At 51.4% G+C, this 279,488-nt stretch overlaps 9 protein-coding genes across 19 annotated transcripts in view; 3 read left to right on the top strand and 6 right to left on the bottom strand.

Annotated features, from left to right (window-relative positions):
• Positions 1-4,079: 4,079 nt before the first annotated feature.
• On the bottom strand, positions 4,080-75,271 carry FBXO42 (F-box protein 42). 2 transcript variants are annotated; one of them, XM_037500334.2, is made up of 10 exons: positions 75,135-75,271; positions 51,242-51,508; positions 47,952-48,068; positions 37,594-37,728; positions 10,552-10,705; positions 9,666-9,776; positions 7,981-8,077; positions 7,446-7,502; positions 6,315-6,431; positions 4,080-5,816 (listed from the first exon to the last, which is right to left on the bottom strand). In XM_037500334.2, exons 2-10 carry the CDS (start codon positions 51,489-51,491, stop codon positions 4,701-4,703), a joined length of 2,154 nt encoding a protein of 717 aa, XP_037356231.1. In that variant the 5' UTR covers positions 51,492-51,508; positions 75,135-75,271; the 3' UTR covers positions 4,080-4,700. The 2 variants fall into 2 exon arrangements, with proteins under 2 accessions (XP_037356231.1, XP_037356230.1); XM_037500333.1 differs by lacking the exon at positions 75,135-75,271 and adding an exon at positions 69,102-69,316.
• On the top strand, positions 74,256-97,742 carry SZRD1 (SUZ RNA binding domain containing 1). 4 transcript variants are annotated; one of them, XM_037500337.2, is made up of 4 exons: positions 74,256-74,344; positions 91,197-91,246; positions 92,921-93,175; positions 94,620-97,742. In XM_037500337.2, exons 1-4 carry the CDS (start codon positions 74,294-74,296, stop codon positions 94,720-94,722), a joined length of 459 nt encoding a protein of 152 aa, XP_037356234.1. In that variant the 5' UTR covers positions 74,256-74,293; the 3' UTR covers positions 94,723-97,742. The 4 variants fall into 4 exon arrangements, with proteins under 4 accessions (XP_037356234.1, XP_054547552.1, XP_054547553.1 ...); XM_054691577.1 differs by lacking the exon at positions 74,256-74,344 and adding an exon at positions 75,092-75,597; XM_054691578.1 differs by lacking the exon at positions 74,256-74,344 and adding an exon at positions 75,092-75,597 and having other exon boundaries at positions 92,924-93,175.
• A 558-nt stretch (positions 97,743-98,300) lies between these two features.
• SPATA21 (spermatogenesis associated 21) lies at positions 98,301-122,929 on the bottom strand. Of its 5 annotated transcripts, none has more exons than XM_037500343.1 (15): positions 122,784-122,929; positions 121,566-121,650; positions 121,197-121,329; positions 119,064-119,212; positions 117,490-117,706; positions 115,668-115,963; positions 115,259-115,307; positions 110,359-110,831; positions 109,995-110,083; positions 107,686-107,823; positions 105,436-105,507; positions 105,201-105,318; positions 99,826-100,001; positions 98,940-99,117; positions 98,301-98,471 (listed from the first exon to the last, which is right to left on the bottom strand). In XM_037500343.1, the coding sequence occupies exons 1-15, from the start codon at positions 122,923-122,925 to the stop codon at positions 98,414-98,416; spliced, it is 2,373 nt and encodes a 790-aa protein (XP_037356240.1). In that variant the 5' UTR covers positions 122,926-122,929; the 3' UTR covers positions 98,301-98,413. The 5 variants fall into 5 exon arrangements, with proteins under 5 accessions (XP_037356240.1, XP_037356239.1, XP_037356243.1 ...); XM_037500342.1 differs by having other exon boundaries at positions 115,668-115,966; XM_037500346.1 differs by lacking the exon at positions 122,784-122,929 and adding an exon at positions 122,213-122,261 and having other exon boundaries at positions 115,668-115,966.
• Positions 122,930-126,866: 3,937 nt separating this feature from the next.
• On the top strand, positions 126,867-143,652 carry NECAP2 (NECAP endocytosis associated 2). 2 transcript variants are annotated; one of them, XM_037499095.2, is made up of 8 exons: positions 126,867-126,996; positions 129,835-129,935; positions 132,130-132,234; positions 132,320-132,401; positions 133,493-133,601; positions 135,542-135,719; positions 138,558-138,645; positions 140,038-140,130. In XM_037499095.2, exons 1-8 carry the CDS (start codon positions 126,905-126,907, stop codon positions 140,084-140,086), a joined length of 804 nt encoding a protein of 267 aa, XP_037354992.1. In that variant the 5' UTR covers positions 126,867-126,904; the 3' UTR covers positions 140,087-140,130. The 2 variants fall into 2 exon arrangements, with proteins under 2 accessions (XP_037354992.1, XP_037354993.1); XM_037499096.2 differs by lacking the exon at positions 138,558-138,645 and having other exon boundaries at positions 126,874-126,996; positions 140,038-143,652.
• Positions 143,653-150,970: 7,318 nt separating this feature from the next.
• On the top strand, positions 150,971-188,104 carry CROCC (ciliary rootlet coiled-coil, rootletin). The gene is made up of 37 exons (XM_037501215.2): positions 150,971-151,275; positions 151,861-151,990; positions 153,179-153,333; positions 157,560-157,745; positions 157,845-157,928; positions 158,004-158,065; positions 158,150-158,315; positions 158,791-158,897; positions 159,932-160,168; positions 160,642-160,738; positions 161,351-161,434; positions 161,549-161,782; positions 162,415-162,614; positions 163,487-163,669; positions 164,738-164,882; positions 165,520-165,666; positions 165,986-166,216; positions 166,883-167,076; positions 167,340-167,467; positions 168,545-168,714; positions 170,260-170,439; positions 171,143-171,277; positions 171,565-171,708; positions 172,058-172,296; positions 172,777-172,936; positions 175,418-175,585; positions 176,692-177,064; positions 181,358-181,527; positions 181,632-181,752; positions 182,033-182,196; positions 183,563-183,778; positions 184,412-184,636; positions 184,907-185,056; positions 185,370-185,549; positions 185,807-185,938; positions 186,568-186,762; positions 187,387-188,104. Exons 1-37 carry the CDS (start codon positions 151,084-151,086, stop codon positions 187,471-187,473), a joined length of 6,171 nt encoding a protein of 2,056 aa, XP_037357112.1. The 5' UTR covers positions 150,971-151,083; the 3' UTR covers positions 187,474-188,104.
• Positions 188,105-188,991: 887 nt separating this feature from the next.
• Positions 188,992-194,572, bottom strand: MFAP2 (microfibril associated protein 2). Its single transcript, XM_037501216.2, has 9 exons — positions 194,529-194,572; positions 192,264-192,339; positions 191,346-191,432; positions 191,134-191,160; positions 190,974-191,060; positions 190,811-190,855; positions 189,979-190,066; positions 189,705-189,778; positions 188,992-189,508 (listed from the first exon to the last, which is right to left on the bottom strand). Exons 2-9 carry the CDS (start codon positions 192,298-192,300, stop codon positions 189,405-189,407), a joined length of 549 nt encoding a protein of 182 aa, XP_037357113.1. The 5' UTR covers positions 192,301-192,339; positions 194,529-194,572; the 3' UTR covers positions 188,992-189,404.
• Positions 194,573-196,774: 2,202 nt separating this feature from the next.
• ATP13A2 (ATPase cation transporting 13A2) lies at positions 196,775-214,261 on the bottom strand. 2 transcript variants are annotated; one of them, XM_037499062.1, is made up of 29 exons: positions 214,215-214,261; positions 209,226-209,320; positions 208,954-209,136; positions 208,614-208,672; positions 208,387-208,501; positions 208,077-208,153; positions 206,800-206,877; positions 206,552-206,621; positions 205,569-205,676; positions 205,415-205,481; positions 205,207-205,338; positions 204,080-204,235; positions 203,485-203,595; positions 203,357-203,403; positions 203,079-203,267; positions 201,841-202,047; positions 201,344-201,439; positions 201,097-201,256; positions 200,856-200,976; positions 200,601-200,725; positions 199,817-199,977; positions 199,576-199,692; positions 199,368-199,447; positions 198,925-199,077; positions 198,745-198,841; positions 197,771-197,994; positions 197,536-197,687; positions 197,257-197,426; positions 196,775-197,165 (listed from the first exon to the last, which is right to left on the bottom strand). In XM_037499062.1, the coding sequence occupies exons 1-29, from the start codon at positions 214,222-214,224 to the stop codon at positions 197,031-197,033; spliced, it is 3,495 nt and encodes a 1,164-aa protein (XP_037354959.1). In that variant the 5' UTR covers positions 214,225-214,261; the 3' UTR covers positions 196,775-197,030. The 2 variants fall into 2 exon arrangements, with proteins under 2 accessions (XP_037354959.1, XP_037354958.1); XM_037499061.1 differs by having other exon boundaries at positions 205,569-205,703.
• Positions 214,262-219,826: 5,565 nt separating this feature from the next.
• On the bottom strand, positions 219,827-235,227 carry SDHB (succinate dehydrogenase complex iron sulfur subunit B). The gene is made up of 8 exons (XM_037498848.1): positions 235,008-235,227; positions 229,923-230,050; positions 227,524-227,609; positions 225,577-225,713; positions 224,902-225,018; positions 222,057-222,158; positions 220,732-220,854; positions 219,827-220,016 (listed from the first exon to the last, which is right to left on the bottom strand). The coding sequence occupies exons 1-8, from the start codon at positions 235,077-235,079 to the stop codon at positions 219,939-219,941; spliced, it is 843 nt and encodes a 280-aa protein (XP_037354745.1). The 5' UTR covers positions 235,080-235,227; the 3' UTR covers positions 219,827-219,938.
• A 10,110-nt stretch (positions 235,228-245,337) lies between these two features.
• PADI2 (peptidyl arginine deiminase 2) overlaps positions 245,338-279,488 on the bottom strand; it is a 38,604-nt gene continuing 4,453 nt past the window's right edge. Inside the window, exons 2-16 of the mRNA XM_037498643.2 lie at positions 273,122-273,305; positions 272,241-272,313; positions 266,524-266,585; positions 266,120-266,237; positions 265,585-265,710; positions 260,616-260,794; positions 258,881-258,984; positions 258,045-258,156; positions 257,285-257,392; positions 254,230-254,381; positions 252,849-252,993; positions 252,046-252,139; positions 250,377-250,462; positions 248,447-248,575; positions 245,338-247,742 (exon numbers count right to left, since the gene is read on the bottom strand). Coding sequence (XP_037354540.1) covers positions 247,509-247,742; positions 248,447-248,575; positions 250,377-250,462; positions 252,046-252,139; positions 252,849-252,993; positions 254,230-254,381; positions 257,285-257,392; positions 258,045-258,156; positions 258,881-258,984; positions 260,616-260,794; positions 265,585-265,710; positions 266,120-266,237; positions 266,524-266,585; positions 272,241-272,313; positions 273,122-273,305 — 1,906 coding nt within the window. The 3' untranslated portion in view covers positions 245,338-247,508. The remainder of the gene's footprint in view (positions 247,743-248,446; positions 248,576-250,376; positions 250,463-252,045; positions 252,140-252,848; positions 252,994-254,229; positions 254,382-257,284; positions 257,393-258,044; positions 258,157-258,880; positions 258,985-260,615; positions 260,795-265,584; positions 265,711-266,119; positions 266,238-266,523; positions 266,586-272,240; positions 272,314-273,121; positions 273,306-279,488) is intronic.

A 279,488-nucleotide genomic window follows, 5' to 3' on the forward strand; every position in this document is an offset into this window, starting at 1 on the left:
TGGGACTCAGGTGAACGGAAGTGTAGAGGTGCTTGGCACAAGGGCCTGGGGGTGTAAGAATCTGGCGCAGCCTCAGCAAGTGGCTTCAGGGTGGGAGCCCTCTACCCTTAGGCCGCCACAGGGAGTGGGCAGACTCGTGTCATCCGTCCCCAGCTGACACTTGCAGATTGGGAGCCGACCCTCGAACACGGGCAGATTATCTCGTGCCAGGACATCTTATAGCTCAACTGGCAAACCAAAGAGCAGAGTCCAAGAGATTAGGCGGCTGAGACAGTCCTGACCTGATCTGGGGCAGCAGCTGCTTCTCCCTGCTCTGGAGAGGCCAAAGCCTCAGGTTCTTACGGCGACATGGAAAGACGATCAGGCAGCCGCAGGCGCGTCAGCAGGGGCGCGCTCCCAAGTTACAGAGCCCGTCCTCCACGGGCCTGGGTTTCTTTCGTGGGTTAATCCTAAGTGACGGCCGCTGTGACTCAGCACTGACCGCGCGCCAGGCACTGTGCTGGTGATTTCATACACAATTTCAAAGAACCCTTAAGGTCCTACAAGGTAGAAACAACTATTAATACACCTATGGATGCAGGGAAGAAACCTGTATCCAAGGTGAAGCAGTAGGGAGGGGAGGGCAGGCCGGGACCACCAGCCTCTAAGGCCTCAGGCCAGCGTTCCCAACCAGCGTTTGGCTATGTTGTTCCTACCCTTGGGGACCCCGTGGCCTTGTCTTCGCTTAGAAGGCCCGCGCTGGCGTAGATGTGCCCACCGCGGGGAGGGGGGTCCTGAGGCTCTGAAACACTGGGTCCTTCAGGCACGACGGAGAGAGCGTCTTTGCCAATAAGTGGCGCTGTCCCAGGGGAGGGGCGGCCTCTGCCAGAAACCACCACCCTCTCAGGGGAGAAGGAATATTTTCCCAACCACTCAGCTGCCAACTTCACTCTCCAACCCCGATCGCTTTCTATCTTTACTACTGAAAAAACAGTTAAGACAATTCTGTCCATTTTGTTTTATTTGTTAAATTGCTAAAAAGTATCGGGGAAAACATTAACAAAAAAATGAAATTGACAGATTTAAATATCAACGAATTCCACTTTTCATTCCTACACTGTTATGTGCCTAAAATGAACATCTCAGGGTTCGTCACCTGGGGCCCCTGAGTTGCGTGGGAAACATCACTCACAGCACCAGCTTCGCCAGGGCACTGGGGTGTGCGCTGGCATGAACCCTGGTTGGTGGGGAGCAGAGCGAGGAGAGAGCACAGCGGGGCCCACACCGAGGGCCGCTCTCATTTGACAATGGACATGGTGAGACGGAGCCACTTACTGGTGACCATGCAGAACATGCCTTCTGCATTCGTGGGGAGGCTGCCCGGGACAGAGGCCTCCGAGTCCGGCTCCCTTGCCCCTGGGTGCTCAGACCACCCCCCCCACACACACACACGCACTCGTGCGCTGGTGAGACCACGGAAGACGCAAAGCAGAGCACATCACCATGCCGGGATCACCACGAGGACAAGGACAGACAGACACACCAACCAGGAGTATCACTTTTAAGGGAAGGGAAGGAGCAAAGCAGAAGGAAACCCAGAAAGATCAAGTGAAAGAAGGAAAACATCCCTTGTTCTCCATCAGATGGCAGCTTCCTGTCCTTCAAAGTCAGGACTCCGGGAGTGGATTCTGTGCCCTCCTCTTCTGCCGTGTTAGAGTCCCAACACAGATCCAGGGATAGTCCACGGTTTGCAGCTCTTGCTACGGAACTCAAATGTGAAAAAGCAAATCACCCCGCGGAGGGCTAGGAGGAGAGGAAGTCCGCTGTTGCCACACAACTCCGTTTACTCTTGTTTGCACCCCCAGTCTGTCCTCCCAAAATGGGGGAGAGGGAGGGGGGCTCTGGAGCCCACCGCCCAAGTGTAGAAAGGTGGAAATAGGCGAGAAAACACAGAACTCTCTGTCGCACTCCCTGCTAAGTGAGAAAACAGGAAGCGCTGTTCAAGAGGGAGCAAGAGGGGAATCCTCACGAGGGGGAAGGCGGTGTGACATGGGGCTCTTCAAAGGCACACTTGCAGGAATGGAAGGGGTTAAAGCTTCAAGTAGAAACAAATGTATTTTGAATATTTAAATACTGATAAATATTTGCTTTAGGTGCTCCTGAGGGTTTAAAAACAGGTATTTTGTCTCATTTTTCTCAGTGGATTTTAAGACAAAATTGGCATTATGTCAAAGCCGAGTCGTGGCTGATCTGACCTGGTGGAGGCACCGCCTCAGCTGAGACGCCGCAAGTCCCACTGCACGTGTGGCTTCACAGGGGCTGGAGGAGACAGTCACTGCACCCCGCCATGTTGCTCTCCAAGGTGGACACCCACAGTGCCCAGGAGCCCCCAGACCACCACTGGGTACAGACGAGGCAGAGTTTTCTAAGAGTGGTGAAGGGACAGTCTGGTCCCCCATGGTGCGGGCGACCCTGGGGTGCTGTGGCGCTCCGAGGAGCCAGCGTGCTTTCTCAGAGAGCCTCTGCTGCCTGCCTACTTGGGGGTTAGTGGAAGGAACCAACAAATTAACAGCGGGCTTATGAAGGCCATGGGACGATTTTGAAGTTGAGATTCTGAGTTTTGAGGCTTCCAAAGACTTTAAATAGGAACCGAGTTTGGAGGCACTGTCCATGTACAAATGCAAGGTCAGAAATAAGCTTGAGCAACAGCAATAATGCCAACATTGCTGATCTCCGAGGCTAGTTTTCTCTTACGAATAAAGACCCCATGATCTAACAGTCTTTGCCGGAGCAGGACTGGCAAGTGCCCTGGAGCAGGGCATCTGGAGAGCTGAGTGCTGAGCGCCAAGCAGCTGGACACCACGGGGAGTAGGCACATGGTCGTCTCCTCACCGAACAGAACACACAGAGCAGTGTCTGGAACATGCTCCTCCCGGTGAGCTGGACCTATTCCTGGCGTGGCACCAGGGCGGCTTTCCCACCAAGACCACATGGTGAAAGCTGGGCTGGGGAGAGGAGGCCGGTGATGTGACGGGAGAAAACACGCTTTTCGGAGAGACTGCGAAGAGCCGCTGAGAGCCATGCCCGAGGGTCAGCAGCAGCAGGCTTGTGCTTGGGAAATGCTAGCAAGAAAAGGGGTGTGTAGGGGTGGAAAAGGCGATGTTTTAAAATTTAAATCCTAGAGGCAAAATTAAAACCCTCTGTACCGACAAAGACTCACCAACATCCACACTCAAGTGGTGCCATTTGACTTAATCCAACAACTCCCATATCTAGGCCATGGAGCTGCTGACTTGTAACTTCCTGTACTGACCAATGACATGCTTTAGCCGGTCACCTTATCTCGGGAATGACGTGAAGGTGCAAACTCAAGCCTCATTTGGGTGACCCGTGAACAAGACAACACCAAGGAGGTGATGCTCCTAAGGTCAGCTGAGCATCAAGGAGGCCAAGCCCAGGACACGGAGCTCATCACTGGTCAGCAACCGGGCAGAAAAATGCATGTCACAATGACAAAGATCATTTCTAGAAGGAGGTGTTACGAGGGTTCCTTTCCAGAATCAAGCACCCCATTCTACAGATGTGGGTATGTGTGCCCGATGTGCTTTGGAAGGAAAAAGAAGTCTGTAAGGAAAACAAAACCAGTGTCTTTTGATGTCTCCAGGATTTCTTGCAATGTTGACTTCCGGGAATACCCTATTAGCCCCCTAGTGACACCAGAGAATGGGCTCAAGAAATATTTCTCTGGACACAGAGCTTTTTAAAAGAAACAGAAACAAGGAAAGTTCCAAAGCTTAAAAAAAATGCACAGGTGCAAAAAAGGAAGAAAGCAGCCTATGTAATATGGAGAAGGCAGCCACTGAAGATCAAGTTTTAAGGGAAGAAAAAGGACAACAAATGTGGTTTTTGGCAACTTGCAACCAAATACGATTGTCAGAAAATTCCACCATCAGACACCAAATGTTTTCAGAGACATGGAGGGAGCACTCATGGTAGGAGCACTCACGGAGGGAGCATTCACGGAGGGAGCACTCATGGAGGGGCACTAGGTGGTGAGGTGTTGCTGTGTCAGCATTGCTTCACGATCCTGGCACAGACGCGGAACAAGATCCCTTGTCAGGTGCCTTTTCTCAGTCATAAAGGGCAGAATGGGGCCAGGCACAGGGCATTCCTGAAAGAGGAGTTTTCTCAGGTCCTCTGCAGTTTTCAGAGAAGGGGAAGAACAATTTCCTAGAGGTGACTTTTACCCTGCCAGCTACTGACGCATGTGAATCTGAAGCCTCCACTCGTGCATCTGACACATGCCCTTTCTTTTCCTAACTCTGAGAAGACCACATAAAGATTTACAGGGGGCTCTTCAATTTCTTTAGGAAAGTTCTGATAATTGTCTGTTCCCTAAAGTCCTGGTCTAGTTACCAGCGAAGTAGAAAAAGGCAGCACAGCCTCTGCTAAAACACAGCAACAATTTTATCTGAACCAGGACGGAGATCTCTCCCTCTTTGTAAACAGAGTTGGCTATATAATATATATTTATATATTTATATATAATTTCTTTCTTAGTGGAGATCTGATCCCAGCCCGGAGTGAATGAGGCTGGGAATTGGGGTTTTGGTTTATGGGAGGAATTCTGTCCTTTGTTTTCCCAATTCTCAGTCCAAATGGTTGCACGCTGGACAACTCCGAGTGAAAAGCCACAGAGAGGGAAAGGGGTTTGGAACACACTATCTCTTTGCTCGCACAAAGTACAAGGCGTTTGTTTTGGGATAGTACTTCACATTCTGTTTCTTGTCCATGAGTCCTCCAAAGATGATGAGCTCACCCCGGCCCTGCACCACCGTGTGCAGGCTGGTCTCGGGGGGCCCAACCACGGAACTGCTATTAAACACTTTCCACTTGACCCGCCCCTTCTCCTTGGTGTCCTTGATGTCCAGCACGTACATCTGCATGGGCTTGCAGTTCATGCTCTGGTACAGGGGCTTACCGACATTGAGGGACTGCGGAGGGTGGTGGCCCAGGCGGCGGGCAATGGGAGGTAAGGAGTGCCCATCTCCTTGGGCGGGTCCCGGGCGGGGGGCGGGCACGGTCTCGCCACTGTTCAGGTTCTGGCTCCCGGGGGAGCCCGGAGAAGACCCCAGAGGAGGACTGAGTGCTGCGGAGGCTGAGGGGCCTTTGGAGGACATCGCTTTGATGGCTTCCAGGCTCCGACGCAGGGCGCCGGGGGAGACGGCGCCTGCGAGGGCAGTGGCCACGTGAGGAGGGGTATGGACGCCATTGGTCTGCTCCGGGGGGTGGCGCACATTTCCCCCAACTGTCCTACTGTCCGCGCCATCTGTGTGATTGCCACTGGAAGCAGGTTTCAGATCCCAATTCAGATCCATTGATCCTAACCTCAGGTCCTTCTGATCTGGTAGTGACCCTCGCCGGGGAGCCAAAGGAAGTCCCATTTTTAGGTCACATCCTTCAGTGGCAGAGGGAGTGCTAGGAGATACGGCCTGAACAGGGCTATCCAAGGAAGAGCCGCCTACGGCTGCTGTTCCTGGAGATAAACTGCCACCATTGAGGATGGGAGAACCATCTCCTCTGGCTGGGGAAAGGCTCCCTTCTCGAGAACTTGAGGGGGTCTGCCTTTGCGCTCTGGGCCTCAATGTCCCCCAGCGGCCGTTAACACAAGGCGCTTCATCCATACTCCTCACTGGGGACTGGGAGCGGTACTCTCGGGTCTCGGGTACCAGGGCTGGAGGAGTGGCGCTGATGGGTGATGGGCGAGAGTTCAAACTAGGGCTGAGTGGGGCTCTCCCACTGGGAGCCTGGCTGAAGACCACCACACACTGTCCCACCTGGAAGAGAAAAGGCCGGTGCTGAGTTTGGATCATTCATTCAACCACAAAACATTTTATCGTGAGCATCCGGGACATGCTAGGTATTGTGTAGATAACCGAGGGTCAAGAGATGAAAATGATACAGTTTGTCCCTGGATTAGAGGGGACTACAGACATGGGAACAATCTCATGACGTGACATGTGCTATCACTGGAGTTCCAGGATCGGGGTAGAGTGGAGGGAGGAATCAGTTTTAGTTTGGGGTGTCCCTGAGAAAGTTTATCATACATAAAGAAATGTTTAAAACTGGAACTAGAAGGGACCACGTAAGTTTTCCCATCTATTTTTCTCACACATGTGAGAAATGCCCAAGAAGCAATGGGTACTGTCTGCCTCTTTTTTAACATCAAATTCTTTTCTATTTCTGGGCAAATTTGCTTGGGAATCTGACAAGTTAATCTGGTTTCACAGTTTAGGACCGCTCCTCCTGCCACAGCCCAGTAGTTCTCTGCTTACCCGACAAGCTGGATGACACCACAGTTCTGGGGCCCCATGATCTTCATTTTCTACCTTAAGTGGCTGCCAGGCCCAGGGACCTGGGTGCATGTGCAACAGCCAAGCATCCTTGAACAGCTGTAAGAGAACGACCGACAACAGGACTCAGGTATGGTACAGGTTACGACACATACACGCAGAGCTGGAACCACAAAGTGGTGCTGTCTGGGCTCTTCAGTAAGAACAGCAAAATTTGGTTTTTCATTCACTTGTGCCTTTATTCATTCATATAGTGTCATGGCCTGGCACATGAAACTGTGCTTGTCTCCCATGAATCAATTTTAAGTGACCCTGAATTTGCCTATGGTTTGTGTGCGTGTGTGTGGCCTGGGGAGTAGGAGAGAGGGCATGTGTGTGTGTGCGTGTGTGCGTGTGTGTGTTTGTGTGTATGTGAATTGGGGGGCAGGGGAGAGGGTAGGCAGTACATATCCCTAATGTTCTGAATCTGTATTCTTTTTTTTTTTTTAAAGATTTTTTTTAATTTATTTATGCAAGCATTGGGTATAGTCAGAAGCGCAGGAGGGTGAGAGAATTCACCAGAGCCAGAGCGGGGAGCAGAGCAGGCAGAAGGACCGAAGTACACTGCTGAGGGGAGCAGCGGGAGGCAGGAGAGGCCTGCGCGCCATGTGGGACCCTCCTCCGGTGGCTGGGGAGCAGCCGGGGATCGAACTGGCGCTGCAGGGGCTGCGGGCAGCTTCGCAACCCAGTGCTCAACCGTTGCGCCACCGGGGAGGCCCTGAATCTGCATTCTTAAATCAATTCCATGTGAACGCTAGCAGTTATCCACATGCCTTTCTGCCCTGCCTGCTTTGAGAAAACGCTACCAGTAAATCTTACAGCCTAAAGAGAAAGAAGGAGTAGCAAGAACACAGATGATATTTAAGAGACGAATGTTTCGTATCGAAAGCACCACACCACCAGCACCACAGAGAAAGCAGAGCAAACAGTCAGAGAACACGAAGGCTTACCCGCCCAAGGTGGAAAAGACATTTTCTACATGACATTCACGGAACACTTACAAGGCGAGACAGGGAAACAAGCTTTGGACACTGGCAGGTATGTACGTGGGGACGCCACACCAGCTCTACTCACAGCATTGGGACCGCCACACCCTCCAAGGATTAAGATAGTTGCATCATCTATAACAATCTAGGGAGAGGAAGAAATTGAAAATAAACCTATAGATACAGGCACCTGTGCCCCTGCGTCAGTGGTATATGAAAATTGCCTGCCCAGCACCCAGATGGGAGCTTTCTAGTTACCCGAAGTTATCCATTCTCCCCAAAGCACATCAATTCCCATCCCTATGCATAAATTACTGATGATTCACTGAAAGGCTATATTCTTTGCTGATCAAAATTAACCCAACAGTGCCAACCATATGTGAGGCAGGGTTCTTTTGAGAAGTGAAACAATGAAGTAAATGCTTGGAATGAGGCACAATGTATGGCCACCATAAATTATAACCCAGTAGAAGTTGAAAAATAAATACCAGCAAAAAATAATGAAAGGTTCTCTTTGACTTATTTCTGCATGTTGGCATATTACCCGACGCCCTCCTCCCTCTCCTGTCCTAACTGAACGATGCTACAGTGTGTGCTGAATAGTTATTTTAATTCCTGAGCACCTGAGATTGGCCACCTCGAGGATGGGGACTGGGGCCCGAGATGTTCGGTTTGGACCACGCCCACTGCTCGAGGTCAAGGACCCAGACGTCGTTGCTCCTGTAAGGAAAGGACATAGGATGGAGCACCCGAGAACACGAGAGCTGATATAAGTGCAATTACATTTAGAAAGATGCCCAGCAAATTTATACTTGATATACATTTTTCTTCTCTTTTCCCTAAAGGCCATCTCAAGACCTTCAAACCTTTGTTCTTCCCACTCACCCATAAGGCCTTATTTGAGTCTTATCTGTAGTCACATACTTGTACATAAGGTAAGAATTAACTGGTGACAGCAGGCAATAGCTACAGGTCAGCGTAGCTTTCAAGAGCGAAAACCACAGAGAAAAAAATTACTCAAAAGGCAGGGGAGGGTTGGTGGCAGCGGCAGGTGGGGGGAGAGGCAGTTCTATCATTGTCTAGGAGATAAAGAGTCATTGATTCTAGCAACGAGAAGTAATTGCACCATGGCTAATGAAAGCTGCAGTTTTAACAAGGACAAGCTGGCATCTCCAATCTTCATGGGACCAGTCTCTCAAGGACAGACTCCTGGGAGGTAGTCTGTTTGATGGCCACTTCTCTTTTATTCACACTAAGGAGCAAAGGAATAAGAGCACCGGTCCCTGAATCCTTGAACCCTCTCAGCTGGCTGGTAGCTCACATAGTCTTTCTATAACCATTTTTTTTTTTTTTAAAGATTTATTTATTTATTTATACAAGCACTGGGTACAGTCAGAAGCGTGGGAGGGTGATAGAATTCACCAGAGCCAGAGCGGGGAGCAGAGCAGGCAGAAGGACCGAAGTACACTGCTGAGGGGAGCAGCGGGCAGCAGGAGGGGTCTGCGCGCCATGTGGGACCCTCCTCTGGTGGCCGGGGAGCAGCGGGGGATCGAACCGGCGCTGCAGAGGCCGCGGGCAGCTTCACAACCCAGCGCTCAGCCGCTGCGCCACCGGGGAGGCCCTTTCTATAACCATTTTAAAAGAGGAAGATGGAGTGCACCCTGCCGAAGAACAGGTGGGTTTGGGTCTGGGATGGTGCTGCCGACAGCTCATCACCCCCACTGCAGAGCACAGGGAAATGACCATGGCTGCTGCTACTGCAGCATCACAGGGATTCTTGACTCGGGCCTGGCCTGGCCAGTTGTGGCCAGGAGTGGAGAGAATGATGGAAAGAGAGAACAGACTCACAGAAGCATCAGACCTGACGATTTTCTTGCTCTTACCTACTCCTCTAACCCATCCCACCTGGAGAACGAACCATTTCCACCTGTCCTGTCATTCTACTCTCTCTTCCTTCTCTAAAGTGCCAAAGGGCATGGGCTGGGTCCTGATGGAGAGCAAGGAAAAGTGCTCTGCTTCTTAGAAGGTGGCCTTCTGTAGGGACACATGGAAATAGGAGCTCTATCAGTAATGATCCCACTGAAAACCACATAGTAAATGAAGAAACACTGCACAGTCCCGATCTTATGGAGCAAGTTTTTCAACTTAATGGACTAGGAAATCAAAAACTGGAATAATAGGATGACATAACAAATTAAATCAATTAGAACTATGTCCAGGAATACTGACCCTGACTAGGGTCTTTTGGCCTGTTATTCCCAGAAGTGTTTACCTTCAGGGTGATATGGAGCAAACCAAATATACTTACATCTGCCGGGAACCCAAGGAGCCACCAAAGACAATCATTTTATCATCTATCACACAGGAGGAGTGGCCGGCCATGGGAGGTGGGCCGTGGGTAGTCACAATGCAGTTCCACCTAACACAAAAACACAGGAGGGAGTCAAGAAGTCAGCAACATCTGCTTCTGTTCTTATATATTTAAGGTAGAAAACCTAAAGTAAGCAGGCATCTATTTAGAAATGACAAGCCTACCACCTTTATTAGAGACACTGTTAGGATAATAAATGGAGGACAGGGTAAGGTGTTTATGCCTTTCCTACAAACCTGCCAAAGTTCTCACTGTGTATGGCTTGGAGGCAGAGTGGAAAGATGAGACTGACGAGGGACTCCACCGTGGCTCCCTGGCTGCTCCAGCCTAGTTTCTTTCTCTAGTCCAGATCAGTAGCAGCTGTCAAGACCCTGTATTAAGTAGTCAGTTACAAGAAACAGGGGCTGCTGTCATTTAAAAAAGACAGGCTTGACAGACAATCAGAGCCAGTTTTAGGCATACAGCAGGGAGTAAGGCAGCATCTGGATCCAGAGCTGGAGAAGTAGTAGCCAAAGCTCAAGAGCTCCCTGTTCTTCAACTGGATCATTCATTTTTCTAGGAAGAACTCTTCCTAGAAAAATCTCCTTTTTCTCTTTGGAATAAAGGTTCTTCAGATTTTAATGGGTCCCAGGTTTTAATGGGTCTGAAATTGTAGGCAAAAATCTGTGCATAGACAAGTTCCTTCCTTCTCCCTCCCTGAGAAATTAGCCCATAGCTTTTCAACAAATTCTCAAAGAGATTACTGGACACAAAAAAAGATAAGGAATCTATTCACTAAAAATCTTTTATTCCAGGTTGAAAGGATCTTATTCTTGTGGCTTACCAGTTTTTAGAGGGTGAGTACGTGTGTATTTCGTCAAAGAATCTCTCTGGTTGGTGTAGGGGATAAGGGCTTGGCCGAGTCCAGCCACCAAACAGCACCAGCAGGTCCTTGTATACAACCAGAGTCGCTCCAGCTTTGGGGGAAGGATAGGAACCTGAGAGAAGTCAGTAACATCATGGTTAGGATTCAGGGACTCAGAACAAGCCCTTGGCAGGCTGTCTGTGGACCAACTTTCCCTGGCAGAGTCACTAAATTGGAACCAATACTACAAAGCATTAGGGGAAGGGGAAGACAAAACTGGGTTTGCAGGTCTGAGAGAAAATCACCACCAATTTACACATCTTCGATAATTACAACGAAGAAACCTGAATTAGAGGAAAGTTAACTCACTCTCTCTTGGGTTAGTTTGCTGATCTGAAATTAGGAATGGGAGTAACTATCAATCTCATAAGGCTTTTGCATTTTAAATAATGCACTGAAAGCGCCTAGTACCATGCCTGGCACAAAGCAGGTGCTCAATAAATGTTGGCTCTTCTGGCCACCCCTTTAATAAGCTTAACAGAGATCACAAAGGAAAGTATGGCAGGGATCCAGAAAAGAGTATACAGAGAAGCCAGATGCCTGGATACAACGTAAAAATAACTGCTGCTACATAGGCTAAAAAGAAAAAAAAAAAACAAGAATGTTTTCCTGAGTCAAATGTTAAAAGAGTGACGTCTAGGACCCGCACTCTAGGCCCCACTAGAACAAATGGGGGAAGACTTTTAAGGTTCAGTATGAAGGCATTTCCATGACACTGCAGGTCTTACACCAAGAGTGGCAACTAAGGTGCTCAGGCAGGACCTGGAGCTATGCTGACCAAAGTCTGAAATGACAGAAATCTGGAAAATTTTAGGGAAAACAAATGTCTCATCGGAGCATGGTCTTTTTAGAGCTTTTTGTCTTTAAAATGACAATTGGTATTTCTCCTAATCTACTACCCTTAGTTTGCTCAGGACTAAAGCACTGTCTCCATATTCAGGTGTCAATAAATACTGAAATTTTTTTTAGTTAAAGCTACAGGATCCATTTTTCAAGGGAAATCTTAAGCAGAAGGTGCTCTAATTTGGATGGACAGCTTGGCCTCCCCCTTCAGCAGGGGGTTATGGGAATGCTGTTAGAAAAGCCTGCTCAGTCTGCTTCAATGGTGTTGCATATATATACAAGGTTTTGAGGTTGAGAAGGTGGAACAGAGGACATTCTTCCTTGGAGTCTAAGTAATAACGGCATAACTTACTAAGAAAGTACCAGGCCTTAAACTATAGAGCATCTAAGAACACTATGAGGTATCTTTTGAATATTTTCCTAGTAGAACAAACATCTAACCAGGCAGGATCTGACCACAGGAATCTTCTCTAGGATGGTTTTCGTGCCAGTCAGCAGGAGCGCTGAGACACTGGCTGAAGAATTCCACGAGTTAGCTTTTGCTACCCTTCTATCCCAATGGAAGGACTAAGGGACTACTCGTGATCTGCTGTCCTTTACAGCCTGGGATTTCCGGTTAAAATCTTGCACCTTCCCAGGAGAAAGCTTTCTAGTCCTACCAGAAAACCTAACTACTATAATAGCCTAGTTAAGATGTTAGTGTTACCCAAACCCAATTTACTCTGTGAAATATCTAACAAAGCTGCGAGTTCTTGTCTCTATCTTGGAACTACAAATACTGTGGAAAAAACAGAAAAGGAAAATAAAATAGGTTAATAGGCTTCAGGAGAGCAGTAGCTTAAAAATCTTATAGATTGAAATTTGGATTTGAATTTGAGATACTGGAAATCCTGACTTTTAAAATCAAGTGTATAAAGTGAAGCAGCTAAGCAAGGGTCCACAAAACATGGAAATAAACAAATGTTGGACTATTAATGTAAATTGGATGATCTGTATAAAAAAACCTTCAGAGCGTAGGCTTTGAGTCAGCAATTCCATTTCTAGTGATTAGTCTAGTAAGACAGGTGGACACATGGAAAAAGAACAATACAGAGATGCTCATTTACAGTTTTAAGTAAATCAAGGCATAGTCATATAAAACAATACAATTAAAAATACTGTGATGTAATATTTGTATTAAAACAATGCACAGCTCCCCTTAATGAAAACTGAAAAGAGTAAGTGACAAAAGATAAAATAATAGCTCTATGATTTACTTAATCCTTAACAACAACCCTATGAAGCAGGCACTATTATCCCCATTGTAAGGACAGAGGCACTGAGTAGTTAATTCCCCTGAGTCACAAATCTGTTTAGTGGGAGAGAAGGCATTAAAATCTCAGCAAAGGGGCCTCCCTGGTAGCTCAGGGGATTGGGCACAGCACTGTGGAGCTGTCCACAGCCTCTGCAGCTCGAGTTCAATCCCCAGCCAGCCAGGGAGCTACCCACACGGTGCAGCAGACCTCTCCTGTTTCGTCCGGTGCTTCCCTTAGCAGTGTGTTTCAGTTGGTCTGCCTGTTCTGCCTCCGCTCTGTCTCTGGTGAATCCTCTCACCTGTGCCCCAGTTCTTGTATGCATAAATAATTTTAAAAAGAAATCTCAGCAAATTGAGTCCACCTAATGTATTTTCCTCTATGTGTCCACTGCACATAAAAGAAAGCCTCGAAGGTCAATTGCCATGCACCTCTCTGAATAATAAAATGACATATGATTTTTTTAAAGATTTATTTATTTATTCATACAAGATCCGAGGTATAGGCCAGATTCGCGGGAGGGTGAGAGGATTCACCAGAGTCAGAGCGGGGAACAGAACAGGCAGAATGACAAAATACACTGCTGAGGGAAGCAGCGGGCGAGACAGGAGAGGTCTGCCTTGCCATGTGGGACCCTTACCAGCCGGCCGGGATTGAACCAGTGCTACAGAAGCTGTGGACAGCCTCACAGTGTGCTGCGCTCAACTGCCTGAGCCACCAGGGGAAGCCCAAAATTACATGATTTTCATTTTCTTCTTTATTAAAAAAAAAAAAAAGCTATTGGTTAAACTTTGCAAAAAGTTACAATTGCTCATTGAGATTGGGGAAAATAAAAAGTATTTTTTAGTTGTTAAAAATGAGAAATATTAAGTCAATACAATTTTCTTTCCTTGCTCCTCCCCTAAACTCACTCCATTTGCCAAAGGCCCCCCATTAGGAGGCTATCTGTAGATCCCTTATTTGAAATTTGGATCTCTTATTTGAAATTCTAAAATCCCTGGTTTTGGAAATGCAATTTTTTCAAAGTTCATTTGGCAAAACTAACCTAATATGAAGAGGCAATGTATAGTCTTTACTCAATCCACTTACTGAGAGCAACTGCACACAGTGCTGTAGAAACATTAATATTTGATTATAGGTATGCCTCCAGACTCCTCCAGACTCCACTTATCATAAGTGCATAGGCATCGTATTTCCATTCTAAAATCTAAAAAATTCTGAATTACAAAACTTAATTAGGGCCTCCCCGGTGGCGCAGCGGTTGAGCGCTGGGTTGTGAAGCTGCCCGAAGCCTCTGCGGCACCGGTTCGATCCCAGGCTGCTCCCCAGCCACCGGAAGAGGGTCCCACATGGCGCACAGACCTCTCCTGCCGCCCGCTGCTCCCCTCAGCAGTGTACTTCGGTCCTTCCGCCTGCTCTGCTCCCCGCTCTGGCTCTGGTGAATTCTCTCACCCTCCCGCGCTTCTGACTGTACCCAGTGCATGTATAAACAAACAAATAAACAAATAAAACATGCCTCTTAAAAAAAAAAAAACTTAATTAGCACCAACGATTTGACATAAAGGATTGATTTAACACTACAGGTTCTGAAGCCAGTCTTTCTGGGATAAGGTCCCAGTCCTGTCACATAGCTGTGAAATTTGGGCCAGTTGCCAGATGTCTCTCTGCCTCAGTTTTTCTATCTATCTAGCCCATTTCTATGAAGTGGGCTAACAATAGAATCTGCCTCATGGAGTGGTTTAAAAGAGGATTAAAAGAATTAAATCATATAATCACATAATGCATTTAGAACTGTGTTTGGTATTGTTATTATAGTTAAAACAAATTATGAAGTTAATAGCAGGTCAATTACAAAACCATCTGACAGTGCTACTATCTACATGGCATACAGTTTAGGAGAACTGAACATATCTAATTACTATAAATGGTTGAGCTTATTCCCAACAGAGTAACTACTTAGCACAAGAAAGTAGAGTAAAAATAAAATTATTATAACTGATGGTAGATGAAATGACAGGGAAGGCACTCCAAGTCTCTGAAAAGTAAATCGAATACATTGAATAGAATTTAGAAACCAAAACAAAAGTTAACACAAAACTAGTATGGGTTAGCACATGAAAAAATTATTTTCAGGGAAGTGCAAATCAAAACTACGATGAGATACCATCTCATGCCTCTAAGAATGGTCCATGTCAGCGAGACCACATACAACAAGAGTTGGCCAGGGTATGGAGAAAAAGGAACCCTCGTACACTGTTGATGGGAGTGGAGACCAGCCCAGCCCCTGTGGAAAACAGTACGGAGGTTTCTCAAACATTAAAAATAACCCTGCCCTCTGATCCAGCAGCAACCCCTCTTCTGATATCCACCCAAAGAAAACAAAAACACGGGCCTCCCGGGTGGCGCAGCGGTTGAGCGCTGAGTTGCGAAGCTGCCCGCAGCCCCTGCAGCGCTGGTTCGATCCCCGGCTGCTCCCAGGCCACTGGAGGAGGGTCCCACATGGCGCGCAGACCTCTCCTGCCGCCCGCTGCTCCCCTCAGCAGTGTACTTCGGTCCTTCTGCCTGCTCTGCTCCCCGCTCTGGCTCTGGTGAATTCTCTCACCCTCCCACGCATCTGACTGTACCCAGTGCTTGTATAAATATAAATAAATAAACAAATAAATAAAAAATATTAAAAAAAAAAACCCCATGAATTTGAAGAGCTACATACATGTATTCATATGTTCACTGCAGCACTATCTACAGTAGCCAAGCTATGGAAACAGCAGTTGAGTGGGTGAAAAAGAGGCTGCACGTACACACAGTGGAATACTGCCTCAACTGTAACAAAGGAGGAAAGCTTGCCATTCGTGACAACATGGAACTGGAGGTGACTATGCTAAGTGAAATAAAGTCAGAAGGAAAAAGAAAAATACTGGATGATTTCACTCCTAAGTGACTATAAAAAACAATGTAAAGGAACAAACAAAAATAAAACACAACAAATCCTTGAAATCTGACTGCAGAAGTGAGGCTACCAGAAGGGGAGGGGAAGGTGTTGGGAGCAAAGGGGAGAGTGAGTCCAGTGGGCTATAGTGGAGGATTCTTGGGGTTTTGGTTTGAGACATGATTTAATAAAATTTGTAGAGGTTTGAACCTATACCCCTAAAACATACATAGTGAGGTAAATCAATGTTACCTCAATAAACATAGTTTTTTAAGAAAAGAAAGCATACCCATCTACCATATTAGGGATTGACTGATTCAATGGAAATCTCTTTTTTTAAACATTTATTTTTATTTATTTATGCATACAAGAACTGGGGTCTTAGACCAGTGGTGGTGCGGGGGCAGAGGGCTGAGGGTGAGAGGATTCACCAGAGACAAAGTGGGGAGCAGAACGGGTGGATCTACTGAAATACACTGCTGAGGGGAGCAGCAGAGCTAGACAGGAGAGGTCTGCTGCTCCATGTGGGTCAGCTCTCTGACAGGGGATTGAACTCATGCTGCAGTGGCTGGTGCTGAGAATTAACCCCTTGTACCACCGGGAGGTCCTCAATGGAAATCTTGTACAATAAAGGGTACTAGGACAACAGCAGATTATAGTTAAAAGGCCCAACATCAGCACAACAAAAAAGCGTCATGACTTTTCCGACAACCCAATGCACTGACATTAAATATGCTTCCCTCTTTGCCTTCACTATCACTGCTTTAGGTGATGTATCTGTAGAGATGTCTTTGATGTGCAAATCACGTAGCATTTCGCCTATATTTCCTTCTATGTATTTTATGGTTTCAGGTCTTATGTCTAGTTCTTTAATTCATTTTGAGTTGATTTTTGTGTATGGTGTGAGGTAGTGGTCAAGCTTCATTCTTTTGCATGCAGCGACCCAGTTTTCCCAGCACCATTTATTGAACAAACTTTCTTTGCTCCAATGTATATTCTTTGCTCCTTTGTCAAAGATTAGTTGACCATAAATCTGTGGGTTTATTTCTGGATTTTCTATTCGATTCCATTGGTCTGTGTGTCTGTTCTTGTTCCAATACCATGCAGTTTTGATGATTACGGCTTTGTAGTATAGTTTGAAGTCTGGGAGTGTGATGCCTCCATTCCCTTCTTTTTTTTTTTTTCAGGAGAGCTTTGGCTATTTGGGGTTTTTGGTGATTCCATATGAATTTCATCAATAATTGTTCTATTTCTTTGAAGAATGACATTGAAATATTTATTGGAATAGCATTGAATCTGTATATTGCTTTTGGTAGGATGGCCATTTTAATAATGTTTATTTTTCCAATCCATGAGCAGGGGATGTCTTTCCATTTCTTTGTGTCTTCTTCTATTTCTTTTAACAGTGTTTTATAAACAGCTGGGATTACATCAAATTAAAGAGCTTCTGCACAGCAAAAGAGACAATAACAAAAACAAAGAGAAACCCCACCGACTGGGAGAACATTTTTGCACACAACACTAATGATAAAGGACTGATCACAAAAATCTGCAAAGAGCTGATGAGACTCAACAACAACAAAGAAAATAATCCTGCCAAAAAATGGGCAGAAGAGCTAAAAAGAAACTTCTCTGAAGAGGAAATGCAAATGGCCAACAGGCATATGAAAAAATGCTCAACATCACTTGTAATCAGGGAAATGCAAATCAAAACTACCATGAGATACCATCTTACACCAGTGAGAAAGGCACATACTAAAAAAAATAGCAACAACAAATGTTGGCGAGGATGTGGAGAAAAAGGAACTCTCCTGCACTGTTGGTGGGAGTGCAAACTGGTCCAACCACTATGGAGAGCTGTGTGGAGATTTCTGGACCTACTAAACATAGAACTTCCATATGATCCAGCAATTCCACTCCTAGGTATTTACCCAAAGGACACAGAAACATCAATTCCAAAGAGCACCTGCACCCCTATGTTTATAGCAGCACTGTTTACAATAGCTAAGCTTTGGAAACAACCCAAATGCCCAAAAATAGATGATTGGATCAAGAAGATATGGTACATATACACCATGGAATATTACTCAGCATTCAAAAAAGATAAACACATGCAATTTGCAGCAACATGGATGGCGCTAGAAGGGATCATGCTCAGCGAAATAAGCCAGAAAGAAAAAGAAAAATACCGGATGGTCTCATTCATAGCAGGAATCTAGAAAACTTAAATAAGGGACCAGGAAAATGAGTAACTATAAGAAAGTGAAAATCAAAATCAACAAAAAAATATGAACCAGAGACACTCTATGGGAGGTGGAGGGCGGGGAGGGGAGGGATTGGGGTCAAAATGAGGGGGTTGCAATTGTATGGGGAATATAAAAATAAAATTTATTTAAAAGAAAAAGAAATATGCTTCCCTCAAGAAAACTTAAAAATTAACATTTTATACTAAGTAGGACATTTCTTGACCTGCCTTCAAATCAGAGATCCAGTGGGTCTCTGAACAGTCTGAATATCACTGAATGACAAAGGTGGAGGAAGAGAGAGAGCTGCTCCAACAGGGGTTCTCAGAAAGCACCCCGGGACCAAATGTGCCCTTATCAAACTTGGACGGACATGTTACTCAAGCCTATCCCCCAGAGCCAATGGTTGTTCTCATAGGTTTCATTCCCCTAATTACTCAACAAATATGATCCATGGAGCAAATTTCAAAACAAGGCACATGCCAAAAAGGCAGTTATGGGAAACTGGATAATCAGATAGGCCCTCCACACACAGAACTAACATTCCCGAAACTGCTCATTGGTTCAGATGTTTCCCAAAGTTCCTATGCAATTAGAAAATTTCATACACAAAAGACAGTGGTAGAATTACAAGACATTCTTGTTTACTTTTGCAGAGGAGAGGTAGAACAGTGAAGCAATTCCAAATTCTGGCTTGGTTTTTATGCCACTTTCCCACAATTGTGGTTTCCTTTTACAAAGAACCCAGGACTACTAGAGTAGCTGTTTGAGTCAAGATAAAAGAAGAACCTGTTTTAATAGGTAACGCCTGCATTTTATGCATGGTTAAAAATTATTTTTACACCTCTATACTATTACCCTGATTTGTTAATATTACTAGTTTATTATTAAGTTGGTATAAGTATTAAATTGTTACCATTCCCCTGGGGCGATAATTCTAAGACTTCAGCTGTGTGAGAAGTAGCCAGAGAACTTGTTGCAATATAGATAATCGGAAACAAAATCTGAGTTTCTTATCTAGTAACTACCAGGAAGGGTCTGAGAAGCAGCATTTCTAACAAATTCCCAAGTGATGCTGATATTTGGGAACTAGACTGAGAATAAGGTTATAGAGAGTTAAATAATCTTTGGTTAAGTCTGTTAGAAAGCATGCTAGTGTGAAATTAAAAGGGCATGCATTCATCCTTTTGCCTTATTTCCTAGTATTTTTTTTTTTAACATTTTATTTATTTTTGCGTAGTAGCCCTGGGGTGTAAGCCAGAGATGTGGGGGGGTAGGGGTGGGGGAAGAGGATTTACCAGAGACACAGTGGGGAGCAGAATAGGCGGATTCACTGCAATACACTGCTGAGGGGAGCAGCAGGGGATACAGGAGAGATCTGTTGCGCCGTGTGGGTAGCACCCTGGCTGGGGAAATCCCTAAATTGCTTCCTCTGTGGGAGTCAAAAAAAAATTTCCCTGGATGCTTTCAAATTATTTTATTTTATAGAAATGATGCCAAAAGGGACATTAAAGACTGAATAATGGCACTGAGACTTCAAGTCCTACTCTCCATTTCCTAGTACCGACCTCACAGATTCCCTTTCTCAGGTGGACCTGAAGAGATGAAAGACACTGGCAGCTCCGTATGCTCATTGCTCCAGCCCTCACTTAACTGGCCCTGGGGGCAGATGGACCAGATTAACCAGCAAATCTATCTCAGTTTCTTTAATGTGGGCACTTCTCTGTGGTAGTGAAATGGATTCCTGCAGCACAAACCATGGCGCAAAACCAGTTTTTTTTGTGGCAGGGTGTGCCAGCTCTGCTGGCGCCAGCAGCCCGAGCAAGTATAGCAGCTGGCGCCCGCAGCCCCCAGCAAGAACGGTCCTGCTGGGTTCAGGTGGCGGCAGTGGAGGCGGGCTGCAGTGCATCCCCTGCCCTGCCTCCCAAGAATGTGCAGCTCCACTGCAATGTAGGGGCAAGGTCACCCCATGCTAGAGTAAGCTCTGGTAGCAGAGGTAAACCCCAAGCCCTGCAGCACCTGGTTCAGGGATGAGGGGAGCATTGGGCCCTGCTGGGCCAGCTCTGTGTGGCTTGCTGCAGCCACAGGCAGAGAGGCCCCTGGAGTGCTGGGCCAGGGGAACCCACCCATGTCCCAGCACTGCTACAGGCCTCCCACCTTTGCATAGTTATGAAACCGGAACCCTTTCCCTGCCATTCTGGGGCGTGGCAAGAGTAGACACAGAAACTGCAAGAGGAGATACAGGTTGCAGGCACCAGACTTTTCCCTTTTGGCACCTGGATTGTAAATGGGCCAATCAGGGTTGAGCTCACTGGACCAATCAGGTTCAAGCTCAGTTTCATTCATGGTGGTGAGTTAATTGTTTGGATTAAAAAATGGAAGCCAGCTAACTGGTGCTAACCTGCACCAGGCACTTAGGATGGAAAATGGTCCAATCAGGCTTGTAGGGTGGGAGAACCCTAAGAGGGGATATAAGGCAGAGCAAGAGCCAGCTTGATTCATTCTGCTCCTGGCCTTTGAAGACAATAGGATTTAGCAGACAGCCTCCAAAGAAGAAGCATCGAGTGGATGACCTCTGTGGGATTCAGCAGATCTGCAGACTACAAACCTCCAGACCTTCACAGAGACCTAGACGATGCATCTGCCTCCGGCCCTGCCTTTTTTTTTTTTTTAAACTTCTTTTTCTTTTTTTTTTTTTTAAGATTTATTTATTTATTTATACATGCACTGGGTACAGTCAGAAGTGCGGGAGGATGAGAGAACCCACCAGAGCCAGAGCCAGGAGCAGAGCAGGCAGAAGGACTGAAGTACACTGCTGAGGGGAGCAGCGGGCGGCAGGAGAGGTCTTCACGCCATGTGGGACCCTCCTCCGGTGGCCGGGGGCCCGGCCCTGCCTTTATTAATGAGCACCATTGGCCTTTGCAGCCCTGGTGTCTCAACAAGAGCTTATGCCAGTAGTGCACAAAAAGCTGTCTGTATAAGCCAACAACTCAGAGAGCTGTAACACTGGTGTCTCTGTCACTGCCTCCTGGTGACTAGCACTGTGTCCGGCCACCTTTGAAAGCTGTCCATCACTTCTGATTGTCCGGCACTGCTTTCCAGTGCTGTTGCCTATTACTGTCCATTCCAGTGTCCTGGTGCTGTCCAGCTTGGCGCTCAGACAGTTGCAATGATATCACCTCACGGCCCCACCTGTGAGCAACTCCAGCTGCCAACATGAGCTGGACCCTGATGCACTGCTGACCAGGGTGCCAGCAGCTCCAAGACCTCGTTGACATTACAGCACCATCTTATACGAGCCGCCTTTGGTTGAGTCTACTAGACACTGTGGACACTATCTAGGGTGAGAGAGTCAACAACTGTGGCCTTAGAAATTCTTTGTCTCCTCAATCTCTTCTTTGTTAAATAAACTCCCCTGTTTTTTCCTGAACCTGAGTGGTCTTGCAAATGTTAGTGTACAGGCGAGATCCCACAGACAGTGACCTGTCTCCCACGTTGGCACTGTCTTTGGCATTGTTTTAAACTGTTTTAGTAGCAAGGAGCTCTCAGTTGGTATGCATGTGGGGTGTAAGAGATGAATTTTGCTGACAGAACCCAAGCTGGGTCTTGGGAAGGTGACCAAGCCTTCAGCTTGAGAGCGCTGTCACTACGGTAGTATGTGAAGTGACCAACCTTGATAGTAAGACTTCAGAGGTCAGAAGAAGAAGAATATGGAGAGACATTTTCCAGGACACCACATTAACATCTGAATCACAAAACCTTGAGGGCACAAGAGAACAGGCTGGCACTTCTAACTGAGAAGGCAAGAAAAACTAGTGGAAGTAAAATTTAAGTGTTTACATATTTGCGCGGAGGAAAAAGAAAAACATGTTTTATAATTTGAGGAATGGGGAGACAAAAAGAAAATTGAAAATAACTCATGAGTATCAAATCTGTCTTTGACTGTATACCTAGAAGCCTAATAAATATTCAGCGTGGCTTCCAAAGTATGTGGCCAAGGATCACAGGACCCAGTTTCTCTTTTAATGACGAGAATATTTCCACCTTAACATCAGTAAGGCCAATGATTACAGTAAGTCCTTGTACTTAGATGCCCCTAGAAAATATAAAATTAGGTTTATTTTAAAGAAAGAATGTAGAAGGCATATAAAGTTTACTCCTTGGCCAAAACACGGTAGAACCCCTAAACTGCTTTCCAAGACCTGGTTCTAGCTCAATCTAAAAATAAGGATAAGACATAGTACTGGATGCAAAAGAACTAAATTTTTCTGCACAGGCATGGCCTTCCTCGGGCCTTCTGCCAGCACATAGCTTCCTATACTGGACTAATAGCCCTCCTAGGGGAGGGGGAGGCGAGTGGGGAGGGGCCATCCTGCATCCCTCAATCCAGCATTTAGCACACTGTGGAAAGTGCCCACTGAGAGCTTCCCGATAAGATTATGCTATTCTAGAGGACAAGAAATATTGATTATGAAAATGACTGCTGAACTGAAAGCGAAATGGTTATAGGACTGTCAAGAGTTGGGATGAGAACTGGCTCTAGTTAATCATAACCTACCCACGAGGCATCAGCGGGCCTGTCTGCAGGGTAAGGCCTGTCTTTGGGTGTCTATGCCCCTTACCTCATTTTTTTCTTTTCCTATCTTGTTCCTCATTTGCAATATGAACAGAAAGTTACTGACTGATATCAAAGAAGCATATATTAGGGCCTCCCCGGTGGCGCAGCGGTTGAGCGCTGGGTTGCGAAGCTGCGCGCGGCCTCTGCGGCGCCGGTTCGATCCCCGGCTGCTCCCCGGCCACCGGAGGAGGGTCCCACATGGCGCGCAGACCTCTCCTGCCGCCCGCTGCTCCCCTCAGCAGTGTACTTCGGTCCTTCTGCCTGCTCTGCTCCCCGCTCTGGCTCTGGTGAATTCTCTCGCCCTCCCGCGCTTCTGACTGTACCCAGTGCATTTATAAACAAAACAAAGAAACCAGCAAACAAATAAATAAAGCATGCCTCTATAAAAAAAAAAAAAAAAAAGAAGCATATATTAGATATTACATTAGACAAGGTTTGTCTAATAAAGAAGAGCTTGTCTGGATCTCAGGCTTCCAGGCATACATTTTTATTATTACAATTATACCCACATCTTTAATAACATTACTCCATGGGTCATTTACAGAACATCTAAAACAAGAGGAACTTTTATAATGGGCATGAGAAACTTCTAGATCCTGTATAATTACATATGCCGCAGGCATGAACAAAAAGAAATTCCCTACCGGCATTGTTTTCACTTTTGAACAAACGCACATGAAAGACCACTTGAATAGGGCAGCACTTATCAGTTTAAAATTAACAGCACTAAAAACAGTAATAGTTCCTTGTTACCATTTCAAGTAGTCTTTTGATTCAATTTCTGGGGGAGCTGAGAAGGTCCAGAGTCTCAGTTTAATCTGATAACTTGTTAATTGCAGTTCTAATGGGGGTGGGGGGTGCTCTTTTAAGTGGCTGTTCAGAAGTGGAACAATGCTGCCAGTCACAGTTTCTGGCCTGGTGTCAAAACAGGAAAACCCTAGTCAGGCGGGACAGAGACAGACTGAAATAGGGTATAACCTTATTTATTCTCTCCCCGGGAGGACCAAAGTTTACCCAGATTTGTGCTATAAAAAATGTCCCATTCTTCTCTCCAGTAGGAGAGAATATGTACCCACCTTAGAAAAGCATGAATTCTGGAAAAGTCCCAGGATCTGAGCTTTATAAATAAACAGAAAGGATTCCCCCTTTCCTAGGGGAACCCCTTGGTTCTGCTCTCACTCCCATCTCCTAAGACCACCACAGATCCAGATTGTTCCAGGATTGCAGAGGGCTAGAGGAGACAAGAAGAAATCACCAACCCATAAAGAAAATTAACCAGGAACAGATCCACGGGTTAGGAAGAAGCTAATACAGCAAAGAATTTAAGAGTAGTTACTTAAGTAACATCCTAGCCTTCTTCATGGAGATTAGTACATTTGAATGGTGTCTGGGCCCTGGGTGCCTTCCAACTATAAAAACAGAAAAACATAGATGGGGATTCAAATACTTAACAGTCATCTTAATTGAAAAGCATACATACCATCTTGGGCCTCCCTGGTTGTACAAGGGGTTAAGTCTCAGCACTGTGAAGCTATCTGCAGCCACTGCAGCAGCACTAGTTCGATCCCTGGCCAGGGAGCTGACCCACATGGCACAGCAGACCTCTCCTGCCTCAGCAGTGTATTTCAGTAGATCTGCCTGTTCTGCTTCCCGTTCTGTCTCTGGTGAATCCTCTCACATACACACCTCAGCCCCACACCTCTGACCTACACCCCAGCTCTTGTATGCATAAATAAATCAATCTTTAAAAAAAAAGCATACCATCTTTTTTTTTTTTTTTTTTTAAGATTGACTTATTTATGTAGACAAGAACTGGGTACAGGCCAGAGGTGTGGAGGGTGAGAGGATTCACCAGAGACAGAGTGGGGAACAGAAAAGGCAGGCTGACTGAAAACAATGCTGAGGGAAGCAGCAGGCGAGACAGGAGAGGTCTGCTGTGCCATGTGGGTATCTCCCTGGCTAGCCAGGGATTGAACTCATGCTGCAGAGGCTACGATAGTTTCATAGTGCTGTGCTTAACTCCTTGTGCCACCAGGGAGGCCCAAAAGCATACCATCTTAATAAAAATAAATAATAGGGGGCCTCCACGGTGGCGCAGCGGTTGAGCGCTGGGTTGCAAAGCTGCCCGCGGCCTCTGCGACGCCGGTTCGATCCCCGGCTGCTCCCCAGCCACCAGAGGAGGGTCCCACATGGCGCGCAGACCTCTCCTGCCGCCCGCTGCTCCCCTCAGCAGTGTACTTCGGTCCTTCTGCCTGCTCTGCTCCCCGCTCTGGCTCTGGTGAATTCTCTCACCCTCCCGCGCTTCTGACTGTACCCAGTGCATGTATAACCAACCAACCAAACAAAGAAACAAATAAATAAAACATGCCTCTATAAAAAATAAATAAATAATAAATAAATAAATAAATAAATAATAGGACTTTAAGATAACTGCAACAAATTGTGAACAGAATCCTAACTGATTAGCTTGCTACCTTTCTCCCCATAAATAAGATTCCTTCCACCAATGCATAGAAGTCCTGGTTCTTTATACATTTTATAACTTATTTTAAACACCCCCATCGACTCTCTTGTATCTTAGTTTCTATATTTTCTTTGTATTGATTTGTTTATTTTATGTCTTCTTCCAACAGACCTGCTTCTTGTTCACACCTGTATCTGCAGTACACAGAACAGCACTGACTGGGTGTAACTATTAAAGGCAGGAAAATGAATACACAGGGAATGAATACATTCACTTTTCAAGCTTTGGGAACTCAAGGGTGACTTAGCACCACTCCTGACTCCTCAGCTAGCACTTCAGGACTACACAAAGGTGCCGACTAGGTTCTATATCCCTCTGCATCTGAGTACGGTATGTAATCTGAACAGGAATGATGAAAGGTAACTGTTATCTCTATCTGAAAGGAAAGGCCAAAGGGACATTAAAGACCTGTCTAAAGTTACCCTGTCACTGCGTGTCCTGAGTCCCGATGTGAATTTGAGTTTGCTTGGCACAAAAACCATGCTCTTATGGTGTTACTGACCTTCAATAACATAGTCCTCTCGTCAGTTTAGGTCACGGGCCCTATTAATAAGTAGTTCCTTTTATTATTAGCCAGGGGTCCTTCCTCCCTCAAGCCTTATAACCCTTAGCTATAGTATCAGCTCTTCTACCTACAGCAGGGTTAAGGGAACAGAGCACTCTCTGGGATATTTACTGTGTCTACAATATTTTTTTAAATTGACAAGTAGGTCAGTAAGAAATGAGTGCACGTGTCCACAAACAAATCTATACAAGAATGTTGACTGCAGCTCTATTCAAAGCGGACATAACTCAAGTATCCATTTGTAGAAGACAGAATTTTTAAAAAAAGGGTTATATTCAGATTACGGAATATTCACAAGCAATGAAAAGGAATAAATCACTGACAGATGCAGCCACATGGATATATTTTAAAATAAAAAACTCTTAGAAGGCAGAACAGTGGTTACCTTTGTGGAAAATAGTACAGACAAGAAAGGAGCAGAAGGGAAATTTCTGAGATGACAGAAGTATTTTATATCTTAATGTAGGTGATGATCACATAGCTAAACATAGATATTAAAAAGTGAGTTGTACAGCTGTTCATTTTACTATATGTAAATTATGTCTTAAGTACTAAGGAAAAGAAAGAATAGTGAAGGTCAAAGCTGGCAGAGTAAACTGTAAACTGTAATCTGTAGTCCCTTGACATCATCCATTACTTCCACAAACAAATACCAGCAATCCACTGTCAGAATGAAAATCCATTATATGAAGTCTTTTTTTGTGTGTGTGTAGAAGAACTGAGGTGTAGGCCAGAGGTGCAGAGGGTGAGAGGATTCACCAGAGACAGAGCAGGCAGATCTACCGAAATACACTGCTGAGGGGAGCAGTGGGCAAGATGGGAGAGGTCTGCTGCGCCCTATGTGGGTCAGCTCCCTGGTGGGGGATGGAACTCAGGATGTAGCAGTGATATTGCTGAGACTTAAGCCCTAGGCCATCAGGGAGGCCCCCTTTAACAAAGTCTTCAAGAACACATTCCTCACTTAAAATGCAACCAACCTGTAACTCACATATGTAAATCAAACAGCAAGAAGCATTTTAAGAGTGGGCAGTGGGGTTTCAGAAAGCTTACCAAAATGAGAGAAAGTAAAACAGGAACACAGTGTCAACAGATCAAATGATAATCCATAGTTCACAGTCTTTCCACTGGGAACTATGGAAAAGAAGAAATTATAGGGGCACTCTTTACTTGAAAAGTAGAATCAATTAAAGCACAATTCAAGGGTTCATCTCCCAAAGAAAAGATGAGAGGTAGCTTCTGAGCTTTGAACAGGATAAAGGAGTCTCCCAGAATTCAAGGTGATTTTTTTTTAAATAGAATTTTACTGGTTTACCATTGGCTTACAATGCTACATAAACTCTGGGTACAGTTTTACACCATGGTGTGTGTTATGCCTCACCATACCCACCACCTGAGTTCTAGTGCTGTTCCCACTAACAAATTGATTCTACCTTTTTTTTTGCCACCCCTTCCCCTCAAGTTGATATATATATATATATATATATATATATATTAATATTTAAAGAGCAGGTTTATTAGAAAAGGGATAGGCTAGTAAAAGACACTTGCACAGACACAAGCGGGCAGGAAGAGCTGCCCTGAAAGCAACATGTTTGCTGAGAGAGGCCTGCATGGTTGCAGGTGGGTGGCCTTGAGGAGAGCTGCCTCCGCTGAGGGAGGTCAGTGAGGAGAAATTCCAGCATGGGACAGGTCATGGGCAGGCAGGAGGCTGCCCTGCAGAGGGAGAGAGTTGGTGAAAAGAGGCACCTGCACAGTCACAGGTGGGCAGCAGAAGTGCTGTCTCAAGTTGATATTTTTAAGTATATAAATGACCTATCAAAACTGTCACCCACCTAGGAAGATCACTCTGTAGATTCTTTACAAAATACCCTCAAAGTCACAAGAGCCGGGGAACTTGGGACAGTGACCTGATCCTAACAGTGCAGAGAATAGTGCAACAGTGTCTCTGGGCACAAGTCAGCACGAGGCACTGCTGAGTGTGCAGGGAGCTAAGGGGTCACTCACAGGGGCGTCTAAATTAGAGACGACCCTAAGGGAAGCCTAAGGTAGAGGGAAATCTTTTGTGCCCCCATCTAGGATCAGTCTTCTACAGTTTCATTCAGAACACAAAATAAAGTTAAGAAACATTAACTATTTAACACTGGAGGCAGAGATAAGACATCATATAAAACGAAGTTTACTGTGGTCATAAACTAAAGTGCTATCAGGGGAAGATTAGATACATACGTAAGAATAAACAGAAACACTGAATGGTCTGGGAGTTTTACTGCACAGAGAATCCGAGAACAAGCAAAAATTGCTTGTCAAAATAGAAGGCAGACAGGATGACAATATGAAAGCTCAGAATTCTAAGGAAAGCCATTGTTTATTCTGACAATTTTTTTTCAAAAACTTATTTATTTATGCATACAAGAACTGGGGTGCAGGCTGGGGTGTGTGTGTGTGTGTGTGTGTGTCTGTCTACACATGCGTGTGAGAGGATTCACCAGAAACAGAGTGGGGAGTATAGGCAGATCAACTGAAACACACTGCTGAGGGGAGCAGTGGGTGAGACAGGAGAGGTCTGCTGCGCCATGTAGGTTAGCTCCCTGGCCAGGGATCGAACTCAGGCCACAGTGGCTGGCAATAGCTTCATAGTGCTGAGACTTAACCCCTTGTGCCACCAGGGAGGCCCTATTCTGACGCTTTGGATTTCTATCTAATATGAGACAAAATTCAACAACCTAAGTGTCCACTACTGGATCAAGAAGAGGTGGTCTGTCCACACAATGGAATACCACTCAGTCATAAGGAAAGATGAAATGTTGCCATTTACACAAAATGAAGGGCGTTCATAGGAGTGATGTGTAGTAAAGCAAGTCAGATGGACAAAAACAAACAGTAGATATTTACATATGGACAATTTGAATGAAAACTAGTGGACACATAAACAAAGGGAGGTTTTTGAGGTTAAGAGGAGAGGATGAGGGAGAGAGGGTCAAAGAGATGCTGGTGGGGGAAAAAAAAAACCACAGTAAAAATTAATTTTCCCTAAAAAAAGGCTTAGGAGGTTTTAAGAATGGAGAGAAGAAAAGGTTCATGAATCTGACCAGATGAACAAAGGTCAACAGATGCAGAATTTTCAAAAAGGAAGAGGAAAAAGGTAATGACAGATTTTACTACGATTTTATAATCAATCAAGTAAAGATCCATATTAACTGGGCTTTCTCTTTGACAAAGGAAATCTGAAAACAGTCAGAGCAACAATCTGGTTTTAAGAGTAGAGACTTGGAGTACACCACACACCCATTCTCTGCTGTCTCCACAGGCTTGCATTCTCCAAACACTTTTGCCTATAATGGTAATTTTCAAAAATATGTAAAATGCTAAATACAAAACAATGCTGAAAAGCTGAAATCTAATCCCTGTAAGTAAACCAGACATTATCCTAACAAACTCCACACCCAGCTATTTCATGGTCAGCAGTGACTCCTGGGGCCTAAGTTAAGGGGAGCGAGCGCTGGGTGATCTTTTCCAGAAGAGCCTCTTCTGTCAGCTGTTTTGGTTTTACCTGGTGCCAGGTATCAGTCTCGGGTTCCCTATTTGTTTTGATCTTTCCTGGTGACATCACCACTGGCTCAAGAAAGCGCAGCAGAGAACTAAGATCTAATTAGCTTTTCCACTACGCACAGGACAGGAAGCATCAGCAGTGGATCCAAGGACCCCCAATGCATTATTTTTAAGATATCATTTACACAGTAAGAAAAACAATGACACTTGGGGCAGTAATTTCTGGACAGACCCAGCACCCTCCAGTGTCTAAAGCTGTCTTGGCTCCCCTATAAAGATCTGGTATGACCTCTACTCTTTCTGTCAGCCTGTCCCTGACTCAAAAAGCAAACTACATCACCCTTTCCTGACTCTGCAGATAGACGGAATAACCAAAGAACTTAGTTACTACCCATGAATTCAATGCAATGTCAAGGGCCAAGAGGCAACTACAAATAAAAAAACGAAAGTCACAAGAAAAGCAAAAAAACTATAAAAAAGAATTTTAAAAGGAGGGGGAAAAAGAAGAATTTTACAGTGGTGGAATCTAATAAACACTGTCTCAACCAGGAAATCAAGGTCAACATCACAGCCATAAATCACGCTGACAGCAGGTGCCCTTGACAGGACATGAGGAGGAGGGCACGTTATCACCGTGGTCTTTCTCCCCCAAACCCGCAACTGCAGTCTCATCATATGGACATCAGCCAAATCCAAACTGAGTCAACAGTCCACAAAATACCTGACACTGCCTCTTTGAAGACACATTACCAAACAAGGGAAGTGAGAAGCTGTCACAGTTACGAGGAACTTAAGGAGTCATGAAGACGTAATGTACCTTGGATGGGATCTTGGACCAGAAAAAGGACTTTAGATTAAAAAAGAAAAAGAAAAAGGATATCTGAATAAAGTATGGCCTTTGTTAATAGTAATGTATTAATATTGGCTCATTAACTTTCACAACTGTACTCTATTAATAAAAAATGTTAGGAAGTTAAACTGGGCATAGAGTATATGGGAACTCTGCTCTAAATTTTATTTATTTATTTATTTTTAAAGATTTATTTATTTAAATAAGAACTGGGGTACAGGCCAGATGTGCAGGAGGGTGAGAGGATGCACCAGAGACAAAGCGGGGAACAGAACAGCCAGATGGACAGAAGACACTGCTGAGGAGAGCAGCGGGTGAGACAGAAGAGGTCTGCAGTGCCATGTGGGTTTCTCCCCAGCCGGCCGGGATCAAACCAGCACTGCGGAGGCTGCGGACAGCTTCACAGCGCTGCACTCAACCCGCTGCACCACCAGGGAGGCCCCTGTTCTAAACTTTATAAGTTTTTTAAGAAGTTTTTAAAAACTGATAATGTGAAATAAATTATAGAAAATATAAAACTACTTGCAGCACCTAGCTAGTAGAAAGAGCACAGATTTTAGAGAGAAAATCTTGGATTTCAATCTCTGCTCCATCACTTACTAGCTGTGTGATCTTAGGTAAATGAAAAAGTGATTCTCTGAACTTCAGTTTTCTCATCTGTAAAATGGGGACACAGTAGAGCCAGCCTAAATCGCGGTGGTATGAAGGTCAGATCGTATGTATGAAGAACTTGGGACAACGGAGCATCCATTCCCAAAACCCTTTCCAAGGCCCATCCACACTTCGCAGACAGCGGGCCACTCTGGAACAGCAGAGAGCAGTCCCCCTTCTTCCTCAACGACAGCCGGGAGTCCAGTTGGGCTCATCACACACCCACCTGCTAGACGGTGATAACAAATCAAGGTCAGCGATCGCACAGTAAGAAAGCAGGATGATGCTGGGGGTTCTCCAAATTCAGCTAAGGGTAGAACCAACTGGACATTTTGTCTCAGGACTCGACTCCCAATCCCCAGAGGTCAGGTGAGTGAGCCTGCTATGAGGGTAAGAATTCTTGTCAGCTTCCTGGATGACTGGGTAAGGGTGATCTGCAGTTTTAGCTGGGTTCCTAAAACCACAGAGGCTTCTCTTTCATGGAGAAAGGAACTGGGAAGGCAAAGAACCTCCTTGGGGAAGCAGCTTTCACTGGGAGAAGGTGGTGGGAAGATCAACAGTGCCGGGGACTAGTTAGCAGAGATGACAACCGGACTTTAAATCTCCACTTCTTCCTGTCTGCAGACTCTCCCAGTGTTTATGGAGTCTAACTGCAGAAAGTCTTAAAAGCAAAATTTGTTTCCCTTTTTATAAATGGGTGTGGGCTGATCTTAAAAATTTTTGAAAATCAGAACACTCCAATTTTAAATGTGAACATTTCTACCTGAAAATTTCACTCTTGGTATAAGGCCACCCAAACTGATGCCAATAACAGCCTCAGTTTGAATAAGGGGCAATTTATTTTAGAAATCAGTTTAAACATTAATCCTTTAAAGTAGCTGTCCTGAGAACAAAGTGTTTACCTTAGCACAGGACCAGAAGGTGAAACATTCAACTTCCTAGAACCACCTGGCAAAGACTACAATGTACACAATTGTACATTCATAATTCCTGGCCAGGATTTCCAACGGCTTCTGTACTGTTCTACCTTCGATTATTTGATCTAAATGATAAAGCAATCAGGAGAGAACTTCCACATCCACCCACTTGCCAGCACCTGCAATCATCTGTTCCTTGTCCTTTAGACGGACAGTGCTCCTGTCTCCGGGTTTCCCTCCACTTGCATAAAAGATTCTGCCTCTCTCGCTACTTGAGGACACTGCTCTAATGACTCTTCCTAGCCAATCAATTCCTCCCTCTAGATTGTTCTCATCAGCACATAAACATGCTATAAAATATGCCATCTTAAAAAAAAATTCTCAATTTCTACATTCACCTCCACTTAAGCACCTAATTTCTCTGATTCCCTTTACAGCAAAACTCCTCGAAAACAAAATCAAAACAGCGCATTGTGTGTGTACTCACTATCTTCCGCTCTCTCTTCCCATTCTCTTAAAACCATTCCAAATAGGCTTTTGCATCCTCAACACTCATGGAAAACACTCTCTTGGGTAATTCAGGTCAGTTCTCAGTTGTCACATGAACTGACCACCTCGCGGCATCTGACATGGTTGATTATTTCCTCCTCACCCGAAAACGCTTTCAAGCATAGTGGCTTCCAAGACAACCACATTCTCCTGTTTCTCTGCTGCCTCCCTGGTGCTTCCTTTCTATATCCTGGCTGTTTCCCCTTCTCCCTGACACCGAATGCTGGAGAATCCCAGATTAGCCTCCTCTACCAAGCAGGCGACTGCCTGAGTGTTCTCATTTAGATGCCAGTGACTCCCACCTGGCTCTCTAGACAAACGTCTCTGGCCTGCATGTCTCCCCTGACTCCAGACACAGACATCTCCACCTGGATGTCTCAAGTGCATTTCAAACTGAACATGTTTCAGTTGGCTTTCTCATCTCCCCAGAACTTTGTCAAACTTCACCACCTCAAGCCAAACTTCACCCATCTCAATTAATGGCATCTCCGCTCCTTCAATGCCCAGGCTAAAAAATCTATCTTTGACTCCTCTTTTTCTTGTTCAACACTGTACGCCCAAACCAGGGGAAAGTCCCAATGACTCCATCCAGTTCAACCGGTTTTTATTTTTCTGCTAATACTTGAGTCCAAGTCACCATCATTTCTCACTTAGATTATTTTTACTACTTCTTAACAGGCACCTCATTTCCATATTTGGCTTCTTTCACAGTTTTCTCAGAAACCTAAATGACCAGCCATTTTACTCAAAAAATATGACACAGTCCTGACAACAGCATTAAATGTATGACACCCAAGCTTCCCTCCACTGTTTGCCCACCCTCCCCTCCTCCCACGCTGTCCTTCAATCACTCTGCTCCAGGCACAGTGGTTCCTCATGACCCTTCACCACCCTAAGCACATCCCTCCCTCTGGACCTTTGCTCTGGTTGTTCCCTCTGTTTGAAATGTTCTTTCCCTTAGATATTCATCTCACCAAGTCTTTGTTCCAACGTCTCCTTCTACGTGAGCTGCCCTGAGCATGGCAATTGTAAATATCCCCTTCCATTCCTGACCCCCCCTTATTATGCGATACAGTTTTGCTTCAATAATCACCTTAAATATACAATATTGTGTATCTGTCATGTTTAATGTTTTCCCTCATTTGAATTTAATTTCCACTTGGAGTGGAATTTTTGTGTTCCACACACTCGTATTTCCCTGGTATCTGCACCACCACCAGGCACAGAGTACACTAGTCACAAATATTTGCCGTATGAATAAATAAAGGATACAGGAAGACTTTAACTGAGAAAAAGGAAAGTCCTGTACTATCATTTAAGGGAATTCAAATCCTCTGTTTTAAATGCCAAACTCTAATGACAACCACTTAAACGTTTAAAGAGATCAAAAAACCAAATTTCTTCCAAATATCTATCCTGTTTTGGCAAATGGCCCAATCACCTATCTACCGGGTTGTGCAAACCTGAAACGTGAAGTCAGCCTTCACTGACCCCTCACCCTCCACATCCGAGTCATCAAAGAGGTCTATGAATTTTAACATAAAAATTCAGCTCAAATTCAACCACTTCTTTTTATCTCCACTCCTCGGATTCCAGTTCAAGCCTTCACAGTCTCACCTGTTCTGCTTTCATGGCATCCTATCTCTTCTCTCTGCTTTATTTTCTGCCTTCTTCAATTTGTTTCCTAAATAGCAGCAAACATGTTCTTTAAAATGTAAACTGGACGATACCCCTCTATTAAAATCTCAAAATCCCACAGACCTCGGTCCGTGAAGGTGCAGGCTCCTGTCCTCTGCTCAACTCCACCTGTGGCCCTCCATCCCTTACATACTCTGCAGCGTCCACAGAAGTCTTCTCTCAGGCCCTCCAACCTGTCTTCTCTGCTCCCTGAGGCTGTCTGCACACGCTGCTCTCACTTCCCTCCGCTCTTCCACCTTTAGATCTCAGTCCCAAATATGTTGCCTCCTGTTTAAAAGCAGTTCTCCCCTTCTATTCTTTTTCCTTGTTTGTTTCCTTCATAATTCCTAACAATTTGCTTGCTTTGTTCTTATTTCTTTCCCATGACAATCTAAGTCCTATGAGAGTAGGGACCACCATTGCAGGTGTGAAGGGAGGGGGTAGGGCTTCAATGGAAATGTCGGAGAAGTGAGAGCTGTAGCTCTCCCTCAGCTGGAGAGTGATCATCGCAACACTGATCACTAATGCCCTCCCTCCACATGGGACACTTGCATTATTTCTGAAGGAACTAAAGACAAGGTTTCACTGGCAAATGCCATTAATTTCAACTGCTATGGACTGAACTGTGTCCTCCTGAAACATATGTAGAACTACCACCAATGTGAAGCCAGCTGAAGACTGGACCTTTGGGAGATAGATAGGTTTAGATGAAATCATAAATATGGGGGCCCCCGTGGTGGTGCAGCGGTTAAAGACAGAGTTATCAAGCTATTGCCAGCGACTGCAGCACAAGTTCAATCACTGGCCAGCCATGGAAGTGACCCACATGGCGTAGCAGACCTCTCCTGTCTCGCCTGCTGCTCCCCTCAGCAGTGCATTTCAGTAGATCTGCCTGTTCTGTTCCCAACTCTCTCTGGTGAATCCTCTCACCTCTGCATCTCAGCCCAATACCCCAGTTCTTGTATGCATAAATAAATAAATCTTTAAAAAAAAAAAAGGAAATCATAAAAATGGGGCCCTTATGATGAGATTAGTGCTCTTATAAAAAGAGGAAGACATCAGGCCTTCTCTCTGCCACATACGAACACAGCGGGAAGGTGGCTGTCTGAGAGTCAAGAAGAGAGCCCTCACCAGCACCCTGATCTCAAACCTCTAGCCTCTAAAATTGTGCTATAAATTTCTGTTGTTTGAGCTATACAAGCTATGATTTTTTGTTATGGCAGCCTGAGCTAAGACACCAAACACATTGAGAATGTTCCAGTCTCATCTGTCATATAGTCAAGGAGACATGTAAAAAGACACCTAATGCAGGGCCTCCCCTGGTGGCGCAGCGTTTGAGCACTGGGCTGCAAGGCTGCTCGCAGCCTCTGCAGCACCCGCAAGGGTCCCACAAAAAAAAAAAAAAAAAAAAAGACACCTAATGCAGCAACTTTCTCTGTCAAGACTGTTCCCACCGCCCCCTCTTTTTCCCCTGCTTGTCGATGCACTTCTCCACACAGATACGCTTGAAAAGGTAGCACTGCTGAAGCTACTGCACTGCCCACAAGTATCCAAACACACATAACGACTTCACAACTGGCCCAAAGGGTGGTGGGTACCACCCTCCCCTCGCCACCCTCCCTCCCTACCTCCATGCAATAAATGGGTGAGTCAGGAACACCAAGACATATCAACAACTGCATTTTGTTCAGAAAGACTCACTGATGTTTGAGTTAGAAGTAATTTTGGTTGGAACTTGTGACAGCGCATAGAAACATCTCCTCAGGCGATCTTCCCATGGGATTTCAGTCTAAACGAGAATCTCATAGGAATCTTTATTAAACTATTGTTTGTTTGCTTGTGTGTGTGTGTGTGTGTGTGTGTTTTAAGTGGATGCTTCTAAAAGTTTGGTTTCCCTCCTCTAAAACCAGGCTCTAATTGTAGATTAGAATGAAGCAACAACTAAATTCTGTGAGACACTTTGTTAGAAAATTACTTTCAACACTTCAGGAGCTTTTATGTCTTATAAAAGGGCATATAGTCTAATGCTCTATTTTTAAAAATTCGGATTCTTTGTAGAATCTGAATTACCAAGCCACTTATTTCTCTCATACTTCTGCCTGTGGATTTCAAGACATAGCCATCACATTTTGTGAAAACAAAAAACTAATGTCCATTTTACAAGGAGAAATCAGGAAAAGTGAGCAGCTGGCAGCAGTCTACAGTAGGTACACTCCTGTCCCGGAGCCCAGAAATCCACTTCTGCAAGAAGGAACAATGCTCACACCAAATCACCCAACACATAAAGCTTGCTTACAAAATAGAGAAAGGGAGTGTTGTTAGTGTTTTGTTACTGGAACAATGAAAGTTGCTGTGAAGCAGGGCCTGGACACCGAGTAGCAATAGGTACTAAGAAGACCTCTACATTCCAAACATTAATCGATCTTGCATTAAGTGTAGCAGGAGACAAAGCACTAGGAAAGGAAAACACTCTGAGTGAAATTCTGAGGGTCCTAAAATTGAAGAAACCATCAAAAACTTTTTTTAAAGATTAACATTTCTTCATTTTTCCAATCATTTTGGTAAAAAACCTCATCTGCACAAAATCCAGCCTGCCTTTCAGCAACCACTGTCTACTCCTCCCTCCTCTGTCTGTCTGTGGCAGGGGGAAGAAACAGGAGCTTACAGTTTAGGGCCAAGCACAATGTAGCTGCTTTTCACAGAAAGGGTTTAAGCTGCTGGCTTACCATTCCCAGCAGTGGTTACAGAAATAAAGGACAACATAAACTAGACGTCCCAGCCCACTTAAAAATAGAATCATCTAGTCCTATCTCATATTTTTTTCCAGAGAGATGCAGTAACTTCTTCATAGTTACATGGGGAACACGTAATTAATTATGCCAGGAAATAACATGCATGTCTCCTCACTCTTAGTCTAACGCCTATTCATACACCAGGTTGCCTCCCATTTTGTAATCAAAGTAGTAAATCAAGGAGTAAGGAGCCTGCCTCATGAACACCTGAGTTTCTACGTCCCAGAATTCTAACCTCAAAAAGCCAAGTGAAGAATGTTTGGGGAAAGCCTGCCAACAAACCCAGCAGACAGAGTACTTCACACTCAGGGGGCTCTTCCTCCATCACACCAGTCCCTCCCATTTTACCCCTGTGACTTTTCAAATTGCCCTGCTCCGCAAGCACAGAAACAACTGCGTATATGTATTTCCCCAAGAAAGGGTAAGTCAAAAAGAAGAAAATAAACTAGTTTATTTCTGCCAGGATTTTGGCATAGTGGGACTGTGCAGGAATGTACCTACTGTGGAATCTTCCCACACTTCTGAATTGTTAAGAGTAACCAGCAGAGGCATGTTCCATACACTCCCCAAATATCTGAGCTGGCAACAACAAAAGATATTCAGAGATCTTAGCCCTGGGACAATAGCTTCTGTCAGTCAACTACAGTTCTCACGACTCTGGGTTTCTGCTCTTACTTCAACTTCATACCAAGGAGCATATCACACCTGTACAAGTGCTTGAGAAAACCACGCAAATGAATTCACACAGCAGTATACAATTTTGGCAGGGCACCAAGACTAATGATAAAGTACATATTAAAAAAGAATTACAAGACTTTACACAAGCTTACACTTAACATTTCTACAACAGATCTGGGGCTTCAGTAACCTGTCTTTTGAGACCAACACCAGAAAGGATCAGCTAGAGTTTCCATGCCCAGGGAGTTACCTGGAAAGAAGGCAAAGATCAGCATGTTATCTCTTACCTGAAGCCAAAGGTCGGATCCACTCTTTGCTATTTAGGTCAAGTCTCCAGAGGTCGTTGAAGGCAGCATTGCAGCTGCTCTGCGTACAGCCTCCAAACACATACATAGACTGATTAGCATCATAATAGCATGCACCTAGAAAGACAAAAATTAATAACATGTTTAATTTTGTTTAATTAACAAGAGCTCATACATTCCAAGCACCAATTATTTCATATATTTTGCAACTGTGTTCGCACCTATGAGCTTTCTATGACTGGCCACTAGTCTTCAGGTTGGTCAAAATCACATTAACCTTTAAAATGAGGCTCAGAGACTCAACAAAAACAAAGTAAATAATCCAGTCAAATAATCCAGTAAATAATCCAGAGCTAAAAAGAAACTTCTCCAAAGAGGAAATGCAAATGGCCAACAGGCATATGAAAAACTGTTCAACATCACTTGTAATCAGGGAAATGCAAATCAAAACTACAATGAGATACCATCTTACACCAGTGAGAAATGGCACATATTAAAAAAACTAGCAACAACAAATGTTGGCGAGGATGTAGAGAAAAAGGAACCCTCGTGCACTGCTGGTGGGAGTGCAAACTGGTCCAACCACTATGGAAAGCTGTCTGGAGATTCCTCATCCTGCTAAAGATGGAGCTTCCACATGATCCAACAATTTCACTCCTAGGTATTTACCCAAAAGACATGGAAACATTCATTCAAAAGGGCACCTGCACCCCTATGTTTAGAGCAACACTATTTACAATAGCTAAGCTATGGAAACAACCCAAATGCCCAAAAATAGATGACTGGATCAAGAAGAGGTGGTACATATACACCATGGAATATTACTCAGCAATCAAAAAAGATAAACTCATGCAATTTGCAGCAATATGGATGGAGCTGGAAGGGATCATGCTCAGAGAAATAAACCAGAAAGAAAAAGAAAAATACTGGATGGTCTCACTCATAGCAGGAGTTTGGAGGACCTAAATAAGGGACCAGGAAAAAGACTAATTATAATAAAGTAAAAATCAAAATCAACAAGCAACTATAAACCAGAGACACACTACAAGGTGGCGAGGAGGGAGGAGGATCAAAACAAGGCGGGGGTGGGAACTGTGTGGGGACTATAACCAAGATGAAAATGCATACAATGTGCAAAAATGAAAATGATGTAAAAAAATATATAAAATTAAAAAATGAAAAATAAATAAATAAAATGAGGTTCAGAGAAAAGCTATGAAACTTTACTTCTGAGCACACCAAGCAAACTGGCAATGATGCCACTAAATAAGAAGCATAATTTCAGGAAGAGCACACAAGAATTCAAATTAAGGATGCTCAATGAGTGAAATTTCAGTACAGCTGCATGATTCATCTACATCTGCATTACTATACTCCAGGGCTAGGAAAGCCAGTCAGTTCTAACAGGTGCACACTATTCTCCCATCCTCTCCTCCAGATCTCTTCTTGTTTCAGCTTTCCAGTGAAATCTTAAGTACAAATCAGCAAACAAATCTTTAAATGAAAGAGAATGAGAGAAAACAATTTTAATCAAGGCCATGAAATAGCCACACATAAAGACCAATGTAGCTGGAGAAACGCAGAAGCAGGATAGTTCCAAAGCAATTAATACGCATGGAGTTATTAACCCCCCAGGAGCCACCAAAGTAGGCTGATTGGTGCTGAACAGAAAACCAGTGGGTCAGTAATATTCAAAAAGCACCAATGTTTCTGGAAGTCTTAATTAAATGGATATAGACACCTCACCCAGGGCACCATTCTGAAGAAAATCAACAATGACTATGAGAATCAAAAAGGCCAGCGCCAGAGTCCAGACAATAGGCATAAGAGCTAAACTCTGCCACCTTGCTTCTCCCTGAAAGCTTGTTTAGATCATTGGAAAAGATGACCACACTCCTTACGGCTCTGCGTTTACCATCTTGGATCCAGGAAGAGAGCTGAGCAAAACTTTCCTTTCCATTCATGTCATGTATACCAATGGGGTTCTAGGCTAGACAACTAGGCTAGACAGTTAAGCATCTCATAAAATTAGGCTAGACAGTTAGGCATCACATAAAAGAGGAAAAGGAAAAGAAATTCAGAAATCCGACCCACTGGTGCATGATTTCAGTAATGAGCTAGCTTACTTGTACGTCTGGATCAGTTTAGCATACTTCTATGTTTAAGATCACTTCTAAATTCTGGCACCATTTATTCAAGTTCAGAAAAAGGGAAAAGCTACTCTATGGACACATTCAATCTACTGCTATAATTACCTCTGTGATATACACTAACATTGGGGCTATTCCCCTCTTCCCCACCCCCCCACCCTAACTCAGCCCACCAATAGGCCCTTTAGAGACTCTACACTAGGAAGGCCATTTCAGAAAACTGCAAGAGTTAAAAAACAGTGTGCTTAGCCACTTATATCCAACAATCTCAGTCTGTGGAGGGAGTAAATCCAATTCATCTGCTGCTGACATTGTGCAATAATGGAGCTGCAAATTTTTCAAAATAACGAAGACTTTAGAGAAGTGAAGAAATACCAGGCAATGATCAACTGGTTCATAGCTACAAAATACTTAATATAGTCCCAGAATTAAATATACTACACTGGTATAAGAAGATTTAAACTCTCTTATACCCTTCACTGACTTTACCTACCTTTGAAAATAACACCTAACCCCTATCTGGATCTTTTTTTTAATCTACATCCCAACAAGAAAATCTATTAAGAGGTAAAATCCTATGAAATTCCATTGCTCATATTTCGCCTGTTAAGAACTGTCAATAACAAAGGATCAGGCTAGATGACATTAGAGAAACACGTTTTATCTTCACTAAGGGAGCTGAGCTTCAGAATTCTTAGTCCTCTCATACCTGTTTAAAACTAGCTGTTTTAACAAATGGGATAATTCTGAACTGAACCAACTTGTGCCAGATGTAAAAGAACATTCCTTTCCTCCTGATAATCCATACCTCCAGAACAGAAATTAGTAATGTCCTATGGCTTCTGAAACCTTAATTAATGCCCATTATAACAATGTTTAATATGACAAGCCCATGATTTCATAACTGAGTCAAGGGCTCATTTATGTCTCACTGTTCCTCAAAGATCAACTCTTGGCAGCTGCTTCCTCATGTAGCAAAAGAGCACAGTGTCTTTATTTTTCAAAGAGTTAGCAAACATTCTTCTTCTCTATTTGGATTGAAAACCCAGCCAGCAGCTGGGCCCCATGAGGTCCTCACCACATGTATTTTAATCCTAAACTAAAATAAGGCAATAGGCATTTTCCTGCTTCGTTATGAGCAAAAAAAAAAAAGTTTCTGGAAGAGGAAGGCACAGCCTAAACCAGACAAAGCTAATGGTACTGAAACCACAAGTTCACACACTTCATTTTCAATGTCCAGCAGCTGACTATCAAAGAAGCTGGGAAAGGAAAGGAGTCAGGTTAGGTAGCTATGTTTAGAATTCAGATATAATGAGAAAATAACCATCAATAATACACTCAAAAATTTTGAGCATCCTACTGAACTTGGTTTATTGTCTATTTTTATTTAAGACACCTACATGCTGGTATGAGGGGTGGGTGGACCTGACAAGTTCAATGGGCCTTTTAGGAAAATATTAAGAATTTGAGCAAATACCAGTGCTCAAGTAGTAATTTCCCTTTTATCAAAGTTCTCCACCCAAAACAGAACATTTTCCTCTCAGACATCTAAATCATTGGAATATGCTATATAAAAGTTCCAGTTCACAGCACATCCTGAGTACTCTGCTAAGAAATAACAGTGAAAATGTGTACTCCAATTATTAGATCTCTTCAAGTTTTCTGAAATGGGTTTGATTGCACCATGGACAACCACTGCAAGACACAGGTCTCAAGTTAATATTTAGTAATTCCTATTCAAAGACAAACAGTCCCAGCTACACTCAGCCAGCACACTGTTCTTCGCACTCTGAATACTCCCTACTACATCACAACCCTAGCGAGTGAACAGTCTTCCAGTTGTTTCATATTTTCCATGGTGCCTGGTGGTAATTCAGTAAATGTTTACTGAACTCTTAACTTTTACATTTTCAGAAGTTAAATTCTCTTTTGTTTTCCTACTTGTCTCCAGGGAAAAATCTCCAGGCTTTTATCCCATGCTCAGAGACTATTCTGTCATGTGCCTCACATCTACAAGCCAGGGCATATTTGATAAGGTCTGTAATTATATAACTATGGAACAAGCAAGGCTGGTTATCCAGTCTGGGCCTGCTGGCTACTGCAAGCGCGCGATGAGCATGTGTGTGGAATGACTTGACCATATTTGGAACTTAAACTGTAAAATGATTTTCAATGCATGGTGCCGGGAACTCAACGAGCCCCTACATCAGTCTGAAAAGGACATCCATTATCTGGGGCTTGCATGATGGGTCATGCACACACTCACCAAAAACCTAGGAGAAATGGCTTCATTTCATTTCCCTTGCCTTTTTTTTTTTTTTGACCTAGACATTTACAAAAGAAAGAAGCCTTACTGCCCATATCTTTGTTATACCTAATTCCACAGATTTTAATAGGTATCCACTATGAACCAGGTGTTGTGGAAGGTGCACAGATATCTAAGACATGGAACCCACCTGCCCTCAAGAAGAAAACAGTCTTGGGGCCTCCACTACAGCATGAGTTCGATCCCCGGCCAGGGAGGTGGCTCACATGGCACAGCAGACCTCTCCTGACTCACCCGCTGCTCCCCTTAGCAGTGTATTTCAGTAGATCTGACTGTTCTGCTCCCCACTCTGTCTCTGGTGAATCCTCTCCCCCCCCCAACACCTTGGCCCATACCCCAGTTCTTGTATGCACAAATAATCTTTAAAAAGAAGAAGAAAACAGTCTGGTGGAAGATACATCATCATCATCCTATCATTTTTCAATTTAAAACATGTTTTTGTAAGTGTTTCCTCAATTAAATTTCTCAAAAACCCTGTGGCAGAGATAGAATTTGTCATATACATTTCACAGATGAGGAAATTGTGGGTCAGAAAAGCCAAGGAACATGCTTCCCAAGACCAACGTTCTCCTTTTGCATGCAGCCTCCCTTATACAGGTAATTACAATTTTTAAAAAAGAAAAAAGACAGTAATAAGCAATAAGCAAAAGGTATGAAGAATGTGTTATGGGAGCACAAGCAGATGAAAAAAAGAGCTTAATCTCCTTGGTGGGGAACTTGAGAGTAGTTTGTGGAGGTGGCTCTTGGCTTTATCTCTGAAATAGGTCTTAGAGAAGAGGACAGTTTCAGTCAGTTAACACAGGGGAATGCTATAGGGATGAACAAGTCTAGGGATGAAAAAGAAATGGGAGGGAAAGAGAGAAAGAAAATGAAATCAAGGCATCCAAGCAAAGCCACGAAGTAGGAAAGACTAAGACATAACAAGGAGTGTCGTGTGGGTGGAGTCTGTCTATGGAAAGGTACTTGGTGAGTCAGGCTGAAAGCAGGGCCTTGAAAGCCCACAGGAGTGAAAACTTGTACATGCAGTGCAGAAAGGCTGAAATTTTTTTGGCAGAAAAATGACAAAGTTGGTTTTATGTTTCAGACTTGCAGTGTCTGCCAACAGGGGCTCCTGTTGCTATGGGCACAACTAGCATCCCGGCCCGTGCATGTAGTCCTCACCAGTCAAGACAAAGTGCAGTGACCTTGCATGTTTCCAGACGCCCTAAGAGGTGCACTGTCACCAGTTCTAGAGATGGCTGCCAATGGTGTCTGGTTTAGACAAAGAAAGGGGAAAGGCCAGAAGACCATTCAGAAAAGATTCAAGAAAGATGAACCAACTAGATTATAAATTTGAGTAATGGGAAAAGAAGGATATGAGAAAAACTACAGAGACAAAACAGAATCAGTAGGACTTGGCTTTTGTTGTGAAGCAATGGAGAGGAATTAAGGATAAACCCAAGATTTCAGGCTTGTGTAACTGAGAGAATGATGATGCCATTAACTAAACTAGGGAGAGGAGAAAATTGGGGGTGGGGAACTTCTGAGGTCCACTTGTAGCTGACTCAATATGAAATATCTGTACATCTAGATAGCGATAGGAGCAAAGAATTAGAAATATGGACCTCGAGCACATGAATGAGGAAAAAAAACAACTGAGCTTAAGGGAAGCGCGCTGAGCAGGAAGAGAAAGAAATGTAAGGAATTTTGAAAGCCCTGTTCCCTTATCATCAGTCCTCTCCAGGTGGCCAGTTACATGACATACAGAAACAGATGGAAGGAATCAGGAGCGAGATCAAGGGGTGACAGAGAGAAAGACCATGCAATGCATGCTTTCATGGATTTCAAGTGAGCATATGAAAAAAAAATTAAGTAAAAAGAGGTATCAGGCCCACCACCCCCTGAGCTTCTGTGAGCTTACACTGCCCATGGCCTCTTAGTTTCCCCTTCAAGCAACTGCCTCTATTCTGTGGTGATTTTTTTTTTCCAAAAGCCAGTTAACTAAAAAAATTGTTTTCCCTCCTTTATCAGAGAGTTGAACTGTTACTATAATTATTCACCCCTGAATATTTCCTATTCTGGCTTCTATTTACCCAGATTCATTTAATTTCCCCCACTTAGGGTTCTAAAACTGCTTGCTTCAAAAATGTCAAAAAAATCTTCAGTTTTTAGAAACCTGATCTCTACAGCAGGTCTTTGAGTAACATAGTTTCATTCAATAATGCCTTGACATAATGTCCAAGAGAAAAAAAACAGTACTTGCTGACACTGAAGGAAATGACATTTCTTGAAGACCTGCTTTCATTATATATCATTTCACTTACAGTCACAGTTTCAAAAACCTATGGATGACATTCAGGACTTACTGTACTACTTATACCAATTTTCTGTCAGTAACTGAAGTCACCTTCCTCAGCAATAAATACTGGATCCAAAACATAATTGCATTCAATAGTCTCAGCAAGGATTCATTTAAACACCTATTCCAGGGATTGTCAAAGTGTGGTGTGTGGGTACCTGAAAACATGCAAGACTCTATCAAAACTGTTTTTATAATTATAATAACACTACTGCCACTACTATAATTACTAATAGCAGCAGCAGAAGAAGGGATTAATAATGCAAAAGAATGCTGGTGAAACCACTGTGCATGAATCACAGCAGGGGCTCATCTATCTTGTCACCACGGCATTCTTTACTATCACATACTCAGTTTAAAAAAAAACAAACAAAACTACCCATGATTTCACAGATCCCCTGAAAGGGTTTCACAGATGCCTTCTTCCTCAAATGAATCACATGGTGAGATCCACTGCCCAATGGGGTTTACAACAGCACAAGTAAAAAATTGCTCCTGGAAGAAAATGGGAAACACTGCAAAAGTATGACCTGTTCATCAGATCTATTTCATAGGCAATGATGAGTCATAAAGATTTATCAAACTCTCCTCTGGATATGAAAGTATAGAGTATTCATATGGTGTGGAGTTGCCAGCCTCCAAGATGGTCCCCAGTGAGCCTCGCTTCCCCATGTGACCAATAAAATAGACCAGAAAAGATGGCATTCACTCCAGAGATCAGGTTGTAAAAGACACCTTGGTCTTGGTATCTGTCTCTGTGTCAGATTTGTCATTCTATGGAAAGCCAGCTGCCAAGAAGGGAGCAGCTCTACAGAGAGGTCCCTGTAGTAAGAAGATGAAGCCTCCCGTTGACAAAACTGGTGTGAGCTCAGCAGTAGACGCCCCAGGCCAGCCAAGCTTTCAGGTATCTACAAAGTGGCTGATAGGTTGACCGCAGTCTCATGAGAGACCCCAAGTCAGAACCTCCGAGCTAAGCCACTTCTATTCCTGACCACAAGGAACTATGCGAGATAACGAATGTTCAAAGTAAGTTTGGTAATTTTTATGCAGCATGGATAACCAATACACTCTCCTTCCACTCAAGAGTTCAAAATAGAGTATACACACACACACACACACACACACACACACACACACACACACACACAGAGAGAAAGCCTATAAGCTAACAATGAAAGACAATGTGAGTGAAGTGCCAAATTAATATTCCAAACAATACCTATGTAAGCTTGAAAGGGAAAATTTTTTTCAGTGGGCCAGAGTTGAGAAAAAGTTTAATGAAGGAGCTAGAACTCCACCTATGTCTTCAAGGAGAGGCAGCCCCCTGCTAAGTGTTTGGGCTACTCTGAGGGGGAAGAGAGCAGTACAGGTAAGTGGCACCTTGCTAAAGAAGAAAGATGTTGAGAAAGTTGGGAAATGAAATGGCAAATTCAGACAAAGATCAAATTCCAAATGTAAGACTAAGGTTAGATTTTATCCTGCAGGCAGTAGACAGGCTGTGAAGGGGTTTTTTTTTTTTTTTTGGTTTTTTTTTTTTTAACCCTTTGCACTCCGCTGTCCCCTCTCAGGGGACATCGGAATTCTAGCATATCACTCGGATGTCCCCTCTCAGGGGACATTGCAATTTATTAGTGATTACGGGAAATTGAGTTATTTCAACGCAACTTTTTGAGACATGCATGTTTCCCCGAAGTTTTATCTTGAAATGGCACAAGAAATTATATCAAAATATCGTGAAATTACTAAGATATATACAAGAAATGTCAGCGGGTTTTGTGTCGGATGAGAACGTGAGATGCGTGCTCGCGACAGTCCGAGCACTTCGCGACGCCCCTTGAAAAGAGCAATAAGGGGAGTTTGTAGAAGGAAGGTCGGTTTTCGAACATAGCGCACACTGTGTAGTGAGATATATAATTACAAATAAACAAGTCTACATCTGGAGGAAAAGATTTTCAAAGCTGAGCTCATTTTGGTTTGAAGCTTCGAGCAGTGCACACAGATCTAACAAGGAGAAAATCGGAAAAGTGATTCTTTTCTTAGTGAATAAATTGTTTGGTGAAAGCTATTTTGGTAAATATCATCTTGTCAGTTAGTAATAACAATTAGAAATTTTCAACCCATGCATTCATTCATATTTTTTATTAGAACAATGGCAAAGCACGAATGAGTCTCATGACACAAGTAGTAGTGAAGATGAGCTCCAGATAGACCTCTATACAGACATGTCAAACATGCACTAATCAGCCTGCAATGCATATTAGGGAGTGTTCCAAAACTTATCATACTGTACAAAATTATAAACAATAAAATATTTTTTTTTGCAAATATGCATTCCTCAATGTCACCCAATTCATATAAGTCCAATATCATTATAATACGTTACTTGGTTCCAAAATTATACTAGGTTCCAAAATTATAATACGAGGGTCTGTAAATGCACGTTTCCACTGCAAAGTAGCGTCGAGTACCTGGCAGCCAATGTCCAGAATGGTTCGGAGTGCAAAGGGTTAAGATTTATTTATTTATTTATTTATACAAGCACTGGATATAGTCAGAAGTGCGGGAGGGTGAGAGAATTCACCAGAGCCAGAGCAGGGAGCAAAGCAGGCAGAAGGACCGAAGTACACTGCTGAGGGGAGCAGCGGGCGGCAGGAGAGGTCTGCGCGCCATGCAGGACCCTCCTCCAGTGGCCGGGGAGCAGCCGGGGATCGAACCAGCGCTGCGGAGGCTGCGGGCAGCTTCGCAACCCAGCGCTCAACCGCTGCGCCACCGGGGAGCCATGTGAAGGCTTTTAAACAGAGCAGTAATACAATAATTAAATCAGCAATTATAACAACTTCCCCCTACCTTAATGAACTTTCGTTATGTAAAACCACTAATAAATACACCTTTATTGGCCTAAGATTGATTGCCTCTCAGACTCACTTTGATGAAGGTAGTATATCAATCACTAATAGAATAAAATGGTGTCTACAAAAATCAATTAAAAAGAGTTAATTCCAGAATAATTCAAAAACTCTAAATTATGTCTACTTTCCAGAACATTTTATTTATAATATTACTACTTATATTTGTATTTTAAAATCAATACCCTTCATGTTCAGAATTTTTGTATGGCCCCAGTCAAACTCAGTGTTTCCTGAATACAGGCCATGTTAAAATAGTCATCCTCAGGCTTAGTGCTGAATCCTTGCTACCCCCTCAGCAGGGGCTCAGGAACACCTGCGGTAACCCTGGTCTTCGATTCCTCGCTCATAATATCAGACGTCTAAGGACAACGCTCTGAGCTCTTCAGAGCAGAGATAATAGGGGGAAAAAATGATGAAAAAGCAGAATATAAAATTACACCAAAATGCCTACAACATATTTAGGCTCATGCTCTTCTATAATTTTGAGTGTAATATTATTATAAACCCTCACCTTACATTCTCTTCATTAATGAATCAGACAAAATACATGCCTCCAGAGTAGCTTTTGGAAATCTGACCAAAGGCAGGGTGGGATCTGCTTTCACAGTAACACTTACTGTGTGAGAAGCGCTGAGTGATGGGGGTTCCAGGATAAGGGTATGTCCGACTCTCCCACTGAATGTTTCCTTCTTGGACGGCTTTGATGAAACCATGATAACACTGGTGGGCTACACCTAAGACAAAAATAACAAATGCCTCAACCAGGACACTTCACTTGTGACTTAAATTACTAAAACTGTCATCACTTTTATAAGACATACGTTTCCTTGAGGAAGGTCAAATTTCTTTGATTTTTCATTTTTAAAAAAGATTTATTTTTATTTATGAACACAAGAACTGGGGTGTAGGCCAGAGGTGCAGGGGGTAAGAGGATTCACCAGAGACAGAGCGAAGAGCAGAACAGGCGGATCTACTGAGACACACTGCTGAGGGGAGCAGCGGGCAAGACAGGAGAGGTCTGCTGCACAATGTGGGTCAGCTCCCTGGTCGAGGATCAAACTCATGCAGCAGTGGCTGCCAGTAGCTTGATAGCACTGACTTTAACCCCTGTGCCACCAGTGAGGCTGCTGATTTTTCATTTAAAGAAAGAAAAAGTATCATTTCAAATCCTTTCATTTTACCAAGGTTCAGGAAGGTTAAGTAGCTCACTCAAGGTTACAAAATTAACTCACACTCTATCTCTGCTCCCCTTCATATCATGTGGCAATACATTAAGATAATTAATATTATTTACTCCAAAACAAAGGGACTGGAGATCATTTAGTACTGCAAGAAAGAGTATGGTGTCTAGAATATAACAGGTGTTCAATAAAGATCTAGCTAAACCATGGCAACAGAGCATTCTCCATGTTTAACAAAGTGGTAATAATTAGCTTACACTGGGCTATGAAATAATTCATAATTAGGAACTGTTGTTTCAAAGTGAAAGATTTTATTATAATGGTGGAAAATGTCATTAAACATTTGTACAAGCCCATAGAATGTGGCCCTCAAAAGAGCAAAATTTTGAGTACAGCCACTTACGTTACCTTTTGAAAGAATGTACGTTCTTGAATTGATGCTACTTTAGTGAATCCTTAAGCAGGATCATGGTACATTTGTTTTCCCACAATGATCACTATCCCTTGGTTGAACTCACAGTTAAGAACTGAAATGTTGGGCCTCCCCGGTGGCGCAGCGGTTGAGCGCTGGGTTGCGAAGCTGCCCGCAGCCTTGGCAGCGCTGGTTCGATCCCCGGCTGCTCCCCAGCCACCGGAGGAGGGTCCCACATGACGCGCAGACCTCTCCTGCCGCCCGCTGCTCCCCTCAGCAGTGTACTTCAGTCCTTCTGCCTGCTCTGCTCCCCGCTCTGGCTCTGGTGAATTCTCTCACCCTCCCGCACTTCTGACTGTACCCAGTGCTTGTATAAATAAATAAATAAATCTTTAAAAAAAAAAAAAAGAATTGAAATGTTGGGCCTGGTGGCGCATAGGTTTAAGTTTCAGCAGTATGAAGCTATCGACAGTCACTGAAGCATGAGTTCGATCCCAAGCTAGGGAAATAACCCACATGGTGCAGCAGACCTCTCCTGACTAACCGGCTGATCCCCTCAGCAGTATATTTCTCTCAATCTACCTGTTCTGCTCCCCACTCTGTTTCTGGTGCATCCTCTTACCCCCCACACCTCTGGCCTATACCCCAGTTCTTGTATACATAAATAAAATACATCTTAAAAAAAAAAAGAATTGAAATGTTAAGAAAAAGACCTGGCCATGATTAGTGTATGACAGTACTGCTAATTATTCACTGGTAAAGTAAGTATTACATATCTGCAATGTTGAATTGAAGGAAGGCAATAATGAACAAGAGATAGATACATAATGATTGAAAGGAAAAAAGATGACTTGGCAGTGATGTCCCCTAGAAGATCCAACACTATGAGTTTGGATTAAGTATCCTCCCTCTCTCTCTCTCTCAGAAAAAAGAAAAAGAAAAAAACGACAAGAATGCCAAATAAAACCTATGAATAAAGTCACATATTTGATTAGATCAGTCTCTCATCTGTGGTTCCTCTACCTCTATTTTAGAAGTGAAATAATTAATTTCCATACTTTAGGGAGTCAATCTTCCCTGAAGATCCAGTCCCTCAGCAAAGGGGAGCACAGGCTGTGCATTACCAGTACTGCAGTTATGATAGGCACGGGGCCAGCAAGCATTTCCAACACTGCTGGTCCTCAGCCCTCCAGGTGGGACTCTGGGCCATTGCCACCCTACTCCCATGAGAACAATCCTGGTGTAAGGAAAAGGTTTAAAATATTCTGATCTAAAGGTTTTTCTCTCTCATATCTCTGACTGTTTCATTGCCAGGAAAGAACAGGTTGGTACAACCCTTGCTTTTATCAAAGATTATTCCACTGGCCTAGTCACCTTCAGTCAAAAAATGGGTCCTTCTCTCTCCTGTCTCGCCTGCTGCCCCCTCAGCAGTGTACCTCAGTAGATCTGCCTGTTCTGCCCTGTCTCTGGTGAATCCTCTCATCCCCCATACCTCTGGCCTACACCCCAGTTCTTATATGCATAAATAAAAAAAAAAAATTTTTAAAAATGGGTCCTTCATTCCTCAGTGGAATGAAGCCATTAAACTGTTCTCTTAATTAAAAATATAGTCCAACTAGTAACCTCAACATTTAGCTAAAGTTGAAATCTTGATTAGAAAATGGAGAAGGGGGGAAAAGGAGAAATTGACTTTAAAACGTGAAAGACATGTGCCTGGCCCATGCTCAGAGGCAAAACCAGGCAGTGCATGCCCTGCCAACCCCACATGTGCCCCCATGCGCTGCTCTAAAGACAGGAAAAGAGCTTCATAAAGAGCAGAACAAGGGCCTCCCTAGCCCCACAGGGGTTATCGCCAGCCATTGCAGCAGGAGTTCGATCCCCAGCCAGGGAGCTGACCCATATGGAGCGGCAGACTCTCCTGTCTTGCCCGCTGCTCCCCTCAGCAGTATATTTCAGTAGATCCGCCTGTTCTGCTGCTCCCCACTCTATCTCTGGTGAATCCTCTCACTCCCCACACCTCTGGCCTGTACCCCAGTTCTTGTATGCATAAATAAATCTTTTAAAAAAATATATACAGAAAGAGACTCCTCATTTTAAAACCGAAAATTACAACAAATACTATAGTATGAATTCAAGCTGTTCATAACCCTACCCAGGATAAAGAGAAGGCAAATGCCCCAGTGTTGATGGTTTAACACTAAATTTGAGAACTACAATAAATTTAAGAGGGAAAAGAGAAAATGAAATTGGGAGCTTAAACATAAATCAAGCAAACTTTAAATAAATAACAAAACCATCCCACTTTCCACAGTACCTTTGATAAGTCGATACCACTGTTTGCAAACAAGGGCTGCAGTTTTGTGTTCCTGGTAGGGTGAAAGAAAGGAGAGGATATACTCCAGTACTTCTTCTGGCAGCTCAGACATGGACCTATTATGCCTCGTTTCCTCAACCTCCAATACTGGGTGAGGCTCCTCATCTTGCTCCATTGTCCCTTCCAGTACAGTCTCTTCTTGGTCCACTGCCATGAAACTGTCATCTTCACTGTCTGAGGAGCTGGCCATGACATTCCACTTGTCAGCTATATGGGAAAGAAGCAAACATCAGTAACTCTGAAATAACTTGGGCACGTACACCCAAACTATTCATGATCTCTTTTAGGCCTTGCATGACATCGGCTCTTCAGCAGTAACACAAAATTGTGAGCTACCTTAACCTGACACATTCCTACAGCTTTCTGGTTGCACATTTTCTCTCCACTGCAAACCAGAGTGATGGCTCAATTCTGATATAACCATAAAACTGGGACACCTGCTTTCCAACAACTATTCTAACTCAAGGATTGGGCTGGAAAACAATGATTCAAAACTTCAGGTTCAGGAAAACTAGCCCTGGATTCTGTAAAAAGTAATAAGAACAATCTGGAGATGTGGATTTAGTTTTTCTAGCTTTTACATAACACAATTCACTTAGGATAATAATGGCTCCAAGAATAGGCTTAACTTGCTAAAATAACAAATGTAGGGAAATATTTGTAATAGAAACATTATAATGGATCCAGGCAGTTCAAATGCCCATCAACAAATTGAATGAATTGTGGTACATTCATACAACAGAATTCTAAACAGCAAGGAACCACAGCTACATACATGGATAAATTTCTCAAACATAACACTGAGCAAAGGAAGATGTTTTACATGACCATACTTATACCAAACTAGACAAAAATAACTTTCTGTTGCTGCGAGAACAGTGGTTACCTTTGATAACCTCTGGGAGGCTCCTGGGGTACTGGTAAAGTCTCTTTATTGATATTGGTTATACGGATGTGTTCAGCTTGTGAAAAATTCACCAAGCTGGATATTAAATACTTAATGCAATTATCTTTTTTTTTTTTTTTGTGGGACCCTCGCTGGCGGCCGGGTAACAAACCGGCGCTGCAGAGACTGCGGGCAGCCTCGCAGCCCAGCGCTCAACCGCTAGCCACCATGGGAGGCCCTCTCTATTTTTTTTAAGACTTAATTTTTGAAATTTACTTATGCATACAAGAACTGGGGTGTAGGCCAGAGGCGTGGGGGGCTGGGAGGATTCACCAGAGACAGAGTGGGGAGCAGAACAGGTGGATCTACCGAAATATCCTGCTGAGGGGAGCAGCGAGTGAGACAGGAGAGGTCTGCTGAGCCATGTGGGTCAGCAGCCTGGCCAGAGACCCAACACATGCCGCAGAGGCTGGCGACTGTTTGATAGCTTGACAGCACTGAGACTTTAACCCCTGCACCACCAGGGAGGCCCCCTTAACACAATTCTCTTAAGTTCACCAAAATCAGTCATTATCACTGGTTACTTCTAGTGGAGACAGTTTGAATTTCTTCTGCTTATCTATATTCCCTGTATTTTCAGGAAGAGCACAATCTATTAAAACACACAGAGAAAGGCTGGCAATTCATTTATACCAGTTCCCAGATGTTTCAGGCAAAGCTTGAGTAAAAACAGTTAAAATACAGGAAACTGGGTAACTTATGTAAGAAGTTTATAACAGGTTAGAGTCTCCAGAAGCAGATGTTAAAACAGCTTTAGGAAAACAAATGGCTTACAGAAGAGAGCTCTTGTGAGAAGAGGAAGAAGCAGCATTGGGCAGGAGCTACCAGAGTTCAGGAGCAAGGGTGGCCAGTTAGAGGACTCTAGTATTGGGGAGCTTTGCTCAGCCATTGGCAGAGGGCTGCTCTGGAAGAGCATGACCTTGTTTCCAAAACTAAGGCCGACACTAAAGGGACTAACAACTTTAGCTACGCACCTCACATATGGGCAGTAAGTTAATTTTGTTATTTTTAATACACCTATTCATTCCCCTTGATGATACCCACCCCACCCTGATTATTCTCTGAGCTACCCCCACAGTATAAATCTGCAGTCCCTCCAGCACTGATGAAAAGAATAGAAAAATAGGAAGAGAAGTATGATGTTGAAATATACTTGAGGCTGTGAGAAAGAAAACTCCCACCTCATCTCTACCACTCCTGTAATTCATATACTGATTCTCTGCATCTTCAAAACTGGAAGAATGATGGATCACATGAAGGAAAATGAAAACATAAATCAAAACTCATGAAACTGCTTCTTGGATAATTTATCAGATTTATTCATAATACTGAAATGAGTCCTAGCAAAGTGGCTGTCAGAATCTTGATGATAATGAGCAACTGGCAGCTAAGCGGAAGTAGTGGAATAGTCTAACTTCCCCAAAGTAGAGAAATATAATAGATTTACTGAAAACAGTATAAAAAGACCCTAGATAGTCACCCTTCCCCCATTTGGGTGAACTGTTTTTCTGAGTTTTCACTTGCTGCAGGGAGGCATTGTCACTCCCAGACCTAACTCCTTCCCTGAAAGTACAATAACGTGAACTATGAAACAAGTTACAATTTCGGGGCAAAAAGGTGTCTTTTTCTACTGAAAAAAAATTTTTTTGTTATTAATTTCCCATATTCTTTCCATTTCAAGTTAACATTTCTCATCTCTCACTGGCTATCTTCCCCAATTTACTGACTTTCCCAGGTTTAACCCCCACCCAATTCTGAAATTCACCAAAGAAAAGAGTAAAAAGAAACAGATTCCCTGAATCTGGCTGCACCTTTCACATGTGAGTAAAATTTAAGCATCTCAAATACAGTTGTCTACTTACACAACATCCTGACAGCTTGTGAGCCTAGGATCTGCTTCATAACAGAATCAATGAAGGCTGGGAAAGATTATTTATATTACCATTTTTTTTCCCAAGCAAAATAAATGTTACTCCCTTTCCAAATCTCCTCAAAGCACAATTAACAAATCTAAATGAAGGGACTCACACTTCTGTAATACCCAGCTTTAAACAATTCTCACCATTCAACCGCTTCGCAGCCCATAAAGCATCAAAACTCCACGCCCCTGAGGGCAAGTCTGCTAACTTGGGCACAGTGTAGATGCCAGTGAGAACACAGGGATGGGCCCCAAAGCAAGTCCCCTGTAATTACATGCCCGGCGCCAATTTGCACAGCCCTTCATTTTCATTTCCATGATCAGGTAATGAAATCATCACTCATCATCCCAGAGATTATAGAGGCATTCTGACAGCTTTTTTTTTTCCATGCCAAAAGAAGTCCTACAGAACATTTCACAGTAAGCATATTAACTCGATGAACGTGGTTTTCATGAACTCTTTAGAAGAGATCTTCCTCACCCTTCACTTTTGTTAGGCCTTCTTAGTATCCCCAAAGTGACTGAGTTTTTGGGAGAAACCACAAACTGAAGTCAACTTACTGGAATTGATAGTTTCGTCTTCCCCTTAGAGGGACGATCTCTCTGACACCTCATCTTGAGGGTCCTTTCCCCATTCATCCTCTAAATGTGGAGATGGTCGCTAAAATTCCTTTTTGCCCTCTCTTTCCACTATCTTTTCTCCTTAGGTAATCACATGGTTTCAGAGTAAGCACTAAGAGAATGACTTGCTAGATCCTTGAGTTTGCATTTGATTAGCCTGGCAAAATGCAGAATTAAACATTTGTTCAAAAGGAAGGACGGACAGAGGCGGAGGCAGACGGACAGCGGTATGGGCAGACAGCAGACGCGTGAATCACTCCCAAACTCACCGCTAAGCCTGATTCTCCCGATCTGCATCTCCCCATTTTCATATTTTCAATTACCTTCTGAACAGCTGACATCAAACTCATACCGAGTATTTTTCCCAGCAACCTATTTATTCCCTTTGTTTAGTTGCAAAATCTAAGTCATCTTTTAATTTTCCTTTTCTCTTTCTTCCTACATTTTATCAGTTGTCAAGTTTCTCTCACAGCTACCCCTCTACAATTGCCCTGCAGACCCAAATCACCTCTTAACTAAGCTACTGCAATAAAAAGGATTAGTGTTTTTCCCACTCCCTATTCTCCAATCTATCCTTTTTTTGCCTCAGGATTAACATGCAAATCTGCATCCAGAACTTTCATTGAGTCCTCAGTGCCTACTCTTTAAAACTCAAGGTCTTAGCAATGCTTTTTTATTCTTTCCACAGTAGTTAATTATCTATCAAGAGAAACCATTTCTTAGCTCAAATGTTCATGTTTCATAGCTCAGGGACACAGGTCAACGACAAACTTCCACGGAAGTCAAGTCAAAGAAATCCTTTACGTCTCAAGATCACTTTGCACTCTGAAAGGTACCAGCTTTCTTCATCCCTTCAGAATCTTTCATGAAATCATAAAAAGAAAAGTTGCGTATGCCTCTGTCTTGGTTCAGCCACAGCAAACTTAAAGAAACCTGCCGCACCTGGGGACAGAATGCTACTCCAACAATATGAAATCACAGACACTTGGCCAGAAGGCTTCGCCTTTGAGGTTTCAACATAGCACTAGATGTCATTGTAGCTATTCTCAACACGGATGTCCTTCCGTACTAAAGGAGAAATGAAGAGTCTAGCATTATTCTTTTGGCGTTCACTTCTATTTTTCATTGCAGTAAAAAATAAATGTAACATTTTAATCATTTTTAAATAGGTGTTTTCACATCATGTATCCACCACCATTGTCCATCTCCATAACTTCTTCATCATCTCCAATGGAAATGCCATACCCATGAAACACTAACTCCCAGTCTCCCTCCTAAGGGTGGTTACCAACCACCATTCTCCTCTCTGTATCTATGAATACCACTACTCTTGGTGCTGCATATAAATGGAATCACACAATATCTGTCTTATTTTGTCCAGCTTATTTCATTTAGCATAATGTTGTCAAGTTTCATCCATGCTGCAGTATGTATCAAAATTCCATTCCTATTTAAGGCTGAATAATATTCCACTGTATTTATATATTATATTTTGTTTATTCATTATCCACTGATGGACATTTGGGTTGTTTCCACCTTTTTGCTACGGTGAATAAAGCTGCTATTAACATGGGTGTACAAGTACCTGTTTGTGGCTCTGTTTTCAATACTTTTGGCTATATACCCAGAAGCAGAAGTGCTAGGTCATTTTGATAATTCTGGAAGCTTTGAGGAACTATCTTCCACAGCAAGCATGACATCTTAAAGTCATCACAATCTGGGTCTAACCTCACTTTCTGTATGCCCTCCCCAATCCAAGCTGGTCCTCTATCATTTAGCTAAACAGAATCTCCATGAAGCCTCTTCCTTCCTACTGTAATGATCCTGTGCCCTTGTTGCTCTGTCTGTGGTATATTTTCACACATGCAAATCTGTCTATCCTTTGGGGTTGGCTTAAGCACCACCCACTCCTGAACACCTTCCCTGATTTCTCCAACTAAACAGAATCTCTTTTTCTGAATTCCCTTATTTTCCTTTTTACTTTCTACCATATGTAATAATCATGCTCATCTTTCTCAGCAAGTATGGGCTACTTGTCCAGTTCATGCACAAGGAACAGACAATGGCAAAGGACTAAAGATAAAGCATAATTCAACTTTTCCAATCTAGTTAAGGACGGTCAAGGAAAACTAAACTATAAATGGTAAAATATTCATAAAAATGTTATGTCATCATTTTAAATGTACCTGCCAGATGACCCAAACATTCCACTTCTAGGAATATATCTGAATTAAACTTGGCACAATTTGCAGAAAGGATATTCAACACAGTGGTTTTTACAGGAAAAAGAAAAAAAGAAACAAGCTACATGTCCATTCACAGTGAAGCATAGAAGCAAGTTACAATATAACCAAAGTCCTAAGCAGGTGCTAAAGGGAAGTAGATCTATGTGGACTTTTTAATACTCTACAACATATTGTGAAATTTAAAAAACACTTCTGTCAAAATTGTGAAAGAGAATTTTTTGTAACAACAGAAAAATTTTCATTTCAAGTGGCTAAAAGTTGTTATCAATGACAGTTTGTAAAAGGAATTCACTTACGTAAATCGGTCACACAAACATCTACTCTGAATTTCTTAAAATGTCTCCCTAATTTCAGAAAATCCAAGTTGGTTCTGATTTTAAATGTAAAAATGCATACTTAAAAGTAGAATAAAAGATACCAGGGGAGTTTACAATATTCATGCCAAAAATAAGTAACTGGCAATTTTGTAATGTTTAGAACAAAAATGCTGAGTGGTCTACATATTACAACTGTGTATCTTGACGTGGGGGGGGGGAAGCAAATTCTGCATAAATGGGTGTTCTCAAAAGAGAACTAAACATCCAAGATTTATTATTAAACTAAAAATGTTCAAAACTTGCCTATTTTGGGCTTCACTTTAAAAAAATGTATGATAAATGGATACATCTCTAATATTAAGCAAAAAAAGATTAAAAAAAGAATATATCAAGCATGATTCCTTTATGTAAAGCTGACAAATAGGCAAAGCTAAACTACTGTTTAGAGACATATGGTGATGATAACCAGGGCCCTGCAGCGTGGACTGCAGGACAAGTGTGTTATCCACTGCCACTTTAGCCACCAGGAACCATCAGAAAAATGTGGTGGGGTTTATTTAACATACAGGTGAAACAAAGAGTTACTAAGGCCACAAGTGGTGGGCTATCTCACCCTAGATAGTGTCCACAGTGTTCAGAAGTCCCAAATGAAAGTCCGCTCATCCAAGATGGTGCCACCTCACCAAGGAGGGCCTGGAGGGCCTGGAGCATCTGGCAACCGGCAAGCAGCAGGCCGGGATCCATTCACAGTAGCAGCCAGCAGTGCTCATGGGCGGGCCGCTGAGATGACACTGCAGCAGCCCGCAGCAACAGTCTGAAGATTGGGATAAACAGCAATGGAAGTTGGGCCAAACAACAGAGGTAATGGCCCTGGAGGCGATACGGGACAGTCAGACAGTCGATCCAATAAAAGGCTCAGTGACTCAGTGAGACACTAGGCCCAAGTCTTCCGTGCTCTTTCCAGGTAGTGGCAGTGACAAGACCAGAGGCAAGTTAAGCCTCCCAGTAGCTGCAAAAACTTCAGCTTCCCTCTCTAGGGAGGTCAGCCACTAAGGGATGCTTCTACTTCTTCGAAGGCCAGAAGCGAGCGTCCAAGTGTCTTAGAGTGTATCAGGAATCTCGGTGGGATCCCAAGACTTGGGCCTAGTGTCCCAAAGATTATAAGGTTCCCTGTGCTGCCTTATAATCTTTCAGAGTCCCCCACCCTCCTGATGGGACCATTAACCTGGCTGACACCCCAGGGAGGGGCTGCCTACAGGCAGCAACTTTTGGCAGGGGAGGGTAAATAAAGCACCATGTTTTTCTAATGGTTCCCGCTGCTTATGCAGCAGTCCACACTGCAGGGTCCCAGTTACAATAAAATTACGAAGCAAAGAAAGGAAATTATCACAAATGATAGAATCATGGTTACTTCTAAGAGAGGTAAATGACTATAAAAGAGGGATCCCGTGAAAGTGCATCTGGAGCACCAACAGTATTCTACTAGACCTGGATGGTGGTCACACAGGTATTGCTCATGATTATTCTTTAGACTGCATAGATTTTATGCATACTTCTGAATTTCTCACAATATAAAAAAATCTAGTAAAATCTAACTTTATAGTATTTAATAATATGTAAACATTTTTGCAGTTGATCTTTTATTTTGAACATGTGCTCACACAGCTAGAAGTTTCAGCTAAGAATGCACAGCAAAACTAACCTGCCAAAAGGTATGTGAAAAGAACAATCAAATCATTAGGAACTCAGACTGAAAAGGAGGAAATCTCATTGGAAATCTCTTCAGATTTCAATCTTCTCAAATTTTAATGTGGATCTCATTAAACTACAGACTCAGACTCAGTAGGTCTGGGCTGGAACCAGACATTCTGCTTTCTTATCCTGGGGAGCCAATGCTGCCAGTCTTCAGTAACCAAGTTCTTAAGTAGCCATTAAGATGCAGCTGGTGTCAAGATTAGATAATAAAAGGAAATGGGACCAACAGGTATTGACAGTATAAACCAGGTGCCTTATCTCATTTAATCCTTACCTCAGCTCTAAGGGACAGATTATCTGTCCTTCTTACAGATGAGGATAATGGGGCTCAGATAAATTGATTTGCCAAGATTATACAGAATTGAAAAAAAGAAGAGGACCCAGAATTGCAACGCAGTTCTATTACTCTATTTTTAAAAAGATAAATCAGTCAATCACTGAAATCAATTTAAAGTCATCCTCAAAAAATAACCATACTGGGCCTCTCTGGTGGCCTAGGGGTTAAGTCTCAGCGCTAGCACCACTATGGCCTGAGTTCCCATCCCTGGCCAGGGTGTAGCAGATCTCTCCTGTCTCACCCCCTGCTCCTCTCAGCAGTGTATTTCAGTGGATCTGCCTGTTCTGCTCCCCACTCTGTCTCTTATGAATATTCTGACCCCCTATACCGCTAGCCTACAGCCCAGTTCTTCTATGCAAAAAAAAAAAAGACCTGTCATAAAAGGGGCAGATGAAGGAGTTAAATGACACAATGTCATTTAACTGTCATTTAAGTGTCACTGAGGAAAGAAAAGAAGGGAAGGGCTTACTTAGATCAAGAAGCAAAAGTAGGCCTCCCTAGCAGTGCAAGGGGTGAACAGCCTCAGCACTGTGAAGCTATCCCCAGCCATTGCAGGAGTTCCATCCCTGGCCAGGGAGGTGACCCACATGGTGCAGCAGTCATCCCATGCTCCCCTCAGCAGTGTATTTCAGTAGATCTGCCTGTTCTGCTCCCCACTCTGACTCTGGTGAATCCTCTCACCTCTGCACCTCTGGCCTATACCCCAGGTCTTGGATGAATAAAATAAATCTTAAAAAAAAAAGAAAAAAAAAGTCACAAAAAGCAAAATAACAGACAAATGCAATTTAGGAATCCTGACGGGATCCTGGTTCCTACATTACTCCTTTACACTTGCTGTTCCCTGTCCCTCAAATTTAACATTAAACACCCAGCCTTCTGTCTTTCAGTCTGAATTATCACCTTTTCACTGAGGTCTTCTTCAAGCCACCCAATTTCAATTTGTTTTCCTTTTCTGTCCCATGTCACAATCATATCACCCTGTTTTATTTTCTTTGTAGTAGTTATTACTATCTGAAATTCTGTTCCTTCATTAATTGCTTTCTTCAATCTCAAATGTAAGATCCAAGAAATCAAGGAGCTTACATACTTGTCCAATGTATCCCTGAGACCCTGAACCATGCCTAGCACATAGAAGCATTTGGTAAATATCTGTTGCATGCGTGGACCAAAGAACAAAAAGGCAAGAAAGATTAACAGACACTTAGGATCATGCAGTACCTCAGACAGCTCATGAGAAACATCAACTCATAGACTGAAAGAATATATACTTAAAGACCATATCAATACCCAATTTAATAAGCACTAACTGTGCCTACCAGGCACTAAAATTATTACGGTGAATTGTACTGTGTGATATATTCCTTTTAAGCTATTTGGTAGAAATTTATTAGCACAATTGTCTCAATGAATATTAACTTTAACACAATTGTGCAAGGGCAGCAGTGGTTAAGTGTGGAACATTAGGCAATACTCTACACAGCTGGATAGAATAATTTGGAGAAAAAAAAAAAAAACCCTTCCTAGGAAGATGAGTGGTCCAGTTGTATAAATAAAATTGACAAACATGGGGCCTCCCTGGTGGCACAAGGGGTTAAGACACAACCTATGAAGCTATCCAGAGCCACTGAAGCACCAGTTTGATCCCCAGTCAGGGAGGTGACCCACATGGCACAGCAGACTTCTCCTGACTCTCCCGCTGCTCCCCTTAGCAGTGTATTTCAGTCAATCTGCCTTTTCTGCTCTTTACTCTGTTTCTGGTGAATCCTCTCACCCCCCGTAACTCTGGCTGGTACCCCAGTTCTTGTATGCATAAATAAATAAATAAATTTAAAAAAAAAAAAGTGACAAACATGAGGGGCCTCCCTGGTGGTGCAAGAGGTTAAAATGCAACCTATGAAGCTATCTGCAGCCACTGCAGCACCAGTTCGACCCCCTGCCAGGGAGGTGACCCACATGGCGCAGCAGACCTCTCCTGACTAGCCTGCTGTTCCCCTCAGCAGTGTATTTCAGTCAGTCTGCCTGTTCTGTTCCCCACTCTGTCTCTGGTGAATCCTCTCACCACACCCCGCACCTCTGGCCTGCACCCCAGCTCTGGTATGCATAAATAAATAAATCTTCTTTAAAAAATGACAAACATGAGAGGCAATGAAGCAGTCTCAGAGAAACAGACTGCATGAGGGATGTCATGGAACAATGATGGTCATATGGAGAGTTTCAAAGATAAAAAAAAGTAGAGAGCTAGGCAATAGCTACCACAGGTTACTGATTAGAGGAGAAACAGGTAGTAGATCTTTAATAGTAGAAGATCTTCAATTAGTAATTCTTTAATAGTACTGTCACCTCAATCGTGAGCATTCCCAAAGACTACCAAAAAAAGAGTAACTCAGGGCCTCCCTGGTGGCACAGTGGTTGAGCGCTGGGTTGCGAAGCTGCCCACAGCCTCTGCGGCGCCAGTTCGATCCCCGGCTGCTCCCCGGCCACCGGAGGAGGGTCCCACATGGCGCGCAGACCTCTCCTGCCGCCCGCTGCTCCCCTCAGCAGTGTGCTTCGGTCCTTCTGCCTGCTCTGCTCCCGGCTCTGGCTCTGGTGAATTCTCTCACCCTCCTGCGCTTCTGACTGTACCCAGTGCTTGTATAAACAAAACAAACAAATAAATAAATCTTTTTTTAAAAAAAGAGTAACTCAAATAACAGCAAGTATTGTTTACCACTTATTAGGCATTTAGCTAAATATTTCACAAGTATGTCATGAGGTGGGAATTCTATTCCCCTTCTGAAGATGAGAAAGACTGAGATCACACAACCAGCAAGCAGCAGAGCCCTGGCAAGAAGACCAGCTAAGAAGTGTAACACTGCCTTCTGCTCCCCAGACCTCATCCACAGCCAGGGCAGAACAAGCTAACGAACAGGGAAACCTAACATAAAGGATACCAAGCGAGGTGATACAGAAGCATATGGCAAAATACAGGAGATGATAAGGCTATTAAAAAAAAAAAAAACCCCACTCCTGGTTTTACGGTCAACGAGCAAAGAATACAATGGTTTTACCTACAGAAAATGGGACTACTGAGAAGGGAATTTAGTTGGAGGAGACTTTTCTCTTAGGGGAGCAAGAGGAGGAGAGAGGACAGCAATGAAATAAGAGACTCAGGTGTGAACACACAGACAGCTGAGTTAGAAGAGATATACTAGAGGGTCCCTGGAGAATGAAAAGAAACAAGGAAGAGCCCACATAAGTTGACTTAAGAGACATCAGGACAGTGGTGTCAAATGAAGCCATGAATAAGTCAAAACTCCAATCAAGAATAGAAAAGAGGGGCCTCCCCGGTGGCGCAGCGGTTGAGCGCTGGGTTGCGAAGCTGCCCGCGGCCTCTGCGGCGCCGGTTCGATCCCCGGCTGCTCCCCAGCCACCAGCGGAGGATCCCACATGGGGCGCAGACCTCTCCTGCCGCCCGCTGCTCCCCTCAGCAGTGTACTTCGGTCCTTCTGCCTGCTCTGCTCCCCGCTCTGGCTCTGGTGAATTCTCTCACCCTCCTGCACTTCTGACTGTACCCAGTGCATGTATAAACAAAACAAACAAACAAATAAAATAAATAAATAAATAAAAACATGCCCCTATTAAAAAAAAAAAAAAAGAAAAGAGGGCCACCCCGGTGGCACAGCGGTTGAGCACTGCCCGCAGTCTCTGCAGCGCCGGTTCTATCCCCCGCCACCAGGCAAGGGTCCCACAAGGCGCGCAGACCTCTCCTGCTGCCCGCTGCTCCCCTCAGCAGTATTTCTTCAGTCTGCCTGCTCTGCTCTCCCCTCTGGCTCTGGTGAATTCTCTCACCCTCCCATGCTTCTGACTGTACCCAGTGCTTGTACAAATAAATAAATAAATCTTAAAAAAAAGAAAAGAAAAGAGCAGTGCATTCCTGCTACAGACCAGGTATGCCGCTGGGACCATGCCATAAGGCAACAGAAGGTAAGTTTCCTTGCCCCAGTTTTAGTGTTCCATAAAAACAATATACTGTTTACCATTTGAGTGTTTACTATGTGCTAAGTAGTTTACACACATTCCCAGATTTAATTATCCCGTAACACAGGCATCATATTCATTTTATAGTTAAAAACACTGAAACTTAAAGAAGCTAAAACATACCCAAAGAAAGAAGAGCATGAGTCTAGGTCTAGCTGGGGCCAAAGCCTATGATCTTAATTATTATGTTAAAGTAAATGGTTATCAGGGCCTCCCTAGTGGCGCAAGGGGTTAAGTCTCAGCACTATGAAGCTATCAGTAGCCACTGCAGCACAAGTTCAATCCCCAGTCGGGGAATTAACTCACATGGCACAGGTGAGCTCTCCTGTCTTGCCTGCTGCACCCCTCAGCAGTGTATTTGAGTAGATCCTCCTGTTCTGCTCCCTACTCTGTCTATGGTGAATCCTCTCACTCCCACACCTCTGGCCCCAGCTCTTGTATGCATAAATAAATAAATCTTTAAAAAAAAATAAATTGTTATCAAGCCAGTCCACAGAGCATATGTAAGCCACGAAGTTACCTTTTTTCTTGTGGTAATACATTGGTCATTGTAGCCATGTTCCAGTGTGCAGTTCAGTGACATTAAGCACATCATCTTTCTTTTGCACCCACCACCACCACCAGCCTCTAGAACTTTATCACCCCAATCTGAATCTCCATACCCAGTAAACAATAACCCCCAAGTTCCTTCTCTCCCTAGCTTCTGGCAACTACTATCCTACTTTCTGTCTCTATAAACTGGTCTTCTCTAGGCATTCATATAAGTATAATCATAAAATATTTGTTCTCTTGTGTCTGGCTTATTTCACTTAGTATAATGTCTTCAAGGTTCATTACTATTGTTACTTTAAAATGAAATAAAATGTGAAATTCTAACCCACCCATCATAATGCACCTCTAAGGGGAACTGTATGCCAAAATTCCACTATGATCATGAAACACATTTCTGGAAGAGAAAACTACATTTACTGGACCCACCCTGGTGGCGCAAGGGGTTAAGCACTGCACTATGAGGCAATCCGCAGACTCTGCAGCACAAGTTAGATCCCTGGCCTGCCAGGGAGCAACCCACATGGCGCAGCAGACCTCTCCTGTCTGGCCCGCTGCTCCCCTCAACAGTGTATTTCAGTCGGCCTGTTCTGTTCCCCACTCTGTCTCTGGTGAATCCTCTCACCCCCTCCATCTCTGTCCTGTACACCAGCTCTTGTATGCATAAATAAATAAATCTTTGAAAAAAGAAAAGAAAAAAGAAAACTACATTTACTGAGAAAAATGGGGAAAAGGTGTGGAAGAGAGTGATCAAAATGTGGAGGATTCACAGGGAAGTAAAACTTGAGATTAATAAGGAAATGACTAGCTTGTTTGATCTTGACAAGATCAAAGGATCTATTTGAAAAGATGTTATTAAGTATCTCAAAGTGTAAGTTAAGAAACAGTCCTGTGGGCTTCCCTGGTGGCCTAGAGGTTAAGTCTCAGCACTATTACCTCTAAGGCCTAAGTTCCATCCCTGGGCAGGGAACTGACCCACATAGGGCACAGGAGACCTCTCCTGTTTCCCCGGCTACTCCCTTCAGCAGTGTATTTCAGTAGACCAGCCTATTCTGCTCCCCACTCTGTCTCTGGTGAATCTGCTCACTCCCCCTCCACCTCTGGCCTATACCCCAGTTTCTATGCAAAAAAAAAAAAAACAAAAAAAGAAAGAAACAGTCCTGAGAACACACTACAAACAATACTGCTTGGTCCAAGATAAAATACTGTTACTTTTTGGCAAGAGACAGCAAGACCACCAGTAAAAATGTTTTTAAAAACAAATATCAAACAGAAGGATAAATTCCATTTTCCCTTGGCTTCCTGAAAAGTCAGAATATAGAAGAAGCAATATTTAGTTAAAACAGTATCGATGAAACGCCAAACAATGCACCAAGAGGTTCATTCTGGAAAAATATACTTTTTCTCTATAAGGCAACATGAATGAAACATTTAAAATGAGGATAATAAAGGAGAACAAATTTGGAAGAGTGTGCCACACCAGTGAATTCCCTAGAAAAGTTGAATCAAGAGTATACTAAAAATTAATACTCCTAAGGGACAATTACCAAGCTCAACTACTTACTTGCCTTAATAGAATTAAATGAACTACCTCTAATCTAAGTTACTGCTTGGAGTAAAATTTTACAAGTAACTATTCCTTTATATAATATCTATACATTTGTCAGATTTAGTTATCTAAACAAGCTACTTCCACCTTGAAAGCAAAACACAGAAGAGCAATAATGGAAAGGATTAAAATTAAAAATGATAGAGAAGTTTACAAAGTAGAAATTTAATACAGGAAGAATCAGAATTGAAAGCAAATTTACTTTCCAATACATGTAAGAATAACAAAATACAATTACAAGTAAGCTGTAGGAGTCCCACTAAGCCATAATCATACAAGACATGTAGAAGAATACCACCATAATCTTTAAAATAAGCTATCAATATACTGCAAGCTAATACTGAGCAATTTTTAAATGATTTGTCTCTAGGTCTTATCTGTCTGTGTAACCAACTGTCACAATACAGACAAATGAACAAACACATCTTCACTTTTCTGTCAAGCACAACCTTAAAGCACTCATTTTCAGTTAAGATATAGACTGCGACATGTTCAAGTAATATAGCACCACTTAAAGATTTGACTGGACCCTAAAACTCATAAAAATATTGCAATGTAGGCAATACATGATAAATTAATTATACAATCACCATAGCAGTGAGGTGAGGAACTTGTATTGGGACACAGAAGTTCAGTATCAGAGATGCTAAGCATCTTAATCTCTTAAGTAGTTTCGAGAGCTGAGTCTGGTCTGGCTTACACTATCAGCTTTACCCCAAAAGAAGCGAACCTACTACTGTATTTACTGTTGGGAGAAGGGGGACAGTACTAATAACCAACCTGTAGTAAACATCCTAAAAGACAATTAAACATTAACTAGATGTGATCAAATTAAAATCATATAGTGCTTTTTTGTGCCAGTTTATAAAAAAAACAAAAATATCATCAAAGTTGTCACCACTTAGTAATCTGAGATATTTTAATTGCAACTCTAATGTTTGTGTTTGTTGCCTGTGTATGACTCACCCTCACAAAGGTTCTTCTAAGACTCAGCTGGATTTTTAAGAATGCAGAAATCATAACTGGGGCATACTGTGTGGGAAGTGCCATGACAGTGAATGAATAAAAGAACTCATGATTAAAAAAATTTTAAGTTTTTATAAAAAGCAAGTCACTCACAAAAGGCAGACTTTCCTGCAGAAGAATAGGAAAGATTGGGGAAAGGCAAATCCTGGATCTGAGAAGCCTTCCTTGTTTCCCTTAGTTGGATTCAGTGCACTTCTTACACTACAATATACTTAGCTAGTTTCCTTGCCCGACTCCACAACCAAAGTATACATGCAACTTTTAGACAACTACTTCCCGAAATGTCCAGAACATACAGAGCTGTCAATTGGTGTTTTCATAAAATTACTGAACAGTCAGACTTGCATTTACCTTTTATATTACAAAGCACTCTCACAAACATTACCTCTTCTGAGTCACATATCTTGTGAGGTGGGGAGGGCAGAATTTAACCAAATGGCTTTTGGTTTTGTAAGGAGTTGCTAATTCACTAACTACAAATAATCCTGAAATCAAAAAGATAGTCAAGTAATTGTTTATCTTGGAGATAACTTCTCCTTGGAACCAATATTTTCACAAAGCACAGAGCTTTAGCTAGCATTTTCTATGCTTGCTCTTCATAATAGGTAGTAATCACAGAGCTCTGAATCTTACAGAAATTTTCACTACATAAAGCAGTGATAGATAAGGCTCTTCTAGAAATCAGATATTAAGCATGCTAAACTGTTTTTCCTGATTTTGTTCTTTTTGTGACTGAGAAGGTAAGGACTTGCTTACAAAAGGCAAGATGCTGGAGAATGATGTCATGGATGTCATAAAGTTGCATCAATACCTGATGATGATTTAGCACAACAATGCAACACATTAGGCCAAAAAGCCTAAAGTCAAAGCACCAGGATGTTTTACTGCATTAATTTCCTGACTTTATTAGCAAATTGAAATGGAGACTGACTCTCCAGTTTTCTACCACCGAGAAGCTGGTGATTCAGGTTTATGTCCTTAGCAAAGACACTAAAGCTTCATGAAAAAGACTTTACGAAAGGGGGAGGGGGGGAACATGGTCAAAGAATTAGCTAACATTAAACAAAGAAAGTTGTCATTTTAACAATTAAAAAGCTTTTTGAAGTAGACAACATTCCCATGGGCCAATGTAGATTGGTAATACTGAGCTTGTCAAAAGTAAACAGTTACAGGGTATGAAATGACAACCTAAAATAGAAAGGATACCCAAATTAGACATATGAATAAATACACTCAAAGTTAGGAATTTGACATAGCATCACTATTCACTATAAAAGCTAGACTGAATTTTAAATGTTCAATTCTAAATGATGGCATTTCTTCTCAAAATTTAAACCCAAGATGTGATCATTCTTAAGCATATGCAGAACAAATTTAAGTTACAAAAGGTATTTGGTGTGTCCAAACTAAAGTCATCACCTCCAGTTATTCCTTACAGAACAAGTGCAACACCCCGCGCCCCCCATGTGAGAAAAAGTAAATCAGTCTCCAAATCAGCATCTGAACAACAAAAAGGAGTTCTCAAAAAAGAATTACAAGCATAGTTCAATGTCGCTGTTAGCAAGTGAGAATAGGGAATGTGCCTGAATCTTCATCTAGAGCAATCAGAATCCCACCACAGAAGAGCCCAGACTTTGGCAATTAAGAAATAAAGCTTTTATTTTCCTAATAAAATGGAGAGATTTTACAGACAAAAACAATCGACTACTCCCGAATAACCCAAAGCTTTCAAACCAACATCGTTAGCCGAAGTTACTCTGCAGAGACTATCAGGATCTTAACAGTTGTTGGTTTGTTTTTTTTTTTTCTTCGTTTACAAATTCGTTCCCACCCTCCACCGTTTTCTGTGCACAAACAATTCTCACCAGAAGCCTTCCACAGTCAGAGCACGGATTGCCTTCTCCACCAAGGAGCTCCGCAGTTCCTACTTCTCTGAAGGAACACTCGAAAAGCTAAAGGGTAGGGAAGGCTGACTGGATTGTATTTTTCAGAGCCCACTCCAAAATCTTCCCGTGGCAGCTGCAAGCTTCTGAGCTGCTGACCCCTCGCCGCAGCCCCAATCGGGGATGGCACCGGACTCCGTCTCCTCTCCAAAGGCGTTAAAGATTTGGGGGCGGGGTGAAAGATTGTCTGACACCCCAACAGCCACCCTAGCCCAGGTCACACACCCTTTCGTGGCCCCGGCGAGAGGACGAGACCCAGTGTGCTTGCGGAGAGGGGCCGGGTTCGTTTCCATCCCTAGGGTTGTCAGAAAAGGGACTCTTCTCCCTGCCCAACCTAGGGAGGCTGAGGATGACGATGGCAAGACTCCCCACTTCCAGAGCAGCCAGCCCCGACCTCCACGCGGGACGCAGGGCTTGCGCTGGACCCGGGGCGCACACTGCCCCGTGCGGGCCCGGGGCATAAAGGGCAAGGGGCGCCGGCTCCCCGCCGCAGCCCCCGGAGGGGAGAGGCCTCACCTGGCCCAGCCCGCGCCACGCTCTCGGGTTCGCTCCGCTGGCGATGGCGGTGAGGGAGCCTGGGACAGGGCCGAAACAGAGGCGCTGCGCCTCAGGTCGCGCTTGCCGCACTCGGGGAACCTCACAGCCGGAGGGACCCTAAGCCGCTCGGAGCCGCCATCTTCGTCCACTCAAACACCACCGCCGCGGCTGCTCTGGCAGAGAGAAGACAGCGCGGAGCACGCATGCGCCGGAGGCCGGCGCGGAGGACGCGCGCGCACACACGTCAGCGCGGCGGGCCCGGGGGCGGGACCTTGCCGGGAAGGGGCGTGGCCCCGACGCGGGTTCCCCTGAGGCTGGGGAGCGCGTGCGGGGCCGCGGAGCCGGGGCCGCGAGGCTCGGCCAGTCCGGCTCGCCTTGCTGGGCCCTTCGAGACGGCGCTGGAGTGGCGCCCGCCCTCCTTTGCGACGCCTGGGGCGGTTTTAAAGGCTCGAGATTGGGAGAGATGTTTGACCTAGAATGACCTCATGTGTACTCCGGGGACCCTGGGGAGGCCCGCAGCCCTCCTGTGGCGGATGCGGGTGCTCGGATGCGGGTGCCCGTGGATGTCATCGGAGGGAGGGACACGCAGGGCCTCGCTTGTGCCAGCGAAGCCGCCCAAAACCGTAGCAGCCCCCGGTGTGAGTTGTTACTAACTCTGTTTTTCATATGAGGAAACAGGCGCCGAGAAATAGCAGTAATTTTCCCAGAACCACACTTGAGAAGGGAGAAGTAAGAAGGCGAGGAGGGCAAGGCAGGAACTCAGGTGCATTTATCTGCTCGCCAAGCTCCTGGGCTTTTCAATGCCACTATCACCAGGAGGTGGGTTCTATCAGAATCCCCTTTCCAAAGGAGCCACCTGGTGAACGCATCCCTACAGAATATGGTGTAAGGAAATGCCAGCCATGCAGAGCCAAGGGGGTCTTCACCTCCTGCGCCTCAAACTCACGCATCCATGAGCTGCCAACAGACCAGCCTGCACCTCCTGGGAAATAGCCTGGATCAGATTCAAAGTCTCCTCTCAGGACGGGAGGGCAAGGTGTTATTGAGAAGACTTAGATCAACCTCATTCTAGAAAGTACTAGAGTTTCTCATTTTGGACTAAGAGACCCCTGGGAAAGTAGACGACCCAGCAAGAGAAACGAGAGAATCTCACTTCTTTAAAAAATACAGGTTTCACGACCCACTTTAGACTTCTAAAGCCCTCTCTGCCCCCTTTCCAAAGAATTCTGATAACCCAATCAGGTCTGGAACCGGAAGATCATGTCAGAAGAAGGTCAGTACAGAAACACTCCACCCTGAATCTCCTAGCTCAAAGACAGCAAAACTTTTGTCTGCTTTGCTCCCTGTTTTACCAGCAGCATCCAAAATAGAGTGACACACAGTGAGCACCTGCTATGTGTCAAATGCTGTGATATGTATGCTGATATAATTTTAAATAAAACTAACAAAGTCCCTGCCCTCATAGCAGGCCCTGTATAGTCTACTGGGAGAGACAGAGAGTAAACAAATAAGCCAATATAAAACTCTAAATTGTGATAAGCACAAAAGTATTATCATTAAAGCAAAATTTTTTTTAAAGATTTATTTATTTATTCATACAAGCACTGGGTACAGTCAGAAGCACGGGAGGGCGAGAGAATTCACCAGAGATGGAGGACACTGCTGAGGGGAGCAGCGGGCGTGGCAGGAGAGGTCTGCCTTGCTGGTGGCCGGGGATCGAACCGGCGCTGCAGAGGCTGCGGGCAGCCTCGCAGCCCAGCGCTCAACCCCCGAGCCACCAGGGAAGCCCAAAGCAAAGTTTTTAAGAATCATGGTTGATGTTTATTGTGGACCCTTGTTAATGGTGCTTCACACTAAGTAAGTGTCATCAGTGAGTCTACTTTGCACAAAGGGATTAAGTAGCTCACCCTCATCTCAAGTAGGATTTGAGCCAGGGGTTCTTATTTTAAAGTCTGTGTTCTTGAACTTTACACATGCTGTTCCTGATAAACAGGAGGAGATAAGATTGAGCCAGGTTTATATATGGACAGCAATATCAGAAGGAAGACTGGACATTACATGATAGGTCATGGAGATTCCAGGGCAGGAGGATATTTGATGAAAATGGAGTTTTAAAATAATCTCTCTGCAGTATGAAGGCCTTTTGGGACATGTACTTATTTAGAAGATCTGTGTTGGGAGCCTGATGCCCTAAAGGGATCTGGACCAGGTTTTTGGAGAATACCTGTTTACTCTTCATACGGAGTTCCAGGACGTTGAAGTTCTGCAAACAGAACTTCTTCCCAGAATTGACTCCTGTTCTCTGAGGACGTGCTGGCTTGTGCGCATGTTCCCCACTAACCAGGAAAACTTGTTTTCAGCAGTAACTTACTAATCTGAATAAGCAAAAACACAATTGTGTGCTGTTTTCTTGTTCCTTTGTCCATATCTTCAATAAAAGCTTGGGCTGGGAGAGTGAAAGGCAGAGCTGCTCTTGATGGTTCTCCCCAGCCTCCACCTATTGCAAATGCATTTAGACTCGAGTCTTTGTTAATGGCAGAGAACTTCATCGGCTGGTCTGACCACGACAGATGTGCACATCGAACAATATTCAAAAGGTACACAAGGATATATACGAAAAATGAAGCCCATCCCACCAACCTCCTAACTGCCACGATGCATACACAGACATACACATACATAAATAAATAAATCTACAAAGAGCAGTAAACTACAGCAAAAGCGTCTTAAAAAAAAGACTATAGTCCCTCAAGATTATTTGATGTCAGTATATTTGGAGCCATCTAAATTCTGTTAACCAATTGCATTCTATTCACTTGGATGAAAATAGCATGTAATTTTAAAACAAATCCTCTAGTGATGGACTTTTGTTTCCAGTCTTTTGTGAGGCTAACAAAACAACAATGAATATCCTTGTATATTTGTTATTTGCATATGAGCAAATTATCTACAGGGAAATGTTCTAGCAATATAATAGCTGGGTCAAAAGGCATGTACATGTTAAGTGTTAGTAAATTGCCATATATTTCTCAACACAAGTGACTACACAATCTCAGCGTGAATCAAATAGTTCACTATGAGTTTTGCTTTTCTATTCCTATCACATATATCAAAGGTGCCTGCAGTTCTGAATGCAAGCCCCTCAAAAGAAAGACCCCCAAAAGAAAGGTGTTTCAAATATATTTCACAAGAAAAAGAAGCTCATGCTTTAGCATTTCTGCCAATAGTTGCACATGTCACTGCCTCAACTTTTGGGGTATTCCCCCAAGAGGAGAAATCACCACCACTTCCTCAATTTTAGAGCTTATTTGGTCCCATCACCACATTAGAGATGAAGAGGGGATTTGCCCAAGGTCACAAGGCTGCCTCTAATTGCCCACTTAATGGAACAAAACCTCTTTCCTTTGCAGCCTCCTCACCGATCCCCAAGATCTTTCTCTTCTAGAAAATTCAGTCTCAAGAAGGCCCACCAAATTCCTTTGTTAAGGCTTATTGCCAAATATGACAAAATTATAAGAATCTAGCTCCCTCTGCTGGTCACACACAAGGCCTAAAACTGCTGGGAGGGCGAATGCATTTGTGGAAAAACTAGGCACACCTAAGAGTGAGATTTAGGGGAGGTCTGATAGCCTCAATCACCATTCTGCAACTAAGACTCAGAGAATGGGCTTGAAGAAGAATGTATGCACAGTAAATATAATTAGAGATTTAACAAGAAAAAAATCCTTCATTAGTTGTATTTCAGAAAAAGAATTTGAGCGGCCAGTGAAAGATCCATGTGGAGATGCCAATTAAAAACCTAACTATGAATTGGAGACACCAGGATATCTCAGGGCTGGAAAACAACTTTGGAAGCCTTTAGTGTCCAGTGAGTGGTTTTCACATGCGCGTATAGATACAAACAGTGGACTGTGGACAGACCTAGAGATGATCTATAGGACAGGAAGTCAGAGAATTGGTAAGCATATCACTTTACTTCCTAAAGACGTAATATTTAACGCATGCCTACATTTATAATAATAATTAGGGATACAAATTTCAAAATTCCAGGAAACTGTTACTTTAGAAAAAATAATGGCATGCCAAAAATTTGAGGGGAAAAAACCCACATTTGGTCAGGTAACTTGATTATAGCAGCCAAATGCAACACTACAAATGACATGCTTTTAATATTGAACATGCCCATGAGAATAAAAGCACATGGTGTTTGCTTTTCCCCCTCTTTTTGTGTTTTGGGGAAGTAAGGATTAGAGAGGTGAGAATTATAAATCTTTTAATTTAGGCAAGACATCCCAAAATAATAGCAAATCCTTTGAACTCTTATGGGCCAACCACTGTTTCACGATTTTCAGCATAGCAATTCGCTTAATCCTTATAACCTACCTTTGTAATAGCTATTATCTTTCTTCATTATTGGGAACACTGAGGCACAGAAACTTTAAGTAACTTACATAAGATCATACAGTTGTTCAAGTTGGAAGTGTCTGGAGCCCAAGACACTTGTGTATTGGAGAGGAAAAATCAAAAAGGAACACTGTTTAGGAAGGCAAATAAGTAAGTTTCTCAGTTAATGCTAATATATTTATCCGTCGATAAAGACTCACGAGAACTTCAGTTGTCCAGCTCAAGTGCAAAAACTGTTCACTAATGGTAACATTTTTACCTCACGATCAAGGAAATAAAGTGGTGTTCATAGATGCTTGGAATATCTTTGTAAGTAGTAAATACTGTGATCATTTTCACCCTAACATAAATAATGTTTGCGCATTAGAGGCTATTTCTCATCTTTTGTTGAGATACAGAGGTTTTCAGAATCTTGAAAACTTCAGTTACTTAAAAAAAAGTTCTCCGTAATTGCCTGACCTTAGAAAAGATGGTTCCAAAGAACACACTTTCCGTACTCAAAAGGATGACTTCACACGGACTTCCTCCCATTCAGTAAGAGAAATAACACTTTACCCTTAAGAAAAATGGCAACTTTCTAATTCTTCTGCCCTCTTCAAAGATGGCCTCCTCTACGCTTAAGGGCCAGGGCCTCTCTCCACTTCCGGACTCGACAGTGGGCGGGGTCCATTGAGTAAAGCCTTGCGTGCGGGCGCCCGCGACGGAGGCGCGCTTCAGGGCGCAGGCGCGAGGAGGGGTGGGGGGGAGGAGGGAAAGCGGCGAGTAAGATGGAAGATGAGGAGGTCGCTGAGAGCTGGGAGGAGGCGGCAGACAGCGGGGTAAGGAGGAGCCGCCGCCCCGGGGCAGGGCCGGGCGGGACCTGGCGAGAGGGGAGCCTTCGGGGAGCAGGTCTGGGGATGGTTCTCCCCGAGGAAGGGCCCCACACTCCGGGCCGGAGGTGGAGGAGAGGCCCCCGATCCGTGAACGCCGTGAAGGCCTCTTAAAGGGGCCGCGTTCCATTTCTCCCTCCACCTTTGCCCGGTGCGCCTCCCTCCCTTCCCCTGACGTGCGCGTCACCGGGGCACCCCACCCGCCGCCCGAGGTCTCCTTTCTTGGCCCCCAGGCCCGCTTGCTCGCCCCGGGCCCCCGTGACCCTTCCTTTCACGTCGGACTCTCCCGCCCGAGGCACCATTTTAAAGTTCATGTGCTCCGATGGGCGACACCCCAAGTCGGGGAGCGGGGGGGGGGGGGCGAAGTTGCGCCGGCCGGGGCGGCATGCCCGGCCCCGCGGGAGAGCTGGAGGGGACGTTGGGGTCTCTGGGGCCCTACACTCTGCTAAAATCCCCCACCGCTCTGCGCCATCCGCCACGGTGGGCCGGGCTGGGGATTTTTCTCGCAGTTTTACTCCGAGCCCGGCGCGGGCGGTCTCCGGGGGACCCCAGCAGAAGTACCCAGAGCCCCTCGGGGAGCCCCTCTCCCCGGGGACCCACCCAACGATCTGAGCCCCGGGGGCGGGTCTCGGGGTGTGTTCGTCGGGGTCGAGGGGGGAGGGGTGCGATATGTAAAGTAGCCGCATTCCTGGAAGGGGAGGGGGAAAGGACCATCGACTGGCTTTGGGGTCTGGTTTACCTCCAGCAGCGGTAGGAAAAGTCTGTCCCAAGCCGAACAGCCAGGTCTATGAGGTTCGTGATTAAGGTGGTCTTTTTAGGGGTCGTGGTTCTGTGGCGAGCCTTGCGAAGATGAGATGGCTCTTGGCCTCCCGGCGCTCGTGTGTGTGCTGTGTCTGGGGAGGAGTAGGGCGTGCAGAGCCGAGGGTACCGAGGCAGAAGAGTTGGGTTTGCCTTCCCCGAGCGCCTTCGGGGGAGTGTTTGTCGGCGCTGGAAGACGCCAAGGAATTAATCCTGACAGAAGTGGGTCTATCTCTACAGGAATGCAGAGATTTGGCTTTGAGGGTTTTTTCCCGGTGGTTCAGCATGTCTTTCACGGTTTTCATGTTTTCCTTAGCACAATTGAGAATTTGAAGAACTCGCTCAGAAGGTATTTAGTGCAGTTCCTGTGTGCCTGCCATCTTTCTTGGATTTTGACTTTGAGGGTAAGGAGAGCAGTTTGAAGATTTTATAGGCAGCAACAGGTGTCAGCTGGATATTTATTCATTCAGCAGACATTTTTGAGTGTCTGCTATGTGCTAGGCAGTGTGTTTAGCAGTGACTTTGTAGCAGAGAATGCAAAATTTCCAGTAGAGGCGTACCTGAGTGAATCATTCAGACACCCCTCGTGCCACCCGAAAAAACTTGGCCTGCGTTTTGAATGTGACTGAAGTACTGTTTCTTGAGCATTTTGATCTTTGTTTTTCCTCACCCATTTTCGAAGGGACTTGAGTTTCTCATGCCAAAGAAGTAAGAAGAAAATGAAAAGAACAAAAATGAATGTATGATTCAGAAACTAGGGGTTGCTTTTTTAGTTTTTTCAGAATGGGTAAGTCACTTCCATATCAGCTAGCCCTGTCCTGCATTTTACAGCTGTATAAACCCAGAGATGTAGGCTATAACTTAGCTTATTCTAATGTTTGTCCAGTGTTCTTTCTACCATCCTTTAATTTAGTAAAACCGTTTAAAAATGCCAGGAACAGGTATGGACCCCAAATCTTACCTCGCTGTCATGAGCAGTAACTGCCAAAATGCAAGTTCCCTTGTAGATTTTTTAAATTTAATTGACCCATTGAAATAACTGGCTGAGCCATTATCCACCTTTTACATAAAACAAGGAAACTGAGGTCTAAGGGGTTAAACTATCTTGTTCTGGGTCACACAGATAAGTGGGGAATAAGTGGCAAAGCTGGGATTTGACTCACTCCTGTTTGACTCCAAAGCTGGGTTCTTTCTCTAGCATTTTGCTGCTTCCCTCCCTGGCAACCTGTGGAAATTTGGGGAGTTGAACATTAACTTTCATTTTTTATTTTTTTATTTTATTTTATTTTTTCAAAGATTATTTATTTATACAAGCTCTGGGGACAGTCAGAAGCGCAGGAGGGTGAGAGGTTTCACCAAAGCCAGAGCGGGGAACAAGAACAGGCAGACTGACTGAAATACACTGCTGAGGGGAGCAGCGTGCGCTGCAGGAGAGGTCTGTGCGCCTTGTGGGACTCTCGCCGGGTGGCCGGGGATCGAACTGGCGCTGCAGAGGCTGCAGGCAGCTTCGCAGCCCAGCGCTCAACCGCTGCGCCACCACGGGAGGCCCCTTAACTTTCATTTTTAATATGTCTCCTCCAGACTTATATTTAAAGACTCTTGAATTTGACTTTTCTAAATTTTACAAGAGTTTTGTAAATGTGCACTTTTGAAAGATGGGAACTGGGAGAGGATGAAGTTCTAGGTTCACTTTGCTGGGAAACCAATCGACTATGTGTCTTTCAGATGTCGGCAGATGCCTATGTAAAAGTCTTATCAGCATCTTCAGGTTACCCTGTTTACAGCTGATACACGGTAATGAGTGTTAGACCATCATCTTTTCCCCCTTTGCAAAAGAGAAAAAACTGGAGAAAAGACTAGGGAATGGGAATCGATTCATTCTTTTTTTTTTTTTTTTTTTTTTTTTATAGAGGCATGGTTTTTTTTTTTTTTTTTTTATTTGTTTGTTTGTTTTGTTTACACATGCACTGGGTACAGTCAGAAGCGCGGGAGGGTGAGAGAATTCACCAGAGCCAGAGCGGGGAGCAGAGCAGGCAGAAGGACCGAAGCACACTGCTGAGGGGAGCAGCGGGCGGCAGGAGAGGTCTGCGCGCCATGTGGGACCCTCCTCTGGTGGCCGGGAAGCAGCCGGGGATCGAACCGGCGCCGCAGAGGCTGCGGGCAGCTTCGCAACCCAGCGCTCAACCGCTGCGCCACTGGGGAGGCCCTCGATTCATTCTTAAAGTGAACATTCCGACTTTATATAATCCAGAAACAGTTCTAATCCTTGGAAGTAGAAGCTTTTGGTGATCCTGTCCTCTGATAGAACAAAAACATTTTAACATCATGCTAGAATTCTTACGTGTCAGTACTTCTAAGGTCCCTGTTTTCTTGCATATTTCAGCACACTACTCAATATTGATTCCTCTTGTATCGTTCAGGGGAAGGCTGACTTTGAGAAATACCTCAAATAGGCTGCTTTTTTCTTTTAATTAGAATAGGTGAATATTTATCTCATATAAAATTATTCCTCACCTGTTTCCTCCCAAGGAGCTATGTCCTCTGTGGACAGTTCAAGAAATGTAATTTACCTTCCATTAAGGAAATGCTTCTTTAAAAGTTCTCTACCTTGGGACAAGGGGGGGTTGGGTGGCACGGGGAATACATTGCTTTGAGAGAAATGAAAATGTAAAATTGAATTAATGTTCATTCAAATTCTGAATTGTGTCCTTTGTCTCAAGCACATGTCAAGAGACAGAGCATTTTGCAATTAGAAGATAACTTTGTGCCCCATAAGTAGTCAGATCAACAATTGGCTCAATTTCTGATGATTTGAGGTTTTACACTCACTTGTTCAGATAAAAAAACAAAGAAAGAAAAGTTATGGCATGGTCTGTTTTGTTGATAATGAACTAATCAAATCCTAGGGGAAGGCAGGAGGTAACTCTTTGCATATCAAAAGTTATCTTTTTTTCTTTTTCACAAGGGCAGGTTATGTAGCTAGTGGGGAAGAAGTAAGAACAACAACTTGGTCTTCTGGATGAGGAATTCAAAGTCATGTTTACTTTGTATCCTCACCGAATCAGTCCTCTAAGCATTACTGGTGTTTGTGTCTCTAGGAAGGTGTCAGTAAACATTGACTGTCACCTACTGTGCACCAGGCACTGGGCACAGCCCAGTGGAGGAGCCAGCCCCGCCAAGACAGCATTTTCTTTGGAAGAGGTATAGAGGGGGTCTGGGGTCAGTGGTAGCCGTATACAGGAGGTGATGCCGAAATTAAGGTTTGAAGGACCAGCTGTCTTGAGTGGTGGGAAGTCAGGGAAAGGAAGGGGGGCCAAGGGGAGGTAGGTATTTGCCAGCACAGGGTAGGAGGCAGCAAGAAAAAGAGTATGCAGCATTGGAAGAGCTGCAAGTATTTGCTTCTGGCTGGAGGGTAGGGGGTTGGCAGCACTGAGTGGAAAGAGATGAGGCCCGAGAGGTATGCAGGGGCCTCCTCGGACTCCGTGCTGTGGAGCTTGGACTTTGTCCTGGAGGCAGAGGAGAGCTTTGTGGGAATTTTTTTAGCAGAGGAATGACATAATTAGATTTTAATTTAAGAGATAAGAGCTTTGATTTACTTGCCTTTCTCTAACTGTCCTCCCTGAACCGTGGCTGCCACACCTCACTTTGGGGTCCTCAGCGCTTCCTGTAACTGCTGTCATTGTGCAATGTGTATAGTTGGCTGTGGGTGGTGGGCAAATGACAGGTAGTTATTTCAGGACTACCCGATGCTGGTTTCCTTATATCTGTATCAAAAAGCACAAATACAAGTGTGCTGTTCCTGACGGGGCCCTTTCTAAGCTATTCCTGGTCTTTTGGGGGGAGGTGGAGGCTAGGAACTAGGATGTCTCAGAGTGCGTCTGCAAAGCAGTTGGCCAGTTTAGGCATGATTATGCTGAGCAGTCTGTCCCTGGGACTCTGGAAAAAGATCTGTTTCACTGTGGTTTCAAAGAAAGGAGGATAATGAGCTTTTCACCAGTAACTTCTCAGCTCTTTTCATTGAGGTTGATGGGAGGCCTGTTCCCAGCGTGCTCTGGACTTTCAAGAGAGCTGCCATGGTTGCCGAGAGCTGGAAAACCAGGCAATCACAAGCCTCTTGCGTTTCCTTCTACAACAGAAGAGAGCTTAATGTATCTTTCTAAAAGCTTTTGGTAAAATCCTGCCAGAGAAAAGTCACTGTTGGTGAGATCTGAAGACGCAGACGTTCTTGGGCCAGCCCTGTTCTTTCCAATGTGCGCCGGTCTCTCAGTATTTGGTGGAGTGTGTTCTCTCCCCCAGGATGATGTGCTTTTTCCTCAGGACAGTTACTGACCTGGTTTTCTGTAAGAAGGTTGAGTGTAGATACATAAACCTATGGCCAAAATACAGAATGAAATGATTTTTTTTTTAAGATTTATTTATTTTTATACAAGAGCTGGGGTACAGGCCAGACGTGTGGGAGGGCGAGAGGACCCACCAGAGACAGAGCGGGGAACAGAACAGGCAGACTGACGAAACACTGCTGAGAGGAGTAGCGGGCGAGACTGGAGAGGTCTGCTGTGCCATGTGGGACTCTCGCCGGCGGCCGGGATCAAACCTGCGCTGCAGAGGCTGTGGACAGCTTCACAGCGCAGCGCTCAACTGCCTGCGCCACCAGGGAGGCCCATGAAATGATTTTTTAAAAGTAGTAACCACAGAGGTTTCTTTTCCCGAACAGTTTTAGCTGTATAAGCTTCTGCCAAGCAACCTTCTTTAACATCCAGCTCTATGCAAGATGTTGATGGGAGATGAACCGCCACACAAATTACCAACAAATCCCAACAGAGAATCTTATCCCCCAATGGTAAGACATTTAAAAATGCCCCTCTCAGAAAGTCTACCCCCCCCCTTTGAACTTTTTCCCTTATAAAATGGATGCAGGAAATTACAGTCATTCCTTTCTAAAAGGAATAATAAATATGTGCAGTTAAAGTTGCATCTTCGGGGGCTGTGATGTGATCCTTAGATGAAATTGTGCGGGGCGGTTGTGACGAGTCTGGAAAGGTCAGGACTGTCACCACTCTGCATAGACCCTGAGAGTCACATTTCCAGCCATCGTCCTCCAGTTTTCTTGGCTCCAGCTGTCCATTCTGTTTCTGCTACTAGTTGCATGTCTCACTGGTGGGTGGGCACTGCCCTAAGCCTTCCAGCTCCCAAATTGCACACCTCCTTTTTGGAAGGGCTTCCTAACGTCAGCAGGGGGGAGTCCATTTCACATTCATTGCCTCACTCCGTCTCTGTGACCTAGAAAGATGAAGCTAGCACTATCCCCAGCTTCCAGAAGAGGAAATCACATGTGCCATCTAGCCCAGACAATTGGCATTCTCAGCCCACGCACTTAGGGACCTTTTTTTTTTTTTTGATAGCTTGTTTACCTTTGTTTCAGCAGATAGTTAACTAGTTATGTACTTTAGGGTACTTAGTTGCCAGTTCCTTTAAAGTATTGTCACTGCTTTCACCTGGGACTGACCTGTAGGTTGTCTCTGAGGAGCCCGGGACCCAAAAGGACAGTGTCGCTGCCACTTGTAATACTGAGACCACGACTGGGAGAGGCGGGTTGCCCTCTTGATCGTAAATGGGAAATGACTGTTCAACATCTGGCCAAGTAAAGAAAGTATTTCTGCTCCGCTGTCTTGAGAAATGTAGCCACTCCAGTCTCATAGGACCCTCGCGTATTCAGCCTCTAGATTCTTTAGGGGGTGCACATCACTTTTTAAATATTGAGTGTGAAGGCTTTTGCCTGGGTCTTGGCTACTCTACGCAGTCCCCAAACCACCTGTTGTGTTACCTGAGGTTGCCCTGCCTGCTTTAACCAGTTATTTTATTGCTTTGGTCTTGCCTTGTGTCATGGTTCTAACTGGCCTTTGGTACCAGCACCCTTGGGTGCATGACTGAACCCTGGTGTGGGGGTGCTAATAGTGACTTTGTTCCATTTCCCAGTTCGTGCGTCCAGCATCCCCTTTGAGAGACAGGCCTTGCCACCTTCACCCACGGCAGCGGAAGTCAGGGACCTGTGTTTAAGTGCTGGGTTGACTTCTGAGTAGATTGCTATCTTCACAGCTTCATCTTTCTTCTCACAGCTTCATCTTCCTCATTTGTAAAATTGGATTTAAAGATCTGCTTTGACTGGTGGGGAGAGCTAAATGAACGTTTTAATAAAGCGTCTCTCAGAAGTGGGTGTTGGAGCAGAGAGCGCTGTTGCCCTGGCTCTCCAGTCCTGCCAGTGTGGCCTCTGTCCGGTGACAGTGCTGAGCTCCTAAGACTGGCTGAGGGGCCTCTTTCTAATAAAATGTCTCTTCTGTGAGTTGTTTTGCTTAGTAATATGTGAAACTGAAAGGGAGAAGCAGCAAGGAACGTGAAGAAAGAGGAGCTGGCTAGACTCTACCCCCTTTTATTCCAGGGATAAGGGCTCACCACCTCAACTTCCACCCCAGACTCCTCTCTGCTCCTTCAAGGTAAAGGACTGAGGGGTACCCTCCGCTGGGGAGCCCACTGAAGAGCACTCAGAGCAGAACAATACTTTGTCCCCAGGGTGGTGATGTTTCCTAGGCCTTAAATCTAAGTGGCTGGGCCTGTTCTCTGCTGCAGAATTATTTGCTTTGGGTACTTCTACTGAGATTTAAGATCAGTACCCTGGGACTCAGCCCTGACGTGGTGGTCTGTACTGCTCTGGTCTCTCCTCACAAACCTTGGGCTGGCACTCACCTGGGCTGCGGGCAGGTTGGTGTTCCCTATCAGCCTGTATCCTCCCTTGGACCTCCTGCGCCCCCAGCAGCCACTCTTTTGAGCCTTCTTGCTTCCTCCTTGAGGCTTAGGGTTCAGTCCTTTCACTTTAGCACTGAGCATGTAGCAAGGCTGCTGTACAGTCCAGGGGCGGCGGTGACACTTGGAGGTGGCAGAGAAGCACCTAGAGCCTTCTTTGCACATACTGTGGCAGGCACGTGGAGAAGGCTGCTGCCACCACCGCTGGTAAGACACCCAAGGCGGCCTGAGCTCCTGTTCTGAATATAGGTAGTGCCTTTCTGCAGAGACCCAGTTCACCTTCCGGCCCCACCCCATGCTAGCTTCGAAAACGTGGTTACATTACATAAAAAGACATACATAACCTCTCTATAAGGTGGGGTAAACAGCTCTAAAATACTGCTTAGTGGGATTGTTCATTAATTCATGTGTTGCATACTATTTTATGCCTCCAGACAATTGCAGTGAATGAAGTTCCTGCTCGCATAAAGCTTACTTTCATGTGGAGAAAAAATGGACAGTACATAATGATAAAATAAAGTAAAATACACACAAGAAGACAAATAAAACAGATTAGGGGCCATTTTGTAAAAAATGGTCAGAGAGACCTGAAGGAAGAGAGGGAGCCAGCTGTGGGGGTTGGGGGGGCGCATTCCAAGCAGAGGCCTTGAAGCTGGATCATGCTTGTTTTCTCTCAAGAACAGTGGGAACCAATGTGGTGGGAGTGGATGAAGGGGAAAGTGGTAGATGAAGTTAGGGCCAGATCCAGAAAAAGGCTAGTAACCTGTGGTGGATGGCACCTTGAAATAGGGAGCTTTAGGAACTCTGGGTGGAGAGAGTGTTGAGCAGAGGCCTGAGCCATTAGACGACTGGACTTGCTGAGATGAGGTGGATACTCGGAAGGTGGGAGAAGCTGGCGTGGGGGGAGTGGGTAGGATCAAGATTTTGGTTTTTAACATGATAGGTCGAGGTAGCTTTTGAAATCCAAGTGGGTGTGTTTAGTCGCCAGTTATATATCAATGTTTATACAACGGTGGACGTAGACGCGATGACTTAGTCTGCTGTCACAGCTACAGAAGAAGAGAGGTGCAGATTCTCCAGCCTGAAGGGGACAGGAAGGGAAGAAGAGCCTGCCCTGTTATAGAAGTCAAATGCAAAACGTGAGAAGCAGCCACCAGAGAGGTAGAAGGAGACCAGGAGAATGGTGTCTGGGAGGTCAAGTAAAGAAGATGGTTTAAGGAAGGAGCTTTGAGTAATGGATGCTGCTGAGTGGTTGACTGAAATAAAGATTTGGAACTGTTACTGAATTTGGCATCAGTGAAGGTCATTGGCGACTTTGACAAGAATGGTTTCAGTGGACAGTCGGGCTTAGAGAGCTGGGATGAAGTGAGGCGGCAGATGTTACTCAGAGCATACATTGGACAATAGGTAAGTGCTAGTTGCTGTTGTGCCTGTGAGACAACTAGGACCCACCAGAGTAGCTTTTGCCCATAAACAGCAAGGGCCTTGGGTCCTAAGGTACTCAACTGCTAGTTACTGAGAAATCAACAGGGATCCATCCGTTATGCGAGAGATACACTAATATTAAAGCAGTGTAGTGCAAGTAAGCAGTGCATGCCAGCCACACATGTCATCTAAACTTTATTAGAAGTCATATTTTAAAAAGTATAAAACAGGTGGAGTTAATTTTAATATATATATTTTTTGCCTCATAAACAGTTTAAACAATTTATTTCTCACCATTCCGGAGGCTGGAAGTCTGAGTTCTGTCAGCATAGTCAGGTTCTGGTGCAGGCCCTCTTCTGGATTGAAAACTTCAACATTTTTAGCTTAACCCAATATCTGAAATTATGTCATGCCAACATGTAATCAGTGTTGAAAACATCATGTTAACGAGATACCTTACACTCTTCTTGTACTAAGTCTGGGAAATCTGTGTGTCTGGCACTTAGAGCGTAGCATGCCTTGGTTCTGCCTGACCACGTGGCAGGTGCTCACCGTCCACTTTCGGTGTTGGCCACTGTATGGGATGGCGCAGCTAGGGCCAGCTCAGAGGAGTGTGTGCCCGAAGGATTGCCTGTTCCTGGGCAATGTGGCCAGATCCTGAAAGCTGCCGTGAACTTGGGAAAGAAAGCAGGAGGCATTTCCTCTTATAAGCAAGAGGGAACTGTTTGGTCTTCACTCATAGCACTCCAAAGTTCTTTGTGGGGTTCTGGTGTCTTCAAGTTCTTCATATTTTGCTGGCCCTAGGAACTAATTGTCTGTAGCAGCTTTTTTTTGAGTATTGAGACCAGCTAATTAATAAAAAACCATTGCTGACTGCAGCTGAGGTAATCTCAGATGGTTTTCCAGACAACAATTGAAAAAGATGGGTTCAGTGTAAGAGAACTTTCTTATACTAAACACTTCTCAGTTTAGGAAGTCTGTTATTTTGGGTCCCTTCTTTTCTCTTACGCTTTTTTTCTGTGTATGTATTTTCATCTTTCTGCCAGCTTTTTTTTTTATGCACCTTGTTCTCTTCTTGAAACTGTAGTTCTTTAAATCTCTGCAGCTTTCCCTGACTTCTTGCGGCAGGATTGCTCCCGTTCTGTTTCTCCTTCCAACTGCATAGCCACTGCATCACATCTGCATTGTTCTGAGCTATCTTCTCCCCCTGCCTGGGCTCTCCTGTTCTCAGGAGGGCCTTCCTCATCTCTGGGTCTCCAGGACCTAGCACCTCTCCTGTTTTAAAGCAGTTGTTCATAAGTGCTTATCAACAGCAGTTTGCTTTTAAAACAGTGTAGCAAAAAGAAAATGGGCTTTGATATACATTAACAAAGCATAGACTTCCTCTAGGAGGGAATTTTAGAACTATATCCTGTGCCCTCAGTGACCCACTTAATTAAAGTGGAATGTTTTTCCTTGCAGTGGGAGTAGCAGAGGAAGGAGGAATGTTTTGTGGGAAGTGGAACCTTTAAGCCAATTACCTAAATCTGTATTAAAAGGACAATGATGAATTCATGGCTTGGATGTGTACCCTCCCCCAGTTTGTTGTCTCCCAGCTTCTGAATCCTGGCATTTGCTGTGCATGCACACGTGTGTGTGTGCATTTACCCTATCGTGTTTGCCCAGGAGTCACATTAATTATTTGAACCTGACAGTGATCCTGAAGCATCACTGGAGAACCACACCTGGGGGGATAGGGCTTTGGGGACTTCCTTCCATGGTGAGCCAGAGGAGGAATGAGCAGATGCATTGGAGACAGGAAACCCTATTGTGGGGGGACAGTCCCTGCCAGACCACCGAGGCAGAAGAAGAAGGCAGGGATCACAGAGAGTGATATGAATGTTGTTTGGAGAAGTCTCTGTGGCTAGTGTACTTCTGAACCTGAAATGGCCGGTGATGCATCCAAACACATATAAACCTTTTTATACAGCAGTTTCCAGATTTTGCTACTGCTGCCTGTGAATTCTTTGCTTTACTCTTGAGTGACTTTGGGGCCCATATGGGAAGAGTCAGAATTCCATGTGGTATGGGAAACCCAGATGCCTTGCTGGGGAGACTGCTGTCGCAGGATACCCTGACACAGACGACCTCGTAGCCAGGGGAGTGGGTGCCAACACCCTGCCCAAGACTGAAAGATACTAGGCCCAGCATGGCGCTGGCTGCTGTGACGGCGATGCGGGGTCAGAACATGTTGAAAGGTAGTCCTACTGTCTACTCCTTCGCGGCATCTTTCTCTCTTTGCTTTTTTTCTAAAATGGCATTCTTGTGTTCATCAGGACCTGTCAGGGGCCTCCCCGGTGGCGCAGCAGGTTGAGCGCAGCACTGTGGAGCTGTCCGCAGCCTCTGCAGCGCAGGTTGGATCCCAGCTGGCCAGGGAGAATCCCACGTGGCATAGCAGACCTCTCCTGCCTCGCCCGCTGTTCCCCGCTCAGTCTCTGGTGAATCCTCTCACTCTCCCACGCTTCTGACCTGTACCCCAGTTCTTGTATAAAAATAAATCTTTCAGAAAAAAAAAAAAAAAAAAGACCTGTCAGGCTCCGGTCTGAGAGAGACGCTAGCATTTGCAGGGTTCCTGCCTCTTCTCCTGGTCCTACTAACTGTCCGCTTGCAGATGCAAACTCCTCCACTTGGGGTAACTGCACAAGCCGAGCCACGCGTGTAGTGGTTCACAGGGAGCCCAAAGTCAATCATTATACCTTGAATTTGAGAAGAAAGTCAGAAAATGTCATCTTTAGAAATGGAAACTTTGGGGCCTCCCCAGTGGCGCAGCGGTTGAGCGCTGGGCTGCGAAGCTGCCCGCAGCTGCTGCAGCACTGGTTCGATCCACGGATGCTGGCGAGGGTCCCACATGGCGCGCAGACCTCTCCTGCCGTGCCCGCTGCTCCCCTCAGCAGTGTACTTCGGTCCTGCTGCCTGTTCTGCTCCCCGCTCTGGCTCTGGTGAATCCTCTCACCCTCCCACACTTCTGACTGTACCCAGTGCTTGTATAAATAAATAAATAAATCTTTTAAAAATAAATAAATAAAATGAGATGAAATGATTTAAAAAATAAATAAATAAAAGTAGGGTCTTTCCTAACTCGGAACCAGGAACCAGGAGCTCCTCTCTGACCTTCTTTTAATCCGTGATGATTGGGATTCTTACAAGTTGTATTGGTGCTCGGAGTCTGGTTATGAGAGTGGGTGCAGTGGTGGAGTGGGAGGGACAGTTTGCTGCTTTGGCAGCTGGGGGAAAGCCCCTGGGAAGCAGCAGCAGGAGGTGGACACCAGCATGGGCGAGACACCCTCCTCTTGTCCCTGCAGTGTAACCGATGAGGGTCTGGGTGTATTCACTCTCTTGTGTGTGGACAGTTTGAGTCAGTCTACCAGGCTTCACCATCCCCAGGCCACCAATAGTCTGTTCAGATCCAAGACAGTACGGCGGTCATGATGCTGTCCTTGCTGTGCTTTGCGCCAAAACCGCGAATAGCCTGCTTATTTCTCTCCTGGGCCTTTCTTCCTCACCTCTCCCCTTCTCACCTCCTGTTTTCTTTTCTTGTCCGCCTCTTAGTTACAGGAGTGAACCTGTCGTCACCCTCCTCCCCTTGCAGATACATTCCTGTCCTCTTTGTCTCCTTGGTTCTTTTTGGAGACCGGGCCTGTGTGTCACACTGGGCTAGTTGCGGTGTCACACTGGGCTAGTTGCGGTGTCCCCTTTCCTCCTCTTCGCCTGTGTGCTTCCATCCCCAGCTGTTTGCCGCAGGCACACGCAAGCATAACGATCTCAAGGGAAGGGCATCGGCAGTCAGTGCAGCAGTGCTTCCTCCTCGGTGAGTTGAATTTGCAGACGTTGACATCTGATTTCATTCACCTTGTGGCTGGGGCCTCTCCACAGGCCATAAAGGACCATCCCTGTCCAGAACCACTTGCTTCCCACTGTGCTTCTCATGACATCTGCGTCCACCCTCCTGGATTTGCTTGTTTTCTCAGACCAAGAGCTGTGTGCCTTGTTTTTATGGAGGTGTAGCCTCACAGAGCAAGGGAGACATGTGCTTGGTAACTGCTGGTCTCTTGCATGGGATTTTGACCCAGAGAGAGGAGGCCACCCCACTTAGGAGAGCATAGAGTGTGTTTTTTTTTTTTGATGTCTTCTCAGTGCCACTTGATAAAAAGTAAAGAACCTTTCCAGGAGATTCCATAGGAGAGCAGACTCTTTAGTGTCTTGCCTCTGCTGAGCTTATGTGCTGAAGTTTGCTCCTGCCCTGGTGACCCTTCCTCATTCAGAGCAGAGGCAGTGTCTGTGAGCTCGTAGGCTGCTTTTACTCGCCATGGAGGTTGGGCCTCGGCTTTGGACCAGGGCTTGTGCATCCTTGTAAAAAGAAGGTGCCTTAGGTGATATGGTTCCTTGTTTAGGCCCACATCGAGATGCTTCCGCCAACAGCACTTTTAAGACCTGTTTAATTCCACTGGGCTGTTGCATCTCTGGAGGAAGTGCACATTCTCCTTGTAGCACAACACCCTGTAGGAAAGTTTTGATTTGATCCAGCTCATCAGAACATGAGTCTGAGAGTAGATTGGTTGTAAGGCCCTGTCCAAGGAGAGAATGGACTGACTCACGCTGCCTGGACGGACTCCAGAGCGAGCTGCAGTGTCCTCTCCAGCTGCTGGCAGGCCCGCCGTCTCCTGCTTGGACGGCCCTGAGCTTGCTGGTATCCAGCTGACCATCTGGAGGTGCCCAGGATCAACTTTCCAGCTAAGCTGTTGGGTTTCTAGCCCACTCTAATCTGATGGAAGAGTTTCTCCTCTGATAAGTCATCCTGCCTGGTGCAGTGGGGTTTGATGGGAATGTTAATTATTGGGACTTCTGGGAGCAGTGTGGGGTTCAGGGGAGATGAGGAGGAGAGGGTCAACATCTAATGCCTTTACAAGCATTTCAGGGAGTTGAGCTGTTGGCATGTTAGCCTCATGGGGTACGACCTCAAAAGGCTTTGGTCCTACTACCACTGTGTGTGAGTTACTTCTTTGTGACCTTGGCTAAGTCCCCTCCCCTACCTGAGTCCGGTGACCCTCATCTGACAAGAGGGAAAAAAGCAACTTTGTCTATCAGACAGGGTTGGGGTGAGCAGAAAATGAGCATCTGGGAGTGTGTGGACAGCCATAAAGCGTTATATTGATGTAAGGCATTATTTTTTAAAGCCAGTAGTTTTGTATTAATGCCAACTATGCTCATGTTCATGTTCTAGTTTGCGACAGAGGCACATTCTCAGACACAGCCTGTTGCCCTCTTGAAGGCCTTTTCTCTACCCAGACCCCACTTGTTGGCATTGAGCAGATCTCCTGTCTACCCTAAGACCCTAAGAAAGGAGTAGTGTGTGCTCCCAAGAGGAACCGTGGATGATCAGCCACCTCATGTGTACTTTACCACAGGTTAAAAGAATAAATCAGCTACTGTGTTAGGCCTGTTTAACTTTATGTTTCAAGGCACGCACAGTGATGTGAAAGCATGCGTTCATGTAATAAAGTTTAAAAATTCAGAGCTTTCGCATTGAAATCTTGAACTCGGCTTCTCCGAAAATAGCAGCCCTTGCACTGCCAGCCGAGACCCAGCTGCCTGTCTGCAGGCGGGCATGTGCTAGGTGCTCGCAGCCCACCCTCCACACAGTGCTCCTGAGTGGGGAGGAGCCTGGGACTGGCCTGGCCTGTGGAGACATTTGGTCTGAGTTTGTTTGAAGGGATCTAAACCCCAGTTGGCCTTCTTAATGGGGAAACTTGAATAGGTGGTGGTCTGATTCTCAGATTGGAGCAAAATTACAGTGTGGAAGTTTATAACCATATGTTATTTGTGAAAAGCCCATAAAAGGTAATGAAAGTTAGACGAGTGCAAGACAAGCATTAATCCAGACAATAACACTGGTATTAATCAAAAGAATTTCGAGGAATTACAGTTCTGACACAGATTATGCTATGAGCATAGCTTATCTTGAGTGTCTGTCATTCTCAGGAAACAAGCAAATATCCGGGTCATTCACTGCACCTTTTCCCCGTTAGTCATTAAACAGTCATTGGGCACCACCCATGCATGTTCCAACCAGGAGTGAAAGGCTTTTGTTGTAGTGACTTCCTAGCCCCTCCAGGTACCCTCATAATACAGTCTGTTTTGCATAATACAGTCTGGTAATCACAACCAGAAGTTTCCAGACCTTACCAAGTGTCCCCTTGGGGGTCAAGATCCTCCCTAGCTGAGAACCACTGTTCTCCAGGTACCCTCATAATACAGTCTGTTTTGCTCACCTAACTATATGTTGGGTCTTCCATAAAAGCAAAAACTTTAAACACAGCTCAGCACCAATCAGAATGAGTGTCAGACTGGATTTAAATCTAGTTTCATGTCTTTGTCTAGCTTCATAGTGTTCATAAAAGACAAAAATAGGGACATGAAAGGTGAGCAGGAAAAGACAGAGAAGCACATGCCCTAGGGAACATCAACTAAAAGAAAGATGGCAAGACTTTATTAATACTGAACTGTAGATTTTAAGGCAAAACGATCACTTCAAAAGGGTAGTGCTTAACGTTTTGTAAGTAGTGGAAACCCTGTATATCTCATCAGTCAGAGCTTCTCAGCCTCAGGACTGCTGACATTTGGGACTAGATAGTTTAGTTGCAGAGACTTATTCTGGGCAGTGCAGGGTTTTTAGCAGCACCTCCAACTCTACCCAGTAGGTTCTGGTAGCACCTACCTTCTGGTAATCACAACCAGAAGTTTCCAGACCTTGCCGAGTGTCCCCTTGGGGGTCAAGATCCTCCCTAGCTAAGAACCACTGTTCTCAGCTGATCTTCTCTTCAGAGAAATAAATAATTTTGCATAGTTTATTTCCTGCTCCAGCAGCTAGTTGGTCTTGCCCTTGCTAAGACCACTTGAGTGAGTGGGATGTTTTCTAAAGAACAGCAGCAGGAAAGCCATGTTTGGCATTTGCTCTGTGCCCCGCCTTCCCCCGTGGGTGTGTGGACACTCTGCACATGAGTGTGTGCTGGCATCATGGCATCCGGGAGCTGAGGGCCTAGGGGCTCGCACTGCCATCTGGTTCCCTAGCTGTTGCACTTCTGCTCTAGTCTTAAGCCTTTTGCTGGGTGCTTGTCAGAGAGTTCAGCTCATACCAGTAAAAAGTAGACTCTAAAATAAGTGCTCACGAAGGAATGTGAAAGCGAGCACTTATCTCTGAGGAGCAGGCACTAACCGTGTGAGGGGTCAGGGAACACCACGGAGGAGGTGGACATCCAGGCTGGGCTCTATCGGTTAAATGGGAGCTTGCGGGAGAGGGCTTGGCTGGCAAGTGGAACAGCGTGCAGGCGGGGCTGCCGTGCAAAGCAGAGCGCGAAGGTAAAGGAAGGAATGGGCAAGTCGCGCTGGGGGCTTGGACTTGAAGGATTGCTGTCAGACTTAGTTTAGGACCGTGACTGGAGTGGTTCTGCCAGGCAATTTGGAGATCCAGAGGCTAGTTGGAGGCAATGCAATGAACCAGCTGGTGATGGTGAGGTCTCGAACTGTCCCCGCGGCCCTGGGAATGGAGGGAGAGGAACCCGCAAGGCAGTCAGGTCCCCGGCCCCAGAGTATCGTAAAGGCAGGTCCACTTCCTTACCTTGAAGGACACGGTCACGTCCCTGGCCAGAGAGAGAACACTGCCCTTAGCTCCGAAAATAAAGGCGTTAAGTTTTTATTTGAGAGAGATTTTTTTCCACTTTTTATATACATTTTTTTCCTCTAGGAAATAGACAGACGGTTGGAAAAAAAACTGAAGATCACACAAAAGGAGAGGTAAGGCTGCTGTCTGGTCTGAGGTCTCCTGCTCTCGCCGCTCGAGAGCTGCGCAGTCAGTGGTAGCGCCAGCTGGCCATTAGGTTGAGCAGGTCAGGCCCTGGGGCAGTGAGCCGTCCCTCCAAGGCGGAGACCAGCACTTGGTGACCTGAGGCTTTGGGAGAGAGACTGGGGTGTTGCACCTGCTTCCTGCCTAACACCCTGTGTTAGGTGGTTGGATGGAAAGGGGGGCAGTGACATGTCAGAAGATTTGGATTCTAGGCCTGGTGCTGCTCCTGATTGCTCTGAGGTGTGGCACAAGTTGTTTCCCTCTTAGGACATCAGTTTCTTTATTTGTGGCACAAGGAGGTTGGACAGAGGAGTTTTCTGGGCCCTCCATGACTTGGTGGCTTGGGCATTTTGGGGGTGTCCTGGAAAAAAGGATTCTAGGAAATTCTTGAAAGACCTTTAAAAATAGCTTTGTTTCCCACCCAGGCAGCGGAGGGACATGGGTTTCCACAGTAGGTAAAAGTTGACTCTGGCAGTCTGTGGGCTTATGTAACATGTCGGCTCCCCATGGGGACAGGCAGCTGGTAGGGAGAGAGCTCTGGGGTGCCCTGCCCGCACGCTAGCTTTTCTGGCTCCCTGCCTCTTTGATCAGATTGCTGGCTCCTTGTCTGTCTGCTCGCCTCAGCAACTACACAAACCTGGCTCCAGCCCCCTTGCCATGCCAATCTTGTCCTGCCCAGGACTGGTTCCAGTCCACCCTGACAGCAGCTGAGTTCCTGTAGGCCCTGCCTCTCCCAGCAACCAAGGCTGTGAAAACTGGCTCCTGTGGGCCTATTTGGTTCTGAAGACAAGCTGGTTGACTGCTGTGAGGCGGGTCTTCACGGCTGTCAAGGGATGGTCACTCCTGCCTACACCCGTTCTCCTGTGGCTCTTCTCTGTTCTCCTCCTGTGGACGCATCACCCGATGTGCAAACCCACCAGCCTTGGACAATGCTGCTTCTCTGAACATTGCCAAGCACTGTTTCTAGGGCCGTCCCTCGCCTGAGCCCCGCCGTGTGCAACATACTGGAGAGCCCTGGTGATGGAGGTGTGTCTGCTCGGAAGCTCTTTTGAAGGGGTGATCCTGTTGTCTGGTGTTGCTCGTCTCTGGGAGGCATGGGTCACTCCCTCAGAGACTGAGGCAGTTTGGTAAATCCTGTCTTGATGCCAGGCAGTGATGGTGGAGCTGGCTCCTCGGTAGCATTGACTGGTTTGAGCACGTGTGGTGGAAGGCCTTGATGGGAGGGAACACTTCGCTGACCCACAAGCTCAGGGGTCAGCCTATTATTAAACTCTGGTCTGTATAGGGAAGCTGGGTTTTAACGAAGTCACTGGATTCTGGACATGAAGTGTTTTGCCACAGAGGCCAAACAGTGGAAATCCCAGAATGAGGTGGTTTTCCAGCCCACTTTGCTGGGGGTTGTTAGGTCTGAGGAGCAGACCTGTGGCTTGCGTGAGCTTGTGGCAAGGTTGCTCTCTTGAGAAAAACTCTTCTTGAGGAGTGAGGGTTTTGATGACTGGTCAGAGACCAGAGAATAATAACTAGAGTTAGCAAGGGGGAGAGGGGTGACAAGAGGTGGATGTGGGGCATGGATGGGACATCTGGTCAAGGGTAGGACTTGTAAAGCCATGTTTGCTCTTTGTCAGCAGGAAATCCAAATCTCCTCCCAAAGTGCCCATTGTGATTCAGGACGATAGCCTTCCCACGGGGCCCCCTCCACAGATCCGCATCCTCAAGAGGCCTACCAGCAACGGTGTGGTCAGCAGCCCCAACTCCACCAGCAGGCCAGCCCTTCCTGTCAAGTCCCTAGCACAGCGAGAGGCAGAGTACGCTGAAGCCCGGAAGCGGATCCTGGGCAGCGCCAGCCCCGAGGAGGAGCAGGAAAAACCTATCCTCGACAGGTGAGTGCAGCTGGCGGGGGGCTGCCTTGAGGAGAGTCTGTGGGGAGTTGTGAGGTGCAGGGTCCGGTCTGCTTCTCTCTACTGCATTCCCAGTGGCTCTGAAAGCTTTGAGGAGGTTGTGGTTTGGCCTTTGCAGGCACTAGGGGGCAGTATTTAACCTTTTAAATAAAGGTTTAGATTTATTTATGCATAGAAGAACTGGGGTGTAGGCCCGAGGTGCAGGGGCTGAGAGGATCCACCAGAAACAGAGTGGGGAGCAGAACAGGAGGACCTACTGAAATCCACTGCTGAGGGGTGCAGTGGGCAAGACGAGAGGTCTGCACCATGTGGGTCAACCCTCGGCTGGGCGCAGTGGTGAGAGCGTGATAGCACTGAGACTTAGCTCCTATGCCACCAGGGAGCCCCCCTTAAATAAAGGTTTAAAGGTGTGCACTTTGAGTCAAAACCTGCTGCAGTTTGAGCCCATCGCTGCTCCTTAACTCTTGTGCCTTCATAGCCTAATCTGAAAAGGTCCAGTGGTAGCACCTGCCTCGTCGAGGCATGCAGTAATGAGCGGACCCTTGCCCGGCACAAGGAAGAGGGCCAGCTCTGTGCTCAGATGTTACCTTCTGGCCTCACAATAGCCCACTGTGATGCGTTTATATATTTTCTAAAATTTTTTTGTTCCTGACACTGTTTTCCTCCGAAGTCCTAGCGGCTGTATTATAAAAGTTTGTCATCTTCTGGTAAAACTGTTTCAAAGCCCTTTTCTAACTTTGAGGGTTCCCCTTGGGCTTGATGTGCTGGGACTTGAAGAGCTAATCTGTGTTCTTCCTTTCTGTCCTTCTCTACTTTTTTTCTGTAATTTCTTTTTCCCTCCACCACACCACCCCATAATCCTTCTGCTTCCCTCCCCCATCCCTACCACCCCCTCCCCTAGTCCCTCTGGTAGCCAGTATCTTTTTGCTGAGTTCAGGGTGTTTTTCCCTTCCTCTTTTGATGGGCATCCATCATCTGACCTCCAAGTCTTTGCTTGGCAGAGCGGGGAAGGTCCTTTTTCTTTCCATCTTCCATAGCACTGTGAGTCAGCACCAGTCACATGGTTTGGAGCGAAGTGGAAGGGCAGCAAGGCAAGTCCCCTGTTATTCCGTGGAGCTTAGTTCGGGGTCTTCACCTTGGGCTGATGCTGGCGAGTCTGTGCCCATGGCTGTGGAGGGAGCACTCGTGGGCCCTGCCTCTGGGTGGCGAGCCGCTGGCGGAGCTGAGGGTGAATGAGGACCCCGGCCCACAGTGGCCCCCGCAGCGTGAAGGTGCCCTGACTCTTCTCGCCAAAGCAGCAGCTGGTGGGGGCGGCCAGAGTCGGTTGGTAGCTGCCCTGGCTTCTGCCCTGGGTTGCAGTGGCGGTTGGTTTTACGACTTGGAGACATCTGTATTCTTTCTCAGGCCTCCCTCTGATCTTTCTCAGGCCAACCAGGATCTCCCAACCCGAAGACAGCAGGCAGCCCAACAATGTGATCAGACAGCCTTTGGGTCCTGATGGGTCGCAAGGCTTCAAACAGCGCAGATAAACGCGGACGAGAAAGGATGCCGCCGCTGCCACCATCACGCCTCCTGGGTCGTCCGCCACGGGTCGCACTGCCGTGGCTGACAGCTGGACTTGAGCAGAGGGAACGACCTGACTTACTTGCACTGTGATCCCCTTTGCTCCGCCCACTGTGACCTTGAACCCCATGCACTGTGACCTCCCCCCTTCCCCCCCTTCCTACTGTGATTGGCACGTCTACAAGGGCTGTCCCAAGTCAATGGAAAGGGAAAGGGTGGGGGTTAGGGGAGGGTTGGGGGGACCCACCTAGGACTCAGAGTAGAGAGTCAGGCAGTGCCACTTGGCCACTTGGGGTAAAGCCAGTGCCAGCAATAACAGTTTATCATGCTCATTAATTTGGGATTTCAAAACACAAATGAGAACTCCCACCCACCCACCCCCAAGTGCATGTCTTCATCACTTAGAAGCAAGTTCCATTTGAAAATATCCTTTCTTTTTTTTTTTCCTTCCTATTTTTGTTTGTTTATAGAAATATCTGATTTGCAAGAAAAAGTGCATGGGAGGGGTTTTAGCAGTTTAATGAATTTTTAATTGAGAAAGGGTAGTTTGATAGCCTACTTAAAAATGTTTCTGGGAAATTCACGAGAAACATTAACCAATAGGATTTTGGTGAGCTTAGCTTCTGTAGTCCCACTGCCGCCCAAAAAAGGGGCGGGGCTTTGCAGCCCCCAGGACAGATGAGCACCCCATGCCTATATCTCCCTCTCCCAGCTCAGGCCCAGGACATCTTGGCTCTACCTGGAGACTGGGCTAGCTCTGTGGGCTCCAAGAGCCTGGGGAGGGTGCCAACCCCACCTCTAGTATTTTTGGGAGATAGGGAAAGTGAACAGATTTCCCTTCCCATACCCCTCAGGGTAGTTCCCTACCAGCCAGGCTTGCTACTTCTAGAAGAGGGCAGGGAGTGAGACCGCACTCCTGGGCTGAGAAGTCAGGGATGCGGGATATGTTCAGTATTTTGCTGTCAGCACAAGGGAAACCGTGAGTCTGGTTCCAGGAGGCGGAGCCTTCTGCCTCATGTGGCCAGAAGGTGGCTGGACCTCCCACTCCAGCGGGGCGTGGACTCTCAAGGGTGCGTGGTCATTATTCCTGGTACATTTCCTTTGTGAAATCACTCCCGTGGGAGCAGACCATTCTGAATACATGAGGGAGAAGAAAAGCTTGTGTGTTGCAAGGATTGGTGGCGACAGACTGATTTCCCCATAGGCCTAGGCTGCCCTTCACCCCTTTTTCCAGAGCGAGGCCCTGGAATGAAGGCCGTTTCCCCTCTGTCCCTGGAGCCTGCAGTTTGCTTTGCCTCCTGGAGGCGAAGAGGCTACAAGGGCAGCCACACAGAGCAGCTCTGTGTGTGTACAATCTGGGGCCTCCCAGACTTTCTGGACTCTTCCGTTGCACTGCGCCTTATCCCTCAGCCAGCCAGCCTCCCCACTCAATGGTGGATTTTGGAGTGGTTGGTGTGACGTTTTGTAACTATAGCAGCTCCCAGTGGCCCAGGGGCAAGCTAGGGTTTGCAGGCTCCCTCACCTTTGGTTTGCCTGGCCCTCAGCCTCGCCCCATGGGAAGGAAGGCCAGGCCCGACAAGCCATGTCCCATTACATCTTCCCTGTGGGAGGAAGGGCAGCTGCCAGTGGAGCGAGCGACTAGTCCACGGCACAGCCTTTGACTGTGCGAACCCAGGAAACTCTGCGAGCAGAGCTGGAACGGAGCTTCAGTCGTTGGGAACCCACAGGGTGTGGAGTTGTCCCCACACGTTGTCCTAGGGGGAATGACCTCCAGGAGGGGGCAAGGGAGAGGCTGGCTGCTGTCACTCTAGTCCCCTGCCCTGACCAAGTCTCTGCATTCTAAATGTATAGATCTGTCCCTCACCGAACAGTGGTTTCTGGCCGGAAGCGAGACTCCTTGCAGTTGAGAAGGGCGCGAGGTAGGCCAGGTGGGAAGGCCAGAGGTGCTGATAGCTCAGCCATTGGGACCACCTGTTCTTGCCCCCCCTCTAGTGGGAGCGAAGGGAAGGCTGGCTGATGGGTGTCTGGAGTGAGGATGTAGCGGGGTTGGTGTTTCCACCGCCCTGCAGCCAAAGATGGGGCTCTGCCCGCCGTGTGCCTGTCATCACCCACCAGCAGTCACACCCTAGCCTCCCCGATGGAGGCGGCAGGCAAAATAAAAGAAATGAAAACAGGAAACTGTATTGTGTTGGGGGAGGTGGGAGGGAAGGTGGGAGAACGGTTTGCATTGTGTGTGTGTGTGTGTGTGTGTGTGTGGTTTTTCTTTTTGTGTGTGTGTGTTTTTCAGTAGTTGTCTGTAACTTTCCTTAAGTGCGCTTTTTTTTTTTTTTTTTTTAAAGTAAGCTGCAGGCTTTGGCTTGGAAACCCCCAGGGGGATGGAGGGCAGAAACCTGAGGCTGCTGCCCCTTTATCTGCCTTCATGGTACTGTCCCCTTCCCCCAGCTCCTCCCTGACCCCGTGAGCCAGGCCTCAGACCTTCCAGCTAACCGCTTCCCATGAGCCACTATTCTGATGTCAGCCTATAACCAAAGGAGCTGGGGGTCCGGACCTGGTTACCAACCCTTCTCAGCCCACTCAATCAGGGTGCTCCCCACCTGCAGGCAGGAGGCAACACCCTATCTGCTACCATCAGCCCCTTCCAGAGCCCACTGCCCCGCTCTGCCCTGACCAGCCCAGCCATACCCTGCTCTGCCCCATCTGGGGATGCTCTGCTCAGGGATGGGCCGGCAGGGTTGCCCCCAGCCTCCCTAGTAAGCAGAGATTCTGGAAACCTCTGGGGTCCTGTTTTCCGGCTGTGTGATCCTATGGGTGCACATGGGCCCCTTGGGTGTCTGAACAGAGGGCATGGGAGGGAGGGCCGCACCCCTGCAGTCTGCTCTGCTGGTCTGGCGGGCAGCTGCCCACCCTACCCCGCACCGCGGGCTCCTGAGTCGGCAGATTAAGCATTTTATAAATTGTATTTTAAATACATGTTTTAAACTTGTCAGAGCCTTGTCCTTATTTCAGTCCCTGACCTCCTAACTCTTGTGGCTGCTTGTTTGACTGCTGGGGGGCTACCTCTGCTCAGTCCCAGGGAGGTGCTCTCTCTCTGTTAGAGAAGTAGGGCCAAGGTGGTGTGCGGGTTGGGGGGACAAGGACCCACACCCTTAAGCTCCAAGAAGAGAGTACCCCTGGGTCCTGGAGGCTTTATGGTGAGAGCATGGCGGAGACCTCTGCGCTGTGTCTGCCCCTCTCAGGCAAGGTCTTTACCCCAGAACTTCCCTTGTGATCACCACTCCCTTTGAGCAAGTGGGGAGAGAGAGAATTGCTGCCCTGGAGGGGTTCCTACTCCAGAGAGAAACTCACCCATGCTTTGAGTGCACAGGTCAAGACTTGGCACCAGGGCCACCTCTACCGGGAGCCCCCATCCTGGGCAGGGAGGGGTTTGAGATGAGTCTTGCTTCAGGAGCTCCCCAGCCGCAGGGAGGCTGGGGTCCCGCACTCAGAGCCCCTAGAGGGGTGGGAATCTGGGGGGCCTTCCCCGGCACCAGGCAGAGGCTGAGGTTCTTGGTGTTTATTGGCTTACCAGGCCACGAAAGCAAAATCCAGCCGTAGCCCCTGCCCGATGACCCATCTGCAGGCCCGAACCGCTGCCCAGGGGCAGGATCTGCAGCAGGCTCAGTGTGTACGAGCCAGCACAGAGCTGAGCCACTTGCGGCTGTCAGAGCTGTGTTCCCTAGGGAGAGAGGAGGGAAGGGTGAGGGGAAGTGAGCCATGCTCCCTTGCCCAAGGGAAGGGGAGGCCCGACCTGGGAATTGATGGCACATGATGGCAGTCAGTGCCCTTTTATCCCAAGGTGCCTGGACGGGCAACTGCCGCCAACTCTGTTTCCTGCTAGTCCTAACATGGAGTGAGACTTGGACATGGGAGTTGAGCGTTAAACCCCCTGCGTGGGAAGGCAATTGGTACCAGCCCAAGAGAAGGACAATAGGTGCTTCCGAGGTCTGGGTTCAAGAAGGCGTAAGTACTCTGCCTCAGTCTACCTGGGACACAGGCCCTCAAAGGTGAGTCCCCCCTTCATCCTTTTCCATTTCTCCCTGGAGCAACATCCCAGGCACCATCTCCTGGAAGGATGGATTCCCCTGGGGTTGCACCAGGGGCCTCATGAGGAAAGAGATGCATGAGCCTGGGCTGGGGCACCCACCTGCTTCCTTGAGATCCTGACTGAAAGAGGAAGCTCCGAATGTCAGGCTCCAGGCAGACCGGGGTGAACTGATCCAGAACGTAGTGGCTGCCATGCTTCCGGCGGACCGTCTTCTTTTCCAGCCGTGGGCACAGCGGGATGCAGGGCACCTGGGCATAGGGGCTCTGCAGGTTGGCAGCTGTCAAGGGAAGAGGAGGCAGGAGTGGGGAGGTGTTGCAGCACGCCCAGCCCTGGGAGGCAGGCGGACCAGGAGAAATCCCAGCTTTGCCACATAGTTGCTTCAGCTGGCTGGGTGTGGCCAGTCTCTTCACCTCTCGGTCTGTGAGCTGGAGATGATTGTGATACACACCTCACAGAGCTAGTGGTGAACTCAAAGGGCTACTCTCAAAGCGCTGGGCTGAATGTTGGGCTGATATTGTCTTCAAAAGGAACGGTTATCTTTGTAATGGGTTTTGGCAAAGTATGGTAGGTGCTACGGACTCTGGAAAGCTCCTAACCCATCACTTGGCACATGCAGGCACCTAATAAATGGGACGATTTTGGGGAGGCACCTTGCTGTGTGAAGGAAGCACAGGTTTTGCAGTGGATCAGAGTATAAACTTAGACACACTAGCGGTGGGGCCTCGGGCAAGTTGCTACAACTTCAGGTTCTCATCTGTAAAGTGGGGTATATATGTGATTTTCAGGATTAAATTCTAGCAGTCTAGACAGTGACCCCAGTAGTCCAGGCTCTCGGCACAGGCAGGTGGAAAGAGTCTGTGCAGAAGGCCTTTGGCCAGAGACTGCAGCTGGGTGGTGATCAGCCCCTGGGGTTGGCCGTGTGAGGCTTTGGAAAGAGGCCAGGTAGGCTGGAGAGCAGGGCCCCCACCGTGCTCAGGGCCCTCACCATAGTTCTGTTGCTTCAGCCGACTCAAGATCCTGAGGACCCTTCGTTCTGGGACTTCAAAGTTGTCTGCCTGCTGGGGGGTGTAGGGATGCTTCTTCCGGGACCGCAGTTGGCATATGGCTGCTTCCATCTCTCGGGCCTTATAAGTGCCTTCTTTCAGCTTCTTCTGGTAATAGCTGGGGAAGCAGTGCCCACTCAGCTCAGCCTGCTGTGTTTAACTTAGCCACCTCCTCCCTCACCCTTCCTGAGCCCCTGTTCTGTCTGACCAGCTCTGGAACAGGGACACAAGCCCGGGAGTTGGGGGCCTGGGTTTGGTCCCGGCTCTGCCATTTATCTGCTTCCTGTAACCACAGGCAAATCACTGCCCAGCTCTGGGCCTCAGCTACCCCTCTGTGAAAAGGGAGGAAATGGTTATCTGCACCACAAGTCACTGGACTCCTTTGAACTTCAGGCCTCCCCTGGATCAAATGGATAACACCGTTCATGTGCTACAGAGTTAAATACAAATGTTAAATGACAAGACTCATCAATCACTCAGCATGTCTTGGCCGTGGAAAGCGCTTGGTGAATAGTACCTGATTTCTATCACTGATTTTTACTTAGATGTGCAAGAGCTTTGTGAATCATCAGGGCAAGACGCTCCTCATCTTCTAGATTTCGGCTTAAAGGCCACCCCTCCAGGAAGTCGTCTTCTGTAGACTACCTTGGTTATCACTACAGGCCCCCTGAAGGCCTGTTCTTACCCCCATTGTCAACTTATTTTCTTAGCTCATCGTTCACCCCCATTAGACTGCATTACCATTCATTCATTCATTCATCTTCAACAAGTACTCAGTGAAAAAAACCACAAGTACTCACTGAGTGTATACTGTGTATATATTCAATCTTCTAATCACTTGGAAAAGACAGGTGCAGGAGGTACCCATAGAGGGCTCCTGAACCCCCATTTTCCCACCCCCGCTCACTCCAGCCACTGCCCATGGCAACCACTTTGCAGACTTCAGCCTCTTGCCCAGGGACAGCCAGATACAGCCTCACTTAAGCCTGAGCATCTTCTTGACCTGGAGCTACTCTGACATGTAACCCAGAAGTGCAGGGGAATTAACCACCTGTGGAAGCCACCATTGGCCAAAAGAGGCAGCAGCTGAAGTCCACAGGCTTCTTTCTTCCCCTCCCTTCCCCTTCCCTCTTCCCCTGCTCCTTCCTAAAATTCCGTTTTTTAAATTTTTAAAAAAAGATTTATTTTTATACAAAACCAGGGTACAGGTCAGAGGCACGGGAGGGTGAGAGGATTCACCAGAGACAGAGCGGGGAGCAGAACAGGCAGATGGACCGAAGACACTGCTGACGGGAGCAGTGGGTGAGACAGGAGAGGTCTGCCGCACCATGTGGGTGTCTCCCTGGCCGGCCAGGAATCGAACCCATGCTGCAGAGGCTGCGGACAGCTCCACAGCACTGCACTCAACCCACAGCACCACCAGGGAGGCCCCCTAAAATTCCTCTTTAAACCAATGACCTAGGGCCTCCCTTGTGGCGCAGGGGTTAAACTCAGCACTATTAAGCTATCCCAGCCACTGAAGCACGAGTTTGATCCCCGGCCAAGGAGCTGACCCACATGGTGAGCAGACCTCTCTTGTCTCGCCTGCTGCTCCCCTCAGCAGTGTATTTCGGTAAATCTGCCTGTTCTGCACCCCGCTCTGTTTCTGGTGAATCCTCTCACCCCCCCCCCACCTCTGGCCTACACCCCAGTTCTTCTATGCATAGATAAAATCTTAAAAAAAAAAAAAAAACCTGCTTTGAAGAAGCTTGTCCACCACAGGGATTTTCTCACTGCCTACCACAGCTGGAAACCGAATCCAACCCTGATGTCTATAAGCAGAATGAATATATAGTGAATAATATCTGAATAAATAATAATAGGAAAATAAATATATTATCATACTGCACAATAAATAACATACAACAGTAAAAATGATTCATGATTTCCCACACAAAAACATGCATGAATCACAAAAACTGAAGACTTACATGATTCCACTCAACGTTCAAAAATATGGAAACAAAACAAAATAGTCAGGAATACAAACCAATGTAAGTAAAAATGAAAAAGGACCACCACAATAATGAAAATTAAAAAGACCGACAGTACTAAATTTGCACAAGATGTGGAACGTGTAGAACGCTTACACCGTCGGCGAGAGTGTAAAGTGTACAACAGTTGGAAAAAGAGCTGGCGGTTCCTTCTAAATAAAATACATCTATGCTATGTCCCAGCAATCCCTTTTCTGGGTATTTACCCATCAAAAATTAAAATGTGTCCATGAAAAGACTTGTACGAGAATGTGAATAGCGACACCATTCATTATAACCCAAATTGGGCACAGCCCAGAAGTCCATCAATAAAAGAGTGGATGAATAAATGATGATCTATTCAGACACTGGTCATGTTATGGCAGAATCCCATCAGGCAAGCAGGCATCACTCAGAGAGGAGGGGGGAAGTTCTTTATTAACGCCCGTGGGCTCAGAGATCCTTCTCCAAAGCCTGAGCAATTAGGCAATTGAATATTTATTGCCTAAAGCCGGGTGAGGGGGAGGGAGTTTAAATCATCACTAAAGCCAGCTGAGATACAGAAGCAGGAGATTTCTAAGCGGATGAGCTGGGGTGTATGAGTCAGGCGTGTGGCCTAGAGACCTTTTATCAGTAACTCTGGAACTTTCAGTCTACAGTGAGGCTTTGTTTCAACATAACTTCAGACATTTTCCACTTCAGTCACACATTCTTTTTTTTTTTTTTTTTTTAAAGATTTATTTATTGATTGATTGATTGATTGATTGATACATGCATATATACAAGCACTGGGTACAGTCAGAAGCGCGGGAGGGCGAGAGAATTCACCAGAGCCAGAGCGGGAAACAGAATAGGCAGACTGATGAAGTACACTGCTGAGGGGAGCAGCGGGCGGCAGGAGAGGTCTGCGCGCCATATGGGACCCTCCTCCGGTGGCCGGGGAGCAGCCGGGGATCGAACCGGCACAGCAGAGGCTGCTGGCAGCTTCGCAACCCAGCGCTCAACCGCTGCGCCACCGGGGAGGCCCAGTCACACATTCTTAACGACATTCTGGTCGACCACGGACCCCCCACGTACACGGTGGAGGTCCCAGTGGGCTGGACCATGTCGCCTAGGTGTGCGGTATTACACCCTACGACATCTGAACAGCTTCTCAGAATGTGCCCCCGCTGTGACGCGACACGTGACGACATTCAGCGTGAACTACTGGCACCCACACCAAGGAGCAACACCAGAAGCATCACGCTGAGTGAGAGAAGCCGGACACCAAAGACACACATTGCATGCGGCAATTTGTCTGAAGCTGTAACACAGACGAAACCAATCTGTGATGGATAAATATTAGAAAAGTGATTGGCTCTGGAGGGGTGGGTACTGGGGAGGATCAGGAAGGCATTTTCTGGGTCATGGTGAAGTTCAATATGTAGAGAAGGGTTCAGGCTGCCTGGTGTGAGCATTTGCTGAGATCTGTGCAGTGATACACTTGACACTTGTGCGCCTCACCAAGGGCAAGCTGCATGTCCAAAGGTGAAAAGAAAAATGCCTTCACTAATAATGACCATCAATGAATGAGAGGTGTGCTGAAGAGTTAGGAGGGAAATGACTATGGTTTCCTTTGAAATGAATAAAGATAATATGAATCGATGGATAGAGAGAGTTGGCTAAGGGAGGGATAGAGGAAGGCAAAATGAGTGTGGCAAAATGGCAATGATAGAATCTGGATGGTGTGTATACGTGTAAGTGTGCACTGTAACTTTTTTAACCTTTGCCTGTATGTTTGAAAATTTCAAAAAAACAAGGGGAAAGATAAACAATGAAATTTTAAAACAAGAAGGGAATAATGGATAGTTCTTCTTTGGGGAAAGTGTTTTGTGATTGGGGTGAGCCAACCAGGGGCTTCAAGATTATTGGAAATAGGGCCTCCCCGGCGGCGCAGCAGTTGGGCGCTGGGTTGCAGGGCTGCCCGCAGCCTCTGCAGCGCTGGTTCGATCCCCGGCTGCTCCCCGGCCACCGGAGGAGAGTCCCACATGGCGCGCAGACCTCTCCTGCCGCCCGCTGCTCCTCTCAGCAGTGTACTTCGGTCCTTCTGCCTGCTCTGCTCCCCGCTCTGGCTCTGGTGAATTCTCTCACCCTCCCGCGCTTCTGACTGTACCCAGTGCTTGTATAAATAAATAAAAATAAATCTTTAAAAAAAAAGATTATTGGAAATAATCTATCATTAAACTGGGCACATGGATACCTGGGAACTCGCTTTATTCATTTTCAAATGACACACTTAGGTGATTCAGAGTTGTAGAGAGAGTGATTTATAGCTGTTGGGAGGAGAAAAGATCCCTTGTCTTTGAGGTTGCTAAATGGGCGCTGTCGAAGCAACCTGCAGCCTCTCCTCCCACCCCCTGACCTCAGGCTGAAAGATGAATACGGTAGGAAAAGATGAATTCATCTTCCCAAGCAACAAAGACAAGCCTTGGTGCGATGCACAGACAGAGCGGATGGGCCGCTTGCCTTCTGCCTTTTCTTCCGGCCTTGAGTGTTCATGCTGTTTTGAAAACAGCCATCTCTTCCTGAGATAAACACTTGCCTCGCTGGCCCACCTCGAATTATGGAAGGCTTCTGACTCTGGTGTTCTCGGACCCAGGTAAGCCCCATATCACATTCCTTTTCTTTTTTTCTTTTTATAAAGATTTATTTATTTATGCATATGAGAACTGGGGTACAGGCCAGAGGTGTGGGGGGGGGGTGAGAGCATTCACCAGAGACCGAGAGGGGATCAGAACAGGCAGACTGACTGAAATCCAGTCCGGTGGGGAGCAGCGGGCAAGACAGGCGAGGTCTGCTGCACCGTGTGGGTAGCTCCCTGGCTGGGGATCAAACTTGTGCTGCAGAGGCTGCGGATAGCTTCATGGTGCTGTGCTTAACCCCTTGTGCCACCAGGGAGGCCCCACATTCCTGTTCTGAGCTATAGGTACTGTGAGAAAGAATTTCTTTTGCTCCCAAGGAAACTAAACTAGGGGGGTGTGAGTGTAGGGCCCCCAGTTGCCATTCTTTCCACTAGGAAGAGCCCAGCTGAGCTTGAGGCCAAGGCAGAGATGAGCAGGGGAGATAAAGGCTCCATGATGTCACCTGGTCCCAATCCAAGCATTCCTGGGGCCCTGACTAGTTACATTTAGCCCCTTTGGCTAAATCCGGTTTCGCCTGGATTTCTTTCACTTGCAACTAAGCATCCTGACTACCAAGAGTCCTTGGGTGCCAAAACGCTGAGGGTCATGTCTCTGTCCACAGCCTCCCAGGCCAGCCCCACTCACTTGGTGATCTCCTCCAAGGCTGCCTCGGGGAAGGCCAGCATCTCCACCAGCAGGGACAGGATCTCAAAGAGCAGAGTGTGGGGGTTGGAGGGAGCCATGTCCATCAGGGCGTTCTGTTCTGGGGACATGGGAGGGTGGCTGCCATTACCACATGGCAGCCCTGGAAGCCCACGCTGCCCCCCAGCCCCCTGCCCCCGGCTCCAGCTGTGACTTCCCTGGGCTCGGCTCTGCTCACCCACAGAACAGAAGAAGCGCTTGGTGTCTGTCATCACAGCCAGGAAGTCTTTGAAGGTCACACGACCATCTCCTGAGGAGGCAAAGGAATAACAGGTGGACAGGGGCCTTCCAGAACAGGTCCACGCATGGCAACCCGGGCAGGGTTAGTAGCACTATTCATTGGGTCTGATTATAAAAGTGACATCTATATATTGCAGAAAGTGTGGCAGGAACACAGAAGGAAATGAAAATGAAAATATCTTGGGTTAGAAGTGCCCAGAACTGTGGCCTCCCTGGTGGCGCAAGGGGTTAAGTCTCAGCACTGTGAAGCTATCCACAGCCACTGCAGCATGAGTTTGATCCCTGCCAGGGAGCTACCCACATGGCACAGCAGACCTTTCCTGACTCACCCGCTGCTCCCCTCAGCAGTGTATTTCAGTGGATCTGCCTGTTCTGCTCCCCACTCTGTCTCTGGTGAATCCTCTCACCCCCCTGCACCTCTGGCCTGTATCCCAGCTCTTGTATGCATAAATAAATCTTTAAAAAAAAAAAAAAGTTTCCAGAAATTGGGTCCTGGTGGTAACAATCCAGGTCATAGCTCAGGTCCGCTACTTACTCTCCCTACGACCTCAGCAAAGTTTCCTAACACCACTAAGCCTTAGTATTCTCACCTTTATGGTGAGGGTAACCCTGATGCCTTTCTCCCTAGAGGTAAAAAGCGGGAAAGTGCTTAGAAGAGGGTCATGGATATAACTCATGCTCACTAAATGTCAGCAGTTGCTATTAATACTGTGCGCTCACAAGACTCCCACCTAGACGCTGAGGCCCTGCAGGACCTGCCTATTACCTGTCTCCAAGCTCCCCCAGCACCTTCTCCCTGTGCAGAACTTTTGCACGTGTTGCTCTCTCTTCCTAGAATTCTTGTCACTTTGGCCAACCCCTTCCTTGGAGAAATCAGGCCAGCCCATGTCAGATGCCCCATCCAACATGCTCACAAAGCCCTTGTCCTTTACATACTCATAAGGTCTGGAATTTAACCAAGATGTGGGAGGCAGGGACTGGGTCTGTTTGGTCTGTGTTTTGTCCTCAGGGTGTAAGACCAGAAGATCTTAGCCAATGTTCTGTAGCCAATGAACTACCTGACAGAGGAATGAATAGTTTCTAATCCTTGAAACACACTCCAGGGAGCTTAATTCTCTAGCGCCAAGATGAGGCATGAAGCTCAGAGAAAAAGAAGGCTATTGCCTTAGGGTCGTGGAGGGGCAAACTGGGCTCAATTCCTGGCTTGCATGTGAGGATTCCTATTTGTGCAGTGATGGAGGAAGTGGAGGCCGAGATTTGGAGAACAGGAACCCGGTCCCCCAAAGCCTGCTGCTCCCCATGCTGTGTGTCTAGCCAACCAAACCAGTAAGTGTCCACTCACCCTGCACCCTCTTCCCTTTGTTTTGGTAATTTCTACCCCCGGGGAGGAACACCCTTCATCCTCTCTCCCTGCCTAACTCCTGATTAATCTTTCACAATGTGACTCAGGCATCACCTACTCCAGGAAGCCTTCCTTCCTGCTCCCTTTCTCCAAGCCACTTTAAGCACTGCCTCCTTTGGTGCACCTGTGTCTCTTCTGTAGTTTCTTTATCACTGTCACTGTGAGTACCTCAAGGGCAGGTTTCATGGGCCCCTACACATCTCTTTATTCTTGGTATTCAGGACAGGGATGGGCACACAATAGGCATTTAATAAATGCTTAGTGGATGATTAATACTAGCAGCCAATGTCTCCTGGGTACATTCTGTGCACCAGGCACTGTGGTCCACACTTTGCCTGGAGTATCTCAGTTAATCTTTGTAGGCGCCTGTGAGATGGGGAAACCGAAGCTTGATGAGCTTCACTGCCTTGTTCAATGCAATAGAGCTGGCAAAAGGGTGACCAAGTCAGGGAGAAAAACTCAGTGACTCAGGAACAAGGACATGGTCTCAGAGGTCACCTACATCTTGGGGTCAGGCGTAGATCTTGTTATCTCTGGATCCCAACAGCCTGGCACTCAGTAAGTGCTTCCAGGGGCCTAGGATCAGCTACTTAACTTGTGGGATCCCCATAGAAAGTGAAAATGCAGGACAGAGCCCCTCATTCACAAAATATTAAAAATCTCTAGACTGTGACAACAGAGCATTCAACCAAGGCCAGGGCCCTTTAAGTGAGGTGCCACGGCGACTGCGCAGGTCCCCTTTGAAGCTGGCCTGCTCGGGGCTCAGAATGAAGCCCCCCCACTCACCATCAACATCAGCACTTATCAGGGCAGCCTCCACCTGGCCCCGTGTCAGGGAGATGCCCACGAGCAGCAGGATCTTCTCCAGGCTCTGCGCGTCCACATGGCCATGGCCACTGAAGAGCTCAAAATAGCTGCGGAAGGCTGGAGTGGATGGCAGGGCGCCGTCAGGTGCGACATCTCATTTCTACTATTTAGTTTATCTCCCCACCTACCTCCTCCCCAGAATTCTCTGCCAGCCTGGCCTGGTGGAGCAGCAAAGGTTAAGCAAAAGAACAAAAGTAATGTCCCATGAGCTCTTCAGCTCTCTGCTATGAGTCAGGCTCAGGGCTCAGCCACGTAGCAAAATCTAAGCCACTTGGCAACCTTCTCCCAATGCAGCGGGAGCGCCCCCTTGCAGGCACCCCACGTGTATGTGCCAGGGCGGGTGCTAAGCTCTCTCTAGCCAGGTTCTCCTTTAATCCTTACAAGAGCTTGTTAAGAGCAGAATGCTTAGCCCCTCTGTGAGAATGGGGAAACTGAGGCGCAGAGTCTGATGACCAGATAGGTCTTCCTGACTCTAAGTTGTGCCCTTGACTTTGGTGCTCTGTGGTCTTTAATCTGGATGGACATGGCTTCTAGCTCAAGCTGTATGGACCAGAGCAGTGGGCCAGGGAAGATGCTGGAAAGTCCCAGAGTGGTGTGTGTGGATGCAGAAGCTGCATCCTGGTCTTCATGTGGGTGGGGGCTGGTTTTTCACCCCTCAGCAAAACCCAGGTCATCCACTGACCTAGTCAGACAACAACCGTGCCATTGAATTAGCTGGTTGGCTGTTATGGGGCTGAATTATGTTCCCCGCAAATTCATAGGTGGAAGCCCTAATCCCCCTGTACCTTAGAATGTGACTGTCCTTGGAGACAGGGCCTTCAAAGCAGTGATTAAGCCAAAATGAGGCCATAAGGGTGGCCCCTAATCCAGCCTGACCAGTGTCCTTGTAAGAGGAGGAAATGTGCACACACAGAGGCCCCAGCGAAGAGTGCATGGGGGACAGGCCGTGTGAGGACAGTGACCTGCCCGCCAGGGAGAGGCCTTGGCAGAGAACTGTTCACACCTGGATCTCGGCCTCTGGCCTCCAGAACTCAGAAGATGTGAAGCCACCCACTTTGTTGTGCTTTGTTATGGCAGCCCGGGCCAGCCCAGCGGGGGGCAGTTGCTGGGGTAATCACTGGGCTCCCCAGCTGTGATTTCTTATCTGAAAGGGGGTGTGACAGTGTGAGCCCTCCAAGAGCGGTCGTATGAAGTCGCTGCCTGGCACCCACCCTACGTCGCTGACACGTGGAGCTGAGGTGTGGGGAAATGGAGGGCTGGGATTAGAACTCAGGAATGGGTGGATACCCTAAAGGCAGGGAAATAAAACCACTTTCAAAAGCAGATGGCATCACCCAAAGTGCATAGTGGCTGGACCCATGGGAGCAGGGCAGCCAGCTCTTTCCCCACGAGAGCAGGCTGAGCATCGTGGTGGGGACCCCAAGTCTCCAAGCCCACGATGCTTGTTGTGCATAGGCTCTGCTCAGGTGGGGGTGGTGAGAGCTGGGTTTGGAGAAGCCCCTTCAAAACTGGCTGGAGAATTTAGATGTTAAAGGGGTGAGCTTCAAGGGTGGAATCATAGAGAGCGTGGTTCGGGGAAGCAGGAAGAGTCACTGTGGCCAAGCAGGTCACGGATTTGAGAAAATGTTAAGCCACCCGGGGAGGAGGGGATGGGAGGAGACGTCACGCACGCTCCCTTCCCCTGGCCCAAGGGGCAGCTGACTGGGGGGCTCTGGAGCACACAGGGAAGCTGCAGATCGCTCCCCCTCCTTCCCCTCCTGTTCCCCCTGCTCGGGACAAGTGTTCCGAACTTTGCAAATTTTTTGGAGGGGTGAAGGCAGAGGAAGAGGAGCTGTCCAGGACTAGCGGTCATGTGAAATGGTGGGGGGCTCTGGCCAGAGAAGGACCCACGAGTGGGCTGGGCTGGGGGAGGCAGAAATGCCTCTAAAACCTGCAGCCCTTTGCAGGACTCGCTCCTTCATTCAGAGAGGTGGTTCTGGAACCAGGAGGAGGACTGGATCCAAAGGGAGGGGCGCCAGCGTGGGCTCTGCTCCCCTACCCCAAGGGGCACGAGCTTGTGTCAGCCTCTACTCTGCACAGTTCCCCTGTCAGACTCCTGTCAGGGCACCCCCACCGGACTGTGGCAGCACCAGGGCAATGGGGCAATCTGTGAACCCCACAGAACCTAATGGACTGTGGGTCCTGCTGCGGGGCGGGGGGTGGGGGCTTCCCGCCAGCCCTGCCCTCACCTTCCTCTTGCTTCAGGGTGAGGTGCTCCTCCGTCCTGTTCTCCCAGTTCTGAAACAACTGCAGCAGGCTGCGCTCCTCCGGCTGGGGCCTGCGGAGGGGAGACCCCATGTCCAGCCTCCCACCTCTGCCCGGGCCACTGCGAGCTGGGGGGAGGGGGAGGCGGGAGACGGAGCCCGTCATGGCAGGGACCCCGGGGGAGGCTCCCTCGGTGGGGTCAGAAAGAGAAAAGGGGTCAGAGATGTGCAAGATCAGATGCAGGAGACAGGCGGGAAAGCAGAGGGAGTGGGGACAGCGCCTCCCGGAGAGGGGCCGACGGGCCGGGCCCGGCTCTGGCCTCTGAAGCCTTTCCGGGGCGGCTCCTACCGTGTCTTGCTGTAGCTCAGGGTCCTCTCGCAGGCCGGGTGCAAGAGCTCTGTCCTCCTCCAGCCCAGGTCCGGGGCAGGGCCCGGCAGGCCGGGGACGGGCATTGAGGCCGGGACTGAGGCTCCCACGGGGACAGGAGCCGGCCCAGAGGTCATCGGCCGGATCCAGGACGGGGCCGTGGCAGGGGCCGAGGGAGGGGCCTGAGGCAGGGCCGGAGGCAGGCTTGGCGCTGAGCTGCCCCCGGGGGCTGAGCTGGGCACGGGTGTCAGCGATCTGGGGGACTTCCTGTTTGGCAGGCCTCGGGTCTTGGGGGCCCTCCGAAGCGTGGCCTCCTCCTCCTCCACCGCCAGCAAGCACTTCATGAAGCCCTGCCGGTGACTCCCCAGGTTCTGGGCCCCTGCGGCCAGGGCGGGCTTCTGAGGCTGTTTCTGTGCTTGGTCCGGGTCCCTCCTCTCTCCAATGTCCCTCACCCCCTGGGGACGGGACGGGGGCTCTGGGAGGTCTCTGGACAGCCAGAGTACTCCGCAAAGCTTCTCCCTGTCAGCCGCTCTCTAGGGGCGCCTCACATTGCCCTTTGCTCTTCGGGCCCCTGGGAGATGTCCCCCAAATCTCACACATGGCTCCTACCGCATGCCCTCCCTGCACTAGACCCAAGCTCTGCCACCTCCCAGGTCTCGGAACTCTGATCTTGCTTGAATTACTCGGGGCCCTGGCACTTGTTTATTTCCTTTACCGCAATCAGCACGGCCTGCTGTGGACTTATCCATGCCTGTGGTTAGTCCACCTGCCCAGAGGTAAGCTCCGTGAGGCAGGACCTGCCTCTTCTGTCCATCTCCACCCAACAAGCAGCACGTGATAGGCGTCATAACCTCCCTCTCGCTCACCAGCCGGTCCAGCACTCCTGCATGTGTCCTGCCCCTTAGACGGATGAGCACCCAGAGTCTACCCCGTGGTAGACTAACCGCCTAACCATCCACGCCCAGCCCTTTCTCCCAGCCGCAGAGGTAGCTCCTGCCACACCCCCTCTTCCTAGTATCAGCTCCACTGTCTCCACCAGATTATTCCCACCTGCTCGATTATCTTCCTTTTGAAAAAACACAAAAAGCTCTTTGCCCAAACACGACAAAACCCTCCAACCACCACCCCAGTTCTCTGCTCCTTAGAGCAAAATTCCTCCTAAGAATTGACTGCTCCTGGGGGCCTCCCTGGTGGCGCAGGGGTTAAGTCTCACCACCATGAAGATATCGCCAGCCACTGTGGCCTGAGTTCCATCCCCAACCAGGTTGCTGACACACAGGGCACAGCAGACCTCTCCTGTCCAGTTACTGCTCCCCTCAGCAGTGTATTTCTACAGATCTGCCTCTTCTGCTCCCCACTCTGTCTCTGGTGAATCCTCTCACCCCCCCACTTCTGGCCTGTACCCCAGTTCTTGCATGCATAAATAAAATAAATCTTAAAAACAAATTTGACTGCTCCATTTTCACTTTCCTCCCCGCTCCTACCAGGCTTCTGCCAGTTCGTCTCCAGCCAGGCTCTGCCCTCCTAGAATCCACCGCTGAGCAGAGGCAGACACAAGATCATTCCGTGCTTTCGGAATGCTTTCTTCTCCAGATCCTGCTCTCACTGGCTGCTCCCCCCAGCATCCTTCATTGGCCCTTCCTCGCTGTTGCTCCATTTCTAAATGTTGCCTCCTTCCCCAGGGATCCCACTTGGCTGTTGATACCACCTGGGGCTCAGGACCCAGACTTGGAGGCACTTTTGTTTCTCTAACCAACCTTACCCCCATGCAGCCTATCAGGGGAGTCGTGTTGGCATCACCTCAAAGATCTTATGTCAACGCCGTGCACTCACCCCATCTCTTGTGCAGTGCCCTGCCCCGTCTTCCACCCTCCACCCTGCCCAAGTTCATTATTCACCCATCGTGTTTCCAACTTACATCAGCTAGAGGCCCTCTCTTCACTGACTTCAGTTTGACTTAGAATTCATTCCAAACTCCTCACCCTGGCCACCAAGGCCACGTGTGATCTGCCCCCCACTCCTCATGCCTCAGATCTTATAGCCCATCCTCTCCCTGCCCTTCTTCCTTCCTCCAACCTCGGCTTTCTTGCTGGGCCTGGTGCTAACAAGCTCGTTACCAAGGCCTGGCTGCTGCCACTGCTGTCACCTCCTGACAGGTGCTCAGCTGGTGGGTGAAGGGTGATGCCAAGGTCCTGACATCTTTCCTTGAAGTATTTCAGCCCTTCTACATCTGGATTTCTCATTCTGCCTTTCTTGTGACCCCTTCCACCTCTACCACATGTCCTGTGCATATTACTGAACTAGCCACTACGTAGCTCTTTTTGGCCACTGTCTTACTAATCCTGAACTTGCAGTGGCTCCCTATGACCATCAGGCCCACCCCTACAATGCATGCTCAGACAGACAGATACAGGATGCCAATCCCCATCCTCGGGGTGCTCCCAGTCCACTATCTATCTTAAGTCTTGTCTGTGCAAAGTATTGCAGGACGTTGGGGTGCCAAGTCCAAGCACCTCTCTCGAGTACTGGAGGCTTATTTTTATCAAGACCCACCTAGCTTTCCATCATCTACTCCACTATACCCAACACGCTTGTCCCACATGGTCACCCACGGTCACCCCGAGCTCCAGGGTCATTCCTGTCTCTGCACTTTGCTTGTGCTGGACCTGCTGCCTCGGTGCCTTTTCTCCTCCCTGGTTCTGTCCAAATTCCATCCACCCTGTGTCATCTAACATCAGCCCTCCTCCTCCAAGAAAGCTCCAGGATGACGCCAGGGCTCTTTCCTGAACACCTGCAGTATTTCCTGCTTCCTACAGCTGCTCAGTTGGGGGAGCCACAATTGTCTGGAGCCAGGTGCAGCCCCCTGCTTTCCTGGCCCGTTCCCTCCAAGGGCCAGGGCCTGGCAGCCAAAGACACTCAGGACACATTGCGGGATGGAAATGTGCACTCCTCTCCTCTCTGCAGGTGCTGGCCCCTGCTGTGAGTGTGGGAGGGAGGCCAAGAGGACAAAAATGCACCCACAAGGCAGGTTTCCAGTTGTGATCTGACCTCTCACCTTTTCAGAGAGGTACCTCTTATTATCCCCATCCATTTACTGACCCCACTAAGGCATGCCCAGGGCCAGACCTTCTCTCAGTCACAAAGAATAGAAGTGAACCACAGTGGTTGATCTCTTGGGGCTTATGTCCAGACAAAAATGAGTTCTCAAACATATGAGATCATGTCAGTTAGAGAAAAGAAACAAAACAGAGTGATATGTGAGAGTGACAGGCTGCTGAGATCGTGTGGCCAGGGAAGGCCTTCCGAGAAAGTGATATTGAAGTTGAAACTTAAATCACTCCATGGAGTCAGCCATGAGAATGTCCATGTGGAGAATTACAAGCACAGGGGATAGCAAAGACCCTCATGTAAACTTGGCATAACCCAGGGTGGGAAATGAGACCAGGTGACTGGACCCAGGGCTTGCTGGTGGTGGCGTTTGGTTTTTAATATTGTGGGCACTGGGCCTCCAAGGTGGTGCAAAGGGTTAAGACACTGCAGCATGAATTCAATCCCCAGCCAGGGAACTGACCCACATAGCGCAGCAGACCTCTCCTGTCTTGCCCGCTGCTCCCCTCAGCAGTGTATTTCAGTAGATCTGCCTGTGCTGCTCCCCACTCTGTCTCTGGTAAAGCCTCTCACCCCCCACATCTCTGACCTGCACCCCTGCTCTTATATGCATAAATAAATAAATCTTTAAAAAAATATTGTAGACACTAGCCCACCTCCATATGCTGATGCATGATCATGAAGGAGAGAGGAGGAGGGGGTGACACCTAATGAATAAGGTGGGGGGACAGCAGTTAATGGGGGCAGAAACTACATGGCTTCCATTTTAACCAGGTAAAGGCAAGGGAGGATGGTGCATTTGAGGGCGGGGAAAGGTGGTGTTTCTCTCCTTTCGATGACACCTGAGGACAGACTATCAGCCGAGTTGTAGGGTATGGAGGGGACTCTTGTGACATGACACCTAGAGCAGAGGGTGTGGGTGGCATGGTCCACAGGATATCCAGGAACACCTGACATTAGTGGCCATTGCTTGAAAGTGACCTCATTAGCAGGACAGAGTTTTCCTCCAACAACATTGAACTGGGGAGAGTGATTGGGTTTAGACAGGGCTGGGATTTTGCAGCAAATACAGCAGAAAGCGACAGGGAGGATGATGACTGTGTGTTCACAGGTAGCTCAGTCAAGTCCAAGAACTAGGGTGTGGCAGTGCTGGTGGAGCTGGGAGGGGGTTAGGGCAGCCTCCTGGGTGTCCAAGGAAGCTTTGGGTGATGTCGATGAGGACAAATGGACAGAAGAAAATCATGCTGTTGGGGCCTCCCTGGTGGTGCAAAGGTTAAGCACAGCACTATGAAACTGTCCCCAGCCTCTGCAGCATGAGTTTGATCCCCAGCCGGCCAGGGAGCTGACCCACATGGTGCAGCAGACCTCTCCTGCCTTGCCTGCTCCTCCCCTCAGCAGTGCATTTCAGTCAATACACTGTTCTGCTCCCCACTCTGGCTCTGGTGAATCCTCTCAACCCCCGCACCTCTGGCCTGTACCCCAGTTCTTGTGTGCATAAATAAATATTGAAAAAAAAAGAAAAAGAAAATCATACTGCTGTGGAAAAGCCACAACCTGGGGTGAACGCCTGGAATGTAAGTGCAGCCTTGACTGCCACCCATGGTGCACACACACAGTCACACTTGTAAGCACACCCATGCACACTCACACACGGGAACAGACTCATGCCTTCCCTCGTTTGACTCCAAATAATGTCCCATTTCTGGGTCTGCCCCTTGTTCCTCCTGATTCTCCCCCACATCCCATCCCCCTCCCCACTTATGGCCCAACTTACTGTTGGAGGAACAGACCCCGGTGCTGCCTGGGTCTCCACAGCTGTGCCCCTAAACAATGGAGAAATCCGGGTGGGAGGAGGGTGGCTCAGCTCAAAGCTTGTCCCTTCTACCTGCCTTCTCGAAGCCCGCCAGACTCAGGCTCACCACCCCCAGGGGGTTCCTCATTCCTTTACATCCCCATGTGGGTACATGGTCCTTAAAATATTGATTGACAGAACTAGGAATTTTGGTGTTAAGCGTTATTATACAGATGGGGAAACTGAGGCCGCAAGGGGCATGACTTTGGCCCAAGGTCTTATATCAGGGCAGGCACAGTCAGGACTAGAATTTACCCCATTCATAATTCAGTGGAAGAGGAATGTTGGTGGGTCAGGGAGTGGGGTGGAGTGCCACCAGAGCATAATTTACCTTTCTTGGGGTGATTTAGGTCCTGGTATGGATGGCAGGAGGGGGTTGACTGTCTTTTCCTTCAGTGTTGCCTTGGGCGTTAGGGGTGTTGCTTCCTGGAAACTGTTCTCAAGCTCCCCTGGCTGAGGCGCTAGCAGAGCCTCCTGTGGCCTGATGTGTGGGGTGCCCACCTCCTTGGGGGGCTTGTCTTCCAGTTGCTGTCCACAGCTGTCCAAGGTGCAACAAGGCTCTGCTGGTTGCAAAATGTCTGCCTCATCTGTTGCCTGGTGATCTGGGGTGGGCTCACACTCTTGGTCCTGCTAAGGATAAGGACACCAATTTGGGGACCCCATCCTGTCTCTCTGGTGAACCTCAGCACCCACCTAGACACTAGTGATCACCCATTCTGGTCCACACACTGCAGGAGTCACTTGCTGAGTCTCTCCCAGCACTCCTAGAGGGCAGCCCAGGTTCAGCCATTTTGAGGGTTGAGGAAATTAAGCCCAGAGAGTGCTTGGCCCACCCAAGGTCACAATCTGTGCTTCTCTGCAGAGGTACGTGGGAGCCTGGAGAGTGTGAGATGATGCCCTTTAAATGGGATTTCCCATGGAATGTCTCAGAGAACAAGATTATTCACGGTGTTCCCTAAAAAGCATGTGTGTACACTAGTTGATTTCTTATTACGAAGTTATTATAACATAGTGTGGTGTTAAAATAGGGTAGATAAATAGATGAATGGAATAGAGTGGGGGGTCCAGAAGTAGACTCCCAACTATGTGGTCCATTGATTTTCAACAAAAGTGCAAATCCTGCAGAGAAAGGATAGTCCTCAACAAATAATGCTGGAATGATTTAATAGCCATATGTGAAAAGAAATAAACCTTGATCCCACCATATACAATACTTAATTTGTTTTGGTTTTGCATAGAAGAACTGGGGTGCAGGCCAGAGATGTGGGGGGAGGTGAGAGGATTCACCAGAGACAGAGTGGGGAGCAGATGAGGCAGATCTACTGAAATAGGCTGCTGAGGGGAGCAGCAGGCAAGACAGGAGAGGTCTGCTGCGCCATGTGGGTCAGCTCCCTGACTGAGGGATCGAACTCAGGCCGGAGTGGCGACAGTGCTGAGACTTAACCCCTAGGCCACTAGGGAGGCCCAAAACTTAACTCAATTTGGATCATAAACTTAAATGTTAAGCCTAAAACTCTAAAATTTCTTGAAAAAAACATACTAGAAAATCCTATATGATCATGGATTAAGTAAATATTTGTAAGAAGCCAAAGCACAAAGAGAAAACTGATAAATTGGACTTCATCAAAATTAAGAACATACTGATGTATTATTTGAAAGTCATTGTTAAGAGAATAGAAAAGACAACTCATGAACGGGGAAAAAAACTGCAAATTACATATATGACAAAGGACTAGAATTCAGATCTAGCAAAACTCAATAATAAGAAAACAACATAGTCCAAGTTCTTGCAAGGTCCCTCACGGTACAGTAGCTAACAAAGAGTTTCTAGGCTATTCTAATATAAAGAAACCTGTTTGAACTTTGTTGAACCCTGCATGTCCCAATTTTATTTGTATACAGAAGGCCCCATCTCCTCCTGCTTCCTCGACACACTGTGGGATCACTCTAGAACAAGTTGTAAAGACTGACTGTGCACAAGTAAGAATATGCAGAATATGCTCTGACCCACATGGACTGGGCACTTGACACCCGCAGGACATAGAGAGGACTGGATGTGAGTGAACGGGAATGGGAGGGACAGCAAGAAGTTCTCTCCTCTCTTGTGGGTTCATCGTTGCATCCCCTCCTGCCCAGGTCTCCGTGGACATTACCTGGCAGCTCTTGGGGGCCTGGCCCTCCACCACCTCTCGGTCCTGTTGTCTTCCCTGGTGGTCCTTGGTCTCCCCTGAGTCCTGCTGCTGCAGCCCTTCATATGCTGCAGGGACCTGGGGAGACAGCACCCTCAGCTCACTGGCTGGCTCAACCTGATGCTGGTCTGCTTGCTGCTCCCCAGGCTCCTTTTGGGGTGCCCAAGATGACTGCTTCTTCCTGGGGAAAACAGAAAAAGGAATATCTCAGCTCCTGGCCTGGGCCCCATAGTTTTATATTCTTATATTCTGTGGTTCCCAAGATACGTGCACAGGGCTAGGTACACCATAGGTGCCTACTTAATGTCTAGGCGAATGAATGAAGGACTGATGTGACTTCCCCAAATCACAGACACTTGGATGTCAATGTGTAGGGGAGTTAGGATTTAGTATTTTTTAATTATGTGTTGTTTTCTAGAAAAGCAAGAAAAATCAGAGAGGACAGAGATTCAGAGAGGTTGAGAGACTCCAGGCTTGGGTTTTAAAGTCGATACAGACAGCTCAGCATTTGATTCTGTGTGAGCCTGAGATTACTTTCTATCTGAAGCATGTCCTCTAAGCTTCTTCCTATGGATATACATTCTTATTTTGGTTTTTTTTTTAAGATTTATTTATTTATGCATACAAGAACTGGGGCGCAGGCCAGAGGTGTGTGGGGTGAGAGGATTCACCAGAGACAGAGTAGGGAGCAGAACAGGTGGATCAACTGAAATACACTGCTGAGGGGAGCAGCGGGGGAAACAGGAGAGGTCTGTTGTACCATGTGGGTCACCTCCCTAGCTGAGGATTGAACTCATGCTTCAGTGGCTGGTGATAGCTGAGACTTAACACCTGTGCCACCAGGGAAGCCCCGTTCCTATTTCGAATGGAAATTTTATAATTACCATCTTCAAATAATTTCCTAATTTCTCATAGTTATATTGAGTATGCAATTTTGTAGTCTTTTTTTTTTTTCAAATAACATGATAGCCTAAATTTTTTCTATGCCCCAAATCTTTCACAAATGGTCCCTTTTTAACAAAAGCATAAAATTCCATATTTTATAGATAATCATAATTGATATAACTACTCACCTATTGTGGGCATTTGAGACACATTGACATTTCTAATTTTTTTAGTGTTTAAAATAATGCAGCAGTGAAAATCTTTGAATGTAAAACTTTGCCTAAACCTCCAATTATTCCCTTAAGGCACAGATCAAGCAAGCTGTCAAGTTGTGAAAGCAGATATGTTGGAAATGTTTCCATTTCTGCCCCCCAGGCACAGTCCCAGACACTAGGGATTTGAGGTGGAAGAAGAGACACCAATGTCCCTTGAACAAGAAAGACACGTACAAAAAAATTTGCTGCATAGCAGGGGGAGGACAGACAAAAGGTTAACACAGGAAACTAGTGTGATCGCTCTGTGACAGACAAGTGTAGGGCTGTGGTTGGGAGGATCTGGACTCAGATCCGTGTGGGAGTTTTCTCTCCTCTGCCCACTCCCCAGAGCCCGGAAGGTCCTCTGCTGAACTTATTCTCCAGAAGCCCCCAGCTCACGTCTGCTCTGGAGACCTCTGCTCCTGGGTCCTCAGCTCCGGAGACCTCTGCTCTGTTGCATCTCCATGCGCAGCCTCCATCTCTGGTTCTCCTGAGTTGGTTGAGGGCTGCTCCCCATGGCCCACCTCTGCTGCATCTGGAAACCCCACCTGCAACAGCAATGCCTGTGGTCCCTTTGGGGGGACTGGCCCACTCGGCCTGGCTATTCCTGGCCTCAGGGAGAGAGAGGTCCTGTGCCTAACTGGGGAAGGTGTTGGAGAGAGGTAAGGAGGAGATTAGAGGTCTAGAGAGGGAGCGCAGGGCCCGGTCCAGCAGGGAGGCCGTCAGTCAGCATGAACTGGAGTCTGGAAGGGTCCCTGAGTCCAGATGGCCAGGCCAAGGACAGCATGACAGAGCACCCTGGGGACTTGACAACCTCACAGGTCGAGAGAGGCCTTCCTCCATTTCCACAACTTCAGAGCACAGGCTCTGGACCTGGGGTGTGGTTACCTGGAGCTGGGTGACCTCAAGTCCTTGAAAAGGGACAACACCAAGCCTCACCTGTGGCAGCAAACACTGAATGATCTGGTTCAACTGATGGAGAATAATTACTGTGACCCAGATGACCTGGCTCAGTTGATTGGTGATAATTACTATAATCCAAGATTCTGACAGGAGCCACACTCCCGGGCACCCACCACCAGGCAAAGCTGGGCCAAGTGCCTCCAGGGACTTAACACAGTAGGTCCCCCTGCCAAGACACATGAAACATTGAGGCTCTGGGGGTGGGGCAGGGACGTACCCAAGGTCACGAAGCTGGTTAAGTCACCGGACTGGGAACATAACTATGCTTTTTGATAAAAATGAATGGGTGGTTGAGGGGAGCTCTGAATGTTTGCCCAAGTCTGAAAAACCCCTCCTCACCAGGCTCTCTCCCTGGCCCCACGGGAAGCCATGATTTATAACAGGCTGTGGGGAGAAGGCAAGGCTTAAGCCAAGGAAATATTGACCTTTTGACCTTTTTTTTTTTTTTAAAGGTGACATCTTTTGGCCCTGGGAAAACTAGACGGGGAGGATGGCCTTCTTTATGCTCTTCAGTTCACACCTTTTCACACTTAAAAAAAAATCGGTGGGAAGAAGCTAAGAGGTGTGATGAAACTGAGAATGCAGACTGGGGCTGAAGGGGGGGAGGCATGGATGGAAACCTGGAGCAACTGTCATGGGAATAAAGGTTATAAAGGGGCCAGAAGGCCACAGAAGGCCCCAGGTAGAGTAAGCAGGAAATTCTTGTTTCGTTCACCTAACATCTATTCTGGGTCAGAAGCCTGACTTCTTTTCACGGAAACCTTCCCTTTTCCATTCAGCATATCAGACTCAGGAGACAACTGAGAAATTACCTTTAGTGCATTGTACCAGGAGATCTAGGCCACTCTGCCGTGCCATGCTGACTGATTCAGGAATGAGCATGTGAGCATAGTGTGGGTCAATGACAGTGAGCCCACAGACTCACTTCAACTATTGCAAAGAGGTTCTCTTCGTACTGGGGATACTGAACCAGGGGGTGAAGAGCCTGGAGTGACCTTGCCAGGAGAACCTGCCTGAGACTGGCACAAAGGAGGGCAGAGCTAAAATATATTCATTTGGCACCTTGATCCAGCCATACCTGAAGTCTCCTCGCAGACTTGTCAGTTACCCAAGCTGATGTGTTCTCATGTCCTACTTCATTCAGTTTGTTTTTTCTTTTTTTAAGATTTATTTTATTTATTTATGCATACAAGAGATGGGGTACAGGCCAGAGGTGCAGGGGTGAGAAGATTCACCAGAGACAGAGTGGGGAGCAGAACAGGCAGATTGACTGAAATACACTGCTGAGGGGAGCAGCAGGCAAGACAGGAGAGGTCTGCTGCGCCATGTGGGTCAGCTCCCTGGCTGGGAATTGAACTTGTGCTGCAGTGGCTGCCATAGCTCCACAGTGCGGAGACTTAACCCCTTGCACCACCAGGGAGGCCCCCTTTCATTCACTTTGAATTGAGTTTTGTATCACTTATGATTGGAAGATCTTACTCAAAGCAATTGGGGAGGGAATTAAAGCCTGGGCAAGGAAGCAAAGGTGCCAGCTGGGTGTGGAGTCAAAACAAAAGGTGCAGATCCTACCTGGCTGACTCCTGAGATAGTGGGGTCAGTACCAGTCTCCTGGGTGGTGGTCCTCAGGTCAGGGCTTGGCTGGGCCTCTGGAGTCTTGATCCTACCCTCCATGGACATCTGGATGCTTCTGTTGTCCATTGTGCTAGGGCCAATGAGGGTACCAAATGAGGAGCATCAACCCCTGTGCTCCCCCAGGAGAAATCCAATCAAAGTGCCACTGTGTCAATTACCTAATGGTCACAGTAGCAGCACACAGAGCCTGTAATGTGAGGAGCCTGGCTCAGGAGGAGGCAGGGCAGGCCCAGCACAGGAGGGGCAGGCAGCAAAACCAGAGAGCAAGTCCCCTGCGACTTACCCACATACTGTCTTAATTCTCACCCGTCTGAGGAGCAGCTATCGGAAGCCAAGTGACTTGCCCGTGCTCCAGCACAGTCTAGGCACAGAGCAGGAACTGAACCAGAGCCTGTTGGAGCCACAAACCCACACACCTTCACCCATGGCAGCATGTCCTAAAAGGTGTTCTTTACAATATGGGTCCCATGAGGTGCACCCCACAAAACACTTTGGGAAGTGCTGAGTTCAGTGAAAGTCTCCCGCGTAAGGGGTCAGGCTGCTGCTGCATTAGGTGGAAACTCCAAAATCTTCGATGGGGCTAAGGAATGGGACTCGGAGACCTCCAGTGGGCCATATGTACTTCACCAAAGCACCCCAACCCTGCCCACGCCACAACCCTTTGTAAAGCCTTTCTCAGTCTCTCCTGAACCCCACCAATCCCCCTTGGCTGCACACCCCCTGCACTCATGCTCTGTTTTAATCTGGGCAAATTCCTGCAACCTGAATCCACAGACCCGCTTTCTGACACCCCCTTCCCTACCCCTCACTCTTCTCCTTCTCCAAGCTGCCAACCGCCTCAGCCCTCACTCCGGCTTCTGAATTCTCTGAGGCCACCTCAGCTCCATTCTATGGGTACCTCATGTTAACTAGTTTCTAGTGGTAAATCCCACCCCCCAGAGAGACCATGTGACCTTGAAGATCTTGATGATGCTTCTTCCTTTTAAATGATGGCGGGCCAGCCAACACTCATGGAGGAAACTTCTACTTGCTGGGCACGTTAGCAAACAGTATTAATACCCTCTAATGCCAGTGGGTTCAGCCTGATAAGGAAACCGAGGTTCAAAGTAGCCCAGAGTCTTGTCCAATAGCACAGTTAGTCTGCAGAGGAAATGGATCCAGACTTGGGTTTGTCTGACTCCGGGGCTGGCTTATCTCCCCCTCTTATCTTGCCTCCAAAAATGCTGGAGCCATTCATTCAGTTACACGTGCAATCAATTGTTGAACAGACATGGGCCCATGCTTGGCGCAGTGGTCAGGGCTCGGGGTACACTGGCTGGTCTGGTGGCTCCTGCAGTTTACCATGGGCACAGAGCAAGTGCCCCTAACAGCTGCTGACGCCTCCTTTCTTCCCAACCTTGCTTACCCTCCATCTGTGTCCTTCCTGCAGGTAAGACCACATGCTCACAAGCAAGACCTCAGCTCCCAGGTGGCCCACCACCCCCCAGATGCAACTCCAGTTCCCCAAAGGGCCTGGGCTCTCACTTGGCATGGAGAAGTCAGCGCTGTGGCCAAGTTCCTTTCTCTCAGCTTGGAGCTCCTCTCTTCTCCCTGCTCTCCCCTGAGGGGACCCTACACATCTCCCTTTCCCTTGAGCCTTCTTGTCCCAGGGTAGAACCCACCCCATCCCTTCAAACACGCCCCCCATTGTCTACTATCTCTGCTTCAGAATTCTCAGGTCCCAATATTCCACAAGTTGAAGTTTGGAGGGAGCAGAGGGCCCAGAGGGGCTCCAGCCCCAGCTTCCTTTTCCATCCCTGTCTGCAGTTTGCAAACTCTGAGAGTCTGGCAAGGAGGGGCAGTCCTGATCCTTGAGGAAGGACAAGGAATCTGAAGACAGAATTGGGGATGGGGCACAAATATATCTTTCAGAGCGCTTTGTCCTTTTTTGGTTAACAGCTTCATTAAGATAGGAGATGGAAACAATCCAAAGGTCTCTCAGCAGATGAATGGATAAACAAAATGTGGTCTAGCCATACAGTGGAATATTAGTCAGTCGTTAAAAGGAGTGACCTTTTGATCCATGCTACAACATGAATGAACATAAAAAGCATTATAGTAAGGGCCTCCCCGGTGGCGCAGCGGTTGAGCGCTGGGTTGCGAAGCTGCCCGCAGCCTCTGCAGCGTCAGTTCGATCCCCGGCTGCTCCCTGGCCACCGGAGGAGGGTCCCACATGGCGCGCAGACCTCTCCTGCCGCCCGCTGCTCCCCTCAGCAGCGTACTTTGGTCCTTCTGCCTGCTTTGCTCCCTGCTCTGGCTCTGGTGAATTCTCTCAGCCTCCAGCGCTTCTGACTGTACCCAGTGCATGTATAAATAAATAAATAAATCTTAAAAAAAAAAAAGCATTATAGTAAGTGAAAGAAACTAGGCCCAAATGAAAATATTGTTACGATTCCGCTTAAATGAGATATCTAGACTAGATGAATTCACAGGAAGAATAGAGGTTACTAGAAGGTGGGGGGAGTGGGAATTGGGGTATTAAGGCTTATTAGTTATAGAGTTTCGGTTTGGGATGATGAAATGTTCTGAAAATAGTGGTTGTAGCAAAAAGCAAATTGTACTTACTTCACTGAATGGGACATTTAAAAATGGTTAAAATGGTAAATTTGGCGCAAGGGGTTAAGCACAGCACTATGAAGCAATCCACAGCCTCTGCAGCACGAGTTCTATCCCAGGCCAGGGAGGTGACCCACATGGTGCAGCAGACCTCTCCTGACTCGCCCACTGCTCCCCTCGGCAGTGTGTTTCAGTCAGTCGGCCTGCTCTGTCTCTGGTGAATCCTCTCACTCCCTGCACCTCTGGCCTGCACCCCAGTTCTTGTATGCATAAATAAATCTTTTTAAAAAATGATAAATTTTGTTGTGTATACCTTGCCACAGTAAACATTAAGAGTTTATGCTACTGGGAACAGGTCTGGATTCTGCTGCCTGTCACTACCAAAAAGCCAGTAAGTACAGACAGGAATTGAATCTATAAGCACTTTTATTTTTCAGATCTTTGGCCACGGAGCTGAGAGAAGGGCAGGCATAGTACCCTAAGGAAATCGTTCTCCCACCTCCATTGATCTGGGAGAACAGAAGGACCGTCTACCATCTCATCTCGAGTTGGCTTTTTTTTTTTTTTAAAGATTTATTTTATGTATACAAGAGCTGGGCTACAGGCCAGATGCGCGGGAGGGTGAGAGGATTCACCGCTGACAGAGCGGGGAACAGAACAGGCAGACTGAGCGAAATATACTGCTGAGGGGAGCAGCGGGCGAGACAGGAGAGGTCTGCTTTGCCATGTGGGATTCTCGCCAGCCAGCTGGGATCGAGCCAGCACTGCAGAGGCTGCGGACAGCTTAACAGCGCAGCGCTCAACCGCCTGCACCACTAGGGAGGCCCTCGAGTTGGCCTTTTTATAAACAAAAACAATTACTCATAGGCAAACAGTCCATCAGAAGAGCCGGTCGTAGTTGAATCAGTTTATCAGAACAGTCTGTCATAGTTGATGCTCTTGGTATTCATCACATTCAGTTCCCAGAGTTTGTCATCAGCTTCTTGGTTATCTTGACCCTGGTACATCTGATGGCGTCAATGTCCACTCATTTGGGCATCATTGGGGTAGGAATCTCAGTTTTATTATTTGTTTAAAGATTTATTTATTTATGCATACAAGAGTTGGGGTACAGGCCAGAGGTGTGGTGGGTGAGAGGACTCACCAGAGACAGAGTGCAGAACAAAACAGGTGGATTGACTGAAATACACTGCTGAGGGGAGCAGTGGGCGAGTCAGGAGAGGTCTGCTGTGCCACATAGGTAGCTCCCTGGCTGGCCGGGGATCGAACTCGTGCTGCAGAGGTTGCAGACAGCTCCATAGGTTGTGTCTTAACACCTTGTGCCACCAAGGAGGCCCCAGGAGTCTCAGATTTTTTTTTTTAAGATTTATTTATTTATACAAGCACTGGGTACAGTCAGAAGTGCGGGAGGGTGAGAGAATTCACCAGAGCCAGAGCAGGAAACAGAACAGGCAGACTGACGAAATACACTGCTGAGGGGAGCAGCGGGTGCAGCAGGAGAGGTCTGTTGCACCATGTGGGACCCTCGCCGGAGGCCGGGGATTGAACCACTGCTGCAGAGGCTGCTGGCAGCTTCACAGCCCAGCGCTCAACCACTGCGCCACCAGGGAGGCCCAGGAGTCTCAGTTTTAAATCAAGTTTTAGCTTAAAGAAAACAGATCATTAGTCATATAATATGTATGCAGATTCCTAAGCTAGGCCTGGTGCCCTTCCCTTTCCCCCGCGGCCCCATCACTTAGAGCAATTCTGTGATATGAAGTTTACACTCAGTGAGTGAGCACAAGGACAGAGAGGCTGAGAGCGGGCAGGAGAGCGGGTAGAGAAAGTCTGGAGCTGCCAGTAACTTGGAGATTTGGGATCAGCTGAGTCTCACGGGGGCCTGGAGGGCATGACGATGGGAGAGGAGAGGGGACTTTGGGAATCAAACTATGATTGGAAATGTCCCCACTAACATTCTGTGAGAAACCCAAGTTCAGACAAAATTCTTTTAAAATTACTTATGTTGCTAAGCTTCGTTTCTTTGAATACAACTCCCTGTGGAGCCTAGGCCACCTGGGTCCTGGGCGAAGGGGGCGAGGTGAGCCTGGCCCTGCAGGGCAGCCCCTTGTCCTGGAGGGTGAGGTGGGGGCTTCTCCAGGAGAGGCCAGGTCCAGTCAGGGGAGTCAGGAGAAGGGAGGCCAAGGAAGGGAGGCAGAGCTGAAGGAGAGACTTCAGGGTGAGCTGCGCACAAGCTAACCACAGTTTTGAAGTTGAGCCAACTGGCCCTTTTAGGGGGAAAAGGCTGTCCTAAAGCTAATTCCATACAGCCTTTGTGGACTCTACCCCCACCCCAGGCCAAAGCCAAAGACACTGGGAACTCCAAATCCCATCCCCACCAAAGGGAAGGTGGCTGGGACCTGAGGGTGGGGTTCAGCAGCCAGGTTGGTATAAAGCCAGACACGTGGGCTTTGGGGGGGGGGTCCCCCATTTTGGCTCTTCGCCAGCTCGCAGCGTCTGGCCAGCTCTGAGAGTGACTTTGGGTTTCCAGGTCGTCGGATCGGGTAGGACGCATTAAAGACTTTATTTCCCTATTTTCTCCCTGAGTTGTACATTTTCCTTATTTCCTTTTCCCTTGTCAATAAACCTTTTATGAACCTTTTGTGTGTGCCTGTCGTGGAGTATTCATAAGTCCCTTGTAAGCGCGTGGGTGAGGACCCACAGCCAGGAACCCGTTCAGTATCGGGGCTGCTCTTTAACAGCCCCAGCATAAGAGGCCAAGGGGGTGACCCCGAGGGGAGCCGCCTCAGCGGGGTCTGTTGTGAAGTTTTCTCTGCGGCCCACGACGTCTTGCGGGCGAGAGCGCCCCCTAGCGGCCTCTGGTCCTCAAATCGGCCCCGGGTCCTCCGGCCGCCTGTCTTGAGCCAGAACTTCCAGCAGAGGGCGCGCGGGCAACGAGGCCCCCAGGCCCTCGAGCCGCCGCTCTAGCCCGACCCTCGGGTCATAGAGTCGCGCCGTTTCCGGCCCCGCGGCGGGGGAAGAAACCGGAAGTCCGGCGGGCCCCGGGCGTCGAGATGGAGGAGGGCGAGTACGAGTCGGTGCTGTGTGTCAAACCCGAGGTCCACGTCTACCGCATCCCGCCGCGGGCCACCAACCGCGGCTACAGGTGACCGCCGGCCGCGGGGCCGGGCCAGCCCCAACTTAACCCCTTCCCCGCCGCCGACACACCCACTGTGGCCGCTGAAGACCACCCCGGCGAGTTTCGGGGCGTGGGGGGGGGGGGTCATGCTTCGACTTCTCGGGTCCGAGGTCCGAGCAGGAGGAGACCCAGACTCTCGGCCCTCTCCGCCGGGCTCACGGGGCTCCCAGCGGCGGGAAAGGTTAAAACCACGTCTCGGGCTTGGGGAGCCCCGAGGGCTGCGGGGCGTCCTGACCGGGGTCGGGGCTGGTGGTGGCACAGGCCTTTGCTTGGAGCGCTGCCTGGAAGGGATTCCTGAGAAACCCCAAGGGGAGGGCCCTGTCACCGGCGGACTCCCCGGGGGGAAGGAAGGCAGTTCAGAACAGGCTCAAAGGATCCCTCCCGGGAGCTTTAAGCAACCCACGTATGCTTGTAAAAATGGGTCGAGTGTCAGGAAGGCAGCATAAGAGACTGCCCTGAGGGAGGGAGCAGAGGAAGAAGACTTACCGTACGCCTTTTTGTACTGTCTGTATGTTATTACCATGCGTACGCATTACTAAGCAGAAGGAAACACAAAGTGTTAAGAAGAGATGTACCTAATTCAGACAACCTGGCCTGTGGCTGTCTTGTGCCACTGGGTGGTGGGGGTAGGGTGGGGGTGGCTCTTGAAGACAGTATCTGCCCCAGTTATTTGGAAATACAGGATTGGCATACACCCCAAGAACGATGGCATGCCTGCCTATCTGTCCTTACTTTCCAGTTGTGTTAGCGTGGGCTCACGGTGGATTGTGTAGTGAACAAGTATTTTATCGAACACCTGTGATGTATTTTAAAGTTGTGAGAGAGCAACAGTACTAATGATAACAAAAACTCAGTTGCTTTCTGTTCATCAGACTGGAGCGAGGCCAGCAAGCCAGGGATGGTCACCTGGGATACAGTGGGGTGGTTTTGGTCCCTTTTGTGCCTCTGAAAGTGAAGTTACAGTTTCAGCACTGGCATTGAGGAAACTGCTGACCCCTGCACTCAGTTTTCTGAGCTCTGCTTAGCTTCAGTCTAAGGCCCGTTGACCCAGTATGAGGAACTGAAACGGAGCCTTCTGACTTGTAAACTGGGAATCTGCGTTTGTGTGGCCTTCAAAATTACCGGCATCCTGGGCCTCCCCTGGTGGCACAGCGGTTGAGCACTGGGCTGCGAAGCTGCCCGTCAGCCACTGCAGCGCCGGTTCAATCCCCGGCTGCTGGTGAGGGCCCCACATGCCGCACAGACCTCTCCTGCCGTGCCCGCTGCTCCCCTCAACAGTGTACTTCGGTCCTTATGCCTGTTCTGCTCCCGACTCTGGCTCTGGTGAATTCTCTCGCCCTCCTGCGCTTCTGACTACCCAGTGCCTTCATAAATAAATAAATAAATCTCTTAAAAAAAAAAAAAAAAACGGCATCCACAGTGGCAGTATCTCTCAGAGTTCTTGAGAGCTGACGTTTACTTAGGGACTTCCAAGAGAGGCCTTCTGGAAACATCCAAGGCCTTCTGGAAACATCCAAGTAAAACCCAGCTCGGGTTTACTGAGCTGCCTTGTAGGACTCAAATGTCAAGTTCGAGCTTTGAAGGAGCCCAGCCAAGCCATTGTTCTAGGTCCATGGTTTCCTGGGTTTCTTTCTACCCAGGCTGCCTTTGCAAATGTATTTCTTAATCCCCCATTCATTTTTCTCACACGTGCTACGCTCTCTTCTCTTTCTACCACCAGTTGCTCCTTCTGTCCTTTTCCTCCAGGATGGTCTTAGTAAGCCCAAACGGTCACTCTGACCGCCACTGCCCAGCAATGTCAACAGGCCCAGCAGCTGATTCCTCTACAGAAACCTGGAAGTCTTACTGCAGAGAAGTCTCTGTAGTCTAGAACTGGGGTTGCAGGCCAATCCACTGTATTTTTGTATAGCTCACAAGCTAAGAATGGCTTTTTTGTTTTTTTCTTAAAGATATATTTATTTGTGCATACAAGAACTGGGGTACAGGCCAGAGGTTTCGGGGGGTAAGAGGATTCACCAGAGACAGAGTGGGGAACAGAACAGGCAGACTGACTGAAATACACTGCTGAGAGGAGCAGCGGGCGAGTCAGGAGAGGTCTGCTGTGCCATGTGGGTTACTCCCTGGCTGAGGATTGAACTCATGCTGCAGTGGCTGCTCATAGCTTCATGGGCTGCATCTTAACCCCTTGCGCCACCAGGGAGGCCCAGTTTCTATGTGTGTGTGTGGTTTTTTTTTTTAAGATTTATTTATTTATTTATACAAGAACTGGGGTACAGGCCAGATTCACGGGAGGGTGAGAGGATTCACCAGAGACAGAGCGGGGAACAGAACAGGCAGACTGACGAAATACAGAGCAGCGAGGGAGACAGGAGAGGTCTGCCACGCCATGTGGGACCCTCACCGGCTGGCCGGGATCAAACCGGTGCTGCAGAGGCTGCGGACAGCTTCACAGCATGGCACTCAATCACCTGCGCCACGAGGGGAGGCCCACTGGTTTCTATGTTTTTTAATAGGGAAAAATTTAAAGAATATTTCATGCTATGAAAATTATATGGAATTTGAATTTCAGTGTCCACAAAGTTTTACTGAAATGTAGCCATGCTCAGTGGAAAATGCCAAAGACACTAACACCTGTACTGTCTCTGACTGCTTTTGCCCTAGAATGGCAGAGAAGCTGTGACAGGTCAGAAAAAGTTTGCCAGTCCCTGGTCTAGAGCAGACAGCTGGCACGTCCTTCCAATCCTGTCCCTGGCATGGGGTCACATTCCTGCTCTGGGCTGAGGCTCAATGGTTTTGTCCCCGCAGGGCTGCAGAGTGGCAGCTGGACCAGCCATCATGGAGTGGTCGGCTGCGCATCACTGCGAAAGGGCAGGTGGCCTACATCAAGCTGGAGGACAGGACGTCAGGTAAGGCCAGATAGCCCTGGGTGGGGCCCACTGCATGAAGGCAAGGCCTGGCCAAGCCGCTACGGAACCTACCCCAGAAATCAGAGACCAATTGTATGCTGCCTCCATCACCCCCACAGCACATGTAGGAACTGCGGTCCCTGGTGTGGAGTATTCCTGTCAAGGGATCCTTCCTTTTGTGGATGCTTAAGAAGGTACTAATGTTGGAGGCCAAGAGGAGGAGACCTGCAGGCTGGTCCCAAGTAGGAGGCCCAGAGCTTGCCTTGAAGATAAGCTGGTGAAGACGCACAGCCACTGTCGCTGGGCTCCTGTTCTTACCCAGGAATTGTTTATCAGCTAAATGGTGACTCCCCAGAGCTGACCGCGCCCATAACTGAAAGAGCTAGAAGCGGTCCTACTCAGCAGTTCCTGTAGTGGGAGGATAAGCCAAACCGGACCTTGTGATCAGTTGGCAGGCATCTCCTTTGAGGAAATCTCCTGAATCCTGTGCTACCAGTGCCTCTGGGTGAACTGTGGAGGGCAACACAAGCAGCCCTAGCCCCAGCCCCCAGAGCGGGGATCCGGCACACCTGCTTTGTCAGGTGCTATGGCATCTGGTCGCTTATTTTTTTCTAGGATGTAGAGATTTTCTTTTGTGGGGCGGAACAAAGTGTAAGGATTTGTAGGCAGCGTTGGTTGCCCCTTCTCAGAACTGGGTCACTTGAGTCTGAGCTGGGGACCCTGGGCAAGCCACGTGATCTCTGGGGCCTTGGTCTCCTTTTTCTTAAATGGGGATACATGGGCTCCTACTTAATATGATTGGCAGAAATACAAAATGAACAGATGTTGATCCAGTTGCCTTGTGAACTGTAAGGTCTCCCCAAGCTTTGGTTTGTTTGGGAGCCTGGGGTTGCAGGCTGAGTATTGACTGAGGAGTAGCTGGAGACAGCAGCCAGGGCTAGGTTAGAGGACACTGGCTGTGAGATTGGCTGGGGTGTCCCAGGGAATAACAGCCCCTGTTCTTGGGGCGGGGGCTTCGCAACTGGCTAAGGTGACCACCTAGTGTAACAGCCGCTCTCAAAGTTGAGCCTCATCTGCAGGACTCACTCTAGATCTCTCGGCCCGTGGGCAGTTCCACTGGGTTGTGTTCGTCTCACTTTTCAGTCACTCTAGGCCAGGGCTTCCTCACCTCAGCACTGGTGACATTTGCGCCCAGGTGAAGACTGTGGATTGTTGAGTCAAGTTTAGGATATTTAGCAACATCCCTGGCCTCTGCCTACTAGATGCCAGTAGCAACCTCCAAGTTGTAACAACCAAAGTCTCCATACATCACCAGATGTCCCTTGAGAGAAAGGAAACAAAATCACCCCCCGTTGAGAACCGCTATTCTAGGCTAAAGGCATCCAGGTGAGTCTCCCCTATCACCAGGTACCAAACCAAGGGGCCAGAGAAATGAACAGGAAGCAACAAACTGGGGCCGCTGCTCCTGATTTAGCTCAGCCTTGATTGTGTATTCACCTCTGAGCCACATGAGTCAGTAGAAAATATTTGGTTTAATACTTAAAGCACCAGTCGAGATCAGCACATGTAAAAATGATACCAGTCACAGGTGCCCACAAAGGGTGTGTGGCACCACACCATGGAGAGCCACGGTTGGCCATGGGGTGTGTTTCCCGGGGCTCCTTTTACAGCCAGTGACTCCTTGGCCCTGACTTGGGGGTTAAATTAAGTTAGTCTGTTTCAGATTCTTCTGTGGGTACAAACACCTCCCTCATCTTTTCCCCAGGGTCACTGACTCCTCCATGCTGCTGCCTCAGGTGGCAGATGTGAAGGTGCACTTTACCTGGGCCAGGGCTGGCCTGCTCCAGGGCCCTCAGGATTCAGGCAGTGGGAATGGGCCCATCCTCGTGGGAATGGAGCCCCCAGCACTGCCAGTATTTTTCAGTTTTAAGAGAAGTCGGAAATTGGATTATTTTCCATGTAATTTGATTTTGAAATGTTTGGCAGTAAATTGAGAGGGATCTGACCTGCAGGCCAGCTCTGACTTGCCTTGCCTCGGTTCTTCCCTGTGTCTTCCTTTAGCCAGAGTGGATTTGCCTTGACTCCCAGAGTACGGTCTGCCTGGGTGCCCGGCCGCCTGGCAGGAGAGGCCCCGGTGGGCTGGTGGGTGCCTCAGGCTGCACGGGCTCAGGCTCACCCTCACTTGTGCTTTCAGGGGAGCTTTTTGCCCAGGCCCCAGTGGATCAGTTTCCTGGCACGGCCGTGGAGAGCGTGACGGATTCCAGTCGGTACTTCGTCGTCCGCATCGAGGATGGAAATGGTACGCTCGGGTCTGGGCGCTGTCTCCCCGCGAGAAAGGTCTCCTCCGCCTCGAGAGAGAGGGACTGATGATGTGTTGTCCCCAGGGCGACGGGCGTTTATTGGCATTGGCTTCGGGGACCGAGGAGATGCCTTTGACTTCAACGTTGCTTTGCAGGACCATTTCAAGTGAGTGGCTCCGGGAGCCGTGTGCCCATGTCTCCTCCTGCCTCCGCCCTTCTTGCCCTGGCAGGGTGGTTCCCAGGCGCAGACTCCCAGGCGGTTGTGTGTGATGTGTCTGCCGGCAGAGCCCCGGGAGCACTCGGTCGTCCTTTGGGGCAAGCAGCTCTGTCTTGACTCTGGATTCCCTGCCCCCCAGGGATGCCCTGATGAGCCTTTTCCTCCCTCCATCCCTTCCTCCCTTTCCTTTCTTCCCTCCTTCCTTCCTTTATTTCATTCAAGAGCTGGGGTACAGGCCAGAGGTGCAGGGGGTGAGAGGATTCACCAGAGACAGAGTGGGGAGCAGAACAGGCAGACTGACTGAAATACACAGCGAGGGGAGCAGCGGGCAAGTCAGGGAGGTCTGCTGCGCCATGTAGGTCACCTCCCTGGCCAGGGATCGAACTTGTGCTGCAGTGGCTGTGGACAGCGTCATAGTGCTGCGTCTTAACCCCTTGCACCACCCGGAGGCCCCTGATGGTCCTTTCTTACAGACAGGGCAGGACAGACTGCTCTCTTGCTGTCTGTCTGCCTCCACCTCAGCTGGGCCGCTGTTCACATGGGCGCGCCCGATTCGTCCTGGACCTGCTGCCCCTGTGCCGGGTGGTTGCTGGATGGATGTCCTGTGGAGGGCCGGGGGGACCTTTGTGTTTTTTACTTTCTGGGCATCTCTCTTGTCTCACCATCTATCCTATGGACCTTAAGGGTATGTATGGAGATTGTCTTAGTCCTCATGCCAGATGCCAGGAAGGAGAGCGCCAGGTTCTCAGATTTCCTGAAGACCATTATTACGTCCCTTTACATAAGGGAGCTTGTTGAGTTTTCATAGCATTCTTTAAGATGTCTAGATGGTCATCCCATTTTGCTGATAAGAAAAATGTGCACACAGCTGCTCACGTGTCAGTCAGGATTTGAATTCTGGCCTCACCCCCAAGCCTGCATTCTTTCTTACCATCCCTCCTAAATAAAAACCACGACTTGGACTGGTGATAGGTGGGAATGAAGTGAGCAGATCAGGGCAGCTGGTCTGCTTCCTTACCTTTTTCTTCCTACTCTCCCAGGTGGGTGAAACAGCAGTGTGAATTTGAAAAACAAGCCCAGAACCCAGACCAAGGCCCCAAATTGGACCTAGGCTTCAAGGAGGGTCAGACCATCAAGCTCAACATCGCGGTGAGTTCCACCTTCGTTTAGCTCTACTGACCAGAGTCAGGTCACACTTGTGGCCACCACACCAGGCCAGCTCCGACCAGGCGATCATTTTTCATAATTCAGTTCTGTCAGTTGAGCAGATGTTTGTTCATCAAGCAGCTGCCCTGGGCCAGGTAGTTTGTGGGGCATGAATGAGAAGGCTCTGCTGTGAGGGAGCTCAGAACTGAGCTGAGGTGGTGATTACAGCGTGGCAAGAGGGATTCTATGACCTACAGAGCCCTAGGGAATCTGAAAACCCTGGGAAGAGGGGTCGGAAGATGGCTCAAGCCAAGGGAACACCGTGTGCAGAGGCCTCTGAGATGAGAAGCCGCATCAGCCCACGGCCCGAGCTGGCCTCTGTCCTGTTAGGGTGGGGGCCAGCCTAAGGCCTTGCGCTTTGAGTCAGGAAGATTTGGGATGGCTCTGGGCAGGAAGGCCTAGAGCAGGTCCAGGGCATCATAGGCAGCTTCTGCTGATGGCTGTGTTCTGGCTCCTTGTGGCTTTGTCCTAATGTCCTCCCCTGCCCCACAGCCAGCTCCTGCTGAGACAGAAGATTGGACTGGGTGCCAGGACTTGGCTTTTCGCCTGCCTGCAGGGGTGGTGCTGGAACAACTGGTTGTTTGAAGAAACTGTAACACTGAAATAATGCTCTTGCTCATTATTTACTGTCTCTTTCTCCTCTTTTCTGCTTCATGCTGGTGGTGATTCGGGACAACTAGCCTTGACGTTGGCCAGCTGGCCCTTAAGAGAGAACGCAGGTCATGTCCAGTGGACTGGTTGGGATGTGATTCTTCCTCTTGCTTGGAAGAAACTAACATTTAAGACCATCAGCTGTGTGCCAGGTAGTGTTTGTAGGCATTTTCTCATATGAATTAAACATCCTCCTTTGACAGACAGGAAGGAAATCAAGGCTTAGAGAGGTTAGGGAACGCGCCCCGGGTCACAGCGCTAGAAATAGTCGGCCCAGCTGCACTCACACTGAGGTCTTGGAGGATTTTAGCTTCAGGGTGTGGCCTTGGCATTTGATGAAGCTGCTGCTCTTCTCACAAGCAGGGAACCGTGTTGTCTTCATTTTTGTAACTGCTGGTTCCTGGCTCAGCTTTTTCTTCCTTTTTTTGTGTTGGTTCATGTTTTGTTGTAGTATAATATGCATGTGAGAAGTGTACAAATTATAAATGCAGATCTCAGTGGATAAAAAAAATCAAACTTACCCACATAAATGACCATGAAATCAAGAAGCAGAGCATCAACACTCTGGAAGCCCCTCTCACTCCTGTTAGTAACTTCCCACTTCAAGTCACCTCCTCGCGGTCTACCCCGGAGACTCTTCTGTGCGTGACCTCTTTCTTTCACTAATGTAGGACTTGTGAGAGCGTCCATACTGTCGCAGGTCATTTGTGCATCCTTGTTTGGTGGCATGTGATGAGACTGTCCCTGTTTAACTGACGGTGGACGTGGCCCCTGGGGCTGTCATGGTACCATTGCTGTGAGTGGCTGAGTGCCTGTCTTCGCTGCACACATCTGAGTTTCTGTGGGTCTGTATCTGGGAGTGGAATCGAGGGTCATCTGATCATATGGTCAGTTTCAATTGACCTTTCAAACCAGTGTTCAAAGCAGTCCCCAATCTGGTTGCTCCTGTCCTTGTCAGTGCCCAGTAACCGTTTTAGCGATTCTGGCGGGTGTGTAATCATGGTGTGCCACTGTTTTAATTCGCACCTCCCTGATGATTAATGAAGTCAGGTGCTGGGTTTTAAAATTAATTGTATATGTGATTGCTTAACAATCGTCACGGTTGAGTAGAGCGCATGATGATGAAAGTGCTGAACAGCTCTCGACCAGCTTGTGGTCATACAGCGTTTGTAACCCAGGCATCACCTTGCAGTAGCAGCACTGACTGGTTTGCATTCCTCTCCTCCCTTTAGAACATAAAGAAGAAGGAAGGAGTACCTGGGACTCCCCGAGCCCGTCCTGCCAGCACAGGAGGACTGAGTCTGCTTCCCCCTCCCCCCGGGGGGAAGACCTCCACCCTGATCCCTCCCCCTGGAGAGCAGTCATCTGGGGGGGCCTCCTGTGTCCAGCCAACAGTTGCTCCCAGCTCAGGTCAGTGCTTGGTAACTGTACTTCCTAAATCTTCCCCTGTGGCTTGCCCCTTCCCCTTGGCAGCTGGTGCCTCTTGGCCCTCCCACCTTCCCTCACACTGATCCATCTAGATGTGACAGACTGGGAGGTGAGCACCACACAGCTGGTCCTGCCCTTGCTAGCTAGCAGGTTGCTGTCTACTGACTCCCGCTACCAAGCCCTCGAGGGTGTCTGTCTTCCCCTGACAGGCTGGGGCCATGACTGTTTGTCGCTGTGAAATCATCAGCATGCGGGTGCCAGGTTCTTGGAGGCTGCTCAGTGAGGGAGTGGGAGACGTGAGCGCTGCTCACAGGGAGCGTGTGTCTAGTAGGACAGAGGAGTGACAGTCACAAGACCAAATATATGGGGACCGGCCACCGTGCTCTGGGGAGACTTCATGGAAAGGTGGCATTGAACTGGGCTTTAAAAGAAGAAGATTGAGACAGGAGATGCTTGACATTCCAGGGAGGAGAAGAGCACGAAGAAGACTCAGATTTTTTTCATTTCCTTTTATTTCTTTTTTTACATCAAATTTTATTGATTTGCTGCGTGTTTACATAACTGTAATTTTGGAATACAGCTTCACACTTCAGCATGGGTACATTCCTCACCTTCCACCAAAGTGCCAGTGCCAACTCCCTGTCACATCACCCCCTCTTCCCCAGTGGTACACAGTATATTTTTCACAGAGTCTGAGAGTTATTTTTATGCCAGTTTGTTATTTTTTGGTTATTTATATTCCACAAATGAATGAAACCATCCAGTCATTTTCTTTCATGTTCTGGCTTACTTCAGTTAAAGGCTCAGACTTTTAAATTCCCTATTTAGGGAGTGGGATACAGCCTAAGATATACCAGGGTGAGTGGGAGAAAATAGAGCTGGAGATTTAGTTTGGAGGAAACTCCCCACTGAGAGCGTCAGCTTGCTGAGAAGCTGACGGGCACCTTTCCCAGCTGGTATTTGTTTTAGGATATATGAAATGTCTTTTGAAGACTGGGATTCTAGGAGATAGTGCCTCATGATGGCCTCTGTCCATGCTGGGGTGCCACCCCATCCTCTTGACCTCCCTACCCTGCCATCCAGCTGGATGCCCTAGCCTTCCCCAGGTGGGGGATTGTCACCAGCCCACTTTCCCCACACTGCTCTCATGGGGTTCTTAGGGGCAGGATCCAGTCAGGAAACCTGCTTTCTTTCCCTTTTACGAGGCCCTAGACAGTGACTTCCCTATTTGGAGATTGGGCTTCAAACCTCGACCCAATGGGGAGTTCCCAGCCCAGGAGAGCGGTAGGAGAACCAGTCAGCCAACCTGCCCCAGCACCAGGGATCGTTCTTTGGGCTTGGTTTCTCACAATGGGGTCAGGGCAGGAACCTGTGCTCTTAGCATTATTTGTAGTCACTGAGGTCTGAGCCTCTGCCTTGGGCCTTCTCTTAGTTGCTGACACAATTTGAACAGCTGCCGTGGAGCACTTGCTGTGTGCCACCTAGTGGTGTAGGCACCGGGGGGACGGCAATTCCAGCACCAAGTCCATACTCTCAAGGGCTCACGCTCCACCGTGCAAGATGCAGTTAGCATGTCTGCCAACAAGGTGGAGTCCAGTGATAGGAACCAGGACTAGCTGACATTTACTGAGCACTGACTGCTTGCTCCAAAACCAGACTGGCTGAGGGCAAATTCTGACTTACAGTTGTGTGCTGCTCAGAAGAGCTCCTACCTCTCTGTGCCTCGTGTTCGCGTCTCTTGACTGTGGGCAGCGCCATTCCTGCAGCCTAGGTTTCCAGTGAGTGTCCGACAGGCTAGGCTGTGTCCAGCACCTAGAAGTATGCCTGGGACATTGTCTGCACTCCCTGGGCATGAGCTTGTTTTATTAACAGTCTCATCTCTGTGCTCTGGGGCTGTCCTAAGCATTTTGCATTTATTAAGTCTTTTAATCCTCAGACCAGACCTCTGAAACAATTGTTGTGATTGTCCCCATTTTAGAGAGAAGGAAACAGACTTAAGTGACCTGCATAAAGTCACTCAGCTAATCCCAGCCTGTCACCCCCCCAGGGACTGTACAGAGATCATGTACAGTGTGTGCTTGAGAAACTGAAAGACTTAAGCCTTGAGGCTCCAGTTTTATCTGCCTCCCAGGCCAGAGAAGATTAGAAAGAACAAATTGGTAGGAAGGCAAGTGGGTGGCAGGCACAGGGCCTTCAGAAGGGACAGTGGGAGTACAAGGGGTGGTGCCAGAGAAACACAGAAGCAGGTGTGGCAGCCCACTTGTCCCACCCACCTTAGTGAAGAGATGTGCATAGATGCCAGCTTCTGGAAGGTTCCCAGTTTGGCCCCCTGGGCAAGGCACCTCTCTAGCACGTAATTTTCTAAGCTGGTGATCCAGATGCTGGTCTGAGGGCATTTTACGAAGATAACCTTGCTGTCTGGGTGGGTGTTCTCTATTCCAGAAGCCAGGGCAGGAGGTAATAAGAAGTAAACAGATTTGTAACGTAAGTGGTTGAAAACAAGGATGACTTCAGGTGTGAGTGACAGAGACGTGGGGCTCCCCTCAGCAGCCCCCTCCCCTCCACCATGAGTGTGACACTGCTTTTTTTCCAAGCGCCCCCAGGGCCCATGAAATGACTGTGGAAATGCAACAGCTCATTAGGGCTTTGTTGCCAGAAACGTGTGCTGGTGCATGTATGCATGTGTGTGTCCGTCCATGTGTGTCCGTCCTCCTCCTCCACCACCTGGGATCCTGGGAGTCCACTGAGACAACCATAAAATGGTCTCTGACTCCTTCTTCCCTCTCTTCTCTCCCTTCCTGTTGGACTTGATGACATCAGCGGGAGGTGCCACTGTATCCTGGCCACAGCCCAAGCCTGCCACTCCTGCGACCGCTGACATCTGGGGAGACTTTACCAAATCCATGGGGTGAGGAGGGTCATGTTCTCTGTGGTGGGGCTGGGACGAGGACTAGTGTCTAAAAACCTGGGGGTGCACCACATGCCTTCCTTGTGACTTATGGGCAGTGGCTCTATTTGGCCATTTTCAGGCTAACCAGAAGACAGCACCCGAGTGTCTGCTTTGGGTGGCCCCTTCCTCTCTGACAGTTTTCTGCCACTCTCCACTGCTGGGGGCCACTTATACAAGTCTCTGGTTTTTAAACCACTTCACCAAGTGCTTTCACTTGTTCCTCCTCCAAACCTCCCTGTACCTCCCCCAAACCTCCCTGTACTGGGTTCAGACTTAACCTGGGTTCCAGCGTTGGCCTGTCCTCACGGGATCTCTGAGGAAGCCCCTTCCCTTCTCCAACTCCATCAAATTTCAAGCTTCTACTTGGGGTCAAGGTGACAAGACTCTTTAAGTGACTCGTGCCCCATTGTGTAGGTGGAGAGGCTGTAGGACAGGGGTCAGCACACATTTGCTGTGAAGGAACACACTTTGCAGGCTTTGTGGTCTCTGTTCCAACCACACAGTTCTGCTTTTATTTTTTATTTATATTTTTAAAAGATTCATTTATTTATACAAGCACTGGCGTATAAGCCAGAGGTGCGGGAGGGTGAGAGAATTCACCAGAGACAGAGCAGGGAAGCAGAACAGGCAGAAAGGAAGGACCAAAATACACCGCTGAGGCGACACAGGAGAGGTCTGCCGCGCCATGTGGGAATCTCCCTGGCTGGGAATCCAACCCACGCTGCAGAAGCTGCGGACAGCTTCACAGCGTTCTGCTCAATCCTCTGCGCCACCAGGGAGGCTCACAGTTCTGCTTTTAAAGCTCATAAGCAGCCACAGATGATATGTAAATCATCTGAGTATGGCTGTTGACTGTGTACCAATAAAACTTTATTTACAGGGCCTCCCCGGTGGCGCAGAGGTTGAGCGCTGGGTTGCGAAGCTGTCCGCAGCCTCTGCAGCTCTGGTTCGATCCCCTGCTGCTCCCCGGCCACCGGAGGAGGGTCCCACATGGCGCGCAGACCTCTCCTGCCGCCCGCTGCTCCCCTCAACAGTGTACTTCGGTCCTTCTGCCTGCTCTGCTCCCCGCTCTGGCTCTGGTGAATCCTCTCACCCTCCCGCGCTTCTGACTGTACCCAGTGCTTGTATAAATGAATAAATAAATCTTTAAAAAAAAAAAAACAACTTTATTTACAAAAGCAGGCAAATGCCTAGATTTGGTCCCTGGGCTGTACTTTGCTGACCCCTGCTCTAGAATGTTCAGGGAGTGACTTCATAGGGCTCTTTCTGCCCAGAGAGATGCCACCTTTTATCTGCTCTGTATTTCCAAACACCTGAACTCTCCCACCCCTCCTTATCTTCCTTTTACAGGTCCACTTCCAGCCAGACTCAGCCCGGCACAGGCTGGGTCCAATTCTGACCTAGTTCCACGCTCCTTTTCCTGTACAACTTCTGGAAAGGAGCTACCTCATCTGGGCCCAACGAAGGAGGATGCAGTCCTCCCTGGCCAGCCTCTGTTTGGGGCATGACTCTCTCTCTCTCCTCCTCGCCTGACTCTTGACAGCCTGGGCATGTTAGGCAGCAAGTTGGCACCATGTCACACTGTCCTGGGATTCAGATTGCCTCCGGAACACAGAGGAAGAAAAGCTCCGGGATCCCCAGTCCCGTCTGTCCTCTTGACATCAGAGAGACTTTGAGGCTGCTTCTGCCATCACCATGACCCGTATTAAATACAAGCCCCCGCTCCTGGAGTGTGCTGCCTGGATTCAGACGAGCCCTTCTCAGGGGTGACAGGTGTCATGGGGTCACTGTCTGGAAGGGGGGCTTTCTACATTCCCGTTGGCTGGAGCAACTTCAAAGAAGGGATTCCTTCCTGATTTCTAGCAGGTTTATAGGCTGCAGCTTGAACAGACAAGCAGGAGGGGAGTTGGAACTATTAGCCAGCTTCTAAAAAATGTTAATACTTGCTTTGCTAATGAGCTGACCCGCACTAACTCCTCTCTGCAAGGAGGCTGTTCCTGCAATCTGCCCATAGGGGCCTCTGCGAGCGTGTCTTGCCATCAGCCCTAGGAGCAGCCCTGAGCTTCAGGAAGTAGTGTTCATCTTGTCCTAGTAGCCTGGAGTCTGCATCTGCCAGGCCAGGTAGGCAGTGCAGGGCTGAGGCAGGAAGCCAGGTGAAAGTGTGGGCGGGGAGTAGAAACTTCTCCCTGGAGGCTTGGGCCTGCCCTCCCGTCCACTGGCAGCTCTCGGGTTCACAGGCTCACAGCGCAGTTCCTGGTGGACCTGGTTTTCTCCATGGTGGTTCCTGAAGTGCCTTGTCTGCAGACAACCTTGACTTTGCTTCTCCTTCCTTCAGAGACTGTACATGACAGACAGAAGGAGCACAGAGCAAACAGGAAGTCCAAGGTTGCCTGCATTACTGGTTTATCAGAAATGTTATCTGAGCACGCCTCTGAAACTGCTTTCACTGACTGACTTTACCTCTTACTGAGAAATGTCTTTTGTGAAGGGTCAAGACAATGGACTGAAAAGTGTTGGCCTTTTTTTGTGGGACCAGACTTTTAAGATAAAAATAAATATTTTTACTTTCTGTCAGCGTCTGCCGGAGATGAGCATGTTTTTGACACATGACTGCTTAGCCCTCTAGGAGCCGCAGCTGGGTCGGAGGCCGCCTCTCACCACTTGTCACATGACTCATGAAAAGTCCTGGGCCAGGGTGTGAGGGTGGCTGAAAAAAGGGAATTTGGCCCTGTTGCCCTAGGCCACCAGACTCTTCTCTCCTGTGCATGTGGGAGAGGACAGTCTCGCTGCCGCTGGGGCCGTTGTGAAAGTGGTTGTTCACATCACTCTGGGGGACTCAGTTCTCCCATGGAACCTGGGGTGGAAGAGGCTGTGCTGCTGTGCTTGGCCCCCTGCCTCCATCCAAGACCTCTCTGGAAGTTTCTTATAAGACAGTAAGGGTGTGCGGGCGTGCAGAGGCCAAAAGATAAAGGTCACAGCGCTTCTCACACCTGAGCGTTCTGTAAGAAAGGACCCCTTCTTGCAGTTTTTATCATGGACATAGTCACGCTGGCTAATAAACAGCGTAAAGGGTGGTGGGGAGAAAAAAATTGCAATTGAGCCTTTGCCCACTGAACAAGGATAAGGAAATTGCATCAAAGGAGCCTCAAGAGGAGTAAACATTTTTGTGTCTGTTTCCCATGACTTCCCATGCGTCGAGGAAGCTTCAGCTTAGGGGAACCCCTTAATTAGAAGTGTGAACCTTCAAAGATAAGCGCTGGAATTTTGGAGATAGACCTGGGCTTTGGGTCGCCTGCCTTTTGGTTAGCTGTGTGGCACGGCTCCTTCCTTAGCCCAGATAAGGGATATAAAGCATCAGCAGGTGCCCCTCCTATAGTTTGACTTTAATTACCTTTGTCTGGAATCTAGCACCTAGAATTCATAATGGTGATGAGGAAATAACCTGGAAAGCGCCTTCAGGAGGGGTGTCTGGGAAGGCAAGGGAAAGGTTGGTGTGCTCTGTCACCAAGTGGGGTCCCAGCTGCATCTGAGTCCCCAGGGAGAGCCCTGGTACCAAACCAGGAACAGGGAGATACCATGTCCTGTGGGCAGAGTGGGCTGCAGTAGGAGAACAGCTTTTCCTCACTGTAGCTTCAATGTGGACGATTTCATGTTTTCTTCTTGATCAGAGAAAACAAAATATTAATAATCTGTAATAAATTTTAAAAGATTGGGGATAGCTTGATGTCTACATTATCAATTGCTGTGTCACAGTCACCCCAAAATTCAGCAGCTTAAAACAGCACATATGGTCTCAGGTTCTGTGGGTCCAGAATCCAGGTACAGCTTAGCTTATCAGTGTCTCCCACAGCCTCAGCGCATGACAGTGGAACCACAGTGTCACCTGAAGGCTCAGCGGGGTCCACTCACCATTGTTCTTATTGGCTATTGGACACAGGTCACTCCCTTTCCCTCCACAGTCCACAGCTTGGCGGTGCGCCTCATCGCCGGGAAGGGTGAGTGCAGGTGTGAAGGCAGCCCCGGGCTTCATCTGGGACAGTCCGTCACCTTGCTGGGCAAAAGCAAGTCTACTCAGGGCAGGGTGCACAGGGCGTGCACTGGACGCAGGGGTCTCTATCGGCCCTCTTGGGAGGCTACATCTCATTTCTAGGGCTACCGTAACCTACCACAAATTGGGGGGCTTAAAACCACAAAATTTTCTCCCGTTCTGGAGGCCACAAGCCTGAAGTGAAGATGTCAGCAGGGCCCTGCTCCTCCCAGAGACTCTGACAAGAGCCTTGCCCTGCAGCTTCCGGTGACCGGACAGCATTCCCTGGCTTGAAGGAGCGGAACTTCAGTCTCTGTCCCGCCACACTCCCTTCTCCCTGCCCCGGGGTGTGTGCTCGTTCCTGAGAGGACTCCAGTGCTTGGATTATTCTGAATACTGGATGGTTTCATCTCAAAAATTTTAATTACCTCTACAAAGGTCCTAGTTCCAAATAAAGTCACATTCACAGGTATTGGGGATTAGAACTTGAATGCAAATTTGGGGGAGACATAATTCTGCCCAGTACAGTCTATCCACTACCATGACTGTCAGAAGGGGGTGGGTGGCTGATATGAGCGTAGGTGCCTCCATACCTGGAGTATTAGCTCCTTACTGTCTGATAAGGGGTGACAGCAAGGTCCAGCCACAGTATGTTCTCGTAGCTTCTGTGGCTCTAACATGTTCTCTTTCATAAAAATATGAGGGGAAATATTTTGTGTGCATGGAATATCCCTAGAATGATACACAGGACACAGCTCTCCTGTGACTGCAGGACGAGATTGAGTGACTAGGAGACAGGACGGGGCGAGCTACTTTGACTGTATTAACTGTCTGGACTCTTTGAATTTGAGCCAAGTGAGTGAACCATCTCTTCATAGAAAATTGCGTTCAAAAGGTTGTACCGACACCCAAAGATACGGAGGAGGATGGTTAACAGTTTAGTGTTTTCTTTTTTCCCATTAAGCCTACTTATAAGGAATATCTTACTTTTTTTTTTTTCATAAATATGGTTTATTCCGTCCCGGTCTGAAACCTCTAATATCTTGTAAACATCTCTTCAGTCACGGAATGTTCTGTAACATTTGGAATGACTTCACAGCATTCCACTGACTGCAAAGCCCTGGTTGCTGGACATTTAAGTCTTTCTAAATTTTTGCAATTAAAGTCAGGCATTATATGGCCTCCTTGGTGGCACAAGGGGTTAAGCACCGCACTATAAAGCAATCCGCAGCCTCTGCAGCACGAGTTCGATCCCTGGCTGGTCAGAGAGCAACCTACATGGTGAAGCAGACCTCTCCTGACTTGCCCGCTGCTCCCCTCAGCAGTGTATTTCAGTAGCTCTGCCTGTTCTGCTCCCCACTCTGTCTCTGGTGATTCCTCTCACCCGCCGCATCTCTGGCCTGTACCCCAGCTCTAGTATGCATAAATAAATAAATCTTTAAAAAAAAAAAAAGTCAGGCATTATAGACAGACTGCAAGTTAGCTTTGAGTTATCCAGTAAATCCTGTTAACCGGAACGGCCATTCTCTAGCCTCCTGGTTAATGTGGTTTTGCTTAGTGGTGGGCAGAGTCCAACCCAGCCCTGTGCTCAGATTTGGCAGACACTTGGTCCTAGCAACCTGGGGGTGGCAACTCCAGTCACTTGTTTCCCAGTTACCTGAGTTGCTTATTTAGAACCCTCCGCAGTGAGCAGGTGAGTACCTGGCACAGTACCCTTCTGGTGGCTGGTCCTGGGGTCGCTGGTCTGGGCACCACCCAGTTATGGGATAGAGCGACTGGTGGGCGGCAGCCCTGGGGATTCAAATAACCCAAAAGCCAGGCTGAGCTGAGCAGAGCCACTGAGTCAGCAGGTAAGGACCCAGTTTCCTTCACAGAGAGAGGAGGTTGAGACCTGCAGTAGATCTTGTGGGCTCTGGTGGCAAGAGGGTCATGGAGAGAGGAGCTGCTGTCCTCAATTCACAAGAGGAGGCACCGTGTAGAGAAAAGGGCATGGGGATAAAAGCCACTGAACTAATGCTGTGTGTCCTGGGGCAAATGACTGTACCTCTCTGAGCCTCAGTTTCATTTATAGCAATCTGTAAAATGGAAATAATCCTAGAGGCTGCTTCACAGAAGTGTTCAGAGGGGACAGGACAGAATGAGAAAACATAAGAGGAAGCAGCCAGCACAGTGTGGTTTACAGCCCGTGTGGGCGGCCTGCGAGGTACCAGAACTGGCAACCAAGGGAGAGCTGGTCGAGAGGACCTGGGCAGGGAAGGTCACAGAAGGGAACATGAACCCAGACCCTGGTGCTGTGAGAGGCTCTGGAGTGAGGGCTCCAAGGGGCAGGCAGGATGAGAAATGTACCGGTGGGGCCGTGAGCCTGCCAGGGTAGGGACCCCCTGTGGAGTCGGGACCCCGCAGGTCTGGGTGATAGGGTTTCACACCCAGGCCATGCTGGGCATCTCAGGGCAGCTGTGTTTACTGGCAGGGGTCAGGCACCCCTCCCTTGGCTGTAACAGGTCACCTCAGTGAAACTTTCCTTCCAGTTTTGCACCTCTTCCAGCCCCAGCCCAGGGGTTGACTGAAATCTCCGTCGATCAATAACCCTCAGCCCTGATCAGGTCCCAGCCCTGCCTGTGGGATCCCTGGGTCAGCCTGAAGGGCAGGCTGTCAGCCTGGAGGGCGTTTCAGATGTTAAAACCAGGCTCCCCTTAGACAAAGCACCTACTCATCCCCTCCAAATGGAGGGGAGCACAGAACTGTTCTCCAAATAGAAAATCGTAAAATGAAACATGCTTTTTCTAACAAGGCACCCCCCCCCCCCACTAGATTCAGACCTGCCTGAATCCAGTGCCTTCCAGACGGGAAGGCTGAGAGCGGGGAATGGACCCAAGGGATTCGTAAGGGACAGAGGACCTTTCCTCTGTGGTCTGACCGCTTCCCGTCTGGGGCATGAGCAGAAGGAACCGGCAGCAGACGGGCTCGGGTGTCACCATCTCACACACCCGCCCTGTCAGGACATCAGGAAAGGAAGACGTTCCCTCACCCGCCAGCCCCCTGCAGCCCAGTCTCGCTACTCAGCCTGCCGGGGCGATGTGAGGCCGGAGCTTAGTAGTTAAGGACCTTTACGGCCGGGCCAGTGAGGACGAGCCGAGACCTCAGGGGGCCCTTCGATCCCGCCTCTTAGCAGCGGCGACTCCGCGCGACCTGCGCAATCTGCAGTTTCCCGTTTATGCAAGAAGCGAATAATCCCCTTTGCTGGGCTGTCCGGAGCAGTGAGTGCGAGCGTGTGTCCAGCGTGGGCCCGGCACTCGCTCCACAGGCCCGTTCCACGCCCCGCGGCGCCGCCCGGGCCGCCGGGCCCGGCTCCTGGGGTGCGGCCTCCGCCCCCCACCCCCGGCGACGCGGGCACGCGGGCGGGTTGGCCGCGAGCCCCGCCCCGGCCCCGCCCCCAGCCCCGGCCCCGCCTCCGGACCAGGCCCCGCCCCCGGCCCGACCAGGCCCCGCCCCCGGCCCCGCCCAGCCCGGCCCGCTCGGCCCGGGCGGCGGCGGCGCGCAAAGGTAGGGGGCCGGCGGCGCGCGCTCCCGCGGGCGGGGGACTCGGGTGCGCGGGGCGCGCTCCGGCGGAGGAGGCCGCGGGGACGCCCCGGCGCCGGTGGCCGGGCTGGTGTGGCGGCGCGGGCGGCGGGCGGCGGGTGGCGGGCGGCAGGAAGGCGGGCGCCGTCCGGGGTCCCGGGGCCGCCGTCCGGGGTCCCGGGGGCGCTCGGGCGCCCGGCTGCGCCCCGCGGCCGCCTGGCCTGGCCTGGCCGCAGGAGCGCGCGCCCCGGGCCCCGCGGACGTCCTGCCGGACGCCCCGCCCGCGTCCTCCGGGGTCCGCGCGGGCCGGCGTGGGCGCGGCGAGGCGCGGGCCGGCGGGGTGCAGCGGCCTGCAGGCGCCCCACGGCGCCCCCCACCCGGGCCGAGCTGGGGGGAGGCCCTTCCCCGCAGCCACCACAGAGAGTCGGCGCCTCACGGTGGCTGCATGCGGGCCCGGCGCGCGCCCTGCCCCTGGGGGAGGCCATTTCGTCTTCCAGCGACCCTGCGCAGTTGCAAGTGGCTCCACTTTCCCGGGGAGAGAACTGGCGCCCAGAGCGGGCAGTTCAGTTGCCTGAGATGGCACAGCCTGTGCAGGGATGTGGGGCCTCCTTGCACTCCTCAAACCCGGCCCGAGGCTCCCTGGCCCAGTCTCGGGTTGGCGTGAATGGGCTCCCTCGTGATTTTTCTGCAAATCCTAGAGGATTCTGGCGGACTCTGCGCCCTTGATGACCGGTCTCCCCACCTCCAGGGGGAGCCCAGATTTGCCTGGGGGAGGGGCTGGTCTCCCCAGCTCCCAGGGGAGCCCAGATTTGCCTGGGGGAGGGGCTGGTCTCCCCAGCTCCCAGGGGAGCCCAGATTTGCCTGGGGGAGGGGCTGTGAGGGTAACTTGTCTGTTGTCATCTGAGATTTCCTGTTTTCCTTAGCTGAGTTCACAGCAGGTGCTTTAAAATAAATCCTGTGGCAGGAGCAGGCCGGAGTCTAGGGGCCAGGTGGGGCTCCTGGGTCAGAAAAGGGTTCAGGAATGACCTCAGGAGTCACTGGGGGCTTCCCTGTCTGATCTCGGCTCTCCTGTCTTTCTCTCCAGCCCTGGAGACTAGGCACCCCTCCCACCCTGGAGTCCTTTGTGGGGGATGCTGCCTGCTTTACGGCAGGGCTGGGTGTGTGTTCACCCTCAGTCCTTCTAGCACCTCAGTCTGTGGGTTTGCCCAATGTGACATATACCCTCCCAAAGCCCAGGGCAATGATTTCCCCTTTCTTCCCGTTTTTTCCCACTTAGTTTCTGCTATCATTACCTGTCTCTCAGCATGCATTCATTCGGTCAACAGCTGTCCATTATGCTCTGGGCCTTAGGTACTGTGGAGACAGCAGTGAGTAAGGCCAGCTGGGCCCCTGACCTTGGAGGAGATGCAGCGTACATGTTGGAGCAAACATGAATGCCTCCTGGCAGGACCACTTTAGTGGAGAGGTCAGGGCTAGCTCTCTGAAGGTGATGTTTTTGAATCAAGATCTGATTGACAAGGAGGAGTCAGCTATTCGAACGAAGGGAGAAGAAAAATGGCAGGTGCAAAGGCCCTGGGGTAGGAGCAAGCCTGGTATGTTTGAAACGAATCAAGCCAGCACAGCGTGGCTGGAGCAAGAGCAAGGAGGAGACTGGGGGCAAGGCTGGGCAGGACTTTGAATTTGCTTAGGGTGTGATAGGAGCCAGTGGGGTTTGAGCAGAGGAGAGCAGTGGCTTATATAGCACACGCCGTCATTGTCGGAGCTTGCGGGCACAGCAAGCGCTGCCTGATGATGGCCGTGTGGTTTCAAACTTTGGCACCGGGCATACCTGGGTCTCAGCGTTGGCTGCAACTCTTGGTGGCCGGGCAACTGAGCATGTTGTCACCTGTAAAGTGGGCAGATCAGTATCGGCATCACAGGGCTATAAGGTGAGTACAGATTAGGTGCAGATACAGAGTCCTGGTTCGTGATTGCTTCAGTCGTTTTATTATAATTTTTAGTCAAGCAACCAGACAACAATGAAGGGGTATGCGGTAAAAGCAGCTGGTATGTTTCAGACGGAAGAGTCATCTTTGGGGGACTTTCTAGCTATTCCTACAGCTCGACCTGGCAAATAGCAGGTTTTGAGGGTGGGCACTGGCCAAGCAGGGGTGGGGAAGGAATGGGTTCAAAGGGTGTCTCCTCTGTATTTATTCATTGAACAGCAGCCTCAGGTCTCCTGTGCCAGCTACAAGGTTCTAGATTGGATATTGAGAACCAACGAGACTAACACTATTAGTGGTAACAGTAATAACAGCCTACACTTACCCACTATTTAATGGCGTGCAGTAATTAATACTAGCTTGTGTGATGGTGGAACCTGAGTTCTCAGAGACTTGGCACATCAGGTTTATTTCTCAATCGTGAAATATCCTGTGGGGTATTTGGCAGGTGACTTTCTATGCAGTGGCCCACAAACCCCAACTCCCATCTTGTGGTTCTGGCGTCCCCTAGAACTCAGCGTTATTTCCTTCTGGCTGGGGGGCAGGGAAGGAGAGCAACCTAGGAGAACCTTCATGGGAGTGTTGATGGTCTGAAGCTGCACACATTCTTTCTGCCTTAATTCCACTGGCAGCAACTTGATCACATGACCAGATCTGTCTGCAAGGGCATCTGGGGAATAGCTAGGAACCTTTTTCCTAAGAAGAATCAGAAATATTTTATGGTGGACGCATAGGCGTTTCGGCCACACCATATCCAGGCACACAGCTAGGCATGGATCATTTAATTCTGTGTGTAGAAGCATGTACAATTATGATCCCATTTTACAGACGAGGAAGCCAAGGGTCACAGAAGTCACTGGCCCAGGGTCACGCAGCTGGTAGGGAGAAATTGGCAACATTGGAGTCCCAGCAGTCAGACACTGACCCTATTATGTCAGAATTTTCCTATGCGCATTTCCATCATTTTTGAGGGTTCGATGGGAGCTGCAGATGTTGGAGAACTCAAGAAGACTCAGGATGTATATGTGGTTTCTTGGGATCTGCAGAGGCCAGTAGGGCTCGGTGGAGAAATATCTGTGGGCAAAACCAAGTGTTGGTATCACCCATCAGGGTTCTGATGTCCCACCCCCTCCCCCCTCACCATCCCTCAGGGCACAGAACAGTTTCAATTCAGTTCACCAAGCACATCAGGACCCCTCTCTCTGCCAACCTGGGCACATAGGGTGGAGATCTTGGCCTAGGAGTGTTTATTTATACATACGGGAATTGGGATGAAGACCAGAGGTGGGGGGGGGGGTTCTGGTGAGAGGATCCACCACAGACAGAGTGGGGAGCAGAACAGGAGGATCCACTGAAATACACTGCTGAGGGGAGCTGGAGCTGCATCGTGTGGGTAACTCCCCAGCCTGGGATGAACTCAGCCTTTATAGAGCTGAGACTTTAACCCCTGCACCACCAGGGAGACCCTATAGCGGGGATTTCTGAAGGCTGCCTGGGGGTAGCCAAAGGGGGTTCCCAGGGCTTGTAGTGGCAGCTCTCTGCCCCTTGCCAAGTTTAGTTTTGTCTGAATCTGGCCTTGGTTGTCATGGCAACTTTGTGATGCTTATCTTTCCAACTTGGTGCACCCTGTTTCCTGGTTTTCCATTTGCAGAACAGATTTCCTACTTGGGGGTGAGGGGTCACCTGCTGCATTCCTGGGTGGGACCTGGACACCTTGGCGGAGCCTTGAACGGCAGCTGCCCCGACCTTGCCCAAGAGGCACTGTGTGCGGGGTGGTCAGACCCAATGCAGGGAGCTTTAGGTTTCCCGCTCCTGCTGCCTGCTACTTTGGCCTGCTGGGCCTCTGCTTCCTCGCTGAGCCTCCGCTTCCTCATCTGGAAATGGGTGGGGAGTTAATAAGGGAGCATAAATGTGCCTCTTAGGGGACAGGCACTCAGAGCAGAGGGCACCCAGAGGTCGGGGGGGTGGGTGGGGGAAGGCGGCAGGAGCCCAGACACATGCCACTGGTGCCATGTGCTGCCCACTCCCGGGCACTGTGGTTCTAAGCCACTTCCACCTTTCACCCCATTTAATCCTTGCAGTCACTGCGGGGTCCCTGCAATTGGCCCACATTACAGATGAGGAAACTGAGGCTCGGAAAGAGACCTTGTTCAAGGCCATATTGTCAACAAATGGCAGAGCTGGGACTCCAGTGCTGACTCCAGAGCTGCGGCCCCAGCCACCAGGCGGGGAAGGAATAGTGCAGGCGGGTGGGCCTTGGAGCCCAGGGCCCTGGGGTGAGGGACTGGCCATTTGTATTCACTGAGTGCCCGCTCAGGGCGTGAGTCACACAGGGTGTTTTGTTTAATCCCTTGGACAACCTCAAACAGGGGGACATTGAGGATCAGGGAGGCAGAGTTGCTTTCCAGGGGCCACAGAGCCAGCGTGGGAGTGAGGGTGAGGGGGGCTGCTCCCTTTCCGGTCTGGGTGACTCAGCTGGTGTTCTTCTCACCTGAGGTGGGCAAAGGTCATCCCAGCACCCACTAAATACATTCTTAGCCAACCATGTCACCCCCATGTGGGCCAGCAAAGGCGGCCTGGAAGACTGGCCTTCCCAGCTTCCTGGATGCGGACCCACCGCCGGGGTTTGGAGGGCTCTAGGACCCAGCAGCTGGGGAGGGTGGAGAGAGTGCTGGGGGAGGGGTAGACTGGGGGGCTGGAGTGGGGGTGCCTCCTTCTTGCCCCACCCCCCCTTCAGACCTCTTCTCGCCTCAGTTCGCTCCTGCCTTTGCCCCCCCCTTTCTTCTCACTCCCCGCTGGTCCCTCGGCCCCTCCCACCTCTGTGGTCACATGGGGGCACCGCCGGATTTAAGCCTAATCTGCCCAGTGCTCTGCACCGAGGTCTGGCTGTGGGGTGGGCGGCTGAGCTGCTCTCTGGAACCCTGGAAAAGGGGCCTTAGGGTTGCCCACAACCTCCCCTCCATGAGCTTGGGGCTAGAGGGGTCGTTGGAGGCCCAGCTGGCACTGGAGACTGTTGTCCAGGTGGGTCCTGGGGACCGTGCCCACTGGCCAGGATGGGCATCCTAGGCCTAGCTGGAAAGTGAGGGGTGGGTGCATCTTGGGGGTCAAAGGGTGGGAGAGGTGTGATGGTGGGGTGCACAAGGGCCTCAGCTTTCAGCTCCCAGTCAGACTGGGGGTAGAGGGGTGCTCAGGGCTCAACTGCTATGGTTCCCTTATCCTAATGCCCTGTGTGGGGAAGGTGGTCCCCACTCCCAGATTTTAGGGTTGGGGTGAACTGCTGGCACAGTGGGATCCTCACTAGAGGTTGGAACCCCCAATAATCTGCTGCTCTGATTGGGTTTGTGAGGAGGCCATTGGGGTTTGGTTCTCTTCTCTGCCCCTGAGCGGGGGGACCCCCTTCCCTGGGCAGGGGGCACCCAAGAGTGACCTTCCAGGGAACTTTTTGTAACACTAGATTCTAGTTCCCAGGCTTCCCTCCCTTACAGGGACTTCCTGAGGGCCTCCTGGGCACCCACATCTTGGGTGGCTGGACTTTGCTCCTCTCCCACCCAGGCTAGGGTGCCCAATGTCCCAGGTCCCCCACAGACCCTCTGTCTTAACCCCTAGACACTGCAAAGCAGCATCCTGGGGTCGGGCCAGGAGAAGGGCCTGGGTGTGCGGGACCCGGCCCAGGACTCTCTGCCCGCCCGCATCAGGGAGATCGTCACCCGCAACCTCTCCCAGCCTGAGAGTCCAGGTACCAGCCCCCCCACCCCCCCACGGGCACTGCCCACAGCTCTCAGTTTGCTTCTCACACCTCGACAGACTGCGATGAGCGTGCCCACAGCTTTCCATGTTTGTTCTCCCCGTGAGGCAGGCGCAGCCCTACGGTGGAGGAACCCATCTTACCCATGAGGGATGGAGGCTCAGAGGGGTAACCTGCCCAGACTGGTCTCCCCGTGGGATTCAGCTAGAAGGTGCTAGAAGGTGGTGCTGCAAATCCCCTCCTTGCTTGCCTGTGGCCCGCTGCGGAGACTTAAACTCCAAACCCATATTCCTTCCCAGGGAAGGTGTGAGCTGACTGACCCCGAAGTTACCGCGGGAGGCAGCTCAGCTGAGCCCAGGGCTTTGCAGAGCCAGAGTGCTGGCGCTGCCCATTCCCCTTCTGGTCAGGGAGGCTGAGGGGTCTCTGCCCCTCCTGGTGGGCCAGACCACAAAAAGGCCATGTGGCTTAGGGGCGGGGAAGGGCACACTCCATTGCAGCTGGCACGTTTGCAGCTCTCCGTGGTGTTTGTGGTGCTCCTGCTGCAGTACGTGTCCAGCGTCAGTCTCCTTGGAGGACTAGCAATACTGGGGCCCCTGGCAACCCCAGACAGGGAGAGACTTAGAGAATCTTTACCCCAAGCTGGAAGAGCCTAGAGACTTGTGGTGGGTCCAGTTCTTGGCATGGGAGGGGAGCCCAGAAGACAGGGCGACCCTTCCACTTCTGCCTTTATTTCCCTCCTCCTCCTCACTTGGCCTGTGCTGTCTTGAGCCCTTCTGGCTTCGGAAGTTACATGAAGCTCTTCCCTTAAGCGAGGCTCTCGGTCTCTCCTGGCAGGGTTTGTTCCGTCCATTTTAAGGTCAGCAAAACTGAGACCCAGAGAAAAGTAGCAATTAGAGAGGAGAGAGCTGGAACTTGGGGCCTGGTCTTCTGATTCCCGGACCAAGCCTCCCTGCTGCACCTCTCGGGCCTCCCCCACTTCAGCATCCTGGTGCCCCCTCTAAGGCTGCTCACCTTTTTGTCCTTTGGCTCTGTTTGTGTGGTCTGGCACCCTCTCCACTCCCACCGGGCCACCCGGGGTCTGGTCCATGCTCCGGGCTGCAGGAACGGGTAGGGCATCTGTACGGGAGGACGTCCGCCTGGATCCAGGTGGAGCCAAGCGTGTGTCCACTCCCTCCGCAGCCCCGCTGCCGGCCCCAGAGATGGCATCGATGCTGTCGCTGCAGGAGGAGAACCAGCTGCTGCAGCAGGAGCTGTCCCGCGTGGAGGACCTGCTGGCCCAGAGCCGAGCTGAGCGCGACGAGCTGGCCATCAAGTACAACGCGGTCAGCGAGAGGGTGGGTGCTGCCTGCGGGATCAGCCCGGACGCCCCTGCTGCAGAGCCCTGGGCTAAGCTGAGCTGCCACGCTGGGCAGTGTGGGCCCTGGTGTCAGGCACCTGGGTTTAAATTGGGGCTCAGCCACCTGAACGGCCTTGAGCAAATGGCTCCACTCTCCTGTCCTGTTTTCTGTCCTGCTAATGTGACGTGGTATGTGAGGAATCAGTGAGGAAATGGAATAAGATGCTTCCAACCAGAGGTGGTTCATTTCTGGTTGCTCCAGGCCTGCTCGGGGGTATGGGACACAGAAAACGAGAGGACCCTCAAGTCTTTGGGCACCCCCCTATGCTCCCATTTACATGGCTCTTGGGGTTCACCCCAACTGGGGCAGCCTGGGGAGGCACTGGTCCCACTGGATCTGCCTTCACTGTTGTGAGGCTCAGCCAAGGGAGGAAGGAAGAGCCAGGCCTGCCTTTAAGTCCAGCCAGGATTCAGTGCCTTGCCCCACCCCACCCCCACCCCACCTGTACTGCAGACGTCGGAGTCCAGGGTCTGGGGCAGGAGTTGCTGGTTGTTCTCTGTGCACTCCTGCCCTTTGGAGCTCCACAGTCGTGGGCGGTGACCCTGGGGAGTCGATGGTAGCTGAAAGTTGGTGAGAGAGGTGCGTGAGGGTGGGGTGTGAGTGCAGATGGAAGGTGTGGGGTGGTTGTAACAGTCAGAATAGTGACTGCGGGTTGAGTGCCTACTGCGTGCCAGACACGTGCTGGGTGCTTGACATGTAATGCACCGAGGTCAGGCTCACTGTGATGCTCATTTAACAGAAGAGATATAACAGCTTCAGAGAGGGAAGGTGCTGTTGGGGTCACACAGCCAGTTAAGGCCTGGTATCTTGACCCTAGCCCACTCTGCTGCAATGTCATTGCCTGGGCTCAGAAGACACTGGTGCTGGGAGTTCCAGGCGGGTGACTCCTGGAATGCTGGAACGACCTCAGACATGACCCTGTGATGTGAGAGAGGGGGTGCTGAGCCCTGGAGATGGAGGCTGACCCAGGGTCCCCGTGTGGTCCTGCAGAGCCTGTGTTATCCGAGGCCCCCTGAACAGGCCTGTCTACCCTGGGTCTTGCCACCGTGTTGGGAAGAGGACTGTGCATTCCTGTGTGTGGTTGTGGGGTGGCCCGTGTCCTGGTATCCATCCTTCTGGACAAGCCCCCGACTTGTTGGGACTTGCAGAGAGCCAGGGTGGGGGGCTCTGGTGACCCTTAAGCATTGGGGAGTATACAGAGCTAGTTTTCTCAGGCCTGCAGGGGTGTGAAGGGCGGACTGGCCCCGGTCCCACATTGTCAGTAGTGTTAGGGCCTTGAGCCAGCTCCTCCCTTTAAACCTTTCTTCTGGCCCCGGCACAATGCCAGGCCCCCAGGGTCTGCCTCATAAGTGCCAGCTTCTGACCGTCTCTCTCTCTCTCTCTCTCTCTCTCTCTCTCACACACACACACACACACACACACACATACACACACACACTCACACTCCAGGTGGGGAAGGGAAGAAGAGGTGGGAACCGTTTTGTGGTAGGACATAGCTTGTGTGGCTGCACAACATGGGGTCCTGTGTTAGTCTAGAAAATTCTCTCACATGGCTCACTGAATAACATGTGGAGGGGGGAGGGATCCCCTGAGATGCGTGAGTGAGGCCCCACCTGGAGATAGGGATTGGACAAGTATGACCTGGACACCTTTCCCGGGTGGGTGGGGTTGGGGACATCACCTTATTACAGATGGAGAAACTGAGGCCCAGAGAGGGCCAGGGTCAGTGGTGGAGCTGGAATGAGCCTCCCGGCCCGGGGCTCAGCAGGCTCTGAGGGCTGTGTCACCGCCACTGCTCACTTGTCCCTGTGGCTGTGAGTGGCAGGGCCTGCCCCTGTGGCCCTGACTGCTCATGGTGGGCTGGCTGGGGGCAGTCAGCGAGGTGGTTCTGACTCTTTAAACCCGTAGCAGCCCTGGGGTGGGGAGTGATGTGGGGTTGGGATCTGTGTCATGTTAATGCCATGAGGGGAAACTGAGGCCGAGGCTCGCAGTGGCTTCCTGTCAGGTCAGAGGGAGGACCTCAGGTGCCTGAGGAGGCCCCCTTCTTCCTGTCCCCTGGAGCAAGTGTGGGGGAGGCAGCAGGGATGGGAGGGAGGGGTGGCCACGCCTGCTCAGCTCCACAGGTCAGACCCCCTGGGCTCCTCCAGTGTCCATGGCAACCTGGACAGAGAATTGAATAGCGGGTGCTAGGGCTGCCGTTGCTAGGGGAGACAGTAAACTCCTTTCATCCCCAGCAGGGTGGCGGCCTCCTTCTTTTTTGAATTACAAGAAAAATTGAAAGGCTGTTTTGTGAGGGGCCAACTTTGTAGAAAGGGGTGCCGTATGGCCGGGAGCCACTAGATCTGGCTGTGAGCTTGGGGAAGCAGGGGAGCACCTGAAGACCCCCTAAACCCCTAGATCACAGAAGCCAGCAGCACCTGGCTCACATAGGTGTACAACACACACAACACAGGTCACGGTCTGCCGACACCCATGCACGCATGCACGCACATGGTGCAGAAAGCCCAGGCCACCGCTGGCTCATGGGCTGGGCACAGAGCAGGATGTGCCCAGGCTGGACACCATACCGTCGCCCAGGCACAAAATGTGTCACCTAGGTGCAGTCACCCCACCGCGACATACCCACACCACACACCTCACGACACATCTCATACGCACCGCCGGACAAAGATACAACATGCTGGGCACATGGAGTCACTGACACACCCCAGACACCCCAGGCGCAGAGCCCAGACGCTTGCAGACCAGCCCCTGAATTCGTGCACATGGACACACAACACATGAGCGCACAGGTGCCCCTGACCCACCCTGCACTGTACCACACGTAGAACTGGGGCCACAGATGCCACCCCACCTGGGCAGGTTCCTGTGGCCGGGAAGTCCCCACCACACAGACAGTCTGGGTCCCACGTGGTGGAGACAGATGACAAAACTTCCCCCACCTGCCCCACATGGGCCCCTGCATCCATGCATGTCTCGCGGCCACCACCGCACACACACAGACCAGCCTGCACCCGACTTGGGGACCCAGGCCCATGCTGGCCACAGGCCCTGCATATTTATTGCCTCCTCCCACACCCTAGGACTGTGTCCCCCCCGCCACAGCCATCCTGACCCACTGCTGTCCCCAGGAAGCAGGGCGGGGTGCCTGGTGATGTGGTTTTTAGCCTCCAGGCTGCCCTGGCCTGGTTATTAGAGGGTCATGTGTGAATGCCCCCTTCTACTGCTGGGCTGAGGCTAGGGAGGTGGAGGGTTCCCTGTCCGTCTGCTCATCGGCCCAGCTGCCTCCTCCCTCCCTGACAGCTGGAGGAGGCTGAGGCCCCGTGGGACCAGGAGGCGCCTGAGGGGGGTAGGGCATTCCACAGCTGGTGGGGACAGCTAGAGCCCACCTGTGCCCACAGGATCTGATGATGAAGGGGCTGCCAGCTTCCTGGGGTGGAGGAAGGGGGTGGCAGCAGAGGCTTCCCGTGAGTCAGGGGCTGGTGGGAGTCTGAGGCCAGACTGGAACTGCCAGGGCATTAACCAGGGGGGAGCAGGGGGTGGTGTGTGTGTGTGTGTGTGCACCTCGTACAAATCTGAGCACTGTGTGTTTGGGGCGTGGGAGGGGCAGGGAATTCATCTCTTCACCTGGGTATGTTTGAGACCAGCTGCGTCTCCAAGCTCATGTGCATGTACGTATTGAAGCCTGTGTTTTGAATGTATTCATTTGTGCTCATGCCATTAATTCGGGGTAGCAACAAGCACAATGGAGTGGGGAACAGAGCCAGGCTTCCTGAGCTCACGCAGGGTGGGGGATGGGCAGGGATCTGCTAATCACTAACCACAGCAGGCTAGGCTCTGGAGGGGAGGCTCACAGAGCACCCAGAGGCTCTTAGGTTTACCCCCAGGTGCATCTTTGTTTTGCTTGCACCTATTTGTGGGCCCACCTGCACGTGTCCTTGCATGCTGGTCTGTGTGTCCATGCATGCGCTCTGTGGCCATGCATGCCTACCTGTGTCCTTGCTTGGTTGCATTAGCCCATGCACAAGTGCTTTGCATCCTGGGTTTGCCCACATGTGCCTGCAAAGCATTGTGGGTCCTGGCTCTGCCTGGCGCCCCCTGCAGAGGCCTGTGTCTGCCTTCCTTGGAGGCCCAGGACTCTCATCCAGGGCTCTTCCCTGCAGCTGGAGCAGGCTGTACGGCTGGAGTCTGGGGAGCTGGCAACGCAGGAGCCCAGGGGGCTGGTGCGGCAGAGCGTGGAGCTGCGGAGGCAGCTGCAGGAGGAGCAGGCCTCCTACCGGCGCAAGCTGCAGGCCTACCAGGAAGGCCAGCAGCGGCAGGCCCAGCTTGTGCAGCGGCTGCAGGCCAAGGTCAGGGCCTCCCACTCCTGCTTCTGCCCACCCATGTGCTCGCTTTGCCCTGCCCCCGCCTTCCTGGGCTAACCCTCCGCTCCCACCCCCGCCCCCCAGATCCTCCAGTACAAGAAGAAGTGCTCGGAGATGGAGCAGCAGGTGCTGGAGAGATCCACAGAGCTGGAACAGCAGCAGCTGAGGGTGGGTGCCAGCGTGGGCAGGGGCGGGTCCTTCCCTCCTCGTGCCCAGCCTGATGCCCTCACTTCTCTCACCCAGGACACAGAGCACAGCCAAGACCTGGAGAGCGCCCTCATCCGCCTGGAGGAGGAGCAGCAGAGGTGGGGCGCGGCGGGGAGAGTGTGTGGTGGGCAGGGCGGTACACCTCTCGGGCACGTGCCCAATGTTCCCTTCTGCTCCCCCAGGAGTGCCAGCTTGGCCCAGGTGAACGCCATGCTCCGAGAACAGCTGGACCAGGCAAACTCAGCTAATCAGGCACTGAGTGAAGACATCCGCAAGGTGACCAGTGACTGGACACGCAGCCGCAAGGAACTGGAGCAGCGGGAAGCAGCATGGAGGCGTGAGGAGGAGGTGGGCCCGGGGCCTGGGTAGTCAGCAAGTCCTGTGGGCCCAGCCTGACCTGAGGGGAAGGATCCTTGAGAGGCCAGAAGTCAGCTTTGGGGACAGGGGGCACACCCTTTAGGAGGGGTAAGTGGTCGTCCTCGATGGGCACCACATGCCAGGCCTGTGTTTTCTCCCGCATCCTCATGAGAGCTTTGTGGTGGCACCAGTGTCCCCAGCAAAGCAGCCCTCCCACCACTGGGCACAGACAGGTGGCGGGCAGCTGGGGAGCAAACCTCAGCCGCCAGCACTTCCTTGCTGCCTTTTGCAACGAGTGGATCCTGTTCCCTGTGCGAGAGGGAGGCTGGGGAGGCGTAATCATGGCGGTTCCCTGGGCAAGCCCTGGGCTGACCCCTGGGAGCTTACTCCCTGTACAGCAGTGCCCCTGGGCGGTCAGAGCCGGGCAAACTCATCCAGCCCCTCACGCTGCTCATCTTCCCCCCAGTCCTTCAACACCTACTTCAGCAACGAGCACAGTCGCCTGCTCCTCCTCTGGAGGCAGGTGGTGGGGGTGCGACGGCTGGTCAGCGAGGTGAAGATGTCCACTGAGAGGTGAGGCCTGCCTGGTGGAGGGTGTGGCTCGGGGGCAGCAGGAGACACCCCTTTTTAAGTTGAACTCAACTCAGTTGAACTTCAGTCCAACCCAACAGACCTACTGTGTGTCAGGCCCTGTGGAGATGCAGAGGCAACTGGTAACAATGAACTCCTCCCCACCTGTGCAATCGGCATTCACCACCCTAGACTCTCCGTTGTGTTTCATCGACTATCCACAGCATCCCTGTGAAATAGGAACTGTGATTATCGCCATTTTACAGATAAGAACACTGACATTCAGAGAGGTAGAGTGACCATCCCAAGGTCACACAGTAAATGACTGAGTCGGGATTTGAAGCTTTATTTATTGATGCATACAAGAGCTGGGGTACAGGCCAGAGATGTAGGGGGTGAGAGGACTCACCAGAGACAGAGTTGGGAACAGAACAGGCAGACTGACTGAAATACACTGCTGAGGGGAGCAGCGGGCGAGACAGGAGAGGTCTGCTGTGCCATGTGGGTTTCTCTCTGGCTGGTCAGGGATGGAACTCATGCTGCAGAGGCTGAGGATTGCTTCACAGTGCGGTGCTTACCGCCTTGCGCCACCAGGGAGGCCCCCATCTTGGTAGTTCTTGAAGAAGTTTTCTAATTGTTATAACTGGGAGGTGGCTTCATATTGACCCCCCATTCATTTTTCTTGGCTACACAGTATTCCATTGAATGGATGTACCATGATTTATTTTGAAACTGCCCCCTTTAGACAGTCATTAAGGTTGTTACAGGATTTCTGACATCAGCAGTGCTGCACAGGATCACCTTACACACCTAGCCTTGGGGATTTCTGTAGGATAAATTCTTAGTGGTGGAGTTGGTGGATATAGCCCATCCATTTATAATATTCAGAGCTCTTCTTAATTGCTCTTCCTTGTGGTTTCACCCACTTACCCACCCACCCATAGTGTGAAGAGCCTGTTTCCCTCAGCCTCACCACCTAATGTACCTTTTGGGGTCCACCCCCTTAGCCCATCCACATCTAGTGTTCTCTTCATCAGGGACCTGCTGCAGGTGGGAGGGGAGCTGGCCCGGACCTCCCGAGCTGTCCAGGAGGCGGGCCTGGGGCTGAGCGCAGGCCTGCGGCTAGCTGAGAGCCGGACCCAGGTAGCCCTTGAGAAGCAGGCCCTGCTGCAGGCCCAGGTGGAGGAGCAGCTGCGGGACAAGTTGCTCCAGGAGAAGGACCTGGCCCAGCTACAGGTGCAGAGCAACCTGGACAAGGCTGACCTGAGTGACAGGTGGGTGCCTAGGAAGCTCCATGCAAGGCAGGTGTCCCTGCAGAGTGCCCCTGAGATGCAGGGAGGACGAGTGTTCACCAGGGATGGACCCTCCCCACCATGAGCTTAACCAGCCTTCCCAGGTACTCCCATTTGGCATAGGGAGAGACTGAGGGTCAGAGGGCTCTTCCCCAGGGAATATCACAAGCAGCTCATCCTGCGATGTCAGCTCTTTTGGTCCCACTTCCTGTGACCTAGGCAAGTCCCAGATACTTCCCCATGAGATAAAGGGGGTGGTCATCTTGTGGTGGTCATCTCGAGAAGTCCAGGCACAGAGAAGTGTGATTTGCCCAGGGTCACACAGCTAGGGAGATGGATCCTCGGGTCCCTGCCGCAGGTTTGGGGACAGATGAAGGCCACAGGAGCTGCTGGGTTTGAGATGTTGGGGTGGGTCACCCATTCAACTCAGTTGTTACCCCCACCCCCACCCCCAGAGTGACAGAGCTGGCCCTGACAGTGGAGCGCCTTCAGAACCAGAATCTGGAGAAGGATCGAGTCAACAAAGCCCTCTTGGAGAAGCTTGAAGCTCTGGTGAGATAGAGTTGCTTGAGATGTGGTCTGGACACAGGCTGGGAGCTGGGCTGCTGGGGCCACCCCCCTCCCATCCCCAAGCGGTATGCTCAGGCTGTCTCACCCTCATTGGTTAAACACCTAGTGTGTGCCAGCCTTAGCAGGAAGCACACTCACCTCCTTTACGCAGGCATCCTCTGCACAGCCCTGCAGCACAAGCCCCATTATATAAACGAGGTAACTGACTGTTAAGGGAAAACACTCATCCAGGGCCCCAGTGAATAAATGGGGGAGACAGGACTTGAATTTGTGTCTGTACCCAGGCTCTTTCTCTTGGAACTCAGCTGCCTGCCCACCAGCAGGACACTCCTCCAGGATACTCCTGGGCTGGCAACCTTCTGTGCGGGCCTTGGCCCAGATTCTATGTCTAGTTCTCCAAAGGCTGTGTGACCCCTGGCAGGACACTACACTTCTCTGGGCCGAGTCTGTTCAGTGAAGGCACTGGGGCTGCCGTGGGACCCCCCAAGCTGCTGACTGATGCTCACGGTCTTAGAGGCCATCTGATGGGGCCAGGTTTCAGACCAGGGCAGAGACCCTGACCACCTTGTCTTTGTCTTCCCAACATGCCTCCAGGAATCCCTGCGTCTCCAGGAGCAGGTGGCCTTGGAGAATGAGGATGGGGATGGGCTGCAGCAGACCCTGAGGGACCTGGCGCAGGTGTGAGGCGGGAGCCCTGGGCAGGGTCAGGCCAGGCCATCCTGGGCCACCGCGCACTCTGGTACCCTGAGCTGAACTGCAAGTGGGTGGGGTACCTCCCTATCCCACTCTCAGGCCGTCCTGTCAGATGTGGAGAGCGGTGTCCAGCTAAGCAGCTCTGAGCACACGGCGGATGCATTAGATGGCAGCCTGCGGGGACTCTCGGGCCCTCGGACCCCATCCCCGACGCAGCGGCCCTCCCCGGGACGTGGACGTTCCCCCCGCAGAGGCCCGTCTCCCACCTGTTCGGACTCCTCCACGCTTGTGCTGATCCATTCTGCCCTGCACAAGCGCCAGCTGCAGGTTCAGGTATGAAGGGACCGAGATATGGGGGTGGAGCCAGGGTTTGCGGGGAGCTTGGGGACGGAGCCAGGGCCCTAAGGGCAGAGCCGGGTTTCCAGAGGTTGGGGCCTGAGTTTACTAGGGTGGGGAACTGGCCATGGAGAGTCAGGACTCTGGGAGGTGGCTGAGATCCCAGAGGCCTGAATCTGAGCCCGAGGGAGGGGCTTGGGCAACTGGGGGCGGGGCTAGAGTCCTGGTACAGAAAGGGAGTGGAGATTTCTGGATGAACCAGGACTCTGGGAAAGTCCTGGGGGGAGAAATAGGCCTGGAATGGGAAGAGCTGGGGAACTGGGGCAGAGAGGACAACTAGGATACAAAGAGGAGGAACTGGGGAGAGGAAGGGGGAGCGTGGGGGTTTGTCTGGCATCTTGGGGGCTTAGGTCTGGGTTGCTGGGGACCCAGAGAGATGGAGGGGGCTCAGAAGGGTGGTGAGGAACAGTGTGGTGGTGGGAGGCCCAGAAATCCCCTGTGGGGGGCTTAGCCTCACTTTCCCGCCCCAGGCCTGGGCCCATAGAGGTGTCTAGTGTGTGTCCCGGGAACCTGTAGCGGCTCTGGGAGCTTCCTAGGGTTCCCCCAGGCTCACTGATTCCCATGCCCAGGACATGCGTGGGCGCTACGAGGCCAGCCAGGACCTCCTGGGCACTCTGCGGAAGCAGCTTGGTGACAGCGAGGGTGAACGCCGTGCCCTGGAGGGGCAGCTGCAGCGCCTGCGGGACAAAGCCGAGGGGGCGGCCCAGGCCCAGGAGGATGCCCAGCGCGAGGCCCAGCGTCTGCGGAGTGCCCTCGACCTCCTGAGCAGGTGCCCGGGAGGCTGGAGGTGGGGCCTGAGGATGCCAGTGTCTGGATGCTATGCCAGCCCGGGCCGGTACTGTGCATTCGTGCTGATGCGGTGGCCGCTAGCCACGTGGCTCTCTAACACTGAAATTATTTGGAATGTTTAAAAAGTGAAAATGGAGTCCCGCAGTTGCACCAGCCACATTCAAGTGCTCAGTAGCCACAGCGGCTGTTAGAACATTTCTGTCATCTCGAAGAGTTCTGTGTATTGTTTTTCTCTTTGTAAGTGTGATTCATCATAAAAGCTTGAAAAATGGAGGGAAATGAAAGGCAGGCCCTCCTGACCTCCTGCCCTGGCCCTACTGCTTTGCTCCCCAGCAGCACTGAGGCAGCCAGCGTTCCTGGGCTGCTGCCCCGGGTCACGCTCATCGCCACGTTTTTGCTACCCTGTCCCTCCCCTCCCCTGGTGGCCATAATGGCCTGCGGAGCAGGAAGCTGTGGGATCTGGGCAGATGCAGCCGTACTGGGTCTGCTGGAATTGAGGAGCACGGGGTGGTGCTGTATCACATGATCTCGCAGAGCTGGCCGCACAACTGCCCTGGTGTCCCAGGAGCCTGGCTTGGCCTCTTTAACCTGGTGGGGTGTTGGAGAAAATCCCTGTGTCTCCATCCATTCCACTGGGTTTCAGGTTGGGGAAAGAAAGAAGGAAAGGAAAGGAACTGCATTTTCCTCTGTTAGGAAGAATCCACTCTCGGGAGATGTGGCTAAAATGAGATGGTCATGGGCAGGATCAGGGAAGGCTTCCTGGAGGCAGGTGCCTTAGAGCACCAGGGATGTGGCTTATGGCGAGGCAGCAGCCCCGCAGCCCTTCCAGCCCTTGCTCCTCTCGCCCCCCAGGGAGAAGGACAGCCTGGCCCTCAGCCTAAAGGTGGCCCAGCAGCAGGCTGAGGAGCTGCGGCAGGAGCGGGAGAAGCAGCAGGCGGCACAGGAGGAGCTGCGGCGCCAGCGGGACCAGCTGCGGGAAGAGCGCGAGGACTCGGCGCAGGACAGCGCGCGGACGCGCAGGGAGCTCGAGCGCAGGTGAGGTGCCTTCCTGCCAGGGCCACTCTGGTGGGCCTGGGGGCTCCCGGGTGGGAACTGCGGAACACCTGCTGTGCTCCCCCTACAGTCCTCCTACATTGAGTGCTCCCAGCACCCCTCTGAGGGAGAGTGTTCTAACCCACCTTTTTTGGGAAACTGAGGCTCAGGGAGGTATAATCACCTACTTGGGACAGGGAGCTGGTAGGAGGTAGAATGTGGGTGATAGTAATTAAAATCCCAATCGTGGGCCTCCCTGGTGGTGCAAGGGGTTAAGCACTGCACTATGAAGCAATCCGCAGCCTCTGCAGCATGGGTTCGATCCCCGGCCAGGGAGCAACCCACATGGCGCAGCAGACCTCTCCTGTCTTGCCTGCTGCTCCCCTCAGCAGTGTGTTTCAGTAAATCCACCTGTTATGCTCCCCACTCTGTCTCTGGTGAATCCTTTCACCCTCTGCAACTCTGGCCTATACCCAGCTCTTCTGTGCAAAAATAAATTAAAAATTAATAAACGTAGAGCAATGATATTCATATTACTAAATGCCAGATGCTGTTTGAAGCAATTAGAGTCTCTTATTTAGCCCTAATGATAACTCTCTGATGTAGGAGGTACCAATGTCCCCATTTTATAGATGGTGAAGCACAGAGAGTTTGTGTAACTTGCCTAAGGACACACAGCTAGTTAGTGGAAAAGCCATTACTTGAACCCCAGCATTCTGCCTGGGTGAACCTCTTAATCACTGCACTGTTGTCTCTTTTGATAAGTAAATAAGTAAATGGTGGTCCATCTAGGTAGTGGGTATTCTTTATGAAGGCCCTTGGGGAGCTAGGTCAGGGACTGTTTTAAGCACTTCAAGTGCAGAAAGTCATGTATCCTTATCGTGACTTCACGATGCAGGTGTTACCCCGTTTTACAGTGAAAAGAGTCACAGAGGCAGGCAGCTCTGGGCCTGGCTGTCCTTGTGGGCGGGGCTCCTGCCTCCAGCCCCCAGCCTGCTCCAGGCCATCTGACTTCGGGGCGCTCTGGGCTGGGAAGTGACATGGGGCCCCGGCCTGCCCTCTGTCCCACAGCCACAGACAGCTCGAGCAGCTGGAAGCCAAGCGCTCGGGACTGGCGAAGGAGCTGGTGGAGGTGAGGGAGGCACTGAGCTGTGCCACGCTGCAGCGGGACATGCTTCAGGCTGAGAAGGCCGAGGTGGCCGAGGCGCTCACCAAGGTGGGTCCCCATTGGCTGCCCAACCATAAACTTACTTCTGCCCTCAGCCCCAGGCCTTCCCACACGGGCCACAGACCGACCCCTGTTTCAGGCTGACTTCTGACCACAGACTTGACCTCTGGCCCCAGCCATAAGTGAATTGACCTCTTCAGTGGTCACATCCCTGTTTTTCCAGATGCTTCCGGGGCCGTGTCCGTAATACAGGGTCAAGCAACCCCAGCTCTGGGATCAGGCTGGCGTCTCTAAAGTTGGGAGACAGTCCTTGGTGGGGCTCTACCCCACTCCCGTAGTCTGGGTCCTGAGTGATACCAGCCCTAGACCCTGTTCTGGGGGACCCCTGTCCTCTGGCCCGCCCTTCAGCATGAGCCAGCGAGATGAGGGCTGCTCTCGCGTGAATCTGCGGCGTGTGCCTTGTAAACAGTTTCACAGGCAGCAGGCTCGCCACAGCGGTTACTTTCTCTCTCATGTTGTGTCTCTGTGTCCTCCCCCCCCCCACCTCTGAGGGGCCTGTCTCCCTGCTTCCCACCTTCCTACCCTCCGGCCCTGGCCCCATCTCTCCTGTCTTCTCACCACACGTCTTTTTCTGTCTCTGTGTCTCCTGCCCTACGTCTCTGGCTCCCCGGTTCCAACCCTGCAGGCCGAGGCCGGCCGCGTCGAACTGGAGCTCTCAACAACCAAGCTGAGGGCAGAGGAGGCCTCTCTGCGGGACTCCTTGTCCAAGTTGGGTGCCCTCAACGAGAGCCTCGCCCAGGACAAGCTGAGCCTGAACCGCCTGGTGGCCCAGGTATGTGCCAGCGGCCACCTGCCGCTCCGATCCATCCTCCCCACTCAGAGACTTCACTGAAGTGTCCAGCCAGTCTCGATCCACACGCCCCACGCCCTGAACCCCTCTGTCCCTGCCCCTGCCCGCCTTGGTGCCTGGCTCTCTCTCTGTCTCTCTTTCTCTCCCTGACTCTGTCTTCTCTCTCGTGGTCGCAGAGAAGAGATGGCTTCCCTTCTCCCCACTTCCCACTACCCCCCAGGGAGCCTCCCCTGGGCTGGTGGCGATGGGTGGGTGCAGGGCTGGGCTGCTCTCACTCACCCCCAGCCCCGCGCCCCCACAGCTGGAGGAGGAAAGGGCAGCCCTGCTGGGCCGGCAGCGGCAGGTGGAGCAGGCGGCTACCTTGGCGCGGGAGGAGCAGGTGCGGCTGGAGGAGCTGAGGCTGGAGCAGGAGGTGGAGCAGCAGGGCCTGCAGGGCTCCCTGCGGGTGGCCGAGCAGGCGCGGGAGGCCCTGGAGCACCAGCTCCCCGCACTGCGCCAGGAGCGCTGCCGGCTGCAGGAACAGCTGGATCAGGTGGGTGTGGGAGGGGCCCAGGTAACTCACAGGCTCAGGAGCCTGATTCTGGGTTCCAGTCTAGCCTGGTCTCTGCTGGCTGGGGACCCCGGGCAAGCTCTCCGACCCTGCTGGCCTGTCTGCTTGTCTGTAACATGGGGCTGCGAGTTGTCATCACGAGGGGTTGCTCCAAAGAGCACGCCTGGGTCTCTAGCTGACAGATCAGCACCTGGTAAAGAGGAAAGATGGGATAATAGGTAGGGGTTTTAGCCCTGGAGCCTGAGCTGGAGGGGACCACAGGCGTCCAGATGGTGTCTGTCCTGGGAGGACAGACGGTTCCCAGGCCCCAAGGCAGAGAGTAGGACTCTGGGTCCCCACTCTGAAGCCCGTAGAGTGGCTCTCCTTCGGTCTGTTTGGTGTATTTAACTTCTCTGTAAGTTTTAGGGTGCATAAAACATCATTACTCCCCACGCTGAGGACCCTCAGGTTTGCATGCATGTGCGTTACAGGCCCAGAGAAGGCTTTGCTTTGCCCAAGTACACACAGCACGTCAGGGCAGAACCTGGGCTCCAACCCAGGTCTTTGTGTGGCAGACCAGGGCTGGGTGAGGTCCAGGGCTGGGGTGCTGCATGATGAGCAGGCTGGGGGGTGGGGGGCTGGTGCTCACGGTGTCCGGGTGGGGGCCAGCTCTCCCGGCAGCTGAGCGGGCGGGAGCAGGAACTGGAACAGGCTCGACGGGAGACGCAACGGCAGGTGGAGGCGTTGGAGCGGTCTGCGCGGGAAAAGGAGGCGCTGGCCAAGGAGCGGGCGGGCCTGGCGGTGCAGCTGGCAGCAGCTGAGCGTGAAGGTCGGGCTCTGTCGGAGGAGGCCACACGGCTGCGGTAAGGCCTTGGCTCTGCCCAGCCCACTCTGGGGGTTCTGCTTGGGGCCACCCTGGGACCAGCCATGCCCCCACGTTGGCCCACAGGCCAGTTACTTAGGAGCCGGACTTGCCAACCTAGCTATGCTCAGGTTCCCTAGGGAGCGTGGCCCTGCAGGGCAGGGAGGCTGGCACCCAGCCCACGACTGGCCACGCCCTGGGATCCACAGTTTCCTGGGGCCCAGGAGACTGAGTCCCCAGCCTCAAGGATCGTGTGTGCTGCAGCTTGGAGAAGGAAACCCTGGAGGGCAGCCTGTTTGAGGCGCAGCGGCAGCTAGTACAGCTCGAGGCTCGTCGGGAGCATCTAGAAGCTGAGGCACAGGCTCTGCTGCTGGCCAAGGAGACCCTGACTGGTATGGGGGGACCAAGGGTGGGAGTGGGGAGCACTGGGTTCCAGTCCAGACTCTAAACTGTCAAGTTCTGTTGGGAGCTTTGTATTTGGAGTGTAGAAGACCCAGGTTCGAATCCTCCTGCTGCTGTTTGGATCTGGGCTACCCAGAATGAGCCCCTTCCCTGCCTCCCCTGACCGTTAACGGTGGCTGTGCCCACCTTCTGAGGCTGTTGCCAGGCTGCGGCAAGGAGCTCATGTAGCGGTGTTGGCACAGCGCCTGGCTCAGCCCACGGTGCCTATTGTTTATCCTCCTGGGAGCTGGGAGTTCTGAGTTCTCTGCAGAGCCACCGTTGCTTTTCCGACAACACCTTCACCCCACCATTCAGCCCCTCTTCCCCCAACTTGCCCCACCCAAAACCTGGGATTCTTCTCCCTCAGCATGTACTAAGCACCTGCCTGGGTCATAAATTAATTTTCCTGTCACATCTATCTTGGGCGGACAGAATCAGGAGTAGAAAGGCTGGCAGAGTCTCTGGAGGGCTTCCACCCCAGGAGAAGGTTTTGAGGTTGCCCAAGTGGGGTGTACCCTCCCCATGCTTTCCTCCATCAGTGCTGCCAGCTAATAGTCTTCCAAGTATGTTCATGGCCATCAGTCATTGAAGGGGAGACTGGGGAGCTGTGTACCTCTGGGGGCCACCTCTCTCCCCTGAACCTCATCTTTAAATTGGGGTGAGATCAGCTACCTAGGCATGTTGTGAAGCTGTGATGACAGGAGACCTCCCCTCATCTGTAGATCCCACTCCACCTCTAGGTCTGGCCCAGAGTGAGCACTAATGCTGGTTACAGTTTTGCTGTCATCCCCATTGGGTGCTCTCCTCATCTGTCATGTCATCCCTTGGATGTCCTTCCAGGTGGGGGGAGGGGGACAGGGCTAGTGGGCCTGTGCTGCAGACAGGGAAGGAGTGAAGCTTCTCCAAGGGGACCCAGCCTCAATGCCGGGGGGGCCCTCTCCCCTCTGGGATTTTGACCACCTAGCTCTCTTTGCCTGAGTCTGCTGACCCCCAAAGTCCTAACCTAGCCCCCCTCTCCTCCTGTGCAGGGGAGCTGGCAGGCCTGCGGCAGCAGATAACAACTACAGAGGAGAAGGCAGCTCTGGACAAGGAGCTGATGGCCCAGAAGTTGGTGCAGGCTGAACGGGAGGCCCAGGCCTCGCTACGGGAGCAGAGGGCAGCCCACGAGGAGGACTTGCAGCGGCTCCAGCGTGAGAAGGTTCAGGCAGCTGGTTTGGGATGGGCGGGAGTCTGAGCCACTGTCCTTTGTGACTGCAGATGACTTACCTTTTTCTGCCTCAGTCTTCGCATCTGTGAACTAGAACTTTGTCTCTGTTCTAGAGGCCCTGGGGGAAGCTGGAAGGAACCAGTGGGGATATTTTATCAAAGATACAGATTCCTAAACCCCAAATCTGGTCCAGCCCTGGTGATCCTGATATGGGGAGGGATCCACTACCACATTTTGGAAATAATAATGGGATGTATATTAGGAAAGCACTTTCATTGGCTAAAAAGTGCTGTTTGCATATGAAGGATCGCTGGGACCTAAACACTAGAAGACAGAGCAGAGGTGTCCAAGAGCAATGACCCTGAAGTTATAGTGCCTGGGTTTACAACTAATCTTGGTCACATACTGGTTATGTTACCTGAGGTTTCTGCGCCTTCATTTCCCCATCTGAAACAATGGAGATATTGATAGATATAAGATATCGTGAGGTTACACAAAATAAAATGTTAAAGTTAAAAAAAAAAAAAAAAGATATCGTGAGGATGAGGTGAGAAAACTCCTGTAAGGAGTAGAGCAGAGTGACTGGCACTTAGTTGGTGCTCCACAGATGCTAGATATTATCTTACTGGGGACTCTAGAGTGGGCCTCAGCCCAGGGACCTGAGTCACCATCCTGAATCCTGCTGCCTCCAAAGGACGTTCAGTGGCTGCACAATGGCCGTTCACCCTGCAGTCTTGGGTTGGTGTAGATAGTATCACACTCTTCTCCAGCAGGTGGCACTGAAGCATCTGGCGTGTCCCACAGTTTCTAGAGACCTGCTGGGGCCAGGCACTGTCCCAAGTGGACCCTTCTTTGCCTGTGGGTTCTACTCACCTACTCAGTCCCCAGGGACCCGACTTCTTTGCCCTGCCTTTCTCTCCCGGCACTGCCTGACTTGGCCTCTCTTAATGCCATCAAATTTGTGCTCCTTCCTTTAGCTACTCTGCCTGTCCAGCCCCCCCCGCCCTGCCCCCCGCCCCAAGTCATTCCTCATGGCTGGTCCTCGTCCCCTCGACTCCAACACCCAATCCTACTTTCGCTTTCCAAGCTTTTAGACAATTCAAAATTGCTCTCCATTGCCCTGAGTCGGGCCCATCCCTCTCCACAGCCCACAGGGCCTCGCCTGGCCTGACCATATCACTCATTATATCCCCCTCATATTCTAGGCTCCGGTGACCCTAAATGCAGTGGTTCCCTGGACGTCATACTTCCTCTTTCCTCCAGGCTCCGCTCTTAGCCTGGCTTCACTTTCTTTTCTCTCTTTACCTGACTGACTGGTTTTGCCTCTGACCACCAGGCCAGGTGGCCGCTGCTCCGGGCTCACAGCCCAGCCCCGGTGTGCCCCCCACCGCCCTCTCATCCACCCCACCTTGTTTGTGGTGCCCCAGCCACCTGGCCTGCTCTCGGGGTCTGGATACAGGTGGTTCTTGTTGCCCTGGGGTTGGTGAGGGGCTGCCTGGGCCCACTGGGTCACACATACCCGGGCCTGACCCCTAGGAGGTGGCCTGGCGGGAGCTGGAGGTAGAGCGGGCCCAGCTGCAGAGCCAGCTGCAGCGAGAGCGGGAGGAGCTGCTGGCCCGCCTGGAGGCCGAGAAGGAGGAGCTGAGCGAGGAGATCGCTGCCCTGCAGCAGGAGCGGGACGAGGGCCTCCTGCTGGCTGAGAGTGAAAAGCAGCAGGTTTGTGAGCGCTGGTGCGGCCTGAGCCCTTTTCTAGGCTTGTCCTGTTCAACCCTCCATAGCTGAGACCTAGATGTCCCTGTCTGGACCACAATTTCCTCACTGCAGGATGCGAGAGTTATGGGGTGTCTGTGAAGTGTCACTGAGACCCACATTCAGGGAGCCCCAGCCTGGCACACAGTGGGAGCTGGCCGGGGGATAGCTACCTTGTGACCCCATGCACTTCAGGAGAGCCGACCACATTCTCCCAACTCTCCTCTCCTCCCGTCCCTCCCCAGGCTGGGCATGGGGTTCCCCTCACTGCCTCTGAGCAGTCCTCACGAGGCCCTCTGCAAAAACAATCAGCTCCCGGCTTTCCCACTGTGTACTGAGAAGGACAGACTGCCCAGTCTCCCCTCCTTACCAGCTGTGGCAACGTGGGCAAGTCGCTTACCTCTCTGAGCCTCAGTCTCCCTGTCTGTCAAATGGAATGCTGAGGGCGGCTGCTGCAGGGCTGCCGGGGCGCTCAGTGAGATCGGCGAGCTGTATCCATGTCGGGTCCTTTTTGGAGGCTGCGGAGGGAGGGGATGAGCCCAGGGTCTACCTGTGGTGGACCAGTCACACCCCCAGTGGGCACATTTCCCAGGGTGGGGGTGAAAGAAAGACCCCAGCATGTCCTCAGAACCAGCCAACGCCCCAGGCCCCTGGCTCCTGCTCTGCCCAGGCCCTGTCCCTGAAGGAGTCGGAGAAGACGGCGCTGTCAGAGAAGCTGATGGGCACGCGGCACAGCCTGGCCGCCGTCTCCCTGGAGATGGAGAGGCAGAAGCGAGACGCTCAGAACCGCCAGGAGCAGGACCGGGTAGGGTGGGCCTCAGCCCTGCCTGGGGGGGCCCCTCTCTAGGGCGAGGGCTGGCTGTGCCCTGGAGAAGCCTCTAGGCTGCTGGGTAGTTCACGCTTCCCTGGGAGTCCCCATCTGAGGGGGTGGCGCAGCTGGGCCCAACTCTGACAGAATCACCAAATGCGTGGGCAGCCGAGGGTCAGATGTGCCAGCAGGAAGGGGCGGTGGAGTGGACCATTCAGCCGACCCAGTTGGGAGCAGCAGGGCCAGGGCCTGGCAGGCAGGCCTAAGGAGTCTCTCTGCCCCAGAGCACCGTGAATGCCCTGACATCTGAGCTGCGGGACCTGCGGGCCCAGCTTGAGGAGGCTGCTGCGGCTCATGCCCAGGAGGTGAAGAGGCTGCAGGAGCAGGTCCGAGACCTGGCCAGGCAACGGGAGTCCTGCCTCCGTGAGGTGAGATGCTCCCTGGTCTCCACTCAGGAGAGTGTAAGATTTGTCCCTGCACTGGAGGACGTGAGAACAGCCAGCTTAGAAAGGAGGCAGCAAGGATTTCTTAAACCCATGTGGGACTCAGGGCACTCAAAGGGGGCTGGGCAGGGGCTCTGCCCTCTTGGGGTCCTCCAGGGGATGATTCTGACTGATGATTAGTTCAGGCTGTTGCCCCACAGACCCCAGCATGCTCACACCCTCAGTGTGAGTCACTGCGCCAGGCTGGCGGCTGCACCCTGTTGCCAGAGCTGTGGGGAAGGGCTGGTTTCCACCAAGGCCGGCTTGAGTGGGGACATCCCGCCTGTCCACACAGGCAGAGGAGCTCCGGACGCAGCAGCGCCTGCTGGAGGATGCCCGAGATGGGCTGCGGCGGGAGCTGCTGGAGGCCCAGCGCAAGGTGCGTGAGGGCCAGGACAGCCGGGAGGCCCAGCGGCAGGAGGCCGCAGAGCTGAGGCGCAGCCTGGGTGAGGGCGCCAAGGAGCGTGAGGCCCTGCGGAGGTCCAATGAGGAGCTGCGGGCTGCCGTGAAGAAGGCTGAGAGCGAGCGCATCAGGTGGGGTGATTTGGGGGCCGTCTCTGTCCTTCACCAGGCCCTGCCCTTCCCAATAAATGTTAGCCCTGGAATCTGACTTAACTGCCAAGATCCTGGGGACATCACACATTTGGGGAGTTTCTGTCTTTAAACCACAGCCTGGCACTTGGGTCATTTTAGGTGAGGGGGCAGTGGGCCAGGCTGGGTCCAGACTCTGTACCCCCAATCTTGCCATCACTCTGCAAACTAATGCACATGATCTCCCCACCCCCACCCCTACTACTCTCCATCTCTCTGAGCTGAGGGCCCCATCTAGGCCTGGTGGCTCAGCTCAGAGGGGCCACATGGCCAGGCAGCCCTTGGAGTAACACCAGGCCAAGCACTGGTCAGATGTGTGCCAGGAATTCAGGGAAGAGGTGTAGCGCCGCACACTGTACTCCGCCCAGGACTTGGGTCTCCCTCTGAACTCTGCTCTCCACCTAATGCCCCCACCCCCTCCAGCCTGAAGCTTGCCAATGAAGACAAGGAGCAGAAGCTGGCACTCCTCGAGGAGGCCCGGGTGGCCGTGGGCAAGGAGGCTGGGGAGCTGCGGACAGGGCTGCAGGAGGTCGAGCGTTCACGGCTGGAGGCTCGGAGGGAGCTGCAGGAGCTCCGGAGACAGGTACTCTCCCCAGCCCTGCACCCTCCCCGCGCGTGGCTGCAGGCCCCTGGACCAGTAGCACCCCCGACCATGTAAAACCAGGGGCAGGAACTATAAGAAGCTAACTCTTAGTTAGCTTCGATATTAATGGATGAGCTTTGGGGAGTTCTTGAACCGCTGAAACTATGTACAAAAGTGTGTGTGTGTTTGTGGCATTCACATTCACTATTCTCCAAGGAGAAGGTCTGGAGTGCTTGTCCAGTTTTTAAAATTCTGAACAAAAGGTTGAACTAAATTAGGAGCTGCCAAGCCTTTTTGGGAAAAAGCCCAAGAGTAAATATTGCAGCTTTCTGGGCTCTGCAGCCTCTGTTGCAGCTACCCAACTCTGGCGTCGCGACAGGAAAGCTGTCCTCTGTAATCGAGGGGGCGTTCCATGACAACTTGGCTAATGGACACGGAAACTAGATTTTTATATCATTTTTATGTGTTAAGAAATAGTGTTCTTTTGACTTTCTGTCAACCATTTGAAAATGAACCATTTTCAACTCTTTAAAAATGTAAAAGCCCACAACACGTGCTGGAGAAGATGTGGAGGAGAAGGGCCCCCATTACACTGTTCGTAGGAATGTGAAACGGTGCAGCCATTTTGGAAAGCAGTTTGAACTTATCTTAAAAAGTGAAAAATGAGACTACCGTATGACCTAGCAATCCCACGCTTGGGCATCTAGCCAAAGAACATGAGACCATCAACTTGAAAAACCATATATTTTACAGTGTTTATGGCGGCGTTATCTACAACGGCTGGGAAAGGGAAACAACCTAAGTGCCCACCGATAGAGAACTGGATCAAGAAGGAGTGGCATGCTACACAATGGAATACTATTCAGCCATAAAAAATTTACAGTGAATTGGAAGGCGTGGGAGGGAATTATGTATAGTAGAGCAAGTCAGAGTGACAGACAGATTTTCAGCATTTACGTAGTTGTTGATTTAACAAAGCAAAATGCTTATAAATACGAGGGGCCTGTGTGGGCGATCTGGCTGTGACATCTGGCCCCCCACTGATTATCAGGGTGGGTTTGGCAGATCTGGCTGGTTAGGCAAATGCCCCCTCTGCCCTCAGCACTCCATGGGCTTCCCTCTTGAAGCTGTGTGCTCCGTCGAAGAGCATAGCCGTCCTCAGATAAAAAACTGTTCTCTTGTCAAGGGTTTGCCAGCAGCTGAGCTCCCCTGCTGGACCTCCAAACAAGTTCTCAAGGACCATTTGTAGATAGTCAGGCTCCCAAGGGTCCAGAGGTATCCAAATGAGGCACTGCCTGTGGTCGTCTGCCTTCCAAAAGCCCTCAGTGGACACTAATAAATGAAATGAGGCTTTTGAGGCTAAGAAGGGGGAAGAGAGGGAGCTTTAAAAATAATTTTTAAAAAAGCAAAAAAAAAAAAAAGAGTAGAAGTCATCCTTAGCGCCAAGTCTTATAGAAACAAACAGAAATTGACCTGTGGGCACTAATTTGCCACCCCTGAACTAGATGATTTCCCAAACTCCACAACTGCAAGCGTTTCCTAAGTGCCTGCTGGAATCGAGGCACTGTCCCGGACCCTGGCCTCTGGCTTTCCCATTCCGGAAGCCCTGAAAAGCAAGAAACAGCCCCATTTGGCTCCCAGGTTCTGCTTCACCCAGAATTATCTCAGCCTGAATAGCAGATCCTCTCCACCTCCCACCTCGGGCCCCGTGACCCAGGCCCCGTCCTGATGGGTTGACGTCTTGGGGAATCACAGGAGTCCCTGAGAGGTACTCACGTGTGTGCCAGGTTCATCCCGGGTGCTCTGGATGCTCTGGCATGGTCTCGTGTTCCCATCGCTATAAATAGGGGCTTAGAACACACTGTTAGGTTCCACTTGTCTGAGATCAAGTCTTAGTCAGCTGCTTGTGGGCTGTGTGACTTTGGACAAGTCACTTTACCTCTCTGAGCTTCAGTGTTCTCGTCTATTAAGTAGAGATGCTATGAATCCTTACCCCATTTAGAATTGTGTGGAGAGGAAATGAGTGAATATGAGTGAAGTACTAAGAACAGGGCAGGATGCAGGGTAAGCACTCCGTACAAGTGACTCATCATGGGGGGGGGGTGGGGGTGCAAGGCAACCCAGGGAGTGTGGTTCTGGTTTACTTGGGGTTCAGCCCTCGCGCCCCCTCCCCCCCGCCACCTCCCCAGGACAGAGTTAGGATTAGGCGGTAAACTGAGGTCCTTGGTGCCCAGGTGCCTGGCTTGGCTTAACCTCAGCGGAGTTGTCCGGGGCAGGAGCCCAGAGGGTTTGGGTGGTGCTTGATGCAGGTGTCCCTAGAGCAGTGGGGCCTGAGTGCCCTCTGGGCCAGGCCTAGACTGGGCAGGGTATGGAGCAGACTGAATAGACTGCCTGAGGGCATTCAAACACCACCCTGGGCTAGAAGGCTGAAGGTACCAAGAATGTGTCTCAAGCCCTCTCTGTGTCCATTCTCTCCCCCAGATGAAGATGCTGGACAGTGAAAATGCCAGGCTGGGCCGGGAGCTGGTGGAGCTGCAGGGCCACCTGGCGCTGGGTGAGCGGACAGAAAAGGAGAGCCGACGGGAGGCCCTGGGACTCCGACAGAAGTTGCTGAAGGGCGAGGCCAGCCTGGAGGCTGCGAGGCAGGAGGTAACAAAGCTGGGTGGGCAGGCTGTCTGGAGGGGGCGGGTGCTAGGGGGCAGTCAGGCCACTCTATGCCTCTCTCCTCCCTCCACAAGAGACAGTTGGGGCGTCCAGTGGTGGACTCATCTGAGGAACCACTCCTGGGACTTATCCCTGTCCCCTGCTCCTTGAGAGTCTTCCTCAGATATAACAGTAACAACAACTACAAGAACTGTGGCAGGGTGGGGTAGGGGGACATCTGTACATATAACTCTGATTTTCCCAACAGCTTATGATGTAGGTACAATTAACCGCATTTTAGGCACTAAAATTAGGCACACACTGAAGCTCAGAGAGGGCAAGGTATCCACCCAAGGTCACACAGCCATGTAGGTCTTTCTGACTCCAATGCCTACTTTCCACCTTGCTTTCTCGTACCATTTCATGGCGTTGGCTCTACTGTGTGACCTTGATGAAGTTACTTAACCTCTCTGTGCTTCAGAGCACTCATGGGCTAGGGGATGTGTGCAGGTCCTGTTGCTTGACAGGTGGTGGTTTCCAGTGAAAGGGATGTGTATGAGGATGCTGACGCTAAACCAAAGAGCTGTGTGAGAGAGGAAGCTACACTCCCTCGGTAAATCATTCTTGTTACAAGCCCCTATCATGTGATCCCTTGATAAATCATGTGTACCAAGAGGCAGTGTGGCCAAATGTTGAAGAGAACAGCCTCAGGAGCCAGTGTCTGACTTTGAATCCTAGCTCTCAGCTGTGTGGCCTTCCCTTAGGTTGCTTAACTGCTCTGAGCCTCGGCTTCCTCATTTGTAAAATGGAGATGATTCCCAGGGGTAAGGAGAGTTGATATTTTTTGGAAAGTACTTAGTGCCTGGCACTGACAGGTCCTCTCTGTGTTAGCTGTTAGTTCATTATTAACACACGATGTATTACAAGGCACATACACAGAAGGAAGGGATTACAAACAGCCTCCTCCCGCACCCCTGGATGTTCCTGCCTCTCCTGCTTGGGTGGGCCAGTGGACTCCACACTGGGCCAGGGAGGAGGCGTGCCTGGTTTGCGGGGCCGGGGGCTGACTGCATCTCGGGGCTCCCCTTTCCCCCACCCTCGCCCCCCACCAGCTCCAGGGAGCCCAGAGGAAGCTGCAGGAGCAGGAGAGCGAGTTCAGGACCCGCGAGCGAGGCCTCCTGGGGTCCCTGGAGGAGGCGCGCGGCGCCGAGAAGCAGCAGCTGGACCAGACCCACAGCCTGGAGCTGAAGCTGGAGGCGGCGCGGGCCGAGGCTGCGGAGCTGGGCGTGCGGCTGAGCGCGGCGGAGGGCCGGGCGCACGGCCTGGAGGCGGAGCTGGCCCGCGCGGAGGCGCAGCGGCGCGCGGCCGAGGCCCAGCTGGGCGGCCTGCGCTCCGCCCTGCGCCGGGGCCTGGGTCTCGGCCGCACGCCCAGCCCAGGGCCGCTGCCCGCGCCCGGATCCCCCGCGCGCGGCGCGCCCTCCGGAGGTGAGCCCGGCGGCCCCGGGGAGGGAGGCGCGGGGGGCGCCCTGGGCTCGGCTCGGCGGAGAGCGCGCCCGGCGCCTGGCCACGCCCCGCCTTTGATGAGCAGCCGAAGGCCCCGCCCCTTGGCCTAGTCCCGCCCATCAAAGAGACCCGCCCCTCGCCGGGCCACGCCCCTCGCCGGGCCACGCCCCTCTTGAGGCCTCGGCCCCGGCCCCCTGCCCAGGCTTCTCGTTGATCTTGCTTTTATTTATTTGTATTTAGTACTGTTTTTTAATTGACGCAGCTTGATGTACATGGTTCCGCGCCCCTCCCTTCGCTTCCTTTTAGTGGAGTAGAGTGCGCTGCTCAATGCCCCTGACTCCGCTGAGTCTTTGAACTTCTATCCTGCCCTCTCTGCTCCAGCCCCCTGTCCCCCTCAGCCCCCTGTCCCCAGCTGCAGATCAGGCATGCGACCCCAACATCTTTCCTAGGCGGATCTATACAGCCCGAGATTCTCCCAGTTTTCCTGCCCTGTAGCCAGGAGGATGAGGCAGGGAAGACCAGGGAGTGAGGATGACCTTTGGGGCCACAATTTCCTGATTCACAGGGCCTAGAAAATAACCCATTCAATGGTAGAACTGGGGAAAATTCACTCTAGAATACTGAGCTGTGGCCTCTTCAGATCTACAGGTTTAACCTCAGGATCCCATTTCTTCATTCAGTTACTCAATGAAGCACCTACTGTGTGCTAATTAAGTGCCTACTATGTGCCATAAACAAAACTGATAAAACTGCTTTATGGAGTTGGTAGTTTAGGCATGGGAGTAGTAGACAATATAAATTAAATATAGAATGTCGTGGGTGGTAGTTAGGCATGAAACATTAAGGGAAAGCTAGGTCAAGGGACTTTGCTGGCAGAATGTAAAATGCTATAGCCACTGTGGAAAATAGTTTAGTTCCTCAAAAAGCTAAATTTAGAATTACCATATGAGCCAGCAGCTCCACCCCCAGGAATATGCCCCAAAGAACGGAAAGCTGGGATTCAAACAGTTTATACCCATGTAAAGTAGTAGTTGTAGTAGGAGTGGTAGAGGTAGTGCTAGTAATCTTCATTCCCTGTAAATGTGGAAGCAACCCTGGTGTCCTGGGGGAGATGACTGGCCGAACAAAACGTAGTGTGTGGGTCCCAAAGAAAGACCATCATCTTTAAACTGATACATGCTACAAAGAAAAACATAGCCTGCCGCCTTGGCAGAGTGGCAGTGTTGGGAGTGGCGTGGGGTGAGGGAAAGATTACTTTAAGTCCAAGCGGGTTGGCGCAATGAGAAGCCTAGAGGGGCTACACCGGAAGTAACGCGCAGCCCCATCCAAAGGCATCTAGTATTTATCTGAATCATGTACAAAAGTGGGACAAGCGTGGATGGAGTGTACGTGCTGGGAGTATGCATGCGTGGGGGTGCAGTTATCAGGAGGTGAGGTAGGGTGGAGTGACCAGGGCCTATTGCCTGGGGGGCTCCCTTGTTCCTGCTCTTCAAAGCATATTATCTCTAGTCTCCACTCTTACCTAACTTTCTGCTGATCCTTACAAATAAGGAGCTTCAGCTGATCCTGCTAATCTGGCCATAATATCTGCCTGCTGTTTTCAGCAGCTACCGGCTTCCCGGTATGTTCCTCAGACCAGGGCTTTTGTCTTTGGTGAGAGGCCTCCTGCCCAACTGTATGCCTAGCTGACCAGCAGGAACTCTGGGTATCAAGACAATAGCCCCGAGAACAAGGAGGGCCGGGGATCCCACAATAGATAACATTACATGAAGTGAAATAACTCGTCACGAAAGGACAAATAAAGTCTGAGTCCACTTAGGAAATATCTAGAATTGACAAGCTCAGAGACAGAATGCAGATTAGAAGTGACCCCGGTCTGGGATGGGACCTACTATTTCATAGTTAAGAGTTTCTGTTTGAGTTGTAGTAGTTTGCTAGGCTGCTGTAAGGAAATACCACCGAGTTGTTTAGACAACAGAAATTTATATCTCATGATTGTGGAGGCCTCCCAGAGAGATTGAGGTGTCGACAAGATCTTGCTCCCTCTGAAGGCGCCGGGCAAGGCTGTTCCAGGCTCTCTCCCAGCTTCTGGTGGCTCTATGGCTGATGGCAGCATAACTCCAGTCTTCACACGGCTGTGTCCAAATCTCCCCTCTTCCTGGGACCCAGTCATATTGGAGACGGGCCCTGCTCCAGGGTGGCCTCTTAACCACCTGCTTCTGTGGGGACCCTGTTTCCAGATAAGGCTGTATTCTGAGATACCAGGCATTAGGATGTCACCATGTGAATTTTGGGAGCCAAGCTGGCCTACATTGGAGGTGATGGAAAAGATCGACCTACATTGGGGGTGATGGAAAAACTCGAGAAGCAGATGGTAGTGATAGCCCTTAACAGCGAGGCTGCCATCAGTGCCCCTGAACTGTGCACTTGAAGGTGTTAGAGAGGTCTGTTTTATGTTTTACATGTTTTATCACAATAAAAAAAAAAAGTGAAGGTAAGGCAGGGGTGGAGGCTAGGGATATTTGTGTGGGAGTTGGCGAGAGCATCCCTGAGGAGGGGGTAAATTAGGGGAGAATGAGATGGTGGAGGGAGCAGCTGGGAAAAGAGGCTCTGGGGGCAGGTCCTGACTGAGATGAAGCAAGGTGGAGAGGCATGGGAGGTGACGTGGGGACAAGGGGCCTGCTCAGGTAGTGCTTGACGGCCACTCTGAGGGTGCTGGCTTTCCCTCCAGGCACTGGAGGCCCCGGGCAGTGGGTAGAGATCCTTGTAAGGGCAGGAATGGCCACAGTGCAGGTTTTCTGATCCAGCAGACGGGGTAAAGGAGGAGTCAGAGTCCTCAGTGGCTTTTGCAGGTCTTTTACCAGGCATATGGCAGGCAGGGGTCCTGGGGGGCCGGGAGGCTGGCAGGCCTCCCATCTCCCAGTAAATCCTCACTCTATCTGGGCTCTCTGGCCTTCTCTCTGCTGCTCTTCTTTTCTCCGCTTCCATTCGTTCTTGGCTTCTGCTGGCGTCCCCGTGACGCCGCCCTTATAAACTCAGTCTCTCAGCCCAGGTGTACCCACTTCAGGTGCCGCCATCAGGCATGCATTCAGGACCACAGGGTTCCCTCATCTATCCTAATGGCGGGAGGGCAGAAAAGCCTGATACCTTTTCCTTACCCTACAATCCTGTTCTGGGGACCAGAGCTCAGGCCAGTTTAGGTGTCACTGGCAGAGGCGGGACGGGGCTTGCAGCTGGCTGGCCCCCTGCAGTTCCAGTGTTGACCTCTAGGTGTCGTCCTGTCTGCCCTCTCTCCCTCCCCAACCCCAACTCCTCCCGTTGTGGGTCTTCCTAGCTGAGTTCAAGGTTATCTGCCAAGAAATCCGGCTAATTGGGTTCACATTCCAGCTCTGAAACTTCCCAGCTTGGAGACCAAGCAAATCGTTAAGCCAGCCCAGCCTCTGAGGGTAATTCCCTCGCTCTTAAGGAATTATCATGGGGGCTCTGAGGAGATGTGGAAAGCGTCGGTCCAGTTCCCAGCACACAGTGAGCGCTCAGAATGGAGATAGTGACATGATGGGGTGTCCTGGGACTGGGCCCTGGGGACGAAGCCCTCCTGGCACTTGGGCAGGGGGCAGACATCAGAGACCCCTGAGGGACGGATAAGTCCACCTCAGTGTAGCCCAGGGTCAGAGGCCTCTGGGGAGTGAGCTTTACATTTATATATTTATTTTTTAAAAGATTTATTTATTTATACAAGCACTGGGTACAGTCAGAAGCGCGGGAGGGTGAGAGAATTCACCAGAGCCAGAGCGGGGAGCAGAGCAGGCAGAAGGACCGAAGCACACTGCTGAGGGGAGCAGCGGGCGGCAGGAGAGGTCTGCGCGCCATGTGGGACCCTCCTCCGGTGGCCGGGGAGCAGCCGGGGATCTGCGGGCAGCTTTGCAACCCAGCGCTCAACCGCTGCGCCACCGGGGAGGCCCGAGCTTTACATTTAGCCCTAGGTCAGGTAAAGAAAGCCGCTGGGAGAAAAGTGAACCAGTGAAAGCCTGGAACATGGGAGTTGAGGGTGATGTGGAGTGACCAGTTCCAGGGAGGAACAGGGCTTCTGAGCCACACCAGGCAAGGGCGTGACAGAGGGCTGGGGGGCTGGTGGTGGTTAAGCTGTGTGCTGTGGGCGCTCACATGGGCGGCCAGGTACAGCAGGGACGAGAGAGGTGTTTGAGGAGCCTGCCCATGCCAGCCGGGCCACAGAGGCCAGTGGCCCCCACGTCCCTGAGCTCCCTCGTCCTTTAGGAAGCAGAGAAGTGCTCGGCAGTCCCAGCCCCTTGGAGCGCAGCCCTGTGTCCGAGCCCTCCTCCCCAGGACCTGCCACCTCCCCGGCACCTCCAGACCTGGACCCAGAGGTGGTGCGGGGGGCCCTCCGGGACTTCCTGCAGGAGCTGCGGAGCGCCCAGAGAGAACGGGTGAGGCGGGTGTGAGTGGCTGGGTGGGGAGGAGGTGGCCGAGGGCTGCAGGTTGTCAGAGCAGGGTCTTTTCCCCTACCCTCCCCGCCATGTTGGGGCTACAGGATGAGCTTCGAGTCCAGACAAGTACTCTGAGTCGCCAGCTGGCTGAGATGGAGGCCGAGAGGGACAGTGCAGCCTCGAGGGCAAGGCAGCTGCAGAAGGCTGTGGCCGAGAGTGAGGAAGGTGAGCCTGGCATGCTCACGCTTGCTTTTAGCAACTGAGGTGGGCGGCTGGGGCCTTGGTCTGAGCAGCTTCTACATCCCTGATCTGGCCGCTGTGACCCAAGTCCTGGCCTCTCCCCTGGGGGACCCTCCTGGTGGACCCCATCCTTTGTCCACACTGTAGCCCCTCGAGGGCCCAGCGCGGCAGGCCCTGTGGTGGGTGGAGTGCTGGCTGGGCATTTTGCGGCCTGGTTTGGGTCTCAGGGCTGGGCCTGGCCAGGCTGACGGAGCTGGGCCCACAGCCCGGCGCAGTGTGGATGGGCGGCTGAGCGGAGCCCAGGCAGAGCTGGCACTGCAGGAGGAGGGTGTGCGACGCAGTGAGCGGGAGCGCCGGGCGGCGCTGGACCAGGTGGCTGCCCTGGAGCGGAGCATGCAGGCCACCGAGAGTGAGCTCCGAGCCAGCCAGGTAGGCGCTGCGGGCGGGCTGGGGGAGAAGGAACTCTCCTGCCTGAGTGGGTGTCTGTAAGTCCTACTGTGTGCTTCTGTCGGCCTGGGTCCCAGCACCCACTGTAGGCACTAGCCTGTGGCTTTCTCCAAAAGTACCTTTGGATTCCATCATTTCGTTCCATACTGAGATCACTAGGCTGTAGAAGAGCAAGCCTGGGTTTGAGTCTTTTCCCTGTGCCTCGTGGCTTGTCTGAGACTCATTTTCCGTAAACGGGGTGAAGAGGGGGACAATACCTGTCTCCTGGAGATGGTGCAGATGCTAACACAGGGGCCGTGCTTTTTCATCTCTGTGCAGCCACATGAGTGGTGCTCTGGAGTTTTCGTGTGTGTCTGGGGGACAGTTGTGTGTATGTGTTTGCGTGTGCACATGTGTTCAGTCCAGGGAGCACAGAGCACAGGCCGTGCTGGTGTTAGGCCAGACTCCTGAAGCCTCCAGCCCTTCTCGCAGACACAGATCCCCTCCCTCCTCCCTCCCTCCTTCCCCTGTCCTCCCCTGGCCCTCTGGGCTGCCCCCACGGCCCACCCCCTGCTCTGGCTCCCAGCCGGGCTGGAGCTGGATTGTTGTGTCTGCGGCTCCAGCTCTGGCCTTGGGCCCAGCCGCAGGAGGAGGCCGGGAACAAAGCTGGGCAGGAGCCAGAGTGGGGCTGCCGGCTGTAGACCTGGCAGGACTGGAGCTTTGAGCAGGGCGGGAGAGGGGCCAGATCTGGGGGTGGGGGGTTAATAATGACACCCCTTAACCTGCCCTGTCTCTGGGATGGTAGTAGGAAATGAAAGACCGAAGGCTGTTTTTCTGCTCTACCCCCACCCCCAAGCCTCCTTTACTGTCTAACCCCACATGAGGAAGGGAGGAGCATCACCCCCCAAACCTCAGAAGGCCCAGGGCTCCTGCCTGTTCACACATGGCAGCTTCTGGGCCCAACTCTAGAGAGCAAGGCAGTGAGCAGGAGAGGCCCTGGAATCTGCATTTGGACAATCCTCTCCCTAGCGCTCTGAACACGGGGTTGTGGTATCCGTGGGCCAGTCCAGGCCTCCCACTCTACAGAAGTGAAATAGTGCCAGAGAGCAGGAAGGGACAGGCCTGGGTCACACAGCTGGTTAGATGCAGCCAGAACTGGGCAGTGCTCTGGGAGCCTTGGGTCAGCCCATGTTGTGAGCAGTTGGGGAGACTGAGGCCCCAAGAGGGTCCTGGACTTGCCCCAAGTCCCACAGGGAGTGCTTGGACTGCCACTTCGAGGCTACTCCCCACTTCCCTGTCAGGGTCCTAAGGGAGGTGGGCGCTGTGGGTGGGCAGGACAGCTGGGGCCTGAGCTGTCCCCCCCACACAGGAGAGGGTCAGCAAGATGAAGGCCAATGAGGCGAAGCTGGAGAGCGACAAGCGACGCCTGAAGGAGGTACTAGACGCCTCCGAGAGCCGCACCATCAAGCTGGAGCTCCAGCGGCGCTCGCTTGAGGGGGAGCTGCAGCGTAGCCGCTTGGGCCTGAGCGACCGTGAGGCCCAGGCCCAGGCCCTCCAGGACCGGGTGGACTCTCTGCAGAGGCAGGTGGGTACCCTCCGCCGTTGCATCCTCGTCATCTGCAACTCCGGGCCCCTTCGCTTTACAGAGACTACACAGCCCTCCCAACAGTGGCGTGAGGCTTATCATCACTGTGAGTGTTATTCCCATTTCACAGATGGACAAATGGAGGTTCAGAGAGGTGATGTCATTGCCCAAGATCTCACAGCTAATTAAAGGCAGAATCTTAATTAGAATTTAGGACTGTTTGACAATAGAATATGCACTCATAAAAGGCATATGGGGCCAGTTAGAGATTTAACTTTTCCCTTTTTGCTTTGGCCACCAGGAAGCTCAGCTCTCCATGATTTACCCAGTAAAGTAAAGAACATAGAGAATTTAGAGGTTGTTGTTGCTCTTTCTTCTCTATAACACGGAAGAAAGAGGAATGAGAACAGAGAGGAGACCACAGGGTCTGAGACATACCAGGTTAATGGCTCTCTGGATGAGGGTAGTTCACTGACCCAGGGCCGGGCCAGTTTGCAGCAGGTGGAGCCAGTGGGAGCACGTGGGAACAATGAATATCAATGATGAGGGTCCAAAGAGGTGGGAAGGGTTGGGCACAGCTGCTGGAGCTCACGTAGAGCAGGGACACTTAGGTCCTGTCTGTCCTCCTGCCAGGTGGCAGACAGTGAGGTGAAGGCGGGCACACTGCAGCTAACAGTGGAGCGACTGAGTGGGGCCCTGGCCAAGGTGGAGGAGAGTGAGAGGGCCTTGCGGGACAAGGTTCGGGGGCTGACAGAAGCCCTGGCTCAGAACAATGCCAGCCTCACCAGTACCCAGGACAAGAATCTGCACCTACAGAAGACCCTGACCGCCTGTGAACATGACCGCCAAGTGCTCCAAGTATGGGGGCCTCGGGGGCTGCCTGGTGGTGGGTCCAGAGACGTGGGGACTCTGACCCAGTCAGTGAGAGCAGCTTAGAGGAACCCTGGTACAGGGCCAAGGGGGCAGAGTCGGGGTCTGAGTCATCCCCACCTCCAGCAGGCCAGTGGATGGGCTGTGAGCCAGGCTGTTGGCTCACTCTCGAGGTGTTTGTGGCCCAGAGATACAGAGTAGAGGACCCCTGTGCAGCAGGGCCTCCAGGCTGACCGCACCATGGGCCCTACCCCCCAGGAACGGCTGGACGCCGCACGGCAGGCATTATCTGAGGCCCGGAAGCAGAGCAGCTCCCTGGGTGAGCAGGTGCAGACAATGCGGGGCGAGCTGGCGGACCTGGAGGTGCAGCGGGCGGAGGCCGAGGGCCAGCTGCAACAACTGCAGGAGGTAAGGCCAGGGCAGGCCCCGTCTCTCCATCCCCAGGACTGGAGGCCCCTGGATGATGTGGGGACCTTCTCACCCACCCTACCCTACCCCAAACCTGTCCCAGCCTCCTAGGAGAGCATGGTTCATTCAGCCCATACCCCCATCATACAGATGGAGATAGTAAGGCCCAGAGGGACTCTGCCCTCAGGTGGCCCCCATGCGGGCCTCACAGTCATCCTGCCTTGGGTGAGTGGGCAGGCTAACACCATCAGCCCCAAGTGTCACATGTACACACAGGCCCGGAGGGCTCAGGGGCTTGCTGGCTTTTCTGCAGGTGTTGCGACAGCGACAGGAGGGCGAGGCCGCGGCCCTGCACGCCGTCCAGAAGCTGCAGGATGAGCGGCAGCGGCTGCAACGTGCCCTGGCGCAGCTGGAAGCCGAGAAGCAGGAGGTGGAGCGGTCGGCATTGCGGCTGGAGAAGGACCGGGTGGCCCTCAAGAAAACTCTGGACAAGGTGGGCTTCCCCCCCAGGGCCTTCCCCTCACTTCCTCTGGATCCCGACCCAGACCCCTCTGGCTGTCCTGGCAGCTTGTGCCCAGGGCCTGGGAGCCTTGGGTCTTTCCTGGCCTCTGCTCCTGCTGCCTCTAACGTAATACCCCTCTCGGAACTGTTTCCCCTTCGGGGACCGCCCTCCCTCCCCAGGCACCCTCTGTCCCCTTCCTCTCTGTCCTCCCCTGGGCACCCTGATTCCCTCCGGCTGTTCCCACCTAGGTGGAGCGGGAGAAGCTCCGCAGCCACGAGGACACGGTGCGGCTGAGCGCAGAGAAGGGCCGCCTGGACCGCACGCTCACGGGGGCTGAGCTGGAGCTGGCTGAGGCCCAGAGGCAGATCCAGCTGCTGGAGGTAGGCCGTGGACACCCACCCCTGGACACTCCGCCTCTCCCTAGCCCTGGGCCCCTACCCTACTGCCTGGCTGCCCCAGCAGCTGTGATAGCTCGGCCAGCCCAGACTCCTCAACCCCCGCAACCCTCGAGCAGACCCTCAGAGAGGGAGGCAGAGGCGGGTCCCAGAGGGAAGCATCTTCCCCAAAGTAGCCTGTCAGCATGTGGTCATGCACATGGTGGACGTGTGCGTATCCTTGTCCTCGAAGCACGAGTAGGAGCCTAAGTACCAGGAGTCCACATACATGTGTGTGTCTGTGCAGCCCCTTCACGTGTGCAGTATCGGGCTTTTGCACATACATGTGCATCTGTGTGAACGTGGATGAGTGTTCACATGCTTGTCTCTGTGCCTGTATGTATCGGGGCCTGTAGCAATGTTTGAATGTTTCTCTGTGTGTTCTGTTCACACACGCACACACGTGTGAATGGGGGTGCCTGGGCACCCTGACCTAGGATTCGCAGGCCCGAGGGCCAAGGTGAGGGACAACTAGGATCTCTCCTGCAGCCCCTGCCCGCACTCCCCTGCCCGAGGAAGCTTCAGGCACAAACCCCCATACAAGGCCAACCCCCAACTAGCAGCTCCTCCTGCAGGCCCAGGTGCTGGCCCTGGGGCAGAACCACAGCCCGGCCCAGCTGGAGGCAGACGAGGAGCAGCAGCAGCAGCAGCAGAGGCTGGAGCTGCAGCGGGAGGTGGAGCGCCTGCGCAGTGCCCAGGTGCAGACGGAGCGCACCCTGGAGGCGCGGGAGCGGGCCCACCGGCAGAGGGTGCGTGGGCTGGAGGAGCAGGTAACTGGCTGGCAGGGGCGGCCCCTCCCCAGGGAGTTGCGAGCTGCAGAACCAGCAGGACTCCCTCTCGGGAGGCTGGGCCTGATGGTAGTGGGGAGCTGCAGGAGGGGGCCAGGCTGGTCATGACCTCTGGGGTGTAAGCAGCCAGCGGCCCCCCGACAGAAACGGTGGCTCCAGAGTGGTATCAACCGAGGCCGGACCTGGGGCTCAGTCCCTTTGCTCTGCTCCATACCCGGCAGGCCCTCTCGCTGGGCAACAGCTCCAGGCTGGGGTTATCTCAACTCCAGACCCTAGAGGAGAGGGGGTTCTTTCCCTGCCCCCCAGCAACAACCAGAGTCCCAGGGATGATCCTTAACTGGCCAGCTTAGGTCATAGGCCAGGCCTGGAGCACAGGTTCGGGTCTGAAGATGACTTGGGGTGCGGTGGACCCCAAAAATGCACTAAGGAGTCAGAAGACTGCTACTAGGAGCAAACTGAGAAAGGGCGCCCTCATTCTTAGACCCGGTTTTCCTGAAACAGGCAGCACTGGGTCCCTTCTGCAGCTGAGGGGCCCCCCATCACTCACCTCCCTTTCTCTGCAGTCAGACTGGGGACCTAGGCTGCTCCTACCCCTTCCTTCTCTAGGTGTCCACACTGAAGGGACAGTTGCAGCAGGAGCTTCGAAGGAGCTCCGCGCCTTTCTCCCTGCCGGCCATCTCCCCAGAGAAATGAGCCCCTTCCTGCTGGCGGCCGTGACCAGGACAGGGGGGGCCTCCTCTCCAGCACAATCACCCGCAGCCTGGGCCCGTTGGGGCCCCAGAGCCCGGCTGGGGTGAGGAGCAGCAGAGGGGGCGGTGCTGAGAGCCACGGCCCCAGTGCTACACCCCCACACCCGCAGCGGCTTCCCAGCGCTTCAGAACCCCCGCGATCTGTGAGCCCCTCAGTCCAGGCGCCCTCTAGGACCAGCCACTCCACACTGTAGAGGAACCCCTGAAGTGACTAGGGAAGCCAGGGGCTGGGGGCCCCTAGCTAACACTGGAATAAGGGGCAGAGGAGGGGCCCGGGCAGGGGTCCAGGCCGGCCTCTGATTTCCCAGAGCCCTCTCTGCCTTTGGCGTGTTCATCAGGAAAGTCCTACGTTCAGAGTCCCTGTATTTTTATACCTTTTTACCATGTTCATTGAAATTGTTGTTTTGTAACGGGAAACCCACTTTTCTAAAAACCCTTTGTGCAGACTCTTCCTTTGCTATCACTGTGCCCCTCCCCGGTGCTGGAGGGGACGCAGGCGCGACTGGGGAGGCTTTAGGGGGGTCTGTGTGGAGCCGGAAGGAACTGCCCTCTCTCAGGCTGTCGGGTGAGGTGGCCGTGGGGAAGACGCCCACCCCAACAGACAGGCCCCCGAGGCTTGGGCTGTGACCCCACCTGCGGGGTCCACGCTTTCCAGGCTACGCTTTCTGCCCCCTCTGGGGCCCTCCCTAAAGACAGGCCGCCCCCTGCAGCAGCAGGCAGGCCTCTGGGCAGCCTGGTGAACAAGTGTAGGCCTTGGGGTGAGAGGGAGGTGGGGTCTCAGCGGGAGGGTGAGAGGGGGGTGGGGTCTCGCCCTGGCTCTACTGAGGGTGCGGCTTCATCACCCAGAGCCTCAGTTTGCTCCCCCATGAAGCCGACCCCTGCTCCGGGGGTCCTGGGTGGCACAGGTGGGAGGAGCTGCGCTCATCCCCGCGTCTACCGAGTCAGGTTCTGCCCCAGCGCTGCCAGTTTGGGCTGTGGGCCCTTGGGCTTCGCTCCCCTGCTGTGAGGGGTTTAACTGCACCCACCAGCAGGCCTGTGTGGAGCTGAAACACGGCTGTGGGGAGGTGTTATAAGTGGCTCAGCTGCATCTGTCATCTGACCTGAACCAGCCTCCCCCCACCAAGAGTCCTCGACCATCCGCCACCACCCCCAATGCGCTCATGGCTCCACACAGCGGCTGTGAATTTTGGCTTGTACCCCTCTGTTGATGGGGGACTCATGCCCTCACTCAGCAGCCCTGACCATGAGCAAGCCACGTCCCTGAACCTTCTATTTCCGATGGGAGAGAGAGAAAGACACATACACCCCCCCCACACCCCCATCCCCCCAGGGTGAGGCGGCAGGGCTGGGGCTACAAAGGCCAGAGCGTGGGTCACCCCAACACACCCTTCTCCCCAGAGGCCGAAGCCTCTCAGCACTGGCAGTGTTGGGGCCGCCTGCCCCCCTCTGCGGTCTCCCCTGAAAAGGTGACTCTGAATCTTTTGTAAAAATGTGTTTTTAATTTTGTATAAAACAAAGGTGGCCTATGCCCAGGGCTGTAGGAAACCCAAGCAGACCAGCTGGGGTGAGGGGCATAGCCTACCTGGGGGGGGGGGGAGGGGGCTGTCCTCAAACGGAGGAGAGGCGCATGAGAGCCCGGGTCCCACAACCAGGCCTGGGGTGCCCCTCACCCAAGGGTGAAGACTGGGTGGGGGGGAGTCCCACTGCCCTGGGGCCAGGCTGGGAGAGGGGCCAGAGGCGACCCCCAGGGCCACAGTCCACTACCTTTTTACAGAATACAAGGAATGTTGGGCTGGGGAGAAAAGCACCAGGTCAGACAGGGCCCAAGGGCCCCAGATCTGAAGAGCGTCCAGGGTTTGGGGTTCCAGCGCCACCCTAGCAGCCCCCGCAGCTCCTGACACAGGAGGCTGCCACGGATTGACACAGGCCACTGCTGGCCATCACGCCACATTTGGAGAACTTGTCCCGGCATAGGTCAGCTGTTGGGGAGCAGGAAGGAGTTGGGGTCAGGGTGGGGCTCCTTCCCCCGCTGCTGATGGAGGAGGCTCTGAGGATGAAAAGCACCTGGAGGGGAGCGCAGGAACCCCCCCCCGCCCCCAAGCGCAGGCCCATGAGCATCAGGTGGGTTGTTCATAAGCATCAGGTGGGAGAGGTCCCGGGGTGAGACCTTCCTACCTCGGAGGAGCTCCTCGTGGGCACAGACCGTGCGGACACAGATCTCCCTGTTGACCACGTACACGCGGCGGAGGCTGGGGAGCAGGCCAGGGGCAGCGTCAGCCGCCCGGCCCAGCCCCGCCGGGAGAGCCGGAACAGAGCCTGGCACGGGGGCCCGGAGTCCCCGCCCCCAGCCAGGGCTCCACCTGAGTTGAGTCTGGCTTCAGGGTAGCCTCCCCCACCCCCCACCCGGCGGACTGAGCTGGGCCCGGCCTCCCAGGCGGCCTGTGCTCACCTGTAGAAGCAGATCTCGTTGAGACACTGTTTGCAGGGTTTGTGGATGGAGTAGAGTCGGGTGCAGGGGTACTGCTCCTCGCGGCAATCTGGGTGGCAGGCGGGGTCAGACCAGGGGTGGCAGCTTGGGGCTCAGAGCTGGGGAGCAGCCCACAACCTCCCCCAGGGACTGGCTCTGAGGGTCAGTCCAGGCACCCCCCACCCCCGCCAACCCAGGCACACACAGCATTGCTGGACCTCCCAGGGCTGCCCACTTTTGCACAGTACTTATGAGTGCACATACCCACAGCCACAGTCAGAAGCGTATATTCAAACACGTACGTTCAAGCACAAATCCACACCCACCAGTCACACAAGTCCGCGGCAAGCTCAGCAGGTCCGAGCACGCTCAGCGCACACGCAGGCGCCTGCGAGCTCACGGCTCTCGTGCTCTCGGGAGCGGCTGCACTGGGACGCACAGGGCCCTCCACTGGCCCGGCTTCCTGCCCCTCCTCATTTCGCCAGCCACCAGCACCCCCAGTCCCTCTGGCAGGATGCCTCCAGCACTCTCCCTGGTCCTCCTCGTCCCCCCAGCATGTGGGAGTAGCGGGCCCTCCTGAGGCTGCGGCCAACTCAGCCTCCAGCCAGGCCCAGGGGGCAGGGGCTCTGCCAGAACTGCCTAGGGGGCCCCGGGGTTGCCAGCTTTAGGCAGGGACACGTCTGCAGGTCCCCACCGCCACCCGCCACAGCTGAGCAAAAGGCCTGGCTCCTCCTGTCCTACCAGCGCTGCACCTGCCCTGCCCCAGCTTCTGGGCGGTGCCTCAGTTTCTCCAGTGTCAAGACAGCAAACTTACCAAGAGGCCCAGGCTCCGTGGGCTCCGTCTCTGAGTTTCCTGGTTCTGGCGTTGGATGGCAACAGGCAGAGATTATTGAGAGGGTCTATTCAGGGCTGGGAGGTCACCTCTCCAGCTCCAGCCACACCTCCCCACCCCAGGGTTCAAGGAGCTTGTGGCCTACCTGGGGTGGGGGCCGCAATGACTTCCTGTTGCACTTCTTGCTGGGATTGGAACTGGAACTGCTCCTCGGGAGGCCGAGCAGTCACCTCTGTGACAGGAGATGATAAGGGGGGCTGCCCCCTCCCCCCACCCACCCCTCCGAGATGGCCCCCGCCCTTTACCTTGATAATCATAGTAGTCCGGGTTGTCTGAAACAAGATGAATGTGGAATTGGTGGGGGTCATTTGCCAGCTCGTGAGTCACGACCGAGTGGGGGACTAGCCTCTGTGATCCCCATCACCCCTGCCTGGCCGCTGGCTGAGCCCTGCACACCTGGGAGCCGGGCCTTGGTGATGGGCAGGTGGGGGAGGCCTGGGGGAGGCCAGGTCCTTACCAATCTGGTCGTTGTAGTGGGTGTACTGGACGTGGTCCGGGAATGGAGGCAGCGGGTCCAGGTCATACTGGCCCTGAGCCAGCAGGCCTGCAGTCAGGGAGGCAAAGTGTGAGGGGGTACCCTGCAGGGAAGGACAGCAAAGCCCCAAGCGCTTCTGGGGAGGGTCGGTAGAGGTTCAAGGGCTGTAAAAGCCTAGGCTCCTCTAGGTTCCCAGACCCACGGGATTCAACTCCTTCCTTCCTGGACCGGACGCTCCTGGGCCCTCACTGACTTCACCCCGCCCCTCTCCCTCTGGCTGGCTCCTGGCTGCTTCAGGAACTCAGCACCCTCCTGCCTGTCCAGGGCGTTTGCACTTGACTCTCCCCGGGCCTGTGCTATCTAATCTACTCCTTTAAGTCTCAACTGAAAGGTCAGGTCTGCTGAGAGGCCCTTGCTGGCCATCCACCCGCACCGTCTCATCCTCGGGTTAATTTCCACTGGAGCACAGCACAGTCTGACATAAATCATGTCTCCTTGATCATATGGGCCTCCCTTCCCTAGACTGGCGGTACCGTGAGGGCAGAGATGTGTCTGCCTAGCACAGTGCCTGGCACATATTCGAGCTGAATAAATCTCTGTTAAGTGAATGAATGTGATGGTTCCTCATTTGACCAAGAGGGACTTTGTCAAGGTCAAGACTGTGAAGGGTGCTGGGGTCCAAATGAGTCTAGAGCAGGGATGCCACTGTTGGGGGTGCTGTGGGCAGGGCCCAGGAGGGGTCCATTGGGAGGGGTTGGCCAGCCACTGTGGTCCAGGAGGCAGGAGGACCTGGGAGCTGCCGGGCAGGTTCTGGCCAATAGGCATGACAGAAGCCCACTGCCAGTTTCCACAAACCCGACTCACACCCCACCTGAGACCCACAGCCCCAGGACCACTTACCGGGCAGGAACAGCAGGAAGAGGTAGGCAGCTCTCATGGCCACGGGTGAGGCGGCTGGGCTGGTGTCAGAGGACAGCTGGAGGGAGGGGGGTTGCGAGCTGCATCCCAGGCCCACTCCCCCAGGCCTGCAGAGCCCCCCTCGGCCCCCCAGCCCCAATTCAGAAAGAGGCACTGGGAATACACACTCTAGAGAGTTGGGGGGCAGGCAGTGGGGGGGCGGGGAACTACTTAGGAGGGACATTCGCTGTCCCTGATGGTCCATCTGGGCGCTGGGATTCTGAAGGACAAGATCTCCAACCTGGCTCCAGGGCTGTTCTTGACACATGGGCAAACCCCACTCTGCCCGGCTCACAGAGCAAGCATTTCCAATTCCCCAGCAGCCATGAGGCCTTTCTGGGCTAGCACCTCCCCAGGTGGCAAACGATAGTGGGAATCTCCGACCCGCTCATCTTCCAGCGTCTCAGCCTGGACTCAGCAGCGTGGCCAAGCCCACCACCTGCTCCCAATTAGCCCCTGAGCATCTTGCTCAGCAGGAAAGCACATGCTCACAGGCCCCAGGGGCCCCGGGGCAGCCAGGCCCGGGCAGGGCTCCCAGCCCCATAAGACTCCTCTCCTGCCAGGCCTCCAGGCCTCCCAAGACCTGGCCGTCTTCATCGCACACTCACGAGACTGAGGCCTATTTGTCTGCAGCAGCAGGAAGCACTTAGGGTGGAGCCTGATGAGGGCTTCTCTGGATCCTAGAAGGGCAGCCCTGGAGGGGACCATGATGTCACCCAGCCCGTGGCTCTGAACCCCCTGACACTCTGACAAGTGGTGTGTGTAATTTTTCTTGGAGAGGGCATCGGGCCATAGTGTCCACCAGGCGCTTGAGACCGGCCAGCCTCTAGTCTGGCTACACAGTGGACTTGGCAGAAGCGTCTGCTGGGAGGGCTGGGAGAAAGCCCACGGGCTCACCCATCCGGGAGGGTCCCCTCCCTGCCCGCCGAAGCACGTTCTGTAGACAGCTAGCTGCAGAGCTGGCTTGGCCTAGCCCTCGCCCCCACCCCCACCCCCACCCAGGGAATCCAGGGAGAGGGGAAGAAACACGGGCACATTCCCTCCTCCCTCCGGGTCCTGAGGCCTGCGTCCTCCACCCCAACCCATGTTCAGCACCTCACTGTCAAGCCTCACCCCAGTGGAGAGGACATCGATGTGGGGGGCTGGGCTGGGGAGAGGGACTCAGAACTCAAGCCGCCCAGTGCCAGGGAACACCTGGCTCCCCACATCCCTAGAAACCTTTGGCCCCATGACTCAAAGACCTGGGGAGGCTGAAAGACGGGGCGCTCCATCCCTGCAGCTCCTCACAGGCCTCCCTCCCCACCTGCTCCTGTCCCCCGAGGCTGAGGCTGGTGGGGTCAGGCTGTTGGGAGCTGTCACTACTCACAAGACCCTGAGCTGGGGCCTCAGAGGTGGGGGGGTAGGGATGTCCCTCTGGCCCCAAAGCCCTTCATTGCTGGGCCCTTCAGCAGGTCTGGCCCCCAGGCACATGTTTATTGAGGGACGGGGCCCCCAAGACAAGGGGTGGGGCTGTAAGAAGAGAGGTGTGGGAGTAGCAGATCCTTCCCAGGGGACGCATCTCCAAGAACTTCTAGAGGAGACTTTCGGGGTTACGAGGGAGGCCAGGACCTGCCTGGGAGGCTGTCCCCCACCTTCCGCGCTGCAGATCCCCCACCCCCCGCAGGTCCGAGGAGGAGGGGGCCGAGCCGGGCCTCCTGGGGGCCCTGCCCCCACGCTCCCGCGGCGGAGGGGGGCCGCGGGGAGCCGCCGCTGGAGGAAACCAGATGTTGCTGCGCCCGCACAGCTGGAAACAATCAGTCACGGAAACTTGCTCGGCCGCCTGCCCCCGCGCTCTCTCGGGCTCTGATCTCTTTTGTCTCTCCGCGTCTCTGTCCCCGCCGACACCCCCACCCCAGCCGCCACATTCCGCCGCCCGGGGAGAACAAAAGCCGCCCCCAGCCTCGACGCCCCACTTCTGGTTCCCTGCAGACTCGCGTTCCCCTCCCTTCTCCACGCGCGCGCTCCCCCGCAAGCGACCCCAAACTTTCCACGCGTCCTCTTAGCATCTGCCCTGACGGCCCCAGCTTCAGGGTCCCGGGCGACCGCCCCCGGGATGGGGGGCCGCCAAGTCCGGCACCCCACCCCCCGCCATGCCCCTGCGCGCGCGCGATCGGGCCCCCCGCGCCCCCAGAGCTCCTGGCCGGGTCAGGCGGCCAGACCCGCGCCTACCTGTCCCGGTCACTCCGCCGCCCGCTCCGAGTCCGCCCGCCAGAGCCGCCCCTTTGCCCGCTCCGAGCCCCCCTCCGGGCCCCCGACGGGGCGGGCGCCCGCCCTCCAGCCCCGGAGCCGCTGGGTCCTAACGCGAGCGCCCCTGCGGCCGCCGCCAGCCCTCGGGTCTCCCACCCCAGGGCAGCCGGGTCGGCTCGGGGTCGTCGCAGGGCGCGCGCGTGCCACCTGGCAGTGCCCTTTCTCACCCTCGCCCGAGCGCTTCTGGCCTGCAGGCAGCGTTGCCAGGGGGTTCGTGGCTCCATTTTACAGAGGGGAAGACCAAGGCCGTAAAGGTGATTTGTTCAAATCCACTTAGCTAGAAAGTCAGTCTTGTCCTCCTCGCTGGCGTCTCCCAGCCTCAGGACACCTTCCCTGGCCATTTAGCAGTTCCCGCCCTTAATCCCTTTCCTCTGCCGGCCACAGGACCTTTGCTCAAGCTGTTTCTTCCTCCTGGAACACGGGTCGAGGTCTGCCTCCTTTGGGTTGCAGGTCAAGGCCTCCTGCCTTTCGAGGAGCCTTCCCTTGCTCCCTGCTCAGCTCTTCAGCTCCTTCTGCTTTACTGCCCACAGCTGTCAGGTTCCCTGTCTGTGCCAGACTCAGCGCTGTCCAGTAAGCATTTGTGGAATGAATGAAGGAGTGGCTGTCCACTCCGTTCTAGTGGGAGAGACTGACGGGGTGGGGTGGGGTGTGCAGGGCCCCTACGTGGCCACAGTTGCCTAGACCTGAGGCTGGGGATCCCTATGGGATGACCAGGGTCGCTATCAGACCTCCTCACCCCCTAGTCATGCCCCCCACCCCCAGCTGTCCTTAGATGCTGAGTCCTATTAGGCAGAAACTAAATATGCATCGTTTGTTCCCCAGGGCTGGTTTGTCAAATGACTGAATGAATAAAAAGAATAACTACCTGCCACTCCCCTGCAGTGTCCAGTGCAGCACTGGGGCTTTAGTCACAGGGAGGTTAGTGGGCCCTGGGGACTAGTCCAGCCCTCCCTGCCCCCTTAGACCTTCCCTGCTGCCAGGGCAAGCCTGCTGGGATGGGCGAGAGCTGCCCAGAAGAAACCTGTACCCTGCACTTGACAGAAAGGGGAAACAGATCTCCAAGATGGCAGTTTGTATCCTGGTTCCAGACCCTCCCTGCTGCTTCTCCCCACTCTCCCGGTCCTAAGGCCCAAGCAGAGACAGCAGCTACTGGGGGAGGGGTGTGGGTGCCCATACACCTTTGGGAGAAAGGCTCCTTCCCCGCCCACCTCTCATGCTGGGCTACACGCTGCAGACAGGCAGAGGCCGTTTTTCCTTCCCGGCTCTAGTTCCTGTGCCCAGCACATGGCTGCCAGGAATACTCTAGATCAGGGGGAGGGAGGAGTTTGAACCCTGGCCTCTCTGAGTCCTCCGTCTCCCCCGCCACCCTGACCCGTGGCTGACCTTTGACTCAGTGCCCAGTGCAAGTCTGTGACTGCGTCTGACCGGTTACTGTCCCGCTCCTGTCCCACCCCCACGCCCCTTCTTCCATCACAGCTGCATGTTCACTCAGCTCGCACTGGGGCAGGCCGAGGGACGGCACCAGGACTTCCCGTAAAGAGGTTGGCAGGGGGTTTGGAGAACCAGGAACAGCCTTCCCGTTCTCCCCTGCCCGGTATGGAGGGCCTGAAGACCCATCTCTAGAGAAGGGCTTGGCCTGAGTCTGACTAGGGGGATGAAGTCAGAAGCACCCACCCTTCCCCGGGGGATGGCGCACAGGGTTCTGGCTGGGAGATGCAGGCTCTGCGCCTGGAGTCTTATCTAGCACGCCCTGGGCTGTGGGGGCTGGGGAGATAGGCGCCGCCCCAGTTAAAAGCCTCCTAGGTGCTGGCACTTAGTGGGCACTGGTCTGAGCCAAGTCCCGCTCTGCCTGCCCTGCCAGGAGGGTAGGAAGGTTGAGTATGGATGCTGGTTCCATCTCTGCCTGCCTATGTGGCCTCTAAGCCTCAGTTTCCTTGTCTATGAAGTGGGGCGAAGCTCCAGTTGTGGGGATTAAATGACAGTGCACCCAAATGCTGAACGGGTGCCTGGCTGAGGAAACACTGTCACGTGGGGAAACACAGGCCCAGAGAGGGGAGCTGTCCACTGTGACCTGAAAAATCAAGGGGTGCTGGGAGCAGGCAGATGCCAGGGGCTGCCAGCAGGGTACCGGGTCAGTGGCCCCAGGGAGGAGACAGACACGGCCGAACCAGGAAAATATCATGACTTTATTCGCTACAGCGACAGCAGCTCTGGGTGGGGCTGGAGGCTGCTGTCTCTACGTGGGATACTCTGAAGTGGGGACAACAGATTTCCCAGGGTGGGGGCAGGGGAGGCTGGGCCGGTGTGACAACTCCCAGCCTGAGGGCCGTGGGGGTGACGGTGGTGGTGTCGTGGAGAGATGGTCCCAGTTGTGGCTCAGAGGCAGGGAGATCCAGTGTTCAGGGTGCCCGAGCGGGGCCTGCGCTACCTCCCGGGCCGGGTGGGTGGCAGCCAGGGCTGCTCAGCCAGCTCCCGCTCCAGCTGCTTGAAACGCTTCTTGGAGGCCCGTTTGGGCTGGAGCCGCCGCAGGCAGGCCGGGAGGCAGTGGTCCAGCACGCTCTGTGCAGGCAAGGGGGGCGCAGAGGGCAGCTGAGGCCACGTCCCACCACAGCCCTCTGCCAGCCCCCGGGGGCGGGGGGGGGGAGCCCACCTCTAGCATGAAGGCTCCCACCGAGTTGAAGGCGACCAGCCCCAGCAGCAGCAGCTTGAAGCAGGTGTCAGGGATGTTCCTCAGCGCCAGCGGCCCCTGCAGGACGCCGGGGGCCAGGAGGACACCCACCAGCACGGAGCCCAGGAGCGCCAGGGCCACCAGGAAGGGCACTGCGGGCAGTGAGTCCATGAGGCCGGGACACACACGCACCTCCCCTCCATCCTGTGCCCCCCACAGCCCCTCCCTCCCTGTGCCCCCCGCCCCACCGCACAGCAGCACCGTTGGTGTAGAGAGGCCGGCGGAAGGGCGCCCCCTTGGACACGGCCGCGGCCAGGATGAGGTACTGGAAGCCGGACACAGAGAACACCACGGTGTTCTCGTAGTTGGGCAGGTTGTCTGGCGCGGGCACCGTCCTGTTCAGAGGCACAAACCTGGGGGTGCAGGGGCCAGGCGGTCAGGGAACCCGCATGAGGAGCACATGTCAGGGGTGGGCGGGGGCGGCCTCCCCACTCACCAGGGCTGGGTGACGGTCAGGAAGTAGCTCCCCAGCTGCACTCCGGCCACCAGGGCCACCTGCAGCAGGAGGCTGCTCAGCACCGGCACGCTGAGCAGTGCCCCCGGCGGCCGCGCCCGCCCCAGTGCCAGCGCCGGCCCCGTGCGGCTCATGAGCACGGCCACCGTGGTGGTGATGACCAGGTCGATGGCCAGGAACTGCACGTCACCCAGGTTGGTGTTGATCTGTCGGCAGGGGAGGGGGCAGAGGGGAAACTGAGAGCTGACCTAAGTTCAGCGCAGCCCCAGGGGAGCCCCCAGTGTGATATGGGAGGCACAGCTTCCTTGAGAAGACTCTGCCTTGCCTTCAGGGAGCCTCAAGTCTGACCTTGAAAGGCCCAAATCTGATGGGACAGGTCCCCTGTACCCACAGGGGACTCCAAGCCCGCAGGAGAGACTTAGGCTCTGCCTTGTGGACCTCCAGGCTTCTAGGGACACAGTTCCTGGCCTCAGGAAACTCCAAGATTAAAGGTGGACACGGCACAGAAGGAGGCGCCAGATCTGCACCGCCCCCTGGCATCATCTGCTTTCGTGGTGTGTGGGGGGCACCATGTGCTCAGAGCAGGGGGAGGGAGCAGGGTGTGAGGGTTTGGCCACGCCCCATGCCTGGGCTCTGCCCCAAACCCCCTGCAAGGGCTGTGGTGGTGGGTTTCCTGGAAGGCAGGACAAATCATCAGCACAGGCCAGCTGCTCCTGTTTCTGAGGCCCTACTGTGCACCAGGCTCCGAGCCCAGCGCTTTCACCACCGCGCACAAGCCTAACCCCCCAGGCTCAGGAGGCACTCAAGCCACACAGTCAGAAAGCGACGGAGTCAGGATTTGAAGCCACGCCATCGATTCCAGAACCTCCTAGCCACACTGCTGGGAGTCCGCACCCTGGGCCTGGCACGGGGCCTGCTCCCCAGCATGACTCTGGCTGGCACACGCACACACTCACTGTGTAGAGGAGCAGGACCGAGATGAACTGGGTCAGGCTGTACAGGGCCATGTACTTGAAGACGCTGAATGACGTGTCGAGGGAACAGCGGCCTTCCCTGGGGAGCAGGTCTGGGCGTCAGGGACCCTCACTGGCTGACCAGCCTTGCCCTACCCAGGCCTGCTGCCCCGACTGTCTCACCTGATGACCATGGGCACACACTCGATGCTGGCCATGCTCGAGGTGAAGGGCGAGACCACCGAGGCCTCGGCCTGGGAGAGTGAGATGCCCACGTCAGCCGCCTTCAGGGCCCCGCAGTCATTGGCGCCGTCCCCACACATGCCGACGCAGTACCTGGCGGGGGGGCAGGGTGGCCCTGAGCCCGAGAGCGCTGCCTCATGTGTGCGGTAACTCCACCCGCCTCCTGGGCTAGAACTCGGAGGGCTGCGTGCCCACTGTCTGCATGGGCCCGGCACACAGTAGGTGCTCAGGAAGATGGGTACAGTGACTACCTGGAGCGCAACAACCTGGGGGAACCGCTTGGTTCTCTCAGAGGCTGTGGGCGCTCTACTGCCCGAGGAGGGAGGTGGGGCTCTGAGCAGCTGGCGCCACCCCCACCCCCAGCCCCCGCCATGGGCACTCACTGAAGCTTCTGCAGCTCACACACCAGCTCTGTCTTCTGCTCGGGGGCCATGCGGGCGAAGACAGTGCCCTGGACCAGGACCTGGGGACAGAGGGAGACGGAGAAGGGACTGAGGCAGCCAAAGACCAGACCAGGATGGGGAGAGCCAAGAGGAGGGAGCGAGTCGGGGGAGGCACGGGGTGGCCAGGTGTGTCGGGGGACAGCCCTACCTTGGGCAGCAGCTTGGGGAAGTGCTTCAAAAGGACACCAAAGGTGGACCCACTGAGGGCCAGGTGGCTGGTGCGGGGGTCTGGCTCCACGGTGTAGCTTGCGGCCTGGTCAGGATCCTGGGGGCCCGGGAAGCTCAGCTCAGCATCTCTGACCCACCCAGGGGAGCTAGGGCTGGACTCAGGTGACTCAGGGCTGGGGTCACAGGTGGGGTGTGTGGCTAGAAGGCTGGGTCAGCCTCACCTTGACCCCGTTTGTGGCGGCGGGAGGCTCCACGGGTAGGAGCTCCAGGGAGGCAGGCTGGCCCTGCTCAGGGGGGGTGGCGTGGACAATGACCAGACGCTCTTGGGGGTCCACCATGCCGCAGCCCCGGGCCACAGTGACAGCCGTCTGCAGGTTGTCCCCTGGGGGGGTGGGTGGAGCAAGGTCAGAGCAAAGCTGCTGTCCAGGGGGCCAACATTTGCAGATGGGAAAACCGAGGCCACCTGCCATGACTGGGGGAGTGACCTCGGGCCTGTGAGTCGCTGGGCCTCGGTGTCCTCATCTGTCACCCCAAGTATCCAAGGTCTTCGGAGGAACTGGGGCCTGGCTGTGAGCTGCACACACACTACTTAGTGCTGCGGAACTCTGCTGCCAGGTGTGCGTGAGCGTGTGTGCACGCGGGTGGAGGGGAGGAGAGCAAGGACACAGACCCCAGCCTCATCTTGCCTGGGGAACTTTGAGGCTGACATTTCTCAAGAGGTGGACACTGACCCCTGGAGACCTCACCCAGCAGGGGCGCAGCCAGGCTGGCACCCTAGGATGATGTCGACACCATCCTGGGCTCTTTGGAAGACAATCTACTCCTGAGAGCCTCACTTGCCTCATCTGTCGAATGGGAAACAGTTCCAGCGGGGAGGGCTGTTGTCAAGACCCTTGGAATGTCTGAAGCAGGACAAAGAAGCCCCCGGAAGGGACAGTGGGTACCTCTCTGTCTGGGAAGGGGAGGATCCTGCTCCCCTAACGCAAGCCCACGGGCCCCAGGTACCTGTCACCATGACAGTGCGGATGCGGGTTCTGCGCAGAGCCTGGATCACTGGTGTCGTCTGTGGCTTCAACAAGTTCCTCATGACCAGCAGTCCCAGGAGGCTCAGATCCCGCTCCACGGTGTCCCTGGGAACATGCAGACCCCGGCCAGAGGTCACAGTGTGGCCAAGGCCTCTCCCCTGGCCACTGGGTGGAGACACCTTCCCTGCCACGCCTGAGGCGGCACCCCCAGGGGCTGGGGTGGCGGATGGCCTACCTCGTCACTTGCTGAGCCGCCTCCAGGCTGGAAGCCATGGACAGTGGCTTGCCAGCAAGGGCCACGACACGGTAGCCAGCAGCTGTGTAGCTCTGCAGCATCTGGGCGAAGTTGGTGGGTACTGCCGAGGGGGACAGGTGTCAGCAGGACAAAGAAATGGGGTATGGGGGCAGAGAATGAGGGCCCACCCCACTCTGTGCCAATGCCTGGCCGGCAGCCTGTGGGACCCAGCTCCCCTCACCTGTCTTGGGGTCGCAGAGGCCTGCCACCAGCTCAGGGGAGCCCTTGATGTAGGCCTCGGGCTGAGCAGCCCCCGGCCATGCCACCACCACACTCATGCGCTGCAGGGATGACGAGAAGGGGAAGCGGCCGAGGATGCTGACTGGCACGGGAGGCTCCTCCTGCAGGGTAGCAAGCACAGTGGAGGGGCTGGGCCGTGGAGCCCACCCCCCACCATTTCCCCCGGCACAGGCACACCCTTGGCTCACCATGTCCTGCCGCTGGGACTCCTGAGGTGGGGGTCTCATCACCGCCAGGACCTGGGTCCCAAATGCCGAGGCTGCTGCGGGCCCCTCCTCTAGAACCTGGGAAGCGGGCAGAGAAGGTTGGCGATCCAGGGCCAGGCCAGGGGTCGGCCGGGGACAGTCAATCCTTGGTCCCAGAGAGGGCAGTGGGAGACGTGGGTCACTCGTGGAGGACCACCTCACAGGGGACTGGCTCGGGCAGTCGAGAAGGTGGGCCGTGCAGCCGGGTGGGTGCAAGCTCAACTCCAGCTTCATCACTTGCAAGTGGCTGGGTGATCTTGGACAAGTAATTCCAAGTCTCCCTCTGTGAAGCAGAGTGAGCGCGGGCACACGGCCCTGGCCAGCGACTACAAAGGCGGGCATAACAAAGGGCACCATGAAAGCCCTAGAATGAAAACAAGGTGGGGTTTGTTGGGGCCCAGCTGTCCAAAGGCAGGGGCAGACCTACTAGGCCTCCTCACCCAGCCAGTAGAGTCCACCATCTTAAGGTCCATGGGGTCGCCTACTGGGGTGTCCTGGAGCCGGCTGAGGGCATGGCAGGTGGCTAGTGCTCGGAGCAGGGGCCCCACAGGCAGGCGGTGGGGCTCTGGGACCAGGGGCAGGAATGTCTGTCCTTTCAGGGGCACCACACCCATCACGTCCAAGCCGTCCTCAGTGAGGGTGCCCGTCTGCAAGAGGCAAGAGGATGGGCTGGTGGGTCCTGGGAGGAGCTGTGCCCTGATCAGGCCCCCGCACCCCAAGTCAGCTGGGTCCCAGGGGAACCCCAGAATCAGAGCCAGAAGTGGTCCCCGCTTGTCTTGGGAGCTCTGCACATGTGGGTCCCTCTGCTGGGCTTACCCGCCCCCCCGCCAACCCCCACTGTCTCTGTCTGGCCTTAGTTCTTCCAGCCAGTCTCCCTTAGTCCTATGGTGGGGTCAGGTGGTGCTCGCCTCGGGCTCCCACTGCGGAACCAGGAAGAGGTCTGACCGCGCAGTGCTCAGTGGGGTCGCTGGATGAGTGACTGAGAGAATGCATGAACGCTGCATTTCCCACCCTACCCCAACTGCCCAGTTACACGTCTGGCCCCGACACCGGCCGGGGAGCCCTGGGAAGCTAATCGTGCTCTGCCCTTTCAGCTTAAAAAACTCCCCGTGGACCTCCCGCCCTCAGAATAATGTCCAAACTCCCCACCAGGAGCACGAGCTTTGCCCCATCAGGGCCCCGTGTCCCCACTGCTTCCCCAGCCCCAGGCACAGGGTCCATTCCTCCAAAGCCAGGAGTCTCCCCCAGCTGCCCCCTCAGGGACTCCAGCCCCCGGGCCCCCCATCATGTACCCACCTTGCTCCTTTCTTAAATCCCATCACCATCTGTACTCCTAGGCCTGATAATTCTATGGGGGGACACACACGTGCATGTCCAGGGGGACAGCTGAGTCACTGCTGGACCCCAGTGCGGAGAGCAGCAGCGGGTGCAGGGCAGGCCCTCAGGGGCGTTCTAACACATACATGATTTGGACATTTCATCTGCCAGACTGAGCTTGAGGGAGGGGAGGTGTGGGGGTGTTGGGGTAGACTCCTGAGGGTTTCCACCCCAGGACAGGACTTGGTCCAGCAGGGGCTTGGTCAACATTGCTGAATGAAGGAGGCAGGTGTGGAGGCCTGGCTGTGCCGCCCCTGCCCTTTCACCCCAGACTGCGCCCTCCCCGCCCTGCGGCCCCCACCTTGTCGAAACACACCAGCCTCAGCTTGCCCCCCAGGTTGATGCGCAGAGGGTGGATGCAGAAGATGCCCTGGCTTCGCAGCCGGCTCTGAGCATAGAGCGTGCACACGGTCATGGCGGCCGGCAGGGCGGGCGGCACCACCACTGTCACCAGGTCCAGAGCCCGGATCACGATCTCATTCACAGGCACCTGGTGGGAGCCAGGATGAATGTCAAAGGCTGGACTGCGAGGGGCCCGGGACCCCTGGGGACAGTCCCCACCCAGCCTCCAAGGCTCACTCGGTTGCGGTGGAGGATGAAGATGCTGTAGATGGTGCCAAGGAGAGCTGCAGAGACAGGAGGGAATGGGTGGGACTTGGGAGCGGGCCTCAGGGGCACCAGCAGAGCGGGGTGCCTGAGACACTCACCCAGGACAGAGAGGGCAGCCACAAACTTCATGCTGTGTTTGTAGAACTTGAAATTGATGGGCCGGGGGTGCAGGATGGAGCTCACCAGCCCTCCTTTAGCCGTGCAGAACCCTGGAGGAGATGGGAAAGGAAGGCGAGGGACGCTGAGGGTCAGGACAGGTCTCAACCCCTATCTACCCCACCTGCACTTCTGGGGTAGCAGTGTCCAGTCTGGGGTCATCAGTGCAAACTGAATTTACGGAGAGCGTCTACACACTGTGCGGGCTGCTTCAATTTGGACACCTGGTGACACGGTCCTGCTCCCACCTGGCCAGGACCTGCTGGACCAGTATAGTCCCTTTCCAGGGAGTGGGCTCTTTGCTGCTCGCCATCACCCAGTCCACCCCAGCACGGACAAGCCCTGTGGGCTCCAACAGGTTGAGCTGGTCTTGCTCAACGTCTCCTCTTTAGTTGGGGAAACTGAGGCCCCAGTGGGGGTAGGACTGGCCGAAGGTGCCACAGGAGGACAGTGGCAGAGATGGCCCTGCCCTGCCCCATGTCAAGGCTCCTTTGGGTGCCGAGCACACCACCCCTTCCCTGCTTCCTGGCTTCCTACCTGTCCGGGTCACCACCGCCAAGACCCGGGATCCCCCAAAGGACCGGGCCTGCAAGACGAGGGTCCCGCAGAAAAGTGAGTGCCGCCGGTGGGTCTCGGGGCTGTAGGGCACCAGCCCCTCTGGCAAGGCCGTCTTCAGCACTGGAACGCTCTCCCCTAGGAGGGAAGAGGCGGAGGTCCGTGAAGGCGGCCGCACCATTCCAGCCCGCCAAGAAAACTCACTCAGGCACAGAATGGCCTCGCGAGGCCTTGGTCTCATTTCACTCTTGCAAGCATGTGTGAAGGAGAAGTCACTGCCCGTTTTCCAGAGAGGGAGGGTGAGGCCCAGAAAGGGCCTAAGACACAGATAATCCTGGATGGGTGGCAGCCAGTTACCAGGAGCCACCCCGAGAGGGAGCCAGATAGTGGGGGTGTGCACACACACACACACACACACACACACACACACACACGGCGCAGTGCAGGGGGGGGCTGCAGGAAGACTTTCACCTACTGCGATTATTTTACGACCCGCTGTGTAAGTTTCATAATTCAAGTGAATGAAGATACTTCCACAGGAACATCCATGCCCAGAGAGGGGACCCTGTACCTATCGTGGGACGGGGAAAGGCCACGACAGCGGCGTTGTCACAGCGGCTGAGGACGAGTGGCCGGGGTGCCTGTGAAGGGGCCTGTAGGTGCCATGGAGGGCAGGACTTCACTGATGTAACAGAAAGGGCTACACTGGCATGTCCGCCCCTAGTTACAAACTGCACAGAGTGCCAGAGGGACCCCTCGAAGCCTTCCGGGGCTGCCCATGGGGAGCAGAGGGGAGGGAGTGTGGGGTTGACGGGGACTCCCCTGTGGGGCTGCTGTCATTATGACCGAGCGCCGATGCCCACAGCGCTCACGTACTCTGGGGCCTTGCTCCACGCTGCTCACACATCTGAGCACTCCACACAGCCCTTTCCAGGAGGAGCTGAGAGCCCCGCTTTACAAAAGAGGAAACTGAGGCACAGAGCGGTGAGACAATACAGCCGATACAGAGCAGGGTGCAGGATTACCACTCGAGAGTGAGCGTAAACTCAAACACAGACACAGAAGGTCCTGACACAAGATGGAGGCCTGGGGGCGGGGACAGGGCTGACCTGTCAGAGAGCTCTCGTTGACCACGCACTCGCCAGCCACCAGGGCAGCATCGCAGGGCATCAGCCCGCCCTCCTGAGGGAGCACCACGCAGTCTCCGGGCACCAGCTCGCTGGAGTCCACCCATTCCTCCTCTGCAGGCAAGTGGCAGACTCAGCAGAGGCACCCCCCACCACCCCTCCCCCAGCCCCCGCTGCCCTGGCTCCTTACCTCCCCCAGGCCGGCACACACACACGCGCATGGACACCTTGACCATGTCCCTCAGAGTCTGGCTTTGCTGTGGGCAGGGGACAAAGGGGCAATGGGTGGATGGAGGCCCCATGGGCCCTGCCCGGCCCCGCCCCGCGCGCCTCACACCACCCACCTTTCTGGTCTTGTACAGCGACAGGCAGATGGAGACGGCGGAGATGAGGAAGATGCACAGGGCGTACCAGTAGTAGTGGTCGGCCAGCCACAGCCCAATGCTGAAGGCCTGGAACCCATAGTAAGGGTTCAGTGCCTGGGGAGGGGCGGGAGGCAGCATCAGGGCCCTTGTCCCTCCAGGCAGCCCGGCCCAGGCCAGGGCTCCTGTGCCCAGCAGGACAGAGGGCCAGGCAGTGCCAAAGGGCCGAAGTCAGGCTCTTCTTCCGGCCAGCCCCGTCCCCCCCACTAGATGCGCCTCAGGTCCCCGGCTCCTCAGCTCTTCAGAGGACACAGGTCCTACCAAGGACTCGGGCACAGACACGCCAGGTCCCTGCTACCCCCCTTCTCTAAGTGTCATACAAGGGTGATGACACTCCACAGGCAAGTGCGGCCATTGGCTCCATTTTACAGAAAAGGAAACTGAGGCACAACAGGCTTAGGTCACCTGCCTAAAACCACAGAGCTCCCAAGTGTCCGAGTGGGGCCTCCACCAGGCCAGACCCCAAACCCTCTCCCTTGCTTGCTCTGTCCAGGCTCAGAGGGCTGCCATGTTAACGCGAATCTACGTATGTCCAGGTCCTCTCTGCTCTTTGTCCCTGAGGGCTTGACCATGCCCCTCTGAGGCTTGTGTGCACAGGTGTCCCCACTCTCAGTCTCCCGGGCCGCTGGGAGCATGGAAGTGGATGATGCTCAGAGAGGTCTGGGCACAGCAGCCGCCGGGCTGTGTGGGCCTGCCTCTTGACTGCTAGTCCCCACTCCCAGGCCGGACTGGAACCTCGAATTCCTGGCTCCGAGCAGGCAGGGGCAGGGTCTTGACAACTCTTCACTATGGAGAAGGGAAGGCAGGTCTGGTCTGCCCCAGTAAAGTGGTCCCAAGAGGGCAAGTCCCTGGCCGAGGTCCCCCAGCCAGCCTGGAGCGGGGGCGAGGCCCAGGGACCACCCTACCTCGTCCACCAGCAGCTGGAGATAGGACTTGACCGGGACACTGATCTCGTTGGGGCCGTAGATGATCTTCCTGTAAGAGAAGTGGCCAGGCCACCGGGGGGAGCGGGCTGTGACAGCTGGACTCTCTGGGGGTGACAGAACTCCCCCTTCCACAGCCAGGGAACGGAGGCCCAGAGAAGGCTGGAAGGCGGAAGAGCCCACCACAGGAGGAGCAAGACGGAGGCCCCGGGTCTCAGGGCAGCATCTACCTCACAGCTTGGTCCTGGAGGCTGAGGCCGGGGCGGGTATGGTGGACTTCGTCACAAGTGCGGCCGTGGTCCAGCAGGCTGGCGAGGGGAGTGGGCGGCGATGAGGGTGACTGGGCCTGAGCTCAGAGTCCCCCCATCCATGAGGTCAGGGAGTTGGGGCTCTGGCCTATTCCCTCACCCTGGGCCTAACCTTCTCCTTGTCTTCCTCTGACTGGGCCCAACCCTCTCACCGAGGAAGGAGAGCAGCACGTGACAGCCTTTCAGTGACAGTTGCGGCTAATATTCAGTGACCACAATATTACATACAATGACAACGCCTCGGCTGTCACTTAGCTTCTCATCTGCAAGACGGGGGTGGTGACGGCACCAACGCAGGGGGGATGGAATGAAGACGTCACGCTGAGGGTCTGGACAGTGTCTGGCACTGACTAACACCACACAGGTCAGCGACTCTTGCTGTTCCTACTTAGCAGGAACCGTGGGTGTGTTCACACAGCCGCCCTGTGCAGGCCCAAGGCAGCCGCCAGCCCGTCTGTACCCGAGCGCTGCTCCCGGCTGTGTGAGTGCGCTCTGTACACAGAAGAGCTCATGACCCAGGAGCAGCACCCCCAGCCTCCCAGCTTCCTGGGGTCGGCACCTCGAGGTGCATGCTGTCTTCTGGCTCAGAGATTCCCAGGGGACTGAGTTCCAGGTGCCAGACGGCCTGTGCATGGCAGCCCCGCCCCACCTCACTTCCCCAGGCTTCCCGAGACCACGGCCTAGCACCTGCTTCTTGGGGCTTGAATGAAGATGTGTCGTGAGCTCACATCATCAAGCCCTTAGCCGGTGGCAGAGCAGGGATGGGGGCCCAAAGAGAAGGTCTGAATGTGGGGCCCGAGGCCTGATTCACCGTGGGGTGAGCAGCCGGGCCAGGTGCCGTCAGGGCTTTACATGGGATGGCCGTCACGTGCCACTGAACGATGGGGATACGTTCTGCAAGCTGTGACCTTAGGGGGTTTCCTTGTGTGTGCCCATCACAGAGGGCAGTCACACCCCCGGGGGCAGCCCCCTCACACCTGGCCTGTGCTGCTACGTGGGTGTGGCGTGACTGCATGCGCTTCTCCCTCAAAGTCACCCTGGAGGCAGGCTCTCTCCCTGCTACAGAGACCGGAGGCTCAGGGACCAACCCCTGGTCACAGGGGCCAAGGCAGAGCTGAGGGGTGCACCCAGGGCAGGCCCCTTCACATCACACCTGCTCTATGGAAGGTGGTGTGAGCCGTGCAGGCCCTGACGCCTACCTGACATGGCAGAAGGCCTGCTGGGTCTGGATCCAGATGTAGCGCTGGCCTTGGAAGACATAGTACCTCAGCACCGGCTGTGGGGTGGGAGAGGAGACTTGGGCTGGAGGTGGCCCGGGTTTGTGTGTGTGTGTTGGTGTGGTGGGGGCCAGTGTCTTGGAAGCATAAAGGCGGCCAGCCAGCACCCTCGACACGGGGGAAGAACAGAACCAGAGGTGTCTGGACAACATGGAGTCCAGTCCCTCCTTCCCCCGCATGGCTGCAGCCCAGAGAGAGCAAGGACTGGTCCCCGTCCCAGCTGCGCACTCACCGCCTCTTCCGTCCCCTGCAGCCGGGCAGTGTCCTTCCACGCACCCTCTGGTACTGCCCCCACCGCCGCCTGGCTGCGGCCGTCCTCTGCCTGGGCCTCTGGGGGCAGCTCCAGGCTGGGGAGGGGTTGGGGGTTACTGAGGGGTTCTGAGGGCTTCCCAGCATGGCCCCATCCCCACAGAACCACCTTCCCTTCCTGAACGGGAACTGGCCATGGGGCTGCCTCACCTGCGCTCGCCGACGGCCTCCGTCCGCACCTGCACGGTATGGAGCTGCCAGGAGCTATCCTGGAACACAGGAGGCTCAGTCCGGAGAGGGCCCTCCACACCGGGCGCCGCCCACAGCCCCCCCAGCCCCCAAGGCAGGGGTCAAAGCTCAAGGTGACCGTCTCAGGAACTGCCCAACCTGCCCCTCCTTCCCACTGTCCAGATGGGAAAGGAGGGTCCAGAGCGGGGAGCCTAAGGGCCCACAGAGTCAGCAGTTAGGGGGGCTGAGAAGCCAAGCACCCTCCACCCACCCAGGCCCATGGCCACCCCTCCAGCCCCAGGGGGCCGGGCCTGACCCTCACCTCTTTGTCTCTTGTTTCGATGACGAGCGTTTCGGCGCGGGCCAGGGTGCATGGCTGGAGCCGCAGCCGCACCCCCCACCCCGGCTTCCAGCGGAAGAGCAGCAAAGGGATTCCTGCCATCATCCAGACCAAGACGTGGTAGCCGATGACCCTCCAGGGACTGCCACAGTAGCCGCTGAGCCTCTGTGGATGCGGGGAGAGGGCCCAAGTGGGGGTGGGGCGGAGGGTGCAGGGGAAGTGGGGTGCAGAGTGGGGGTGGAGGTGCCACATACCACGGATGAAACTGAGGAGCTGAGGGGATCGAGAGACGTCTCTATCGTCAGGGTCCCATAACCGGCCGGCGTGCTGCCCACGAGAGGGCTGCTGTCTGTGGACACGGGAGAGGGGTGCATGGGAGGAGGCGCCCCTCCTCGCTCGCCTTTATACACACAGATGGCGGCTCTGGTGCCTCCCACGGCTCAGGTCTTCCCAGAGGGTCTGGAACCAGCCGCACCGTAGGTTCTCACACTGGTTTCCTTGTTCTGCAGGTGATTTCTGACCCAGTCTAGGCCCAGTACTGGGGGGCAGGGCCTGGGGAGCTATCAGCTTCCTGGGAGCTCTGCACCCCACTTTTCTATCCAGTCCCCACCCTCAGTGCTGGGATCTGGCCTGTGGGGGGGGGGCAAGCTTGTCATGCAGCCACCCAAGACAAAGCCTCATAAATAAGTCCCCTTGGTTCTTAAACCAGCCACCTGCCAATATGAAGGCTCTGCCTGTCTTTCCCTGCCCGCGCTGGGCGTGGCTAGAACGGAGGTGGCTGAGCTGACCTCAGGAGAGAAGCTGCTTCATGTCAGGACCCAGCTGAGCATTTTACAGGGCTCCTTCTTTACCCCTCCGTGAGGAAGGGCCACCATCACCCCCCCCCCCCCCCCCCCCCAGGAGATGGGAAAGTGAAGCTCCGGGAAGCGCCATGGTGCCTCTGCTGCAGACTCTCTTTCCCCTCCTGCCTCCCCTGCTGTAGAGCTGGGGTCCTGGCAGGACAGGCAGACAGCAGGTGTTCTGGGGCCCCAGAGGGGGTGGGCTTGCTGCTCCCACTCTTGGGCAGCCTACTGGGGTTTCTCTAATTGGTCTGGGGCCACTCAGCGCCTGTCAAACATGAATGTGCAAGGCGCTCTCCGGACCCGCTGGAGCATGGGCGGTGCGGGCTCCTGCACATCTCCCAAGAGCTTCTGGAGAAGTTCACTAGGGGGATGGAATGTTGGGCTCCCCTCCCAGCAGGAAGGGGGCAGCCTGATGAGTTTCTGGGCTCCCGCTCCTTGTCCCCCAAACCAGAGCCCTGCAGAGGCCTGCTCGAAGTTTCCAACAACCAGCCAGAGTGCTGCAGCCAGTTGCCACATCACATCGCCAGCCTCTTGCTGTTCTGTCCCCAAACACATGGGCTTCTGCAGCCCCCAGACCAACAGCAACCGTAAGTTTCCAAGGGGGTGTGGCTCTACTCCTGGCCCTTTTTATGTGTTAACACCATAACCCGGCCACATAACCTTAATCATTATCCCCTTCTTGAGAAGAAAATGAGGCTCAGAGAAGTTAAGTAACTAGCCCAGGATCACACAGCAAGCACACAGCATGCCAGCATGCAAGCCCAGGGCTGACTCCAGGGGGGTTTCTAATCCCTCTTCCCCAGCACCTGGGAACACCTTGAGAATTGGAGTCGTGTGCCCCCATCACACCCGGCGGTCTGTTCTCTCCCGCCCAAGTCTTCTCTCCTAATCATGACTGTGCTAGTGATGCTAATAAATGCAGCCAACATCTGTTAAGCACTTCTCAGGTGATAAGAGCCGCCTGGGCCTCTGCTGAAAGCCTCCAGAGAGTCAGCCATTTAACCCTCCAGCAACAGCACAAGCTGGACTCTTATTTTTGCCATTTTACAAGTGAGGGAAGAGGTTCAGAGGCCAGCAAATTGGGGCCTCTCGGCTATGCTTTTGGGCCCGTATGAGAACAGAGAACAGGATATAGGCCCTGCACCTCCCCAGCCCTCTCTCAACCAGAAGACTAAAAAATCTAATTAACTCTCTGGCCAGTCCCTCCCTGTGCACACAGTTGACTCAGAAAACAAACAGAGTCTCCAGCTCCAGGAAGGGCCTGGCATTTCTCTCTCTCTCTCTCTCTCTCACACACACACACACACACACACACACACACACACACACACACACACACACATGGCCTCAGTCTTCGGGGTCTCAGGGCAGAGAAGTAAAGTCTCAAGGCTGGCAGAACAGGAAACCAGGTCAGCCTTCTTCCCTGGGGTTCAGGGATACCCAGCCAGATGTGTCTCTGGCCTTCCTGGCTCTCTGGTCCTGGCACAGCCCAGTCCGGAGTGAGGCTTGTCAGGCTGTCATTTCCTCCTTCCCTGACACAGCCCGTTGACCACAAACAGCAGAGGGCTCATTGTGCTCTGGTGGGACCCCCCCAGGCTCCTGGCCTGGGGGGCAGGGGAGCAGGCATTCAGCACAGTCTGGCAGGTTTGGGGTGTCAGGTCCTTGGCCACCAATCAGCCACAGGCCCTGCCTGTCGTCTGAAAGGCTGCTGTCCTGGAGCCCTTTCTCTGCCCTGGACACCTGGTCTCTGGACAGGACAGAAGGGCAGTTTCTCACCCCTTAGGGCTGTTCTCAGGATGTTTCCGGGGTGTCAGGAGTCAAAGCACCTCTTGGTTATGAAGCTGACCCAGGCCACGCACTGTTCCCAGGATCCACATATGTTAATTCGGGTATTCCTTACCACTGTCATCCCTAATTTACAGATTAGGAAACTGAGGCCTGGGGGTGGGGGGTGCAGGAAGTTGCCCAAAGGCCACATGGCCAGTGAGCGGTGGGATCTGGACCCAGGCAGTCTAGTTTCAGGGCCACCATTTATCCACACCATCTTATGATGGATGGTGTTCCTGGTTCTCACAGCAAGCTGTGCCTAGGAAGGCGAGTGCCTTGGCCCCTGTGAGCAACATTTCCCACCTCTAGGATCAAAATCCCCAAGCAGCCGGCTCTCAGGGAAGCGCGAGCAGCAACAACTCTGGAGTCCGGCATTCTGGAAGCACGGGTGTCCAGGCGGGCGGTGGCCCTGGCCCTGACCAAGCAGGCGTGGCTTCTGCTCTGACCCATTTCTCAGGCTCCCTCTACCTTCCCATCAGGCTGTGTAAAAAGCCCATGCTGCGCCACTGCTCCTGGGGTGCAACCCACAGGCCTGCGGGTTGGCTGGAGACCCCCGCGGGTCACTCTGCCACGCTGATCTGATTTGATCTTGCAATATGCCCCCTCCTGCAGACCGCTGAGCCTTGGAGCAGCAGCCTTTCTAGTGACTTGCCTCACAGCCTTTCTCAAGTCCTTTCTGCCCACCTCACCCACATCCATCGACACCCATCACTCAGGCTTGTGCAGTGTCCTGTTCATCCTGCTCACAGAGCCTGGCACAAGGGTGGGGCAGGGGAACAGTTTACTGAATGAATGAATTTGCTGACATACCCACGCGGAGGCGATGGTACTAGGAGACACTGAGCTCACCTCCTGCTGCTGGGTCAGTCTGCTGAGAAGTGCGGGGGGGGGAGCCCCTCTTGAAGGGCCCTGCCAGAGTCCATCTTGTGCCACCCTTGCCCCAGGATCTAAAATGTTTATTCTGGGAAGTGCCTCTTGTGTCTGTCACACACCCATCATTTCTCCAGGACTCACTCCCAGTTGACCTTGGGAAGAAGCTGGATGAGGCTTTTCATGTGTGGTGTCTCCCTGCAGGGCCCGGCAGGGCACGCGTCTGCAGGACAGCTGTCCAAACACTCCGAGGTGTTGTGTACCTCCAGTCATGTCTCCGTCTCCCGGGGAAAGCACAGGGAGGGCAGGGCAGGGTACCCCCCAGCTCAGGGCAGCCCAGAGCTGGCACATGCAGATGAGGACACGTCCACCCTGGTTGTACTGATCTTCATGTATATCCCTGCGAGGGAGGGACTATTAACATCCCCATTTTACAGCTGGGGAAACTGAGGACCAGACTTTTAGAAACCCCGTGTCCAGGATCATGCAGCTTCAAAGGCCAGAAGCTGGAAATAAGAGAGTCTGAACAAACACATTCCTCTTAGGCCACCCCATGAATGGATGGCGTAAAATGAGGCACAGAGTCATGAGCACGTTCAACATCACACAGCTATGAGTGGCCCAAACTAGACTTGTACCCAGTTTGTCTCCAGGGCCCTGGGGCAACATGTAGGGGCCAGAGTCAAAGCCATTTGGGACCTCTTGTTTCCTGCGGAAGCCCGGGTTTCCTGCTGTTGATCTGGCAGGGGACCAGCTGCAGAGCTGCTGCCCTAGGGGAGCTCCTCTCATCGGCCAGGCTAGGGTGTGGGGGACAACCTCCCGGTAGGACTGTGATCTTAGGATCTGGAGTTCAGAGTCTGCCTTATCTCAGCCTTTTCCCTCCCTCACCCTGGGAAGTGTTCTGGATAGGATGCGAGTGGTGGGGTGGGAAGTGTGGTGGCGGATGGGAGGGGAGATATCTGAACGGAGGGGTCTGCAGCTGCAGGGAAGAAGCCCAAGTCTTGGTGGTCCCTTTGCTGGACGAGGGGTCTCCGTGACCAGCACAGGATGAGATCCCTCTGGATAAGACACATCTACTGACTCATCTGCCACAAGTGGGATTTAAACGAGACTCTGGCGAGGCCCTGGATGCCTGGCCTGCAATGATGCTACATGGAGGGTGTGGTCCTTGGCCTTGGGTGCGGGGCCTGAGGCAGGGAACTGGGAGTGGCTCGGTGCCCCCAGGACACTCTGCCCGGACTCAGGAGTCCAGCTGCTCCAGTCTTATTCATTCATCCACCCCATCAAGAGGAATAACCGCCCACTGGCCCCAATGCAGCCGTCTCCAACCTCTTGCCCCAGCTCCACACCTGTCCCCCTGGGAGGCTGTCCAGCGGGCGTGGGGCTTCTCCCGGCGCCCCAATTACAATCGGGGCTCCGCAGATCCTCAATTACAGTCTTGCACAAGCTCCAGAAGCTTCCTCGCCCGCGGCAGTAGCCAGGCGGGGTGGGGACGGCGCTGGCCGGCGCGGACCAGAGTGGGCGCCGCCTTCCCCCTGCACCCCCACCCCGAGCTCCGGGCCTCTTCGGGGGAGTCCCGGGCCGACTCCCGGACAAGGGGAGGGGGAAGGGCAGGGACTCCCGCTCCCCGACCCGCGGCTCGCGGGCAGGTGCGACGGGGCGTCCCGGGGCCGCCGGCTGCGGTGGGCCGCGCGGCGCACTCACCTGCGCTCATGCCGGCTCCTCGCGCTCATCGCCGGCCCCGGCGCCGCGGCCCGCGGCCCAGGCCCGGGCGTCGTCGCGCCCCGCGGCGAAGCGCGAGGCGGAAGGCCGGGGGCGCGGGGCCTGCGGGCAGGACGGCGCGGGGCACCTGGAGCAGCGACGCCGGCGCGGCGGGGCAGGTACCGCAGTCCGGCTCTGCGCCGCCGGGCCCGCCCCGCCCCGCCCCGCCCCGCCCCGCCCACTGCGGCGCCACGTCCGCCGCCGCGCCGCGGGGGCTGCTGGGAATTGTAGTCCGAGCCGGCTCCGCCACACGCGCGGAGGCGGGGCGCATCCCTGGGCATCGGGGCCAAGGCTTTCAGGGCCAGGCGCTGATGTAGGAGCCGGGGACTTAGACGTGTAACAGCGGACTCGGAGAGCAGCCGCGCTCGGGCAGAGGAAAGCTGTGGTGGAAGGGCTGCCATGAAGGGTAAGGGGCAGTGGACGCCAGAGGGCTAGCAGGGCAGACCTTGAACACATCTGGTCCACAGCAAGGACCCAATGAGTATGTTTGGAATTGCTGGTGGATGAGAGGTGGCTGCAGGGATGTGTGGTATCAAACACCCCTACCCTTGTGGAAGCTTCAGGTAGAAAGTTAAGATGAAAGGTCTCGCAGCCAGGGGTGGGTTCAGAATGAATAATTAGCTTTCAACCAAACTGGCCATGGAAGTTTCCAGGAATGTGAGGTGAGGACAGAAAGCACTATCTCTTGGGCCTCCCTGGTGATGCATGGGGTTAAGCACTGCACTGTGAAGCAATCCGCAGCCTTTGCAGCGCGAGTTCGATCCCCGGCCGGCCAGGGAGCAACCCACATGGCGCGGCAGACCTCTCCTGACTCGTCCGCCGCTCCCCTCAGCTGTGTACTTCGTCAGTCTGCCTGTCCTGTTCCCCGCTCTGTCTCTGGTAAAACCTCTCAACCCCTCTGCCCGCGTCCCGCATCTCTGGCCTGTACCCCAGCTCTTGTGTGCATAAATAAATAAATCTTAAAAAAAAATAAAAAAAGCAAGCAAGCACTATCTCTTACCGAGAACCAACCCAAGAGATCCCAATGCAGTAAGTTCCACAGCAATTTCCTTAGTTGAAGAAGGGATCAAAAAAGATTATTGGCCAGAGGTGGGTGCATAGAGAATTATTAGTTATTGAAAACCAGCCCAACCCCAAGGCAATAAATTCTACAAAGGAATAAATCCAGTGAAAGAGAGATGTATATCGGAACACCCCCTCCCTGGGCACCACAGCTCTTGTCTGCTGAGACCACCCACCCGTATCTGTGCAGGTAGAGTCTCTTTCCCTTTCCTTTTGTCCTTAACGAATGTGCTGTGTGCAGGTGAATGGGAATGTCTGCTGAATTCTTTCTTAGAGGGATCCGAGAATGCCACACACTGAACCCTGTCATCTGAACCCCAATACCCTTCCCCTCCAGGGTGGTGGCCTGAGCAGCTGGAGACAGTTGAGAGCTGGGGCTGACTACTGCTGGGGCAGCTGACCACCTGGCAGACGCAGAGAACATTTCCAGTGGGGGCCAGGCTACTTCAGGGTTAAATGCCTGGCAGACCCAGGGGAACCCAGACCCATGGCAGGCAGGGTGAGTGGGTCTGGAAAAGGGGCTTACTTAGATGGCTTCACAAGGAGGCTGTGTGGTACAGTGGTGAGGGGTTCGGGCTCCAGGGGACCTGGGTTTGGATGTGCGTCAGTTGCTTTCTTTCTATGTGAGCTTTAAAAAGTCACTTTCCCTCTCTGAACCCTTTTCCCCATCTGTAAAATGAAAGCTGTTGAGAGGATGAGGTGATGTGGCCAGTGCTTGGGCTGAGCCAGTTGCTTTCTTTAGATCCTGATGCTGGACTAGAAGCTTCATAAAAGCTGGCACTTAGGGATGGCATTGCCAGATTGGTCCCCTCAAGCTTTTTATTGTCGAGGCTGCTTGGCATCAAAGAGGCTCCATCCTCTGAGCGATGGCCCAGGAGCCGCACCTGCTGCACACCCATTGCCTTGCTGGGCAAGAGGCCAGGGGAAGCTTCTTTCCAAACCACAGGATGTGGGGTGGAGGCCCTGACATCTGGCAGGGGTTACCTTTGGGGAAGTGGCTGCCGCTGTGTGGTCATCTGGGATCTGTGGGCTGGGCTCCATCAGGTGGGCTGGGACCAGGGCGGGTGGTTCCTGTGGCTGCTGCTACTTTTGGGGGGGGGGGCACATAAACGACAAAATATGCCTGATCCAAGTGGCAAAAGACTTGAGAGGTCTCCAGCTTGGACTGGTTTATTCTAGAGCAATGCCCCACTTCTCAGTTTCTCTAGTTCCACTAGATTCTTGCAACAAAAGGGAATTTTATCACCTCTGACAAGTCTCGTGACAAGGTTATGGCTGTCTAGACACATAAAGTGCAGTCTCAGTGCTGTGTCTTGCAGTTTCCTGGACAAGATGGGGAAGAGGCGGGCAGTGAACAGGAATGATGGTGGGAGAGAGCGCCACCCCCAGCCTGCACAGAGTTGCCGGGTGACATGAGAGATGAGAAATGAGGGTTATTAGCCTTGCACAGAAAAATCATCCTCCAATAGGAGACCTCTAACTTTCGCCAATTTGTCAACTGCCCTGCCTGGGCATGAATCACCCTGCAGTCTCTGCAGCATTCAGCAGGCCTTTCACCCAAATGTAGCTTCTAGACAAGTCAGTGAAATTGAGTTTAGGGAGTATTTCCTCTGCTACAGTCTGAACACATTCACAATATTCTTATTTATTTTGCGTAGGAGAACTGGGGTGTGGCCAGAGGTGCAGGGGGTGAGAGGATTCACCCAAGACAGAGTGGGGAGCAGAACAGGTGGATCTACTGAAATACACTGCTGAGGGGTGCCGCGGGCGAGACAGGAGAGGTCTGCTGCGCCATGTGGGTAGCTCCCTGGCTGGGGATAGAACTTGGGCGGTAGTGGTGATAGCATGGAGACTTAACCCCTAGGCCGCCAGGGAGGCCCAACACATTATTCTTATTTAAGCTGCCACCTTGATTCTGAGAGCTGAATGCTGTTAATTTCCATCTTCTAGACAGAAAACAGAGGCGCTGAGGTTCAACAACGTGCTCCAAGCCAGGTAAGAAGAGATGACTGGCGTCCATCCTAGAGGAAGTCGAAGCATCCCATGAAACTATTTTTGTGTTGCCCGTGTGCTGGCTGAGGAAGCTGACTTAGAGCACCAACTCCCGGCTTCCCCTCCACCCCCACCCGCTGCCACCGCTCCCGCCAAGGCCTGTGACCTTCTTGGGGCAGCCCCCCATCCTTCCAGTGCAGGCCTGGGGGTCTGTCTGACGATTTTCATTTCTTAATTCTGAATTTTAGGCTTTAACCTCTGAGGCTGTGTCCTGTGCAGTCTTGCTAAGGTGGTGAAGAATTCTGAGAAGCTACTTTTGAGAAACCTGCTCCTTAAATTTCCAGTAATTCAGTTTGTTCTCTTGTCTTTGTGACTTGGGTCATGGTGGGGGGACAAGACTTTTTCACTTTTACCCCAGCACTTCACCTCTTGCAGTGCCAGAGCCTAGTGCTTTTGAATTGTTCCCCTAACCCCGCCCTGCCGCTTTTTTTTTTTTTAAGATTGATTTATTTATGCATAAGATTTATTTTTTAAGATTTATTTATTTATGCATACACCTCTGGACCAGAGGTGTGGGGGGTGAGAGGATTCATCACAGAGAGTGGGGAGCAGAACAGGCAGGTGAGACAGGAGAGGTCTGCTGCGCCATGGGGGTTGCTCCTGGCCGGCTGGGGATCGAACTCGTGCTGCAGTGGCTGTGGATAGCTTGATAGCGCTGTCTTTAACCCCTACGCCACCAGGGAGGCCCTGAACCATCCCCTCTTAAAGCCAGAAATGCTCATTAAGGTTCATTCTTGGTGAGTCAGGCATTTTTCTTAGCTGCTTGCACTGTGATGCAAGAAGTTGGTTTTCTGGGTGACCTCACTGCCACAACTTAAGAAGCAGGCTTGGGGCTTGCTTGGAGTGATAGTCGGGTCCACCTGAATGTAGGTCAGCAGGGGAAGTGGCTAGTAAGTTCTGGATATCTACACACCACAACTACCTCATCTGAGGTGGTTAAGAACACTTAGTCAAAGGTTCAAAAGACTGAGATAGAAAATAAATTTTACACACACACACACGTCCTTCAGAGTCCCTTATATATTTTGGGGTCAGAATAAAAAGCTACTATGGTTCACATGGCTGAAGCGTGGAAGCAGCGCAAATCTTCCTTGAAGGATGGAGAAAATGTGATTCCCCTGCATGATGCTGGAGTAATGTCGTAAAAGGAGGGGTGCGGACACGCACTCCAACACAGGTCCCCGGGAGAACTGCGCCGGGAAGGAAATGTCACAGAAGACAAATGCCGTGACTCCGCCTCTGCGGGGTCGTCAGCAGGATGTAAAGGGTGCTGCTGGGAGTTAGGGGAGCATTGGGGGTCTTGTTTTATGGGCATTGCTTCGGTTTTCACAAGACCAAGAGTTTGGAGGGGGATGGTGGTGAGGTGTGCACAGCAATGTGGATGGACGGAACGGCAAGAGACTGTATTTAAATATGGCTGGTGGGAAATTTTGCTGTATTTTTATCACAATAAAAAATGAAAGGGTCTCCCTGGTGGCTTAGGGGTTAAGTCTCAGCGCTGTCACCACTAAGGCCTGAGTTCCACTCCTGGCCAGGGAGCTACCCCCATGGCGCAGCAGACCCCTCCTGGCTCACCCGCTGCTCCCCTTAGCAGTGTATTTCAGTAGATCTGCCTGTTCCGCTCCCCACTCTGTTTGGGGTGAATCCTCTCACACCCCCGCACCTCTGGCCTACACCCCAGTTCTTCTATGCATAAATCTGTTTAAAAAAGAAAAGGAGACAGAGCTAATAGACTGTATCCTACCCTATTTTGAAGGGAAAATACCCAGGTGTCTGGAAGGAGGTGGAGCCTCCCAGCTGGGGCTGTGGGACTCTGGAGCTTGGGGGGCTTCTGCTATCGGCCTGACATACTTTCGCACTGACCCTCCCCTGGGCATTACCAGACTGTGCTGAGCCCTGGCGCCAGGGCACCGAGGTGGGAATTCGCGCTTGGCAGGCAGTCTCTTGAGTTCACAGCTGACCTGGCCGTGCTCTGTGCTGGAGGCATCTCAAACCTTGTGCTGGTGAGATAGAAGATGCACCAAGGTTTGCTTTGATGCTACTACTGAAAGCTGCGGAGAGCAGGACACTGTCCCACGACGACTGCCAGCCCTCACGGAGCACTCGCTCTCAGTGCCAGGCATTTGGGTGAGGCCGGAATGATTGTGACCCCACTTCGCAGACCAGCAGATGGAGGAGCAAAGAGGAGCAGGAACTTGCCTGAGGTGGCGCAGCTGGTGAGTGGCAAAGCTGAAACCCACCCCAGCTGCAGGACCCCAGCTGATGCCTGTACCCCCTCCCAGCACCCCCGCCCTCCAAGGCTCAGTGCTGGAGCCCCGCCCCCTCTTCAAGGTCAAGGACTCCTCTTTCTGGTACCTTCACATCCACTGCAGCAAGTAAAAGGAACAGGCCTGATTTTCTTTGTTAGTAAAGTAGAATAACATTTATTTTATTTTTTTAAATTTTTATTATACATGCTGTGTTCATGGAAAATCAAGACCTTTGGAGGAACTCAGATTACATACAAATCACGTTCAGCTGGGCTGGCGACCAGTCAGGTCAGCATGGAAACAGTTAAGCTGAAGCTTTCTTCTCCTTATAGGTTGCCATCATTTTCTTGATTTCCGCAATAGCTTTCCCTGGATTCAGCCCCTTGAGAAAAGCAGAGAATCAATACCAAGTAACAAGTGACACTGCACAGGGAGAGGCGCCCACGACCATGGGCTTGCAACTCCTTCCCCCGCTGGCACCGTCAAGGCAAGGGAATCATCCCGCCTGCATTTCATGTTTTTAAAGAGACCCTGTCTTTTCTTTTTCTGACCATGTGGCTTTGACAAGCCTGCCAGCTGACGGGGCCGGGCCTGGCCCAACCCCAGGCAGTCACTCCCTGGCTCGCCACCCACTCTGGTGTGGGCGCCGTGGAAAGCTGAACTGGGTCGTGACATTCCCTGGAGGAATTTGAGCTGGGAAAGGCTGATGGGACAGCAGAAGGTAGAAGCTAAAGGTCAAGGTGAACCAAGAAAACAGTTAGCATAAGCAGGAGACTGAAAGCTAAGAAGCAGGAGCTCTGAGACAGGCACGGGACCAGGTGAGCAGTGGACAGCCGAGGAGGGAATCGCATCCCCTCAGCGGCCGACGTCCTGCGGCTCTCCTCGCGCTGCTACGGAGTCAGGCCGAGCAGGTTCTGGTCAGGGACTCCCTCGGCAGACACCCTCAACGCGTGTTCCTAGTAAGCGGCCCTTGCTCCATGCTGACTTGACAGCCCCTCTGGACCCTCTCCGTGCTGAGAGACCCGGGTTGCTCTGTCAACCGCGTGCGCTTGTGACACGTCAGCTCCAGGGCAAGCTGAGGGCCGCCCGCGCCCTACCTTGGGGCAGGTCCTCGTGCAGTTCATGATGGTGTGGCAGCGGTACAGCGAGAATGGGTCCTGCAGCTTGGCCAGGCGCTCCTCCGTGAACTCGTCTCTGGAGTCGATCATCCAGCGATAGGCCTAGGAAAAGGGCCGGATCAGCTGAGCTGTCACCCTACTGTTAGCCCTGCCCTGGTTCTCTGCTGCGTGTGCAGAAGGGTGCCCCCTCAGCTCAGAGGCCCTGTCTCCGCTCTCTTTGATTCTTGCCACCCTTTAAGGAAAGGCTCCCGACTCTCCCATCACTCCTCTGGATTAATGATCCCCACAAACTTCTGAATGTCACTGCACCTGGAGCTCTGGCCCTACAGAGGGCTTGGAGCTCTGGCCCTCTGTATCCCGCCAGGCCCCGAATTCCTCATATTGCTCATCGGCCTCTGTCCTTGCGGACCAGGGTCACCATGCCTGTGGCATGTGACCTTCCCCTGTCTTAGCACCCAGCCACTGTCTTTGTGCAAACAGGAGACTTAACAGATGTCTAGAGATAAACATTTGTTCCATCGATTGACAACTTTTTAACAGTCTGTCCATCCTGGAAGCCCGAGGTCAGCCAGCTGAAAATGGACTGAACTCATGACCACTGGGCTGCCCCCCAACACGCCTCCCTATTTCATTTTTAACATGGCCAGGAATCAATCTGCTAGCTGGTTCCACAATGACATCACTTCTCTTTTTGTGGGAAAATGAGAAACGAGAAGTTTGGGTTTTTTTTTTTTTTTTTTGAGTTGCTTAAAAATCTGAAAAAAACCTCACCACAATCTGAGAAGCAAAAGCTTTCTGGGAACAAAATGATTTTCTTTGCCGTGAAAAGGGTGAAAGGCAACAGAAAGAATATTCCTTTCTTTCTAGGCGACACCTACTAAGGCCAGGACTCTAAGCTTTCATTAGTCTGGAAACAATTCCCAGCCTTGCAGGGGGTGGTTGCCCCTCAAAGAAATTTTTCTCTCCCCTGCCTGCACATTAAAAACCCTGTGTGGTCAATGGAGAGCCCCCTGATGGGCGGCAGCAGGGGAGGAGGTAAGAGCCAGTAAGGGGAATGCCTCTAAAGATTTGCAAGGCTCGGGCTGCGAAGAAGCACGCCCCTAGTCCTCCCAGTCCTCGGGAGCCCCTCAGATGAAGCCCCTGACTGATTGGAAGGCAAATGAAGACAGAGCCGCCAGTTATCCCGTGGGTCACAGCTGTGGGTGAAGGCGCCCCTCAGACGGTCTGCTTTCCTATATACTGTCCTCTTGATTTCTGGATGGTTGAGTTTTAAATTTTCTTAAAGCAATTAAGGAACAACTTACCTGCATGAGAACTGCGGGGCCCAGATACTTGTCTCCATTCCACCAGTAGCTGGGGCAGCTGGTGCTGCAGCAGGCACAGAGAATGCACTCGTAGAGCCCGTCCTGTGCGGGGAGAGAGAGGGATCATGAGCGCGGGGCAGGAGAGACTGTCACGTCCTTTGTTGAGCAGATGTGATGTTTGGGTCAGTGTGTGGACGGAGTCCCTGTTTGCTCAAGTTTGTTGGCAAAATCCTAGGGGTAGTTTACAGAAGTGTATCAGATTTGTAAAAGGATCTTGAAATTGAAATGTCAACACTTGCTGGATTAGCGCCCATGGTTCTTCAGTCTAAGTAGATGTGCTTTTCTGTTAATAAACAATAACCCCTCACTTATCTAAGAAAAATAATTTTTTTCAAACTTAAGTGTGGAAAAAGAAACTGGTATTACCATCTGAATGTAGTCTAGGGGAAATTCAAAGGCCCTGGGTGCTGAGGCATCTAACAGTCTGCACACCTGCTCCTGCCTGGGCAGCGGAGGAGACCTCAGGTTTCCAAAGGAAGCTTCGACCTCGCCCTGATGTGAGCCAACACGCGCCACGTGCTTCACTGACCTCCCCTCCTTTGATCATCACCATCATCCTATGGTGTGGCAAGAGTCCCATTTTTTCAGGGGAGGGACTGAGGCTCAGAGAGGTTAGGACATTTGTCTAGGGTCCCACAGCTGGAGCAGCAGAGCCGGGATGGGCCCCCCAGGCAGGCTGAGTCTGGAATCCCTGTTCAACACCTGCCGCTCTGACTCAATCCAGGCAAGCAGTTCAACCAAACTGGACGTTCTGATCTTGGGAGTAGAAACTGATGAAAAGCCTCAGAAGAGGGGGTACGCTGCCGTCTGAAGTGACAGCTGATATTATATGACACGAGTTTGTGGCCATGACTGTAACCAGCCGTCCTCAAGAGAGTCTCTGTTCTGTTCCGGCAGCTGGAAGGGGTGTAAACCGGCCCCTCTGTCTAGAACACTTACAGTCACAGGATTAAGAGCCTTAGTGACAGTCATACTTTTAGTCTGCTAACAGAAACATCTGTAACAGGAAATTAATTAGGACTTTTGGGATAGAACCAGCAGGATAAAGGAGTTTAGCTTATTCGTGAAAAAACTGGACGGGCTCTCACTGTTCACCAACAGAGGCGAGAGGAGGGTAGACGATGCCAGTGCCCCGCCCGAGCGGGAGGAAACAAGGCTCGAGCTGATGCCGAGGAGCAACTCTCGACACAGGAAAACGCTCCCAGTAACACGAGGGAGCAAGCAGGACGTGAGAGCGTGTTTACACTCACACCCCAGCGACAGAAACATGTCATGCAACATACATAAGAAAAACCAAGGTTGTTGCCAATAGTTCTCTTTGGGAGGTGGAATAACTGATGATTAAAAAAATCCTCTATTTTCCAAGGATCTGCAGTGAACATTAGGGCTTTTAAACCACAAAGAGTGTGCTCAGCATGCGAGCAAGCTACGGAAGTGGAGAAAGCTGAACAAATGTGTGGCATCTAAGTGAGTACATTTTGGTTATCTGGAACACATGCTCGGGGAGCCCTTCAGTTCACACCCAGGAGACACCGCTAGTGACAAGCTGCCTCCAGGGAATGAGAGGGAGCACGTGGGCCAGAGGGCCAGTTTCTCCTTGGGCCCTGGAGAGTCTGACACGGGGACAGCGCTTTGTCCTGAGAACAAGGAACTCTTGACAGCAGTGCGCTGCTTCCCCCGACTGACATCATCGTCCCCCTGGGCGCACGCTGGACGTGCTCACGAGGGTTGTTTTAGGGGAAAGAGGAGCGGGCTAAATAGCTCCCTATTCAGAGCATTCATTTACACAGCTAGTATTTACTGATAACACATGCCTGGGCCTAGGGATGCAGCAAGGAGTACACAGCTGCCCCTGCGTGGGGCTGGCCTGGCAGTGACACTCTCAGGGTCGGTGCCCGTGAATAGCACGTGTCCGGATCCCGTGCAGGCTGGAGATGGGACCCCTTTCCATCTGGTCTCCTTCCTCCTCCTGTCCCCAAGGACACTAAGTGTGCAGGGAGTGAGTGTGCCAATCAAGATAGCTTAGAGGCGGTAAAAGTAGTATAAAAGGAGACTAAAATTTGATACTAACTCATGAGTTACAGCTTGTATGCAAAAACAGCCACTCCAAGGGCGCGAGAAGGCTGGTGCCAACTCCCCATGCCATCACTAGGCCGCGGTGTCAGGAAGCACACAGGGCTGTCCCAGCTTTGCCATAACTGCTTCATGCCCAGCTGTAAAGTGGGTGGGGCAGCGGGACTACAAACGGCCAGCGCGTGTTCAAGGGCAGCGTTCAAGTCTGCCCAGCGTCCAAGGGCAACTCTGATTTTCTGTCCCTTTAAACGGTGGGACAGTGCAGCCTCTCACCACACAGCGACATCGCTGCAGCGGTCCCGACACAGTCTAGGGGCGCAGGGGCCGCGCCTTCTTGGTCTGTGTGACGCACTGTTACCGCTCACACGACGGCAAACTCATCTGGCAAAGCGTTTCTCAGAATGTGCTCCTGTCACTAGGCGACACATGACTACTGGTTTCTTTGGAAAAGGACCAACAGCTGGCAACATGGGGACACTGCAGGGCACTCCAGGACTTCGGTCCACACCAGGCCCTTTGTGGCTCACACTACCCACCTGGCCCTCAGAGAAGGTGTCTGACCCTGGAGAGAGGTTTCTTCCCAGGGGACACTGTATGATCTGCATTATCTCAGGCTACTCTCCCTACCCTCCTGCCACTCCCAGTCACACTTCCTGGCAAGCAGCTTTGCAATGAAATTCCTCAAATCAAGACGCTACACGGGACCACTGACCAGTTTCTCGCGATCCTCGATGGACTGCAGATACTGCTGCTTGCCCTCCTGGGACTCGTCCTTCTTCTTCAAGTAAGGCTCAATGGACTTGTACTGAGCGTAGAAGTTGTTTAAGTCCTGAGGTTGGGAGACGAGGAGGAGAAGGGTCAGACTCCACCATCACCCCCGAGTGGGCTTATTTATCCCATTTCTGGGACACGGCCTACTTTTCTGCCCTTTGACAGACAGGAGTCACTCATTGGCACTGCAGGGACATGTGGAAGGATTACAAAAGAAGAAAAGCTCAGTGCTAAGGATGGCTGGGGAATCTCTCCATGCACATGAGAAACTCTTCAATCCCACACACCTTTCTCCCACTTGCCCTGGAAAACACCCTGAAACACAGGGGGGGCAGAGAACATCACAACTGATGCTTTCCCCATTGGTATTTTCCACATAATTCTTTGTAGTTCTGGCCAAACTCTTCATTTGTGGGACTGGTCCAACTCTAAAACTGCTATTCCCAAACAGTCCTCACCAAATGAGCTGGTAGATGATTTTCCAGGCGTGTTATCTCCGCCATTCAAATTCCTTAATTAAAGTCAGACAGAAAAAAGCCCGCCCTAGAGAACAGCACAAAATGCGCGCCCTACCTCCCTGCACGAGGCAAAGGGGGAAAGAGATGCAGAAACTCACAGGGACAAGGTCCTTTATCACATACATATGAGGAAGAGGGTAGATTTTGGAGACTTTGTTGAGGTTGGTGTCAATCCTTCGGGTGCAAGCCAGAGTGTTGCCTCCGTTGATGTTCATTGCACAAGAGCCGCAGATACCTGCGCGAGAAACACAGTCATGTCCTCCCCAGATACAGGGGTCAGTGCTGCCTTGGAGTCTGCGCTGGGCTGTCGTCCTCTCCCGGGAGGACAACGAAAGCGCCGAGGGTAAGGGGTCCTGCTGTCTTCCCCGCTTTCCTCCTTCCTGCCCACAAAGTAGGTCCAATGGCCGCAGCTCTAAGATCCATTCTGTGATCATGACACAACCTTGAGGTTGGAAGCCACATGCTAGGGATGGCACTGGAGAACAGAAGCAGCCTGGCACTACAGGCACACTGGACTTCCAGTCCTAGTGCCACATCTCAGGTATTTTGGGAGAAAAGTCAACCTCTGCTTTTCAGAAGACATTGCTACTTGAATGCGAACCCTGACAAGTATAATACCCCAAAACAAACCCATGCTGTCTTGGCCACCTCAAGGTTGAGGGCCCAAATACAGATGATCCAGCGAGCTTGCCACAAAACCAGCAGCACAGAGGTTGCTCTGGAATATGAAACCCATAAGCTGTCTGAGCACTGACTTCTAGAAGAAAGAACTTATGGGAAACCAAGTCAAGCAAAAAGAAAGTGCTGGTCAAGAACCCAAATGAGCAATTTCCTATCCTGGACCGATCTCCGGTATATGGAGATGTCCTAAGTATTTCAGAGTTTGATAATGTCTACACTAATTAAACCCCAAATTCATGTCTCTGAAGCTGATGTTGGTAATCATCAGGCCAGAGACATGTGAAACCTGACCTGTTTTATCACTTTTATAAGACTATACTCTCCCTCTCTTGTAAATATTAACCAGAGTTGTAAGACAACACCAAGATCTGTCTTTAGCAATTACTCCTAAAGTCCCCCAAGAAAGCAAATATTATTATCAATGTATTTACGTCTGCCAGTCATCCTACCAGAGCAGAACAATATGCTTTTATAAGAAATGGTATATAGTTTAAGACATAAATAAATTAAATCTTTTCTTAAAAAGGCTCCCCTGACAATTCAATAAAGGAATAAAACAGTGGCAGCCAACATCATTTTATCTCATTTTTTTAGTCTAGATGGGTCACACCTCATGTATTTGGCTCTGAAAGGGCCTTAGGAGGAACGATTTCTGAAAAGCATCCTTTTTCTCTGACTTACATGGGGATGGGTGGGGTTTAATTACAGCGGAGTGTTCCCTGGACAGCAGGACTCAGCCAAACTATCATACTATCTGCAGCATCACTACATTAAATCCAATCCTGTCAGGTTAGCTGAGTCAACAGATGTCTTAGAAGCAGGGCTTTAAAAGCTTGAAATATATAGCAGAACAAAGATAACAAACGATGGGGCAACATATAGTGGAGGATTATTATGGAAGGTTATTTTCATTATCTACGTCCTTCTGAAGCCCCTTAACTTCCCTGGGCCTCAGTTTCTTCATCTGCACATCAACAGTAAGTAATAGCACTGGATATACAGTGGACAGAGCCTGGAAGACAGTCTGTTTCATCCTGTGGGGTTTCCACTACATCCAAGTGCCACTTGAGTGGTTAATTTTCTTTAAACCAACACATTTTTACTTAAATTCGCATTAAAAAACCACAGGGACTGCCAGATGCAGTAACCGTGAAACAGAAAACCCCACGAGGAAAGCAGACTGAGAAAGCGGAACTTGAAACACAGCTCAAATTCCTGGGACATTTACCCACAAAAAGACACTGATGAGCTGGGTCACCTGGCAGAGCGCTGCAGCTGTTCCCCAGGTATGAGCTGTGGACAGCTCAGGCCTCTTTTGGACACCAGAGCAAAAGTCTAGAGCCTGACAATGAAGGGAATGCTACCTTCTCTGCATGATCTTCGGAAGGTCAAGGTAGAATCCATTTCATTCTTAATCTTGATTAAAGCATCCAACACCATAGGGCCACACCTGACAAAACAAACAAACCAACAAACAAACACACCGGTTTTATGTCAAGTTTAACTTCCTTACACTTTGTCACAGTAACTGGGGCATCTTTTTACAATAGCTGCTCTTCTTATCTGCTTGGTCTTTTCAGGTCACAGTCAGAATTTTTTCCAGTTTTATTTCTGCCCCTTCTTACACATTTAAAGTGCAGCAGAGGGCCTCCCCGGTGGCACAGCAGTTGAGCGCTGGGTTGCGAAGCTGCCCGCAGCCTCTGCAGTGCTGGTTCGATCCCTGGCTGCTCCCCAGCCACCAGAGGAGGGTCCCACATGGCGCACAGACCTCTCCTGCCGCCCGCTGCTCCCCTCAGCAGTGTACTTTGGTCCTTCTGCCTGCTCTGCTCCCCGCTCTGGCTCTGGTGAATTCTCTCACCCTCCTGCGCTTCTGACAGTACCCAGTGCTTGTATAAATAAATTAATCTTTAAAAAAAGAAAAAAAAAAGTGCAGCAGAATTCCCCTTTGATGGCCACACTGCATACCCCCTTTGAGTCTGGCTATGCTGTTTATTCCCTGGCATTTCCTGGGTTTTTAACCTCTCCATACTACCAGTAAAAACATGTAAGAGGTTCATTTACCCAGTGACACCCCCTTCTCCCAAGTGTCAGCTCCCTTTCCAGGGTCTGCCTGCATTGGGCATTCTTAGTACCTTTAGGTAGTTGCTCCTTGTGACAGAGGTGATCACCGAGAAGAGCTGCTCTGCCATTTCTAGAAGTGACCATAACCATTCTTTATGCTCTTAAAATCATTAATTATGAAAATATAGTTATGAATTTACCTTTTCCAGTTTTGTCAGATTCTCTAAGTTTTCATTTCTTTGACAATAGTTCTATTTATTCCTTGATTATTTAAGAGAGTATCTTTTAATTTTCTTTCTTTTTTAAAATTATTTATTCATTTATACAAGCACTGGGTACAGTCAGAAGCGCGGGAGGGTGAGAGAATTCCCCAGAGCCAGAGCGGGGAACAGAACAGGCAGAAGGACAGAAGCACACTGCTGAGGGGAGCAGCGGGTGAGACAGGAGAGGTCTGCGCGCCATGTGGGACCCTCGCCGGCGGCCAGGGATCGAACCGGCACTGCAGAAGCTGCAGGCTGCTTTGCAGCCCAGCGCTCAACTGCTGTGCCACCAGGGGAGGCCCTATCTTTTAATTTTCAAGTAGTTTTTTGTTTTAAATGAATTTTTAGTTTCATTGAAGATTCAGCCCACACATTTTCCTTTTCTTTGAATTTTACTAAGGATTCTGGTTGTGGGGCTATTAGATAATTTTGTCTATTTGAGGCCATTTATCGGATGAACTGTATCTCATTAGAACTTGCTTGAAATATAACAAAAAAGTATTTAGAACATTAGTAGTTTTCAAACATTTTTTGAGGGGGCCATGAGACTTGTTCAAAAGTAGTAAAATATTTATTTACAAATAAAAGACTAACACAGAACAGCTCTGGCTGTAGACTGGAGGGAGAGGGGTGGGGCAGTGAGAAGACAGAGCCTAGTTCACGGGGCCCTCTGTCCCCCTGGATACTTGTGAGAGAGGAGGGAAGACAGGGGTGAGAGGTGCACCAGGAAGGACTCCACCTGCTGTTGCTCTGGAGATGGGGTCAGAAGTCAGGAACACGACAGCTTCTAAAGGTTGGGAGTGGCCCTCAGCTTACAGCCAAATAGGGACCTTGCTCTTAATTCAATGAGAAGGACCTGAATTTTGCCAAAAGCCCGAAGGAATAGAAGATGGATTCTATCGTGAGTTTCCAGGAAGGAATTCAGCATGCTGACATCTTGGTTTTAGTCTGATGACAGACCTTTACTAGGCCTCTAAGCTAGTAAACTAGATAACTGACACACAGTACAGGTCACTTCTTAATATTTTAACCACATCCCTGTCTTTTCCTGTCACCACTCCAGCTGAGTTTATGTTGCTTCTTGTTATTACAGAATACAAAGGTGCAGATAGATAAAGCAAACATGAAAACAATCAGCCTCTGTAAGCTGGTAATATACTAAGAGACTTCAAATACTATGCATAAAACCAACACTTATCAGTAGTCCTTGAAATCTGTCGGACTTTGATTTGAAGAAAGGAAAATAAGTTTACAAGTGATTCTCGTTGGCATCATTTTTTGAGTCAGGTACCAAATTCTTTGTGTTAAAAAGAGATGATAAATTCTATCCTCTCTGAGTGACCTGTTTTTAACCCTACCAGGGACGTGAAAAGCAGGTCCCTGCATCAGATCAAAAGCTCACCCTCGTTTACCAAATTTCTGGCAGTCACAGAGATACTCACTTATTCAAATCAATTTCATAAGTTTGCATACGAGGTTTATCTCCACTCTTGTCTGGGTCCCATCGGTAGATGGCAAACTTCTTGATTCGAGGAGCTGTGGCTGCAGCTGTCTGGGTCCCTCGGCAGGCCTGATATTTAAAAAAATCACAAGAAAGAAAAACATTACAAATGCAAGTTAAATTCAACATCCAACAAGCAATACTGAGCACCCATCACAGGCTATATGGTGCTGGGAGCTAAAAGAGCACTTTATTTATTTTTTTAAAGATTTATTTGTACAAGATCTGGGGTACAGTCAGAGGCGCAGGGGGTGTGTGTGTGAGAGAGAATTCACCAGAGACAGAGCGGGGAGCAGAACAGGCAGATCGACAGAAACACACTGCTGAGGGGAGCAGCGGGCGAGACAGGAGAGGTCTGCCGTGCCATGTGGGTTTCTCCCTGGCTGGCTGGGAATTGAACCCACGCTGCAGAGGCTGCAGACAGCTTCACAGCGCAGTGCTCAACCCGCTGCACCACCGGGGAGGCCCTAAGAGCACTTTAAAACAGACAAAACCACGGCCTCCATGGTGGCGCAGGGGGTTGAGTGCTGCGCTGTGAAGCTGTCCAGCCTCTGTAGTGCGCGTTTGATTCCCGGCCAGCCAGGGAGCTACCCACACGGCGTGGCAGATCTCTCCTGTCTCACCCACTGCTCCCCTCAGCAGTGCTTTTGGTCAGTCTGCCTGTTCCGTTCCCCACTCTGTCTCTGGTGAATTCTCTCACCCTCCCACGCCTCTGGCCTGTACCCCAGCTCTTGTATAAATAAATAAATCCTCAAAAAAAAAAACCAGACAAAGCCTTTGGCCTCAGAGAACCTGCCTTGTTGTGAGCAAGAGAGGAATGAAGTAGTCACAATAAAGTATAAAAGAGTTGGGCTGATGGGAAAGTACAGAGGGGTCTAGGAGAACACTGCAGAGATTTACACTAGTGGAAGAAGCCAGGCACTTTCATGAAGTGATGATTAAGCTGAAGTTTGATGTACAGGAATCAAGGGAAGCTGGAAGGGGTGACAGAAGCCAAGGGAAGGATGTGTGTCGAGGCCTGGCTGGGAAGGGTATGGGACATCTGTGATGAACTGAGAAAGTCCAGGAGGCAGGGTGGCTTGAGCAAGAATGGAATGGCAGATGTGAGGAAGTCAACACAGACTTTTAAGTTTTGATTTTATTCTAAGAAAACCTTTTCATCAGGTGGGTGTCATAATCATTTTAATTTTAATAAATATGTCACTGGTTATGAAGACAGAATCGTCAAGTGACATTTGGGGAAAGCAAATGGGAGTTGATTAGAGTTGTCAAAACGAGATGCTAGTGTAACCCAGAATGTGTGACAATCTTCTGAGGACCCTGTGACCCAGTTAACTTGACACACAAAATTAGCCATCACAGTGAAGCAGGGTGTATTTTATGTCTCCCCACATACCTTTTCCAGACCTTTCAAAGTAGCAGTCCAATCCATAGTTAGAAAAGACTGAAGGGCAAAAACTGAGCATTAGACTCGTGAAAAGCTAAAAATGTAAGTATCAGTTTAGTATGAAAGAAGAAAACATGAAGAAAATGAAAGTGAAGATGAAAGCTATCATTTCTCCTTAGCACCAAGCTGGTTAAGATCATTAATAAAAGTCATTTCTACAAATCACACTTTTCACTCAGACCCCATTTGGTAAATGACAGGCATATTCTCAGGTAAGGCCGCCTGTGGTATCTGACAGGAAATGGAGGAAGTGAAAAGGAAAGGAAAAATTTCTGTTCAATGCCTCCATCATTTTGTTTTTGTTAAATTATAATTCAATGCAATAAACCTCAATGACTTTAAGTATATAATTTGGTGATTTCTGATAAAGTCATGTTCTCCAGTGTTCCTTTACAATCAGGGCCTTCAAAGGGTGTGAAGAGTGGTCTGTGACGAGCAAAGCGAATGATGTGCTATGAGACATCTATGGGGAGATTTTAAGAATGTAATTGGGTAGCCTTCTGAATGTGGAAATCAGGGGTGTGGTCTGGGCTGGGGACAGATTTGGGAGCTTTTGGCATATACAGGTAGATGGTATCTAAACCCCAAGGGAAAGTCTAGAAAGAAGAGGACTAAGGACTGGGCCCCCATGTGTAATGTTTGGGGCAATGATGAAATCAACAAAAAGGAGACAGAACAGTCTGTATGTGAGGAGAGCCTGGCGGGGGGATGTCCTGAAGTTTGGGGGAGGGGAGGTGGTGTTTGAAGGAGGGAGTGTACAATAGCGTCAAATGCTTCAGAGAGAAAAGCATCATGAGAACTGGGAACTGACCATGGGATTTAACCAAGGCAAAGTCGCTGGCGACCTGGATACAAGAAATTTCAGTGAAAAGTCTGGCTGAAATAGATTCTACAGAAAATGGGAGGTGGTGAATTTTGGACAGTGAGCCTAGCCATCTCTTGAGAAGTTTTCCTATAAAGATGAGTAGAGAAATGGATTGCTGGACACTTCACTTTTTAGGATGGGAGAAATCACATCATGCTTGTATGTGGCTGCTGCTGCTAACAGAAAAATAAATGGAGGGAGATCGAGGTTCCTGGAGAGCTACCCTTGAACAAGCCATGGGATGGGAGGGAGCCAACCCCCCCACGGGAGCAGGGCGATGAGTAGAGATGGGCAGAAGCAGGGAAGGAGGTAAAAATTAGAAGTTTTTCTTCCTTGTTGCCTATTCAGCAATTTACTCCATAAACTCATGGTGGAGGAGAGCCCTTCAAAAGCACTGCTCCCCATCTACAAAACTAATGGAACACTCAAGACTGCGCACACCGTTCTACGAATCTTGGGCAGGATTAACTCCTTAGATTATAATTTAAGGAAGGAAGCAAGATTATCAATATCTGGACTGAGGAGGAGGAGGAGAAGAGTGAATTCTGGATTTTGTCCAAGGCCACTTACTACTCTAGGAAAGCTTCCTTAAGGTTCAGGCTTGGAGCCAGAGAGAGCAGATCAAGACTGCGGTAGGAGAGAAAGGTGTGCGAATGCAGAGGAGGAAGACAAAGAGGCCTGAATAAACCTGAGAACAGAGGTCTGGGTTTGTTTATGAAACATGGTATTAGTTCAAATCAAGCTCTACGGCTTAGTAGCTAGCTGTGCATTCTGGAGCAAATTACTTAAACCTCTCAGATTCTAGTTCCTCTTTCATATATCAAAATCTACCTCTAAGATTAACGGGAAGGTTAAGCTTCAAATAGCCCTGCAAATAGTTGTTGCTTTTCAATATTGGCAACATTATCATTTCTTATTATTCTGTAAGAATGGTAAACCCTGTCAGTGCTGGAAACAATGACACACAATTGAAAGGAGGAGGAGGTCCCTGCCCTAAGGGAGTTCATAGTCTAGACAAAGCATTGAGGCAACACAGACACAAACAAAAGGAGACACTTTACAGTTAAACAAACAGGCAGAATTGTGGTTCAGACCATTGGCATAAAAGGAATTCAGAAGTGAAAGCCTATCATGTCCTAGAGTTCTAGAAACCCTACAGATAAGACATGAGGCTCACTGGATTCTTTTGAGGGTATGAATACAGTTTCCTACAAGGGCAGGGAGGGCCTCTTCTATTTTTCTGTTCTCAGGAGGCCCTACAGAGGCCTTGCCTGGAGTTACATTAAAACTGACCTATGAAATGAGTTTTCCTAGGATTCATTCTTGGAAGAATGCCCTGAGATTTAGAACACTCAGTGATGAGGATCTCACAACTTAACTACTTGCTCAGCAACTATGAAAGGAACTAGGAGACAAAGTAATTATCAAGCATCAATTTAATGCTCAAAAGGACATTCAGCTGGAGGCTCTGGCCGGCAGTCCTGGTCCGCAGTCCTCTTCCTGCTTTTCAGAAAGACTATAAAATGACATTAACAGCATACTGAAAGAGCTAGGATTAGAGGACTGGTCATATGTACTGTTATGTGGCCAGAAAAGGCGCAGGAAGGGAAAAGGGAACATCTCTTGTATACCTACCATGTGCCCAGATCTGTGCTAGGAATTTTTCCACTAGCCTGTTAAAAAAAACTGGGTTTAGATCTTGTACCTACAATTTCTTGGCTGTGATATTTTGAGCAAATAAAACAATTTTTTTTCTCCCTTGATGCCTGTTTCCAAATCTCAAAAAAAAAGAGATAAGAATTCCTGCTTGCTCATCTTTCTTTTACAGGGGTTGTCACGGAGACCAGAGGAAAAAGACTTGAATGGGTTTTGTAATCCTCAGTCCCTTATGTAAGCAATGACAATTTTCCTTCCTTTTGTAAATCTGCCCATTTAGAATGCATATCAGAAGTGTGAGGTTTCCCTGACAACATAAGGGGCGTGGGGAAATGCATCGCTGTGCTCTGAATATAGATATACCGGCCGACCTATGTGACCAAGCTCATGCTCTGCGCGGTTGATATTACAACCTTCACAGAGAAGGACGCTGAGAGAATTGATCTTAAATCTTCTGATTTAAGAAACGCAGTCTTTCCCGCAGCCCCCGCAACTAGGGGAATGGTCCAGATCCTTCCAGCGACCGGGGGCATTTCCCTCCCTCTGTCCCTCCTGCCCTCTCCCCAGCAATCCACCCGCTATTTCCTTACTAATCTGGTCCAGCCCGTCCATCCTGAGTCCTGAACCTTGCACCCTGGAGGGGTGACCTCGCTTTCCAGGTCCCAGCCCCTCACACTCCCGGGGTCTGTCTTTTCTACGGGGGCGATGGTTTGGTGGCAGAAGGGAGGGCCAGGAGTCCAAATGTTTGGGTTCGAATTCGCTCCATCAGGCATTCGCTTGCCATGTGACCTTGGGCAATTCAAGTCTCCTCTCTGAACCTCTTCTTATCTCTAAGAAACGGTTTCTCCGCTTTGACCAACACACAGGCCGCGGCGAAGCGCAGGTAACTGACAGGTACATCGCGGCTCTGAGGCAGAGCACCGAGCGGAGGGCAGCGGGTCCTCCCGGCCCTGACGCCTTGCCCAGCGCTCCCTCAGCTCCTCCGAGGCCCCCTCAGCTCCAGGCCGTCTCCGTGACCTTCATGCCTGCTCTCTCCCCACTTCGGCCCCGGAGCTCACCTGGAGGCAGGCTCCGCCAAGTGTTGTCGCCGGAAACCGGCGCCTCAAGGAGATTCCGACCACCGCCGCCATCTTGACTTCTGACGTCGAGCCCCACCCCTAAGCCCCGAGGTCGCGCTCCGCTGGTGTCCCGTCGGGCACCGCGGCTCCGAGCCAGCGCTCACAGAGGACCCGCTAGCCGCGCAGGAGCCACCGAGTGGGAGGCGGCTTCCGGTTTCCCAAGTGGGAGGGAAGAGGGCGGGACAGCCAATGGGAGCGTGCGCAGCTGCAGCGAGCCACGCGCATGCTCAATAGGCTTCCCGCGTTTCTAAGGTGACCTTCCCAGGGGAAGGGGGCGGGGTCTGAGCGGGGGGGCGGAGAGAGCGCGCGAAGGGGCGGGGCCGTCGTTCTGAATCCTGAGCCGATTTAAACCCTGTCTTTGCTGAAAAATTGTCGTGTCACTCTTCTCAGCGCCTAAGTGACTTTTTAAAAAAAGATTCATTTATGTATACAAGAGCTGGGGTTCAGGCCAGATGTGGGGGGTGAGAGGATTCACCAGAGACAGAGTGGGGAGCAGAACAGGCAGACTGACTGAAACACACTGCTGAGGGGCGCAGCGGGCGAGACAGGTGAGGTCTGCCTCACCGTGTGGGTAGCTCCCTGGCCTGCCGGGGATCGAACTCGTGCTGCAGAGGCTGCGGATTGCTTCCTAGTGCAGTGCTTGACCCCTTGCACCACCAGGGAGGCCCTGTCTTGCTGACTTTTGAAGTCAAACTTTATATCGAGCACAGTGCGATTTCCCCAAACTGTCCAGGTTTCAGCACCGAGAGGCCCGTGTAGCTGGAAATCCCTCGTTCCCCTGCAAATCCAGAGGGTTGGTGGACAAACAGGGTGGATTTCCAAGAGGAGGCGAAGGTGTCATTCATCCTTCATTCACTCAAAAATATGTATGGAGCGCTGCTCTGTGCTGGGCACTAGGATGCTCCACTGGGCGAGTCGTGCGGTGACTGCTCTCACTGCCTTTACTGTAAAGGGCAGCGGCCCCAAAATGAGGACACACTGTGCTTTAAAGTCGGGGAGAGAAGGGCACCCAGTCTCCAGGGCTTAGTTAGCCATTAGCCTCAGAAACCAATTCTCCAACACCTACAGTGTGCCAAACTATGATTCATCATCTTCATCTCACAACAGTCTTGTGAGAGAGTTGTGTGTCCATGTATATATTTTTTCTTTTCTTCTTTTTTAATTTCTCTCCATTATACTTATCTCAGCTGCCCTTTCTAGACTCTTCCATGGATCATCTTGGAACCTGCCTCACTCTGGGCCTGATTACCTCTGTCAGTGGGTGGCCTCAGCCTTCCAATTCACTTGTTCCTTCAATCATCTCAGGTATTTATGTAGGTAGCTAACTTTGCAAGTTGTGTTTCTCAGAATATTTTTCCTTTTCTGCTCCCTTGTCTTTGACGTAGGAAGGGAAGCTTTTGTAGTCCTTGGTTCCTATACTCCCAGTTCATTTAGGTGCTACTGGGGAAATTAAGATGGCCAAACCAATTGGTTGTCTAGGACTAAGTTTCTGGGGTCCTGGGCTGGTGGCTGGGTATGCCAAGTGTGACTTCATTAAGGAGGTATGCAGTGAGGACACAAGAAACAGCCAGGACCATTGGTCTGATCTTGAATTCTCCTTGAGGCAATGTGACTGTGGTAAGTCCCTCCCCATCTCTGGCCTATAATTTTCTTGCCTGTATTATCAGGGTATGGAACTGGCTAACTTAAGATTCTGTAACTCACATGACTGTCTTGGGGGGCTGCCTTGTGGGTAACTGGTGACAGGGCCAAGCTCATTTTGACTTTTCACTGGGGTTGACCCAGCACTGGAATAGGGCTTTTCGGGGTCTGGGCCCTTTGGGGCCACCCAACTTGGATGAAATCCTGGGATGACTGTCATTCCCTCTAACTCCTCCTTGCTGAATTGTCTTCTGAGATCAAGGAAGAGTGTACTCTTTCCAGTGGACATTTACCTGGAGAATGGGTCCTCTTGGCATTTTTAAGGCTCTTTCACCCAAAGGCAGATGCCATTTGAAGAGAAGTAACTACCCTTTAACTTTGCCCAGGTCACCTTGGAAAAAACAGGCTGAGGCCAGCAGAAGTGAGACCTTGATTTATGGAAGGGCTCTTGGTGCCAATGGGTCGACGCACCCTGCAGTCACATCATTCCTGGGCTTCACGGGGATTTGAGAGCTCAGAGTTATGGAGGAACAAATTCCTGGGCGACTGTACCTCCGCCCTGAACTTTAGGATTCCAGAACAGCTGCAGAAGGACTTAGAGATTCTCATGGCCCTGACATATCTTCCCAAGGTGTCCTCGTGGTAAGATCCAAGTTACTTTTGTTTGTTTCCTTTTATTTAGAGAGTGAAGGATTGCTTTTTGCCATGGCTGTCTGCTAGATATTTTATGTTTATACTGAACCTCATCACTTGCAAATGTGTTGGAATAACACATGAGGCTGTATGGGTATAGCCTTAGTCTTTGAATAATGAGTAAGTAGAGCAATATTGGGTAGGAATCCGGGTATAGAAGCTCTTTCTTCCCCAAGAGCTGAAAGTCAAATGAGAATTAAAAATTCAACAACAAAAAAGCATTATGTTGTGTCAGTTAACTGTGTTAACTGACATTTAGACAATCAACTATGATAGGTCTAGTGCTTTGTGCCTGGTTTCTCCCCAGCCAGAGAGCGAAGAAGGGTTGGGTTTAGGGGGAAATATCAGGTGATTTTATTGCCTGGGGGATTTATTTACCTCTGAGAAAACTCCACTTAACTCAACTGATCCTTTTGACGGGACTCAGAGGACTTCTCATCCAAAATTCAGGATTTGATTTGCCTTCGACCAATGGACCCTTTTCATCTCTCTTGCTGATTCTGTCCCTTGGTCCTGCTGTCCCTGGACCAGCTCTATCTGGGTGTCCTGATGGCTTCTTCACCCAGTCTGCCCCTGTACATATGACCTGAGGAGCTTGTAGCTCCCTCATTGGCATCTGCCCAGTCTCCAAGCCAGGAATCTGCTTTGGTCCTTGGCTCTTTTCCCCACCATGTCCAATCAGCCACTACCACCCTGTGTGACCTCCCAGGCCTCCAGGAGTGCTGCCCCACCCCACTCCAGTCTCATCTCTCCCTGTGATTAAACCTGCGCTGGTCTCTCCCTGTTCCTCAGCTCTATGCCTTGACCCTGCGGTGCCTTTTCTTCTCTCCCACATGGCCAGTTCCTTATCACTTAAGAGTCAAGTCTAACTTTCTCCTCTCTTGGGACATCACCCCTGGACTATCAAAACAACCTCTGTATCTGTGGTCAATGCATATGACACCTGCTTTAAGCATTACCCACTTACATGTCCATCTCCCTAGATGGTGGACAGTTGAGGGCAGCGCCCAGTTACTTGATTTTAATTTCTTTGCAGGACGTATTGCTTTCGGTCAGTGTGTTTTTAGTTCTTTATGAAAGTATTTATTTATTTACTTTTAAAGATTTATTTATGCATACAAGAACTAGGGTACAGGCCAGAGGTGCAGGGGATGATAGGATTCACCAGAGACAGAGTGGGGAGCAGAACAGGCAGACTGACTGAAATACACTGCTGAGGGGAGCAGCGGGTGAGTCAGGAGAGGTCTGTTGAGCCATGTGGGTCAGCTCCCTAGCCAGGGATCAAATTCGTGCTGCAGTGGCTGCAGACAGTCTTAACCTCTTATGACACCAGGGAAACCCCTATGAACTTATTTATTATCTGAACCATGTATGCCAAGAACTCTGTCCTGCTTGCTCTCTTGTCCCCGAGGCCTTGTGACCAGCACACAGCAGGTGGATGATCCATAATTAATAAATGCACAAATTCATCTTTGTTTTCAGAGTAGCTGGCCTGGGACCTATGCATAATAGGGGTGCAGTCAAATTCATTGGTTGAATGGAGGAATAAATAAAAATGTGGGATGCATGTAGAAGTGAGAGGAAAGGTGGTGGTGAAGTGTTGAAGAGAGGGGGAGCTCAGTGGGATCTCAAGCAGCTTTAATCTCAGGACAAGGGCTAGGTCAGAGGGTGTGCACGGAATTTAAGAGGGTCAAAAATCTTGGCAACTAAGATAAATAACATTTTAGTGCAACACTTAAAAAAATTAAAATGTAAAAAATCTGTGATGAAAAAACCCAACATTTTAAGTAAAGACAATTCACCAGTAAAAACTAGGGAACCGAGTCAGTAAAGGGAAGTGGGATTATCACCCTGGCTCCTCTTTGTCCTGGTGAAGAGCAAGGCCTACTCTTCCTGACTAGTTTCACTAACTATCGTCTCTTAGTCTTGCTCACCCCAGTTTATTTCCCTAGTGCATTAAAGAGCTTGGAGGTGACATCAAAGCGGTTGGGTGCTTTTTCAGGCACCAGAGAGGAAGGTTGACTGAAGTGGGGACAGGAGGGAGAGGGTCATGACGACCACAGCCCAAGCCTCTGCCTGGTCCATCTCTCGGACCATCTCTTGGTGCATGGGGAGAGCTGGTGACCCTCAGAGAGAGAGACTGGGCACTGAGTCATGGCAGGAGACAATGCCACCTTGCCTTCCTGCCCTTCAGCTGCAGAAATTCTGCAAGCAGGGCTGCCACCACTGTGATTTTGCAAACATCTGGGCGCTTCCAGATACACCCCAGCTCTCTGCTGGGTATTCATCTTCTAGAGAGCAATGTGGTCAGGCACTCTGAGGGAGTGCCTAGGGGTTTCAGGGAGAAGAAGAGGTGCAGACAGTCTCCCAGAATTGGAGTAGACATAGTTGGCAAATCAAAATGGTACCTGACCTGACGGCCCCTATTACCGCTGGTCCCCGTCCACCCTGCCTGTCCTTGTTCTTGAGAAGCTGCTCCCTATGCTGGGTCACTAGGTGCTCATCTTTACTGCTGTTCAAGAAGCTGATGATCGTGATGATAGAGCTGCTGATGCCGGTAGTTTCCATAGTCAGAGGATTTCCTACGTACCAGGCCCTGGGCAGAGCACTTTGGGTGCATTTTCTTTCTCTAAGCATTACAACAATGCCACGAAGTAGGGATTTTTGTCCTTTATTTATAGTTGAGGCAACTGAGGCTCAGAGAGGGTCAGCCACTCACCCTCTGTCACACAGCATCTCATTAGCATCTTGGGTTGGGGAGATGGCTGGCTGTGAACAGGAATCCAGGGTGCCCTGCCAGGCGGTGGTTGCAGCTACTCTGGTGTACCTGCAGAGGGCGCATGCTCCCCACAGAACTGCCCAGGGTTGCCTCACAGCCCTTCCCCACCTGCCCTCCCAAAGGGCTTAGCTAAACCCACTTTTCTGCAAACCCCACCATATAATTAGGCTTCTCAAAATAGTCTCCTAGTGGGATTGGGACAACCACATGCCACAGGTTCTCCAATTTCATGAGCTGCCTCTACGGAACTCCAGGAGCTAAAAGTCCCAAGCTGTCCCCTCTCCAGATGGGGCTGCGTCCCTCCTGGCTGAAGTCAGCTCAGCTTCTGGGACTTTCGGGGACGCAGTTGGACCCCAACACACACATGCATGCACGCACATGCCCCTAGAACTCACCCGCTCTGCTAACCTCTGTCTGACTCCCACCTGCCTGCCACATCACCAACATACTCTCAAGTTAGCAGTTAATTTGGTCGTCTGGATGTATGTGGGTGTGTGTGCTGCGTGCTGCGTAAATAGTATATGGCACAGGATAAAACTCCCTTTACAGCTGAATCTGAATTTGAGTCCCTCTTACTAGCAGAGACGGAGGCATGTAAATGAATGTAAAATGGGAGTGGTGGTAAATATTCATTTATAGTGGCTGCAGATGAGCTCGCTGGAAACAAAACAAGTCAAACCGAGGGCTGCCCAGTGCTAAAAGCAAGTGGACCTTCTAGAGAATTAGGGAGGCCGAGTGGCTAAGTGTGTAGGCTGGCAGGGGGATGGGGGACCTCAAATCCTTGTTATGGCTGTCATTTACTGTGTGACATTGTGCAGGTTACTTCACCTCTCTGCAATTCATTTTCTGTTGTTCACAATGGGGAAAAGAATCAATAGTGACTTGGGGAGGAGCAGGAGGAGGGCGACGAGGCTGCTTGAATCTGTAAGGAGTGAACTACTAATCTTAAACTGGGGGTGGAATGCCCAGTTGAGGGAAGAAGTGAGGTCCTAGAGAACTGTGGTTTATTTGGGGGAAGTGATTATGCTAATCAGGATGGGAAGCCAAGGGTTTCAGGCAGCTTTAAAATATCATTTAAAATACATATGTAATTAAATTCTCACTATGTACAAATTTCAAGTACCATAGATAAAGTTTAAATCCCTTGAGTCACACTTCTTTCCCAGCCATGATAACTGTTGTCAGTTTCATTGGATTTCTTCCATAGCTTGTCCTTTGCACATATATACCCATGGAAATCCATGGCTTTGCTGGATGTTTCTTTTTTTTTTTTTTTCCAAACCAACATCAAGTGCTCTGTCTTGGAACTCTGTCCATGTTGGTCCATAAAGACGTAGATTTGTCTCTTAGTGCTGCAAAGTATTTAAAACTAGCAATCAATGTACCAACATTACTCTTTACTTTCTTTTTTTAAAATAATTTTTTACAAGATTTATTTATTTATGCATACAAGACCTGGGGTACAGGCCAGATATGCGGGCATGAGAGAATTCACCAGAGACAGAGTGGGGAAGAGAACAGGCAAACTGACTGAAATACACTGCTGAGAGGAGCAGTGGGCGAGACAGGAGAGGTCTGCCGCGCCATGTTGGTTGCTCTCTGGCCGACTGGGGATTGATCTTGTGCTGGAGAGGCTTTGGATTGCTTCATAGTGCAGTGCTTAACCCCTTGCACCACCAGGGAGGCCCCTCTTTAGTTTCTTAAAAGTTGGGGTGGAATGCTTAGATTAATAGCAATAGAAATATATATGTTACTGTTCTTTCTAAAATATAGGATTGGCCATGTAACCGCAGATACCCCAAACCTAGAGGGGGGTTCCTATTACTCAAGCCCCAGTATTTCCAGTATGACTTCAAGCTTTATCTTCACCACTCTAGGGTCATTTCTCAACAATGTCACATGCTTACCCGCCCCTTTGGATCTCTGCTCAGCGCAGCAGCTCTTCCTGCCTTCTCTACCCAGTCACTCTTTCCTCCATTCATCCACATCCACTTAACAATCACGGAGTGAACACTGAGGACTCCCTTTGTCACTCTCCCAATTGGAAATAAATGTGTGTGTGTGTGTGTGTGTGTGTGTGTGTTATGTGTCTGTATGTATGTAAACTTACCAGATTTCACAGCTCTTTCTACCTTTTGCCTTCCCCAACCCTGCAAGTGTTTATTCAGTGCCTGTTCCATCTGCCTGCCACTTTGTCTCCCTAGCTTGGCCTGAGATCCTGGAGGGATGAGATTATGGCTCACGAATAGGGTTTCCCAGGAAGAACAGGTATCCTGGTTCGCCTGCATGGTTCCCCTTTCCACCTGCTGACTTGGTGGATTTACTCATGGTGCTCGCTTTGGCTTTGATTTAGATGAGACATTATATAATCACTCTAGTTTTACAATAGGTGCTTATAGGAAAGCTTAATGGACAAAAAAGAACAAGTGGGTGGCCGAATGACTAAGGTTTGTTTTTCATGATTTATTTATTTATTTCAAGTTTTTTGTTATTGTTGTTTTTTATTTATTTTTAAAGAGATTTATTTATTTATTTATACAAGCACTGGGTACAGCGCGGGAGGGTGAGAGAATTCACCAGAGCCAGAGCGGGGAGCAGAGCAGGCAGAAGGACCGAAGTACACTGCCGAGAGGAGCAGCGGGCGGCAGGAGAGGTCTGTGCGCCATGTGGGACCCTCCTCCGGTGGCCGGGGAGCAGCAGGGGATGGAACCGGCGCTGCAGAGGCTGCGAGCAGCTTCGCAACCCAGCGCTCAACGGCTGCGCCACCATGGAGGCCCTATTTTTCATGATTTAGAAGTGACGTCTCACACTGAACTAAGACCAGAAAGCACAAGTTGCTTTTTGTAGAGGCCACTTCATTCTGGCCTCTGTTGCCTATGAGGGGTTTATACGAACCCTATAATCTCTGGCTATCTTGCCTGTAGGTCGTGGGGTTTTCTTAGTGTAATATTCTAATAGGACACGTGTGCTAAAAAGTGGTGGTGCAAAGGGCAACATTTCTGAACAAAAGAGTGATGACTTGTTGAACTTGGGTTAGGAAATTGCTTCTAAGATGAAGTAGTGAGGATCAAGTGCTAGCTGGGGGGTCTGGGGGAGACCTCCCAGTGTGAATCTCCACTCTTGGGTTTCAGCTCTGCAACTTCCTCTGTGCTTGTGAAATAATAACATGCATATGTGGGTCTCTGTCCCTGGTTGCTAGCACAGAGCTCCAAAACCTGGGTAAATTTCCATGTGATAAGAACATCTTTTGGTCTAATATTTGTTTTTGACCCTGTCTCTGATACAGCATTCCTAAAACCCTTGTGATTTCCTAAGTGATAATGTTACAGGGCAACCCCAGTATAAAACTGGTTGCCTGACTGTTGGTCCTTACCTGCGTGCTTAAAAGGGACTTAAACTGCAGGCACACACAAAAGGTTAACAAAAGGTTTATTTACAAGGGAAAGGGAAATGAGGAAATATACAACTCAGGGAGAAAAGAGGGAGAAAAATTCTTAAATGAATCCTACCTGTTCTGCTAACCTGGAATTCCAAATGACCCACCAAGACCAAATGCTGCCTGGCCAAGAGCATGAGCCAAGAGAGTGAGCCCCACTCACATGGGCTGGTTATAAACACAAGCCTGAGAAAATGGCTGCTTAACTCCACCCTCCGGTCCTTGCAACCCTCTCTTTTGGTATCATGGGATTTGTAGTTCCCAGTGTCTTGATGGAGTGGGGGTGGAGTCCACAAAACCTGTATGGAGTTTGCACAGGACATCCTTTCCCCCTAACAATAAGAGTGCAGAAGTGACTCTTAGTGGTCTCTTGGAGAAGGGCTGCCGGTCCTCAGAAAGACCAAGCCACGCCTAGAAGCTTGGAATTTTTGGCCTTATCCCCCATTCTCCACAGAGGGGAGATGGATTCTAAATGGACTTACTAATTGATTATGTCCATGTGAAGAATCCTCCATAAAATGCCAGTAGTGTGAGGTTTGGGGGGCTTCAGGTGTGTGAGTACATCACACCAGGAGGGTGATGCACCCCAGTTCCACAGGGATAGAAACTGCTGTGCTTGGGTCCCATGTATGTCTTTATTTGGCTATTTCTATCTTTTTCCATATCCTTTTATAGTAAGCTGGTAAAAGTAAGTGTTTCCTTGAGTTTTGGGAGCTGCTTTAGTAAGTGAATGGGATCCAAGGGAGAGTGTTGGAACCCCTGTGTGAGGCAGTCCTGTGGGACTGAGCCCTTAACCCCTGGGATCTGGCAGCCTCTCCAGATAGAGTCAGGATGGAGTTACACTGAAGGGTGCTAACTGTAGCAGAGAATATCTGGGTGTGGGGAAAAGCCTCCAGATATTTGGACACCAGGTGTGCTATGTGAGAAGGAATAGCATACACTGGAAAGACAGACATTGTAGCAAGGAGCTGGCTTTTCCCTACCTGGAGAAAGGAAAAAACCTGAATTTTTCATTTATAGTGACCTTGAGCTTGGCTTCCTCTCTGAGTCTGTTTCCTTGTCTACAAAGTGGAGCTAATGAGCTCCCAGCCTGTGAGAATTAGATGGAATGATGTAGAACACCAGGTTGAATCATGAAATCACCTCTCTTTGACCCTTTTCATTTTCAAAGTGTCATTTCATATCCTTCAGCCTGGCTGGGCCTGGCAGAGAGTCAGGGTTTAGAAGTGGGAACCACCCCACATGGATTTGAGCTCCTGTCTCTGTTCCTATTGCTTGGTTCAGCAGATATTTCATTCAAAACCCATTTGCTGAGCTCTGACTATGTGGCAGGAATCACCACCAGGAGGAAAACAATACAAGCCTTTAACAGACAGAATGTGTCTCTACAACTCTTCAGTAGCCTTGGTGCTTGTAAACAGGCCCCGGAATGCTGGCCAGAGAAGGTCTTTGTAAAATTGTATTTTTTTAATTGAGGTAATATTAATTTACAACACTGTACATCATTTGGGGGTACAGGTGCACACCTCTTCAGATGTATGTGACCACGCTCACCACAAATGCCCACCCCCCCAATCCTGTTGAGTGTGAAAGATTGCAAACCTTGAGATGCCCTTTTGAGAGCCCTGGCCCTGTACCCAGAAAGGCAGGATCTGCAGGCCAGGGAGGGTCTGCAGAGCTCCAGGTTGTGTTATGAGCAGCAAAAAACATCACGCCAACCACCACATGATTATTTTATTTTATTGCTGTTTAATTCAGATTTCCCCCCAAACATCTTTCAAGCTCCACCATGGCCTCTTGTACAGAAAGTTGAAACTGTACCCTGCTTCTTGCCATCCTCACAACACCCCTGTCCTCTTATATGCAGTATTTCTAAATGAAGATGGAAACAGGAACTTGGCTGAGTTTTGCACCATGGAAGTGTATTCTGGGCCTACATTTATAGAAAGTGGGGGCAGTCAAAAGTGATGAGTCCATGGGGGTAGGGTGATGTTCACACCGAGGCTGCTCACACTGGGCAGTTGAGGTGGGTACAAGTGTCTGAGTTCTGGGGGCACCAGACGCATCAGATGACAGGGATATTAATGATAGGGAGAGCCTTAGAAAAATCTACAAACACACAGGGCTTTCCAGGGGAGACGCTCGTTTCCCTTAAGGTAGATTAGCAAACAATGAAAGAAAGTTCCCAACTCACATTAATCAAGCATCTACACTGGACAAACTCTAAGTCTCCAGATAAACACCCTCAAAATAGGCACTTGGAGTCTCTAGCTCTGGGATTGGAGAGATTGGGGGCTTTGGCTCCTAAAGGCATGGGCCATTGTCCCCACAAAAGGACAACAATTTCTGAAGGTTCTGGCCCAGCTGGAAGGGAGGAGGCCGGTTTAAAGAAGAGCCCCACTCCTGTTTCATTGAGACAGTGAGACATTGAGCAGGAAGCTCTGTGTCCTGTGCTTATCCTGAATATAGTGGCCTGGCATTTCTGAAGAAACCCCAAAGAGGCAAATGCTGGCCATTGAAATATGGGTATTGCATGCCAAGAACTGACCGGCTCCATCAAAAAAAGGACCCGGTCCAATTTGCTACTAGACACTGTATTGTCAGAGCCAATGTTGTACCTGGCACTGAGTAGGCACACAACAAATGTTTGTTGAATGAATAAATAAAATTATCTAAGAAGAAAGTTCTGTTCCCCCCAGAATATACATTTATAACCTTTTGACTGGTTATAATTAGTACTTTTTGAAAGTGGAATTAAGATTCACTTATTCTCTTGACATCAGTTAGGCCTAGAAGAACTTTCGTGAATTGAAGCTGAGTCTTTTCAAGTTGGAACCGGGGAATTTTCTGGTTATGTCCAAATCAGAGAGGCACTGGTGAGCGGGATAACCAGTCCGTCTCTATGGTCAGTGGTTTGTCCAGAACTGGCTGGAGGCCAGGCCAGTGTCCTGAGATGTCCGGGGGGAGGGACAGGTCTTGACATCCTGGGGAAGGTCTGGGCTGGGCTGGTGAGAAGCAGACCTGGCCTAGCTGCCTGGAGATGGCATCAGGAGTAGGAAGGAACTGGGGGCCGTGAGAGGAGGGAGGTCCAGGACTGGCCATTGTTGAGAAGATGACCTGGCTAAGCTTGGGCTCCCTTTCCACACGCCACCCGGAGGTGGTGAGGAGGCTGGTTTGGGAAGAACCCCCCAAGCATCCGGGAGAACTTGTGCCCATGAGAAAGATGAGGCATAAGGGGCCCCTCAAAATGGTGGTGGCTCTGGTAAAATCTATGTCCAGGGAAGGTTCTAAGCCACTAAATTATTGGCCCCTCAGGGAATGGGGGCTGGCCAACGGTGTCTACACCGCAGAGAGAAAGTCAGGGGATGCAGGAGAGGCTGGCAAGCAATGAACAGCAGGTGCCGGCCGCCTGGACACCCCGAGGGAGGTGAATATGAAGTGAAGATGGCAGTTCAGGGTGTGCCGAGGGCCCCAGGGGCTCTTTCCACAAGTTATTCCTAGACCTTCAGGCCCTGGCCAGGAGAACTGGCCATCCCACACCCTGCTTCCCTTCCCCGTCACTCAGTTTTGGACAAGAGGCTGAGGATTCTTTGGGGAATGGTTTGGGTCCATGGTTCTTGGCTTGGTTTTGTTTCTCGCGGCGGGGCTGGCCACCCACGGCCATAGACCCAGCTATTTTCAGGAAAGACGGAGTGGAGGCGCACTGGGGGTGGTGTCAGTGGACGCTGCGGCCCTTCCAAGGGAGGTTGAGGCACAGAAAGCCCAAAGCCCTCCCCCCTTCCCGAAGGTCTCCAGGGGCCTGTCCTGCCTCCCGGGTCAGGCAGGTGCAGGCTCTGGGGGCGTGAGGGGTCTGGAGATGTCAGGGGAGGGGGACGGCTGAGCCCGCGGAAGGTCAGGGCACCATGTGCCACCACTTGAAGGGGAAGGGCTTCCGGCACACGTTGGTGCCGCAGTGCACCTCCCCCAGGTACTTGTGGTAGGAGGAGATGTCGTCCAGGAAGGTGCAGCTCAGGCCCAGCGGCTCCAGCAGCGCGCGCACGTGCGTCTCCAGGCAGCACACCTCCTCCACCAGCGGCCCGAAGGGCTTGGGGATGCCCAGGTCCTTGTCGAGCACGATCATGTTCACCTGTGAGGGGAGGAGAGAGAGGGGGAGAGGTGTGGAGGGGGAGAGGTGTGGAGGGGGAGGTAGAGCAGTATGGAGGGGGAGGGGCAGGGGGACCGGAGTGGGGGCACAGCACCTTTTTAGTCAGCACCTGCTATGTGCCCGCAGGTCTAAGCCCTCTGAACCCTCATACAACCCTATGAAGTAGATACTATGATTAGCCCCACTTTGCAGATTAGGAAACTGAGGCACAGAGGGGGCTAAGCAAGTCAGATATGGCAGGGCTGATGTGGAAATCAAGCATCCAGCCTCAGTATGGACATACGTACATATATGTATGTGCACGTGGCTGTATATGTGCATGTTCACACATTGTGCATTTTGTGATGTGCATGTATGTGTGTGTGTGTATCTATATATGTGTGTGTTGTCCTAACCCCTTTCTGTCTTGTGGAGACTCCCTTCTATGGTAACCAAATCCCTCCTCTCCATAAAGGCCTTATGAGCTTACAAAGCGTTCTCCTGGCTGATTAGGCAGGGGTTCCCCAGTGCTCTGGGAGACAGCTAGGATGAACCTATCACCCTGGGGCGTGGGGGGGGTGAGGTGCCACACAGCTCAGCCAGGACTGGGACCTGGACTTCCTGGGACAGCCTCAGCTCAGAGCTCCTCCTGCATCTGGCTACCCTCTGCTTGGCCTGGATGGGGTTTGGGGTTCGGAGAGCCTCACCATGTTCGGGAAGTAGGCTCGGGCCTGGCGGTCCTCGTCCATCTTGAACAGAGCGGGCAGGTCGATGATGTCCTGCTCTGCCAGGCCCAGCTCCCTCTTGAGGATGTCACGGTTCCAGTCCAGGCAGCGCTGGGCGAGGGGAAGGGAGGGAGGGAGGGCCGGCCGGTGAGGGACACCCTCACTAATTCGGTCAACCTCACTGCTGTCTGAAGCATCAGGCCTGAGTCCGTGGCATTCCAAGGAATACTCCAGGGGGATCTCCGGCACTCACCTAGCACCCCCTTCTAAGCACCCCTCTCTCACCAGGGCTTAGTAACAGTCTCAATAAGGGGAACAACAGCGCAGCTGGCAGAATATTGGCAGGTGTCGCTCCCCGCACACTTGCTGGAGGCCAGAGCTCAGGTACGAATCACCCCAGGAGGTAGACCCACTGCCGTCTCCTTACAGACAAAGAGGGAACCAAAGACAGGGAGTCCTCAGTGAGTGGCTCAAGGCCCTACTGTCAAAATTGGGGGCCATGGTATGACTTCAGATCTATCAAGTGTCAAGAAATGAGCATGGAAGAGTAGTTATAATAAAGCCCCCTTTCAAAGAGCCAGGTGAACTCTGGGAACCCTTGGGGTTGCTTCTCCAGCATCCACTCATGCAATACAGTAACAGTTGTTGGGTGGGGTAACCTCACCCCCACCTCCAGGTGAGACCTAAAGTGGACTCCTGCCTCTACCTCCTTGTCCCAGCGATTGGCTCAGATATGGACAATAATAACCCAGGATTAAACCAATCGGCATATGGAATTCTCCTGGCCACAGTGATTGGTTCAAGGCGGCTCAATCCGAGTGAATTGCAAGGTTTTTGCTCAATTGTTGGAGGCAAATAAGAGCTCTCTCTTGGTGGTGTGCTGGGTGGATGTGAGACTTTAAACTATTGCAGTTATGCTCCCAAGTCCAGAGAAATGGCTAGAATGCTATAGCCCTGATCAACCTGTGCCTGAAAGCCACACCACGACTGAACTTTCTGCTTATTTTTTTGTTTAAATCAGTATGAGTCTTCTCTTTGTTTTTTTAAACTTGATACTTTAAATATACCCAAGCAAGTAAAGAGAGATTTAACTCAAGTTAATATGACCCTGTTGACTAGTTTCTATTTTTGGATACATTTATGGATTTAATAGACTCAGAAAATGGACTCAGTCCATAGATGAAAACCTTCAGGGACTGCTGATCTCCAAAACTAGTGAACTTCAGGGCATGCATTCATACATACATATTTTCTGGAGAGTGGGTCTGTAGCTTTCATTGTATTTTTTTTTTTTAAGATTTATTTATTTATTTACATAAGCACTGGGTACAGTCAGAAGCGCGGGAGGGTGAGAGAATTCACCAGAGCCAGAGCGGGGAGCAGAGCAGGCAGAAGGACCGAAGTACACTGCTGAGGGGAGCAGCGGGCGGCAGGAGAGGTCTGCATGCCATGTGGGACCCTCGCCCGGTGGCCGGGGATCGAACCAGCGCTGCAGAGGCTGCAGGCAGCTTTGCAACCCAGTGCTCAACCCCTGCGCCACCGGGGAGGCCCAACTTTCACTGTATTTTAAAAGGGTGTGTCTCCCCAAGTGTTATCGGCCCTAGCCTTACAGAGCCCTTGGCTCTTTAGCACTGCCTGACAGTCTTCCTTCCCAGGTCTCCTCTCTGCTTCTAGCCTCTGCTGACCCACACACCCCTGCGCTGTCACCCCTTCCTCTCTCCAGCGTTGGCACCGGAGTGAAGCAGGTGTTGGACCCAATGCTCATTGAGCCCTCTCCTGTGTCATGTGCTCTGAACTCCTGCCATCCCCACACAAGCCCTGGGGATAGGAGAGGTGCCATGGGGCACCGCCTCGGCCCTTCCAGGGGCCCTCTGCCCAGCCCCCCAGCACCAGGGCCCCTGCCCTGCCTCACCTGGAAGTACAGGTTCTCCTGCACGAGGCTCTCATTGGACAGAATCTTGTTGATGGTGATTCGCTTGCCGCTCATCCCGCCCAAGCCTGTGGGGGTCAGAGGGCACGAGACGTTTTTTGCCTTAGGTACCCAGCCTGGTTGCTCCCCTCTGGCAAAGCCCCCCCAGCTTCTGTTCTAATAGTGGGCAAGGGGAGGTGGCGCTGGAGCAGAGCTGGGGCGTGGGAGGGCAGCCCCAGGGGAAGCCAGGCCCCCCTCTGCCTTGGGAAGGTAGCACACATGCCTTTCCTCAGGGTCGTCCTTGTCACCTGGACTGGGGAAGCGGTGGTGTCTACCTTGCTCTCTCTGGCCAGGAGGGGGGATGGCAGAGGCAGAATGCCCAGAGGGCTCGCCCCGGTCTCCAGACTTGCCTCAGTGCCGGCCCCTGCCGAGGTCTGGGCCTCATCTGCTTCCTGTCCCACCAGGACGGGCCCACACAGCCCCATGAGCACCCACCCACTCTGTGGCAGATGCTTGTAGACATTTTACATGGACTGCTAACTTATGCATCTCCCCCACACCTCTGCGAGGTACCCGCTAGCGTTACGGGTGAGGGAATAGGCTCAGAGAGGTTACATGACTCGTCCTGGGCCTCAGGGCTAGTGGCCCAGCTGTGTGCAGAGCAGGGGCCCTGATTCCAGAGGTTCCACTATTAACCTTTATTTTGCCTGATCTGGGAGGAGCCTGCTGCTGCTCTACCTGCTGCTGAGGCTTGGAGCTTGTCAGTGCAAAGAGACTGGGGCTCTGAGGTCACGTACCTGAGCTGTCTCTACACTGTCAATTGCACCTATTTGTATACAAAAACAACATGCCTGTGTCCCATGGGTGGCTCTGGGGTATGTTTGATCCAGGAAAAAACCTCCAGAAAGTCAAGGCTCCTGCCTGTCAATCCAAGAGCAAATTTCCCATGGGGTGGGGGGGATTAAAAAAGGACAGCGCTTTTAACTGGGCCTTGTCTGTCCTAGACACCAGTCACTATCATGGACACTGCCTTTGGGGATGGAGGGCAGCAACATGTGTGTCAGCCAGCCTCCGGCACGCACTCTGGGGGTGAGGAAGACAGGAGACACCAACCTGCGAAGTGACAACAACAATTTAAGGAAAACAAACGAAACGTCAGGCCTCTCCTAGCTAGCTCACACTCTCCCGGCTCAGCTGTCTCTCTCTCCATGATTAATTTTAGAGCAAACTTCATCTCAGTCTACCCGGTTATGCGGATGTCTAAAGCCAGCAGGCTGTCTTGCACCCCAGGACCACCCATGATGCTGTCTGGCTTTTACAACCCCCACTTTTCTAAATTGCGTGATACGTATTTTTTGCTCCCTTTCTAGAACACAAGGTCCGTGAATGCTGAGTGCTTGCTAGTTTTGAGCCATAAACTCTGGGGCTGGTGCAATTTAAAGTGCACCCTAGATCGTGAAGAAGCACTTGGCACTGATGGCCAGCTGCCCAAAGCAAGAGCACCAAGAAGCCAGGCTACTCCCCAGCATGGCGACCTCAACCCTGAGAGAGCCCGACACCCAGGGGAGCAAAACTGGGTGCGCAGGTACTAAGTGCTCCTCTGTCCCACCTTCCTGAGGGCCTCGCTGGGGGCCTAGCCCCCCGATACAGCTAGGACCCTGTGACCACTCACCTTTGAACATGATAGCCTCTCCGTGGCCCTCCTTCTGCTTCTCTCGGAAGAGCTTGTAGCAGGCGGAGGTGCTGGCCATGAGCATCCGGAATTGCTGCAGAGAGGCCCAAGGGACAGTGTCAGCAGAGGGGAAGCATGAGGGGCTCCTGCCCCAAGGACCCGGAGTCCTGTCTGCATATCACCCCCAGCCTCCCATGCTGAGTGGCAAAAGCTGCTGGCAGGGCTTTCTCTGTTTGAGAAGAATATTTCTCACCCTTCCTGCACCTCACAACACCGCCAAGACAAAGCTCAGATTCAAAGGTGGCCATGGACAGAGAGGAGAAGCTTTTCCAAGCTGCCATTTGCACAAAATTTCCAGGTGTGAATTTGCAGCCATTCCTTTCACTTCAGAAAATGTTAAGAACCTCTTTCCAGAACCTCTTTCCAAGTGCATGTCCATTTCTCTCTAGAGTGTGACGGTTAATACAGCAACCCCAGCCCCGTGTGACTATGCGACACAGAATTGTGTCCAGTCCGAACTGAGATGTGCTGTAAGTTATATGCCTGATTTTGGAGATTTAGCATGAAAAACAATAGAAAATATCTTAATAATTTCACAGTGATTAATGTTGAAATGCTAATATTTTGGGTATATTGTACTAAAAATTGATCTGCCACAGCGACAACATACAAACCAGCTTCAGCCTACTTCCTTCTTCCTCCACACTGTCCACTTCCTCTAGACTCCGCCCTCCGCTGGTAAAAGCTGGCAGTACATGGATTCTGCACCGCCCTATACATTGTGGCCTCAGGGGCCAGCTTACCTTTGTGCCTGGGATGGGGATGAAGGTCATGAACTCATCCACATGGCCCACAGTCAGCCAGTCTGAGTACAGCTCCACAGGTGCCTGTACCTGCTGGGCCTGCAGGAAGTCCCGTACTACCTTGGTCATCCTCCGGCCACCAGACCTGGGGGTGGGGTTGGGGAGGAGGCAGCTCTTCAGAAGGTTGCCCACAATGCCTGCAGTCTCTGGAGCCCTGGGGATCCAAGGTGGCATCGGTAGAGAAGTCACAGGAAGGAGCCTGAGCTACACGCAGAGAGACCTTGGCTCAGGAAGGGGTTTCGAGGCCACAGGGAAAGAAGGAGGTCTTAACTGCAGCCGTGGCCTATGTGAAGGGCATGGAGCTCTACCCCCAAAGCTGCCAGTGGGTGTGAGGAAACCAGTTTCTGTGCCCAGGGGTTCTGCCTGGACTGCTGGAGGAGGCTAGGGCAAAGGCATGGTTCCCAAATCTGCCCTAGTCCATGTGCCTCTTTGCTACTTTAACTTCTTCTCAACTTTAATCAATTCAGTGACACCTCCTCCAAGAAGACCTTCCTGACTTCTCAACTCCCCGCAGTCTACAGCCTCCCCATTACCCAAAGAAAATAACTCAAGATCCTCCCGATGGCCTTTCTTTCTGATCTGACCCCTGCCTGGTCTTCCTATCTTATCTCCCTCACTTCTGCTGTTTGCTCAGCCTCCTGCTAAACTTGTTAACGTCCCAAGGCCTTGCCCTTGCTGTTGCTTCTATTTGGAATGTTTTCTCCCTTTGATCTTGTCATGGTTGCCTCCTTTTCATTATCCAAGCTTCAATTTCAAAGTCATGTGCCCCAAACCACCAAAGCTAATGTACCCATGGCCCTGTGGGGCTGGCAATTGGAGGGCAGGCACTGCCAGATAGAGAATCCCATGTGGTGCTGAGGGACTTGGTGCCCAAATCCTGACTGATCTCATATGGGTGGGTTCCTGGCAGTCTTTTTATAGTATGAGCTCCTTCCCCAGCCTGACCAAGGAGGAATCAGGCTCTTTGTTGGCTGGTAGCGGGGACAGGCATTGTGGACAGCCAGGGAGCCAAGGACTCATGCCTCTGGGGCTGGGATCCTTCTCCGAAATCTTTCAGAGGTTGATACTCCTTTTCTGAATTCCTCCATGGTTAATAATCTCATTATATACCTTCTCATTTTGGGAAGAGTTATTTATTTAGTCCTATATTAGATCCTAATTCATACTAAGATGTAACTCGCTTTTCTTTCAAAAGCGTGTGTGTCTTATTGGAGAGTTACAGGAGGGGTTAATTCTCCCAGCCAGTCACTCAATGTATGAGTAACCCAGCTTACCCCTAAAGAGAAACATGGCCTTCCTACCCCACCCAGGTGTCTCTTACAGAGGAAAGCTGCTCCCGATGAGGATCCGGCCCAGGGGGTAGGTCTTGCCGTTCACAGTCACTGGGGGGCTGACCTCCAGATTTCCAAAGGAATCAAGGCTGCTGACGGCCTCAGAGGGGGCTTCCCGGGTCACGTAGCCAAAGTCCGGGCCCTGGACAGGGGCAGACACCCATCATTAGTCTCTGAAGCCAGCAGCCCATAGTCCAAACCCCCCACCCTCTGATGACCTTCACCACCTTCCACCTGGTGTGAACGTGGGGGTGTGTGCATCTGGGTCTCTGCCTATGTCTGTTTCCCAGAGACATAGAGTTGATTTTGGATTAGTCCTCATCTTGTGCTACTGCTGTCCCTGCTCATCTCTTAATTGCTCTGACCCTCAGTTTCTCCATCTGTAAAAGGACTGTTGGATTAGGCAACCTGAGGCAGGAGGGTAGACTATATTATTATTTCTAGAGACTTGCTATTCATGCTATTCTCATCCCGCTTGTGACTTCTGGTCTCTCCCCGTGGAAGGGAATACTTCCCCGCCCTGAGGCAGACTTGGTCACGAGACATGCTTTGGCCAATGAAATGTGAGCAAAGGGACACATGCCAGTTCAGAGCAGAAGTCAACAGCTGCATGTTGCCTGCCAACTCTCTCTCTCTTTCTCTCTTTTTTTAAAGATTTATTTATTTATGCATACAAGAACTGGGGTGCAGGGGTTAAAGACAGCACTATCAAGCTATCAAGCTATGGCCAGCCACTGCAGCACGAGTTTGATCCCCTGCTGGCCAGGGAGCTACCACCATGGCACAGCAGACCTCTCTTTTTCTTCTCCTTTGCCAGGAGCCTGTTATTTCCCCAGACTGGGGCTGCTCCTGCAGCCTGGGCCCTAGAATGTGTGAACAGACTAAGATGTTCTGGGAATGACTCCTCCTTGGCTTAGCAGGCAGGAGAACAAAGCCATCTCACAGACTTGAAGTCTGTGAAGCAGCTACACAAAACCTGCTGCCTGCAGGTAAAGTCATCTTTCTACCTCCCACGAATGGCCAAGGAGCTGGACAAAGCTGTAACCCTGGGTCCTCAGCCTGAGTGTCTCCACAGCGCATTCTTCAGAAAGGAAGTGATTAAATCCCAGCATTGCCTTCCTCTGGGCACAGATGGGATCAACATGATTTTAGGTCAAAATACCTTAGGACCAGAAGCCTCCCTGTCAAAAATAATTACATTTCTGACATCAGTGACTCACTGTTTTTACCTAGACAAACTACATTCAAACCAGTGATGGTTGGAACAACTCTTCCAGGTTCAAATCTCACTTTGATTACCTAAGAAACTTTGTTTTACTATTACTGAGACTTTTATTCCAGTTACCGAGGGAGAAAGGCATGAGGCAGAGAACTGCAGACAACCAACCAGCAGTCAACAGAGTGCAAACAGGAAATGTTGCTTGCACTATTGTCAGGCATAGAGACTCGGGGCTGTTTGTTACTGCAGCCTCACCTAGTGAAAGCTGACTATACACGCAGGAACAGCAGCTATTTACCATAGATGCCATTCCAACCCATTCCCAAACAAACATATTTGTTCACTGAGTCCAGATGCAGCCTCAGAATACTTCTTAGCACAGAGATCCAAGAGATTGGAGAGGGCAATGATACAACTCAATGAGTCACTGAATTTTAAGGTTCCTTTCATAATGTTTTGGTAAAAAAAGATAGGAGCATAGTTTGGAAGCTTGCATTGGGGCTGGGGCTGGGACTAAGCTGGCCTGACAGAAATCCTTATTTAAAAAACACCATGGAGTGGGAAGACGTGACTTATCCTGCCCCAGCTGAGAGGCAGGAGGCTGGCTGGCAGTGCCAGGTCGGTGGATGGCTGCAGATTAGCGCGTTCTCGCCTGGGAGCCAGTGAGTTGTGGATTTGCTGGAGCCCAGGGCAGCTGGTTTCACAGCCTCACACGGCAGTCAGGCACGTCACACAAAGCCCAGCCTGGCCCAGGCCTCTGGGAACAAAGCAGCCGGGGCCTTGGATCTGGGCCAGCCTGGAACACTGCAGGCGGGTGGTGCCCCGGGAGGTAGAAGGAGAGCAGGAGGCAGGAGGCCGTGGTTCTCATGTCCGTGGTGGCCACACTAGTGGCAGTTTGACTCCACTTGGCCTGGTGTTGGAGTAAGTGGGCAGTCCTCACTGAGGGCAGTGTCCAGGGCTGTGGGATGATAACCAGCTAATCACAGGTACTTATCAGGTGCAGCATGGATGCCTCATGAGATGCCTTCAGTCTTCAGAACAACAGATCTGTGAGATGGACAGTTTCTATACCCATTTGACAGATGAGTAAACTGAGGCACCAGGAGGTGAAGTTGCTTGGCCAAGGTCACACCTGAGTGGTGGAACCAGCACTCAAGACCAAGTTCCCTGACATTACAGAGCATAGCTCTCTCCCCATTGGCTCTACCGCTCCCTGCTAAGGGGACCAGGGAATGTTCTCTAGAAGTAGTTATGAAGCTGGCAAGGGTTTGCCCTGTGTAGCCCTGACGGCTCCCGGCTCCTGGAGAGACTGTCCTCATGTGACCTGGAGAAGGTCCCTCGCCAAACCCCCTGATTGTGGGGGGAGGAGGCCAAAAGACAGTGATTTTGGTTCAACCCTCACTCACATAGCAGTTTATTGATGGAAGTTGAAATGGCCTCCAGAATCCATGGAATCAGATTCATTTAAAAAACTCACACAAGTGTTGAACCAGAACAGCATTTTCTGACAATTGTTTAAAAGTTTTTGCTTTGAAACATATTTTGCTGTGAAGTGGGGGGTGGGGGCAGAAGTTAGGGTGTCTGCCTCTCGTACTTCCCATTCCCCCTGAGAAAACGCTTCAGCGTTTTTGAAAAACATCAGTTATCAGAGCAGAAGGGGCCTCAGCGGTCACTATCCCAATAGAGACCTATTTTGCAGATGAGACAACAGAGGCCCTGGGCAACAGGCTAATTTACAAAGGGTGCCCAGGGCCCCCTGACTACTCTGTCCTGTAAGAGTCCCCAGGATAACCCCCCTGCTCTCCAAGTGGCCCTGAGCATCTCACCAGGAGCTGCTTGATGGGGAAGTCCTTCAGGTTTCCATCTCGGGGGGAATCCAGCACCACAGGGAAGCCTTTGTGGGGCGCCTCGATGTAGCCAAACTCGATTTCATCCTGTGGGGATACCAGGGAGAGCTGTCAAATGATCACAGGGGGCACCAGTGAAAACCAGCCCACCTGAGTGGGGTGGGGCGGGGCCTGGTAACAGACAGGTCATTTGTACAATGAGCAAACGACTAAAATAGCACAAAAAGGCGCAGCGTGAAAAGTCCATCTCATCCATCCCCTGAACCCTGGTTTCCATTCTCCATCCCACAAGCAAAGGATGGCAGCAGCTTCTCACCTCCCCTTCCACCAATAGTCTCTGCATACCCCCTGCATGTTTACATTCACATGGACCCCATTTTTATGGACATAATTGGCAGCATCCTATATAGATATTATCCTGTAAATAATACCTTATCTTGAAGTACATTCTGTAACTACAGATTGATTTCATTCTTTTAAACTGTTGTATAGTACTCCACATGAAGACCATTCCACTAAATGGTTATTCAGTTTCTCATGGCGGGGCATGTTGTACAGTCTATTGTAAATGCCTTAGATAGTAACATTTCTGTGCCCACATGCATATATGACCTGACAGCAGAATTCCCACAGGAACTCCTTGTCCCAGGTGGAGCTACTGGATGCCAGGGTTTTTATGTTAAGCCAGCTCCTCTGGCCTGATCCCTGGGCTAGCTCCTTCCTAGTCCAGGCTCCTCACCTGGATCCAGCGGTCGCCTCGGTTCATGTACTGGAAACAGACTTTCAGTTCACAGCTGGTTTTCTCCACCAGGTTCTTTATCTCTTTCAGGAACAAGTAATTGTCCTTCATGCTGAGAAGTGTGGGGAACAGGGGGAGATCAGAGGGGAGGGACAGACAAGGAGCAGCTCACTGAGGTGCTGATATCAGTTGATGCCTCTGGGCCACACTGGGCAGACCAGGCCACATCTATGTTTACAGTCATCTTTGCAAAGATGGCTTGAGTCAAGGCCAAGTACACTCACCTGCTTAGGTGGTGTTTGCTAAGGCCATGAGCCAACAAAAAGAGGAGGAGAATCTTACTCCCGCCCCCAAAGCCTTCAGGGCTGACTCCCCAGATTTCCAAAGAAGAGCTATGCCTAGCACACAGGCCCAGGATCTCAGGGGTCCCTTTTGGTGTGCAGGCATCACCTACAGCACTTCTTTCCCCTGCTTCTTATCTTGTTGTGGCTGGTACCTACTAGGTGTTCAATTTAAAAATTGCTGAATGAGTAAGATGAGCTGAATATCATTGCTTAGGGAGTTTTCAAGCTAAGGCCGAGAATGAAAAAAAAAACCACAGCAGTTATTTTTAGAGCGCAATCTCTGTGCCAAGACCATGGGTTAATACTTTGCTTGCTTCAAAGTATTAAAGTGACTCTGTGATGTCTGCATTTCTGAGATAAGGAGGCACAGAGAGGCCAAGTACATTGCCCGAGGTCACACAGCTGGCAAATGATAGAGCTGGGACCTGAACTCAGGTCTGTCTGCCTCCCTGGCCCTTGGCCACGGCCATGCTGCCTCTGGGCACCCCTTACCTGCACACAAACACCGACACTGGGGGCAGGATGTTGGGGGTCATGATCCACGGAGCAATCCGGAATGTCACAGTATCGGTGAAGATGGGTGTCAGGGGAATCTCCTGAGAGTGGGAGAGAAAGTGGAGGGGGGGCATCAAAAAGTCTTGTCAGGGTACTTTCCACTTTTGCCTTCCAAAGGGGGTGAGAGTGATAACAAGAGTACATTTATTAAGCACTTACTGTGTGCCAGTCATGCACTGATTCATTTTTGCCTGACAAGCCCGTAAGTAGACACTATTTTAACCCTTGTTTTACAGGCAGGGAGACTGAGTCACAGAACTGCTAGGTAGTGGTCCAAGGTCACATAGTGAGTAAATGGTGGTCCCGCTGCGGAACCCACACTCCAAACTACTGTCTGATCTTACCCCATCAAAGCTCTTTCTGAAATCAGCTCACGTGACGGCTGAGCCAGCCCCGACGCCTTCTGATTTTGTTCTGGGCATCTTGTCCTTTCCTACGTGTTAGCAATTTTACATTGTTTTGGGGGAATCTTGCTATGTCCAGATTGTTCTTTGTTTTAAGGAAAGGTTCAGGAAGCAGGCCTGGGACCCGAGAGAAAATGAGATAGGATTTCAGGGTTCCTTTGCGAGGTTGGCTGTGAAAACCACAGCAGACCGGCCCTGGCCTTGGAGGGGAGGAGTCCTGGCTGCTCTTTCCTGCCTGGTCTGCCTTTGGTGTCTGCAGGTGCCTGCTGGAGGGGCCAAGCGGAGAGGCCCTGACAGCCAGGCTGCGGCTCCAGGCCCGTGGGAGCAGAACCCCCTCTTCTGTCCACCCCATCCTGTAACTCTGCCTTTTCCTCCTCCCAGGGAGCTGGAGACGAGGCCGTGGATGAGTCCTTAACAAGGCTGGGTGCTCACAATCCCCCAGGAAGCAGGCGCTTTCGTCGTTTCTACTTTACAGATGAGGAAACGAAGGCACAGGGAGTCAGTTTACTCCCCTGATGCCTGTGGACTCGAGCCTGGGCAGTCTGATTCCAGAGCCCAGTCTCATAATCGTAGCTAGACCCAGCCTCACTGGCTGCAGAGCCCGGGGCGTCCTGCCCTGAAGTTGTGCGGGGACGAGAGTGGGTGGATCCCTCAGTCTGGGAGGGCAGCCGGGCCACCCCATATATAAGCCAGAGGGGTGGGGGGTTCTGGGGCTGGTGTCTCTCTGACAAGAGGGTCTTGTGGACAAGACACACCGAAGCGAGGGGACATCTCTAGTGCGGCAGGTATTCGCTTTCTCATCCAGTTTCCCTCAATCAAGAGCAAAGCCACAGGTTGGGGGCATGACCTGGGACTGGGATTTGGGGTTTGGCTAAAGTTAGAGATTGTACAATCCGTGGCTAGGAAGAGGGGTCAATCTGGGGTGACTAGGGAGTACAGGTGATAGGTAAACTTCACAGGTGTGGCCTAGTTTGCCCCTTGCTCTAAACATTTGGGGTCTCTGTGTCTCAGGATAAGGCCCACACCCTTCAGGGAGGAGGGCAGACCCAGGGACAGGCATGGTGATGTCAGAAAACACACCCAGGGGAGCTCTGGGAAATAGGAAGAGCAGGGCCATAGCTCAGAGGATCTGGCAGACTCTGAGTGGGTGGGGGTGGCTGGGGGCATCGTTATCTCTTAGCCTGGACCCCACTTTGGGGCTTTGAAGGGTGTGGGCATAAAGGGGGCTCCAGGGGCCTCCCTTCATGGCGGAGGCCTGAAGCGCTCACCTCGGCCATATATTCCAGCAGGCTGACGTGGATGGAGACCAGGCCTGAGAAGCCCTCGTCGGGGAAGCGGAGGCCTTCCACAAAGAACAGCAGCTCTGCGCAGCCGCCCGTGTACTTGACCACGTGGTAGAGCTTCTTTCGGCCCAGGATGTGGATATAACGCTGGCCGAAGAACGGGTCTGGAGGGAGAGACCAAGGTCAGGCCCCCAGACCTGCCAGAGGAGGTCAGTGGGGCGGGCTCCCCTACCGGGAAGAGATGGCACAAGACTCGTCCTCTAGACACAGAGAAGCACCAGGAGGGCTGCGGCCCGGTCCTGGCCCAGCACTGCTTCATGCTGACCATGGGGTAAGAGACCAGACAACATCTGGCTGCAGGTGTCCTCGTCTGTAAAATGAGTAGCCTCCCAGGCAGGGCACAAGGAAACTACAGCAGGTGATGGCCGAGCAGTTAATGATGTCGAGGAGCGAGGCTAGTGTTCACCCATTTTACAGATGAGGAAAAGGAGTCTCAAGAAGAGAAATGACTTGTCTGAGGTCACAGAGCCAGTGAGGAGCTGAGGTGGGACTCAAATTCCTGTTTCATTCTAACCGTCCAGCTCCCCTCCCCTTTGCATAAACAGAATATTAATGTGCCCATTGGTACCCAAAATTCCTCTCTGCCAGGTTCCCATGAAGACCCTTGTGTTGGCCTCTGGCTGTACATTTTCATGGCTGGGAGCAAAGGCAGATTTCCCCAGCACTCCTGCTCCTCTGAAACCTGTCAGCCGTTCCCTCTGCATGGAACGGTCACCTCCCTCCTCCTGCTGGCCTTGACGCGTGTCCCTCCAGGCAATCCTGCCCAGATTCCTCTCCCCCACCCCAGACCAAGCCAGGGGCTGTGCTTGGAGCTTCTGCGTCCCCCTGTCCTTCCCCATCACAGCGCCTCTAAACCCATGTGACCTCAGTGGTTACTTGTTGGCCCCGAGAGACTGTCACCTGACAGGGACAGAGACAGTGGTCATGTTTAATAAATGCTTACTAAATGGATCCATGGCTCCCACTCCACTCCCTATAGGAGAGGCCAAAGGAGACTTTTCAGGACAATTCAGAGCACAGGTGTTGAATTATCACTCTGTGACCAACATGGGAGACAGAGATGGGCAAGATGTGGCATCTCTGTCCCTCGGGGAGCAGAAGATAAGACAGTGCAGAGGTGGGAAGCATTACGAAGAGAGAGAGGGAGAGACCCCATTGGGTTACTGGGGTGGGACTGGGGGAGTGAGCAGTGGAAGGCAGCTTTCAATGTGCCCTTCGGAGTGCACTGAGAAGAGGAGATACTTGCATTGACAAAGGCATGAACTATGCAGATCCAGAAGGACTTTCTTTATGCCTTGCAGAGCTGGAAGGGCAGAATCAAGCTTAGTACTTAGTGCTTAGTCAACAATGGTGATGCCTAATGACTGTCCCTCAAGGGTTAGAACACGTAACCAGGACAGTCCTGGCACAAACAGGGTGCTGGGTTAAAAGTGGTGAAATGAACAGAGGGCTTTGTTCTTCCACTCAGGACGGCTTTGCTATGTCATAGGGCAACATGTTCAGCTAGACCTCGGCGTCACCAAGGGCAGGTCGCCTTTGTGTTGTGATTTCCAGACTGCTCTGGCTTTACCAGCCAGACTGCTCTGGCTTTACCGCTGGCTTTACCAGCGGAACCTCAGGGAATTTCCAGAACCTCCCTAAGCCTCAGTTTACTTGTCTGTCAAATGGGGTGATAGCACCTAGGCGATAGGGTCACTGTGAGATAAAACAACACAGCAACCTGAGTAACCACGGTAACTATCCACAAGCCACTGGGACCTGTTGGTTTTACTGTTATGACTACCTGTGAAGGAGCTGGGATGCCCCTTATTGTAAAGTTCATGACATTTTGTCTTAAGGACACAGGACAAGAAATAATACCTCACGCCCCACCCTCTTGAAATAAAGCAGATAGATTTCAGAGACTGGGTGTTCCAAAGAACTCATCACAGCCCCACACAGAAGGATGGCCCTTCTCAGGAAGGACTGTGAACCATGAGCCCTGGGCTGGTCTCCCAGTAGATCCAGCTGGATCTGCATAATTAAATACTCTCCCCAGGCCCACGTGCCCCAGGCTGCACTTGAGGTGATGCTCAGGGATGTGACCTCAGGCCTCGCAGCCCACCTGTCCTTGCTGAAAACTCCTCCAGGCCAGAGTGGAGGTGGGGTTACCACCAGTACTGGGGTGGGGGAGGTCTGGCCAGAGGAGCTGGGTCAGGTGGAAGGACACACAGTTTGCTCCCTCCAGTGGCCTGCAATTTACAAGTATCTCTTCCGTGCCTCTTTCTGGCCTCTTGGGCCAGCTCTAGGTGGATTGAATGGCAGGAACAATCCAGCATTGTTCCAATGTCCTTCCCACCCTGTCCCCAGCTTGGTGAGGCCCGCCGGAGTGTGACCGGCTCTCCTGCAACAATGCCCTCTGTGTATCAGCTGTCCTTGGGTCTCAGCTGGGCCCACGGGCTCCCTGACCACTCCCTACCCCCGGCATTGGCCCTGCGGCCAGCGTGTGGAATGGTTTGGCATAACCCCTTCTGGTCACCTCGGAGCAGCTCCACCTCCCTAGGAGGCATCTGCGAGTGTGTCCCTCTGTTCTGGTTTGCCCAGGGCTGAGGGGTTTCCCAGGATATGGGGTCTTAGCGCTAAAACCTGGGGAAAAGGCCTGGTGAGCCTGGACCAGCTGGTCACCATATCCTTGTAGGAAACTCAGGTCCCAACTTCTGGGGCCCTGGCTGCAGCAGAATCTGAGACTGAAGCACGGGGATGAGGTTGGCCCTAACAGTACCGGTCACTTCTGTCTGCTCTGTGGTTAAAATTAATAATCATCATAATCCTGGCAAAGGCAACAGAGCCTTCCCCGGGTGGGCTGCTGTGTCCAGGGCCTGCGCCTGTCCCTGCCTTCATCCCCACCTCCAGGCCAGCTGGCTTCTCAGTGTCCCCATCACAGCACAGATGAGGGGTGCAGCTGGTGAGATTAGAATATGGGCTCTGGGGCACCCTCTCAGAGTCCCTCGACCTCCAGCCCAGCCCCCCTGCGCTCGGGGACACAGGTGATAGCCGATTAAGGTAACACAGCGCTTCTCACTGACAGGTATGCTTGGGTTTTGCCAAATCCCCAAAGTGTGTGCATGGAGACAGGGCGCTGCACCACAGCTAGATGAGCCTTCATCTCAAATTCCACCTTTGTGGGGTCGTGGACTATTTGAGAGCACGGCTGTGTTAGTCATGCCGCCCCTGCAGCCAGCAGCCCAGAGGGAGATGGGACGAATCTCAGAGCGTTTGCACTGCGGTTCCTCTTTTTCTTGTCTGCTCAGGCCCATCTTGGAGGGCAGCGACGGGGAGGCATGTGCGGATGGGGCCTGACCTCAACCCACTCCCACCAACAAAACAGCCACCTTTTAGGTGCTGTGCTGGTGTCACAGTGAACAGTCAATCTTGTATCACAACTTGGGGTCACTATGGAGAGGCCCTGTGGCCCTCTGGCCCCCGAAGCAGCCGGATTCCCCGCGGCATCCCTGGCCTGGCTGGGGTAAACATCAACATCTCCCGCCCCTGGGGGCAGCAAAGTGGCCTGATTCTGGGGACATTCCAACCTGTGTGAGGTCACTGCCCGGGCCCAGGGTGGATCCGGAGGAGGGCTGGCTTTGGATGGCAGCTGGCCACCTCTGTCCTGGCAAAATCACTCCCCAGGGTGATGGTCCAGGGACCCCATAATGACTCTTTTGGCTGCCCTCCTGGTTCCAATGGGGCCTGTCTGGAGGTGGGCCCCAGAGCTTAGCCCGAGATCCGTCCTCCCCAGACAGCCGGGTGCTTGGGGAAGCTCTGGCTGCACCATGGCAAATTGCAAAGCTAACTATTTTGCTGAGCGAGCTTTTTAATACATAAATCAGATCTTGACAGTCCCTTGCTTAGAACCTTCGAATGATTTTCCACTGCCCTCATAATAAAATCCAAGCATGCTCTGGCCCCTGCCCAGTCCTCTGACCTTGACTCCTGCCCATCCACTCCCCACCCCTGCCCTTGCTCAGCTCCTCCACACTCCAGTGGCTTCCATCTCCACAGTTCATGTACACTGTCCCCTCGGCTTTGGCACACTCCTCCCGCAGCTCGGGAGTGACGAGTTCCGTCCATTGCTGGCGTGGGTCTCAGCTCAGGTGTCACCTGCTCAGAGGGGCCTTTCTCGGCTACCTAGGCTAGCAGAGCCTCACCCCTGCCTCTGCCATTCCATTACCTGGTCTGGCCATTTGCTCCAATGTGCCACCCGTTATGTCTCCCTCACTGGACTGTCACTCCCCAAGGGCAGGTGGCTGGAGAATTCACTGTAGGAATCCCAGGGGCGAACAGTGCCTGGTACCGAGGGGGTCAGCAAGAGCTGATAGAGGGAACCAAACTGAGCAGGCAGCTGCGAAAAAGCGCGTTCCCTGCCTGGTGGTCCCGGGATGCCCTGTCCCCATCAAGAGGAGCAAGGACAGGTCAGCTCCTCAGGTGCCCACTGCACCAACAGGTGCTCTTTAAAAGCTGGAAGCAGGTCTCAGTCCCAGAGGGCCAGAGAGGGGCAGAAAGCGCCCGAGGTGGGGTGGGGGGGTGGGTGGTATCAGCTTCTGATATCATGGAGGTGACATGACCCCAGGAAAGATGGATCTCGAAGGCGGATCCTCCCCCGGTTCCTTGGTGAAGGAGGGCCCGTGGATTCTGTATAAGCTGTCAGTACCGACTCCTCCGTGGGGCCTCCTGACCTCACGGGACAGCGGAGGCCCTGGTACCATCACCGGGGGCCAATCCTGACCCTCTCCAGTCACCCACACGGGCAGCGCTAGACCGCTAAGGGGAGGGTCTGGGAAGTCATAGGGGCTGAGCTGGACTGGGGGGTACTCAGTGAGCAGCATGGTGCTGCTGGAAGGACTGGGGGGGCACTCACTCTCCACGTAGAACACGCCCACTTTGTCCGAGTCCGACATGGAGATGTAGAGAACCATCTCGTAGCCGGCGGGGAGGCGGTCCGGGCCCTTGGTCCGCAGGATCATCTGGGACATGTCCTTGAGGTCTGAGGGGGGACACGGAGGAGGTTAGAAATTGGAGACTGGCTGATGGAATGCCGGCGACGGATGCCTGCTCCCTTCTTAGTCAGAGAGACCCCAACACGCATGTTGTGGAAACTGCAAAAAAGACAAAGGAGGGCAGAAAACTGGCTGTCATCTTGACACCAGAACCTCTCAGGAATTTCCTTCCAGCCCTTGTCTTAGGTATAGCTAACATTAAAAAAAATGGTTAAAAATACAGATGAACCATATTCATTGTTTTGTCTTCTGCTTTTAGCACACACAGATGTCCCAGTCCACCACCCCCAGGAAGCCCAAGGTCATGCCTGCCTCCACCCCGGCTCAGCCCAGGTCTCAGTGGGATGTTTCCAGGGCCCCACGCTGCCCCCACCCCAGGGTGGGACCCGCTGGCACCTTCCTTGCTGTAGACCTTCTGGTCACTGCAGTCCTCCATGGGCAGCCAGGGCGTGTCTCGGTCACAGTTTACCAGCAGGATGGCACCCTGGCCCTCGGGGCCCCAGCTCCAGGAGGCCTGCATGGCAGGGAGAGAGGTCAGCGCCTTCTTCTCCAGCTTCTGGCAGATTTTCCCAGCCCCAGGGCAGACCCTGCAGGACCCCGGAGACACAGCTCCCAGATGAGAATAAAGAGTAGTCGCCACCATTGGGGCAGCTGTGACCTGGCAAGCAGAGTCACCGTAAGCCCCCCAAGGCAAGCCCAGAAGGGGACGCAGGCACAGGAAGGCTGGCCAGGGCCTCCTTGAACCTCACACTGGGTACGTGCACCGGGAGGGGGCGCTGATGGAGGCAGTTGCTAGGTACCTTCCGCGGGTTGTTCTTCTCCACCACGCCATCCCGGTCGGCATCCACATCCAGGGAGATCTCTGGGGACAGACATGTGTGAGTTGCTGAGCCTGCCAGGCAAGCAGTGGGGAGACCTGGGGGAATAGGGTGCAGCTCCTCCCGTCGAAGGGGATGGCTCTCTGTGGCCATCTCAACCAACCCCACCTCAGCATCCCACTGCCACGGTGGCTATGAGGGGCTCTGTGCAGACTCTGCAGCTCAGGGGTTCGGAAGGTGCTGTCAGAAGGCGAGAGGCCCTCCCCCGCCACTGCAGTGTTTCTCTGTCAATTCTGGGAGCTGGGTGGGATGTACAGGCCTCGGATTCTGGGTTCAGAGAGGCCAAGGAAGTGCCCTGTCACACAGGTGGCAGATGTGGGCACACATGGCCGTTGGTCTGATTTGAAGCTCATATTTTATTTCATTTTATTTTTTAAAGATTTATTTTTATTTATGCATACAAGAACTGGGGTGCAGATCAGAGGTACAAGTGTGAGAGGATTTACCAGAGATAGAGTAGAGCAGAACAGGAGGATCCACTGAGATACACTGCTGAGGGGAGCAGCGGGCGAGGCAGGAGAGGTCTGCTGAGCCATGTGGGTCAGCTCCCTGGCTGGGGGTCGAAGCTGGCGATAGTGCTGAGACTTTAACCCCTGTGCCACTATGGAGGCCCTGAAACTCACATTTTAAAAGCTGCCTGGCCCAGGAGTCCCTAACTGTGTCTCCCAGGTTGGCCTGGGCATGTGCTCACGCGTGTTTGTGGGTATCTCTCTCCCAGTACTCCCAGTGCCCACAGCCCACCTTAAAGATCTAAGGGAGACATTTTGGGTGGGAAACTGGTCTCCAACCCAGGATCCGGGTCTGGGTCCTGCTTATCTTTTCTCTTAGAGAAGGAACCTTTGTAGGTTACCATGGCGCAGTGAAATGAGCCCAAGATTTAGCACCAGGCAGTTCTGGGTTCTAACCCTGTTTCCTGCTCACAACCCGTGTGGCTTAGGTCAGTTTAGACAGTGTCTCTGAGCCAGTTTCTTTACCTGCAAAGTGGGGCCCTGTAGTGTTAGAGGAGTTGCACCAATTGCAACTGTAGGCACAAGGGACGTTGTGAACTGGGTGATTCTTTGTTGTGGGGGGGCTGCCCTGTGCACTAGAGGATGTTTAGAGGCTTCCCTAGCTTCTGTGCCCTCGGTGCCAGTGCATACCCAGCTGTGACAACCAAGATGACTCCAGAAATTGTCACATGTTCTGGTGGGGGGGGTGGGGGGATGGGTAAAGGAGCCCCCTGAGTTTGAGACTAACTCGGTGTGGCCAGGAGTGTCTGGGGAGGTGATGGCAGAGCCAAACAGGATGAGATGAGATGGGTCCAGGCCCCGAGCTGCCCAGGTGGGCTCAGCCTCACTCGACTATCCAAGTCGCGTGTGACTTGGACGGAGGTGGGAGCTGGGTGGGAATGAAGGTGTTCCTGTCAGTCCCCTTGGCAGGTGGGCCCTCTCCTAGGACTGGGTGGGGAGGAAGGACCTGGCACAGGAAGGGCATTGTCGTCACCCTGCCCGGGACGGCTCACCCTGAGTCTGGGGATGACTTCCAAGTCCTCCCTCTGCCTGCAACCAGGCTTTTCTGGGCTTAGGAGGAAGCTTTCAGGGTACCTGGTCCTTGGGCAAGGCAGCACTCCCAGGTGCCTTCTTAGTCACCCTACTGGGGTCTAGGTACTTTCAGGCATAGTTACATAAACTGGCCCCCTGATCCCACTCTACAGACCACTGCTGAGCACCTGTGCTCAGCAATCAGTGCTCAGGGTCCGTGCTCAGAGTCCTCAGTCCGTGCGACAAATATTGTTTCCACTTTTCAGTGAGCAAGCCCAGGCGTAGGGATGTCACCTGCTAACAAGTGTCAGCAGGCCGGGGCAGGATCAGGATTTCGGGGAGAAAGCAGGGAAGGTGCTATTTTTACCAGCTGCTGCTAAGCCTCTGCTGCTGTTAAAGGTGCTGATGGCTCTGTGGAGGAGCAATACTGGTTTTGGCTCCCAGACCGCCTTGAACTTTCCAGTTGGGCGCTCCCCAGTGCACGCTGCCTGTCACGGAGGTTGGCTGCCTGAAGCTCCACGTGGGAGCCTCTCTCTCCCTCTGCTTTTCAAGATGACAGTCACCCTGTACAGATACTTGGCTTTGCCAGTTGCGGAGCCTTGTGACACCAGGAGAGAGGAGTCATCATCCACCCAGCCGCCCCACCTTGCAGAGGAGCAAACAGGCACCCAGCAGGGAAGTGACCACAGAAGTCCTCAGGAGGACAGAGCTGGGCCTCCCACTCGGGCCTCTGACTCCAGACCCTGTTCCCTCCACTGACCCTGGCTGATCTGTACACTGGGCTGTGTCCACAAGTCAAGGCTGTCTTCAAAGACTCAGACCTACTCCCCGAAAGTCATGCCCAGAGGAGGGGCCCCTGTGCACCCCTGCAGCCCAGCCTCTCTCTTAGAGGCTCTGCTGGTGTGAAGCTCAGGCCCAGGAGAAAAAGGATGCAGGATCCTCTAGTGCTTTACATCATTCTGAAGTTCTTAAACTTGTCCATGCAATATTTGCGCCCAAAGAGAAATCAAATAGTAGCAACAGCTCCTAAAGAAAAAACCACAGATCTCTTTGTCCAGCCTTCTGCTCATCTGCCCAAGCCACATTTCCTCTGTGCCTGGGGGAGTCTGAAACTTACTATCTTCCTTCTGAAGCAATCTGAGTGCTAAGTCATATGTGCTTTGCTATTTCTTGAATTATTCAATTCAGATAATTTGCACTGACTTCCTGTTAGGAAATTCAGGCAGTGCAAAATAGGGCTCCAGAATCACCCGCCTCTCCCAGCCTCCCACACGATTTCTCCCTCATGACCCATGTCCGGTCTCCTCAGTCAACTGAACTGGCTGCCACTCCCCTCCACCCTGCCTCGGAAACCCCCTCAAGCTATAAGCCATGCTCGGAGGGCTTTTCCTAATAGCCCCCAAAGCTTCCTCCCAATGTCCAATTTAACCTGATTCCAATGGGCGGTTCCTCTTAAGGACTGGGAACAGGCACCACCTGCTGGGAGCGCTGCCTGCCGGGGCCTCTGCCTTCCTTGGGGGGAGGTGGAGGACGTCTGCTTCAGGGTCTCTAGGTTCCAAAGGCCTGAATCCTACCTAAGCTCCTTGGAGCAGCTCCAAGGTGTCAGGTGGCACCGGAGGTATAGGCAGGTTACGGGAAATGTCACTGGGTTGGGTTCAAGGCAGTTTGCCCTGAGGAGCCAAACATGGCAGCCTCAGCTTCCACACAGACCAAGTGTCTTGGCGGGTCGCCGGCTCCTGGGGGCAGTGGCAGGGCTCCTGGCCTTCTTACCTTACTGGATAGCGGCGGGTGTGGTGGGAGGAGAGATGCTTTCCCACAAGGCCAACTAGGGCAGTTAGCCTAGGCTCTGGGGAAGGGGCACAGGGAGGAGGCCCTTAGGTTGATGCTGGACATTCTCAAAGCTCTTGTCTATAGATCACTCCTCTCCCACGTTCCCCCCTAATAGGGGGGCTTTGCAAATGTCATGAAAGGTCCTCAAGGATTGTGAGCAAAAAACCTCCTGTTACAACTGGGGAAAGTGAGGTGCAGAGGGGCTGGGTTAATTCAAGGTCACATAGCACATCTTTGGGAGGACTGAGAACAAGTACCAGGCCTGATTTGGTCAAAGGCCCCATGAGCTTGTTCCCAAATCCCAGAAGGAAGATGGAGGGATAATAAGATTCTCCAATCTCACCCAGGGGATGGGTGGCTGCCCTACGAGGAGGGAGAAAAGAAGACAGCTTTGACCAGTGCCTACCCCACCCCAGGCCCTTTGCACATACCACCCCATCAAATCCTTGCGAGCCTGTGCTGTGGGTCCCATTTTGCAGATGAGGAGACTGGAGGCTCAGAGGGGATGATGGTCTCAACGTGGTTGGAGGGGGCAGAGTCAGAACTCGGACTTACTCTGTCTAGTCTGAAGTCAGGGCTCTTTCCACTTAAGGTGGGTTCAGGACAGAAAGGCGGGACAGCCCCTGAACATCTGGGGAGGCTCAGGGTGTTCTTGTCTGCCCAGTGCTACGCAGGAATGATTACTTAGGACATGAAGTTCAAGGGCCCCTGGGTTAGATGTCCGAGGGGAGGTAAGAACAGGAAGCTTCTGGCAGAGCAGTGGGTCCCAAGGGAAATGAAGTTTTCACCAGGGGTCCTGGTAGGACAGGAAACCTAACTCACCATGGGGTGAGTTTTTCACAAACTTTATGTCTGCAATGTAAATGCCTGTCTTTTGTTCTGAAGTTATGCCCTGCCTACTGTTCAGGTCTTCCAATGATGGTGATAACTGGTGGCAAATTGCTTTATTAATGTCCTTTTTCTTTTTTGGCCAAATGTCAGTGATTTTTTGGGGGTGGGGTGGGGTGGACATTTTCCTGGTCCCTGGAACCTAAACATCTAGAACTTGTGGCAGCTAAATAAATAATTGTTCAATGACAGCACAACCTCATAACCCCAGAGGGGTGAGGCTGGTCAATCCTCCTGGGTGTATTTGGGATCCTTTGGGGGCTTAGCCCTGCAGCTCCCTCTCAGGCATCCTCTGAGCCCAAGCTTTATGGTCTTCCAGGAGAGAGGGAAGGTCCAATCAGTCCTGCTTCCTTTCTAAAAAAATTCCTCTTTTATATTTATTTATTTTTTTAAATTTAATTTTTGGATTAAATGTATGACTTCTCCCTTCAGTCCTGCTTCCTTCTAGTGCCTTCCTTTGCCATCTGGCCTATGTCTATCTTGCTTCAATGGTGGAAGTCTCTTTAATAGGGCTCTCAGCCATCTGGGGTCACCCTCGTTTGACAGACCTCTGGCCATACCCTTCCTGCTGATGTCCTCAGGTGTCCCTGTCTCTGTGGGATTGGATTTCCTCAGGAGGCCATCTGGGGCTTTGTGCGCCTGTGAGCTTCACACACACACACCAGCCCTCAGCTGCTGCTCCATTATCATCTTCCAGACTCCCAGAGGTGGCCCTGGGGACCCTAGCCCAAGGTTGGGCACCTCCATGGTGCAGAAAGAGGGGCAGGTGACCAGCTGCTGGGCTTGTTAGGGAATAAGCTGGAGGCAGCAGAGCCCATCTGAGCAGCACTCTAGACCGCGATAGCTAAAGGACCCAGCTACTCTGAAACCCAGGCTGCAAAGGAGGCTTGGGAGCTAGTTGCTTTGGGGGGGAAGTTCTGAGACCCCTGGAGAACTTCAGTCATTGAAGTGACTCGGCACCCCACAAATGCTTTCTAGGGCTGTGGTCTCAGGCAAGGTCTATTTGCTTTCCTTTTGATGAGCCTTGATTTTTTCCATCTGAAAAATGGGGACAATAATAGTGTCTATCCTGGGACAGGGAGGGTAAGGAGGAGCTGGTGTAGACAAGGACAATGTTGTTTCCCCCACTTTGAGAGGGAAGCATCCTCCAGGCTGCGGGGGGTGGGAGGCTGGCTTTATTCTTTTAACTCTGTGGCCCATAGAGCCTGTGATGAGGACACTGACATTGGGTGCAGGACAGAAGGACCCAGGCACACCTGGCCTCACTCCACCGACCTTCATTATTTAGAGGCTCTGAGTGCCAGGTCTGTGTCACTGAGAACTCCCCAGGTGTCCCCGAGAAGGGCAGCAATGCTAGTTCCTGGGGACAAAGGCACTCGGGTTACAGCCGCACCAGCTCACCAATGGCCGTGAGGAAGAGCCCAGCCTGGTCGATGGGGGTGCTCCCTTCCTTCTCGTAGTAGCTGACGGTGACCTTGGTGGGGAGCAGGTGCAGTGGGAGGGAGAGAAGAGCAGAGGTCACAGGTCACAAGCAGGAAAATTTGCATCGACCTCCCTCCCTGCCTTCCACTTCATAGCCTGCAAGTCAACTCCCTCCAAATACCCACTCTCTTCCAGTAAGCACTCCTGGGTTGGTGGGATGCTTCTCCCAGATTATCAAATGAAATAGGGACTCTCCACCTCTCAGAGGGCAGCAGGGAGTGTCTGCCTCCCTGTGCCCCCTCCTGTGTTGTGCTGCCTGCAGGATGCCCACATCTGCCATGGTGGACTAGGTACCCTGGGCACGGGGCTGAGGTGGTTTTTCTTGCATAGTGCCCAACACCAACGTGGCCGTGGGCACATATTCAGGGAACCCCTTAGAGGGGTCTTATCTTGGCTTCATAACAATGGCAAGTCACTTGTCAACTGGGTGTTCAGCACCCTGTTTTATACATGATGAGACCGACCAAGGATGAGCATGGCTGTGACTTCTGGGGATTCCAATGTGGCATCATTCAGCAGGCCACAATTTTAACCTGGTGTGAAGCCACCGTCCCAGTCTAACACTGAACTAGGTGAGAGAGGAGCCAAGAGCCCTGTGCCTGGGTATCACGGCAGAACGCAAACTGTGTCACTGAACATTTCTTCATATTGACATCACGTCCAAATGGCAATATTTTGATTTACAGGGCTCAGTAGAACACAGTATTAAAGTTAAGTGCACCTGTTTCTTTCCCCTTCTGATGTAACTACTAGCATTGGGGGTCTCGATGCCCACTGGCCTGGCTCCCGGGGCCTGGTACCTTGTCGCTGCTGGCCTCCGCGCTCGCCTGGCTCATGCTGAGCCGCAGCGTGGTGCTGGGCGACAGGGGCCAGCGCTGCTTGCCATTGGTGGCCACCTCCTCGGCCTGCCCGTCATGCACCACCTCCACCTGCACGTACTCCGTGTGCTTCAGGCTGAATGTCTGTGCCCCGGCCGGCGCCGCGCTGTGGGGAGAGAGAGCCAGTTAGGGGGCCCACCGGGACAGGCGGGACAAGGGCCTTGGGGGGGCATCCCTGGAGGAGCAGGGCTGCTGGGCTCTCCCAGGTCGTCTGGTCTGAGGAACCCTGAAGGATCCAGCTGCTCTGCATTTATCTGGTCCTTATGAGGCTGCTAGTTACAAATACAGACTCACTGGGCCCATCTTGTGCTTACTGAGTGATGAGGGGCCTGGGGATCTGCATTCTTCACCAGTTTCCTGGTGCTTCTGGTGGGCAGAAGCCTCGAGAGCCACGAGATGAGGACGGCAGAGGAGTAGATTTGCTCCAAAGGCAGCGGGCTCGAGACCCAGCCTCCTAGCCCCTGCCCAGCATTGGGGTCGGAGTCCAGGGCAGGAAAATGCCGGGTTTACATGGGGAGAGAGCTTGGAACTTGGGTCCTAAAGGGGACCGGGAGGGCTGGGCTCTGTCACAAAGACCCCTCCTTCTTGCTGTAGTTGCTGGGGCTCGGCCAGCTCCTGGGAGTCAGCCATTTCTTGGGCTGCAGGGGCAGTTTCCTAAATACATTGGGAATTCTGAGACATCATCTAGCCTGGGGGGCAGAAAACGAACAAGGCCATTGGGGCCGCTAGGGACAGAGGGTGTTTGAATCTCCCTTAAATTCTTATGCTGAACACTTAACTTCCAATGGGATTATTATTTGGGGATAAAGCTTTCAGGAGGTGACTGAGCAGAAACAAAGTCCTGAAGGAGAGATCTTAATCTGATAGGGTTGATCCCCTTATAAGACAAGGCTCCAGAGCCCTCCCCAGACTCCAGCAGACACCCTGACCTCAGGCTCCAGCCTCCACAACCATGAGTTCATTTCTCCTTTTAAGTCACAGGACCTTTGGTAATTGGTTCTGTCAGCATGGGTGGAAAAAAGAGGCTTAAGGGGAGTTAAGGCAAAGGTCAGGGAGGCTGGGGAGGAAGGTGCCTGGGCTGGCAAAAGTTCCTAAAGTGAAAGAGGGCTGAGAGGGATTTCGGAGGGAGTCTCATGTGATCGGAGACAAAGTGTCTGCCTCAAAGCATAGCTGCTGTTTTGAGGGCCCAGGACTCCTGGGTTCTGGATATGGATAGTTCTCAACTATGGTGGGGCCTCAGGGTCATCAGGGCATGCTGTTTAAATATTCGGTTTTTGTAAGGTCACAACTTTGAAGATCTTGGCATTGGCAGAGGTGCGGCTGGGGCAGCTGAAAAAGTGAACGGTGGCCAGACCACTGCTTCTTGAAGTCGGGCAGCAGCTGGACCTGGAGGGGAGACCCCTCCTGAGTCTGAGTCAGGTCTAGAATGGGCCTGGGAACATGGGTGCCCAGCAGGTTTCCAGGAGCCACTGTGGTGCAGGTCTACAGGGTCTTTGAACCACAGGTCTGTCTGTGCTGTTTGGTAGTTAGAGCCCAGGGGACGGAGGCTATGAGTGGGAGTCTATAGAGGCCACCAGGTGGGGTCTCTCCAACTGCAGGGGCTTCCGGTCTTGGGCACTGGCAGGACGTAGTGGGCAAAGGCCTGGCAGCCCATGTTCAGTGCTAGGAATGGAGCTCAACAAAGCAGCTCTGGCCACTCTATCTCTTGTCCACAGCCCCCTTCAGAACTACTTAGCCCATCGAGGGCATCACAGGGACTCTTGCTGGCCGTGGCCTGCTGCCCTCTGTCCACAGCCATCATTAGGAGAGGCAGAGTCTATGCAAAAACCCTGGATACATGTACCTTAAATCTGGGTTCCAGCCCAATATTGACATCCACTTGTGAAGGGGTCTTAAGTGTGTCCCTTGCACATCCAAGAGTCCACCTGCTGACCCCTAAGACACACAATGACCCCCGCCTGTCCTGTCCCACAGGCCTGTCACTCATCCCCAGGGTGGAGCTGCATCTGGCCTCTTGTCTTTGGATTGTAAACCCCAAGGGCTGGGTCTGGCCGAGCTAGCCTAGCTCCTTGGGCGGGAGGAACATCCCCGACAAAGAGGGTGGAGCTACACACGCTAAGACTTCGTAGGAGGCACGTGGATGATTGATTTAAGAGAAGACTAAGTGGCTCAACTGTGCATAGCGAGGAATAAGGGTTGGCCAGTTCTGGTCAGGACAGCAGAACTCTGTTTAAGTTATAAGAACAATGTGAGTTGATTTGAGAAAAAAGTTAAGTTTTTAATTTTAAGATTTTAAAAATTTAAAAATTTTAAGGACTATAGGTGGAATGTGGTTTTGGTAAAGATCATGAATCCGGGAGATCAAGGGCTGGGGACCGGGACACATCCCTCCAGGGCGAGTCCGGCTTTATCCATCGCCTCCTGGATGGCCTTGGGGAAGGCTTCCCTCAGTTCAAGTGTAAATGAGAGGAGAGGAGAGGTCACAGGCGGCTGGAATCGGGAGCACAGGGGGACACCCTGGGCCAGGGGTGGGCAGGAGGCACTGAAAAAGCGGGGGCTCTCCCTGCCTCCCACAACCGGCACCACTGTCACCTCATCTGGTTTCATATATTGAGTTTCTGCATGCAGTTCTTTCCCTCTTCTCTTTGTATGTTGTTTTTTTTCTTGTGCATACAATTCTATTTAGAAAAAAAGTGCTTTACCAATGCACGGGGCAGGATGCTCTTGGAGGGTGTGAGCTCTTACAAAAGGTGCTGCAATTGATCCATCCTGCTGCTTTCATTCCTTGGGGCCAGTGAGAAGCTGGAGGAGGCCCTAGAGGCTCAGAGGGTTAATGCCCGCTGATACTGGCACTGCAGGGCCCCACAGCCTCCTACCACCCCCCAACTAGGCAGGCTCTGAGCTGAGCAAACAGCTATTCTTGGATCCAGGCTGGCAGAAGCGACAAAGGCACCCATTGTCCCGGGTGGATCCTGCTGGCAGCTCCCTCCCCAGGAAGAACCTCTCAGAATTCCCGGCAGAAACCCAAAACCGAGAGCCTGGGTTGTGGGCACCTATTGTCCCTAGAGGCTACAGAGAAGGGCCCAAAAAGGTACCCAGGGAAAAAATGGGGTGCTGGGAGTGGCCATGATCTCCTGCTTAAGGGAAAGAGGTTCAAGATGGTGTGTGAGAACTGCATTTTGGGACCTCTCTTCCTGAAGGCCTGGAGAAACTGTCAAATCCCTGCATAAACTAGTGTTAGCACCGGGACCCTAAGGCTCTCCAGGCCTGCGCTGGCCAGAGGCAGCTCCAGGAAGATCAAAATGACAGGAGCCAAGCAGAACCTTGCCAGCAGCCCCAAGGCTGACATATAGACACCAGTTTTCGAGTCAGAACAACCAGAACATTCTGACCCTTCAAAGTCTATGAATGAAAACCAGAAACTGTCATCAACATTGAGTGTAGTGATTGATTTCTGTGTTCCTGGATGTAAGAAAATGACTATTTCCTTCTTTCCTCAAACTCGGGACTGGTGGAGCAATTCCCTGAGAGTGAAATTAGTGGAGTCCTTATTTTATCTAATGTTAGAAATAGAGTTTCCTGGGGTCATCATTTCAGTTCATTGGTAGATGGAAGGACAGGCTGCTAGGCCCAGGGCCACGTCTGCTCTGCCCACCTTGTTGTCCCAGATCTCGGCCCTTCATCCATTGGGAATAAATGAACACATGAATCCACCCTTTTTGGTTTCCCAAACTGTATTATCAGAGTGATTTAAAAAAAAAAAAAAAGATTAAAAAAAAAAGAAATCAGGTCACTCGCCTGCTTGAAAATATTCAGATGACTCAGGGTCTGCTCATACATTGAAACCACTGGAGGGAGGCCGGTGATCGCCAGGGCCTGGAGACACTGCGTGCCTCTCAACTGACTCTCCAGCCTTATCTCCCGCAACAACCCCCACTGTCTCAACTCCCCACATTGTTCCACCTCACTGTATACTTTGCACATGCTGTTCCTTCTGCCTGCAGTACTTTCCCCAGCTTCCCTGCCTGCTAACTGTCCATCTTCCTTGGAGACCCAACTCCATCAGTGTGTCCTGGGTTTGTTTTACCTTGTGGCAGTGAATTCCCTGAAGGAAGGGGTTGTATTTTCCTTTTGTTTCAGTACCTGATCTCGTCTAGGAATACAGTAAGTATAAATGTTTGCTGCAGGAAGGACTGAAAGAGTAGGGATTGCTTATGTGGTCATTTATGCAATATGCATTTATTGAGCACCTCCTGTGTGCCAGGCACAGTTCTAGGTGCTGGGGGAAGACTAGAAAAAATGATAGCATGTTTTCTGGGTCCATGGGGCAAACATTCTAGTGCCAGAGAAAGATGTTCAAGGATCACACGGTTAATTGTATGATCAGAGCTATAAAGAAAAGTCTGAGAGACCATGAGGTCCTGGCCTGGTGGTCAAGGAAGGCTTCCTGGAGGAAGTGGCATTTGGCAGAAGAACTTTACTAGACTTTGAACTCTTAGTGTTAGTGTCAGGATAGACAAGAAAGGGACAGGCAAGAGTAATTAGACCAGTGGTTCTTAGTTTGGAGTGTACATCGCATTACCTGGGTTACAATGCAGGTTTTTGGCCCAGCCCTAGTTTGATTCAGTTGGTCTGGAGTGGGGTCTGAGAAACTGCATTCCTCACCTACCCCAACTTTACTGAGGAAAAACTGACAAAGAAAATTGCAAACATTTAAAATGAACAACATGGCAATCTGCTATATACATATTGTGGAATGAGAAACTGTATTTCTAACCAGCTTCCAGGCAGTGTTAACGCTGCTGGTTCAGGGACCACAGTGTGAGAAATGCTAACTTGGGCAAAATGAGGTGTGGAAGGAGAGCAGAGATTTCCAAGCAGCAAGAACAGCTTGGGTGATGGCCGGAGGCCAGCGTTAGCCCAGCAGTTTCGAGAAAACCAGAAGACAGAGTGGCTGGAATTTGTGAGTCAGGGGAGGAGAGTGCAGAGCATGCAGGGTCGGCTGTTCTCTTAAGAGCACTGAAGACTTCTCAGAAGGGGGTGTAGACTAGATCACCCAGGTGCAGGCTAGGAAATGGGTTTGAGGAGAGCGACAGTGGGGGCAGCAGTGAGAAGGTGACTACAGCTGTCCAGGGGAGCCATGATGGTGACATGGGACCAGGAAGTGGCCATGGAGATAGACAGAAATGGCTGATTTGTTGGTGTCAATCAAAGGAGGCTTGAGCAAGACAGGAAAGCAGCGTCAGATGTAGAAGAGGGAATTCTGGACTCTGTGACCTAACATCTGCCTGCCCCACTGATGCTGTTTGGCCTTCAGGAAGACAGCCAGCCTCTCTGGTCTCCGCTCCATCAGCGGGGAGGGCTCCAGCTAGGCCCAGTGGGACTGGGGACTCTTCCTCAGTCCCAGACTCAAGGGCATGATGTGTTTGCTCCCAGCTGGCATCTGGCTGTCATCTTGTCCATCAGCCGGACCTTGTTAACACCAGCTGACCCCAGCTCCTGGCAGTCTAGGTGTGACTGCCCTCAGGTCTTTGCAGGAGTCTGAGAAGGGGGGGTTCATGGGTATCAGCTTGCATGTACCTGGATGATGAGTACCCGCAAGGACATGGGGGGAGGCCTGGCCTCACACCTGACACAGTGGGGGCTGGAGGCCTGAGATGAGACAGGGAGCAACAGAGGCAAAGCATGACCGCTGCCTTCTGCTGGCCTTTGTCTCCTCCTGGGCAGCTCAGCAGTCTCTCTCACTAGGCAAGAGTGCCTCCAGCTTCTCGGGCCCTCTCCTCGGGGAAGAAACTGTCGAATCTATGTCTCCTTTCCCAGACACCTTCAATGACTCCCCATGGCCTACAGAACAAAGCCAAGTGCCTGGGCTTGGCATTCAATGCTCCAGTTGGAGCTCATCGACCCTCTACCCTACTTCAGGCCACTGAAACTAGGTCCTTTCCACCCCTCTGCGTTCCAACTTTGCTGCCAGGCACCTTTGTTCCCACGGGGCAGGCCCTGGTCTCATTGTGAAACCCTGCTCATCCTTAAAGATTCACTTGTTGCTACCTCCTCCAAGAAGCCTTCCCTGATCCCGTCAGCCACAACTCACCTCTTCCCTTTGCCAGTGCCTCAAACAACACTTAACAATTGGTAGCATTTTTCTCTCTCATGAGGGTTATGAGCTCTTTGAGACCATGCCTCATTGTTAATTTTAATATTAGAATAAAACTAATACTAATTCTTGATAATTACTTGGTGAGTATTTATTACTTGCCAGGTGTCATCTTCCCATGAGGACTGTAGC

Source organism: Talpa occidentalis, unplaced genomic scaffold (assembly GCF_014898055.3).
Source record: "Talpa occidentalis isolate TD23 unplaced genomic scaffold, MPIMG_talOcc4v2.1 talOcc4.9, whole genome shotgun sequence".
NCBI lineage: Eukaryota > Metazoa > Chordata > Mammalia > Eulipotyphla > Talpidae > Talpa > Talpa occidentalis.

Bases quoted from the DNA above. Each gene is read 5' to 3' on its own strand.
- CROCC (XM_037501215.2), top strand. From the start codon at position 151,084: ATGGGGGCACCGCCGGATTTAAGCCTAATCTGCCCAGTGCTCTGCACC. The intron at 160,169-160,641 runs GTGGGTGCCTAG...CCCCACCCCCAG, and splicing joins AAGGCTGACCTGAGTGACAG to AGTGACAGAGCTGGCCCTGA. The intron at 183,779-184,411 runs GTGGGTACCCTC...TCCTCCTGCCAG, and splicing joins TGGACTCTCTGCAGAGGCAG to GTGGCAGACAGTGAGGTGAA.
- ATP13A2 (XM_037499061.1), bottom strand. The intron at 203,268-203,356 runs GTGAGCCTTGGA...GGCTCCCACCAG, and splicing joins TCATCCTCCACCGCAACCGA to GTGCCTGTGAATGAGATCGT. The intron at 200,977-201,096 runs GTGAGGGGAGCT...CCCCCTCGGCAG, and splicing joins CCTCTGCGACCCCAAGACAG to TACCCACCAACTTCGCCCAG.
- SPATA21 (XM_037500342.1), bottom strand. From the start codon at position 122,925: ATGGGGTGGGTTCTACCCTGGGACAAGAAGGCTCAAGGGAAAGGGAGA. The intron at 110,084-110,358 runs GTAGGAGCCGCC...TCCCCTCCGCAG, and splicing joins CTGAGCTACAGCAAGACACG to GCCCCAGCCGGAGGAGCGCA. The intron at 105,319-105,435 runs GTGAGCAGAGCC...CCATGTCCCCAG, and splicing joins GCGCTTCTTCTGTTCTGTGG to AACAGAACGCCCTGATGGAC.
- NECAP2 (XM_037499096.2), top strand. From the start codon at position 126,905: ATGGAGGAGGGCGAGTACGAGTCGGTGCTGTGTGTCAAACCCGAGGTC. The intron at 132,235-132,319 runs GTACGCTCGGGT...TGTTGTCCCCAG, and splicing joins CCGCATCGAGGATGGAAATG to GGCGACGGGCGTTTATTGGC. The intron at 133,602-135,541 runs GTGAGTTCCACC...TCCTCCCTTTAG, and splicing joins CCATCAAGCTCAACATCGCG to AACATAAAGAAGAAGGAAGG.
- SZRD1 (XM_054691577.1), top strand. From the start codon at position 75,250: ATGGCTCTTGGCCTCCCGGCGCTCGTGTGTGTGCTGTGTCTGGGGAGG. The intron at 75,598-91,196 runs GTAAGGAGAGCA...TTTTTCCTCTAG, and splicing joins CTTGGATTTTGACTTTGAGG to GAAATAGACAGACGGTTGGA. The intron at 93,176-94,619 runs GTGAGTGCAGCT...GATCTTTCTCAG, and splicing joins GAAAAACCTATCCTCGACAG to GCCAACCAGGATCTCCCAAC.
- FBXO42 (XM_037500334.2), bottom strand. From the start codon at position 51,491: ATGGCCAGCTCCTCAGACAGTGAAGATGACAGTTTCATGGCAGTGGAC. The intron at 8,078-9,665 runs GTAAGTATATTT...CTTTCCTTACAG, and splicing joins TCCTTGGGTTCCCGGCAGAT to GAGCAACGACGTCTGGGTCC. The intron at 6,432-7,445 runs GTGAGTAGAGCT...GTTCTCTTACAG, and splicing joins GGTGTGGCGGTCCCAATGCT to CTGTTCAAGGATGCTTGGCT.
- SDHB (XM_037498848.1), bottom strand. From the start codon at position 235,079: ATGGCGGCGGTGGTCGGAATCTCCTTGAGGCGCCGGTTTCCGGCGACA. The intron at 220,855-222,056 runs GTAAGTTGTTCC...CCCTTTTCCTAG, and splicing joins GCCCCGCAGTTCTCATGCAG to GCCTATCGCTGGATGATCGA. The intron at 220,017-220,731 runs GTAGGGCGCGGG...GCTTTTCTCAAG, and splicing joins GCACGAGGACCTGCCCCAAG to GGGCTGAATCCAGGGAAAGC.
- MFAP2 (XM_037501216.2), bottom strand. From the start codon at position 192,300: ATGAGAGCTGCCTACCTCTTCCTGCTGTTCCTGCCCG. The intron at 191,061-191,133 runs GTAAAGGGCGGG...CTCCTGTCACAG, and splicing joins GGACTACTATGATTATCAAG to AGGTGACTGCTCGGCCTCCC. The intron at 189,509-189,704 runs GTAGGAAGGTCT...GCTCCCCAACAG, and splicing joins CCACGAGGAGCTCCTCCGAG to CTGACCTATGCCGGGACAAG.